This window comes from Poecilia reticulata, chromosome 16 (genome assembly GCF_904066995.2).
Source record: "Poecilia reticulata chromosome 16, P_reticulata-male-v2, whole genome shotgun sequence".
NCBI lineage: Eukaryota > Metazoa > Chordata > Actinopteri > Cyprinodontiformes > Poeciliidae > Poecilia > Poecilia reticulata.
Window position 1 is genome coordinate 16634289 of NC_088845.1, and position 270851 is coordinate 16905139.

At 39.5% G+C, this 270851-nt stretch overlaps 16 protein-coding genes and 3 long non-coding RNA genes across 35 annotated transcripts; 6 read left to right on the top strand and 13 right to left on the bottom strand.

Annotated features, from left to right (window-relative positions):
* Positions 1–774: 774 nt before the first annotated feature.
* On the top strand, positions 775–12556 carry nbn (nibrin). The gene is made up of 16 exons (XM_008431671.3): positions 775–945; positions 3028–3149; positions 4842–5126; positions 5210–5313; positions 5399–5516; positions 6760–6950; positions 7039–7139; positions 7228–7360; positions 7688–7890; positions 8880–9054; positions 9564–10203; positions 10280–10369; positions 10456–10596; positions 10860–10973; positions 11071–11120; positions 12252–12556. The coding sequence occupies exons 1-16, from the start codon at positions 915–917 to the stop codon at positions 12283–12285; spliced, it is 2532 nt and encodes an 843-aa protein (XP_008429893.2). The 5' UTR covers positions 775–914; the 3' UTR covers positions 12286–12556.
* A 1534-nt stretch (positions 12557–14090) lies between these two features.
* On the bottom strand, positions 14091–21299 carry osgin2 (oxidative stress induced growth inhibitor family member 2). 3 transcript variants are annotated; one of them, XM_008431666.3, is made up of 6 exons: positions 20836–21299; positions 17775–17867; positions 17540–17676; positions 17257–17448; positions 17072–17163; positions 14091–16983 (listed from the first exon to the last, which is right to left on the bottom strand). In XM_008431666.3, the coding sequence occupies exons 1-6, from the start codon at positions 21005–21007 to the stop codon at positions 15807–15809; spliced, it is 1863 nt and encodes a 620-aa protein (XP_008429888.2). In that variant the 5' UTR covers positions 21008–21299; the 3' UTR covers positions 14091–15806. The 3 variants fall into 3 exon arrangements, with proteins under 3 accessions (XP_008429888.2, XP_008429889.2, XP_008429890.2); XM_008431667.3 differs by having other exon boundaries at positions 14092–16983; positions 21029–21295; XM_008431668.3 differs by lacking the exon at positions 20836–21299 and adding an exon at positions 19893–19956 and having other exon boundaries at positions 14092–16983.
* A 2460-nt stretch (positions 21300–23759) lies between these two features.
* On the top strand, positions 23760–28443 carry gtpbp10 (GTP-binding protein 10 (putative)). Its single transcript, XM_008431662.3, has 10 exons — positions 23760–23909; positions 24749–24942; positions 25058–25149; positions 25240–25384; positions 25752–25825; positions 25900–25952; positions 26062–26169; positions 26281–26358; positions 26793–26916; positions 27257–28443. Exons 1-10 carry the CDS (start codon positions 23877–23879, stop codon positions 27526–27528), a joined length of 1173 nt encoding a protein of 390 aa, XP_008429884.2. The 5' UTR covers positions 23760–23876; the 3' UTR covers positions 27529–28443.
* On the bottom strand, positions 27772–90480 carry adam22 (ADAM metallopeptidase domain 22). 4 transcript variants are annotated; one of them, XM_017309539.2, is made up of 32 exons: positions 89692–90480; positions 89291–89451; positions 85400–85476; positions 67496–67562; positions 63637–63719; positions 59007–59070; positions 50791–50857; positions 50256–50332; positions 49831–49905; positions 49370–49441; positions 46844–47010; positions 46676–46760; positions 45539–45629; positions 45408–45459; positions 41780–41879; positions 41511–41582; positions 40447–40539; positions 40052–40132; positions 39900–39950; positions 39754–39817; positions 39484–39589; positions 39288–39407; positions 38921–39089; positions 38709–38820; positions 38035–38125; positions 37902–37955; positions 36442–36642; positions 35998–36098; positions 35733–35799; positions 33728–33817; positions 31360–31483; positions 27772–30766 (listed from the first exon to the last, which is right to left on the bottom strand). In XM_017309539.2, the coding sequence occupies exons 1-32, from the start codon at positions 89780–89782 to the stop codon at positions 30746–30748; spliced, it is 2946 nt and encodes a 981-aa protein (XP_017165028.1). In that variant the 5' UTR covers positions 89783–90480; the 3' UTR covers positions 27772–30745. The 4 variants fall into 4 exon arrangements, with proteins under 4 accessions (XP_017165028.1, XP_017165029.1, XP_008429886.1 ...); XM_017309540.2 differs by having other exon boundaries at positions 36535–36642; positions 89692–90473; XM_008431664.3 differs by lacking the exon at positions 33728–33817 and having other exon boundaries at positions 89692–90470.
* Positions 51036–55856, top strand: cldn12 (claudin 12). Its single transcript, XM_008431663.3, has 3 exons — positions 51036–51197; positions 53084–53321; positions 54104–55856. The coding sequence occupies exons 2-3, from the start codon at positions 53103–53105 to the stop codon at positions 54950–54952; spliced, it is 1068 nt and encodes a 355-aa protein (XP_008429885.1). The 5' UTR covers positions 51036–51197; positions 53084–53102; the 3' UTR covers positions 54953–55856.
* Positions 90481–93308: 2828 nt separating the features above from the next.
* Positions 93309–99923, bottom strand: dbf4 (DBF4-CDC7 kinase regulatory subunit). 2 transcript variants are annotated; one of them, XM_008431660.3, is made up of 13 exons: positions 99737–99923; positions 99396–99516; positions 98912–99081; positions 97682–97879; positions 97545–97595; positions 97395–97464; positions 97237–97313; positions 97108–97153; positions 96962–97007; positions 96759–96884; positions 95610–95712; positions 94689–94804; positions 93309–94584 (listed from the first exon to the last, which is right to left on the bottom strand). In XM_008431660.3, the coding sequence occupies exons 2-13, from the start codon at positions 99445–99447 to the stop codon at positions 93858–93860; spliced, it is 1782 nt and encodes a 593-aa protein (XP_008429882.1). In that variant the 5' UTR covers positions 99448–99516; positions 99737–99923; the 3' UTR covers positions 93309–93857. The 2 variants fall into 2 exon arrangements, with proteins under 2 accessions (XP_008429882.1, XP_008429881.1); XM_008431659.3 differs by having other exon boundaries at positions 99618–99923.
* Positions 99924–100312: 389 nt separating this feature from the next.
* On the top strand, positions 100313–107308 carry slc25a40 (solute carrier family 25 member 40). The gene is made up of 10 exons (XM_008431656.3): positions 100313–100515; positions 100740–100844; positions 102590–102649; positions 102751–102851; positions 103009–103076; positions 103730–103854; positions 104281–104564; positions 105202–105283; positions 106414–106494; positions 106604–107308. The coding sequence occupies exons 2-10, from the start codon at positions 100745–100747 to the stop codon at positions 106735–106737; spliced, it is 1035 nt and encodes a 344-aa protein (XP_008429878.1). The 5' UTR covers positions 100313–100515; positions 100740–100744; the 3' UTR covers positions 106738–107308.
* rundc3b (RUN domain containing 3b) lies at positions 107257–118544 on the bottom strand. Of its 2 annotated transcripts, XM_008431658.3 has the most exons (11): positions 118315–118541; positions 114778–114893; positions 113244–113377; positions 112726–112811; positions 112547–112636; positions 111600–111680; positions 110332–110506; positions 109874–110031; positions 108759–108905; positions 108273–108334; positions 107257–108197 (listed from the first exon to the last, which is right to left on the bottom strand). In XM_008431658.3, exons 1-11 carry the CDS (start codon positions 118389–118391, stop codon positions 108052–108054), a joined length of 1272 nt encoding a protein of 423 aa, XP_008429880.1. In that variant the 5' UTR covers positions 118392–118541; the 3' UTR covers positions 107257–108051. The 2 variants fall into 2 exon arrangements, with proteins under 2 accessions (XP_008429880.1, XP_008429879.1); XM_008431657.3 differs by having other exon boundaries at positions 107257–108334; positions 118315–118544.
* Positions 118545–126559: 8015 nt separating this feature from the next.
* Positions 126560–143516, top strand: abcb4 (ATP-binding cassette, sub-family B (MDR/TAP), member 4). The gene is made up of 28 exons (XM_008431655.3): positions 126560–126840; positions 127072–127146; positions 128165–128258; positions 128635–128797; positions 129858–129909; positions 129995–130186; positions 130311–130482; positions 131028–131152; positions 131455–131626; positions 131718–131831; positions 132895–133005; positions 133150–133275; positions 133859–134062; positions 134157–134327; positions 134436–134597; positions 134683–134898; positions 135016–135162; positions 135257–135361; positions 135987–136064; positions 136807–136890; positions 136982–137185; positions 137268–137368; positions 137451–137591; positions 138404–138560; positions 138647–138844; positions 139600–139806; positions 141023–141169; positions 142112–143516. Exons 2-28 carry the CDS (start codon positions 127082–127084, stop codon positions 142316–142318), a joined length of 3915 nt encoding a protein of 1304 aa, XP_008429877.1. The 5' UTR covers positions 126560–126840; positions 127072–127081; the 3' UTR covers positions 142319–143516.
* A 1-nt stretch (position 143517) lies between these two features.
* Positions 143518–152493, bottom strand: crot (carnitine O-octanoyltransferase). Of its 3 annotated transcripts, none has more exons than XR_014084022.1 (17): positions 152305–152493; positions 151340–151463; positions 150560–150684; positions 150298–150479; positions 150067–150191; positions 149881–149989; positions 149398–149491; positions 149154–149279; positions 148979–149080; positions 147987–148070; positions 147803–147910; positions 147588–147718; positions 147378–147501; positions 147065–147143; positions 146050–146143; positions 145393–145565; positions 143518–145290 (listed from the first exon to the last, which is right to left on the bottom strand). XR_014084022.1 is itself a non-coding variant. In XM_008431650.3 (17 exons), exons 1-17 carry the CDS (start codon positions 152461–152463, stop codon positions 145170–145172), a joined length of 2007 nt encoding a protein of 668 aa, XP_008429872.1. In that variant the 5' UTR covers positions 152464–152492; the 3' UTR covers positions 143518–145169. The 3 variants fall into 3 exon arrangements, 2 of the variants coding, with proteins under 2 accessions (XP_008429872.1, XP_081453731.1); XM_008431650.3 differs by having other exon boundaries at positions 145393–145512; positions 152305–152492; XM_081597605.1 differs by lacking the exons at positions 143518–145290; positions 145393–145565; positions 146050–146143 and adding an exon at positions 146180–146896.
* A 1173-nt stretch (positions 152494–153666) lies between these two features.
* Positions 153667–156201, bottom strand: acbd7 (acyl-CoA binding domain containing 7). 3 transcript variants are annotated; one of them, XM_008431651.3, is made up of 5 exons: positions 156053–156201; positions 155102–155234; positions 154369–154486; positions 154229–154291; positions 153667–154038 (listed from the first exon to the last, which is right to left on the bottom strand). In XM_008431651.3, exons 2-5 carry the CDS (start codon positions 155111–155113, stop codon positions 153965–153967), a joined length of 267 nt encoding a protein of 88 aa, XP_008429873.1. In that variant the 5' UTR covers positions 155114–155234; positions 156053–156201; the 3' UTR covers positions 153667–153964. The 3 variants fall into 3 exon arrangements, with proteins under 3 accessions (XP_008429873.1, XP_008429876.1, XP_008429874.1); XM_008431654.3 differs by having other exon boundaries at positions 155102–155231; positions 156053–156152; XM_008431652.3 differs by having other exon boundaries at positions 155102–155284; positions 156053–156152.
* Positions 156202–159708: 3507 nt separating this feature from the next.
* LOC145547724 (uncharacterized) lies at positions 159709–190789 on the top strand. 2 transcript variants are annotated; one of them, XM_081597614.1, is made up of 62 exons: positions 159709–159861; positions 160497–160587; positions 160678–160832; positions 160936–161045; positions 161140–161266; positions 161354–161465; positions 161605–161778; positions 162023–162112; positions 162522–162900; positions 163054–163203; positions 164232–164322; positions 164413–164567; positions 164671–164780; positions 164875–165000; positions 167942–168032; positions 168123–168277; positions 168381–168526; positions 168621–168747; positions 168836–168947; positions 169080–169253; positions 169497–169586; positions 169996–170375; positions 170529–170678; positions 171672–171762; positions 171853–172007; positions 172111–172220; positions 172315–172441; positions 172530–172641; positions 172781–172954; positions 173199–173288; positions 173698–174077; positions 174231–174380; positions 175386–175476; positions 175566–175719; positions 175823–175968; positions 176063–176189; positions 176278–176389; positions 176522–176695; positions 176938–177027; positions 177437–177814; positions 177968–178117; positions 178279–178472; positions 179115–179205; positions 179298–179449; positions 179553–179716; positions 179811–179937; positions 180026–180137; positions 180270–180443; positions 180687–180776; positions 181186–181562; positions 181716–181865; positions 182863–182952; positions 183043–183194; positions 183298–183479; positions 183574–183700; positions 187414–187525; positions 187665–187838; positions 188083–188172; positions 188580–188958; positions 189112–189261; positions 189680–189731; positions 189836–190789. In XM_081597614.1, exons 53-56 carry the CDS (start codon positions 183077–183079, stop codon positions 187434–187436), a joined length of 450 nt encoding a protein of 149 aa, XP_081453740.1. In that variant the 5' UTR covers positions 159709–159861; positions 160497–160587; positions 160678–160832; positions 160936–161045; positions 161140–161266; positions 161354–161465; positions 161605–161778; positions 162023–162112; positions 162522–162900; positions 163054–163203; positions 164232–164322; positions 164413–164567; positions 164671–164780; positions 164875–165000; positions 167942–168032; positions 168123–168277; positions 168381–168526; positions 168621–168747; positions 168836–168947; positions 169080–169253; positions 169497–169586; positions 169996–170375; positions 170529–170678; positions 171672–171762; positions 171853–172007; positions 172111–172220; positions 172315–172441; positions 172530–172641; positions 172781–172954; positions 173199–173288; positions 173698–174077; positions 174231–174380; positions 175386–175476; positions 175566–175719; positions 175823–175968; positions 176063–176189; positions 176278–176389; positions 176522–176695; positions 176938–177027; positions 177437–177814; positions 177968–178117; positions 178279–178472; positions 179115–179205; positions 179298–179449; positions 179553–179716; positions 179811–179937; positions 180026–180137; positions 180270–180443; positions 180687–180776; positions 181186–181562; positions 181716–181865; positions 182863–182952; positions 183043–183076; the 3' UTR covers positions 187437–187525; positions 187665–187838; positions 188083–188172; positions 188580–188958; positions 189112–189261; positions 189680–189731; positions 189836–190789. The 2 variants fall into 2 exon arrangements, 1 of the variants encoding a protein (XP_081453740.1); XR_014084023.1 differs by lacking the exons at positions 159709–159861; positions 160497–160587; positions 160678–160832; ... (15 more) ...; positions 183298–183479; positions 183574–183700 and adding exons at positions 166545–166634; positions 166788–166936; positions 184943–185321; ... (3 more) ...; positions 186974–187101; positions 187196–187325.
* A 374-nt stretch (positions 190790–191163) lies between these two features.
* Positions 191164–213152, bottom strand: LOC145547721 (SUN domain-containing protein 3-like). Of its 3 annotated transcripts, none has more exons than XM_081597606.1 (9): positions 207148–207236; positions 205851–205941; positions 205595–205749; positions 205346–205491; positions 205113–205251; positions 204912–205024; positions 204599–204772; positions 204265–204354; positions 203255–203851 (listed from the first exon to the last, which is right to left on the bottom strand). In XM_081597606.1, the coding sequence occupies exons 1-9, from the start codon at positions 207164–207166 to the stop codon at positions 203738–203740; spliced, it is 1041 nt and encodes a 346-aa protein (XP_081453732.1). In that variant the 5' UTR covers positions 207167–207236; the 3' UTR covers positions 203255–203737. The 3 variants fall into 3 exon arrangements, with proteins under 3 accessions (XP_081453733.1, XP_081453732.1, XP_081453734.1); XM_081597608.1 differs by lacking the exon at positions 207148–207236 and adding an exon at positions 212665–213152 and having other exon boundaries at positions 203257–203851; XM_081597607.1 differs by lacking the exons at positions 203255–203851; positions 204265–204354 and adding an exon at positions 191164–191970 and having other exon boundaries at positions 207148–207235.
* On the bottom strand, positions 199855–250147 carry LOC145547722 (ribonuclease P protein subunit p38-like). Of its 3 annotated transcripts, none has more exons than XM_081597611.1 (3): positions 250129–250147; positions 201722–201818; positions 199855–200952 (listed from the first exon to the last, which is right to left on the bottom strand). In XM_081597611.1, the coding sequence occupies exon 3, from the start codon at positions 200943–200945 to the stop codon at positions 200094–200096; it is 852 nt and encodes a 283-aa protein (XP_081453737.1). In that variant the 5' UTR covers positions 200946–200952; positions 201722–201818; positions 250129–250147; the 3' UTR covers positions 199855–200093. The 3 variants fall into 3 exon arrangements, with proteins under 3 accessions (XP_081453737.1, XP_081453736.1, XP_081453738.1); XM_081597610.1 differs by lacking the exon at positions 250129–250147 and adding an exon at positions 202252–202871; XM_081597612.1 differs by lacking the exon at positions 250129–250147 and having other exon boundaries at positions 201651–202214.
* Positions 225034–228296, bottom strand: LOC145547723 (uncharacterized). Its single transcript, XM_081597613.1, has 8 exons — positions 228093–228296; positions 227362–227452; positions 227117–227271; positions 226868–227013; positions 226635–226773; positions 226435–226546; positions 226129–226302; positions 225034–225837 (listed from the first exon to the last, which is right to left on the bottom strand). The coding sequence occupies exons 3-6, from the start codon at positions 227265–227267 to the stop codon at positions 226524–226526; spliced, it is 459 nt and encodes a 152-aa protein (XP_081453739.1). The 5' UTR covers positions 227268–227271; positions 227362–227452; positions 228093–228296; the 3' UTR covers positions 225034–225837; positions 226129–226302; positions 226435–226523.
* Positions 229541–234634, bottom strand: LOC145547725 (uncharacterized). Its single transcript, XM_081597615.1, has 15 exons — positions 234527–234634; positions 234314–234423; positions 234081–234219; positions 233881–233992; positions 233575–233748; positions 233244–233333; positions 232456–232834; positions 232153–232302; positions 231066–231156; positions 230821–230975; positions 230608–230717; positions 230375–230513; positions 230175–230286; positions 229875–230048; positions 229541–229631 (listed from the first exon to the last, which is right to left on the bottom strand). The coding sequence occupies exons 10-13, from the start codon at positions 230969–230971 to the stop codon at positions 230264–230266; spliced, it is 423 nt and encodes a 140-aa protein (XP_081453741.1). The 5' UTR covers positions 230972–230975; positions 231066–231156; positions 232153–232302; positions 232456–232834; positions 233244–233333; positions 233575–233748; positions 233881–233992; positions 234081–234219; positions 234314–234423; positions 234527–234634; the 3' UTR covers positions 229541–229631; positions 229875–230048; positions 230175–230263.
* LOC108166085 (uncharacterized) lies at positions 238444–248022 on the bottom strand. The gene is made up of 2 exons (XR_014091497.1): positions 247917–248022; positions 238444–238932 (listed from the first exon to the last, which is right to left on the bottom strand). It is a non-coding gene; the product is annotated as an uncharacterized LOC108166085 (long non-coding RNA).
* A 2525-nt stretch (positions 250148–252672) lies between the features above and the next one.
* LOC145547670 (uncharacterized) lies at positions 252673–253407 on the bottom strand. Its single transcript, XR_014083967.1, has 3 exons — positions 253321–253407; positions 253008–253181; positions 252673–252763 (listed from the first exon to the last, which is right to left on the bottom strand). It is a non-coding gene; the product is annotated as an uncharacterized LOC145547670 (long non-coding RNA).
* Positions 253408–253433: 26 nt separating this feature from the next.
* On the bottom strand, positions 253434–259045 carry LOC145547668 (uncharacterized). The gene is made up of 5 exons (XR_014083966.1): positions 255490–259045; positions 254243–254333; positions 253989–254143; positions 253740–253885; positions 253434–253645 (listed from the first exon to the last, which is right to left on the bottom strand). It is a non-coding gene; the product is annotated as an uncharacterized LOC145547668 (long non-coding RNA).
* Positions 259046–270851: the final 11806 nt, after the last annotated feature.

Below are 270851 nucleotides of genomic sequence, written 5' to 3' on the forward strand. Positions count from 1 at the left end.
CACATATGTCGCTTTGGAAAATAGGCCTGACCAAACAGCAATGAAAGAAAAAAAAGTTTGTTTTTGTTTGTACCCTACAGATTATTTATTAATTTATTTAAACCACATTTTGTTATTTTTTTATTTTTAGCAAGTCTCCATCACATTAAAGAAAAAAAAAGTCAACAAAATAAATATTAATTGGCTTCTAAGCTGTTAACATAATCCATTGATATTTTATCTATTCTTTCATCAGAATAGCTTGCAAGTTTTTGTATCGCTTTTATTGTTATTTAATAAAATAATTGTCATTCCTTCTGTACTTACATTAATGGCCTATGCATACGTCTTACGCATACGGCTCAGTAAAAATGAATGGTTTTACTATATTTTTATTTTATTTTTACTTTCATTTGTTTTATACACTACATATTCACATAAATTATTACTTTGACGATGAATTAAGTTATTATAATGAATTGTTAGGATTAGTAATTTAGGGATTGACCTAAATAATGACTGATGCATGCACAAACATTTTAGATAATATTCTAGAAATACACTTTTATTCCTTTTGTTTTAGTATTGTATGCCCTGTTACACATTTGACTGAATAAAAATAACTACAAAACGTTTTTTTTAATTATTATTCTTATTTTCTAAAATACACGCATTTAACTTAACAAATCATACACGTTTCATTTAATGCATTTAAACAGCTCAAACGAGAACACAAACACTCGACTTTTCCTTTCAGTTATCTTTCCGAGTTTCAATTTGGACTTTTATTTTGAAAAAAGCAGCGCTTAGTTATGACGTCAGCAGTGGCGGGGAGTGTATTCATCGTGAAGAGGATTTGTTTATCTTAAAAATGTCCCTCTGTTGCTCCTCTTTTGCTTGTTGCAATTAATGAACAGGGACGAAAAGGCTTAAACATGTGGATTCTGACTCCTAAGCAGCCCGGAGGTAACTTTCTTCATCCCTGAACGACTTTATTCAAAACTAGCTGCGTGCTAACGGGTTCAAGTTTGGTTAAAACCCTTTAAGGTGGGGCATTTACTGCAAAATACTGAAGTGTGCAGAGCAGTGGAACGGTCTTAAACACATGGGGTGTGTTTACGAATAACTTTTGGATCGAGATGACTCGCATCTCATGTAGCTCATTATAAAGTTGAGATAAGTGTTTAAAGTTAAGCTTTTACGTTTTTATTATTTACTAAACAGATGAAACTGAAACAACAGATTTTTGTGTGGAAAAACCAACAGCAGCATGTAGTCGTCATCTGACACACAGAAGGCCTCACATTGGCAGAAGAAAGCCTGCAGACAGAGGAGAGGTCAAGATGTCTTGTGGTTAAAAAATAAGCCCACATCATTATTACTCCACCGCCTTAATTCGGGGTTCCTATCAGATCTTTGCCCTGAGATGCAGTTTTTCTTTTTCTCATAATCTAGTCTTTTACATTAAAATAAAATCTCTCCACTTCAGTTTATTCTGTCTAAAGTTGTTTTCTTTCAGAAATCTTCTGGTTTATTGCAGATAGGCAAAATTGAACCGTGCTACCATTTTTAAAATCTTTCTTTTTTTGGAGACGGAGAGATAAAAGTCTCTCTTGGCAGCTCTTCAAAATACATTGTGCTTTCTTGCTTGTTCTCTAATTATGCTGTCACACACGTTGGCATTTGACATATGAATGAACCACTGTACAGTTTAACATTTAGTGTTTTGACATAATGTATTTCTCTAAATATTGCACAGTCTATTCTTTTGATTTTCTTCTGCAACAGTATATTAGGGGTCATTTTTTGCTTGGTTGTCTGCCTCCAGTGTTGAGCTGTGGACTGAGCCTGTATTTATGAAATTACTGATGTTAAATTGTAAAATCGATTTATCTATTTTGATATCATAACAAATTATAAAGTGTATTTCATTCTGGGGCGGATTTTTTTTTTTTAGATTCTCTTATATCTTAGCATTTATAGATTGTCATCATTAACTCTTGTCATGGCTACCAATTGAAGACTTTACCCCAGAAACCTTTAAGACAAAAAGGTGTTATTCGGCTTCGCTCCAGTTTGGAAGTAGAGTAATCATGCTTTGATGGCAGCATGGGTATTATTTAATACCCAATAATTTAGTAATGTAAAAAATGCACAGTGAAATCCAGAAGTTTATATAGACAGGAGTAAAAAAAAGACACATGTTACTTGCAGCTTGCAAGGCAGGTTAAGTGTCTTTGCCAAGGACACAACAACCTACACAGACAGTACATGATAACATAATATCTCTCATGGTATTTGATAAATGGAAATAATTTTGGTCATTCTAACTGACTTAAAGCGAGAGAAGTTTGTCTTATTTAACTTCAGATAGTGAGGAAAAAGGTGTGTCTTTTTTTATGTTTCCGGTTAAGAACAAGTATTTTTAACTTGTCATAAAAATAGCAAGATAAAAATGGATCTGTAAAAAGGGAGCTACAGAAGGCTGTCACGTGACCGCATTATCTGTAGTCAATCCAAAACAAACCTTGAGCAAAGGACAAAGTACAACGTGAAAGTTAGTATTAACCACATTTCCTTTAACAGTGTTATAACGTGGGAATGCAAACAGGTTCAACTTTGGCACAGATATTAGCTGCTGTACTGTACAACGACGAGGTAAAAAGGTTTACTGATCAGCTGACACCGTCCCTATCCCAGTAAAGTTTGATAATCCTCTCTCGCCCCTCTCTACATGTTCAAACGACACAGTTCAGTGACTTTGATCCAGCAGGTTCTGAAACCGTAAAGCACAAAGCAGAGCAGCTTTAATGTTCTCTCGTCAGCCTTCGTGTTACTTCAGGTTTTGCACTCTCTCTGCAAACACAATTTCCTTCTAAATGGCTTCTTTCACCTCACTGACGCTGAACACGCCTGAACTTTAAGTCTTCTTCAAATAGAACATTTAATTGTTTTGCAGACTGACCAGTTGAATCACCGGAACATATTTGTAGGGTTATGTTTGGCTTATTTTCATTAGGTTTCAATCTGCTGTTTGTTTCTTCGCAGGTGAGACGTTCTATCTCCTCCCTGGTAAAGAATACGTTGTTGGTCGGAAAAACTGTGACATCCTTCTTGCCAGTGACCAGTCCATCAGCAGGTCTCATGCTCAGCTCACTGTGATCGATCTGGTGAGAGAAATAAAGAACTCCATGAATAAAATAATCTTAATGGCTTCTAAGCAATTGCTTAAGATGTGCATAATTAATTTAATTAGCTCGTTGCAGATCTAAACTTGCTGCCGGTGTAAAACGGTGCAAGCAGAGAATAGCATTTTTTGTTTTGGAGTCAATAGACTGGATTTTTAGTGACTTACAGGGGTAATTAATATTCACATGTTCTTAAATACTGAAGAAGTGAGAGAAAATTCATTTCTTGTTAGTGCGGCCAGACGTTCAGGGCGTTTCATGCAAACTTTGTCTCATTCCTTAACGTTAAGGCTGAACCTGTCATAACCTGAAAGTTTCCCACGTAAACATTGTGGGTTTTTGTGCTTTAGCATCCAATTGAATATAAATTAGCTGTAACCGTTGCTGCAGGCTCAGCTGGAAGATAGCTGTCTCGACTCTAATATTATGGCAGCGAGCCAGACATTCATTCAAACTATTCTCTAGAAACGATGAAGAGGAGCAATGCAAACAGCAGCTAGAGCCTCTTAGTTTTCCTCCTGGGTTGATTTTTGTCCTGCATCCTGATTCAAACAGGAATGAATATGAGATTAAGGATCATAAATCAATATTTACTTTTTTTTTCTCTGTTTGCACATGTTTGCATTATTACATGGAGATATTGAGTGGTGAAATCCATTTTGGAAACGTTGTCCTGTTGTTATACTTTTGCACAGCAGGGGGAGCTGTTGTCTATTAAAAGTGCAACACAAACTGTTTCAATATTTAGCAGTTGCATCACAATTAGACTATCAATTCATAAATTAATTTATTTCAATAATTTCTTTTAAATTTGAAAGGCACATATTCCATAGATAATTACTTACACATTTGTAAGTGTTTATTTCTATGTTATTTTAGTTATTATGGTTTGTTGTGGTTGTAGCAAAGATTTTCTGACATTTTATCTAGTTCAGAAGTGGCTTAAAAGAAATAATGCATAAATTGGAGTCGGTCTCTATACGTCGTAATATGGGGACTCTTGCAGTCCTTATGAATCTCCACCAAGCTCTTAATGAAATGGGTTTTTCATGTTAGTTCTCTCCAGACTGTGTGATTATCACATTTTTTCCTTTTGCTTAACTTTCCAAATACATTGTTCTGTGCATAGCTTTTCATGGTTTACCTTGCTGGGTAGGGTGTCGGTGATTGTCTGCTGAACAGCTGCCATGTCAGCAGTCAACTGCATAATTAGGCCACAGCAAAACCTTTATAGATTCAAAATCATTTATGTAATATCCAGATTTTCTGAGAAGCAACATTTCAGGTTTCCATTAGCTGTGAGCCACGATCATCAATATGAACTACATTATATATCTCTGTTTGTTAAATTATTGATACAAACTAATATTTGAATAATCTTCTAATTTATTGAGATGGAACGTTTTTGCCAAACATTCACTTTTCAAGCTGATCAAAAAATAGTAGCGTCCTGATCAACATTATTTCTAAATATTAGCTCTTCCTCTGTGTTCCTCATTGTTATTTTTCCATTAGATTTCCTATTACCCTTAACAGTCGTTCACACTTTTATCTCACTGTTAAGATTGTGGGTTTGCATTCACGTGTGCTGAAATTGACTAGAAAACGGGGTTGCACTCACTACTTTCTCTTTTTGTTTGTTTGTTGTTGTTTGTTTGTTTTTTTGCCTTTTAGACCCTGACACTGAAAGACACGTCCAAATACGGCACCTTTGTCAACGGCCAGCAGCTGACGGCGCCTGTTGAGCTGTCGTCAGGGGACAACGTCGCCTTTGGTGTTTTTCACAGTAAGTTCAGTGTGGTGTTCCTGGAGAAACCGGTGGTGTGCTCGTCATGTTTGGACGTCGCTGGGAAGACGTCGCTCTCTCAGGCCCTTTCAGCTCTGGGTGGGAAGCTGGTGAGCAGCTGGACTCCGGACTGCACCCATCTGGCCATGCCAACTGTCAAAGTCACCATAAAGGTCGGATCCAGTGTCTGTCTCGCCCTGGTTGGCATGTTTGGTCCAGCTGGTGTGTTAATGCTTTGCCCACCTTACTTACCCAGACGATCTCTGCTCTGCTGTGTGGTCGTCCCATTGTGAAGCCGGAGTATTTCTCAGATCTCAGCAGAGCTGTGCAGCAGAAATCAGCTCCTCCCAAACCAGAGAGGTATCAGCAAATCCCCCTTTTTACTGAGCCTTTTGCTGAATGTGACCTCCTGGATGCATTATATTGTCTGTTTGTGGTTTTCAAGTTTTGTCCCTGAAATCGATGAGCCCAGTTTGAGTAAAGAGGATGTTAAGCTTGCAACCACACCGGCTCGGAAACGGCTTTTTACTGGAAAGACCTTCGTTTTCCTCACATCCAAACAGGTTTGTGTTTTCTTCTTTTGTTAAAGACGTATTTCACGATGCTCGACCAAAATAATCTGCGTTTTCTGCTGGGAGAAACATGATGAGGTGTTTCATTGCTGTTGTTAGAAGCAATGCACTTTTGCAGAGCATAGCTAATTCTCAGAAAACTTTAAGAAGATGTGTGATTTGATGTATATTAGTTAAATGTTTGCTTCTTAACTACTTTAACACCTTTTCTGAATGTTAAGTAGAAAAGATTATGTTTAAAAGTCATGTCTTTAACAAAAAGATCCTGCAGAGTAACAAGATCTAAGAGATTCATCATCTTCCTGTTGATCATCAGTGCCTAAAATCTCCACAAACCTCTGCCTTGGTGCTTAAGGAACATTTTAAGTCATTCAGCTTTTTATTTTTGCAGTTTGTTGTAGATTTGTCAGAACTACTTTAAAAAGTAGTAGTTTTAGAAGACTGGCTCAGCAGAAGCGAAGTACAAAAGAATAGAGGTGGCTAATGAGTTTTGTTCTCTAAATTATTCAAAGGAATGCCTTAAATTTCTAACCATTGGATTGTTTGGGGACTCACTCATCACCCTTGTTCTTTATATTATAGCAGCTTGAAACTGTGAAGCAGAAATGAGGAGAATGGTCTGCTTTATGCAATATATGTTTTTCCTTTCTTTAAAAACTCTGGTGAGTTCTGAATTTGTTGCACATACTATGTGTCACTAGAACATTCCTCTGTTTGTCCTGACGGTGGGATGGAGGTGTGGATGTCGACGTGCAGACCAGGTTTATGGATTTGTGAAAATGACTACGACTTAGTTGTTTATTGTTTGGGAAAATTTTGAAAATTAGCAGCTAATTTTGAGAGCTTTAAAAGGCTTAGATCCTGTAGTGGAGAACAGTAATATTTAATTCTTCAGCAGAGGGCGCCTGTGCATTGGATGATTCCTGTCTGTCCTGTTTAAAGCATCTTTCCCAGGAAGGTGAACTAGTTTCAGAACAGGAAAAAAAAACAAAACTGTTTTTTAACTTTTGTGGTAGATCCCAGCATTTAGAAAGTGTTCACTGGTGGTATTTTATACTTACTAAATTAAATTATAAACTGTTTCACTATTTGACTGTATCTGTCCAGCTTCAGTTCAGAAGCTCTAGAGATGTAAATATGAAAAGTTACTCTCTTAAAAAGCAAAGCTCCTGTCTGCAGCATGTTTCTGGTGCTTTAATGATCACTCATATTGACTCTCCTGCGCCGCGTGCAGCTGAAGCGGCTCGGCGCTGCGGTGAATTTTGGCGGAGGCAGCAGTCGGCTGCTGGAGGAGGGCTCCCTCCCCCGCGACCTGCTGGAGTCTCCTCACAGCTGCGTGGTTGAGGTTACCACTGGCAGCTCCCAAACTCTGCTCCCTCCTTCAGCCACAGAATGGGCAAACGCTGTGAAGAACATCACCCACAGGTTTCAACTCGTTCTTGAAGAAAGATGCGTAAAGTTCGTTTTAACAGCTAAATACTTAGAAATGTTTTTCCCTCGACCACAAACGCAGGAAAGGTCTTCGAGTCATCACAGAGTCAGAGATTGGTCTGGCTGCCATCTACGCGTCTTGTGACAAGTACTGCAATCCGTCCTGCCTGATCATAGACTCAGGTGGGTTATTATGAAGGAAAAAATGAATATTTCTTCCTCGTTTTTCCTACATGTAATGTTATCTGCGATTAATTTGTTTGTGTTTTAGATCCTGTACAAAAAGTAAAACCCAGAATTCCCAGTGCGTCGCTGTCACAGAGCGTGACAGTGGATGAAACTGTGCTACCCGCAGCATCTCAGAACATCACCGCTTACGCTGTCAACACGGAGACGTCACAAAGGTACGAGCTGGAGCCGGACAATGCTGGGAGAACATGACGTTACAGCTGGCGGATAATGACACTGATTACAAATGTCCCACATTTTCACACACTTTGTTTTTCATTACCATTTCCCCAACACTTTCTGTAAACGTTAGCATCTCTATCATTAGGATCTTCATCCATAGATTATCAGCAAGTAAAGCTTGAATGCATTGCACCTGGAATATTACAGCCTGTCTTCTATGTGCATCAGTGCATTTATTTGCACTGCACAATGTGAAGTTATGTGCAGTGCCACAGTTCAAGATGCATTTTCTGGACTGTTCATTGTTATTTGTTTGTCAGGATGGAGGCTTGTCATATGACTGGACTTGCAGTTGTCGGGGAAACTCCTGAGCAGAAGCAGAAAGCAGCTCAGTTACCCAGATCAAAAGCAACCGTTCAGAAATCAACCAGCGAGTTGATAGTGAAGGACACGATGAGCTCGTCTTTCAGCGCGGCCGACAACTCAGACTCACAGAGGAGGAAACCTGACCCCAAACCAAAAGGTGACATCATGTAGGATTCTCAGCTACGCCTTTTCAGAGATTGTGTAGTTATGGTCAAAGCTATTCAGACTCCTGGCAGATTTGGATTTTAAAAACTTTGATTCAACCAAATGTTTGTTTCTGAAATGAGAAAAGGACTGTACAAAAGATAAAATGATGTAAAACTGGTGACTGTTTTAAAAGGAATGTTTTGTTTATCCATCCATTTTCTTTACACCCTTGTCCCTTAGTGGGGTTGGGAGGGGTGCTGGTGCCCATCTCAAGCTAATGTTCCGGGCGAGAGGCGGGGTCACCCTGGACAGGTCGCCAGTCTGTCACAGGGCAACACAGAGACACACAAGACACACAACCATGCACACACACACTCACACCTAGGGACAATTTGGAGAGGCCAATTAACCAATTAACCCGACAGTCATGTTCTTGGACTGTGGGAGGAAACCGGAGTACCCGGAGAAAACCCACACATGTACAGGGAGAACATGCAAACTCCATGCAGAAAGACCGGGGCCGGGAATCGAACCCAGAACCTTCTTGCTGCAAGGCAACAGCTCTACCAACTGTGCCACTGTGCAGCCCATGTTTTGTTTATATTTTCTTAAAAATTATTTATGCCCTTCTCTATAATCAATGGAAAAATGTTTATTGGAGATTTTTTTATTGATCAGTTAATTAAGGGAAACTCCTTTTTCCTTACTTTTTATTTTTCATTTTTATCCTCCAACCTCTGTGTTCACATTAGTGAGTCCATATTACTAGAAAAATAGTAAGTAAATCTATTTCATGTATCAATTGTGGCTGGTTAGGTTTTTTTGTTTGTAGATTTTGAAGTACTACAATAGAAAATGTTGATATTTTGTATTTATATTGAACAAGTCAAAGTCTTTATTTAGTTTACTCACTTTCTTTACCTGAATTTGCCCCCTGCGGGAAAACAAAGGATGCTTTTTCCCTGTAACAACCATTACCTAAAACCAGGGTTTTTATAGTTCCAGGTTTTGGGAACACCAACTCTAGACCCCCGCCGGCTGCTCCTAAGACCAATGGAAGCAGCAGGACCTTCCTTCACACACAATCCTCTCAGAAACAGAAAACGTCTCCACAAACCTCCCCGCAGAAACAGTCGACTTTGACCAACTTCTTTCAGCCTGTCAACAAGAAACGGTAACCGTCTGCAGAACATGCTGATTTTTTTCCCTTTTTTACAGAGATGCTAAATATAGAACAGCCTATTTTAGTTAGAGCAAACATACCTTTGGCTAGCGCCGGCAAAGATGGATACGAGTGCAGATTTATTTAGTCGACATAATAGGTGCCAAAGAGAATGGTGCTTTACGTTTCCTCTTTGTATGCACTGTTGTTTTCTGTTCAAGTTCAGAAAGCAATCAACGTAGATATCTTTTGTTCTTCCTAAAAACTTTACAGGGAAATATTTAGATATTTTTTCTTTCGGCATCTCAAGAGTGAGAGTTTTGCTCCCAGAGCAACATTTTAATTTTTATTCTCACAGACAAGCTTCAAGAACTGGGCACTAATTTGTGATTATTGTGCTCAAAAATTGGCTGCAAGCTTTAGTTACAAAAAGCATTTTAATTTGTTTATTTATATAGGTTGTTAAAGTATTAAACGCTTATATCTAACCCATTTTTCTGTTTCTTGTCTGTGTCGTTAAGACCTATAGAGGAAGAATCCTCAGATGTCATGTCGGCACCGAAGCGGCCGGCTCCCGAGTCATCCGTCTCGTCGAAGAATACAAACTCACTTAGAGTTTCTAAAAAAATGCCGTCACTTCCCCTCGAGGGACCTTCTGCTGTGTCCGAGACGCCTCTTGAATCCGCGAGCGATTTGTTCTCTGGACGGGCAGAACATCTCGAGGAGGAACCGCGGAGCAGAAAGAGGAAGGAGATGGAGGAGGAGGTGATAAAGCTGGAGGAACTGGAGTCCATTATGTCCGAGGACATGGACTACCTGGACGATGAATCCCCAAGTGGTCACGGCCAGAAAGAGAAAGTAGCGGTGCGCCGCGGTTTGGCCAAGCAGATGCAGAGTTCACACACTCTGGAGTCTTCAGCTAAGAAGCAGCGCGTCCACCAAGAGCAAACGGCAGGAGCAGGTCAGAGGCCTGGCTTGGGTCTGGATAAGGAACGTTCCCAACAGAACCTCGGGGAACAATCTGACCGGCACGATGTCTCCAATAAGACAGACAACAACATTTCACCTAATCACGACTCTAGTAGACCCCCTAAAACACCTGCTGCCACTGCAACTGAAGAGAAAAAGGTTTTCGAAGATGATGATGCATCTTTTATTGAGGTGAAGACAGTTTTCCTCTGAAGTGACTCAGTTTGCAGCTGCATATCCACTTGTGTTTCCTTCTCTGTCCTTGCAGGATGTAGAGCTACTTCAAGTAGATATTCCCCAGCCTGCAGAAGAGACCAAAGCTTCTGTCAAGCCTGTGCAGATCAAGGAAGAAGTGAAAGTAAGTTGAAATGAAATGAAGTTCTACAAAAAGAAAAGAAAGAAAAAAAATAATATTAAGATAATATTTTTTTTGTCTATTTTCAGGAGTCAAAGATCGACGAAGATGTTCCCAAAAAGTTGCTGATGGTGGAGTTTCGGTCTCTCACGGTTACTGCTCCTTCAAAACCCAAACCCAAACAGCCTCAGAACAACGGACACACCAAGAACTTCAAATGTTTCCGCAAGGTCAGACAACAATCTAAATCATACGATCAAAGCTGAGTTTGTAAATGATTTCTCTGAATCTTCACAGTCTCAACAATTAGTTTATTTTTGCTAAATAAAAGCAGATTGGCAGACTTCTAAGAAAATCAGATTATATTTATTCAGACTACTAACACAACAAAGCTCAAAAGTATTGAAAAGTATATTTTAGCTCTTTCATGTATGTTTTTCTGTCATTTTTAAGTGTGTGTTTAATCTGAGTACCACTTCGTGTCGTGTGACAGAAACACCTTCCTGGCGCGGAGGGCTTCCCGCACATCATCGGAGGATCCGATCTGCTGGTTCACAACAGGGGCACAAACTCAGATCTGGATGAATGGCTGAAAGGCGCAGCTGAGGTACTGAAATGCCTCCTATTGGGTTATTATTTTATATTATTATATTTCTGTCTTTTCCGTGACGGAGGGCCTTTGATTTGAAACTATGTCCTTCCAGGGGGAGCGTCAGAACAAGAGGGAAGAAATGATGGGAGATGATCTGTTCAGGTGAGAAACTGGACCTTGGTTCTTGTAAGAAGGTGATGAGATGTAGCTTCATCCTCTCATTGTTTCTAAGCATAATAGTGTAAGATTTATAAGCAGCAGCCCTTTGAAGCCTTGTTTCACTGCAAAGAGCAATACACTTCTTGAAGTACTAGAAATTTTTCATTTCAAATGTAGCGGCTTTTATCAGAAAATCGAAAATAAATCCAAAACACGTTGCTGTGTCAGCACAGAAATTGTTCACTAGTGACACAATTGGCCTTCCTCCATGATGATGTCATTCATCAAACATTAATCCAATAGAAAACCTGTGGGATGAAGACAGGAGCAAGAACTGATCGAAGTTTCTGCGTTCTCCAACCGTGTTAAATGTTCTTAGCAAAGACAAAGCGCTGAATATTTACACTCAAATTAAAGGTTGGATTTTCTTTTACAAATTCGAGATGTTTTGCTGCTGCAATAAAATCTCTAAAATATGTTTTCAGGCCTTTTGCATGTTTACCCCGGTTGACAAGAAGGGACGGGGGAGTTTCTGTATTGGTACAATTAACTAATTCAAACATTAATGCTCTTAAAAATAGGTTTTTCTCTCCGTCATCATGATCATGTTTTTCAAACATTTAACTGATAATTAGAGGGTTGTTTGACCAGTGCAGCTTCAGCTCGAACCAATCAGAAACCAGCAATGCTCTCGTCACTGTGGTTGCCAGGGCGACAGCGGTGATGTAACCTGCCTTGTTTTCTTTGACTAAGCAGAATAGAGACGGTCTGAGATTGATGTTTTTGCCTGCGTGTCGGTGCCGAGGTGTTTGATCACGGAGTCATGCTCGGCCAGTCATACATAACCTGGAAGCAGACTCTGCTGCTAAGAAAATAGTCCGGCCCCCTTTTTTTTTCTTCAGAGAGGGACTCCAAACAGGTTTCCAGAGGCTGCTTTATAGGAAGCTTGTTTGCTCTGAGCTGTTCAAACATCATCCGTGTTTTATGATGCTTCATTTGGGCTGTTTTTTATTGTTTCAGAATGCCTCTGAGCTCATTGAGCAGTGATACATGAGGAATGTTAAAAGCCCATTCTGACGTAGACAGATGTTTGAGATGCCCTCTTTTATGCTTGTTTTTTTTTTGTTTTTTTAGGTACAATCCCACCAAACTGACCAAGAGAAGATGAAATGCCTCCATCCTTGCACCTTCCAATGGGGGGAGTTCCAAGTTTGTGAAAGTTTGTCTAAGAAGGACACTTGTAAAAAAAAAATGTGTCCCATGTTGTAGCTGTTTTCTGTTCTTCCTGCTTGTTTCAAAACGTCTCTAACGATGTCACTGACAGCTAGCAATGTAACAAAGCAGGCTCGCGTTCAGAGGTTTTTGTCAACATTTTTATTTGTTAATAATAAAAAATAATCAATACAAAACATTAAAAATCCTTCAGTTGAGAGATTCTACATCCTGACAGCAGCTTCTTGTTAACTTTAAAGTCTGGTTCAGTTCCCGACTTGGGGAGAACCAGGGGCTTATGAAACAATTCAAGTGTTACTTTTTTCCTTTTTTCTTCAGCGATCTCCAGCGAGCCAACCCTTCAGGCACTTTTCCATTTCTGAAACAGCTCAGATAAGAGGTTTTCTTGCCAACCAAACATTGATTGACTTTTCTGTACACTTGGCCTTTATTTGGAGAGAAGGTGCTTTGTTAAAGTTAAAAAATAGGCCAGCGTTTGGTATGACGTGTACAGTAAAGCTTTTCCTTTCTCAGATGGGCTACAGCATGGCCAAGAGAGTTTGAAAAATCGGCATTCTTTGAAGTTAGAAAGAACTTACTTCATGTATTATTTAAGGTTTTGCAGATTCTCTTGTCAGAGTCCATGCACATCTGTGCTAATATATCAAGTTCACGTATTAACAGAAAATAATAATAATAATAAAAAAAAATCATGCAAAAAGCAGCATGTCTCGCCTGCATTCTTATATTTTCATATCTGCCGGTCCCTGTGCGGCTACATCCTCTTCCCACACCTTCTTCCCTCCGCTCACTTTCCTCAGCAGCTGCTGCAGGCAGTGGCTCATGCCAGCATACATGCATTCAATATTTTATATTAAAACACAATGCAGAAAAGAAAGCATTAGGTTATATAACTTAGCTGAAAATAATTAACACAACTAACATTGGCGTTAGGCAACTGTCTTGGTTACAAAAAAAAAAAAAAAAACCTTAAGTGTTAGTATGTTAGTGGAAGAAAATAAATAGATTACAAAAGTGGTTATTTAATACTGCTTTAGGAACCTGAAATGACTGAGTGAGAGGCAGACATTGACCCTAGGTTAACTTTTAAAGGTCACAGAGGAGAGCAGAAGAGATGCACAGTGAAGTTTCTGCAGGTGAATCTCAATATTTCACCAGAAAGTTACTATTTGTCTAATTCAATTCGAAACAGTGAAACTCATTTATATCACATTCCTCAGAGTGATGCATTTCAAGCATTTAATTTCTGTTAATTTTAATAATTGTGGCCTATATCTGCTTAAAAACCGAGATAAATGTTATCAGAAAATCTTAATATTGTATAAAAATAATAAAAATTGTATTTTAATGTGGAAATTTAAACTCATTTTCATTGTTATGCACCCTATACTTTGTTGGGTCTCTTTTTGCATGAATTACTGCATCAGTGCAGTGTAGCATGGAGGGAATTAGGCTGTTTGCTTTGTTGAGGTGTTTTTTGGTTTACTTGTGTTAATAATATATTTTTACACAAGTTTTCTGAGAAACTGAATGTTGTGTTTTTATGAACTTTTAGCCATAATTACCACAAGTAAAAACTTTCAGTGTATCACTCTTAGGCAAATTTTACTTTTTATATTCAGCTACTGAAATAAATGTTTTGTTTCTGTTTTGATATTTACCTGATATAATTATAGTGTGTATATATATATATATATATATATATATATATATATATATATATATATATATATACATACACACACAAGAGTTATGAGGAGAATGAGTAACAAAAATTTGTTGGATTTAAGACAAAAATAAGTTGTGCATTTTTTCACATTCTGCTATTATTTACTGCATCATCTATTAGTATCACATACTAATAGATGATGGACTTTAGCTGTTATAATAAAGTAATTTGTATTAAAAACTATAAAACTAGAGGCTGAGGTCTAAATCCTGGATGGTTTAATGAGCATGTGATAGTGTTTTTTTTTAAAGTGGGATTTTCTTAGTAGCTTTAGGTTAGCATTAAAAAAGTTGTTTTTTTTTGTAATTGCAACATCTAGCCTGGTTGATCAAGATATTTTAGGTCTTAGGCTAAAGTTGAAGAGTCAAGCTTATGTTTAGTGTTTCAATCTGTATGTAGGGATTCTTGCTCAATGGGTATTGAAACCTTACTGCCGATAAACACCAGTGTAACCTTTTAATGGCTTTGTGTTTTCAGATTTGCACTTGGAAGCTAACAGGAAATCTTATGGTGGGTTTGTGAGTGATATCATAAACCCACCTCCTACCAAACACATTTATACCAACTAAACTTTTTACATTTTGCCACGTTACAACCACAGACTTGAGTGTATTTCATTTGGATTTTATGTGACAGACCAACACAAAGTAGTGCAGGACTGTCAAATAGAAGGAAAACGGTGCATTGATTTTAAAGTGATTATCAAAACGCCCTAAGGCTGTGTTGGTCTGCTCAGTTGCTTGGGCTTCATGATGATGTTTATTCACTAACGTGCTCTAACAAACCTCAAAGGCCTTCAATGAAAATAGATATTTTCATTGAGATTACCAATCTATGGTTTCCCATAGCTTGGTGAATTCTGAAGGCATTTTTATGAGTATCTGAACAAAGGGGTTTGACTTTAGGACTTTTTTGCAAACCATAAATCAATTTCCCCTCCTTTACAACTATGTTGCTCTATCATATAGAATCCAAGTAAAACACGTTCAAGCTTGAAGTTGTGTAACAAAATGTGATGAAGTTCAAGGGTTGTGAATAGTTTTGCTTGTCTCTGTATTTGCATAGAACGCATTGAAAGTTGCAATATCGGCAAATAACCTACAACTGAGGCCAAAAAGAGAATGTACTGAAATAAAAGAGAACAGTTTCATTAATCAGAGGCATCAAGACCCTTATTTTGACATTAATCTTTAGGATCAGAGGTTATTTATCTATTGTTTATGTCATAGAGAAGAGACAGCTCATGACTGTGACATGATACGTTTTGGAAATTACAACATATGTTAGTGTAGCAGCGTCCCTGTATTATATGTCTGTAGGTACTGACTGTCAGGATACATTTCATCTCAAGTCCTTTGCTTTGAATGTTAATGTTAGTAGACTGCCTGAAGACACGCCGTGAATGGAAAAATAACCCTGATTAAAACTAGGTCCAATACTGTTATGAGATGACAGATGAGCTATAAACCATTGACACATATTATCCTGAACCTATGGAGACTTCTTATGAAGTCAGACAAGACTTAAAAGCTGTCGTATTTTGTTTCGTTAGAAACTTGTGTACATCCAACGTCTTTTTGGCTTCATGAACATATAAAACCTATAAGCTTAGATGGCAAAACACTGTATTAATGATTTTTTTAAAAAATAGAAAAACTTCTGTTTTACCAATTTTTTTTCCTTGAAACCTGTGCGCTAAGAGCAGATTTATGTTTTCCTGATCATTTTTAAATGAAGTTGTTCCCTCCGTTGCTGATGAGTTTTCCTCTCTTCTTGAGTCTTTTCAGCAGACAGGAGGTGATGCCTAAAGCGCCACCCTTCAGAAATCGAACAAAGTTGTCTCCCACCAGCGGACCCATGGCAAACAGCCCCGGCTCCTTGGTGCACTCAAACGTGTAAGGGTTGATGTCGATGGGATTCTGCTTGCAGGAGATTGGCCTTGTCGGATCTTGTCCCAGGTACTGGCCCTGACCTTTAAGGAAGAACAGGTTTGGGTTTGTCCCAATCAACACCAAGGCCATTGAGATCTTGAAGGCCTTAAGGGAGTTATCCCCTTGTAGCAGACACTTCATGTCAGACTGGAACGACACCACACAGTGTTCGGGAAAACTGGTGTAATCGGGAAAGAGACTGATGCTAGAACCTCCAGCAATGCTCCCTGCAGAAAGCTGAGGTTTAGGGCACATCTTGGCACATACTGAAGAGGCAATGCTAACTGCCTGGGGTCTGTTAGAGGAGGACAAGGATGCCACATTGGTACATGTCTGGGAAGACATCATGTTGTACACTTTGTGGTATTCTGGGTACAGGGTCTTGGGAAGCTGCTTAAAGATGAGGTCTGGGTTGTCTACGTTCTTCCGGAAAACATGCAGCACTCTGATGTTGCTGTTGAGCGCACATAGAACTGCATCAGCGGCACTTAGACCAGCACCTACAACTAGAACTGGATCAGAGTTCACATCCAGTTTTCCCTGGCTTACAGCCAAGCCCAGGTCTGAGATGCTGTGGAACACAAAAGGTAGATCTTCACCCTCTACACCTAATCTGACTGGAGAATCGGATGCGCCAGTGGCCAGGACCACATTCTCAGCAAACAGGGAGAAGGGGACGTGAGTGTCGCTCTGTACCTGTCGATAACCCCTGATCTCCCAGAGCATGCCTCCTCCTCCTCCATTGTTTTCACACTCTTTGCCATTCTCCTCAAAGTGCCCATTCCCACCATCAACCACCCTTTGATCTTCTTGCCCATTTTCCAGACCTTCCTGCTCATGCCCTCTGCAAAGTTTCTGAACAGAGGTCACGTAAGTGTTGTCAACAAAATTCTTCTGCAGACCCTTTAGCTTCACATAGTCTTTGTAATAGGATGAGATCTCCTCTGGGGTGGCTCTGTCACTGGTTACATCTCTAAAGAAGAAGATGAGGACAGTGAGAACATGAGTGCCCAGTGAAACTAAAGCTTGACCCATCAATGCTGTGTGAGGCTCTTATTTACCTTCTTTTCCCATTGGTCATGTCTCTGTAGTTGACTCCAGGAAGCTCCATCCAGATGCCAAGACTAACAGTCAACATGGAGCCTTCCATTGCCTGAGGAGAGGCAACCAACAGTGTGGTCAAAGCAAAATACTCTGTTGACACAAAACCCAGATACGTTAGAAGGCTTTTGTAGAATAAACTTACATGCCAGGCACCCCCAGGTGTTCCCTTTCCCAAAACAAGATGTGGAATTTGTTGATGCTTGTCTCTCCTCCACTTGAGGACTGGTGGGAACTCATAGCCAAAGTCAGCATTGGGGTGAAGGAGTGTATCAAATAGCACAGCCACGGGATTCCTTGATCGTCCCTCGAGACCTTCGCTCAAGTATTTCATATCCTGGGAAAAAAAAAAAAAAAAAACAGTATTTTGACACATCTGAGTTTCATGTATGAAACACCTTCTGTGTGAACATGATTTTTTTTTCTACCTGTTCTGTAATAGAGAGGTGCGTGGCCTCCTGCAGCTTCCTGTACAGAATCGGGTTTGGGTGAACCGTTGCGGTGTCCAGGTAGGGCTTGTATCCACTTAACAAGTAGGACAGACAAATACCTGATGGGCCATTCCCTGCAAACAAATAGTCGGAAAAATGTGAGTACGCTGATACAATTGAGACCAAAAGAGGAAGAACAAGGTTGACCTGATTAAGGTAAGCAATAATTTACCTATGATGACCACGGGGAGGGTAGGTGGGTGCTCTTGAGACAGCGTGTTCTCTTCCAGAAGAGGCATAGCTGCAGCCTGGGCCAGAGCCGGCACTGAGAGAAAACAGAACAAAGATATGAAAAAGGTTCCAGATATTTCTGGACAGATCTATCAAGCTTTCAACTTTAAAGGCACAGTCTCATCCGTGCTTTGTCTCTCAACTGGGTCTGATTATTTCAACAGGTTTGAGCTGGCTTGCTGTTTTTGTCTAACAATGTTGTTGTTATCTTAGATCCTGTCCCCATCCACCATCACCAGCTGACTCAGAGACATACACACCGAGAGAGAGAAAAAAAAAAAACCTTTATTCATCCGTGGCATTGTGCTTCCACACACATCAGTGACCCACCCCATCTGTCTGGGACTTTAGACACGTGGAAACACCCCGCCAAAACACAACGTGCCCCCTGGTTTTCTCCCTGGTGTTCATTGACGTCCATACACACCCCCTGTCTTTTCAGTCATGGCCCGTGGCGAGGCTAGCCTCTATTAACCCCGCTACTGCGCCCCAAACAAAAGGGAGTTCTCGTGGGATTAATGTGGGCCTGGGTCCGTTGTGAGCATGCGCGGTATGAGTTTGTGTGTTACGAGACAGTGCCATTGTGTGCCCGACGGGCAGCAAATCCCCCCTGATCACTTGTCCGACTGGGCCCTAATCCCACTCGGGCTGTTTATGTCTTTGCTGGGTGAGAATGTGGGCCTGTGATGCTGACAGACTGAACCACTGAAAGATAATCCCGCCAAAAATGTACCCACCACCGCAAACAAACACTGCCCTCCTGCTCCACTTTCACACCAACCAAAACACCACCTGTAATGTCCTACAACCTGAAAACCCAGGTCTACATGTGGCCGACAGTTCACCTCTCTCTACCTCCTTCCTCTTGTCTGCCCTATCTGTACACCAACCAGCTGCTTACAACCATTTATAACAGTTATGAGAGATTCCTGGTTTTTGGTAGTGGGATTGTTTATTATCTGGGACATTGTAAATCAGCAGCATACAGGGCTGCAAAGGTTTTTACTTCTTTTTTTTTTGGTCAGGTAAGATGATTTCAATTTTTAGGTTAACAAAAATCCAAACCAACCAAGCTCTATGTGCAAAGGTAATGAATTAACTCCATCTACAACCAAACCTGATTACTACCAGACCAGTCGAACCAAGAAGTCACTTAATAAAGAAGCCAAAACAACATTTCAAGTACTAAGATTCACTTGTCTTAGTTAAGGTTTACTGTTCATGATTCAATAATAAGGCTAAGGCTGGTCTTAATATTGGCAGACAACATCTTAATCATTTCTAAAGACTTTAGGGAATTATGTGAATGAGACCAAGTGGAGCATTTTGTAAGCTATGGGTGCCATTACACAGAATTTCAAAGAAAATAAAAACACCAACAGAAAAACATGGTGGTGGAAGTGTGATGGTGTGGGGCTGCTTCACTGCTTCGGGACCTGGATGACTTTCTGTAACTGATTAAGCCATTATTTTTTCTCTCCAGTATAAAATCCTAGAGGAGGAACTGGCCAGAATCTCTAGTCACTTTTGTGTTATGCATCAGTGGAAAGCGCTAAAGCACACTATCAAGTTCTCCTCTAAATGGCTAAAAACGCACAAGATGAAGGCTTTCAAATGGACATGTCAAAGTCTCAATTTGAATTAAGTTAAGATTCTGTGGCATAAACTTAAAAGGGATGTTGGGAAATCCTCATGTCTGAACTGAAGTAAAGCACTTCTGCAAAGAAGAATAGACCAGATTTCCTTCACTGCAATAGTTGTCAGTAACTCTTGATTGCAGCTGCTGCTGCCAAGGGTGTCATTCAGTTTGTGCACAATTACTTTTTAAACACCAGGATGGTTAGACTAGCATTTTTACCTAAAGAAATAAAACCATTATTTGAAAATGGCTTTTTGTAAGCACTCTAAACAACTTTATCATGCATAAACATCTGCATGATAATCTGAAACATTTAGATATTTGTTAGAAATTAACCAAACCAGAGGAAATGTGTAAAAAAAAAAAAAAAAAAAAGGAACTAAGAAGCTGATCAGTTTATACTTGCAGTGTTAAAGATACCAGATGCATCTAGTGATCTCACTGGCAGCTGGGATGAAATCAGGTAGACAGGCAGACATACATGTAGCTTTTTTAGACAGACTATCTGCTTTTCTCCGTCTGATTAGTAGCAGGTGTTGCATCAAATACCTCTGCCTGAAATGAACCGGAAATGATGCAACAGCTGATTTCCATGCATCATGTGCATGTGTTTCTAAATGTTGCATCACAAAAAGACACTAGAAATGTTAGCAGCAAGTCGGTCTATTGCCATTGAAACATATTGCCTGCATGCATTTTTGTGTAAAAAAAAATCAAATAATAATAATAATACACTCATTAGGCAAGAATTACTTAAACGTGCACGTGACAAAAACAAATGAAAAAGGCTGATTCTTGCTTAAGAGCATCACATAATGAGATGAAAAATGCGTGAATTTCAACCTATTTTGCTTTGTATGCTGTTGTTGCTCATCTGACTATCACTTTGGAGTAGTTTCCCAGAAAACTGAGCTGGTGAAATTAAACGTCCTATGCTTTGAGTATAAATAACAACGTATCAGAGCAATTAGATCTTATGTTTTAGTCAAACCAACTATTTAGTTCCGAGATAAAACCTCTCTTAATTTTTATAGATCAAATTTCTTCTATTAGGCCCTTAAAATGCTTCATCTCAGCTTGCGGGTGAGTAACAAAATCCGACCAAGTCCAAACCAGGAACGGAGCGTTTGAATGTGGATGTTGCTGCATCACACCCGACCGGATGAAGTGAGTGATGCAGCACATCGTCCACAGCATCCCCACTAAATCAGACTCAAACCTCCTGCTGCTCCTCGAGACTCTGTGCAGCTTCAGGTCCAACAAGGAGCACATGCTGCAACCGCCACATTCCCATCATCATTGCATAATTTAGGTCAAGCTCACATCCATCCGCCACTCTCTGCCCGGAACCAGGAGCTCTTACCGTGCTGAGATTTATCAGTCTGTCTCCACTCACAGTCGCGTCCAGTTATCACGACCCACGGCAGCCCCTTTCCGACCGTATAAATAGACACAGACCGGTGGGAGGGATCTATTGCTGTCTGGGGTCTCTTGAATGAGATAATGAGCCAAACCTCTCTCTCGTCATCATACATGCGCGCGTAACACACGCTCACCTCGGTGCGGTTAAATCCGACCAGACCCGGCGTGCGCAGGTCTGATCGACCCGAAAGTTTTGAGCTAGATGTTAGATCTTCTCAGAGTGCTGACAGCGGAGCGTTAAAGAGACAAACCGGGTGATGCGTCTGCTCCTCCACAGCCACATGCGCATCCCGGTGCGCGCGGTGTGAGCGTGAGCGCGTTCACGGAGCGAGATCAGAGCATCTCAGCATCTTCACAGCGCCACCGACGCTGCTGCTCACCGCTTACAAAACACTCTACAGTGTTGCAAAAGTATTCACTCCCCTTGAGCGTTACAACCACCAACCACGATGTTGCACTGTGGTTTTCGTACATCAACACAAAGACGCTCATAGCTGTGAATGGGATTTTATTTTATTTTTTAAATCAGGCTACAGATATCTGAAAATCTGAAATGTGTTACTCCAATACCTCTGCACAGTGGAGCTACACTGTTATCTTGCAGCAAGAGGTCATGGGTTTGCATGTTCTCACTGTGCATGCGTTGATTCGCTCCCACATTTCAAAAATATGATTGTGATTATAGTCTCTAAATCTTCCTTAAGTGTGAGTAAATGTTTGCACGTCCTGTTTGTCTCGACCTGTGTGTACCATGTCTTTTGCCCTTTGGAGGCAATAGACAGGGTACAGGGTAAGACAATACAGCACCTTCTTTTCCCCAATTACCTCCCCAGTTACATAAACGGATGGACCCCCAAGATCTAGTGCAACAAACTTCCTCTGGTATAGAAGTGGGCAGCCTGGAGGGCCGGTCTCCTGCAACTTTTAGATACGTCTCTACTTCAACACACCTGAGTCAAATAATAAGGTCGTTAGCAGGACTCTGGAGAACCTGACTGCACTGAGGAGGTGATTCAGTTATTGGATCCAGGTGTGTTAGACCAAGGAGACATCTAAGAGTTGCAGGACACCGGCCTGCAGGATTGCCCACCCTTGCACTAGTGTATAGAACAGATTAATATTTTTGTCTTCAAATGGACATTTGCCTTGGATAAATTGCTACACAGTAGCAAAACACACATGGATAAAACACATACTCAAAACAATCAACGCAACAAGAAGGTAAAAAATAAGGTTTCCTCTTTAAAACTGTTTTTATCGTCTTGCTCACATTCTGTCTCTATGGTCTTTCAAATCGATTATTTTCATATGGGCAAGCGTTGAAGAGTTGTTGCCAAACAGGTTGTGATCCCACAGCATGTAATATTTAAAAAGTAAAAAGGTAAAAGAAAAGTAGGGGTAAAAAGCAAGCTGTATGTTAACGTCAACCCCATAAAGTGCCAGTCGTCTTTGAAAGTATAGTCTCTGCTGCAGCTGTAAGCACAGAAAGTGGGCTTTCCAACACAGTACACTGTCCATCTGCATCCCTAGGTATTTATAGAGCGATGCTTTTTAAATAGCAGTGTCCTTTATCATGACAGGCTCGTGGTCTGAAACATTCCTCTGGTCAGAATCAGAATCAGAAGCCTTTGTTGTCACAAGCCCAACGAGAATACATTTCACTACATCCCATGCGAAGAAGACAAAGATCATTTTTTGTATCCTTCTGGTGTTTAGCCAAAGATAATTAACTAAAAGCTTAAAAGGAATTATGTCAGGCCCAGTGTATTTTCTTCATGGCAGCGGTGACAATGGCAGCATCATTCTGTGGGGATATTTCTCTTCATCAGGAATTGAGTAAAAGGTTTGAGTAACAGGAACATTGTGCTATATACAGGGAAATCTTGGAAAATAATCTTTGGCAGAATACAAAAGTTGAAACTGGGGCATAAATTAACCTTTCACCAAGATTACAAATCATACAGCCAGAGCTACAGATTTAGTGATATGTGATGTAGAATGATCCAGTAAATTAAGACTATGATTAAGAATCTGTGGCAAAACTTGAAAAATGCAGTTTAGTTGAAGAAATCAGAAAAAAAATAATTTTCAAAGTTGTATATGTATTTGGCTTAATGTATTTTATAATGTATTATAAAATACATTCATAAACAGAATGTATTTTAAATGTATATTAAATATATTGATATTGTTTACTTGCCAATAGGATCTAAGAGTATTTACAGTAATAATCACCTAAGAAACATTTAATGTTCTCTGTTTATGTCACAAGATGAACTGCTGGTATTTCGGAATAATTTTTTGATGTTACAAGGTTATATAAAAAATAACCTTGTAATTTGTGTGTGTGGAAGGTAAAAAATGCACACATTTTCTAACTTCCACTTTTAAGCATTCTTTTTTGTTTGTTTGTTTGGTTACTAATTTTGTACTATCAGATGCTAGTGCTACTTGAACCAGCACAAATTACCTTGCGATTTCATAAAATCGCCTTACAAAGTACAACGTGTATTTGCCTACCGTATACTGACATGACACAAACCAGAGAAGCATAATATTTATTCAGATTTTTTTTCCAATAAACCCCGCATCATTGTGCTGTGACTGTTTTATAACGGGCTAATTACGACTATGGCTCCAGAAATATTAAACATATCTGGTTTCAGAGCTGCGACCTCAGCCAAATAAACAGTACATGCATGAAGGTTGGTAAAACTACGGCGCCAATGTTTCATTATCAAATGGCTCCTGTATAATCTGAATAATTAAAAAATGTCTCGTTTTCTCTACAATAAAAGCGCATGCATCCCCAGCAGCAAATGGAAAACCAGTTATACCACAAAGTCCCGCCTCTTTATCTCTTCAGCCAATCAGCAGGGAGTATTTATCACTTCCGGTTGTTTTCAATACACTGAAGACACATGTCTGGTAATCGCTAGCGGTGGTGATAAACGAGAAAAGCGGACATAAACGTCTCTGAGAATGGTCCACATCAGTAGAATTTGTTTCCGCAAGGTAAATAAATACGTCAACCTGTTTGTTATCAACACGACTTATCGGTGCGGTTTTAAACTATTTCACATTAGCGGTCAAGCTAGCAGTCAGTGCAAAAATTGTGTTATTGCAGCATTAAAGTAAAATATATCAGTTTACGATGTTTGATTACATTTTGCTAAATTGATTGTACTTGTTATGACGGGGGGGGAGTCACTGAAAGGATAAAATCTTTTGTAATTTAGGATTATCCAGTTCTTGCGGCTAAATTGCAATTTTTAGTTTCTTGGACAGTATATGGGCTGCAAAATGTAAAAAAAGCAAAGTGGAAGTATACAGCATCACAGCAGCCCATTATCACATATTATTGTGTAATAATCACCTTTACAGTGCCTTTCTTTTTTCTGCATAAGTTACAGCTCTTGAACATTTTCACATTATTGACTTGGCTTGGATTTTATGTCATTTAACATTTTTCTATGTGCTGCTTTGTGTTGGTCTATTAAGTCATATCAAAGTAAAAATATATTGGAATTCATATAATTACAACTAAGTCAATAAGCTGAGGACAAAGGAGAACCTGCCAGTTTTAGTTGTAAAATGAGATTAACGTCAAGAACTAGAGCACATATCTTATTTCTTTAGTTTTTTTCTTTTCTATTTTTACAATATCGATTATAAAATGTTCAATAATATCTAGTAGTATTTCTTTTTAAAATGCTTTAGTTCAAGATCCAAAAGTGGATTTTAAATTATTTTAGGTAATGCAGGTGTGAAAACCATGTGTAAATGTGTTACACTACCTAAAAGCAGTGAACTTACCATCAAATCTGACTTGTGTTTTTAACATTTCTATACAGTATGGAAACTTTGTGGACAACCTCCGCCTGTACGTACGTGGAGGCACCGGCGGGATGGCTCTGCCTCGCCTTGGAGGACATGGAGGAAACGGAGGAAACGTTTGGGTGGTGGCGACAAAGAACATGACTTTAAAGAGGATCAAGGACAAATACCCGTTAAAACGGTTCGTAGGGGGATCAGGAGGCAACAGCAGGTCAGTGTCTGCAAACACAACCTTGTTTTAAAATTCAATTCTTACTTGCATGTATGCGTTCCATCTATCAGGCATCACTGAACGCTTTTGTTGGCGTTTGATTTTCTTATGTCAGTGTTCGAGCTCTGAAGGGAGAAAAGGGGAAGGATGAGGAAATCCTAGCTCCCGTTGGTATCACTGTCACCTCTGATGACGGCAGAATACTTGGTATGTGAGAAGTGTGTTTTATGTCAATAATTTAATTTCACGTAAAATGTTTTTTTGGCAAAACTTTTTTTCCATCAATTCTTTCACAAGGCGAACTGAATGCTGAGGGCGATCGGGTGCTGGTGGCTAAAGGAGGTTCTGGAGGGACACCCTGCTCTTCCTTCGAGCCCAAGAAAGGCCAGGTCAAACACATACGTCTGGACCTTAAGCTCATCGCTGACCTGGGTCTCGTAGGGTGAGAGCAGAAACCCACAGTAGATATTACCTTACAGAAGGCTTCACATCTGTTGAACTTTTTTGTTACTTTGCAATGTATTCACAGTAAAAAAAAAAAAATCTGGTGTGATTATGCCTCAGGATAATGTTCTGTGCATGCTGCAGATGTATGGAGCAAAATTCATGACAATTCCTCTTGTTATCATCGGGACAGCTTCCACTTTACAATTATGATCTAGTTCTTGTTTGGTCTATTGCTTAAGATCCCAGTGGAATAAATCATACAAAATACACATTTGTTGTAGCTTGACTTTAAAAAAAAATTGAAACAAAACAGACTTTGATGCTGGATGTTTGCTGACTATGTTTTGCTAAATTCTCGTCAGGTTCCCAAATGCAGGAAAGTCATCTCTCCTCACAGCCCTGTCAAATGCCACACCTCAGATTGCCAGCTACGCTTGTAAGAATAAAACAGTTTCAAGCTCAGAACATCTCACATTTTTTTTCTAAAGTCCTTTATTACTTGTCTTACAGTCACAACTTTGAGGCCTGAGATCGGCAAGGTAGCATATCCAGATTACAAGCAAGTACGTGAATGCTTACCATCCATCCTGCTTTGGCTGGTTTTATAACTCTGACCTCTGTAGAAATACCTGATGTGTGTTTTTCCCTAATTATTTGTTTTTGTTTTGGCAGATCTCAATTGCGGATCTGCCGGGACTCATTGAGGGGGCTCACCTGAACCGAGGCATGGGCCACAAGTTCCTGAAGCACGTAGAGAGGACCAAGCAGCTGCTGTTTGTTGTATGTAGAAGCAGAAATAATATTCCACATATGTAAATATGTCAGAATGTGGTCAGTGTAAGTAGCTGAAGTCAGCCAGGGTTTGCTATAAGATGCTCTGTGTTCTTGCAGGTGGATGTTGGTGGTTTCCAGCTGGCCAGTAAAACACCCCTTAGATCTGCCTTTGAAGCGGTGCAGCTTCTCACCAAGGTGAGTCTGATGCTGCAAGGCTTTTTGTTATTTTTTATTATAAAATCCTACTCTTACTGCTGCCAGGTCCAAAATGTTTTTCTCATCAGGGTTCATCCACTGTGTGGAGATTGTGAAATAGATTTTTTTCCTCCCAGATCTGGATGAATATTTAGCAGTATTTGTTTCCCAACTTTATTCCCTATTCCATCCTCTAATATCTGTATCCTTCACATCCGTCCGTCCGTCCGTCCGTCCTGCTTTGGCTGGTTGAATTTATACTTTTAAAAACAGGTTTTCAAACCAGGTTGAGAACTGGACATTTCAATCTTTAAAATCTGAAACATTTGTGTGAAATCTGTGTTGGAACCTTGACTGCAACTTTTTGTATGAACTACTGACATCTTAAAACTTAATTTTACCTCCTTCTGTGTCTCCATCACCTCTCGCCAAAGGAGCTGGAGTTGTACAAGGAGGAACTCGTGTCAAAACCTGCATTACTGGTGGTAAATAAAATGGACTTGCCTGAAGCTGATGAAATGCTGGAAGAACTCAAGGAGCAACTTCAAAACCCAGAGGGTAAGTTAGTGTGTTAGAGTGTTGACCACTGTTAGATGTTAAATGTTAGTCGAAATACCGCAATACAGTTACCCATAATAATATGTTTTTGGTGGAGCAGGTTTCAGGATGTAGTGACATCTATTGGAAAAAAACACTGATTCTAACTCAGTGAAAGCTTACATGTCAGTATTTTAAATATGGAAGCCTCTGAAAAACAAACTGTCTTTTGTATGATTGTGGCTAGAATATTTGCATAGATGTATTAGACTGTTTATATTATAGCTTGTATTCAAAATTTGATATGAACCAGATTGTTAGACCTTTAAAATTGCCTTTTGTTATTCTCCGTCATCCACAGACTTCACTAATTTGCTGCCAGATGACATGATCCCAAAGAACTTCATAACATTCAGACATGTGGTTCCTGTTTCCGCCCTCACCGGGTTTGGTGTCGACCATCTGAAGAGTTGCATTCGACTCTCGCTGGATGAGTATGCCGCCATGGAAACGGGCGACACGCACCAGGAAAAGCTGCAAGCACTGAGGCAACAATCTCACGAATGTTTTAGAAACGAGGACAAAGTCTCACTGTCAAGTGGCGTCGGCGGGACTCAGCGAACGACGTCCTGAGCTCTGTCAGCTGAAACAAAGCGAGGTGGAAAGATCTCTCTTTGGAGAAACGCAGGAACGAGAAAAACCGCTCAGCTTCTTCGATGGAGGAAATGCTGCATAGGTGTCTGAAATATTGGCCTGCTCCTTTTGACTTTCTGCATAGGATAAGGAACATCTTTTCTGCTTCGCAAAGATTAAGATCATGTTCATTTTAAGTTTGGTCGAGTTTGATTGATTCTAAAAAAAAAAAAAAACTACAAATTGTGTTTGAATGAAAGTTTTATTTTATATTAAATATATTACAATACTTAATGATTAAGAGAAAAAAATAAGTGGGCTGATTTTTGCATCAATAGTCTGTACAGCACACAAGTAAAAATAAAGATAATTAAAAAAAGAACAACTGCAGTGTTCCTGGAGTCGAGGGCCTACGAGTCTGGCCGAACTGGAGCCCACCGAAGTAGTCGGTCTGCTCAAGTACGCAAATACATTCAAAGTTTCCGGCCAGAAACGGAGTCCGCGGCTCATCTGGAGGGTGGACGCTGTGTCCTGTTTGGACTGGTCAGTCCGGCTGTTTGTGCAGGCTGAACCCAGACAGGTTTTGACGGAGGCGTCCCTCGCAGGCTGCGCTCCGAGGGTTGTGCAGTGCAAAGTCCAGGACAACCAGAACGAATGTCTTCATCGAACACAGTATTATTGTGTTAAAACGTTACTCTAGCAGCTCTAGAAATGATGCTCGCCTCAGGAAAAATGAGAGGAGCAGAACTCTAGAGCAAAGAAAGGAAAAAATACAATAAAGCACTTCTTATCCGTCGAATGGTTGCTGTACATAATACCAGGGTTCCTACACAGTCTTGGAAAAGCTTGGAATACAGATGGATTATTTTCCTTGTCTGGATAAGTAAAAAAAAATAAAACGCTATGGAAAAGTTAGAGTTCACAGCTATGTTCGTTGTTTGATCTGTGAAAAAAATACAATTTTAACTTCCTGAAAAATAAGTTCATTTTTACAATGTCTTAATTTTTGCCAAATCACAGCTCAAGTTTTGACTTGAAGTTACTGACAGAGAAATGATGCATGAAAACATTCATTTAGACATCAAAAAGGCCATTTCCCAGTGCTGTTTTAGCCACTAAATCCTCTTCAGTCAGGATTTTAAACATTTAATTTATTCAAATTATCTTTATCTGAAATTAAACATTCTAAACATTTTTGAGGGACACAAAAAGTTAAAGCCGAAGAAATCTGTAAGGGGGTGCAAGCACTTTTTCATGGAAATGTAGGTGAAAGTTTTGAACTCAGATTTTCAGAAAAGTAAAAAAAACAAAAAAAACTAGAAATTTGAGTGAGATTCTAAAATGTTGTAGGAACCCTGTAATGTTGACAAAATGGTGAACATTGAAAAGATACTTAAAAACAAGACGTTTGAAGCAATATTAGTTCAATATCGTGGAGATGGCTTTACCTATACAGATCAAATGCAAACATGAACTACAAATGTAAAAGAGGAACAGAAACACTCGTAAAATGACAAACTCAGAGCTTTAAGGCGACGGCTCCCACACAAGGTAGAGCAACGAGTCGCAACTGTACAAAGAACTTGCTGTTAGGAAGCAGGCACCAAGACATCCACCTTAAATAGCTGCACAGGTGCGACAGAAACACGACTCGACTCTGTGAAGTTCCACTGCTGAGCGGCGGAGGGACACAAACCGCGTTAAGACAAATGGAGCAGGGCTCGAGACTTTCAGTGACATGCTCGTTTTCCTCGTTATGGTCTCACAATTAGCCAACCAGAGATATAACTTAATTTTCGATATAGAACGGCCATGCCATTGGTCTTCACAAGCTCAAACAGCAAGCACTGTACAGCATAGTTAATCATTTACAAAGGCTCGAACAACTCGAACCCTCACAGCTAAATCCAAAAGTGCACATTTAAAAAAAAAATGTACAGATCCGGTTCGAGTTCAGCCGGCCACATTCGTCTCTACGGCTCACATTCAGGTGAGGTGAAGTGAGGGACTTTGCTGTGAAAAAAAGGGGGGGGTTGGGGGGGCGGCACACTGGTCTCAAACATTCCCATGAACAATCAGGGGAGCACATTTCCAAAAACAACATGATAAGTGATAAGTGGCACGTCTATAAACTACAGCAAACACATCCGAGTCCATTAAACTCAATGAGAAAGGGAACGGAAAACTATCTTATTTATGCTAAAATAACACTCATCCAGAGAGGTCTGAGCTCCAAATGTGTCACAATCGTCTGCAAGTTTATCACAGAGATTATTAGAAAATAATTTAAAACATGATGTAAAAAGAGACACATTCTGCTGTTGATGGATGAAGCGAGGAAGATCCCCCGAAAAGACAAATAAATAAAATAAAATAAAAAATAGAAACCCTGACAGGACAGTGCAGGGTCTTCATATTTATCTACAGACATCGGCCTCTGTCTACAGCTAAAACAATGAGCTGAGTATTCTCTATGCTTTTGTCTTTCAAAATAAAAGCACAAGCATACTCTGTGTGTACTTTACTGTACATATTTACACACACACCACATAGCAACTTTCTGGGGAACGGGAATAACAGGAGGGCAGGATCGGTTCAAGAAGTGAAATATATCTGATGTGACACATGGGTTAGTTTTAATGCAGATGCATGCTTTCCCTTCAAATCACACTGCTGCTCTTCTTTATGCCGGGAAGACGCAGCTGATAATCAGGGCTTCTCTCATGCACACAATGCTGGACTTTCAATTCAAACAACATCCTGGCAGTGCAGACTCAGGAGAGATGCGACGGCTTCTTTCTGCCTCCTCCGCTTCCTTCAGAGAGGAGCTCCAACGCCTTAGGGTGGGTGACGGTGTGTCTGAAGAGACTGTGACGAGAGCTGATCTGTGAAAGGTGTGTGTGGGGGTCCAGGTGAGAAGGGGGGGTCCCCTCCGATTTTTGAGGCTTCAGCAAAAACGAACAGCTCGGTCTGAGCTCCTGGAGGCTCTTTCTTCTGCGTCTTCTTGCAGAGTCCGCCCCGAACATATTTGTTCACCCTAACAGACGTCTGTCTACATCATTTCTATTCCGGTCACTCTGTCTGTCTGTCTGTCTGTCTGTCTCTTTCTCTCTCTTTAGGAGCTTTAGAGTCAATTTTATATGCTTTTTTTTTTCGGTTTTCTATGTGTAGAAAAAGGAGACGTGTACTTTCTTAGGAGCTTTCGTCGGAGTCAGAGTTATATTGATGTTTCCCAAAGCTGGAAGAGAAGAAGAGAGTGAGGCAAAGAAGTGAGAAAGAGACCAACATCTGCATTAATAATAAAAAATAACAACAATAGCACCTTTTCAAATATAAGTTGCAAATTATCTTCTTCTTCTTACCGCCTCAAGTAAAATAATTTTTTTCTACAAAACATACAGATGACTAAACGCATGAAGATGATATATTTGTCAAAAGAAAATGACTGAAATAAATTAAAATGTGCTATGAACTCTGGTGCGTATCATTAATTAACACATTAGAAAATCCCTAAACTCGTCTCACAATAGCATTTCTGGGTCCAAATGAATCCCCAGTGTCAGAAATATTTAATAGGGAAATATCACACTGCATTACATTCTGCAATTGTTTTCATCAGTGCAGACTGAGCATCTGCATAGTTTAGAGTGAGATCAAGTAACATTCTTACTGGCATTTGTGTAGCACATAAGTAAACTCTGTGTATGTGGAGCCTGTGTGATGTGCACACACATGGAGAAACTCTGCGGTGTGTTGTCACAGTCCGGTTCCCTATTCATTGCTGTCACAATTCTTCTAAACGTAACAGTCTGGTTTTGAATTGATGCTCACCCTGGCGCTCTGCCTGTTGGCTTTCCTCTGGTCGTCCGGCAGTGGAGGCATGGGATACGGGTATCTTCTGCTGGATGCAATGGATCCTGTAGAAGAAGTCGGGGACTTGGCAGGGGAAAGTGTCCTGAGGAGAAAGCGAAGGTGGCACCGTTAGACGTTTCGCTTTCTCCTTCTACAGCTGGTGCACCAACATGTTGACCAAAGACACAGATGGCTAAATGAGGTTAGACACAAAGTGTTGAGCTAATGTTAGATCTGTGACTTTGGGCAACATCTTTCTTTAGCTGCTCCAGTAACTCAGTTTCACCTTCACTAAGGCCGAAGTTGCTCTTAAAAGTTGAAGCTACCACTCATCTGAAGCGTAAAGAAAACCAATCAGGGCTCAGCTTTTCAGAGCAACCTCTGTGCACTGTTGTTCCCAGCTGCCGCCTTCTGCGACTTACATGCTTTAAAGTTCAAAAAGTGTAAAAATGCAGCAGAATAAGGAAATATTCATTTATCTGTGTTGAAAATGGATGGAAGCTTCTCCTGTTTAGTCGATAGATTGGATCCGTCAGAGGAAAGCAGACCAGGCCACAGCTGGGAATCAAGAACATACAGTGGTGCTTAAAGGTTTCTAAATACATACTTCATTATTTCTGAATAAATATGACCAAAATCATCACAGTTTAAAGTTTTCTACCATATAGAATCAAACCAATAAAATATAGTCATGGGGTAGCAATCAAATGCTGATGCTTAAGCTGCTTGTTTCTCATGTTGAAATATATTATTTTCATTTCTTTAAAAAAAAATATGTGTTTTCAAAATTTCAAGAAATGAACCACATTCTTCTTCACCATCCTGTCATGTTTAGGTTATAATGTACACTGGTTTCATATGTTGAATATTTGTTGGGATGAAACTTTAAAAAATGTATTTTAAGCTACTGTATCCTTTGTGTCATTCTTTTCTCTGATATTATGATCATTTTAAAGATTTGCATTGCAGCAAAGAAAGTCTGGGGCCTTTCTGCCTGGAGTTTGCATGTCCTCCCTATGCATGTGTTGATTCTCTCTGGTTACTCTAGTTTTCCTCCCACAATTAATTATTGTGCAGGACTGATTAACATTTATTGAAGGACACATCAGTATAAGGATTTTTTTGCAACTCACTGATGTTTATTACTAGATACTACACCTCATTACACAATTTGGATACTTTTACAACCTCTGAATCCAGTGATGGTTCAGGTCATCCATATGCAGAAATGCAGAAAATACCAAAAGGATTTGTGAGATTTAAAGCACCACTGCAGTAAGAACAAAGGAAGAGAGGGAGATCGTCCCATGTGCAGCAGCTTGAACACATGAACCACCTGCAGTGCGACGGTCGAAATGTCCCAGCCTGACAAAAAAAACAACAACAACAACAAAAACAGAGAGTGGAGCCAGAAGCATTTTCCTTAATATAAAAATACATTCATATATGAAGACCAAGTAATTACAAAGCTTGGGAAAACTATTTGCCTGTACAGATTTAAACAACACAGTAAGTAAACAAAGGACCTATTCTATTAGTCTAATTCAATTGAATTGAATTCAGGTTATTTATGTAGCATCAATTCACAACAAATGTCGTTTCAAGGCACTTTACTAAAAGCTTTGCAGCTGAATGGTTTGCCTTCTGGCTCCATGTCCCTCTGCTCTTTTGTTGGGATCTTTTCTCTAGTTGAAGTAAAACAGGGAGGATGAACAATGAGCTTCTGGAAACGGTGAAAGTCTATAGATTCCAGTGCTTGTGGTTGTTGTCTGGTGACTGGCAGTGAAAAACTTGCAACCGTCTATAGACTTCAGACACAATCAGAGTTGACGTTGTCACAACAGGACAGGGAGGGTGTCAGAGCTGGAAGTGTGAGCCTCAGCTCTGACATCGACCTGGTGCATGAGAAGTCAGTGGGAGCGGTGCGGGGCAAATCCACCAACACTTACTGGAAAGGAACAACACTGAACATGCAGAGGTAACAAGAGACTGGGGGGGAGAAAGGGAGCAAAGAAGGGAATATGGAAAATTAGGAGGAAAATAACTTTAATGATTCTTTAATATGTTTAATCCTCATTTGTGTAAGAAAGTGAAGCAAAAAAGAAAGTCTGCAAATAAAGAAGAGAGCTGATGAACAGGGAAATAATCTATACTGATTCTTTTAAATTGGTTTTCCCTTCTGAGAACTCCACACAGCAACATGCCTGTTTCTTTAAGAACTGTAGAGGGGGAGGAAATAAAGACCAAATTGGCACAAACTCTTCCTAAATCCAAACCAGAAAACAAATCAAAAGTGAGGGAACTTTAGACAAGCGTGTGAGGTAGGGGACATGATCTGAGTTAATACCTAAGGAAAGGTCCTTGAGTGTTTTTATTCACATCTTCTACCCATTTAGTTACATCATAAAACTCTGATTTGTTGCGAGGGGTTAAATACCTGTGGGGGGGAGGGAGGAAGGCGGGGAAGGGCGGGGATCATGGAACCAACACAAGGAAGGAGAGAAGAGAGAGATAAGGAAAGAGGGAGTTGAATAAACTACAAGTAAGCAAATGAGGGAGGACAGAGGAAACATCTTCGGAGAGCAGAGCAAAGACAGAGTTTGAGCTGAAGGTGGTGGACAGACCTGAGTGTGGTTTCAGATGAACACAACACCATGAACAAACAAACAGTGTTGTGTGTCACAGGCTCGGCTGCGTTTTGGTCGCATCATTCCAAGCAGCCAGCGTCTCAGCAGCCACTTTGTCGGCAACATGCTCAAGACAGCTAGTGCACTACAGACTGCTTCGTGTGCAAAAGAGATCTTAATCGAGTGGGGGGGAAGGGAAACAAACAAGCAAACATGGCAGACAAAGAGGCGGTCGATGCACGCTAAATATCGTACACTCACAGTCAACAAACAAGATATTTGATTAATTCACGGTCTCAGAGCAAAAATTTTAGGATTAAAAGATGAAGTAAAAAAAAAAAAAGCCAGATAAAGCATTTACTCTTATGAGAAGAGCAATGTGAGCTCCGCTTCTTTTCTCTAAAACAAATGTTTTCTACAAACAGCCTTTACTGTAAGAGTAAAGAGTAAAAAGCCTTTACTGTAAGCGTACATGGTGGTCTTTGTTTCAACTGTCAACAAATCTGACACATATTGAGTTGCCAGAACCTGACATCAAATAAAACCGTCGCTTTTTCAAATACTGATTAACTTTTCTCTAAACAGCATCACTTTAGTTAATTTTCAGTCTTACATTTTTAAATATTGTTGCTTCAAGTCTGCAGTTAAGAACATAGCCAATTCTGACAAACGGAAGTTATTTATTTACAGTTTTTTCTTTTTATTTGTGTTCAATAAATGATGAGACTCTGTACAACAATGAACTTGTGGTATTTTCTTCTCCCAGGAAAAAAGCAGTAATATTAAAGTCTCTAGCTTAAATGCATTTAAGGTAAACATTTATATTGGCATATAGTTATGTATCCATCGTCACGAGCAGAAGCTTAATTAGAGGCTTAAAAAACCGGCACCAAAGGTAACAAGGGATTTAAAAGTGTTATTATTCTGGCAGCATTGAGGTCGAAGTAACTTCTGCTCCTGTTCTGACCAGCATTTTTATTCTGATACGCATGTGTTTATGCAACCATTCCTATTTCCCTGAGAAATCCGGATACTGAGCAGTACAATGATTCTGTAAAACAGTAACAGTGAAAGAAAGTAACTGAAAGTCTCACTTTTCCCACAAAGTCTATGTTTTAAGGTTCAACTGCTATGTTACAGTCAAAACGTTTTTCTGAAGTTAAACTCTACAAGCTCGTCCACGGTTAGATTTCCTACAACATGTAGTGGCTGGACAGGAAGTCACAAAACTGATATGTAATCTTATTAGTCTCGACTGTAACTAATTATTGTGGGGAAACATGCAGCAGAAAAGTGTGGAGAAAGAGATTATCGATTTAATTTAATAACATGGTTTTCAGACATATTTCACCCTTTTGCAGTTTAAAATAATACGTCATCCATATATGCTAATGCAGTTTACATTTCAGACAAGGCCTGGCTTCAAATGCGCTTTTGTTGTCATAAAAATGTGTGATTTAGTTGCTTATCTGCGTCAAAAACAAATCCCTACTCTCATGGATTTATGATTTTCAGCTCTAAAATATCACATTTATTCTTTAGCATTGAATCGAACACCAACTTTAATGTATTTTGTAAGCAAAACCATTACTTCTAAACAACTTGAGTTTTTTTGTTGTTGGAATTGCTGACATTAAATGTTGAATTATAATTTGTTACTTGTTTCCCCCTATAAAGAATAATTTTCAGATTGCTGAGCAGACGGCGACACCGAGGTGAACTCACTCTGTGGAGTTGGAGCGAGCCCTGAACTTCTTCCCTTTCAGCTTCTTCCGATTACCGCTGAGGTTTCCTGGAAAGAAAATCAAGGTAAGAGGCCTGAGGAAAAGTATTTGATATTGAACAAATTTAGCTCCTGAAAATGCTTCATTTCACAATGAAGAACATTTACTGCACACTAAATCATATTAATCAGACCATAAAGTGATTGGATGAGTCGTATTTAATCATATTTAAATTTCCGTGTTCAGAAAGCGTATCGGTGCGTCACCTTGCCACGAATTGCTCCGTGGTCTCCCGTTTTCACAGATGTCGGTGATGTGTTTGGCATCTGGAATCCTCTCGCTCCACGAGTGGGACAGGCCGTTAGATCTGTCCACATGAACACAAATAAAACCGCTTAACAGTGTTCCTTTAACATTTTATGAGTCCAGAGCAATTTTTGGAGACAAGAGGAAATGTAGACAACGGTTAGTATGATATGTAAACGTGAGCAGTAGAAGTGAGTATACAGCACCATGAGTGACTCAGTTCGTCAATGTCAAGATGTTTCCCCATTTTGACATCTTTTTTAGCTTTAAAAATGCTCATACCATGAAAGCCATGGTACTCCCAAAAGCATAATATGGACACATATTATGAGTGAGATCTCCATCAGCAATTTCAGAAAACATTGGAAACAAGCAAATGAATGAGGGATGATGAAATGGCAAACCTGAAGCCAAACACTGAGAAGTTCTGAGAAATGGATGGGAAGGATGGAGTGAAGGACAGCGTGCAAATCTGCAGGTGGGACAGGCAGGCTGACCTCTTCTTGGAGCTGCATCCGGAGTTGGTGCTGACGCCCGGAGGCATGTCGCTGTAAAATGAATCTGCATCCCCAGGTTTGGTGACATAGTCACCAGGGGGGATTTGTCTGGAAACACCAACGGAATAATATTTAGATGCCATACAAATGGACCCCATAAAATTGCCACCAGATGTTATTTATGTCTGAGTGGCAACTTATTGATTTAAACAAGCCTCAACTTATTGATTTAAACAAGCCTCAACTTATTGATTTAAACAAGCCTAATCCAGAGGTTTAAAAGTTGTCTGAAACATAAGTTTATGCAAAGCTTCTGGTTTTGTTATATTTAACAATTTTGGAAATATGGATTTCGTCAACTGAACTAAAAAAAAAAAAAAAACTTTGTCATCACACAACCTCTACCTTATTAAATACAAAACACCAACAACAGTTAATAATCCCAGGTCGGGGATGTGTGTAAATGTGTCAAAACATTATTTCAGTAACAAGAACTAAAGTGTCATTGCACCAAAAATTGTTTTAGAAATTTTGACAGATATTTGCTCATTTGTTAAAAAAAAAAAAAAAAAGAAAAGATTTCATTGGTAACTTCTGGGACATTTTACTATGTAAATAGGGTTAAATGTGTATGTCAGTCTGTTAGCTTCAGCCTGAGTCCACTGCTCGTTAAAGTTCACTTGATTTATTATTGACCATATTAACCCTAGGTCCTTTAGAGATGAGCTTATCCCTGTGTGTGTTTGTGCCTGAATTAGGTTGTAGATTAGCCTGGTGCAGAGTTTGAGAGAAAACATATTTCAGCCGGGACCGACAAAACAACATGATGAGGCCATCAAGTCAGTTCCTAGAAAATTTTTAAATTATTCTCCAACATCAGAGCATCACTCTGGCTTGGATTCTCCTCAGCTTTATTGGTCCAGCTCTGCAGCTGAAGATCTGCGTCTCGATCTTTCCTGTTTGTCTGCCTCAGAGACTAAAGTCAACAGTGCATAATATAGCACCATACTTGAAAAGTATAATGCTGTATTATCCACTAAACTGACCAGAATATGGCTTCAGTAATTAGATCTAATATAATTTAAAATGTCTCCTAATTACAGCCGTGCAATATTAGCCATGAGTGTTAAAATGTTCTTTTACCAAACACAATATCTAAAGTGGAGTTAACTACCATTTATACCATGGATCAATTCATCTTGATCACAACGCTTTACTACAAGATCTGAAGCATTCCAAAAACTTTTGCTCCCAACTAGAATTTAAAGGTTACCTCAGTTTGCTGAACACGTTCACACCTACCACAGCATTGTTGCGCATTTTGTGACACAAAATTGAAAGAAAAACAAGAATGAAAAGCAGCAAACCGGCAGAATCTCCTGTGAACCTCAGATTCAGCGTATCGCCTCTTTTTGTAGCTCCTGTGAAGAGAACAGATTCCTGATTTCAGCCCATCTTTAGCCAATCATCATCTCTCCTTATGCCTGTGCGGACACTCACTTGTAGCACCAGGCTGTGACCGCCAGTATGAGAGCGAGGAAGAGGATGGAGCCAGTGATGGCCCCGATGATGATGTTGGTGCTGGTGATACCTGAGGAAGACGGAGGAGGAGGAGATGACAGTGGTGGAGCCAAATGTGTGTTAATTGATTGGGTTAGGCTTGTGGTCTTGTGAGCAATCTGATCATTTGGGGGAAACAAAAACCACAAAACACAGCAGAGCGAAACAATCAAACACAGGAGAACCAGCGGAAAGGGTTTGAAAGGAAAAGAAGGGAGATCTTCACCGTCTGCAGGGTTTAGCTTCCCATTCATAAGGAAGAACACCTAAATGTTTTATAAAACGAGTTTTAAATTACAGAGACCTGGGATGAGCGAGGAAAACAACCAGAAAATGGAAACAAAAACAGAACAAACAGCGAAAAAGAAACTGAAACTCTGACCTCCAGGCAATCCTTCACAGAGATCAGTCTGTCAACAAAAAACGAGCATAAAAATAATGACAAAAAAAAAGAGAGCGACATGCACAAAATGCTGATTGAATTAATAACAGTGAAAGAAAAGGACAGTAATGATGCAAATACTGAATGGTAACAAGTGTGAATTGCGGATGAAACAGAAAACAGGAAGGAGAAAGATGATTTAATGCTGGTGGTGCAGCGTTTGAACCTGTACCTGAAACAGGAGCGGTCGGTCCCACCACAAGGTTACTGAACGGAGACCTGGAGTAGCAGTCGTCTCCTGTCCAGCCCAGCTCGCACACACACCTCAGCTCATTACTGCACACCTGCAGAGAGGACGTTCGTTAAACACCAGCAGGTTCGTGCACTTGATGAATATGCAGTACGCCGTGTTCGCTGAGTGGCTGCAGGAGAAATGTCGCATACTCCGTGTCCAGAGCAGATGGTCTTGTCGGTGGTGCCAGGACAGGTGCTGAAGTTGAACTGTTCAATCGGCAGACACTTGTGATCCAAGCAGATGCTGTCTGTTCCACAGGCCGTCCCGTCCTCGACGTACCCCAGGTCCGTGTCTCCGTCAATCAGCACATGTGCACCGCTGAATGAGGAACATCACAGAGAGAAGCGGTGCGTTTATGCGAGTTGTATCTGTGTGTGTAGCTTGTGGGTTATATGGGAAATTAATCTGCACTTAACAGTTAAAGGATGTAACAATACACTCTAAAAAAAAAAAAAGTGTTGCTTCATAGCAGAACACATCACCAGTCTTAATCTGTTAGGTTTATCCGTTTCATACCTGCAGTCCAGGGGGGCACCGTGCTGGGCGACTGAGAAAGAGGTGAGTCCTCCCTGCAGGTCGCCCAGCCGCGGGGCGGGGGAGATGTTTGAGCACAGCAGGTAGCCGCAGTGAACATCCCTAAAACACAGGAGTACAGAAACACAGATTGACCAGAGAGAAGCAAAAGTACAAGTGACCAAAAGGACACGCTTACTGTTTGTTACACTGGATCCAGGTGTCCTTTTCCTTCCCACAGTTTCCTTTTTCTGTCCCCTCAATGTTGAGCTTTTCATAGCAGAACTTGTCAGCTGCTGTCGCCTCTGATGGAGACATAAGACATTAATTTCCTGTCAGGTTTCTTCTGTGCAGTGGCCCAGAAAAGTACTAATACCACTTAAACTTTGTTCTCACCCAAATTTTACACACATAAAATGTATTGCGTTTTATTAAATTGTTACATAATATAGCCACATTGTGCACTTACTTTCTCCCCAAATGTACTTGCACTGTCTGTCTTTTGTTTTGCACCTTCCATTGAAGCAGCGACCCTGCAGAAAGAGAGAACCTTAATGTAAGAGTCAAGAAAAGCACAAATGCAATAAAATCTTATAACTTAACATAACGTCTTACCTGATCTTTTTCACATGTGTATCCGTCCATCTTGTGCACATTTGGTGGACACTGAAACAGACAAAAAAAATATACATTGACGAATAATGGACTATTGAACAGGTTTATTACTGCTACTCCAAATAAAACGTCAGAGGAAGACTCATGCTCACCTGGCTGGAGTTGCCTGTGCATTTTTCTGGTATGTCGCAGTCATTCACCGCATCTCGACACAAAACTCCCACGACCTCCATCTGCAGCAGCAAATCAAGCAGATTAAACAGATTGTTGTCTTGCGTTTGGGTGTTTGGGCAGCAAAGACGGTGAATCCTTTATGCAGGGGGGTCCCCAAACATTTCATCTCTCTACTTAGTTAAACAAACATGAAAATATCTCCAATAAATGAAGCTGTAACTTTAAAGTAGCATTATTAAAGAAATAGCGACAGATTTGTTAGTAGCTGCTAAATTAGAGGAAAGAAAAGGTTTGGTTGGTTCGTCACAGTCAGTTCGGTGCCACTTCGACGGACACGTAGACATCATGAAGATGAGCGCGTCTTGTTTGGTACCTGGCAGTTTCTGCAGCACAGTCCGTTGCTACAGTTGGACCCTTTGGTCAGAGTGCAGTTCTTACAGCAGTTCTCGCCCTCTTTGGCACATTCCTGAAAAAAAGAAAATATCTTCTGGTTCACAATGACTCCTACTGTCACACAGCTAATTTAAGCAGAGATCTGACTTCTTTTTTTATCCAGCCAAGATACCTGCTTTTGTTAAGAGATTAAGACAGCATGTGGTTTCTCTATCCCTGCTGCCATATAGAAGGCTAGATGCCATGCAAATATTTCTGAAAGTGCTGAGATGTGCCTCTAAATCAATAAATTATGGTGTTCAAATCACTTCCACATGTATTGAAACCAGCTTATGTGGCATGCAGAGTGCAAACATTTGTCGAAGAACATTAATTTGAACCACTGTCAAGACCTCTACAGCTTATTAAATTTCGTTCATTTCCAAAAATTTCACGCTCGGTTGTTAGTTGCAACAAACGGACAGCAGGCTGATGCCACTGAACTCTGGACTAAAGAACGTGTGTTTTCTGGAGTGATGAATCCAGATTCTCTGTCTGGTATTCTGATGAATGGGTCTGAGCTCGGTCATTTCAAGGAAATGCTCCTTACCTGACTGCACTGTGACGTGTGAGATTTGATTGTTTTTTTTTTCTGGATTAAGGGTTGGACAGACAACGACAATTTCATATTGCAAACTATGCGTGACCATGAAGACATGTCTGAATGGAAACCACGGCTAAAAGCAATAAGTGAGCTTGTTGACTGGGTGGCTCAGAGCCATCACCTCAACCCAGCTGACAGAGGCCCAGAGCCACGCCATCCCACCCAACATCAGTGTCTGACCTCGCAAATCTTCTCCAAAATGAACTGTCACATATTACAATATACAGATAATTAAATATTACAAAAAGCTTTAACAGAAAAGTCACTCTGTAAATATTGTTTTCCCCTCAGCAGCTAACTGCAGTTTTGTGCTTTGGATCACTCCCACCTGAATAACATCCTGTCTATTTTATTGTATTTTGATACATTTCTTGCATCTGTCCTACAGTGGCTGGACTCACCTCAGTGCTGCCACAGTCACACTCTTCTCCTGCCTCCAAAATGCCGTTACCACACTCTGGTGGGTCCAGCAGCTAAGCAGGAGAAAACAAGAGCAAAAATATATATTATTTCATTTTGAACCTTCAATAAAATGCACATTAAAACTGAATGGATTCAAACAGAAACCTTGTATTCAAGTGAATAGACTAAAATAACGTACAAAATGATTTCACACACCATTAGAGCTTTGACTAAAAAGTGACATTTACAGTTTGTGTGCGTAATTTACCTTTCGAGGTTTGTTAAAGAGGCAGGCTCCTCCCCCACTGTTCAGAAAGTTGTGGTACTCCTCCACGTTGCAATCAGTAAACTTCTTAGGTAAATAGAAACTGTTAAATAAAAAACACACACCTTGTTAAAAGAGAGCATCCACAGGTCTTAATGCTAGAGAGAGATTTCCTCTAAAGAAACACAGACAGACAAAACCCCTGAAACTGAATGTGTGTCGGAGTGAAATCATGTTTCCTCACTAGTGTTTCTTTCCAAAGTCTCACGAAACTCAACTCATTTAGTAAACTAACATATCAGAGGAGATTTCAGCAAATATGAGCCCAGATCAGGGATGTGAGTGAGAGGTAAAGGATGCATTTTTATTTATTCTGCTTATGATTAAGAAAACATACATTATAATTATCAATTGATCTCTGATCACAAAAAATGCTAGAAGCATTAATCACACTTTACTTATGTTTTAGTGTTTGCACATTAAGATTTCTGCTATTTTCAGATCATCAAACACAGTTTGGATTCAATTTATGAGAGAAAAAAATCCTGATCCGTTTTGAAAACATAATCATCCTCCATATTAAATCATGACTTAAATGATTAAAAAACATCTTTTTGGTTCAGTTTCACTAACCACCTAGCCTGATTACACGCCTGAAGAACCAAAAAAAAAAAAAAACGTAACTAGAACCTGTTTGACAACCTGAAATAGGGTAAAAGATTTGAAAAAGTGACACATCATGCCCTGATCTAGACAAAATAAAGAATCTATCAGATCTGAAAAACGTTACATGGCCATTTCTGAGTGTTCGGGAGTAAACCACAGCGAGTCAATACTTTCCTGCCTTTAGCTGTGAGTGCTTTGAGACAAGTCTCTAACAGCTTTGTGCGTCTAGATACTAAGATTTTCCACTTTGCTCTTTGCATAATAACTCAAACTCGGTTATATTGGATGGAAAGCATCTGTGGACATCGTTACTCAAAGTATTCCAGCAGATTCTCACTGCAGAGCAGCATTCGTCCGTTATTAAAATGGACAGGAAGCGAAAACGTATAATAAGTGAAAATGTAGACATTCGTACTAACTCACTCTTAATGAATAACAAGACAATTAATGTTTTGGTTTCAACCAAATTGCCCCAAGGGGAGGGAAATATTGGCAGGTCTGTCACAAAGGTATGGACACTGAAAACACTCAGTATTTATCCAACTATCCGCGCCCTCATGCACACAGAAGCTACGTCCTGTGGAAACAGCATGAAACTGTTACTCAGGTTAACTAGGTCAGGCATGCAGCAGGTACTACAAGATAAATACAGGCGGTTCATTGAATACAAATGTCTGAAATACCATTGACTTGACTTTAGAGATTCAGATTGGTCCATTCACAGGTGACAGGCGGAAAAGTAGCACCTGTCCTCTGTCATGAAACCTCTGGTTTATTTTGATAGAGAACTAGAGCAGGATCTAAAGAGGCTATGTTAAGGAAGTCAACTATTGTTACACTGAAATGAGGTAAATGTTGACAGATGAGAATGACATTGCAGACTGTATCAATCGGTTATTAGTGGACAAAAGCAAGTGATGACAAGCCGCGACTTGTCTGAGGAGAGGGCAGAGAGCTGTTCATTAGGAGAAAACAATTGTAAGGTTTTCCCCACAGATCAGCCAGTGACACTGACTGAAAACTAAAAGAAATACAAATTATCTAAATGTGACAATTTTTGGAAGTAGTATGAAAAATACAGCAGATTATTGAGCCGTATTTGTTCATATTGTCTACACCAGAGGTGTCCAGAGTGCGGAGCCGTCTGTGGTCCTTGGAAGCAGTGGCAGTTCTTGACGGGCAGAGCGGCATTAGGAAGAGGGACACACTAGCAGCTGATATAGAAAAAAAATTATTTGTCTATCAGTTGCACCCTGAACAAGTGCTCTGTTGCTCAATCCGAGTTTAATTCCTGTATTTTGATTGGTGGAGGTAGGAGAGGCATTTATGCCAGAACCGCTACTGCTTGGAAGGATTCTGTGCGGCCCGCAACCATAAATAAAATATGGTCCAAACTTGGCCAGCCAAGGCAAGTGGATGATGCAGAAAGACTCTTTTTCTTAAGGGTGGAAATTTCTAAACGCTAGCTAGGTCTATCAAAAGAGATGCAGACAAAATAAAGTCTTCTTAAATTAGAAAAAGTTGGGTGCAGTACAAAATCTTTTATTTACCATGATTTTGTTTTAATTTTGATATAATATAAAATAGAATCACAAACATCCAGTTATTTAGTTGAAACCAGTCTTGGGTGAACAAAAAATAAGTTTTGCTAAGTGCAAGAAGTATTTTTAAAGGCATCAACTATAAAACTAGAATAGTGTAAGAAAATACAATTCAACACAATTTATTTTGATATCTTACACCCTCCTTTAAATAAAGTAAAGCTGTTGGGTCCTTTTATTGGCTCTACAATGACTCACAAATAATCCTGAACAAATATCAAACTAATTTGTTTGCTTCATTGAAATAATGCTTGTTTCCTTTTTATGATTAGCTAATGAATCTTAAATGAAATTCACTTGAATAAAAACAAAATTGTTGCCTGTGAATATTTTCGGCTTGAAAATGTTGGCAAATTTCTTGGACGCCACTGCTATAAATAAAAACAGAAGCTGGAGCTGACGTGACGTGGTGCTGCTGAATGAGATGGTTGAGGTGACTGACAACTTTCAGTTCCCCAAAAATAAAAGATAATAATAAAAAAAACAGCACAAGCAACTATAGAGCAAGCTTCTGCTCACCTGCTGTACCTTTCAGGATAGAGGGAAAACCAAAATGTATTTAAGAAGAGGGGTATACACTCACAAACACAAAAATGCAACAGACACACACATCCATACGCAAAGCAAGCCTTCACAGCATAGAAATACACTTCAAGACAATATCTGGATTTAAGCATGGACAAAAAATGCACAGTGACTTATTATTTACCGTTTTCTTATCTTAACAAGGAGGTGATAGACGCATTTAGACAGCCTTATCTGGTGAAACCAAACAGCATGAACATATCTGGACTGACATCTAGTGGTAAATTACAGAACTACAGCATACTATAATACGATACAATTGTTATTTGTGTAAATATACAACTCTGGAAAAAATTAAGAGCCCCTTGCACTGAGGTAAAAATCTCATGGTTATTCCACCAAATACTGATTTCTGAACTCTTCCTGGGTTAAAACATTAGTATTGCTGTTTCTAAATGAATATGAACTTATTTTCTTTGCATTATTTGAGGACTGAAAGCACTTTTTTTTTTATCTTTTTTCTCATTTTCTGCTATTAAATACTACATTTTTGCTTGGGATTTCAGAGACAGAATAAAAGCACAATGTTAATTTTACTCAAACATATACCTACAGAGAGTAAAACCAGAGAAACTGATCATTTTGCAGTGGTCTCTTAATTTTTCCCAAAGGTATATATAGAAATTAAGGCCTCACCAGACACCACAGATACATTAAATTAAATTAAAACAGCAAAGAAGAGGTTTATCATGAATTGAGAATGAGTCTAAAGTCAGCTTTGTAAAGGATCTAAAAAAAAGTCAGAAGAAAATAAGAAACAAACATTTGTTCCAACTTACCCAACGTCATCCATGATGCAGCCTGCCCATCGATCATCACACTTACATTCACCTTGAGAAAGAATAAAAACGAGGCTTTGAGTTGTGGTTTTACGAAATAAACAAAACCTAGGAAAGGTTTCTCTGCATACCGTTGAGGATCCTCTTCTTGTCAGAGAAAATGCCGATGTTCTGACCCAAAGACTGAGCCAGGGTGATGGCCATCTCATTTGTTTTACCATACTGATGCAGACAGAGAGAAGACAGAACAGCAGGAAAAGGAAGAAATGCAAAGAAAGACAGTAGTAGTGTTAAGGAGAACATTTATTTTGCTTAAAAACTAATAAAGTCACCATTATAAACCAAAGAGGTAATTAAAATAACTGATCTAGATTGAGTTGAAAAGCAACAAAATGTTTACTGGAGTTTGTAACATGAAACATAATCAGTAATAGCAACAAAAAGTGGGAAATAAAAAAGTTGAGTTTAATGTCTTTTACAGCCACTCCACTCTCATTTTTTCGTTTTACATTTTCATACATTGTCAGACTTCTCTATTCTGCTGCAATGACTTTTTTTATATCCTGCATGTCTGATTTGAAATGCATAAAGTCTGATTAACCATCTGCAAACTCACGTCTACCAACAAAACTTCAACTCTGGGTGTCCTGTCATATTGTTTCCCATCCATCCATCCATCCATCCATTTTCTTGCACCCTTGTCCCTTAGTGGGTTCAGGGGGGTTGCTGGTGCCCATCTCCAGCTCATATTGTTTCCTTTCTCAAGCAAAATGATTTTTAAAATCTAATGTATAATACAAACAGAAAATACAGTAGTTTGCAGAAGTATCCATGTACTTTGACCTTTTTCCTTTACAGTTAAACTGTATTTCATTGTGACAACACAAAGTAGTGCATAAAACTGAAATGTGAAAAACATGATGAATGGTTTTCATTTGTATTTAACCTCCTTTGCTGTGAAATTGATCAAATAATTTCAGTCTGAATGTGTACAAAGCTGGACACACCCATAAAAAGACCTGCAACTGTGATTCCAGTAAAAAGTGCAGGGATTGACGGTGTTGTTGGATACAAATGCATGCCACACTTTTCGCTATGAACCATTTTGAAAACCATTTGTCTTTCCTTTCTGATCTAGTTCACTATTATGTACTACTTTGCATTTGTCTCATCTGCTGAGGTTGTTGGCTATAATGTGACAAAATTGTGAAAATGTACCGTTTGTCCCTTCCTAAATTGTCCTTTTTGTTGCGTGACATTAGCCTCACCTCATTGACTCCCCCTCCTTTGGTGAGAGAACAAACTCCTCCAGTATAAGACACCGCCCCCCGGTTGCTATGAAACTGATTCCCTCTGCAAGGAAAAGTGTGTTTAGCAAAATAAATCTGCGCACAAAAAAAAATCATTAAATTTCACTTTTGAATCAGCAGACTCACGAAAAGAGGTGAACAGAGTCACACTTCTCCTTGATGAAGTCCTTCCTGTACTTCATGAACTCCTTCAGCGTCACCATGGGGTCGTCATCGATGTTGAACTTGTTGTCCACCGACCAGGTTTCCATAGCGACGAGCACAATTTGGGTGTTGAGCTGTTCCCTGAAAATCTGAGGGGAGGCAGGCAGGAGAGGGGTAAACGTGAGGTCAAAGATTAACGTCTGGAAGTCACAAAGCTTGATCTGTGGAGTCGCTGTGTGGTGGAGAAAACAGAGGGAAACAGAGAATGATGAAACCAGACCAGCATCACAGCAGACAGATATGATTTATACTCATTAACGTCTCCAGCTGCTCGTTAAAGCAGAAGTCAAAGCGCTGCTGTGATCCTGCCATCAGACAGCAGCACATCACAGGAGACAGGCAGTCAACAAAAACGGTCAACAAAGGTAAAAAACAGGCGAAGGCAAATATTAATACTTGTGCCTTTCATGTCTCCACAGACATTTGTTTTATTAACGCAAACACTGAAGATCAGAAAGTTTACATTGAAAGGAGACTGGCAGAGGTGATACAATTTTTTATTTTTTTTTCCCCTCCACACAACCTGCCCTGTCAATACATTAATTTAAGAATTTAAAGTATTAGAAAACAAGCAGATAATATGCAAACATGGAAAATATTCCACAGGGAATTTACACCCAGCCTCTGCTGCTCTCCGAATATGAAAACTAACAGGAACACTATCTAAAGACATCTGCAGTTTTATAACAAAAAACACAATTAACTCTTTCTTTTTTATTTACAGTTGCAAATAAATTAGAAAAAAATAAAATCATTGTACCAGCATTTGGCTGGTACCACAAAAAATTGATTTAAATTAAACTAAGACTTTTTAATTTATTTTGAAATTAAATTAAAGTTTTAATTAAATTGATTTAAATTAAAATTGTAATTTATTTAAATTAATTTAAATTACATTTTAATTTAGTTTAAAATCAAAATTATTATTTAAAGTTATTTGATAACTTTAAACATAATTAGTTACGTTAATTTAACTAATATAACTATTTAAAATATAAATAAGCTACACTTATTTATAACTAGTGAGTTATATTTACAAACAAACATAACTTATTTACATTTTAAGCAGCAAAATATAAATACATTATATTTTACTGGTAGGTAATCCATGCCTTTCTGATTCGCTGGGGTATAAAAATATGCTGTAACACAAAACACCAATTACTTTTAGGCCGGATCAGGAGTTGGATGGTAAACATCATTGTGTGTATTTTGTTAAAACTTGCTGGTGATTTTACTGCAGCCAACAAACTCCAGTGGATCTGACATGAAGGAAAGGACGAATATATTGGAAAGCACCTCAAGCTCCTTATTAAGTACAGTAGAGGATCTGTGATGATGCGGGTCTTCGTTTCTTCTAAATGCTGTGGTTGACACAATTACAATAGAAAGTAGGTCACTAATGTAAGTCAATGTAAGAGTCGGCATTGCTTGTTCCGTCAGAAATGAATTAGCTCTGTGGTAAGAGGATGGCTCACTGCTCTGTGGGAGCAGAACATTTCTGAGTCTTGATAGTATGATCAACAGCAACATTTGTGTTGCTACAGTCCTAGATGTCGATGGATAAAACACATTCTGTGGACCCAATTGGGAGGGAGTATCCTCAGCTCTTGAGTTTTACAAGATCCTTCAACCAATTTGCTTACTTCAGCTTTGCGTTGTCACGTCTTCTGCTACATGTTAGATCAGAACCAACAGCTTGTTGAAGTGCATGAAACCATGAATCCTTTCAAACACCAGGAACGAACATGTGACATCACTGGGTCTTTTAGTAAGATAATGATCCAGTATCAAATTACCACAGAAAAGCCTTAGTAGGCATTAAATCAATGCCTTGTGAAATGCTATAAAAGACTAAGTGCTGTATTGGGGGTTGTTCAAATTATTAACAGCAGCATCACTAAAAACAATTACAACTCAACATCGAGTTAGAAGTTGGATTTTTTTTCAGTATGAAATCATGCCGATGCAAGACTTTTTAAGACTTTTCATATTGCTAAATGTAGTATATTCTTTAAAATCCAGACTCTAGCTGCACTGTGTAGCATTCAGAGTGGAAATCAATGAGTCCTTTGTGACCCCAGAGAGGTTCCAACAATCATCCCCAAGGGCACAACGAAAAGTGTGACCTCTGTCAGACTTCACCAGCCTCTCGGATTACAGATGCAACCCTGCAGCCGGTCAGATTTCAGTGACGCAGCACGTGCATCACAGCTGCAGAAAAGCGTCTGCATCAGGACCGTCGGAATGCTGCTGCTCTCCCCAGCGGCGGAAATCTGACAACTCTTAGCTGCCCGGGTTAATGGCTACTTAAATCCCTTTCAAAGGAGAGAGTATAAATGGCCAGAGTATGGTTGGTTAATTGATAAATCAGTGCAACGTGTGCTCGGCTTCTGCTGGAAGTGATTGTGGCGAGCTTTCCAAGAAGAAGATCGATCCGGTTCTTACCATGTCAGCTATATTGACCACTGTCTTAGCGTTGTTGTTCGTGTGCCCAACGGAAAGACGATGCTTCTTATACTGAAGGAGAAGAAAGAGAAACGGAGGACAGCGAGGGGACACACATAAAAGAGGGATTAGTGTTCCAAAATCTGGCTTAAATGTAAAATTTGAGTTTGCATATCCAAAAACATTTACCGTTTACTTTATTTCACAGAAAACAATGAATGACTATGTGCAGTAAAATTAGGCATTTAAAAAGTAAAGCCTTCTTTGTTTGCAAACTCGTACAAAGTCTTGAATCAATATGTCCAGAGGACTGAAATATACAGTAAAAAGTCAAACATCTGTAAATTATATACATGTAGCAAGGCTAATTGTAAATTATACAAACAACTCTGGTTTTTATCATTTAAACATTTATACATCCATAATTAAATGGCATAAACTATAAAACAGCTGCAGCTTACCATGACATGATCATTGATGACCATAAGCTCTATGTATTTGGTCTCATCTTCTACTCTGCGTGACAAACGCGGAGCCTGGAAGGAGAGAACAGATTTATCATTTCTACCAGACGGACATTTGCTTTGCAGTTCTCTTCCGTTGAGCCAGTGAATTTTAATGAGAAACTAAGAATAGTACAATAAACCCAGTAATACACTCATGTTTCCTGCACCACAAAAAAAGGGAACGACAAATCGATAAGTTGAACTTTCAAAAGTCAAAGATCTACCAGTTTTCAGATTTACAAAACATAAATATTTACTCTGTTTTATTTCAGGAAACAGAGATAAAGGGAAGAAATAGTACAGAAAGAAATGTTTTGGGGGAGAGGGCCACAAAATCATTGACGTTTTAGCAACAAACACCCCAAAAACAGAAAACAAACCTGTCTCTTTTTTCTCCAGTGCACAACTTTTGACTCAGGAAAAGGCGGACTGGGGAAAGGTGGCTCTGGTAAATCCCCTGGATGTGAAAAACACTCATCAGAAACAGTCCAAAGCTGAGTTTAGCTTAAATGTATACATTTTATTAATGTAAATGATTTAACAAGTTGCAGTGTTTATTTGTTTATTTATTTAGTCAGATTTCAGTTTTAAAGTCTTCGTGCCAGCATAGAACTAGCAAAAAGTCATACAAACAAAGAAGCAATTATGAAAGTAAAACAAATTGCTTTCACAAGTAATTTATGACAAAAATACTTTAAACAAAATATCTGACAAGAGTAAACGTAAAAAGATACAGATAAACAATGTAATCAGAGCTAAAAGCGTCCAGTAAATTATTGAACCCTGGTGTTTTTGTTTGGCTGGGCTGGCTGTACATTCATTGTTATCGGATTATTCAGCACAACACTGCACATCAGTTATTGGAAAATTGCACATTTACAAATAAGCTTTCCATCTATTCAGACACCCACTTACCACCAAAGAGATCACTCAGCTCCTCCTGTCCAGCAGATTTGTATATCAGGTGAACTTGAAGATCGCCCTGAAAAAACAAGAGAAAATAAATTCACCAAATGTATATTGTCACGCCCATTGAATTTAAAAAAATGGCGAATAAACATGAACTTCACCATTAATTAGCTATTTTAGTTTATTAAAAACTTGACAGAGCACAGAAGACATCCAAGAAAGGGTTAAGCAAGCTCCTGTGAGTCAGCGCTGAGGGCGGAAACACCCGAAGACGTCAACACGCTACATCCTGTTTACGCTCCGTTTGTACTGTAGCAGCGTTAGTTTAGTTTGTGTTCAAGTATGTAAGACGAGAGTGAACAGAAATGTCACCACGTTCACGGTAAAATACGACATATTTCGGGAAATACGAGGTATTTAAACTTACATTGAAATAATAAGTTTGCGTTTCATTTAAAATAATGGTGATGCAACAGGTAGCTATTGTAATGCTAACTTTTTTAGCCGTTGTCTTGCTGGCTAATTAGCGTCCAATGGCCGATGTTTTTAACAAACACAATTGTTATTTTTAAGTTATTCTCTCAGTTTGGTTAGCCGGGTGTATTTCTGAAGCTGTTAAAGTAGGTTATAGTAGGAAAAAGCTAGATAATGGGTCGAGCTTGGTCGGTTTCGTGGCACACCAATAATCACAGCTGTCTTAGAGGTGATTGTGACAGAATTATGATTTTTTTTCTCTCGTTAACCTGACTTTAGCAAACTGCTATTTGTTCAAGGTTTTGTTTGTAAGACTGTCATCCTGTCTGGTAACAATAACGAGTGGGGGCAATGGTTGCTCTAAGCTTGATTATAATGACATTTCGTCAAAAAACATGCAACATCAATCAGACATAATACAAAAGACTTCACAGAAGTTATCTAAACAAGCATACAATAAACAATAATACCCCTAAATGTATAACTTAGTAGATAAAATGATAATTATTAGAAAACCATGGTTAAAAAAATCAATAGTGTGAAAATAATTGTAAAACAAGGTCTTCAGAGAGGATGTTCCCAAAGTAAGGGCCAAAATCAATAAATGTTATAATCTTTCATTTGTCCTTCAGAGGGGAAATTTACAGACTATAAGCTGCAAAGTGACAGGCAAATAGATAGAAAGATAAAAAAATCAAAACATGACTCTTAACCAAGAGATTCAGCTTTTGCTTTAAAATATCCACAGAGTACCTGAGGAGTTTAGATGTGTTAAAATACTCATTGGGTAAAATGATACAGCTGACTATAGTTTATTTTTTCTACATGAAAGTGGGACCATTATAGAGCTGTAGTAATATTTACAGTAAGCATATAGAAAGGTCACAGTAACATGAAATAACCATTATATATTACTCTATTTAAAAAGTACAAAGTGCTTCACAAGATATGATTGAAAAGCAAAGACATATTTGAGAAGATAAAACAACAAACAGTAAACACATTTACTCTTAAGTGCTTGAGGTTAAAATATGATTCCCTTTAATAATGAGTTAAGCAAAAATATTAATAATAATACATTTTATTTATATATATATATATATATATATATATATATATATACAGACATATTAGGAGACAGATAATTTCACATAATGAAAGGTCTCCAGACATTAGAGACTCTGTCAAATCTCTCTCCTCTTTAGTTTTGAGTCTGAATGTATTATTAAAAGCTAGAAACTAGGCTGATGCTGCACTTTTTCCTTCGGTGACAAGAAGCTAGCTCATCACATGCTTTAAATATAATTACTAGGATTTAATAAGTAAAACTGTTTCAGCTGAATGACATCTGTACTGTAATAATCACCACCATCTTAACCCAGAACAATCTCTTGGTTTACATTTGTTTAACTTTCATAATCTGTCCTGAATATAAAAGCAGGGTTCTGTCGCCGTCACGTAGCAGCAGATAAAATTCATGTTTCTGTGTAAATGGGGAGTTTATGTGACGCCCTGCTGGGTATCGCTCCTGCTGCCTCAGACTCAGAGTCATTCCCACTTTGTTGGCTAATGAAATGAGAGCATTGTCACTCAGGGACAGTAGATATTGGGTCAACTACATGCTGGTGAATAGATGTGTTATAGGGGCTGGCCCACAGCTAGGTCAGCTAGTGGCACAGTTACTTCAGCAGTAACAGGGTCAATCAGATGAACCTTTGCAACGTTGTTGTTTTCCAGGATTTTTTAAAGCAATTGTTGGAGTTGTTCTGCTTCACGTTGGAATAACTTGTCCTATCCGTGACTTCTTTTGCTTTTCTGCTACCAGAGGCCTCTAAAGACCAGCCATGTCGTGCCGGGACATCCATGCTACCAATGCCTTCGCCTTCATCATCGCCTTTGTGTGTGTGGGTGGGATTGCCGTGGCAGCGTTGATCCCACAGTGGCGCATCACCAGACTCGTCACCTTTAATCGCAACGCCAAGAATGTGACGGTGTATGACGGGCTGTGGGCTAAATGTGTGAGACAAGATGGATATTCTGGATGTTACTACTATGACTCAGAGGTATTACTCTAGATATTTTTAGATTTGTTTCTGATTTCTGTGATATTAAGTCCTAAAATGTCTGACAACTAAACAATGTCAATAAAAAAAACAATGTCGTAAATATGACACCCTGTACATACGTAATCGTGTCTTTATAAAATGAATACCTTTATCACATCATTTTAAAATATACTATTGTACACACAGGTTTTAAGAAAAATGTTCTTCCACACAAACTTGCTGAATTACACAACTGAGTGTTTTCCCTACACTGCCAATCCCACAGGGGGCGGCGTAGGGAAAAGCTGAAACCTGTCAGCCAATCACAATCCTTCAGACCAACTGACTTCCTGTTAAGAAGGAAATCTGGCACCTACAGGTTCATTTGATATTTAGGTCATACTACTTTTAAATACCATGTCAGAAAATAAAGTTAATAAAACACAAGACAACGTTGATTGGGAAATGTGTCAAATCACGTAAGTGGATATATTGATGTTTTATTTGGCGCAGACTGTAGTGCGTGAACTTCTTAATCTCTAGTTTCCAATGTTCACACACAAACACAAATAAGAGTTCTTAGATCTCCACTTTGGTTTGAGTTTTTGTTAATTTTTAGTGATACTAAACAGAGTTGACAAGGTTGAAAGACCTAATCTCATAAAAATCTAGCTATCCGGCTCCTTATGGACTAGGCCTTACAGTACATGACCTACATTAAAAATATGCTTTTGTACATTAAAAACGTCTCGTTTTGTAATCCTGAAAGAAGAAACCATTGTGTCGTCCTTTTCTTCTAGTGGTACTCCAAAGTTGACCAGCTGGATCTGCGGCTCCTGCAGTTCTGCCTTCCTACAGGTTTCGCGCTGGCCTCTCTAGCCTTGCTTCTGTCCATGTCTGGGATGTGTAAAACCTGCTGTTGCTCAGACAAGCCTGAGCCGGACATCAAGACCACCAGATTCCTCGTCAACAGTGCCGGCTGCCATCTGGTGGCTGGGACCTTCCTGTTCCTCGGGGGAGCGATCGCCATCGCGCCGTCAGTTTGGTTCCTGTTCCGCACTAAACAGATGAACAGTAAATACGCCAACATCTTCTCCGACGGGTTTGCTGTCTATATATCCATAGGCTGCTCTGGAGGACTGATGCTAGCTGCGCTACTTACGTTCATGTGGTATTGCATGTGTAAGAAGCTGCCTTCGCCCTTCTGGCTGCCCCTGGAGCCCGTGACTTCCTCTCCGTCCACCCAGCCTCTCACTGCCAACGGATTCCCTCCTTCCCCGGTTTATGGACCGCAGCCATTCCCACCACAGGCGCTTCCCCCCACAGTCATCGACACGCAGCCGTTTGTGACGCCGCAGGGCTACATACAAAATGTGATGGCGCCCGCTCCTGCTCAGATGTACATGTCCCAGGTTTCTCCTGCAGATGGGTACGGATCAGAGATGGGAGGCTCCCAAGGCTATAGCTATGCGCCGTCCCAGAGCTACGCGCCGTCCCAGAGTTACGCGCCGTCCCAGAGTTACGCGCCGTCCCAGAGTTATGCGCCGTCCCAGAGTTATGCCTCCAGCTACGCCGGCCACCGTTACTCCACCCGCTCACGTATGTCGGCCATAGAGATCGACATTCCTGTTCTGACCCATCCAGAGTGAGAGTGCAGAACACACTGAAGGCCTCTGCCCGTCAGGCACCATTAAGTAGAGTGCTGATAAAACTAATAGACCCTGATAGAACAGAGCTAATAATGTGAGAGCTATATTTAGCCTCTAGATATAGTTTGAAAACTCTATCCAGGTAGGTCAGGCCTGAGTCGACCCAAACAACACTACTCCATGAAGGATTATGTTTTTTTTTTAAAGTGAACATTCCTAAAACACTGCATTCAGCTTAGTATTACAAAAAGGGAAGAAATATAATCATTTCTCATGAAATAAGAAAAGCCTATTGTTCCTCTGGTTTTCCAGCTGGGTTGGGAACCAGTAGCCCAAGTTGACTGGTTCCCTTTCTCTGAGTTTTTATGTTATATATTTTATCACTTGTTACATTCCCTTTAAAATTATGTCTTTGTAGTGGATTTCTCTGTTATCACTACTGATTATTAACACTGACTAGCATCAACTTTACATTGTTTTCTGTAAAGTGACTGATTAATGCCACTGTGTCACAGAGAAGCAGCTGTTTTTAATGCATTAATATTATGAATACTGTGCCACTTTGCTTTTGTTTACTGGTCTTAGCTTAGAGTTATGCTTTTGTAATGTGCTGCCTTTTGTGTTGAAATTGTGGCTCAAAGTGATTATTAATCTGTGCCAAATCTGCCTTTGCAAATGCAGAAGTTATATAACCTGTGGATCTAAACATTTGTGTCATAAACAAATATAAAAGTCTAATGAATGGAGCAAATGCGGAAACCAAATTTAACCTTGTTGCCTTTTTGATGCTTCTCATAAATTAGCACTGAGCAACAGTTTTAATTCTGTAACATTCAGGTCCATATAATGCTGTTATGTTTTTCTACACTCTCAAAGTTTTGTTTTAAATAAATTACAAATCACACTTGTGGATGCGTTTTAATATCCTCCATCTTGGGTTAGAAGTAAAGTAAAAGGTCAGACTGATGACCTCATTCGGTGAAGTTGTCACTGAAGGAAGAATCGATCCACAGCAAAACATCAACTTTACAATCAATTTGTGGTCATTTTAAAACCGCATGTTAAATTGACATCCCTCCCTTGAATATCGTCTCCTCTGCTTCTACAGTCAGCATTTAACGTCCGCTCACGATCTAGAAAAACATAGTTTGAATGACATTGAATGTAAAATTCATAACTGGTTAAGAACCATTTTAAAAAATGGTTTCATTTAATATACATCCAAGTAAAAGCTTTTGTTTTCATCAGACTTTCCTCTTGTTACCTTCAAGTGATTGAGCTGAAATTTAGAAACCTTGAAACCTTAAAGATTGTTTTCTAATTCCTCCCTGATGCCTTGACTGACTGAATGCTATCCAATCTATATCTATATATTAAACACAACTCACAATAAATGAAGCACAGCATAAAAAATCATCAAAATTGGAAAAGCTTTTGTCCTGGCACACATGAATTCATCCTGACACGTAGCCCATCCCCCCCTTCTTCCACAGTCACCCACTCATCCATTCAATCTCCCACATATTTTAGGTACTGCTGAAAAAACAATCCTAAAACATCTAGGACTCTAGTTGCACATCTTTCTAAGCATCTAAATGAACATTGAGAAGCCAAAACTCACTTCCTTCTCTGCTACTACTTTATTTTAGGGCTCAAGGTTCATTATATTCACTTTGATTACAAATAAAGTGTTTATGTTGGTTTTTTTGTAGCATATAAACCACCCTGAACATCTTTATCAGAGCAGGAACATCTGAATAAAATACCATAGTTTACTGTGTCTTATTCTTTGTTCCTCAGCTCGTCAGTCAGAGCCAATAATCCCAGTTCAAAAAGATAAACGCAGCGCACAGCCTCAGCAGGCAGGGTGTAAACGGCGGAGATTAGGGGTCGGCACAGATGGCTTTCATATGCTGGCGTAAGGAGACGCGGGGGTGGGGTCTCGGTTGCCACGGGAGACAGCACCTCAAACAGCCCGGCGGCTCATGAATACAAAAGCAGTGAGATGTAACATGCTTTTCATTCACACCGCTTGTGAATGTGTGAATGAACGGGAGCTGGTTGAGCTACATGAACTTGGCCCCGGGTCACAGGGAAGCCCTTATCTCCATTTTTGTTTTTCATCCTGTCAGCATCACTATTATTCCCAGCTTGTGCTCACATAAACTGTATATCATTTGGCACCCAATGCAACCCCCCCCAACCCAAAAAACCCCCAAAACACCACCACCAGCCCCCCATCGGCACACTCCTTTCCAACCATCACCCTCTCGTCTTCAGTGCCTGCTTTCTGCTTCCATCTCTTCCTCTGATCAACATACAGCATAAACAGAATAACAAAGGAGACAATAATGCACGCAAAATAAGCAATAATATGTTTTTTTTTCTTATTTTGTCACAGTGATACATCAGTGAATTGATATAAATATGTAAAACAAAACATTTACGGATCAAAGATGAGTGTTTTAGCTTGAATCTCACAAAGAACAATGAGAGACTCAGAATAATTTCAAAATCTTATTTTAGTGAACCCTTTTTCCATGTTCAGTGCAGAAAATTACATACCAAGTTCAAAAACTGAAATGTTAACCATACTAAAAGACAAATAAACTCAAAATGTGCTTTCCAGTGTGTTTCAGTGTGCATGAAACTAAGCTGATGTTTGCTATGAAAAGGTTTCTTTTTTTTTTTCAAAAGAAATTAGGATCATGTCAAACAAAAACAAACCAAACCGCAATTATTTTAAAACTACTGTTATGTTAATTAAAGTCATGTTGCATTTATGTCAATAAAATTCTCATCTTAAACAAATGCATTTAATTAATGTTTATAATCTCAAAAATATTTCATATAAATCCATAAACCGTAAAGACAAACCACAACTAAACACTGCTAATCCTCACGCTTCTTTACAGATACATTAAATACAAACACCAGATTTGCATCTTATTTCTCATTGAAGTCTTAAAGGAGGCACTTTTTAGGTTTCACCAGTGATGTAAACACTGGAGGGGGGGCAAACATGAATGAATGATGAAAGGACAGAACATGTGGTGCTTCCTGCAGACCAGCATCAAAATATATTTTCCACGTTGTTCCAGCATAAGAGCATCATGTTCTCAGCTGCTGGACTAAAAGTTTGCATATTACTAAATATTATAATGTGCTGCTGCTAGCCACTTGGACGCCCCAAGTAGGAAGACTTTGTGGTTTTTTATTTACCCACCGGTCACTTGGTGTCCAACGGATGTGACTGAGCGACGGGACTGGTAGTGTGTTTACAGACAGAAAATTGAGCTGAAGGGCTTTTCTGAGGCCTTTTTTAATTATGTTTCGTGTAACTTTTTCTGCCTTGATGGTGGAAGGCCAGAAGGATTTACCATATGGTCAGCTGGACTCATGCTGACTCTGTGTTTCGATCCCACTGAGGTTTTGTTTAAATGTGCTGGCTGTTTTTCTATTTCTGGAACAGACGCAGTTAATGGTACGTCCCAGAACTAGCAGGGTTTGCATTTACTGCCGTTACTAACTGATAACGAGGCATTTTGTTTAATGTCAAACTAGCACAACTGTGCAACCAGATTAGACTGAACAGGCACTTAACATCAATGTGCTTAAAAGAAGTGAGAAAAGCTCTAAAAGCTTACAAAAGCTTTTATTTCCATGCACCTAAATCCATGGAACATCATGACCTCTACCAACAACGGAAAACTGAAAGCTGAAATTGAATCAAAAGATGATTCAACTAAATAGTAGTTTGAAAAATGTTATCGAGGTTTTCTCTATCGGATTTGTTTTTCTGTTGAATTTTACAAGATATGCTTATAAACCTTTGAGATGATTACTATGGTCTAATTGATTTATGTCATAAAAACCCAGGATTGCTACAGTTGTGTGTAGATTCTTAAGAGTTCTTGTAAATCTGCTCCAAACCTGTTTATGTACCACAGTTATGTCCCAGCTGGACGTAAAGAGATGTGAGGAAAACAAATGAACAGTCTTGAGTGAACCGAGCCGTCTCCACAGTACATATGTGGGTTTAAAGAGCACTTACGCTGTTGTTGGCCTGTCCTCCAGGTTCAATCATGTAGGTGTGATTGCCATCGAAAAACATCCCACTGAAAAAGAGAAGGAGGAGGGTGAGGAGAGGGCAGCAATACCGAGTTTCTGGGGTTTTATTCGTCATTATTAATGCCAGTGTGATGGATTAGTCATTTCAGTGCTTGCTCAAGAGGTTTAATGTGCTGCTGGGTCACTTTGAAGAATTAAACCTATGAGATTTCCCTCGTAACGACATTTTAAAACGCTCTACAGCAAAACAAATGTTGCCTTTTCTTCGGATATTTCTTTGTTTGTAAACCAGGTGGTGAGAAAAAGTAAATGCTATGTTACAGATTTATTCTGTTTTTGTGGGGGGGTTTTTCTCACACTCAAATATTTAAGATAATTTTACCGTGAGACAAAGATAACATGAGAAAATGCAATTTTTAAATGGTCAGGTGTTTTTAGAAGAAAAAGGCTATCCTAACAAACTTGCTTCTACTTGAGAATATAACTCCCTCCTTTGTTAAATCATAACTGTGATTAATAACCACAATGTTTAGAAAGTAAAATCAATTTCACCAGCTACACGAGTTGGCTGACTGTTGCCAAAACTTTAGAAAAAAAAATCAAAACCTGTTTGAAAACATAAGGAAAACTAGAAAATATTTAAAAGCAATGACAGAAGGGAAAGAAATTCAAGAACAGATAAAGTAATTTATGTATTTGTGTGGAAAGTGTTGCTAAACCATTTCCAGCAAGAGCCATTATCCAAAAATGGAGAAATTACTCCAAGAGCAGATTAAATACTCATCAAAACAGAACCCAGAACAAACCTGAGGCGTCGCATTCATCAGTAAAGGTCGGAGTTCAAGATCCAACAACAAGAATTTTTTTTAGCATTTACAGTGGAGTTCTAAGAAGAAAACAAGTGCTGAGACAAACTAACACAAGCGTCAACCTTGTGTTATGGGCTGGATCAGAACTGATCCAGCCCATAACTATGGTGGCCTAGTTAAAGTCCAGACAAACCAGACTTTTAACAATCAAATCTGATAGATCTGATAAATAAGGTATTAAATCAATTGTGCAAAGAGGAGTGGGCCAAAATTCAAAAACAGCTCAAAATAAGTACCGAGGCGGTGCTGAAATTATTCTTCAGTCCAACTCTGCAACACCATTTAACTAAAAATGAGAAGATGTTGCTGTTCAGAATATGCAATAAAACCAAAGTGTCTTTTACACATTAAACAAGACAAAGCAGAGACAGTGAAACTGTCAACGGAGTTTAATGTAGAAAACCGAACAAAGCAGCAACACACAGACACACACAAGCCTCGTCATCACACACTGAAAACCATACAGAAAAATGATTAATCAGTTTGACTTTAAGCTGACGGGTGAAGGACTTCTGCGTGTCGCGTCCTTATGAGTAAATGTGCTCACCATCAGACAGCAGCCTTTAATTAGCTTTATCTGGAGCTTTTAGCAGATTGTTCAGGTCAAACTGTGAAGTCAGGAGGGTCAAAACGCTGCAGGGACACACAATCTATCTCCTTACTCTCAGGCTGTTTCATCCTCTCTGACCTCCGGCTCACCTTCAGCACAAACATACTCTCTGTCCGGGGCCAACAATGCACTTACGATAAACACGGACAGATTTATTTAGTGGGACCATGAGGTTAAATCTCTAACTTCATGCTACCAAATGTGAAATAAATATTAAACCAGCCAGTTAAATATTTAGTGTAAAACTTAAACTAAATGAGTGAATAGCATGGTGAATATTTGGCTGAACAATGAATCCCTATTTTGTTTTTTCTGGATAAATAACCCAAATTAATGCTGTTATTTATTTATTTATTTATATGTTTTTACTTTATTACAGTACCTAAAGAACTAGAGCCAGTCTTCAAGCCTTTTGTGACGTCACCAGGAGCAAGTACATGTGGAAACTTGCTTTTGGGAGGGTATATTTTATCTTGGCTAAGTAAAAAGTTGCAACATAACAAACACAAAAACTGTCCAAAGTGAAGACAATGAAAACTGAGGTCCAAAGTTAAGACAGGACGTAGTGTAAAATATGTGCTTGTTGCATTAAAATGAAAACAGCTGTTGTCAATTAAAAATAAATATATCTGAGATAATATTAAAGCCTATTGTTTTAGATATCCTTTTAGTCAAGATGTTCTACTAATGTCGTCTTCATGTTAAGTGAAGCCTATTGAAACCCAGATAAAGGTTTTTGTGTGTGTGTGTGTGTGTGTGTGTGTGTGTGCGCGTGTGCGTGCGTGTGTGTGTGTGTGTGAGAAAGAGAGAGAGACGAAGAGGTAGAGACAGAGGAGGAAACATTTGGAGGAGAGAACAGAATGTATAAAATGATACTCAGGATGGAGGAAACACCTCTGACAGCGCTGTACACGGCCGGCTTATATATTTGTTTTCATTTCCATAAAAGCAGCAAAAGATTTTCATGTTATTGCCTCGCATGTCCTAAATATGCTCAGTTTGTGGAATGCTTAAAATTTGATTAATTCATAGCCTGTGTTTTCATTATAGCACACGCACCATTACATAATTTGCTGTGCCATAGTCCCATGAAATATGCAAACGTGACTCCAGGCCTGAGCTCTGCTGCTCAGCCTAATCAGCAGGTAGGAAAAATACCTCAGACATTCGCAATAATTAGCTGAAATGACATGTTTGCTCTGAATGTTTTGGCTTATTTAGCCTGACTTTGTGACGAAGAGGGACACGATGAGTAGAAACAAGCTTTGATAGATGTGGAGTGGGAATCGTAATGTTTCAGGAGACGACTGAAGGCGATAATTAGTGTGAACTCTCGACAATGTGAAAATGAGTGTGTTAAATACTCACTGTTGGGCTATCAAAGAATTCATTAAAATGTTATTTTCTTCATCTCAAGCCTTTCATTTGGAACTAAAGCAAGATTTACAAAGAACTAATCACTGTTATTCAGAATAACGCCACACGCCTTGCAAAAACCATTTGTTCACGTTTAATGTTTTCACACTTTTTTTCAACCAAAAATTTCAGTAAATTTTATTGGGATGGAGCAACACAAAGAGGCATCTGATTTATAACTGGAAGAAAATAAAGAAAGCACTTTTATTTACAAATAAAAATCAGAAGTTGTGTAGAAAATATGTACTGCCACTGATGCTGCAAGTCTTTGGGGTTTGTCTGCACCTGCTTTGAACATTTAGACACAGAAGTTTTTGCCCCATATTCTTAGGAAAACAGCTCAAGCTCAGTCTGATTTTATGGAGACTGTCTGTGATCCCATCGATTTTTGATTGGATTAAAGTTTGAACAGCACAAATAAGTATTGCACAACTAAATACTGAAGGCTGGATCCTTCTAGCACATGAATATGCTTTGAGGTAAAACATTTGATATGTTTAGGTTCATTGTCCTGCTGGAAGGTGAACATAAAGCTGCTCCGTATTTAGATCCATCTTTCCATCTGTTCTGACCAACTTTCTTGTCCTCGCACAAGAAAAGCGTCCTGCATCATGATGCTGCCACCACCGTGTTTTCCCATGGGGATGATGTATTCAGAGTGATGTGCAGTGTAGGTTTTCTGCAACAAAGCATTTTGCGTGCAGATCAAAACAATCTATTTTGATCAGAACCAATTCTTCCACATTTTCTATGCATGGCTTTCTTTCCCTGCAGTGGTTTTCTTCTCGTGTCTCTTCTACTGAGGCCAGATCTGAGGAGTTCAAAAATATTAGATGTTTTTCTGCGTTCTCCCAACCGAGCTGTGGATTTGTGCAAATCCTTCAGACTTACTGTGAACCTCTTCATTGTTTCCCCTATCAGCACTCTCTTTGTTTGTTCTTTCGGTTTAGGTGAATGTCCAGGCCTTGACAGCTTTTTTGATGTCAAGATGAACTGAACAGTTTTATGTAAGTGGTTCTAAGCTTGAGATACGTTTTTCTAACCTAACTTTGTTTTAAACTTCTCTAAAACTTTGTTAAATAATGCTCTCCAACAACCTCCAGCTGGATTTCTACGGAGGTTAAATCACACTCTGCTGATTAATACAATTACTTCTGAATGGAGGTGATCGAATTTGATTTTATTTTGGGGTATCAGAGTAAAGGGGGATCACTACAATTGCATGTCAAGCTTTTTTGATTTTCATTTCTCACAAAATTTACAAAACCTTCCACTTTGCAATTTGATACTACTTTTTGTTGGTCATTTACACACACTGCTAATAAGTTTGTGGTTATAACCTGACAAAGTGTTGATTTACAAATAAACGGTTTGTGTACCAACCATGTACAAGCAGAAGACTCTGACTTAGAGTACAACATGTACTCCTCCCAAAAGGCCTCGCTTTTCACTCTTCTCTTGAACAGAGCACCGCTTTCAAGCAGGAATGCTAAAAATACCAACATTAGGAAGAAGAAAGAGCAGTGGAGGGAAAAGAGGAGAGGAAGAAGTAGCCGTCTGTGCGAATGATAACCCTTTTAACACAAAATGCAGACAGGCAGTAACGGCTGGAGAAAACTAATTACATTGACCCGATGAGGCAGGAAGACCTGAACCTGAACACACAGAGGGAGCAACATTAGCAGGGAAAAAGTTACGTCCACGGCGTTTATACTCACTGCAGTCCGTGGCAGGTGGAGAGCGCCGCGAAGGAGCGAGGCGCGTCTCTGACCCTCCCCTGGTAGTAGCAGTGCTCTCCTCCCTGCGTGCAAAACACAGTCGGGTTACGTTCGAAGGCATGGCGCCGACTCAAACCTTCCAGACATCTTGTTACCGCCTTCCAACAAGAGCGATCAATCACACTGATTTTCAAAACACGTGAGCGTAAACGTGACGCTGTGTTGATCTGTGCCTCAACACTTTCACATGATCCCATCTGTGGAATAACACGCTATCTGTCAGCTTCTCCAAACTATGAGCCTCCATGCCAGGTCCTCTGTAATGTGTTTTCCATCTCCACCAGAAATTTCTCCATCCTCCTGTGTGTGAGTGTGCATGTTGTTGAGCATAAACATACACTTATTGTCTGCAGATGAGTTTGATGTCTAAGTGCTCTTCTGCCCTTCTCCTGCTCCATTTCTTGCTGCCTACCAGCCATTAGACAGGAAGCTTTTATCAGAGGATCAATTACTGCTCTAAAGTCTAACCCTGTGGACACCAGCAGACGTTCTTCCTCATCCAGACCTCTTACTGTCCCTCAGTTGTGTCTCATATGGCTTTGTGAAAGAAATATGCATGTAAGCATTTGCATGCAAAAAAAAGCGTCAGTGAAGACTTGGATTTATTATCACTCTACAAGTTCATCAGTACTTTGCAGATCAGACCTTTGTGCAGGCAGACTGCTAAGTTTACTTGTGTTGTTTTTGAATAACATTTAAATTAGTTTGATGTTCTGAAACGCTGGAATGTGACAAACATGCAAACACTGTTTTTACAACACTGCTCGTGCTTCTACCCATAGAGGCTGTAGAGTTGGTGTCAACAGTTTCCACCTTCATTGGTTCCCTGTAAATAAAATGCTGCTTACATAATAGTTGGAGTTTAAAGTTTTGACGAGAAGACGAGCTCTGTTCTGTCTAAACACCTGGAGAGTCACAGGAATACACAGTCAGATTAGATATGTCCTAGTAAAAATAGGTGTATTATGTTTTTTTATTTTAGTTTATGGCATCACGGCTCCACAGAGGACTGCACAATAAAATAATTGAGACATGAAGGATTTCAAAGAAGCAACAAGCATCTTGTTAGAAAACCATAAAGTATATGTGCTTTTAAACAGGCCTTGGGAATAAATGTGTTAATAAAGAAGTCTTCATGAGGATAATTGAGTATGAATTAAAGACTCTGGAGCTCGTCTACATAAATTTGGTTCAGTAAACCAAAAAACTTCAAGTTATTTCATTGTCTTTCTTGTTCCCCTTCAATCAGTGGCAATTACACTTACAATGTAAAACAAGCAGGGAATAAATTCTCATTTATAACACGAGTGAAACTTGCAAAAATAAAGCAATACTTTATAGCAACAAGATGGAAAGACATCCATACAGACAGAAATTTTGAGTCAATATATAAGATGGAAGGGAATCTGAAAGTCATTCAGATGAACCTAAAACTGCAGATGAAGAGGAAGGAGGTTGTTGAAGGCACAGAAAATGTGCGCAAAATCATAAAAACAGAGCAGGCTATTTATAAGTGATGCTGTGCTCCACTATCCCAGAGTCTCTCCTCTTCCTGTCGTACCGAACCTTCTGCTCCACTTCTCATCAGAAGAGGAGAAACCAAATGGGGAACGTTCACCATGTGCACATTTACCATGTCGCTAAGCTGCTCAGACCTGGGATCTCCTTGTTCCACCACAAATAAGTAATCAAATAAAATGCACAGCTAAGCATTTAAGGCTGGACACAGGATGTGGGTAATAAAACACAACACATAATAAAACAAAATCACCTCCAGCAGCTCTTTTAAATGCTTCCCATACAAACTTCACTTACATTAAGCATCATGTAGAGCTTTAAAAACAGCAGCAAGTCATTTTAACATGTGATTAGGCTTAATTTACAATAAATACTCTTCAATAATAATGACAAGAGTAATTAATAATTAGTTTATCAGTGTGAAATCATGTTTCCAGTAACTTGTACATCCATTAATTCTCTGAAATGATTAATATGTTGTAGTAATACCTGTTTTGTTTACGCAGAGAAAATGCATCTTGAAGGACAACCATTCTATATGATATAATGAATATGATATAATATTAATATTAAAGAAAGAAAACTGTAACCAGAAAAGGAAAGTTTTTATCATTTCCATCCTTCCTGTAGCAAAACAGATTAAAAATCCTTCTAAAGGTTTGTGAGAAAACGTTGTGTGCCGTGATGAACGCCGTGATCCGCCCTGAGCTAACTGCATTAAATACAACTTCTGGAGTCCTGATAGCACATTTAACAGGATGGCACTCTGTCTCATATCGGATGCCGTACCGGAGCAGAACAAATCCTGGCCCGGATCTATCAAAGCAGCGGCTGATGGACACGTTGACCTTTACACGCCACACACAAACACAGGAGGCTTGTCTCGAGTTAACCTCCTTGAAAGCAGACATTTAAAACGGAAAGAGGTGTTGCTTTTTGTTCAGCCAGAAAGAAAACTCTTTCTCCTCTGGACATTCATCAGCAACGTGAATTAATTCACCGCTTTATATCGACTATTATAATTACCGGTGGCCATATTTTACTAGATCTGTTGACTTAATTTGGATCATTCTCTCTAAAACATCTGATATTACCACTAATCTGCTGCTTAGCCGAGGAAATCCTGAGCATTATGAATCCTCACCCACTTACAGAGCGGTGTCACATAACATCTGAGTGGGCGTCCTGTAACTGAGCAGTGTAGATTTCACTGGATTATCGCAGCAATCTTAATCTGGTTTCAGAGTAGCTGAAGGTTTAAGCTACAGCCGACGATCTCTAGAAATTCACAGTTCATCCATGACACTGTAAAGACACTCGTAAAAATTGCCTTTTTCTTCAGACTCTGTGTGAAGTTTTCTACTTTAGCTTTGTTGTGACAGAACAGATGTTTCCTGGTTTTTCTTTTTCAAGGAGAGCGTGTTTTCTGAAAGCGTTCTGCTCGTTTATTTGCTTCAACGTACAGAGAGTTACTGGGTTTATTGATCCGACAAATAAGTAACATGAGAGGCTGGCAGATATTTTTTGAAAATGCAATATGCAAATAGTCTCCATGGATCCCTTGCCAGATGTTTGGTGCAACAAGTTTGACTTTAAGTTTACATTTCATTTCATTTGGATTTTCTCTGATTTAACAGGGTCAATATCAGGCATATATTCTCAACTAATACTTGGATAAATGTCCTCTAGCGAGCTGGAGGAAAACTTCATGCTTTCTTTAGCCATCCCATTAGCAAAATACAAGCTTCTGAAATGTTTTTAGGTAGTTTAATGACCCATTTGTTTAAAAGCCCCTAGCCGACCTCTCCATAGGAAACTTTAAGCATTTTGGAGAGCTGGATATCCCTATTTTTTGTGGCCAAAGATCCAGTCACAGCAATGCAAAAGTCCTTGTTGACAACAACAAAAAGCAACTGTTGTTTCTGCACCTTCCTGAGGGACATTCATTGAAAATATGAGTGGGGGTGTATGTAAATATTTGATATCCAATAATATGTGTCCAACATCTTAATTTTAAACTTCATTGTAATTGTTTGGTGTGTTTTCAAGGGTTCAAATGCATCTCTGAGTGTCTACAATAACTGATGGTGAGTGTATGCAAACGCCTGAGGATCACTGATAAACAAAGTGAGCATTTTGATCATTGGCTTTGAAATTATATTAGAAAGAATGGGGAATTATCAAAACAAAAGTAAAACGTCAAGGGAAGTTTTGAGCTGATAGCTGTGGTTCACATCCCAGCTGCACATTAATGTAGTGAGAATGATTTTTATTATCTTACATTGGTGACGACGATCTTCCCATTCTCTGATAAATGCCTCTCCTGATATCCCGAAGACAGGAGATCGCTGTGAAGAGAAAAGGGGAGAAAGAAAAAAGTAAAGTTTTGCTCTGTGGCTTAGGCATGCTCAAGTTTTACAGTACAACTATAAGTGTGCCTAATTATGACCCGCAACAAGTGACAACTCTATTTCCAGCTAACAAAACCTACATAAAAATAATTATAAAGGTCTAGGCTCTAAGAAAAACGTTATGTAAGAATGCGTGTGAGTCGCTATCAGAGGAAAGGAGGGACAAACCAAGGTCAATAAGTGGGAGAGGAAGCCGAAAAGGCAGAATGAGAGAGAGGCAGGAAATAAACTGAGAGGGAAAAGGAGAGAGAGAGAGAAAGAGAGAGAAAGAGGGAGAGAGAGAGAGAGAGAGAGTGTGGCATAAATAAGTAGAAATTGGACTGCGTGTGCGCTTTCTTAGCAGAGCTGGACCAAAGCATCCCAGTGGAGATCCACCCCGCAGGTCCAAACCGAGACAGAGATGAATGAGCTTCACTGCTCACACACACACACCCACGCGCACTCAGGAATGCAGCATAGTAATCAGGATTTCTCCTGTCTTCAGTACGTATCCCATTGTTTCTGAATTGCTTTGGTGATGTGAAGGCAGAGACGATGTCAAGGTTGCTGATATAAAACTGAGGAGCTTTCAAAATCCTTCTTAGTGGCCTGAAGAAACCCGCATTGTTAACAGCGATCTATGTGCCCTGCTAGCTATTTTGTAGTCTCACAACCAAGTGATGCTTGCAAACCCATAAAATGTGCAGCTGAGAAAAGGTCTGAATGTCACTCTCAAGCTGCTGGATGCACTCTGTGACATGGCTCTCCGCAGCCGAAAATAAACATTATCAGAAAGGTATTAATAGACAGTTGATCCACAAAACTGCATTTACAGCAGAAAAAAACTTCACTCAGGACCCCGGCCTTGTTTCTGCCGTCCTTTCAAGTCGTATATAAACAGATTAACTAAAGTGACAGGACAAGCTTCAAGCCTTTATCGCATCTTATTTAGGGTACAATATCCATCCATCCATCCATTTTCTTGACACCCTTGTCCCTCAGTGGGGTCGGGAGGGGTGCTGGTGCCCATCTCCAGCTAACGTTCCGGGGCGAGAGGCGGGGTTCACCCTGGACAGGTCGCCAGTCTGTCGCAGTAGAGTACAATATATGTATATATATTTTTAATGTTTTTGTTGATCTTTCATTGCTTTGGTGCCTGCAGGTCATTAATAATGCAGCAGTCAAACATCTATTTTTCTTGGATAATACATTCAGATCCAAAAGCAAATAGGATGAAACTTTTTTAGTGCTGAAATAAACAGATAGTCATTTTAAATCTCTGCAAAATATTGTTTTTAAAGTTTTTCAGCTCTGATTGGATGGAAATTCTCTTTCTTTCAGAGCTTATTTATCTGTTTTTTTGTTCAGTTGGGTTATGTTCCAAATAAATAGTATTCACTAATAGCTGATTTACTGAAGACAACCAGCAGATGTTGTGTCTTAACCTGCCAAGAGTGTTAATCATTCAGTTCAAACAAACAGTGTGTGCAAAGGCCAATATGGAACTTGAACATGTGAGGGTCAAGAATGACAACATCTTAGGCATCACTTATGTTTTTTATATAAATAAACTAATTTATATAAAGCAGAAAACATTTTTTTTCAAAAAGAGCTTTATTTACCCCAAAAAGCAAATTACATGTATAGATATCATCCAGATATCTATAAGAAGTGCATTTGGATAGTGATGCTGCGGGCCAGAAGGCTCTCCAGCACCAGTGAAAAAGGCCTCTGACCAAAGACCTTGAAATCGAGGTTGTGATCTTTGTTAATTTGAGAGATTTGATCCGTGAATAAACAAACTCTGCTTTTTAGTGCAGTTTTTCATATTTAATACTTCATACTTCTACACAAAGGAGGCCAATAAATGTGGATGGACGCTTTAATTATTTGAAAAAAAATGTTTTCAAAGTTACAGAGGAGACAAAATGTCATATCAGCATCAAAGCTCTAACACAAAAGCACTCGCCTACAAAAGATGAGCTTGCTCTCTGCACTAATGGGCAGTTTGCTGTTGCAATAAAAAATAAGTGGATGAAGAGAGGAGAAGTGGACGAATCATAAACAGAGGAGTAATCGCCAGAGGGGATTGCAGAGGTGAGATTTGAAAAAATAAACTCTGAATATGGAGTTCAGGTCTGATACGGGAATCTTAACATGCTCTGCTATTAGACTATTTTTAAAGATCAGACCGAAAATCAGACTAACATCCACAGCACAACTTAGAGACTTTACGTATATCAAGACGGCATAAAGTCCGTTCAGAGCAAACATATGCTTCTGTGATGAAGACGTCTGATGGGCACGACTCTTTGTTCTGCTCGGATGTGTGTTTAAGATTCGGAGCCTGTGATCTTCATCCAGACTCACGCTGAGCTCAGACACGGGGGGTTCAGGGACGCATCGCAGCGAGGCAGAGACACCAGAGGTTTGCTAACGGAGGGCGCCGATAACAGATTTCAGCTCTAATTGTTGTGGGATTTAAATAATTCACGTGACAGACGAACAAGCAAAGGAGAGCCTCCACACACACACACACACACACGCACACACACACGCACACACACATACATACACACACATCTCCCTCCCCTTCTTGTTAACATGAGTTCACGCGTGAAGAAAAACAAGAGCACATGCTGCTCTTTGGAGTTTTGCTCTCACATGAAAAAAAAAAATCAAAGATACCTGTTTACTGCTAACACAACTCTGTGCAGAAATCTTGAGTCATTTTCAGATTTCTTTATGTTTTGCTTCCAAGGTGAAACATTTTTTCACAATCTTTTATAAATTGGTCATTCCTCAGAATTTCTAAGGTATTTATTTTAACAGTGCAGATTTTGATAGCATATTTTACTCATTTATAAACCACCAGTATCTTTCAGAAAAATATTTCAGAGCTGCTCTTAAAAGTGTGCATAAGCCCCTGTCAAAATGCCAGGCCTTTGCAAATTAAACAAGGTGGAGTTCAGATGTTTTCATGAGATAGTTCTGACTTTTCAACATTTGCATCATTTAGCTGATAGAGGTTTCTACATTAGAAAAAACAAATCCTGTTTTCTTTTTAAGCCTAAACTGTGGAGTACGGTTGTCAGAAAGCAAAAATCTCCCAAACCCTGCAGGAGAATGTGTGTTACTATCAGAGTATCTTCTTGGAAGCAAAAAGTACAGAAGCAGAAGTGGAGGTATAAAACATTCTCGTGGTCGTAAACGCTGCTCTTATTTATTCGACCTGCATCATGTCTGAGTGGACCAGATATGCTGCTGAAACTAGTTTCTTCCTCACTTAGTGTTTGTTACGGTCTCCCTTTGGCTCACTTCTCTTTTAAATCATCTTTTTATCCTCCGCTGTAGCGGAAAGGACTTCTCGTTGCTCTGTTGCTGCAGCAGCATCTGTTGGAATCTCGGGGTCCAGCTGTCAGTCGGACCCCAAGGAGATTTCAGAGCCGGATCCTCAGATGTTCCACGCTCACCGTACAATATGTCAAATCTCACTGAGCAGTCAGAGAGGAGATTTTTCTTTTTTTTTATGCTTTGGTTTTAACAAGTCTATATACAAAAACACGCAAAAAATCAGCGATAAAGCTTCAACTTTAGGAAACGTCTTCCTTATTTCACCCTAAATGGCTTTTCTAAAAGGTAAAAACTGACTCAAGCAGTGACAGCACAGAGTCCATCTGGCTGTCAGTGCCTTCAAACGTCATTAAATCTTTTTGTTGTAAGCAGCTCTGGGCAAAGAAATCTACAGTGACAGCATAGCTTGATCTCCTGAAATGACTTTATCTCTCTCACACACACACACATTGTGTATTTTTATATCTTAACAGGGACTTTGCATTGACTTCCATTCATGTTTCATTAATTTCTGCCGCCTAAACCTAACTTAAACTCAATTAACACTTTAGTCATAAATCCAAACTCAAAACCAGCATTTCTTCTTATGGGACCATAAGGAAAAGTGAGATTTTTCTTTTAAATGGGCCTTACAGTGTATCAAATACAAGGCCACACACACACATTACATTTTTTGTTTTGCTCTACGATTCCTCTCACGGTCTCTGTCGCCAAGCGCCGCTTTGCCGCTGGGATGGAAAAACAGCACAAAAAGGCCACCCTGGCAGGATGTTCATGCTTGAGTAGAAGTGGACTGGCAGCAGAGTTGCTCAGCGGGCTTTTCGTTGCTTTCCCACACTCTTTTCAAAGACTCTGCTTAATAAACACACAATCACAAATCACACAAACGGCGGCAGCAAGAATTAGGAAAAAATAAGGGAATCTTGAACATGTGCATCCTCTGTAATGATTAAATCAGTCTCTTGACATGGATTTATCATTTAAGCTGACAATAAAATGGCAGTGCCACACAAAGGACTGTGCATGCGCTGTGTCAGGGGTCCCTAATGAGGACGGGTGGGTGCCAAATAAGAGGAGGTCAAAGGCAAAGGAGGACTGAGAATGAAGCACAAGGTTGACGCAGCAAGACCGGGGAAGCAAGAGAAATAAGAACGTGAAAGGGATTGAAGAGGAGGAGCAAAGAGGCCTTTCTTCAGAGAAAAAGCTGCAGCTGCTTTCACCTGCACCACCACCAGCCCCCCAACCCTTCTTCTGACAACCTCCCCCCCGCCCCCCTCTCGAGGCCTCATTAAGGGTCTCCAGGCTGTAATTCATTCACTCTCCAATCACTTATTGGTTGTGCAATTCCACCAGCAGACCAACGGGAATTCTGCTCTTGTTGCAGAGGGAATACTTTAGCTCACAAACAAGAAACAGGGAGGCAAAAATGACTAAAACTAAACACAAACATTCCATCGTCCTTCTGGGCAGCCATGACTTCAGTCCATATCGTGCTGCACACAAACAGATCGGAGTCCTGAATTAAGCAATGACAGCGATGTTGTGGGAAGGCAAAGATGGTTATTTAATCCATGCTAAATTAGGAAGGCTCATGGTAGCAATTCAAAAGGACTGTAGTTTGGGAGCAAGCCATCCTGCTTTGAGTACCCTTTACACACAACTTAATGTCCTCACAAGCTTCTGCATTCATGCATTTGTTGGAAACTTTGCTATCCTGCAGCTTCGTTCTTTGTGTGGTAAATTTTGTTAAATAGTTAACCTTTTGACAGTAAGCTACACTTTGAGGATTGTTTTATATTCAGCATGACAGGAGAATATCACAGAAACAATAGGCTTAGTATGTGTTCATGCTGAGAAAACAACCGTCTTCTTCTTGTTTCTGTGTTCAGCGAGCGGCAGATCCAGCATCCCTCTTTGTCTCGGCTAATCCTCCGCTCCGACTGAGACGGCTCGAAGGAGGAGAGGGGCAGCGAAAAGGGCAGAATAGGTAAAGAGAGAGGGGGATGAATTAGGAAATATAAGAAGAGGATGCAGACCTCTATCGTTGTCTCAGAATAAAAGTATCGGAGTATAATGTATCAGTTTGTTTTCTTTAAAAATAAGGAAATGTAAGTTTAAATGTAAAGCATACATCTATAAACACATTGTACTGCTTAAGAGTCTAATGTGAAGAAATGAAGCACGCTTGATCATTTACGTATATGACCTTTTTACATGCAGGTATATTCTGTTGTAGGTGTAAAATTTACAGTTGCTACTCTGTAAAGACAATGTAAGTTTTTATTATTAGTATTTTTAAACAATTTTTAGCTTTAGAGGACTTTATTTATTAGTAGCTTGACAAGAAGAAGAGCAGAATAAATTAGCCGTGGTTGGGAATCAAACCCGGTTCAGCTGCATCTAGCCGAGTAACTTGGTGCCTCCATGTAAGCTACCTTTGCTGTGACATCACCATCTCGTTTTTTAGTTTCCATACTCAATGATCGCATAAGCAAGTGTTTGGGTAATTATCCGAAAATAGGCTGGGCTGCCTTCAGTTGGAGCCACTTCAAGCATCCGGCATACCAAGGTGAGTGAAACTTAATGAATGTAGAAAGAGTGTCTGCATTGCATAACATGAGATTAAGCAACTGTATTATAAGGTTACTGCTTCAACATTTGAGTATCACTTTCATAATGGCTGTAGCATTTCGTATCGTTAAGATATGGTCAACATATAAAAAACTTACATTGACACCAAAATATCTAATTTCCACAAGATGATTTATTTTGTCATCTCATGTTAACAACACAATTATCCCACTAGTCTTATCATCTTCAGTAGGTGCTATTCCCAGCCAGCTTTGAGTTCAAACTTCTCATCCTAACCAGTCTCAATTTTTAACCTTAACGAACCTATCCAGACTATTCAAAAACAACCCATGTATTGAAAGACATTAAGATTTGCTGCATAGACGGAAAAACCTCTGAACGTCTTTCTCCAACAGGTCAAATCAAAGTTTTGAGAGAGTGATAGAAGTGTTTAAATCCCAGAAATAATGCTCTGTCTTCTTCCAGAGCAAGAGGTTTCATTTGCATGCAGCATCAGTTTTAGTCTAGAGGAAAGCTCCTCCCATACCTACGACTTACCAACCTTCTCCTCTATTCACATAGCAAACAATGTCAACATAAACTCTTGGAGCAGAGAATGAGTCTCTGAGCAAACGCAATCTAAAACGCATCGAGCATTACTTTTGCTTCACACACACAAGATTCCCAGTGTGACAGTTACAGTTATGAGTTCAAAGATTCAACTGTGTGAGTCTGATATGATGACACACGAATCATCAGGGAGAAAAGTTCAGCCTGGGGCAAGACGGAAAAAGACTAAAGTGTGGAGGAGAGACGGTGGTTCACGGGCGGCCACTTCAAGCACCTCAACGTCGCATTTTTCCTCATGCCTGCTGAACCTCGTTCACCCACACGTAAAGATTCAGGGGAGCATGAAGGACTTCCTCATGCTGCCCTCTTCCTCTGTTTTGTTCCCTCTATCACAGGCACCGTTTCTACATCATCGAGTTTACAGTAAATCACATCATAGGTCTGTGTAATAAAGGACAGACCTTGGAACACAGGAGGAAGTAAAGATGGGAGAGGAGGGGCACATCTGGGCTGATTTAATGTGAGGACAGATGTGGCTTTGATATAGGTTTTAAAATAGGACAAGTGAGGCTATAAAGACACATGCATGTGAAGATCTAAGGTTCACATGCGCACAATGGGCACCAGAAAGAGACGCAGCAAAATGTATGGCCAAAAACAGATTATCATGAAATCAGAAGTAAACTATTTTCATCACAGCCATAATGAATGTGTCAAAAAGGTGCCAAAGAAAACATGAAGGAATGAGAAGTGTTATGGTGATCCAGCAGCACAGAATAAACCATGTGTCCGTCGCCTTGTTTCTAACTTTCCGTTTCACCTGTTTCCAATCAGCTCCCCCGTCCTCAAGAGGAATGCACTTTGGTTTTCATGGTTATTTTTCAAATACTCTGTTTGCCTCATGTCACGTTGCCTGGCTATGTTTTGTATTTGGATTTCCTGCGCCTTAGCTGTTAAGGTTTTGCTTGGATCTTTTGATTCATCTGTGTTAAACCAGACGAATCTGGTTTAACAACAAGACATCAAAGTTTAAAATACATTTAACATCCCAGACAAGAGAGAGAGAGTAAAATTATCCCAGGGTTCACAAACAAGTGGGTTTTCTCCCCTTCTTTGTCACATTCTCTTAATTTTCTCCCATGTATTGATCCTCCCCATCCATCTGAGCCTCATGCCTTTAAACATATTCTTGTTATCTCTAATTAAGACACTTTAGGTGCCTCTTCTGCACCTGAGACCCAACAACCCACACAATGACTCTGCAGCTACAGCTCTTCAGGATTGCATTTTATTGATGACTTCTTCCTTCACGGTGAAGCACACACGCACACGTTTCTGGCAAAATAACAGCATGTGAATACACTCATCAAACCGCTGAACCATTGGATGTTTGCTAAAGCCTAAGAGGCAGCGGGAAGAACCATGTGGGTGTATCGGAGGGCTATCCGATAAAAAGCTCCTCCCTGAAGCACCGTGCAAACACACAAACACTCACAGAGCCGCACCGGGATGAATAACGCATTCAACATGGCCTGTAATTGACTCCCCATATTAGCATGAGGGATTGTCTGCATGCAGGAAAAGCTGACGTGACACAGGAGTAGAAATAATAATATTCTGATTCTCTTGTCTCCGTTGAACAACAACAGGGAGGAGTGCACTCCTCTTTATGCTGCACACAAGCATCGTCACATAATAAACCGTTAAGGCAGGTTGTTTCTCTGCTCACAAGAATGCGTATAAGGTAAATAGATCCGCCATCACCTCTGAATGTTTGTATTCAACCAGGTTCTACAGTTAAAGTATTTTTTAAGTAACATTTACAGTAAGGCCTCCATTACAGATGGCTAATAAATAGTTTATATTATCACTTAGTCTATAAACACTTCATAAATCATTAATAACTGTTAACTATGCATTATGTAAAGGTGAGAAGGAGACAATATGCTAAAAAAAATAGGTTTACAAATGCATATTGTAAAAACAAGTGAACAGATTTGGATCACTATTTGGCAAGAAACCAGTAGATTTTGTCTCCTTTTCACCCTTAATTAGCCTTTATTGCTTACGTTTTAAGTCTCCACCTGTATATTTTTGCTTATTTTAATTGTACGCAGTTCTTTAAATGTCCTGTGAGTAAATATATATTTGCCCATTTATCCATAACAACTGGAACTTTCAATATCTAGTTATTTTCTCATTTTAACGTACATTAAAAGAGCGCTCCTCAGATTAATTTTACTTCCTGCTACGGCTGGGGTGAAATTACCGTAATAACTCGATATTTGCTGGATATCGGCGCAACGTCTAACCTTTCAGAAACCGTTGTAATTTTTCAGATAGCACAAAGTGTGGCGGAATTACGATACTGCAAATTTGGCAGGACCGTCGCCATTACGTTCAGAACTTACAGGGTTAATGCATAATTCAGGGTTATAAATTATTTATAAAGAGATTTATTAATAATACATCTATGAAGCAATTATTAGCCATCTATAAGCGCAGACTTATTATAAAGTGGTACGTTTTTTTACTTCATAACTGGATGCTGCTTGCTGTAAAGTCAACGACACAACACAAGTGTTTGTCTTCTGTCGCTTCCTGCTCATCCAGGGAAAGTGACTCGACACAACCTTAAAGTCTTACTGAGATGCTGTGGCTTGACCTTAAACAGGCCAGTCATGTTCGAAAACAGGACAAAATTTCTTCACAGTGATGTAAAAGATTCAATCCCAGTTACCATGAAAACCAGTAAGCGGTAGCTGCAGCCGAGGTTGATACAACCAGTAATTGGGATTTGAGGGTAATTACATTTTCACAAGGAGCAGAGCTGGTTTTAGTAGCTTTTTTACCTTATTTAATGTAATAAATTGAAAACTGTTTTTTACTGGGTTATTTGTCTGAAAATTTAGCAATCTCAAACATTTATCTGTGGGAAAAAAAGATAAACTGTAAAGATTTCCTTTACAGTTTTGGAAAAATTGTAAAGGAAATGATAAATAAATCATATATTAACTGCAAATCCTGGTTCAACATTCACGTGATGTTCAGTCAGGATGAGTTGAATCTGAATGTTTTTCATTATTATATTGCTTTGGTAAAAAATGCTTTTAGACTTGCAGTGTTTTTATTTTTTAAATGTCCCCTGGCTTTTTATTTCTTAAAGAGTTTTTTTTATGTCAAAACTCATCTCATAAATGGACAATATTTGTCTGTTTCTTTTTCTTTTTTTAATCTTCACAGGCATAACACAGAAATCTGGATTATGTTAAGAGAAAATGTAAATTAAGACCAACATGTAAGGCAGAAATGAACTCCCAGGTGTTTTAGTACTTGTTTCAAACTAATGAATTAAATTTTTTGATGCAGGTTTTAAACACTAAAATGATACTGGTGTCTAATAACTGTGACAAGGAAAATTGTATTTTGTAAACTCCCTTCTGGCTGAGCAAGAGCTAAAAAGATGCCTGCAGTTATGATAGAGGTGAATCTGCTGCTGATTGTTCTGGTTAAATGTATTACTTCTGTATGTGACAGAGCAGAAATAAACACACACACACACACACACACACACACACACACACACACATACACACACACACACAATCTTCTTCAACGCTACGGCACCATTCATTATTCAGACAGAGCAGGTGGAGATGGGAGGGGTGGGGTTGAATGGAGAGTGGGTGTGGGGCAATCAAGGGCAATGGAGTGCATGTACATACGTGTGTGTGTGTGTGTGTATGCTTGCATGTGTGTGTATGTGTGTGTTGGAGATGATTAAAACAGGAGAACCCCCCCAAACCCAAGCGGCTCGCTCCACTCCCATGAATGGTAAATTGTAAGAGTCGCTGAGGATGGAGGACAAAGACCATGAAGGGAAATAAAAACCTGCCTCCCTCTCCCTTCAAATCCTTCCACTTCACATCCTCCTACTGATGAGTGAATTAGCAACTAAAACATAAACAATAACATACTTAACCACACTATGTGTATAAAAGAGATTACAACATATAAACAACTCATTTGGGACAGATGGAACATCGTAACCATGAATTACAAAGATTTCTGAGCCGAGGTTATGTGAGTTTACTTATAAAGCACCACTTATGCACAAGATTATTCATACAGAGAGACGAAGAAACAGACCTAAAGTATTATAAATAAAATATTAAAGAGCAGCAGTCAAGTTAATAAGTTGATAAAAAGGAAACTCTGACTCATCCACTCGATATTATAGACACAGTGACTCAGTGGTGGTCATGTGACGACGCACAGATTTACACTTAGATATGGTAAGTGCTGTCATTATGGGAGGTTGTTATAAATAAAGACTGAAGCCTTGAGGTAATCAACGTTTTTTTTGGCCACTCAGATTTCCTAATCGCCAAGTGACACTAAAACATAAAATATGGAAGCATTCAGAGAGTGAAATGAGTCTATAACATTCAAATGAACAAATCTGTGACCCCTTAGTGCAGGGGTCACCAACTCCAGTCCTCAAGGGCTACCGTCCTGCAACTTTTAGATGTGTCTCTGCTCAAACACACCTGGATCAAATAAATTGCTCATTTCCAGCCTATTGCAGAGAGGAATGAATGCTTGTGAGGAAATTCAGACACTTTGGAGCAGAGGTGAATCTAAAAGTTGCAGGATGGTAGCCCTCGAGGACTGGAGTTGGTGACCCCTGTCTTAGTGAAATGACCAAACATGATGCCACTTGGTCCTTTGCTCCTCTCATCAAGCCACAGTATATTGGTTGGTTGTTCTTCGTAGTAATTTTTTTTTTCAAAAGACGATAAGCATAACCTCCTGTGCATTATATACTGATGTGCTCTAATAGAGAATGCTTTTACCTAAACATAACAACTGTTTTTGTCCTGATTTATAAAGCAATTATAGAAACACCAACACACAAACACTGTCGGCTACATGATGGCAATTTATATCAACGTCCTTACAGTGGACTGTGAGTAGAGAATAGAAAATGACTTTCAATTGCTGGGTACAAAACGATGCACTTGGTAAACAACAAAACAACCAGAAATAGACTGTGTTGACTGGTAACAACTGAGTTTTATGTTATTATTATTGCTGTTAATCTTATTTCTTAATATTTTGTTTTTAGCACTTTAAAAACTCTCTGTGTGAACCTAAAGTCTATTTCTATCCAATTATGAAAAGGAACCAGCATCCATCTTTGAAAAGCCATCAGTAAACGTACGGATTGAACCTCGGAGACAGACTGAGTCTCGCACCTTGGAGTCTGAAACTATAACAACCAACATGTGTCCAAGAGCCACAAGGCATATGAATTTCTAACAGAACGCCTACGCTGCCATTATTCACAGCGTGAGGCTGAACGGCGTCTCCGAGCGAGGACGGAAAAGTGACGGTGGGTTCTGTGGCGCCGCAGACAGAGCAGGCGAAGGAAGCGAAGCAGCACACCTGTCTTGTTTGCTCATGGCAACACGCTCAAGCAGAGGAAACGTCCGCAGCTGCAGTGCCACTCACTGATAATAGACATTCAGAAATCACTGTTGATCCAATGAGGCTAAAACACCTCGCTCTCACGCGCCCACACGTCCTCATCAGCTGTCTGGATTAAAAGCTATCTGTAAACAACATCGTTCCACAGCGGGGTGTGGGAAAAGGAGGACAGAAAGGGCGGACAGGAGGGCGGAGGGCAGCAGGAATGCAACAACAAAGACCTTCAGGAGGAACGAAGCAGAAACGGACACATGGATAAGTTATAATCTGAAAATCCCTTTCAAGCAGTGAAACAGGGGGAAATTCAGCTGTGGGGTAAAACCTGGACAGATCACCAGCCCAGAGGCTCAAGAGATTCAGGGTCAAAAGAAAACAAGCCCAGATACATGCAGTTCTTTGAAAAGGTGCTTGTCTTCTGGTTTTGCTTTGTTACACTTAAATACAACGACTCTCCTTTTCTGAATGTTTTAATTCAGACATGTTGGAGCGTTTTCGAGTATGAAAGGAATGTTTAAGGTTATACTAAATTGGATTTTAGTCCAGACATTGACGAGGCAACTTCAGTTTGTCTTTTTATGCTTTCAGATGTGACCTTGCTGCACCTTGGATCATTGCAGAACCACAGTGTGAGTTAAAGGTCCAATACTGATGGCTAAACATTATCCCACAGGATGTTCTGCTACAGAGAGAAAGTCTTAGAAATGGATTTCTAACTCTTGGCTTGGACGGCGTTTTTCCATTAATAAAAGAAAAATAGTGTCTTCTCTAGCTAATGTGAAAAATTTATTTGATAAGCTAAAAACTGAAAAATACAAATACAAATTATGACAAATAATCCCCACTGTTTTGTCAACATTTACAATCATCTGACAAAATTTCAGAGTTCATTTAAATAATCTGGTTTCTTGACACAGATTCAGCTTTTAGGCATAGCATACACATTTTAATTGGGATTGGGAGTTTGGAAGGAAGGAAAAACATTTTCTTAACTCCGCTGACATTTTGCGACTTCGCACATGGACAAGCCAAATGTTTTCTACAGAAAAGTCTTTTGGCCAAGCAAGACAAAGATGCCACTGAGCTATTTGATCACAAGAATGAGAAGAATGCTTGAATGAGTCAAAATTAAGTTTTTAAGCAAAAGAAAACTGCACCAAGTATCATCAGGTAAGATGGTGGTGCTGTCAGACCTCCTCCGCCAGTTGCACTGGTTGCATTATACAGACAGAATCGAACAACAGAGTGGGAGAAGTGCATCCTAAATCTTCAGCGTCACGTCAAACCATCAGCTCACGCCCACTGGAAACCTGGTTGTTTAAACACTGTATATAAACAGCAGACATATCAACGACAACATCAGCTCTATTAAATCCACATATTTGCCTCACTGCTCTCTTTCCCATCTGTCATTATGTTGCTTCCAACTCTTTCTGTGACCTTTAGCCTCCTGGGCTTCATCATGTGTGCCAGATGAGGGACTGACTGCAGTGAGACTCACAGGCTGTATAAATTATTGGTGTAAATCAATGTAAATAAACCAGTGTAAATCTTCGACACGTAGACTATAATTGCCAATACATGTTGCAGTCCAACGAGTCTTTGGTGATAATATTGCATGCAGAGGTATTGTGATTAGGATATGTTTCAGATATATTGCGCAATCTAGGTGTAATTACGCGCAAGTTTTCTCCTAATGTCAAATTACAATGATCGATCAATCCAATATGCTGCCTTTGGATTATTATTAAGTCATCCAGACTAGAATAGTGGAAAACTCTAACATGTGAAGAGAGTAAATGCAAACACAGAAAGCTTTGCACAATTTAAACAGCTGATGTTTTTGCTGGGAGGCGGCATCAAAAAGAAGAAGACAAAATAAAACATAGAAGAAGAATCAAGTTTTCTCTAAAACTAATTGAATAAAACCCCAAAAGTAGCACAATTAATAGTTGATAGACACCAAATAATTATTAATGCCACATTCTGTTCTGATATCTTATAAATTAAGCAGGTATGAAGTGTTGTACTGCATTTACTTTGATCCCATAATTCATTATTACATAAATGTTAATTACACAGAAGTGTCTGGTTGTTCCTGCTCTGATGCTAATAAACTCTTCAGCGTTTGCCGCTCACTGCTGGTAAAATTTCCAGACGTTTTATCGGAGATTTGCTCCAGATCATTCTTGACGTGAGAAGCTGAGCTCAAATTAAACAGACGTAAGCTTTGTGCTTGTATGTTCTTTTTTATAAATAGCTTTGTTTTTCTAAATGATCACAGCGTAGCCAACAAGCAGAGATTACTGTTTACTCTGTTTGTTCACTACCGTGTAATTTAAGGGGATGTTGGTAAAACATCACATACTATTAATGCCTCACGTTTCTCCGCGAATTTCAAGAGCTCTTTGCTGCTCTTTACTGAGATTTTGTTTATGAAGGCTGAGAAACATTTTCTACAATATTTCACACAGCAAAACTTCAGGTCACTCCATTTACTCTCATTTTGACAGACTTCTTACCGGTAATCCCACAAATTAATAATTATACAGTGGAAGTGAATATTAATGCACGTTCATAACTTTAGGTACTCATATTAATTTGGAGCTACAACTGATTTATTGTTTGCACTTATTGCAAAAGTTCTCGGTTTAATTTTAGTCAAGTTAGTTCTGAGGTTAACACATTTATTTTCATTGGGGCATGGATATTAGAGATTGTTAATTTTGGAAATTGTTGGTGTTCCACCAGGACAAATATGAATCATAATTGTTTTAGAAATAATAAAGAAAGCTTGCATTAAGTTTATACGATGAAACTGAATAAAAAATGTGTAAACTAAGCTTAAAAGTTGGGATTCTTCCCAGAGCTTGACTATTTTAAGTTTACCAATTCTGCCTGAATTATGCTAGAAGCCTGTAGGAGATTTTAACTTAGATATTAAGCTAACTAATAGTGAGTGTGAATGTATATAACTGTATCTGTGTGTATAATTTATTGTGGATTGAACTCCAAAAAAATCAAATATATGGTAGATTTTATTGTTTCTTTACTTTTAAACTTTTGATAGTTTGTCTCTTCGTTTTTATGTCTTTTATATATACGTAGGTATACTTTCTGTAAATATTATTTGTCCACTCGGGACTTGAATCTGCAACCAAATGTTCATAAAATTCTTTTAAACTGTTGAATAACGCATTACCCCATGTGATTAATCTAAAAAGTCTTAAAATGACATCATGCGGATTAATTGCTTGACGTATTTTGACCTAAAAGCCCCTCTCCGGTGAAAAGTTGCGTGGTTCACAGGAGCGCGCCACATGGTCTTGTAATTCAGAGTTGCAAACACAAGCGAAAAGATGAGGGGGGAGAGTCAAAACTGGAGAGCTCAGCGACAAATGTTATAAACTTTGAATAAAACCAAAGTGATATGAACGATGAATTATCCTTCCACCGAAGCAAGAGCAGTTTATAGCAAACCTTTCTAAATGTTTGAAATAAAAATAACTTCTTTTAAGCCTTCCTGAATATGAAAACGTGGAAAACTGAGAACCTTCAAACATGTTTGGTTTGCGACAATAAAGCATTTCCTTAGACATTTTTTTAAAAACATGCATACTTACATTTCAAGCTTACAAAGCTAAGCATATTGATTAATGATCATTAATCTCTGCGCTAGAGTGTTATTAACCACAATTCTTTTTTTTTTATCGATTGATAGCAAAAACAAACTGAGAACATGATAAGTACAAATAATCTGACCAGAACTCTTTGTGCATGTTTGACACATTCACACCGGTGACTAGTCGATGGGTCACTCAGGGAGTGGGAGGAATTACAGAAACAGCTCCCTTCAGACCTGGAAATTCTTGTGATGTAAGATTTCTCTCAGCAGGAGAGTAATTTCCGCTGTGATTAGCAAGCAGGAAGCGTCGCTGCATGTGTTCACGGGCTTTCAGCTTGAAGTTTGGTCGGTGACTCAGGAAACTGACCGGAGAAACTGACTGTGAGCGTTGAGAAAAGGTGGAGGAGGTAGAAGCAATCCAGGAGTGAGAGAGGATGAATGTGGGGGAAGGAGAGGAGGAGGAAATGAGGAGCGAGCTTTTTCCATCAGCGCCACTGTGATCAATATCAGTGTCTGACAGGCGCTCTAAAGCCTTTGCCGTAAATCACTTCCTATGATGAGGGAAAACTCTAAATCACACATGCACTCCAACATGTGACACATCCATGACATGCAAACACAAACACCAGAGCAGCCAGTTTTTGGCACACAACAACTACTTTTGTTTATTTGTCTGATCTAAGCAGTCCTAAACTCAAACAAAACCTCCAGAGGGAAAGACTACATGGATTCTGTTGCAGCGTAGTGACAAAGAACAGGTAAAATTTATCACTATTGTACGTCACAAAAACATTTACACCTTCTGAACTTTTCCACATTTTATCAGCCACAAACCTTTTTGCACTAATGTTTGAATTTTATAAGACAGAGCAACAAAATACAGCAAATACCTTTACAGTGGAAGAAAAATAAAAGTCAGAAAAATGTGGAGTGTATCTATATTCAGCCTCCCTGAATCAACATTTTGTAGAGCCATTTTTTTGTTGTTGTTCCTATTACAGCTGCAGGTGTTTTGAATCGTGTTTTCTATAATGTTGCACGTCTTGCACACCTGGAGATTTTTTTTCTCCAATTCTTCTTAGCAAAATAGATCAAGTTTAGTCTTGTTGGAGGCGGTCTGTTGCTTGTTTTTATTTTGATAAATGAGTTCATACAGCTCCAGCTGTATGTTGAGGCTCTCTGTCTGATCTTCCATTTAGCTTCATTTATTGTCTAGAACCCCTGCTGAAAAAAATCCCCAAAGCATGATACTACCACCACCATGTTTCCCTGTGAAGCTCGTGTGTGTTCATGCAGTGTTTCCACCACGGAGAGTTTTCCATCTATGACAATGACTTTCTTTTCGCTTCTCTTTCATAAATCCGAGAACTGCAGAGTGTGTAGTTTCTCAGCCAACAGATACTCCCACCTGAGCCCTGGATCTCTGCAGCTCTCTGAGGGGGGTTAAAAGGCTTGGGATACGGTTTTATAACCAAACCCTGCAACGTAGGCGGCTAAATGCAAATGCATGTTACACTTTTTAGCTTTTAAGTTGCGAAAAAGAGACAAACGTCAGGGGGCTCAAGAACTTTAGAAAGGATTAGTTAAAGCAACTTTAAACCCAGAAATGTCATTTTGTAATTATCTTTTTTTTTTACATATTTCTTGTTATCATAATTTCAGGATTGCCTCTAGGATTGTAAAACAGGCCCAAAAGAGGCAGCACATTTTGAGGAAATTGAAACCAATATCTCCCCACTTTGCAGAGCTTTGGAGGGAAATGTGCTGACATTGGTGATCAGCTGCAATATGGCAAACTATGTGCCCTGCAGGAGATACTGAGAGGAGCTGAAAATTCGTGTCCCTGTCCCCCATACAGTCCTCACAACCAGAACCACGTGGGTCTGCAGGCATCGTGGTACCAAAAGCAGAACCAGCTGACCACTGCACAGCTTTTGTTCTCAAGCTGCAAAAAAAAAAGCCCAGCTGCTGTTTAAGACTTTATTATGGCACACAATTTATGCTTTATCCATTAGCTTTTTTTATCTGTTTAGCATTTCACCCCAATCCAGGAGAAATGGTGCCTTGTTTTATCAGATTTACTGTGAAGTGCTCCAGTTTTGGTCCAGTCAAGACAGGAACCAAAAAAAAGTTTAAAGCATCAACAGAGAGAAAGACCAGAGGTTTAATTTAACCATTTCATACTCACTGATTCAGCTCCACATCCAGAATGAATGTCTTTCCAAAAGCTTCAACTTGAAAGGTTGCTTGGGTAACGTGTTCCATCTGAGGATGTAGAAAGGACATTTTATTTACCGCTTGCATGCAGCCTCAGTCACATTCACGCTTCGCTTCATTAACATTCACATGGATCAGCCGTGCACCAACATTGATGGATGGCTTCTTGCTTTTTTTTGTTTTTTTTCTTTTTTTTGCAGCACAAATCAGCAGGAAGAAACCTGTTTTCATTAAGTCATCAAAGGTTCATTTTCTTTTTCTGGAGCTGATTGTTTGCAGAATAGCCATTTATCGCAAAAACATAGCCAAAGCTCGTAGACCCGTTTCCCAGCAGAGGTGTAAAACTTGACAAGCTTGACAGATTTTATTTCTCAGAAATATCTAAACTCACGCAGTCAAGCTGTTTGAGTTGCAGTGTCTGTATACAGAAGCAGAAATAAACAGTTTCCTCTCTGATTGATTTGCTGGGTTTGATTTATTCCAGGTTTTGCGGGTCACATATGGTGCCGGCTTTATTGCACACCCATTGGGTCAATGACAACTACTAAATATAATTCCTATAGGTGCAGAACACCTTCCCCCTTCAGTTTGGCCCACGGGCTTCCTCTATTATCGAACGGCGAGGTAACAAGCGGAGGGGGTGTTTTTTTTTTTTCTTCAATTTCTTCGGTGCTCAAACGGGAATGACCCGGACCCCCCTCATGTCCACAGGGACCACAGACTCTATTGTTTGGTGGAGCGTGCCTGTGCCTAGTCAATGCATTCAAGAGCACATAAAGAAGTCTGAGGGGTTTCTACTCAAGTATGTACAAATATTAATGCAAAACCTTTTCACTGTGGCAGAGTGGATTTGGATTAGAAGGAGGTACCAGGAACAGGAACCGTGCTTAGAGGAAGCATCTAGACAGAGCACAGGCAATCATTAAGAAACCAGCTCTGACTCTGCTTACATCGATTCCTGGCTTCCGCCGACCTGACTTTCCCCTCCTGACTGTCTGACTGTAAGAGAAGAGCCATCGATGCCTGAAGGAGGGAGGTTGTCAGAACCACATGCTAAAAGCACACAGAACGATTCCACTCTACACAAAACGCAACATGATCACTGTGCTGAACCTCCCCCACCTACTTCTAATTTAGCCATGTTTGTGTCTGAAAATAGGCTGTAGGACGCTAAAAATAACTTGCCACGTGTCACGCGTTTTAAGAGCAGCTTGACGGAGTTGTTTTTAGGTCCATTCATCTAAAAACGGTCAACAAACTGATCAAACTTTGGGAAAGTGACATCACAGCTGTCAGTTCTCTGGAGAGAAGATGGTGCAGCGAAAGATTCACTTCAAAGATATTTTAGAGTCGCGTCGTCAGCTTTAATTGTATTTTACAGTTCTTTCTAAACTCTGAGGTAGAGTTATGCGAGAGGAATGTGCTTTAGTTAATATCGCTATGAGCTTTGAAAACTGGAAGATTATCTTAATGAATCAATTAATGATGCAAGGGAAGAAAAAGGTGACAACCTAGTTGATGTATTGTAAAATCTGAAGGCAAACTAGCAGAGAAATCATATGTGTTGCTCTTCAGATATTTGTCTTAATATGTAAATATGAAAATGATTTCTTATGACAAATGATTCGGCTGTCTATGTGTAGGAGCTGTGGCGTATAAACTCCTCCTTTTCTGCTGCCAGCTACAGTCTAAATCCATCAAAACACAGTTGACACACTAAAATCAAATAAACAATAAAATATGTGACAGAATTTTATAAGCATGATTATAAAATAGACATGATATAATAGACAGTCGCCGATACCGTCTGGATCAAGTAATGTTTAACCTTACAATGTCTGGCTCTTCATCTAAAAAGAAATTTAATGCAAAAAAAAGAAAATTAATGTATTTATTTGTTTTCAGACAATTTATTCTTCATCGATATAAGCAATGAAATATAAGCCTTTTTTGCTGATGTTTTGTCACCAAAAAAAGGTGATGGGACATTTTACCATTTAGAAACAAAGTTTTTGGAGCCCTCTGGTGGATAAACAGTGCCTTTTCTGTTTTTGAAATAAAATAATATAAAATAAAAACATTGAATTTCAAGCAATGAGTTTTTTTACACATAGTCACATAAAAAAAACTCATTCTGGTTCTTCTTTGTGTATGAAGTCTACAAATGACTCTGACTGGGTGAGACAGCTGCTGGCAAACCTGAATATGATTTATCAGCAATTTAACAATACATAAATTGATTTTCACCGCTAAAGCTTTACTAATAAAATTATTTAACCTGCTGAAGTCATAAAGAAACTTCACAAACTAAGTTGAATATTTTAAAGCAACAGTTCCTCATTTTTTTATATATAAAAGCATCGCCTCAATAAATATTAAAGTTTCAAAATTATACTGACATTTTAATATAGCAAAACAAAACAGACTAGACTTTGAAAATAATCTATTGTTTGGTTAAAGGATGATGATGCATTCAGCTTTGCTTTTTGGGGGTTTTTGAAGTTAACATCTCCAAGTTTCCCAGAAGTTGAAATTTCTAGTGAGGTTTCTCACCAACCCTGATCTTTAAATCCAAAATGGCTGCTGCATTCTTAAAACATCTTGATATTTGCCAGAATATATATATATATATATATATATATATATATATATATATATATATATATATATATATATATATATATATATATATATATTTTATTTTATTTTTTTTTTACTTTTGCCTGGTTGGATCTCATTAAAGTTTTTACACACACAGAATTGTACAACCACTGTTAGTGAATATGTTCCTTTGGTGTCTAAGTACAGAAAACGTAAAGAAATGCATTGTTATTAGCCTGTACTGTACACAGCTGTTAGCTTGTCGCTAAGCAGAGCTAAAAGTGTAAAACACTGGTTCTCCTCCTTGCAACTGGATCATGGTAAAGTTGGGTTAAGAGTGATTTGGTGTCATAGCATAACACTGATAAATATGTAAATGTACATTTAATTATTTCTACTGTTCTCAGAAATTTGACAGCACAAAAAGCAACAAACATATCAGAAAATTTTATTCTGATTGTAAAAGTGAGAGTTTGTCAAACATCAAAGACCTTAGCCTCTAATATGGCTGCTGTGCAAATAGGATGTAATAAAAGTAGCCAGGATAAATTATTTATCAGCAGTTCACTTATTAATAATGTCAGTAATTCAAAGGTACATTTAGTCTTTGGTAAAAGGTGAACATTTAAACATGCTCCATTAGTGAAATGAGGGGAATGCATAGCTATCTTGCATTGCTAATAGTTGTTAGCAACACAATTATTAACAAGTTTTTTTAACTTGCAACCCGAACAGGAAAAAAATTGGGTGTGACATTGTTCAGAAATCCACCATTGATTCCAACACAGATGCTCTATTCAGAATAGGAGTGGCAACGTGTAATTTAAGATGAGACACACAGGGTCTCCTTCACATTTAGACCCAACACACATTTTCCACAAGCATACTTGGGAAAATAGGAAGAAGCATGACAGCAGGTTAAAAAAATTTTGTGCCACAGTTTGAGAACCTTGGCTCTACGGCTTTCTGTAAGTAGGGCAGTTTGATTTTTTTTTTTTTTTTTTTTTTTAAGTTATGAAGGAAATAATGACCCATATAGCACATGCACACAGTATAATTAGTGCAGCTTGCTGTAGTGACTAAATGCCTCAGTGGTGTTTTGCTATTTATTATTAAATAACTGTTATTCCACCCCCCCCAGACAACAAGCAGAGGAGGAGATGAGTGTGCAAGATATAAACAAACTGTCCTGCAGGCATCTTTCCAGACAGACACTCCTCTATCCATCCTTGACAACAAGAAAACAACACACGGCGTGTACCTGCGTGGAGTCGGGGCTGGCCTTCACCCTGGTGCTGAGCTCATCGTGGGTAATCTGGCTGTGGTTTTGGCTGCTGTACACAAGCCGGAGAGGCACCGTGTTCTCCTTCCCCACGAACCTGCCCGCATCGCGAAGAGCTTCCAGGCTCGACAAGGCGTCTCCTGCACAGAGAGTAAACACCGACTTCATTACCAGCCTGTGCACAAATCAGCGGCGATAAATGAAATGTCGATGGGTTTTCATTTCCTCTGGTAACCATCAATCTGGTGTGGGGCAATTTTTTTAGGTGATAAATCACCAGAATGTTGTTTTTAAAACGCATATCAATAGGGGGGGGGGGGGTTATATATTTATACACGCAGAAATAATATTTAAAAAAAAAAAAAAACAGTCTCGGTTACCATTTGAGGCATCAAGGCTGCTCTGGTGACCGACGTGCATCAATCCACAGACGCACAAAAGGGAAATCCACCATGGCATCCTCAGCATCATCACCTTCCTCTCTCTGGTAGGGAATTAAAAACAATGCGGTATTCCAAAACAGGAACCTCTCGCAGCTCTGCCTTCGCTAGGGGAGGCTGCTGCAGCCGGAGCGGATCGTCTGGTCGGAGCAGTCCCGCTTGTGGTGGGCCATCGGTGGGGTCGCTTAAGAGTCTGAACGCAGAGCGCGTCTGAGCGCACCGAGACCCCCGCGGATCGACGGCGGCACGGAGCGAAGGCAGAGAGAGAGAGAGAAAGAGAGAGAGAGAGGGAGGGAGGAGTGGGGACACCTCCTTAAAAACATCAACGTCCAGCGGCTCACTGCAGAAACGCCTAATCCATAAATATGAGCGGAGGAAGCAGGAGATGGAGACAAACTACGGGCCCCGGGCTTCCGGAGACGGGGCTGATAGGAAAGATCATCCGCGGTGAATTAATGCAGGAGAGCCATTCCTGCACAATCCCGCCTGCTATTATCGTGACTCGCTCCATCATCTGCCAGGGCTTCAGATCGCCAAGTCCCCACCCCCACTCAGAGAAAATTGAGAAAATGACAGATAATGAGATGAGCATTATTATAACCGTGAGGCTTTAACAGAATAATTGATTTCACCGCAATAAAGAAGGAGCGACAGGGTGTGGCCTGTCTGTACAACAAAAATACTTATACGCCTACGTTTCAAATGTCTGCCTATATATTTCTTCCTTATTTTAATTGTAAGTAGTTCTTTAAATGTCCTGTGAGATGGTATATTTACCCATGTATATTTTTATATTTCAAATGATGTGATACGATTTTTTTTTTAAATTTGAGTTGATTTTTTACATCAAAGCAGGGAGTATATGCCAGGGGCCTCCAATAAAATCTTCCTGACGAGAGCAATTTTACTCCAGCATGTCGTGGGCCCCCTCCCCCGGAACACATTTGCTTCAGGGACAAGAGCTCCGCACAGTCCGGCACAGATGTTACATCCTGTTTGACTGATTACGAACCAGAGAAACACCAAATCCCAGCATCTCAACCGCTAGATACAATGTTCCTTGTATTCTCTATGGAGGGAGAAGAGTGCCAAATTGCAGTAAATAATGCAAATAACTCAAACAGCATGTAATTGTTTTGCCTAATTTAATGTCAATTTATTTTTCTTCTGTTGTTGTAGGCCTTGATTTCACTAATTTTGGTTATGATGCATTAATTTGTCTGGTTGTGTGCTTTGCCATTATTTCCTTCAGTTTTTGCTTTAACAGTTTCTATTTTTCAAATTGTTTAGTGGTTGTTCTTTGACGCAATCTCTGCGACGTTTCATCTTCTCCTATGTCTGTTTTTTTAATTTTGGTCGCTTAGGACCCCGTATTGTCAACTTAATTGTTTTACTTATTTTTGTTGCTTTTTTCCACTGGTATTTGGGCCGAACCTAACTTACCAAGGTTATTCCTATCCACTGGCACTCATTCTGGTACAAGTTAGAATATTAAGCTGAAAATACAAGATGATCCATCCAGCTGATTTCTATATAAACTTTAAAAAGCTCTGGGGGCTGCACTGGATCATTTAGTGATGGTTTTACTACAAGAACATAATGAACAACACAATTTCTGCCCACATCCATAGCCTACAATGACTGAAGAAAAACAGTAGTTTATTAACCCTTTTATTCTAGGGTTAATAAACTATTTTTGATTTAATCCATCCACCTGTGGTCATGAAGTTTAGGTCATTTTGCAATTTATGCCGCAAGAATTTTTAATTGGATTCAGTCATGCTGCTTCTTTCTTCCCACATTCCATAATAAATGTAACCATAAATGGCAAATCACAGGAATTATATCACAGAAAATGAAATAAATCCAAAGTGGCTCATTGTTATTATTGGGGTTTTTTGTTGTTGTTGTTTTACATAGGGTATGTAATCTTCTGGTTTTGGCCTTTACCTGCACACTGTGTACTGCCATTCAAAAAGTAGTTGAATAATAAATTATTTTGCGATGGTGTGCAGAAGAGGTGGTAGTTTATCATTGGCTTAGTCACTCATTAAAGAGTCAACCTAAAATAACTCACATTGTTACATTTTTGAGTTTAGTTTCAAATGTAGTCATTTGGTCTTACAGATTTCTTTAGGGTTTGACTTTTTCTCACACAATATTTCATATCAAACTAAATTTTTCATCAGGTGAAGATAATCTGAGTAAAACCAAAGGTACTTGTTTTCAAATGACAATTGATCAAGTCACTATGTTCAGTTTTACATATCAGAAACACATCAAGTCCCGATTTGAAGAAATTGACTCCTGCCTGGTTCTTTTTGCTGAGAATATACTAATTAGAAAATCATTTTTTTCAAAATTTTATGTCTTTCTTTTAAACAGTGATCCCCATCACTCCCAGACTCAAACCCACTCCACAGTAAATGACTGGACCAAGACTTGGATCTACGTTGTAAAATTCAACTTCTGTAAAAAAAAAAATTAAATATTGTAAATTATCTTTGCCATTGTGAAATATTTTCATTGTGTTTTCATAATACTGCATGAAAGAAATAAGACATTTACCCCAGATTCTTGTCTTTGGTGTCTCCAGTGCAGGGCAGGATTTGCCAAAGATAACCAAAGTAGTAATAATAATAAAGAAAGGGATCAAAGAAAGCATATGTATATGTTGCAAAATTGATGTTTTAGGCACTCTGCATCTTTTTAATATAAAACAGTGTAGCAGTGTGAGAAAGTAAGTTTGGCTTCAGATTTGTCAATCTAAATGTTTCATCTTGCTTTAGTTTTGTTCTATAGGTTTTGCCATAAAAGTTCATTCTTTAGTCCTTAGTTTATTCTTGTGTTCTGTACATTTGAATTTATTTCACTTAGAATATTTTTTTAGCTTGTCTCCTGTGGTTATCTGCATTTCACTGCTTCTACAATACAAACTATGACAATATTATCCCATTTGGCTGACATAACCAGAAGGAAATTATAGAGAAAAAAGCTGGAAAAGAGAGTTAAGATGTCAGTTAAGCTGTAAAATTGCTTTAAATAAAATAATAATGTAACAAAACTAATCCTCAGTCATGTTATATATGAACAAAATATGGCTATCAGTATTACAGCTCTATCGGCAGAAATATATTTCAGCAGCCTGGCCATTGCTTTCATATTATCGATTCTCATCTCTCATCACTACTGCATCTGGATTTCTCCCATTGAAGTGGATTTCTCTGGTAAAATTTAATATGGCCAATGTCTTTGAATTGTAGTCTGACTGCAGTTTTAGCAATGGCAGAGGAAGTGAAGGAAACCGTGCACATTTAGCCTGCTGGATGGACTTTCACTGCAGCTAACTGACATTTACTGGCTACAATGCTAAAGCTTACAAATAGCAGTGGGGAGATATCTACAAAAAATAGAAAAGATGGCTTAGTAGTAATTGACTTCGTAAAACTCGGCAATAATCTTACAATCACTAAATATATAGTACGAGGAACAACAAATACAAAGTCACAGTATGGATAGGAAACAGTATTGATAAATGTCCAATTGACACTTTGGGGTGGCATTTTAAAAACATTCTTTAATTTTCAGTTCAGTTTAATAGAACGTTAGATTTATTATCAAAATGTGAAATAAATAACACTAATTTACAAATTAAAACCGTACAAAGTTTCCAAAATACATTTCATAGCCACAGACTAACATTCATTTTGTGAGGTTTCCAACTTCCCTTGTGGCTGTACAAAAACAGAAGTTCACCCAGGAGCTGATGTTCACCCAAAAAGAGAATTGAAAAACCAATATTTTATTAAATAGAAAACTGAAGTGGTTTTTAACCCATCCAGACATTAACGTGAGATCAAACCTGAGACCATTTAGTCAAAACTCCAATAAAATTTTTAAAGTCTAAACAGATGCATAATGTAAAATTGTAAATTGTGAAGGTTTTCTTGTAATAGTCTTCACATTAAAATAATATTTAAAAAAAATTTCAGGGAATAAAATCAGTTTGTAAACCATGCATTTTATCTGAATGCATGGTTCTAGTTCATGGCTCGGGAAAAAAAAAAAAAAAAAAAAAGTTTTCCCCTTATATTTTTTGACTTTATCTAATCTGAAAAACCAAGAAACTCCACATCCATGTTATCACTTGACTTGAAAATCTCCCAGAGGTTCAGTAGCGAGTTCTCAAGTTCTGGTTCTGCAGGCTGGCCACTCGGATCCACTTTCCGCCTCTTGTGTTTATAAGCTCTGATCTTCCTCTGAATTTTTTGCACCGTACAGAAGATTGGCAAGTTAGGGTTTTCTTCCTCCTTTTCAGAAAGACTGTTTTCAGTTTTTGAGAATGTTTTTGCCTCAGACAGAGCGGCGTCCTTGTTCGTATCTTCGGCTCCGTGCGTCACAACACTGAAGTTGCTCGCCGATGCTTCACTCTGCAGGTTTGTACCTCGTAGGTAAGAGACTGAGCTGTTTGTGTCTTTGTGAGAGATTTTGTCTCTGGAGGGAAAAGTGGTGAGAAATTCTCCGTCAGAGTGAGGATTTTCTGATTTCGGCTGAGGAATCATGATCTGCTCAGATTTCTGAGTTGAAGAGTTTTGCCTGATTGTCCGTTTGGATGCAAGGAACCTGTGCTTGGACTTGTCCGAGTAAGTGTAGCAGTTCTTTCGGCCTCCTTTTGTGCAGAAATGTTCCGAATTTGATTCTTCAGATGCATCACTGATCCAGTCCTCCTCTGCCTTAACGGTGTCCGAAAGACTCGCGTCTGCTTGGAGATTTTGGCCTGCTTCTCTACATGGTCCAGGAGCCACCAGAACAGAAGAAACGCTGCACTTTCGTCTAAACGAAAACAGCAAATTTTGAAATTAACAGTGAAATAGACAGAAGAAATAAGAAGTGATCCGATTCTTATTTGTGTGGCGATTCCACAGGGACAGACATACCTCATGTCTTTAGTTTTGATGGGAAGGAAATTAAAGTGCAAGGTCGAAATCTGCTGGTCCACAATCAAATATTCGTCACTCTTGGAGAAAGCTTTGTGACGTTCACTCTGCAGATGCTATATTAAAAATAAAAACATTTAAAAAATAAATAAAAAAATCATTCAGTTAAATTATTGATGATGATTACAGCCATCAAAACATCTAAGCCTGATTCTAGATAAACTGAACTAATAATTCACTGAGCAACGTGACACTGAATATTGACGTCACTGGGGGCCATCAGCAAGTTTCTATGGAATACATCAACAACAAAGCCCCATCTATTATTTGGGACAAAATTAGCACTTGTACTTGTGCCTCAAAATAGAGATGAAATGATTAATTGAATTAATCCATGTTTATTAGAATTGTGAACTAATTTAGTAATCAATTAATCGTCAACTGACTCACAAAAAGGCTATTTGCTGAACAAACATATTCAGAGTAGTAATTAAACCAAAAACGTATAAACAAATTGCATCAAAGATTTTTAAAAACATGTCTATGCATCTCCTACACAAAACTTGTCAACTGGCAAAGTTGTAGGTTCACCTGCTTCAAATTCTGCAAAAAACAAAATAAAAAAACAAAAAACATCCAATTATTAATTGGTTAATGAAAAAAAAAACCCCATCTGATTAGCCCTGCAATGTATTGATACTAAGTCAATCTGGAAGGTTTGAGCTTTTCACATGTTGATGTTAGATTTTTTCTGCTACTAATGCATCCTGCAAATGATGCAGGAATGGCAATTGCCTGGATGCGATTATTTTTGTTCCACCGCTGCTTTTAAGACTCTCCATAAAGGCTGTTCCTGTATTTCGCAATCTAACTGAACATATTTATTGTGCACAACATCACTCGTCCCCAAAGAAATCGTACCATCTTGAGTTGGTCATATTTGACCATGCAGCACTCGCAGTAACCGCCTCGCTTCTTCTTTCGGCCTTGACCTTTCTCCTCAGCGCCTAAGGCTTTCACTCCTCTGTAAGAAGGTTAAATATAAGGAGATGTTGATTCCAAACTCTGCTAGAGATTCACATTAGGAGTGCATGACAAAAAAAAAAAACACTCTTTGTGATCTGCAACATTAATAAGAATTAAAATGAAGACATTAGTTATCAACATTTTCCATTTTGACACTGATATGTGTGAAGCATAAGCATCTACTGCAGCCAGACTTTACAAAACATTAAAGTATTATGAATTTTTCAGGCACATTATGTCATTTTATAACACAAGTAATTATGTTACCTTCAGATCTTATAAAAGTTTTATAATTTAATGCCTTGTGATCGGGATTCTCTTTAGGAAACTCCTGCTCTTTCTTAAGTTTCAAGAAGTCACAACATCATTCTTCTATTAACCCCTTAACAACGTTTTTAACCAGCATTACACTGAGAAGTAGCTTAGCAGATGAGCAGTTCCACCAAGTGTTTGCTAATTACTGTGGGCTAGTCTGAAGGAGCTGAGTGGTGCAGTCGTAGGGAGGGGTGCTCTGTGAGCTCGGAAATTGCAGCTCGAAGGAGGAGTTGCGCCTTAAAGACTGCAGTAGTTCCCATCTCAATCATTTCAATTTCTCAATCATGCATGAAACAATCAAGACAACAGCCCAGGTATGTTTTTGATAAGGAATAACTTTATAACACAATATAAAGCTCAAAAAAGTTGATCTTAAATATGAAGCCAAAGATCAACCTTTGTCTGTAAATTATGACCGCACAAACTGAGGTGGCACATTATTAGCCGCTTACAAGTTGGATCGAAACGGAGAAAACTTAAGTGTTGGCCTATTCTCAATGGTGTAATATATATTTAACCTACTGCAGCATTTTCACTGCATATAGTCACTGGGGAAAAAAAAGGTCATTACCATAAAAAATGGCCTCAAATAGCAAGATTCACTTCATTTCAAAAATAATCTTAAGGGACCATTCTCTTTAGCCGAGCTTTAACTCAGTTTTATGTTTGCAGATCAGGACAGCTCATACACTAAAAGTAATTTTGTGCTTAAGCACAGAGTAACATTACCTGTGTCCATGTTGTTTGAGTCCAGAAGGATTTTTCTCCTCGACACTGAAGGGACTGTAAGGAGCTGCTGTCTTCAGGCTGAACTCCGGCAGGTTTGGCATTGTGAGGTAGATTGGACGATAGTGTCTGATTAAAGAAGACATACTGTTTATTTGTTGCCACTTTTTAAGAGATCGAATGTGTTGCTATACTCCTTTTTTTACCTGCTTGAATCCTCAATCTTAATAAAAGGTTTGGTGATCCTCCCTGCTGCAAATTACATCACAACTCTTTAGAATTCAAGCTTTGATGGGCATCTAATACTCACAGATTAAAATTAAAGACGGTTAAAACTGGAGACGGCATTTACCTTTATATTTCTGAAAACCCAACTTAGTTGAAGATTCATTTTTCACCTATGAAATTAAAGAGCAATGATAAACATTGTGAAGTAATTGAATTTCTAACAACGAAAAAGGTAAATTATTTTGAAACGTACATGTGATTTCACCGGAGCAGCTGCTGAAACCGGGCTCCCAAAAATTTTCTTTTTCTTCTGAACATAAGCCAAAACATCTACAGAGGACATAAAAATAATTCAAGATAAAGTAAAAATAACCATATATAATTAGACGCTGTATTAATTAATCAACCAACCATCTAAGTAAAGGATCTTGACACCCCATTCTAGTGCATTTGACAGGACTCTGTCCATTTGCAGCCTCCCCTAAAAAAACAAAAAAAAAAAAACTTGTCAGCACAGAAGATAAAACATCTAAATAAAAAATGTAAATATCTCTAACCAACCTGTCCTGTCACTACTCTTTCCGCCAGAGACTTCCCTCTGCTCTTGATCAACTGCAAAACAAATGCATTTAATAACAAATCATATCCAAAAATATTAAACTTGTGCCAGGGATGATAAAACACCAGTTCAGACTCACTGAATCCACTTGACCCTGAGACTTGGTTTTGTCCATATGGTTCGGAGGACAATGTGGGTTTGAGTGGGGTTGTGGAGAACTCTGTCCAGAGTCGGGACTGGGGACAGGAGAGTCCTGTCTGAGACAGTGCACATGCTTCGCTTCCCGCTTGTTGGAAACCAGATACTTGATTTCCTTACTGAAGAACTTCTCAACGATCTAAATTCACAGAACAGAGAAAGATGCAATAAAACTTTTAGACATTTATGAAAACAAGTTGGCTTGTTTTCAGTTTTATTTTACATAAAATAGGTTTCCTATACCACATAAAGATGAGGGAAGATGCTGCACTGTCAAGTGTTTAGAAGTCAAAACTAGACACAAAGATCTAGATTTGGTTAAATATCAAAAATTTTAAATGAAATGTGAATATGTTAAATTATTGTATAACTACCCAGCAGTTAACATTTGAGAAGTCCAGCAGGGATTTATTCAGGATGTCCGATATATTAATTTATTGCATACGGTATGTAGCAGTAAAATTGTGCTATTTTTTGCAATTAAGGCGATAAAGTAGCTTAGTTATTAAAGCAAGTTTTATTTTTAGAGCAGGATTTTTATGAATAACTGAGAATATAAATTGGCAAGTTTATAGGTAATAAGGGGGGGAGGAGTATGAATATTTACATACTTAATGGCTTTTACAGTCATGGCAAAAAGAAACACCTGAAAATATTCTAAAATTGTTAAATACAATATTTCTATACATTTATTAGAACCAAAAAGCATCAAAAACCTGATTCCAATAGCAGTAAAAAGGCGATTTGACAAAGTCTGGTTTAGTTTGTCTGTGCAGCAGATTGGCCAAGTCACAGGCTCTACAAAGCATCCACGATGGCAGACTTAGCTCATTGTATAATTTATAATCCACTAATTTATCTTAGCAGCAGAATCATAACCTTAATATCCATAGCAGTGAGCGTTAATATCATGATGATTCTGTGGTTTATAAACAATAATTAAAATCTAACGTAATGAATGTTTAAGGTTTTAATGTAAGAAGACAGTCTGATCAAAGCAGCTGATGAAGCAAAACATAATCTCTGCAAAATTCAGTAAATTGTTGCTGTGGACAGAGAGAAATTTGGTGATCAACACCAACAGGATTTACATAGACAAATTTGGCTGAAGAAACTATCAGATCTTTGCAATATATGAAAAAAATAAATAAGAGTGAAAGGCCTTTATTACCCCGCCCAGTTGTTTGATGTCGCTCTCCAAGGTCTCTGCTGTTCTGTTGGATTGTAGATCCAGATAAAACACTTTTCCAGCAAAAGGTTTGACATGTGATGAAGATGACACAATGGATGTTTGCTTTGCCTTGCTCACTGATGTCTTCTCAGCAGCATTTACACTTTTTCCTGAAACATTGAAGTTAAAACTGTTAAAAGGTTCAGTGGTGGTGACCGTTTCCACAAACAGAACATTCACCTTTCCTTAAGAAAAACATTTAAAGCACAGAGATATATTTACAGCTGCTATTTTGTCAACTCAAGCTCAAAAAAGGTTTGCTACATTTTTAATGATGTGAATATTATTCCCGTTTAAACTCCCTAAAACCACTCCATAACCACTTAATGATGTAAAGAGTGCATTTTGTGTAAATTATCAATTGGATATAAAGTGCATAAAATATGACCTATATTACAAAGTCTAGAAAAAGCGACATCTGTACCTTGTAAGTTGGATCCAGGATTCCGATGATTTTGACTGTGTTTTGGTTTCATATTTTTCTCACTGACTGAGAACACGACGGAAACCTTCTCCTTTTATGCCATAAAGCCCTCGTCAGCTCACTGTTTACAAACAAACGAAAAGTTATTCAGACAGAGAACCAGAAATATAAATAAAAATAGTCGCAGATGTAGCTTCGCCTCCGTGAAAACGGCGTGCTTACCATTTAAATCACATTAAGATGAGTTAATCGAAAACTATGTCCAAACTCGTTGGATGGTGTTCAGGAAGTTTACAATGTCTACTCTGTCACATTTTATCAAGCCTAAAAGTTGGACTTACTTGACTTTCAGTTTTTTGTTAAAGGACGAATGTTTGCGTAATAGCCGTATTAAAGCATCAAAAACATTCAGTTTTAAACTTTGTCTCAGCGTTTCTTCTAACGGTCAGTTCCCGCTTTTTAAATCCAGTATGTCGAGTGCAAGTTGCCAGATCTGGCTTTTCCGGCCTCAAAATGTGTAAATCTTCTAACCCGTTATAACAGCTCGGCGAAAAGAAAACGCTCAAATTTCATTAGCTAGCATTCTTAATGCCTTGAATAAGTCTTGGATAAGTTGTTTACCGGAGCAATTGACTGTATTCCTCATTAAAAATGTAATTTCTTGCGTTGTCCTCTAACACAAACTCTTCATATTTGGCAACCCGGAGTTTAGGTAAACTCACTCCTGATGCTTGAAATGGACGTTTCCTTACAGATGCATAACATAAAAATGAAAGCGCTGAAATTTTAATAACTGTAAAATCAAAATTTTGTTTTACTTTTGAATTGAATACGATTTTTTATTTGTGCTATTTTTAAAAACTTGACAAATAATAAATAAGAAAATTGTAGAATGTGCTGCACTGGACCGCTTCGTTATGTCATCTTGTAACGTTTGCAGCGTAAACAGACATGCTAGTTGGTTTATGACCCCCTGAAAGTACACACGTGTTTCAGCTATGCTTTATTACAGCCTTTAGGACAGGAGTTACTCCCTTGTTTTTGGGAATTAAAAATCCTGAAAGGTACCACGATGATTGATTTCATAGAATACGTCAGTGGTGCTCTTGTATTTTAACAGGTAAGTGGTTAATTGAGCTAATAGCCTAAGCACGGTTAGCCACAAACCACGTCTTGCTACAGTAACAGTAACGTCTGAGATAAAATTATTTCATAATATGAGTCGCGTAACTAAGTCGCGAATTACTGCATTTTTTACAGCAAGCCATGGCGGGCATTTTAGATAATTGATCTACAGGAGTACGTATTATGTAAAATTGTTTATCTTTTTTTTTTTCTCCAAAGACGAAATGAATGGTCAAACTCAGGCTTCTCTTGCCGTCAATGGCATTACTCCAGCCCAGCAGATGATTTCTTCCTGTTCCGGAGCCCTACTTACATCTCTGCTCGGTGAGAAATCATAACATTAAACTCAAGCGCTATAGTCATCCTAATTCGTCTGTAAACTAGAGTCAGCTACTTACACCTGTTCGTGTCTCGTAACGCATAATTATCTATATAGATCAGTTATTTAGAGGTGCGTCTCAATAAATTAAGCAAAAATAATTTATTTCAACCGTCTATCTTTCAATTTAGGTGATTGATTATTTTTTGATGAGTCATTGCAGCTAGTTTAACAAAGTAAATATTAGGAGACTAATTTACATAATGATTCGTGATGATAAAACAAGCTGATCACCTCCATCGGTTCAGCAATTCATGCAGAAGGAATCCCACTTATTGAGTTCATAAATTGTTAGGGACAAGCCATATTTCTCAGTAAGCCAACATTTCTGTATCGAAATCCTGTTTTCGTTTGTCATGTGTAATATCGCAATTATAGAGAAACTGAATTTTGGATCTTCAGTGGCTTTAAGAGAAAAGCTTATAATCTAAGTTTATTTACTCCATATCATAAGTTTTACCCTTTCAATTGAATTAACTTGTACTTATTTAAATTTATTGATCTGCACCATTATAAACAGCGTTGCAAAATATCAAATTCTGGGCTGATTTATGAGCCCTCTGTTATGTTAAACATTGTATTAAACCTTCTGGTTATTCATCATAACAATGGGATAGTTTATATCTTAAAAAATTGCTATTGAACTTTAAACAAATATTCTGGATTTTTGTGTGTGTGGTTGGAGTAAAACGGGTCATTATCTTGTAATACTCAGATAATAGTCAGACCAGAAGTGTTAATGTTGAATGATATTTTCATCACTAAAATTCTTCCATGATGCAAAATATTGTTCTACTTGTAGTCTTTTAAAAGAATAAAATAGTTTTAAAGTTAAAATTAAAAATTATTTTATTTTATGGACACCAGATTTGACTTGGGATAGAAAATGCTGGTGAATCAACTTAGTTGATATGAATGATACTATATACTGATATCATCAAGGTGATTCAGAAAAATCCCTTTAGATGATCACCAGAAGGATTATACATTTTATAAGTTCAACATCAGTTCTTTTGTCCCCTTTTTATAAAAGCCATCAACTACTCTACTGGGCCTCACTTTTTGTCATCCCTCTGTCGACTTTCTTTATTTCGAGAACACACTGAGTCATATGCCATTGTTGACATGAAAATGGACTGGATCTAATGTCTGTGCCTTGCCAACTCCTAAAATTAGAGTGAAGTTAATAACCTTTAATCCCTAAACCCACCTTAATGATCCCTCCCAGCAAACTTCTAAAACTTCTGCTTTCATGGAGGAGCTCACACCTGCTAATGATTAGTTAATTACTGTGATCGGATAAGCAGCACCTGGCTGCTGCTCATCCTCTTAAATCCTCTGGAAGCTGTAAGGTACGACTTAGTTGACCACGAACACTGTTGCTGTGTTTTATCTTGGCATTTATGAATCATACCTTAACATAATGTCTTACTGTCCATCTGAGGTTTTATTAATAAAAGCTACTGTTAATTTCTACCAAAATTGACATTAATAAATAGCTAAAATATCCTATAAAAGATTCTGGCATTTTAAAGGAATCAGGTTGCAAAATATTATGCTTACAGATCATTTTTAATGTAAAAATGTTGTTTTATAATTTTTTATAGCTTTACCATAGAGATATATCAGTTTTAGTAAAACCTGTTTATGGTAAAACTGTAAATCCTGATCTGCTTCTTTATCTTTTCAGTCACACCTTTAGATGTTGTAAAAACCAGACTGCAAGCTCAGAACAATCCCTTGGGCAAAGGTACAATTTCTGAAAAATATTTTCAATTTTTCTCACATTTGGAAATATTGCATTTTCTACCATTCTTGCTAAAATTCTAAACGTTTAATATAATTTTACAGGCAAATATTTTGTCTACAGCAATGGACTCATGGACCACATATGTGTGTGTGAAAATGGAAAGGGCTGGTATAAAGCCGCCGGCCAATTCAGAGGCACCTTTGTAAGGTTTCACACACGCACTGGTTGCAATAAATAGTGTCAGTGTTTAGAGCTGCATGTTAGCTCTACGTTTTTGGTAAATGTCCTGTTTCTTGTGTGTAAATGGTAAAAAAAAATGTCCCTAATGGGTTTAAACCTCCCACTCTGCTTTTCTGCAGGACGCCTTCTATAAGATAGTGTGCTGTGAGGGAATCACAGCCTTATGGAGTGGCCTGCCTCCAACACTGTGAGTTTAAAGGTTCCTCTGTGTTGTATAGCCATGTAACATGTTGACTGCACAATACACAGGGATTCTGTGCAAAGTCTGAAAAAGTGTAAAATACAAGTCTTTTTTAGCTATTGAAAAAGTAAGCAGAATATGGAATAATTAGAAAACTTTAGTTTCCTTTCTTTCTTGTATAACAGTTGCATCCCTTCATCATATATTTTATTCATCCACCTGTTTATAGAGCTGTTCTGTATTGATTTGCTCTTTCACCGATATGTTGATTCATTTATTCATTCTTCTGTTTGTCCTTCCATCCATCATGTTTTTCCATACATTTATTTGGTTCTCCATCCATCTACGATTCCTTCTGATGTTTTTTTCTTCATTCATTTCTTCTCGACACTCTATTATTTGCAGTATTCATGTATAAATAGTCTAAACCCTTAATGTCAGTCGTTGAGCTTTGCTGGTCAATCAGTGTTTATTTATTTTACATTTAATGAAAAATGTCATTAATATTTGGTGGAAATCAACCAGTATTTGTAAAAATGGGTCATACCTACTACAAAATTACGTTCATATTAAGTGAGATACTTTTCTTTAATAAAGAATTCAGTAGAATCATTTTGATGGGTGTGGATTTTAACCCTCGTGTTTCCCTGTGGTTCCAGTGTGATGGCGGTCCCAGCCACAGTGATCTACTTCACGTGTTACGACCAGCTGTGTGCAGCTCTGAGGGCGAGGATGGGGGAGCGAGCCCAGGAGGCTCCGCTGCTAGCAGGAGCCATCGCTAGAGGTGAAACTCTGCTGCTCTTTTTGCTCTGCTCAAGGAAGAGCATTATTTTTCTTATCTTAGTCTGATGGAGGTCCTAGTTTCAGCTGAATTAATCAGCGATTTTATTAATTGTTGAAAATTAATTTCCTGAATAGTGTCTGAGGGGAAAGTTTTGCCCTTTAAACACCAGCTTAATGAATCTGATCCCACACTGATTTCATTACGAGAAAGTGAGAGGTCTCTCTGCCCTGATCCTCTGTCTCTCAGTTTAATAACGCCTCTAGGTGGTTATTACAAGCAGAATTAAAAAAAACTGTTTGTAATTCAATCATGATAAACCTGATCTCTTTTTAACCAAAATGTTTCTTGGAGCAAGCTTAGTTTCTGACACCATTCTCACTCCGGTTCTTTCCCTGCGACTCCAGTTTCGGCTGCTCTTTGTTTCAGTGGGTTCAGCGACCGTGATCAGCCCCCTGGAGCTGATCCGCACCAAGCTGCAGTCCCAGAAACAGTCTTACAGCGAGCTGACCAGCCTCATCCGCTCTGCAGTGCAGGCAGAGGGCTGGTGGTCTCTGTGGAGGGGTTTGGGGCCCACCCTGCTCCGGGACGTCCCCTTCTCCGCCATGTACTGGTACAACTACGAGCGGGGCAAGAGCTGGCTGTGCCAGTGGTATAACGTCAGAGAGCCCACGCTCACCATCACCTTCCTATCTGGAGCCGGGTCCGGGTCTGTAAGTGCCTCCCCTCCTCCTTCAGGATCCACCATCTTGGATGCAGAATTGGATGGCTTATGGTTTTAACTAAATTATTTGTTGATTTTCTTAGGTTTGTCACAATAACAGATTGTTGCTGCTACATTGTTCCAGAAGTTATTGCGACAGACGATAATCAGGTTTATTTATCAGCCACCCTTCATACTAAAATCAGCTCAAAGTTCTGTGCAGATTAATATAATAAACCCACAAATTAAAAATATTCACCCACCCCTTCCTCACATGGAAAAACACACAACAGTATGGAAAATGTCTGTTTTGAGACCATTTTCAAGTAAAATAATGTTAATGACATAATAATGCAATGCAAGAACACTTTCTCAAAGATCCAAAAAAAGCGTTAAATTCTAATGAACATTGAACACTGCGACTGGAAAACAATTTAAATACCCAAAATATAAGAAAAAAACACAATAGATACAAAAATAAAATTTATTATGAAATCTTTGACTTTTGTCATCCAGTTTTTGATATAAAGAGAGGAAAGAAAAGAGCTAAACCATACAAATGGAAATTATTGAGCTCAGTTTAAGTTATCATGCGATTGATTGATTGATTTGATTTATTGGCCTACTAATTAATGTTTGTTTTTCAGATTGCGGCTATCGTCACCTTACCCTTCGACGTGGTCAAAACAAGACGGCAGGTCGAGCTTGGGGAGCTGCAAGCTAAAAATTGTAATGATGACACTATTTATTGATTAATTACATGAAGTCTGTAAACATTGTTAATGCTTTTAGTGTGGTCAGGGATTAAAGATGTGGGGGAGTTTCATGTGCTCCAACCAGTTTGTACACATTTTAAAGTGTCACATGAGGCAGATGATTGGCATTCTCCTACACTTAGAGGGCCGGTCGTTAACATGGGACAGTTATTGGGGTCAAAAGTCAAAGCCCGATTAGGTTGGGATTAAACTGAGCATCAGTGTGTGACTTTCTCATTGAGTGATGCATTCATCTTCTTTAAACAATCCTGTCATGCTCGCTGTCTTGTAGTCAATGCAAACTGATAAACTGATCCTCCAGTGTTGGGCCGTTTACTGTCTGAGTCATTTTGTTGCTCTAAAGGCACAAGAGATTCAACGATACCTACAACAAAAAGACAAAATTGTGGCAAATTCAAGTCAATCGCTTTGTTAAACCAAATCAGCTTAAGGAAGGAGGAATTGTTTTTGTTCAGAAAAGGAAAAACATAGTAGATTGTCTATAATGACATACTACATTGAATTCAAGTTCAAGAAGAACTCTTTAAAATCTGAAATTAAGGGAGCAGTAACATGTAAGATCAACTATTTTGAGCTTTGGATCAAAAACTTGCCTGGAGTGTTGTTTTGATTCTTTACTGCATGTTTGCCTGACCACTTGCTCTCACGGAGCTCCTCTTCAGAGCTGCAGTTTTCCTGCGTCCGCCTCACAGAGCAACCCTCCCTCGCCACTCCCCCACTCCGTTCCTCCAGACTAGCAGCAGCAATTAGCAAACAGCTGGTGTAACTATGCATTTACTCAGTTCATTATAGGAGCTACTTCTCAGAGTAACATTGTTTAAAACATAGTTAATGGAGAAACGTTGTGATGACGTACTGAAGGCACAGTGTCAGAAAAAGCAGGAGCTTCTTAAAGAGACGGAAGCTCAATTTCAAGGTGTTCAGTTGCAAAGTCAATTTGATATATATATATATAGTATTTTATAACTGAACGTAACGTAGTTACTGGATTGTGCTTTGAAATGGCACACAGTGCTGCCTCTTTAACACAATGAATATAAACCTCTCACTGGCACTGAAGCTGGTTGCTTCCTGTTCCCTCAGTGTCAGGTCCAGTTTCCTCCTCCACGTTCAGCATCATGAAGAAGATTGTTGCACAAGATGGCTTTCGTGGGCTGTTTGCAGGTGTGTACTTATCTAATGTGTATCTGTCATCAGTCTGTCTAAACGAGCAGCATAATATAAAGCTGTGTGTGCGTGTGTGAGCTCTTAATGAGTGTTTTATCTCCGTCAGGTTTCTTCCCCAGGCTGATCAAAGTGGCTCCAGCCTGCGCCATCATGATCAGCTCATATGAGTTTGGAAAGGCCTTTTTCCGCAAAAACAACCAGGAGAGGATACTTCGGCAACTCCACTCCACAAACACGTGATTGTCCCCCACCCATGAAGCACGTCGCCATGGCTACAGCTGGATTATACATAAGAAAAACATAATTTTGCTCTAATCCTAAACACAGCAGCAGAAATAGGAGTGAAACTAATTATTTAAGCCTTTCCATATTTAGATAAATGTATATTAAATACATTAAAGTATTTATAATTTATTTTGTGATTTAGGCTATGAAGTTATTTTTTTCATGTAAAAGCAAAGTTGAGATTACATGTTGGACGTATGCCACAGCCAGCAGATGGCAGCCAGAGTTTGGTTTGTACTGAATCCTCGGATATGTGAGTTTCTCTGGAATCATGTGCACTGTGCCTGAAGATAGCTTTATCCTGCTGCTTCTCACCTAAGAGCCATGTTGACCAAACCGTGTCAAAGTAGAGGGACGACCGGGAGCCACAAGAACTTTATGAAAATGTGATTTCTCCAATGTTCTGATTTTATTTCCTCTGCATTTCCACGTCTTCCCACTCCACCTGTTTCTGTGGACATCAGCACAAGTGTCTGAAAGCAAGTTGTGTTTATTTAAAATAAAATATATAAAAAAATGCAAATAAGTGCCAGTTAATGTCTGTGCAAATGTCTGCTGGAATAAGCCGAAGGCAAAAAACCGTATTCAAGTGCCGAGGTAAACAGCTAATGACCGTGTATCCAAATTACTTTATACTGATGTCCTAAAGCAGGAAATGCTTGGTTTTTTATGTAAGTCAATGTAAACATCTAAAAACAAATTATATCAACTTGCCAGTAGATGACTATTAAATTTAAATACTGCGTCTTAGTATTTAAAGAAAACCCAGAAGTGCAGGATGATTACCTGAGAACAAAATACTGTGACGATGCAAAATGCACAACACTGACACTGGTGGCAAAACAAAAGACTAACATTTACATCTTCAATACACCAGTGGTTTAACCTCCAGTATCCTTCTGTATTAGAACACAAAATGGCATTGCTTCATTCAGTCTGCAGGAAAGTAACAACTGATCTGATCTACAGTCAGTATTTTTAGCACAATCTTTCAAAATCATCTGCAACAGTGAAATATGCAGTGAGAATTCGTACAGCAGCTCTAAAATCGACAGTTCCAAAGTAGGAGAGAAATTACGCCACACAGACGAGAAGCAAACTAATCTGAACTCATGTTGATAAACTTACATCAGTTGTGACAGTTTTCAGTCTTTTGGTGTTGCTGAGCTACACCAGCTCCTCATTCAGAGTTAAAGAACAGAAAAATGAGCATCAGTTCCTGACTCCTTTGAATTCTTGAACTGATGAGCTGTTTGGACGTCCCGTCTTCTATGACGGAGTGACACCTGGGCTGCTGATCTCTGTCGCTGGACTGGCCAAACACTCACTGGACCTCAGGCTGGCCAGAGATTTATAGCTGGCTACCGAGGTCAGGGAGCCACAGAGGCCTCTGAGAGACGGAGTTTCCTCTTTACCTGAACAACAAAGTGCACATTCAGTACGCATGAGACGGAGAAAGCAGGTATTTCTGTTAATGAGAGGAGACCTGCCTTGTGTGTTTGATGTGAGGCTCATGCCTGCAGACAGCTGCTCCAGACTCTGGAAACTCTTCCTGCGCAAAAATGAAGTGTAGCATTAAATGAGACTCAACCTTTCCTGTTTTAGCTCGGATAGGATTACAGAAATTACTTGTATTTACTTACTTCCACAATTACTACAGGACATTTTCTTCAAATTCAGTAACTGATAAAAGTTACAAGCAGCATCAAACTTAAAGCAAGACTTAGACTTTGCAGGAACTTTAATGTATCTGCCACCTTAAGCCTGGACTTTGATGTGGTTCTCTTTTGAGTTGTTGGACAGCTGTAACTAAAAGGTAATAATTTGTATGTTTTATGGTTTTTGAATCATACAGATGAAACAAAACCACTGTAAACATTTAAAGAAGTGAAATGCGATATGGAAATCAGTGACAATCAGAGCATGTTGAGTTAAATGAATTGGAGAAACTGGACAATCAAAAACAAATTACGCACTCCTCCCACTGCCCGGTGCTTTTCCTGTACAGCAGCGTATCCAAGGCAACGGCATTGGCATCCAAGGCATCTGGAGACGGCCACTGATTGGTCAGATGGGCTGTTAATTCCTGTCTGGAACGCAAGTCATTGTTTTTCAGCACAGTCCTGAAATCCAGAAAATGACAAAGCCAGCACTATTATTATTTAATTACCAAAGTAAACTGTGAAGTGTAGTAGAGCAGGAGCGTCAAACGGCTAAAGTCCTGCTTCTTCTAGAGGTCGCTCTGCTCCATCATTTCTAGTTCACGTAGCACAGTGTTAGAAGTTGCAAAAGACATGAAACCGGTCTAAAGGTTCACCTTCCAGCAGGAAAATAAAGTACAGCTGGAGCTGCTATCACCATCTCTGCTCCCAAGAAACTCAGTAAGTGTTTAAACCCATGATGGTATCTGTACGACTTTACTTTATACAACTTTTATTGTCACTGATTGTAAATAGTCTATATTTTATTGCTCAAATAGATGTGCATATTTTGTAATGTTTTTTATTAACCAACTGAGTTGCACATTAATCTGGACTGGACTATTTTTTTACTAAATGGTATTTATGTTGAAATTTCAGTTCGGTATCTTTATTGGGGAACAATTGTTTTGCATTTCAAACAAACAAACAAAAACAACAACGGTATTCTGTTTTGAAATATATTTTATGTCCTATATTTGTGTGAGTCTATTTGCTGTTATTGCCTGTCACAGTTATTCTCCCCATTGTGGGATAACAAAAGATATTTCAATTCTATTAGCGTAATAGATTAGAATCAAAGGATATTCAATTTACTAAACTGCGTCAGTTTTTCATATATAAATTATACGCTTTATAAAATATAGAAATCATCTAGAGGTTAGGAAGACTGTTGCGAGATGCTGTAGTTTAGTTTTGCTCATAACCACAATTTCTCACCATGTCAAAAGTGCATCCTGAGACATAAAGCCCTGCAGGCCCTAGGGTTCTTGATGCTCTAAATGTCAAGTTTGCAGTAAGATTTGCCTCAAAGCTCTCAGCCACGCGTACACACACACACACACACACACACACACACCGGCAGACGCAAACCCCCTCTAAAGAAGACTCACAGTTGGTTCTGCAGTTCCACTATGATATACTCAAGCTGCTGTTTCTCCAGTGTGTGTGAGAGGTGTGTGTCTGCCAGGCTCTGCTGAAGGGCTTTGTTGTGAGAAACGGCCTCCGACAGCTGAGCTTCCCGCAAACGGACCAGCTCTTCCAGGTAACCCTGAGGCGAGCAAACACACACAGGCACACACAAGACAGACTTGTTTGTTTATTCTCATGAAGGCACTGCTGTGCTAATGCATATTTGACACGTTTGTTTTCATGAAATACAAACAAAACGTGGCAGGACAAAAAAAAAAAAAAAAAAAAAGCACATTTTTAGACTTAGCAAGAGCGGTAATCCTGTTGTTTCTTTCTTGGCATTTCAAAAGCCAGGCGGCTACTTATCGTGAAAATGTCACGATATCTCATATAACGTCACCCGACACAAAGCAACACAAAACAACACAAAACAACACACCTTCTGCTCCAGAGCCATGCGATACTTCTGCTCAAAGCGTTTGCACTTGCTGACCAAGTTGCTCTGCTCGGTGAAGATTGATGCGGCGGTGGCCGTCTTGTCAGGGGTGCTGCTCTCGCTGCCGCTGCTTCCCAGAGTCCTCATCTCCTCTTCATCGCTGCTGATGCTGTCTGCGCTGCACAGGGAGCCAGACCTCATATCAGTATGCAGCCATGTTGGCCAAACTGACACACGTCTGACCTTTTGTTGCATTTAATCTCACTCCCTGACAGCAGGCAAAAGTTCTTGGGTATTTAAATGAATTTATGTGAGTAGGAGACTGGATGAGATATAATTTAGTTTATTTCTTAAAATTCGTCTGCAATTTTTTTTTTATTATTAGTATTTAACCACAATTTAAGCACACCACAGTTTGTTGTGTTTATGCTTTACAGCAAATCCGTCCACAATTATTAGCATTCTGTGCTCATTATGTGCAAAAATCTTTATGAAGATTTTTTTTAATACTTAAAATATGCCTTTAATTTCAGTACCTTTTTTCTCTGAGGAAAAAAAATCTATTTAATAGTTATTGCCACCTCAATATGGCTGAAAAACTCATATTAGTGATTCATATGAGTCTAGATCAACAATTATTGATTATTTTTTGTTTTAAATATCTGAAATACTGCCAAACTGGTGGCATGACGTTTCCTGTTTTAGCCACAGTTTTCACTTCCCGCCAATTTTAAGTTTTAATTTTTAAGCAGTGATGAGGCACGTCGGCAAAACCTGAAACTGCTGCTGTGCAAGTTACTCAACAGGTTGTTGTTAGGTAATCAAAGAGTAAATGAGTTACTAGGTAACCACAGAGCATTAGTTGATTCCACCAAACTTGCTGTGTGTGAGGCTGAGCAGCTAAAGCCTTTCCTCTGCCTACATCACCCAGAATGCTGTGCGGTTCTGGATCAGCGTTCAGTGAATATAATATAAATCGAATATTGGCGTCTATTGTGACATAAATCGTTATTGATTTATCGTTTTTAAGTTATATTTATATTTTACTTTTTAAGTATAAAGTAAATAGTAAATCTTGACTTTGTGAAACCAAAGTATTGCAAGCAAAGGCACCAATAAGGGTATTGTATGTTAAGCACATCTGCCTACTATATTTAAGGTTTACTTCTGCAAAAATATTTTTTTTTTTTTGGTAATTTTTTTCTTTGACATTTATTTGCGGTCCTAAGAGTGTCACACCGGTTTGATGTGAATCATTTCTTTGGATTTACCTCTGTGTAAACTTCAGGTAAGGCGTGTAGTCGATGACTGCAGGGCAGCTGTCGTCCAGACCCTCCCCTTTAAGACAGAAACTAAAAAAGAGAAAATAAGATTGAAAATCAAAGCACAGATTATTCTGTATTTTTAATCAGCATTTTTACAAAGTACTAAAACCTCTGGGGTCTTAAAAGATGCCCATACGTCTATCACCTGTGCTGCTCCTTCCAGTCAAATTTTAATACTGTAGAGAGATAGGTTAATTGCTTAAATTAAGAGCATTCTTGTCATTTCTTTTATTTTCTTAGTTTTTTTAGTAAAAGTTTTAACATTACTACATCTATACTTTGCAGAAAAAGTATTGAAATTAGTCTTTGGTTTAATATTTCTTTGATCTAATAATGCGTCTCAGCAATAAATCTGTTGAATGAAGCCACATTTGAAAAAAATAAAAACTTGAATAACCCAGTGAGAGGTTGCACATGTTATGTACTGTGATGTTGTGTAAGTATAAGTTTGAAGATTTGTCCAATTTTTTTGAGTAAGCTCGCTGCAAAAATACAAAATCTTTCCAACTTTTTTTTGTCTAGTTTCTAGTTGCAAGTATCTTTGTACATCTGAAATAAGACCAAACTTATAACATGGGAAAAATGTGTTGTTATAAGTGAAATAATATGCCAGTGGAACTAGAACCTCTTTTAATCAATAATAAGCAATTATTGGCTTAAGACAAGCTCTTATATCTTGATAAAAGTTACTTGTATGTTAGTTTTGTCTCATTTCAAATGTACTAAGATATTTGCACTAGAAGCTAGACCAAAATTACTTGGTAAGGTTTTGTATTTTTGCATTGCAGTAATTAAAATGGCCCCATTTCTTCCTGCCCAGACGATGGCATCAGTACAACAGAAGGGGAGAAAGTCTCACCACTTCATCTGCGACAGTAGATTATGATAAGAACCTGAAATCAATGGTGTTGAGTCCAATGAGCGTGTCAGCCAACAGCCCTGCCTCTTCTCCCAGTATGATCGCACCTTCCTCAAAAAACCTCCTAACACAAACACACAGATCATCAGCATTAATTCAGCTCACAGATTATTAGAGATTTAAGAGGGTTTTTTTTTTTTGGAATTTGAAGACCTGGTTGTTTTGAAGTCCTTCAGCGCAAAGGAGACATACTCTGACAGTCGTTTCTCCATCAGAACAACCCTGATCCACGCCCTTCCCTGCAGAGATGCAGACAAGAAATGTATCCCTAAAAAAACAACCAAACGTGCATTTATGGGTCAAAGGAAGTAAATGTTTGCATTAAATGTGTTAAAATAGAATTTAAAAAATGTCAGTGATGTTTACTGGGAAGCTTTATGTAGTTAAATAAAAATTTGATTGGCATTAAGGTTAAATTAATAACTGATTGCATAGGAATTTTGGCAAACTCTTATTTTTCTAAAATCACACATGCTACACTTTTGAGTAACAGCAATGTTCTCTATATGCACAAAGTCTAAATTCTGCCTTTTTTATTTTTGTAGTAGATGAAATGCATTTCTGACACTGTACGTGTTGAGTATGCATGTTTTATGCTCTTGCAGCTCTTCCCTAGCTCTCTCTGCAGTGTAGGAACATTTTATTTGATGCCGGCGTGGCGGGGGCTGCACCTTCGCTCTTGATGATCGCACATTTTCCATGCTCTCGATGCTTCGGATGCAGTTATGAGGCACTTTACTGCAGGCCGCTTTTACGTAATCCCAGAAACTCCGAGGACTCTCGTAGCCAAACCACGTCGTCTGACCTGAGCAGGAAACACGGGAATACAGGGATGATGTTGTTTTTTATTTGAAAAACATTTTCTATAGTTTGGTTTGGCTTGAATGATAAAAAAAAATAAGATTAAACTATTTTTTATAGTTACAAACTGCAAACTGCAGCAGTTAATTGTATTGTCTTTAGGTAAATGCTGGATCATATATAATATAGGAATGAATTGGACTGATTAAATTTTAATTCAGTTTGATTTTACATAACTGGATATAAAGTGGACTGTAAAGATTTGATTTATAAATAACTAAATTTAATTCAGTATCAATCATTTTCAACTGAATTGTTGTTTTTGATTGAACTTCCTATTTGTATGTGCGCTCTCTCCCATATATCAATGAACTTAATGCACAGTGACGACCAGAATTAGAGAAGATTAATCACATTATTACACAAGTTTTGAAAAAGTTTCATGAATTTAATCAAAAAGTATTTATATGACCTACAGGTGGATAAACACAAATAACATTATGACAAAGAAGAGTTAATGACTGCATCTAATCGGCATTAATTATATATATTTTTTAGAGTTTGCAGTAGTTGGAAAGGATTGTAAAATAGAAAAATAAAAACTAACATCTTAATGGTATTTATGTTATAGATCGACATTTGAACCTGACACTGATTTTAGATTTCACATTTCGGAAGTCAAATCATCTTGACGAGTCACATAGCCTTGCAAAAGTGTTAATGTCTACTGAAACTTCTCTAAAATTGCCAACATAATTAGTCCTCTGATCGACCAACACAAAGTAATGCACAAAAAAAGGAGGATTTGTGATTTTCAATATTCTGATAAGTGTTACATGTATCTAAATTCACTTCTGAGTCAAAACTGCAGAACCTGTTGCTGCAGCCAAAGCTGCAAATCTGTAGCAGCTTTGTGCATCAGGAGACTGGAATGTTTTCCTGTTTTCCTTTCCAAAGCAGCTCAAGCTCAAGAATCTGAAAATAAAGTTCAAGAATTGTCACAGGTTTTCAGTTTAGGTTTAGTCCACTCCAGCACAGGAATCTGATCAAATCTAAGCACTTTGCTGTAGCTGTGGACTGACAGACCAGCTTTCTAACCTCTGCTGAGGAAAGTTATCCCCACAGCATGATGCTTCCATTTTCAGCTTTTAAAATCCTAAAATGGAAAATGCCACATATCCTATTTTGAATGCAGGCAAAAACATTCAATTCTGGACTCATCTGAACAAAGGACCTTTTCCCACATATTTGCTGCGTCTCATACTGTTGCAGACTGCAGAGGGAATTTACTTTCTGCTGCTGGTTTACCGTAAAAATATTTGAGGCTGTAATAAGGCAACAATTTAAATGTTTCTGGAAAGCGACATATTGGTGTCTTTAACTGTGTTTATAACCTTTACATGCCTTTTAGCCGATGACTGAGGATGTGCTCCAGGATGGACACGAAGTTAACAAACTCTGGGGAAGAGTCATCAATGGTTTCGAAACAGGAGCGATCCAGAAGAGTCTTCACTGAAAACCTGAACAGAAACAAGATGCGCACCAGATTATGTTACTGTGGTTTCAAAACCACAAATTTTCATTCCACGTCTAACCTTTCCATTATCGATTATAAGCAGATAATATCCAGACCTGTCCACAGCAGCAGCGACAAGGCTTTAATTAATCTTCTGTGATGAAACCGGCCACAGCGTGCAGCACACAAAGCAACTCCATCTAATCTGATTTCAACTAATTATGCAGGAAGGAAAGTCGGCACACGGGGCTGCGATGCGTTTCAGGGTGCACATGTGCGCTCTGTGAATCCTGTCAAACTGCGTGTAGCCTTTGACACTAACTAAATAATCTAACTTCAAATCTCGCTCTGCCTCTTGCTGCTCCGCTTCGTTGCTTGGCAGCAGGATGACGATGGACAGTGAGCTTCCTGTGCAACACCAGATAAATCTCACCTGCATTTGTCTTTCAGAAACCTTAAAATATCTTTTTACACATGCATTTACCTTAAGTTTGTAAAAGCATAAAATTATTCATTTGCTCAAAATACATAATTATCAATCTGCCTGTTTCCGACGAAGGAGGGTTATTTTTATATCCTGTGCATTAAATGAAAACTTTGCAGATTTAATTAGAACAACAAATCTGTAAGGTTCAGCAAACTCCACAGCGTTGAGTCTAGCGTTGAATCAGTAAGGGTGCACACAGCACTTCTCAGGTTTTATCATTGCACACTACTGTGAAGGGGACTCTGCAGCCTGACATCAGAAAACTGCAAAGTTATGACCTGCAATGCAGCACGTCTATTGAAATGATGGTTTTTGTCATCCTAGCCATCACCATGTCACACAGATCCCAGATGAAAAGCTGAAAATGTGCTTAAATGAGATACAAAGGTTTACTCAAAGAAACACGATAAAGCAATTATAGGAAGTTATCATTGTAATTCTTCATAATATTGTTTCTAATATTTATTTGTTTTTTACGCTGTTCTGACAGACTCGGATTCAAACCGTACAACATTCAAATTAATGCATTTCTCTTGCATAAAATCTGTGCTGATTGTGTTTTCACTTGAACCAACTTAAAGTATCGTCTGTTTAGTTTCTGTATGTGTAGTGCCGGGGTGTCCAAAATGTGGCTCTGGGACCATTTGTGGCCCTCAAAATATTTCTGCCTGGTCCCCCGAATGTAATTCAAGAATAGCATAAATCTGGTCCAGTTGCACATGCGGCTGATGCAGATGAAAGTATCTTTAAAAACATTAAAGGTGAGATTTTTTTCTGTCAAATTAAAATCCTCCAATGAAAAATGTCAGGCACAACACAAAGATTCAGACTTTTAATAAGCACAATTTTTGCTTTTACTTTAATTTAATTGTAAATAGGACCACAAATATCTACCAACTTGCTCAAAAGCTGACCTCGGCACAACAATTTATGAACCTCGACAAAATAAACCAAACATTTCCACCTTTACCAAGGCAAAAAATTATATATTTATTATTTTATATCTAGCTGTCATGCTTATCCAATTTGCCTATGCAGTTGCCTGTGTTGCACAGGAAACGAAAACTATTTGGATAAGAGTTGTTTTTTGGGCGGGGGGGACTCCAGAATGTAAACACTGCAGCTCCTGTCTTCAATCACAGCTGCCTGGTGATAACTCAATCAATCTTTAACCTTTGAAGCCTTTATTTGCTGCTGCAACAAAACGAAAAGCACAGAAAGGCAATCTGAATTAAACTGCTGCACATTACGCTTTTGTATAAATCATTAAACAGAATCCAGAGAAAGCCAGTTTGGAAAGTCCATGTCTTTTTTCTAATTAAAGCTGCTGCTGCATGTCTACAGTAATGCTTTGTCTTCTCTCTTGCAGCCACAAAGTTGCTCCTTTATGCATCCTTAAACATCACTGCAAACATTTAACTTTATAAATGACAGAAACACAATACGTATCTATTAATTTGCTGATGTTGCAGTTGAGCAATGTCAGGCAATTTGAAAAAAAAATATTCAGATTTGAAATCTTAAACATTACATTATGCAGCAGTAAAACTCCAACTCACTAAAATCTGAGATCTTATTTTTTATTAATTTTAAGGTGAAAATGGGAACCTATAAAAATGAAATAAACAGAACAGATAAAAAAAATAGTTAACATTTTTTATGGATAAACTATGGAATAAAAAAGGAGCAACAAGCCACAGTTACCTCTGCTTTTTGCTCTAAACATGGAGAAACTGGTCAGCTGATGCATAAACAATGAGTGGTAATACGAATGGTTTTTACTAGATAAAAAAAGATTATAATGTTAGAAAACTTTAACAACAGTAACATCTTTAAAATATTCAAAATAAATATAAATGAATGAGGTCAATTGTGTTAAATTCAAGTTATCAGCTGGATATCAGCACATCAAAAGTAAATATTTTATTCCTACTAATTATTTTCCCAGTAGGTTTTGTTCATTATAAAATACTTTGTATTTTCTCTGCTCTTTTTACTCCCCCAGTCAGGCCAGTCAGCATTAACGATGACTAATGTGGAGGCAGGGACAGTTTGGCAAAACACCATCCTCATCAGTGAGTAGCAGCCAGTTTTAATTGTATTAATGCTTAATTCTTGAAGAAAGGTTGCTTTTCGTTTTCTACAAGCATGGAGCGGACTGCTCTATTACCAGGTTTGTTTTCTGAACAGCTACTGCCAAGACAGAAAAAGATGTACACCCCCACACGTTCCTCCTCCTTTTATGATGTGTTTACTGTCAAAAAACATTCACTGGGGACTGCCAGCCAGTATCTGACATCTGCCAGCAGGACTCAAAGGGCCGTAAATCAATAGTCTGAACAGTAAATGACAAAAAATAAGGCAGGCAATACAAGCAGATGACAAGTGTTTGCTCACCTCAGCATCAGCCTTTCTTATAGTCTTGCTGCTTTTTAAAAGTGAGCAAGCATATACAACTAAACATTTACACTATTATGCAGATTTCTTTATTTAAGTTGCATTTGGCTTTCAAATAATCTTTTGCACTAACTGAATTGCTCACCTACTTAAATATAAAGAGCAAAATCTTTGCGTTGGGTCTGTAAGACTGTAGCTTTAGCCGTGCACTGAAGTGAATGTGAAGGTATCAAAACAGAAATATGAGTGTATGAATGTTTAATGAAGAACTCAGGAGGCTGTTGGTGTGTGACTGCGATAAACTGGATGACATTAAGCTACTGTGCAGCACAGGCAAACCACCACATACCCACTTTATCCAATCAGACCTCATTTAGCAGAAGGCGAATCATGAGCTTTGTTTAGTCTTGCTATAATTAAAAATAAACCACTGGATCTAAAAAAAAAAAACAACAACAACAACGCTCTGCCAACAATCCAGCAGCAGACGCAGTTAATCCTCATTATCGTGAAAATAAATCAGTAGGACAGAATCCTCTACCTGCAGACTGTGAGCAGGTTCTTCCTCTCCACCACGGCGCTCCTGCCCGCTGCCCGCCTGCGGCTGAGCGACGCCATCCTCCGGCCCCGGCTGGCGTTTGCGGCGGTGCGGTGACCCACTCTGCTGCCTCAGATCGAGGGCAGGACCAGCGATGTTCGTCACCACAGAGCCGAAGATGCTCCAGTGGAGAAGAGAGCAGGAGGACAACACTGAAAAGACGCGCAGAGAGCGCCTCCTGTTGGCCCTTTCAAAATAATAGCATCTGAAATGTACCAAATGTTTACTGCTCCTTATTTAAAACTAATAATAATAATAATAATAATAATAATAATAATAATAATAATAATAATAATAATAATAATAATAATAATAATAATAATAATACACGAACTATTAAAAGGTTCACAAAGCTAATAGTCTTGGTTTAATACTGATATTTAGTTCATTGTTTATGTGTAATATACACCAAATATGTTTTTATTTTAATATGGAGTATTTTTTTATATACTGGGACCCGTTTTTATTTGTGATTGTCTTAAACTGCATTTTTGAAATGTTGTAGAAAGTCCTACAGCGCCATCTAGTGGCTTTAAATAAGAATAACTCTAATCTCAACAAAGTATGTCTGTCCCCTGCTGCTCTTTTTACTTTGCTTTCTATTTTAGCATGTTCAACTTATCTTTCAGGAGATCATCGTTATACTACTTAAATAAATAAATAAATAAATAAATAAATAAATAAATAAATAAATAAATGTATTTATTTATTTATTCATACATTTAAGGAGAGTCCTTTACCCCAATGGTAAGAAACATTTTAGAAAAATAAATCATGGTTCTATCTTTGGGTTTTTTTTTTTTTATTTGTTTGTTTGTTTGTTTTACTGTGTCTACCTATTTGTTGATTATCCAAACCTTTCTTTACCCAGTGGATAAAGGGCAGAAATTATTAACTCATTTATTTTTATGCAATATTATTGATTTTATATGACAAGAAGCTTCTTTTTCGAATGAGTGGATATGTCTTCTTTCTTTCTCTTCAAAACAAATACATATGTTTTGATTGCCATTAAAAGGTAAAAGGTGACATTTGACAGAATCCAGAATTATAAACATTTATTTTATGGTACAAATTGAAACACGGTGACCAAAGGTGAGATCTGATAAGATTAGTTAGCATTAGATATTTAATTATGATGTCCAAAGAATTTATTAGGGAATAAAAGTTGAGAGAGATTTTCAAGTGCAGCAAATTACTTCCTGTCAGATCATCTGATGTCAGTTTTGGTTACAGAAGCAGCTGTAAGATCTGTCTCCTACTGTACTCGTAGTTGTGAGAGTTTAGCTGCTGTGTTATATTTTTGTGTTGGTTTATATATTTTGTCCCGGGACTTTTCAACCCAAATTACAACACTTAATCTGTTGGAATATAAATCTGACAAATCTTCAAACATATGTTCCAAATTACTTTATATGTTCAGTTTTTGGTCGTAGGGTTCATTTTTTAATGTCCCTCTGAATTCTTTATTTCATTCGCATACTGTCTGGTGAGAAGCTGAATTACAAATAACGCATTGTATACATGTGTGGCGCCCCCTAATGGGTCTTCTGTGACATTGTTTCCAGTGTCAGCATTTCACTTTTCCCAGTTTTTTTTTACACAAACGGTTTATTTTTAGTTGCGTACTTTCTTTATTTTTGATGATATAGTAAAAAATTATCTGATCCTTCAGATCAGATAATTTGCCAAATTGTTGTTGAGACAACATTGGATATTGACAAATATGTATTAATAATAAAGCAATTTAAATATTTGTGTACCCAGCTAAGTTACATTGGAACCACATATTAAGTTTCCAATTTAAAAAATGGCTCCACTGTAAGAGTGTAAAAATAACTCAGGTATTTAAAGCATGGACAGTGCTTCGCTGACAAGACAGTTAGCAGCAGGACCGGAAGGCTAGCGGAAAATATGACAACCACTACAAAGTCTGGATATTTTAATGGCCCGAATGCAGTAGCCCACTGGGAGTCGAAACACACTAAAGCAGGCATGTCAAACATACGGCCCGCGGGCCGGACCCGGCCCGTTGGATGATTTAATCCGGCCCGGCATAAATTTCTGAGTCTCTAGCTCATTTCTATCAAAAGTTGTGATTTTTTAAAATAAATATAAATCAAATGCTCCCTCCGGTCGCTAGAGGGCAGTAAATGTGTAAAAGCGCTCACGTCCAGCATGCGGCACTGATAGAGTTAGTCACAGGATGTAAACATTCGCAACGTGATGCGTCCAAGTAAAAGTAAACCGGCAATCTTACTTCACCATTCACCACTACTAAACAAGTTATCGGTCAACACACCCTTCCCAAAATGGCACTGTCAAAAAAAAGAAAAGTGGACACGGAATGCAGAGTTTTCCAGGAAAAATGGACTGAGAAGTATTTATTCACGGAAGTGAACTCAAAACCAGTGTGCTTGGTATGTAATCAGCAAGTTGCAGTGTTCAAAGAGTTTAATATTCGGCGCCACTATGAGACTCATCATAAAGAAAAGTATGACCACTTGAAAGGACAAATAAGGAAAGACGAGATAAACAAATTGGTCGCTGGTCTGAAGAAACAGCAGTCTACTTTTACACGCAGCCGCGATATTTCTGATGAGGCTGTAAGAGCCAGCTACATTATTGCCAACGAGCTGGTGCAGGCATCCAAGCCATTTTCTGATGGGGAGTTTGTAAAAACATGCATGCTTAAGGCTGCAGAAGTCGTGTGCCCTGAAAAGCGACCTGCTTTTGCCAATATTAGTCTAACAAGGAACACTGTCGCAGATCGGGTGACAGAACTCTCAAGTGACTTGAGCAGCCAACTGAAAGAGAAAATCAAGTCATTTATCGCATTTTCAATTGCAATTGATGAGAGTACCGATGTCACAGATATTGCTCAACTGGCCATATTCATTAGAGGTGTTGATGAAACTGACCATCACCGAGGAGCTGCTTGAATTGGTGCCCATGAATGACACCACAACAGCAGATGACATTTTCAGCGCTCTCGTTGGAGCGCTGGACAAGGTGGGAGCGGACTGGTCCCGTGCCGTGAGCCTGGCTACCGACGGTGCGCCATCAATGGTCGGGAGAAAGGCAGGCGTTGCCACAAAATTCCGTGACAAAGTACAGACTGCAAATGGAGGACAAGAGTTTTGGATATTTCATTGTATTTTACATCAGGAGGCGTTATGTTGTAAAACACTGCAAATGGACCATGTTATGAGTGTGGTTGTGAAAACTGTCAATTTCATCAGAGCGCGCGCGCTAAATCACCGTCAGTTTGACACATTTCTCAGTGATAATGACATTCATGCTGGCCTACTATACCACACTGACGTGCGGTGGTTAAGCAGAGGTGCAGTACTTAAGCGCTTCTTTGAGCTACGAGGGGAAATTGGACAGTTCATGGAGAAGAAGGGATGCCCAGTAAAGGAACTTAAATGCAAGGAATGGGTGCAGGATCTTGCGTTCATGGTTGATATTACACAACACTTGAATACACTGTGGGAGACGCAGCTATCCAACGGTGACACCGCGCATTTCTCTTGTCTCACAGCTGTGCGTCCGAAGGCACCGGACCGTCCCAATAATGATTTGGATAAATATAAAGATAACATAACAGATTTACTGCGAGAGTTTGAGCAGAGGTTTCAGGTATTCGGTGAACTTCAGAACAAATTTGGCTTTTTTCGCTTGCCATTTACAGCGAAGCCTTCTGATATGCCAGCTGACATTCAGCTCGAGCTTATTGACTTGCAATGCGATTCCGCTATGAAGGATAAATTTAGGACAGTGGGATTGGATACGTTTTATCAATATCTCGTGCCAGGTTACCCCAAATAAACAGCCATGGCTGCAAAGGTTCTATCCATGTTTGGGACTACTTATCTTTGTGAACAGGTGTTTTCGGTAATGAATAATAATAAAACAAAGCAGCGCTCAAAGTTAACAAATAAACACTTGAATGGCATTGTTAAATGTGCTGCTACTCAGGATTTGACACCTAATGTCGATGCACTTGTGAAGGCAAAAAGATGCCAAGTTTCAGGAGCCAGCAGCAGCAAGTAGACTGCAGGAGTGCATTGAGAGAGAGAAAAAAAGTGGGATGACACGATTTTGTTTGCACTTGTGAATGCAGATAATTAAAAATACGATTCATCTGGTTTCATATTAAAGACAATTGATATTGTGTAGTATGTTCTCAGCTTCAGTAGGCCCAGCCTAGTAGTTTGATCTGGCGTAGCCTAATCTTATTGCCCATGCACTGCACTTTTTTTTTATTTATTTCAAAGCAGTATGACAATTAAGGCGAAAATATTTTGTTCATAGCTCCCACTTGAGTTTGTTAATGTGGTGAGTTGGTTCAGGTGTAAAACTACATTCAATCAACTGTTAAAATAAACCAGTTGTTAACACATTCATACCCAAACATGAAAATATTTTTTTTCCCCTGTTTGTTGAATAAATGTGTTGTGCTCAGAAAAGATCCCTTGTCATCTATAATTATGATATGTAGGGTAGGCCACAAATGTAGGCTGAATGATAAAGCATAGTACTGAAAAACAAAGCTAAATATTTGGAGATGACATTCTTTTACTGATCCGGCCCACCTGAGAACAGAAAGTCTGGATCCGGCCCCAGAGCCAAACTGAGTTTGACATCCCTGCACTAAAGGTTAGGATATATTCATTTTGTCTTTAGCAAAGAAGTGATCACGGGTCATAAAATGGCACGTGTTGTTCACTAACAATAGCTTAGGAGGAGCAGACATGATTTTATTTAAAAGAAGTAGAGCTGGGACACGATTAAAATGTTTAATAGATCAATTAATTTTATTGAAAAGTATTTATGAACAAAATTTTAAACTTAAAAACCCTGTTTGCTACATAAATGGACATATGAGCTCAACAACAAAGACGTGTAAGGTTAATTGTGTTACTTAGCTATTCAACCATCAGGTTGGTGCAAAGTGCTATCACACCCATTCAGTTCTCATGTGTTTCTGTTACCTTTAATTATTCATGCAACATGTTTTGGGAAATAAAAATACAGGAATGTGGACAGTGGGCTCTGACATTAGCATTTGGTACATCTGCTTCCTGCAACATGTTTTGTTTTCATATAGCATTTTTGACTTTAATAGCTTCAGTGAGGCCAATTCCTTTCAGCACAACTTGCACACATCAAAAATATTTTCCAGTGTCCCATCAGATGGCCAAGAGAAGCAGCTTTGTTGCACATGGATGTTTGTGGAAGTCGCTTGTGCGTCAGCTTTATGGGTGTACTAGGAATGTGTGAAAACGATGGTTCCGGTATATTTATTGTATGTTTAGCAAAAAATTCAATTGCGTTATGTAATTAATTAAAATGAACATTTTAAAGTTTTGGACCTAATGAAAAAGTACAAGCTGTTATATTTTTAAATCTACTGTAACAATTGTGAGACTAACCTCGCTAACTTCATCAGATGATTCAGTTTTAGGAATGGGCCAAAATTATAGCAAGCTACTGTGTGAAACTTATGAAAGATTGTCATGTTTTTGATGATTATTGGACCCAACATTCAAACCAGGTTGAGGCAGCAACGAGGTGATAAAATGCTTAATGAAAGTAATAAAAAAGGAACATAAAATCCTGGCAAGGAACTAAAGAAACGGAAGGAGTAACAAGACAGGAAACGGAGCAAGCAAAAAGAAATCAGCAGTGAGTGACAGAAAATGAGGATCTTTATTACTGAGGAGACTGATAACAGAGAACAGGTGGTTGATTAGCAACAGGATGCAGCTTAGAGTGGAGACCAAACAGGCAGGCTGAGGGAGAGAAAGAGTGATGACATGAGAAGAGCAGAGAAAGAGTAACACAAACTTTAACAATAAACAGAAATGAGGAATAACATAAAATACCAGATTTAACCAAAGACAGATCTAAACATAAATGAACAATTGAGGAAATACTTATACAGAGTAACCAAAACAAAAACCAACAAAAAAAACTGAACACAAATAAACAAGAAAATAAAAAAAAATAGAAACACAGAAATACTAATGGGCAATAAAAACTAAATGGCTTTTAAAAACTGGGGAGGTGATCAGTGACATGTGAAGCAGGTGAGACATGAACTTTGGTAGCAGAGGGAGGAATGTGACTAGACAATGTTTGAGATAACAAAATAATTATACTAAAACACTAAGTTGTTTGAGTTCTCACCAAAGTGAACTTTTGTCACGACACATTAAAAAAAGGGAAATAAAACCATTCCATCATCATTTTGTATTCTTATGTTGTAGTAAAGATTCTGTATGTGGGTTTAGTTTCAGAAACGTCTGACGTTTTTAGAGCTGGGCCACGCGCTCATGCTCGAATCAAAGTGCTAACAAAACCACAGAACGGAAGTTTCTCATGAGATCGTGACAGGAAGCAAAGGTAACAGGCGAATACGTGACCCCGATGTGAACAGGACGACCTTTGTGTCACACTGCAGAATGTCAGTGAAGAAGAGTGCGATTCAAATGCAGGTTACAGCATAAAATGTCCTTTGTTTTGTGGCTCCCTTTTGCCTAATTACTGCATGTAAAATTGCTCATCTGAGCTTATAAAAACATAATGTCAAGCATTTGCTTGACATTATGGTGCTTCTTATCTGTGACTCACACAGAGTCAGAGTTTAAGGAGCGATAAAGGTACAACCTTTTAAGACAAAGAGGATTATACTTTTTGTGAAGCAGAGATTTTTTTTTTTTGATAACTGATTGGGGATTGACAGCTGAACTTTTGACCTCCACCATGACAACGTTACAGTCACAGGTGATTTTAGTGTCATAAACCAATGGAGACAATAATTAAAGCAATAGCAATGATTTGGTTGCAATTTTAAAATAGGATATATGGATCCATTTTATATTATCTTACAAAAAACTGTAAAACGGGTAATAAAATGTTGCACAAAGATGGTGCATGATGCGGAATTAGATAAAAAACCCTTTTACCTTGTTCCCTTGAGATCATCTTTATCGCTCTGGAATTTAATTGCGTGGCATTGGCAGTTTAACCTTTGTACATGCAAGGACTGAGGCAAACATAGAGGACCGTGGCAAATGATACAAGTTTTACATGTGTGGAGTCGGTTGGACCCCATTTCTAAACACAAGGGTTAAAAAGAACTATTATTAAGGCTTTTTTATTTTTTACAATATCAGAACTCTAGTTGCCGGGAAATTGCTAATTTAAAAAGATATATTCATAATATTAATAAGTAAAAAAAAAATCTAATTTTAAATACTAACAAAATGTAATTTATTAAAATCATTAAAATAAATTTTAAAAATTTCAGAAAAACACTTTTAATTAGCATATGATTTTCTCCCAACTAAGGGAAAAACAACCTATTTAACCTAGAACTGTAGCAACGTAATGATATCAATACTTATTGGCTGTATGTGCCAAACAGCCTAAAGCCAGAGTTACAAATGATTGTTGTTGTTGTTGTTGTACATACAAAGGTTGTATGTAGACGAATGAAAAAGCTTTCCAAACTGATATTATTTATTTCCTTCATTGTCTTTAATTCAGTGGTGTCCAAACGTTTTGTGACATGAACCAAAATCATCAAATCAAAAATAATTGTGGGCCTAAAAAATATAAATATTAAAATTCTAAAACCACCAAAAGATTAATTTTGTTTCCTCCTCAACAATAAATTAAGCACACAATAATTTTAACTAGGCAAATAAAAAAGTCTGGGGTTTTTTTGTAGTAAAGGGAGACTTAAATGTGAAAAATAAATATTACTAATGTCATCAGTAGACGTTAAGTTTGTTTGTTTTTACTTAAAACGTGTTATGATAAATAATTTTCTACTTAATGTATTTTAATTGTACTTCTTAAATTGCAGAAAATCACAATTTGACGTGTACTTAAAGTGGAACAACTTTTGCTTTGTACACTTTAAGTATATGGCTTTTTTGTATTATCACCATGCTTGATTAGTAAAACTTAAGAGTGCCATTTTTGTGAAATTATTATATTTAAAATCGATTTATTTGTATTTCCATAAGGATTTTGATGGGTCTTGTGCCCACACCAGTCTAGCAGCACCCTTAAGGAGTATGAGTTTACACACATTGAGGTTAATTAATTCTCAAAACTTTTAAGGTGTTCTTTAAAAAAAAAAAAAAAAAGCTGGGACAAGTGCAGCTTGGATCCACGCCCCTGTCCGCTGTTGACGGAGCAAATCAATAATTAAGCAATAAATCAATGAAGCTCCGAGGCTGTCCGGCTGATAAGAGCCCAAAACCCGCCACAGCCAAAGCTGAGAGGAAGGCAAACATTTAGAGACGAGACCTGTTTCATTTGTAGAAGCTGCTTGGCCACATGAGGAGGGACTAGAAGGAGGAAGAGGAGGAGGGACGTCATTACTGTGATCATCTCGTATTGAAATAATCAGAAAGCTCAAGAGAGCGGAAGGAAGGCGGCTGAAACACGGTAGGTCTGCTCCTCTCCACCTTAAATTTATAGACCGGTCCATGCGGGGATAAATTGTGGGATAAAACGCAATTTCTCTTCTGTTTTAAAATAAATGCCTGCTATTCGTCCTTTTTATATAAACACAAGCTGAACCGAACCACTTTGAATTTCTTTTTTTAGGTTAGTTTATACCACATGAGGACGGTGTTTAGATTTGGAAAAACTAACAGGCTCCTCTTCCTCTGACAGGACACAAAACATGGGGAAGAAAAGCGAGATGGAAATGAAGTCCGAAGGCAAACATTTTCAAAATGGAAGCTTAGGGTAATAAAAACATCTTTCTATTTAATTCTTTTAACCTTACTACCTATAACTCGACGATTTCTTTTGTATCTTGTATTTTACATTAGCAGTTTTTTTTTCCCCTCACGTTTTTAAAGATATACTAGAGAACGATCAGGACGCTTATATTTAAGATAATATTTTGTTTAATCTTTATCCTGAAGGTTTTAATTTTTTTTCTTCTTCTTCAATGAAGACCTGTCCAAGAATTGAGCAATTCGCAGAAAATTTTACATTAACATCAAAGTGCATAAATTAGAAGAAGTCAGAGTTACTATAATACTACAAGGCACAAAGTCCAGCTGAGGACTAGATCAGTTACAGTTTTTATACGAACTGTAAACTAAGCAGAAACGCATTAAGCTATAATGTAATACATTATTCTATGTACAAAATAAGATGACTTATATCCGCCAAGTTCAGAATTTTTTTATTTATTTTTTTGCCAAATTATCAGCTGTGTTGGGAATGGAATCAAATAAGAGGAAAGTTTACCTGTCATATTGTTTTTCCCTTACACAATAGCCTGTTCGATTCAATTAATAACTAATACATAGAACCTAAACAACCACTACAGAGGGACATAATAGATAATGCCATCACATGTGAAAAATGTAGCATAACATTGTTTTTAGGATATTTTTTTGACAGTTGAAAGTCATCTTTATTTTTAAATTGACAGTGATATCGATAAAAAAATGTAAAATACACCAGAATCTAATATTAAGCCTTGGAGAATCCCCTTTTACAGTTTTCTGAAAATTTACTTGTATCCGTTTTCCAGAACACTTTGCTCAATCTGAAGGATTTTAAAGTATTTAATCGATCACACACAGATAAAGAGCTCAGAAACTTGGATTTATGTTAAATTATAATTTTCCATAATGTTATAAATTATTGTCCACCTTATTCAGGGTGATTTTTGATGCTTCAGGAATAAAGCGGTATTTCATAAAAAACTGATTTGTTGGATAACATCTTTTGTGCTGAACTGTTACAGTGAGAAGGAAGAGAATGATGAAAAGACAGACAAGAAGAAAAAGAAGAAGAAGGAGAAGAAGCCGAAGGAGCCCATGGTCGGCCCACTCTCTGTGGTAAGCGCCTCCGATCCCCTCCTGTGAGAAAAGGTGTCTTCATATGTAAACCACTTATTCAGTTTTCATTCTCTGTCGATTAAAAAGTGTGCGCGTGAACGAAAAGCGGTAAAGGTCCAGTTTCTGAGGTGAGAATGAAATGAAAGACATGAAAACTGGTGTTAAAGCCGAGACTGCATGCATGGTGTGCTCTTACAAGCATAACAGGACAGTGTGTGAAAAGTACAGTACGAGGGGAAGCTGGAGATCGGATGGGAGTGCATTACATCCTCCTGTTGTTCGGCTTCACTCTGCCGGTCTCCTGCTGTTTTCGGATAACGCCCCCCCTCTCCCCCTCCCCTACAGGACCTCTCTGATGTCTCTATTTCTTGTGCAGTTCAGGTTTTCAGACAAATGGGACGTCCTGATGATCTTCATTGGGACTGTGATGGCCGTGGCCAATGGGGTCGTGCTCCCTCTCATGTGCATCGTCTTCGGAGACATGACAGACAGTCTGGTTAACAGCGCCGTACCCAACATGACCATAAACGCCTCCATCGGTGAGTATGTTCATGGTGAGGCCTGTCGCAGCAAGCAATAAATCAATTAATCGCACGATAAATTAAAACAAACTTGATCATTTTCATGTGCATGTTTTATTGCAAAAAAGTGGCTCAATTAGCCACTTTTTTTATCACAATTTTGTTTACAGAAACTCCATAATTCATTTTATTTGTTGTTGCTGGTGTTAAATGCTCATTAGCATTTACATTTTATTGATCTTTGAGAATTTGTTATTGCATTGCTGTACTACTGCCATAATAATATTTGAAAATGGTCTCAAAGCAACAATGTTATCGTTTATAGCAATAACTTCCAGGACAATTTATTTCTCAGTAAAACTTGTTACTGTGACAGACCTATTCATGGCAGAGGCCAATATCTTTATTGAGAAATGATTTTAGGTTGATAACTATGGCATTGTGGTTCATAAAAAACAGCTCTATTCAGTCTAATTCTATACTTTGCTTTATTTATTTCACATTGACTTTATCTAATTGCACTTTCTGAACCACTTGACAGATTTGTTGCAGTTTATTTTTGCAAATTTGACCAAGGAAATCAACCTATTGTTTTTATCCGTTTTAGTTTCTTATCTGTTTTAATATTCATTGTTAAATTCCTATCTGCACTGAGCAAAAAAATTATTCTTTGGATTACATTGTTGCTGATTTCTGCACTATAGCATCTCGGTCAAGACCAGGGGGGAGGTGCAAGTGACAAATTCTGTTGTTAACCTTTTTAATGGGTCATATTTCTGTAAAGTACAAATCAGGGAATATGTTCCTTTTTGAGGTTTAACTAATAAAATGAAGAGAAATTCATTAGTTTTGGCTTCTGTTGCTAAGAGCAGTTAGTCGCCACAACAAATATCATCAGCCAAAACTTGAACAAAGCAGAATTAGCTTTTTTACCTCCTTCTGTATACTTTAAAAAAACCTAACTTTTTATTTTGTGAAATTTGTTTAAATCTCTCCTTTTTTTTATTCAAAGATTTTCTTTTAGCCAATTGAGAACATTACAGAGGCAACGCTAATAATATACAATTTCTGTTTTCAGATTCCCCACTCCCACCAGAAATGGCCACCAAGTTAGAGGAGGAAATGACGACGTAAGATTTTATATAATCAACTCGACTGCGAGGAATCGTGTTCAAATCCAGTTCTAAGTCAGGCTTTGTGTGTCCGCTCTCCCAGCTTTGCCATCTACTACTCCATCTTGGGAGCCGTGGTGCTGGTTGCCGCCTACCTGCAGGTGTCCCTCTGGACGCTGGCGGCCGGACGGCAGGTGAAACGCATCCGCAAGCTGTTCTTCCACAGAATCATGCAGCAGGACATCGGCTGGTTCGACGTCAACGAGACAGGAGAGCTCAACACACGCCTCACAGAGTGGGTAGCAGAGAAATCACACACGCTTCTTCACGTCCGTCCCATATAGGCAGTGTGGAGAATCTGTGAAGAGGGAATGCTACATTACTCTGGTGAACTCTGTGGTTTTTGTCCAAATTTGCAGTGACGTCTACAAGATCCAAGAGGGCATTGGTGACAAGGTGGGGATGTTGATTCAAAGTTTCAGCAGCTTCATCGCAGCTTTCATCATCGGTTTCACCAAAGGCTGGAAACTCACCCTCGTCATCCTGGCTGTGAGTCCGCTTCTGGGCATCTCAGCTGCACTTTTCAGTAAGGTACGGTAATGTAAGTTCTCTAAGTTGGGATTTTATTTCTTAGGTCATTTTATTTGGGATACAGTGATCCTATTTTTTTCTATTGACAGGCAAATTTAGGAAAAAAATCTCAGCAAAAGCATCACATTCTGTTTTCCCTTAGGCTGTAAGCATGGATTAAAAGTTAAAATAATATAATATTTGGTTGTTTGGTCATCAAAAGGAAAAAATATAATAATAGACTTGGCATCATGTAAAATAATTATTTTTGACCTGGCGTTTTCCTGTATGTGTATTTAGACTTGAATACACAAACAACAATTGAAGACATAAACTCGTGTAAGGCTGCTCTAGCATCGGGTTACAACTACTTCAGGTGAAAAAGACAATATTGAAGCTAGCCTCTGATTCACAGCTTCAAGTTCCTCCGTTAAAATGAGAGAAGTGTTTTTGCTAGTTTAAACATAAGGTTGTGAAACGCTGTTCTACTTAATCTAAAAATAAAAAAATCTGTATTTCTTTCTGGTATTCTTGTTCTCATCTCGCTTCTTTCCCTGCTTGAACAGCTGCTGGCGAACTTCACGACCAAAGAGCAGAGTGCGTACGCCAAAGCCGGCGCTGTGGCGGAGGAAGTGCTCTCCGCCATCAGGACAGTGTTTGCCTTCAGCGGACAGAAGAAGGAGATTGCGAGGTGTGTGTGTGTGCGTGTTGAAGCTAAATATCAGCTCCAGTTTGATCTAAAAGCATTTTTTTTGGAGAGAACTGAAGTATTTTATTTGTTGTTGTTGTTGAACAAAGTAAAACATCTGTATATGAATGTTATGTGGTAAAAAGATTATAGTGTCAGCAGGGAAAGGCTGTAAATGGATAAAACCCTTTTGTGCAGACACAAATGCTGCATTTGCTGCGGTTCTGTTTCATTGCAATCTAATTTCACTCGTGCGTTTTTGTTGCTTTCCGTGCCCGGCTCTGGGCGCGTCTGCCGTATCCCAGATATCTCAAGAACCTGGAGGATGCCAAGTCGATGGGGATAAGAAAGGCGATCTCTGCTAACATCGCTATGGGATTCACCTTCCTGATGATCTACCTGTCTTACGCTCTGGCCTTTTGGTACGGCAGTACCCTCATCATAAAAAATGAGTACACCATCGGATCTGTGCTTACTGTACGTAAACACGCTTTGTATCATTTAATTTGCTCTTTTACGGATTAAAGAAGCTTTTGCTGCAGCTAATACCAACATTACCTTTCATTAGGTGTTCTTTGTTGTGATTATTGGAGTGTTTGCGATTGGTCAGACTTCTCCCAACATCCAGACGTTTGCCAGCGCCCGCGGAGCCGCCTATAAGGTGTACAGCATCATCGATCATGTGAGTAACGAAACGGATATGACCCAAAGAACACTTTTATTTTTCTCCTGTGGGACAGTTGTCAGATTTTATCACTGAACGTGCTGTGCTGGACTTTGGCACTCTGCGGAGCAGCTTTGAAGCAGCCGACCGGCCAAACTGTAATGATGTGAAGGATTTTTCTCTAATTGGAGTACCTGCTGCTCCACAGGAGGAACTGCAGGTCATTCGGCACAGCTGTGGCTTGGTTTACTGTAAATCTACCTCAACTCAGTAAATTCACATCCACTGGAGGATTAGTAGTTTGCATTTTAAACCTTAATTTTTGAATAAAAGGAGTTTTCATACATGTTTATGTAAAATAAGTAGCTTGTTTAGATAGTTATTTGTGATCTTGGTGTGTGTGTGTGTGTGTGATGCGTTCATGCTCTAAATCTCTGACCAATAAGTGTTTGCATGTTGATGCAAGTCTGGAATATTATGTTGTGGTTTTATATATCACTTCCTCTTGCCAGGTACAAAGGTGACTTATAGATAAGTTTTACTGTGTAATCACAAAGGTGAACCTTCAATAAAACATTTGCAGTTTACCAACACATGCAGCACTTTTAAAATAATAATAATAATAATAATAATAATAAAAACGTAGCCAGCTCTATCTTTTTAACTTCTCAAATTAATTTTTAAAAGAGTGAGCACCAGAATGGTACTGGGCTAGAAATAAGTGGAAAAAAGTGTATTGAGATTTATGTTGGACATTTAGAAAACATGAAACAAAAAAACAAACTAAATGTCTCAAGCTCTGGAAGAACAGGGGTTGATGAAAGCTCAGGCTGAACATTTAACGGCTGCAAAGCAGGGCAGAGAATAATCTTTGCATGTGTTTGAGTCTTACTGCACCAAGAAAAGAAGTCAAAACAAAAGAACTGTGGAAATAAACATTTGGTCGAGTTAAACATGCTCCCCCAAACCTGGAAGGCAAACGGCCTTCCTCCTATTGTTTGTTTGAGGTTATTATAGGAATTTTTTTTTTTTATCCCGGCTTGGACAAACTACAAACCTTTACGCGCTGTTTTCTCCACAGAACCCAACCATCGACAGCTATTCACAGACAGGTTTTAAGCCGGACTTCATCAAAGGAAACATAGAGTTCAAAGATATCCACTTCAACTACCCCTCCAGGCCTGATGTCAAGGTCGGTTCATAACCTTTGACAATAATTTAAAAGCCCAACACACGCCTGTAAACTATATTCTTAATCTCGATATGTTTATTTTTTTCTTTAAAAAATTGCAATTTCAAACTGTATCACACACCTAACATCAGTGTCATTTTCCAGATATTAGATGAAATGTGTTTAAGTGTGAGCAGTGGACAGACCATGGCGCTGGTGGGCAGCAGTGGATGTGGTAAAAGCACAACAATCCAGCTGCTGCAGAGGTTCTACGACCCGCAGGAAGGATTTGTAAGTCATGTTTCTAAAGGTTTTGTTAGGTAATTGTAAACTAAGTTCCATGTAAAATCATTTGGAAATAAAGTTACTTTAAAAATAGTACAAGTTTAGAGGAAGCTTGTAACCAATTGGAACCATTTACCCCATTTTTTGGAGTTGCATTTTTGCTGATATACGTCAGCAAAAATCTATAAGGGTAAAGTAAAATCGAATGGCTTTGATTTTAAACAGAAATGCTGCATTTATTCCTATTCCTTCTAAAATGATTCAGCCATATTGTTGTTTTCTGTAAAATTCACATGATATGTTTAATGTGCTGGATGCTTCATGTAACAGTGGTCTTTCCATAAGGTTTCCTCTAATGTAGTCTGTATGCTCAGCAGATAGAAAATAAAACTAGGACAAGGAAGTTTGTACCAGAATTTTCTCCTTAACATCAGTAGTGTAGCCGTTTGTTTGTACATATTCAGTTAAAACATTTTTTTTTCCTCTACTCAGTGAAAAGTAATGGATCAAAAGAATAATATTACTCAAAAAAATGTAGTCGGTGAGTAGATCAAACTTGTATCTTGTCTTCTGTTTGTGGTTGTTGCAGGTATCCATCGATGGTCACGACATCCGCTCTCTTAACGTGAGCTACCTGAGGGAAATGATCGGCGTGGTGAGCCAGGAACCCATCCTGTTCGCCACCACCATCACCGAGAACATCCGCTACGGCCGGCCTGACGTGACGCAGATGGAGATCGAACAAGCTGCCAAGGAAGCCAACGCTTATGACTTCATCATGAACCTTCCCGATGTAAACTCTGAACTTTGCTGCCATTTCAACTACAGATTACTAAGTTACTTCTGCGTATATTTTGCTAATGTGGAGATTTTATGTTTTTGAGCAGAAGTTTGAGACCCTGGTCGGTGACCGAGGGACTCAGATGAGCGGAGGACAGAAGCAGAGGATTGCGATTGCTCGAGCTTTGGTCCGCAACCCCAAAATCCTTCTGCTGGACGAAGCCACATCTGCGCTGGACGCCGAGAGCGAGACCATTGTTCAGGCTGCGCTTGATAAGGTACAGCTTCTGTAATGTAATCGAAATGACTGCTGAAAGGACCTTTGATTTGAGCACCTTATTTGCACGTTTGTTTTTCAATGAACTGCCATCTCGTTGGTTGCACAGGTCCGTCTGGGTCGTACGACTCTAATTGTAGCTCACCGCCTCTCGACAATCAGGAACGCCGACATGATTGCAGGCTTCCAGAAAGGTAAAGTTGTAGAGTTGGGCACTCACAGCGACCTGATGGCGAAACACGGAGTCTACCACACGCTGGTCACCATGCAGGTAACAGGAAAACACCAAGCGGTTTCTCCAAACGCTCTGTGGTAAATGAAGTTCATTGTGGCTTTTCCTTTGTTCCTCTGTGCAGACCTTTCAGAAAGCAGAGGACTGGGAGGATGAGGGCGAGCTGTCACCAGGCGAGAAAAGTCCCGTGAAAGACCCCATGAAGGAGTCCACGCTGCTGAGGAGGAAGTCTACAAGAGGATCCTCGTTCGCCGCTTCAGCTGGAGAGAAAGGAGAAAAAGAAAAGGGGAAGGGAAAGGGAAAAGGAAAGGGAAAGAATGATGAGGACAAAGCAGAAGAAGTGAGCTTTGTGTTTGCATTTCTGCAGAGGAAGAATAAGACATTCGATTAATAAACTTCAGCTCTGATTCTTATGTACCAGACATCAAACCTCAAACTTTAACATTTTCTTCTGCAGGAGGAGGACGTCCCCATGGTGTCGTTCTTTAGGGTTCTGCGCCTCAACGCTTCTGAGTGGCCTTATATTCTGGTGGGGTTGATTTGTGCCACGATAAACGGAGCCATACAGCCCGTGTTTGCCGTCCTCTTCTCCAAGATTATCACTGTAAGTCGCTGCCGGTGCTGTAACAAGTTTTTATTTTCATACATATGTCATCTGGAAACTTTGTGGCGAATTTACTGTTTTTATTTCCTCCTAGGTGTTTGCAGAGCCGAATCCAGAAGTTATCAGGGAAAGATCAGACTTCTTCTCCCTCATGTTTGTCACTATCGGAATAGTTTGCTTTTTCACCATGTTTCTACAGGTAGGAACACGCTCATTGGCTTCTGTTCTCACTGGACACAAGCACAATGTCAGTCTGGCTTAATCTGGATCGCAGACCTTCTTTGTTCACATTGGAGCCAGCAGTAAAGCTGTATTAATATGAACAATTGTTCCTCACAATTCAAATGTGAATATGAGGAACAAGAAAAGAGCATGCAAAATTGCTGTACAGAAACTATAACGGAAATCCAATCAAATTAAATCATTTAAGATAAAAAAATATTCCACTTGTTTCAATATCAAGGCTAAAAGATGCTTCAGTAAAAAAAATAAAACAACTGAGTGTTGATACCAGCTACTATGCTGTATGATTTTTTTTTTTCGTAATGATTGTTCATTTGAACGACTGCATTAACGTGTAACACAGAGATTCAGTCAGCCACTCTATCCGCTCTGTAAACAAAATCCACGATGTTGCACGTCCAGAACAGATGTCACCCAAACCCCGACCAGGATGTCGCACAGCTTCATGTTACAGTGTTATATTACTCCACAGATCCTGCATGTTGTCACCTTCCTACACTAAATAAAGATCGCAGAGCGACTGGTGACTAATTAATGCATCTGGCATGACCTCTGACATCTGATCATGTTTTTCTTTCCAGGGATTCTGTTTTGGAAAATCTGGAGAAATTCTCACCTTGAAGCTGAGGCTTGGTGCCTTCAAGTCCATGATGAGACAGGTGTGTGCACGCACAAGCCGAATGAAACATTGATGTTGTTGCCATGTACTTCTTCTGTAAATTTGAGCTAAATCAGTCAGTCTTGTGAATCTAGAATGGTAGTAATGGTGGCCTTACAAGTCTTCTTTTTTTTATTATTTGTGAATCATTAAACATGCATATTTCCAAACTATAGACCATCCGTATGGAAAGTTTTTAACGCCATAGCATCCTATTTTTACTATTGAAGCCGATTGCTGTCAGCTATTTTAGCTTGTATTACAAGTGAAACATTAAACAAGATTTAATGTAATTTTTGTGCATTTGTCAGGGTTTAAAAAAATACATTTATACAATATATATATATATATAATATAATGAGCTCAGTAATTTTCAGTTGCATGATTTATCGTTTTTTTTTCTCTTTCTACTAAAAACTGGATATCGAAAGGCTTCATTCTGGTGCTGTCGTCTCAACTAGCAGTTTTTTTATGGACAATTTTGTTCATATTTCATTTCATTTGTTGTTTCTGTTCTGTTTATTTATTTTGGATATTCACTGTTCAATGCTCATTTGAATTTAAAGTTTGTTCATCTTTGATCATGTTTTCTTACATTATTTTGCCTTTACATGATGTTTCTTAAATGTTCCCCAAACATCAATATTATCGTTTATTAAAATAACCTCTGGGACAATTTATTGTCCCGTCAAGGTTGTTGATGTGACAGGTCTTGTTTCAGTCGTGTCATTGTTGTGCTGCAGGACCTCGGGTGGTTTGACAGCCACAAAAACAGCGTCGGGGCGCTCACCACCAGACTGGCGACGGACGCAGCCCAAGTGCAGGGGGTGAGTCGCAGCTTTCTCAAACTCGTTTGTATCTGTGATCCAGCAGCTAATATCTCTGATCTTCTTTCCTTATTTTTTTCTCATTCCTCAGGCGTCGGGAGTACGCCTGGCGACGTTCGCCCAGAACATCGCCAACCTCGGCACCGGTCTGATTCTGGCATTTGTGTACGGCTGGGAGCTGACGCTGCTGGTTCTGGCCGTGGTGCCCGTCATCGCGCTGGCCGGGGCCATTCAGATGAAAATGCTCACTGGACATGCAGCCGAAGACAAAAAGGAGCTGGAGAAGGCTGGAAAGGTTGGGACTTACCTTCTGTAAAAGTTGCTGCAGACTCTGTGATCAGACTGATGTTTTTTTTTTTAATGCTCGTCATCCACAGATCGCCACGGAGGCAATAGAGAACATCCGTACTGTTGCCTCTCTCACAAGAGAACCAAAATTTGAGGCTTTGTATCAGGAAAATCTTGTAGTTCCTTATAAGTAAGTCCAGATATTTAATCAGATATAATTAAAGCTGAACATTTCTCATCAGGAACTTGACTTTCCCATCATTTCTGCACAGGAACTCTAAGAAAAAGGCCCATGTGTACGGCTTCACCTTCTCCTTCTCCCAGGCGATGATCTACTTCGCCTACGCGGCCTGTTTCCGATTCGGAGCCTGGCTCATCATAGCAGGAAGGATGGATGTGGAGGGAGTATTCCTGTGAGCACCATCCTTTCTCCTCATCAGTCGGCTTAGGATCAGAAAAACGTTCCTCAGTTGAGAACATCTAGACAAAGTGGAGGACTCTTTTTATGGTGTTAATCATTACACTTGTTCTCGTGGTGATTCACTACACATACAAACACGTGTTGGGATCATACAGTTATGGATCAGTTTACTGCTGGAAAGACTTATGGCCTCCATTTGTATTGTGCCTGTTATCTAACGAGAGAGTCTGAAGTTCACTGAACTGTACGGCCACATAAAACTATAAATATTAACTCCTCTCCTGCCGGAGCCTCTAAGGCAAACCATGGTGATTATAAAAACCAAAACAGCCTTTCTAGGAAACTAGACAGAAAACATGTACCGTGAAATCACTGTGTAAAACAATATGATTTAGTTCTGACTTGCTGATTAAGCATGACTAAAAGAAATGATAAAAAGTCAGACTGCATCATGTTGTATGGGTGTTTCACCAATGGGATGACATCATAAGGAAAGGACATCTCACAAGGACATTAAATTAGAAATTAATGTTTTGAATAAACGGCTGTATTGCCAAACTGTGTTACTAAGTGTCCTACAAATCTGATTCAGTTGCATTCTGCCCTCGCTCAGTAAGACCCGATCTGTGAAAATCCATTTTCAAGACTCTTAGATTTAGAGTTTTTCACTGTAGTTTAGTTCTAATTTGTTGTGACTTTTCGTTTGTCTAATTCAGCTAGTTTTAATCAGTTTTAATGACCTCATTTAAATCAGTTTCGTAAATATTTTGCCACTCTGACGTGTGTTTTGCTGGTCTGTGTCAGTGTGATTTCTGCGGTTCTGTTCGGAGCCATGGCCGTCGGCGAGGCCAACTCCTTTGCTCCAAACTATGCCAAGGCCAAAATGTCTGCTTCCCACCTGCTGATGCTGCTGAGCAAAGAGCCTGAGATCGACAATCTGTCTGAGAAGGGAGACACACCGGTACGACTCCAAGCCACACACACCCACTATGCAGGTCTCTAGGCAAACCCATTGTCACGCAACACCTCCTCTGTCTCTGACCCCAGGACATGTTTGATGGTAACGTGAGCTTTAAGGATGTGAAGTTTAACTACCCGTCGCGGCCTGACATCCCAATCCTGCGAGGCCTGAATCTGAGCGTGAAGAAGGGAGAAACCCTGGCCCTGGTGGGGAGCAGCGGCTGTGGGAAGAGCACCACCATCCAGCTGCTGGAGAGGTTCTACGACCCCAGAGAGGGCCGAGTGGTGAGAACCAGACACACGCCTCCGCTCTGCGACCGGCCGACTCCTCCTGCTGATGGTTAATGTTTAGCTACACTCTGTGTTTATGGCTCATTGAGAGATTACAGGGTAAATTTAGCAGGCGAACTTTAATCTATAAAACAAGAGAAAACAATTTATGGAGTTCAGAGAGGGAGCGTTTACTTTTATCTGCTGCTGTTAACACCTACTGCTATTTTTATTATTATTATTATTATTAGCCAAAAAAAAAAAAGATTTAATATAATAGTATAAAAGTTTGTTTTTTTTATGTTACAACCTTACCCTTTTTTAGTAAATTATTAGGAACTGTAATTACCCTTTTCTAAAGCTAAGAGAGAAAATGTTTTCTGTAAACATTCAAAACTTGGCAGATTAAATTTTTTTAATGACTCATAAGTAGCCTAACATTGTAGAAAAGTGAAGATAATCATTAACAACATACATTTTAACCACAACTATCAATTTAATAGATCACAGATGAAAGTTGAAATGGAAGAACTTTCTTCTAAAGCTGACAAAATAACTATGATGCCCCTTAATACAAAACAAATTGGTCTATCAATCTGAGATCACAAGCAATGAACAAATTCATCAATATATGGCTTACAGACAGTGGGATGCAATGAAATATAAGTGCTTTGTTACTGTACTTAAGTAGATTTACTCGTGGGTATTTTCGACTTCTCTTCTGCTACATTCAACATTAAAGTCTCTTCACTTTTTGCTTCTCTCTCCAGGTGATGGACAACGTCGACGTCAAACAGCTGAACATCCACTGGCTCAGATCTCAGATCGGCATCGTGTCCCAGGAGCCGGTGCTGTTCGACTGCACGCTGGCAGAAAACATCTCCTATGGAGACAACACCCGCAAAGTGACCATGGAGGAGATAGAGGCAGCTGCCAAAGCCGCCAACATTCATAACTTCATAGAAGAACTGCCTCAGGTAAACGCGTTTATTCAGCTCATTTTAGATCAACTTGTCCCAGATTTATCCCTCTGCCCGTCTCCTCTGGGTTCAGGTTGGGGTTAAAATAACTCGATAAGAAATGTGATGCTCCTCTGACGCTACATGAACATAAGTCACTGGATATGTGTGGTGTTACTGATTCAACAGGTGTTAAATATTCTTGTCAAAGAACAACAAACATATGTTGCCAAATGTATGGTAATGGCAAATAAATCTTTTTAAAAGATTGAAATATTCAAAAATGTTTCATTTAATAAACGAAGAAAAATATTCTTAATGGCATATCGTTACAAAATAGCAGACTTTAAGAATAATAATAAGCAAACAATTACTCTGATTTAATGTTTATTTGACAGATATTGCAGAAATTTCTACTCACTACAGTAAATACATAGTCATATTGTACAAACTGGAATATTATTGAAAAGTTCATTTATTTTAGTTGCTCAACTAAGTGAAACACATTATGTTGGTTAATTAATAACAGACAGATATTTTCAATCCTTTATTTCTGTTCATTGTGATTCTTTTCCACCTACAGCTAAAAAATATGACTAGAATATTGCAGCAGTCTCATAAAATGATTTTTAATACCTGCTTATCGGCTGTTATTTTCTAAAGGTACATTTTTAAATCGGCACACGAGTTTCATCTGAACACACATTCCAATTTATTGACTTTTTATAAATATACAATCAGCAGGCAGAGATATGAACCGTGATGATTGTGAAGCTGGATTACAGCTACAGATAAGACGGAAACAAACTTTCCCCCAGATGGCCTCATTTATCTAAACGCAGTCTGATGCAACCTGAAACAATGGACTTTTATTTAGGAAAGGTTTTAAAGCTGCAACAAAAATCTGAGATAATTTTTAGCTGTTTTTATCAAGAACGAATCTTTACCAGGTTTGAAAGGTCTCAGATAAAGTCTCTCTCATGATATAGAAGGTTTTAAAGTTCTGATTTATTAGATGAATATTTGTCAACTTTTTATTCGCTCAGCTTTAAATTCCGTCTGAGCTGTTTTCAATAATTAGGACAAAACGCGCTTCAGGAAGGAAACTTCCTTTCACACCCACAACATACATTTCCTGGGAACATGAGACTGGATTACAGGAAGCTGCTTCCGTGAATTTGTCTGCATTAACGTCTCGATGTGCGGCTCACTCTGTTCCCGTCTGCTTGAGCAGAAGTACAACACGCAGGCGGGCGATAAGGGGACTCAGCTGTCCGGCGGTCAGAAGCAGCGAGTGGCCATCGCCAGGGCCATCCTCCGCAACCCGAAGGTGCTGCTCCTCGACGAAGCCACCTCCGCTTTGGACACAGAGAGCGAGAAGGTTTGTCCTTTCTGTTCCATCACCGGATATCAGGTTACTAAATGATCTTCAACCAGCCTGGCAAACAAAAACAATCGCTTGAAAAGGATGGTGAAGATGGGAGAAAGTGTGATTGATGTTTAGCTAGAAAAGAGTTTTGAACAGAAGAACTTTTTTTTTCTTTCTTGGCTTTCAACGGGACACATTTCTAATATAACAATATTAAAGTGTGTTAATAATAACAATGATCCCTGCTGTGCTTATAAACAACGAAGTAGTGCAGGAACTGCAAATAACTACAGTAAAGAGCATAGGTTTGGGGGGGAAATTTTCTTTTTCTTAATATTAAAATAAGACTAACCTTTATTTTCACTGTGCTGACATGTGCAGTAGTATAGCGGAAGTGGACTCCTGACCCATTCAAGGTCCATAGGAAAATGTTGCATCAAAATCTGTTTATTGAATGAAAAATTTACATGATCTCGTCAGATTGAATTGATTGCCCTGAGTTGTTGATGTTACAGAAATCTGCCCTCCTTAGCAAGCACTTGGCGAAAGTAAACGGGAACTAAGGCTATGTTCACTGTTCACACAGCAGCTGAATGTCGTTGTTTTTTTTTCCAGAAAGATCATGTGAAAACGGAAAAAACACAGAAGCAAGGAGTCAGGTGTACTTTCAATGGGAAAGAAAAACGGAGACAGCTCTAGGTTAATGACAGAAATTCATGTAGTTTAATATTTGATTCTTTTTCTTTCCTTTGGTTTATTTTGTTTGGCTTTTCTTCATGTGAAGTACTTTGAATTGCCTTGCTGCTGAAATTGTACTATATAAATAAAATTACCTTACCTCTATCAGTTCACCAAAACTTGAAAACACCAAGCCAGGTGTACCTTCTATGGGGAAAAAATGTAAAAGAAGCCGTGGATTCAAAATCGGCTCATTCATTCATTATTTTGTTGCAGGTGGTGCAAGACGCCCTGGACCAGGCCAGCAAAGGCAGAACATGCATCATTGTGGCGCACCGTCTCTCCACGATCCGGAACGCCGACCGCATCGCCGTCTTCCAGGGAGGCGTGGTGGTGGAACAGGGGACGCACCAGCAGCTGCTGGCAAAGAAGGGAGTCTATCACATGCTGGTCACCACACAGCTGGGCCACGGGACAGAGTGAGAGGAGGCTGGGAGCTCTGAGAGCTTCAAGGCTGGAGGAGGAAGCACTTTGTGCCTTCACATTGATGCACTTACACTGATCTATACAGAGCGACCTCAGTGGAGCAACGGCGACCGAAGGAGCTGGCTGCGCCTTGCGAGCTGCGCTGTTGGTAGTTTTGCTGCTGTTGATTTGCCGTTGACACTTTATGGGTGTTTTTCACACAAAAGGAAAAAGATGTATTGCTTTGTGAAAGTAGAGAAAACCTGGATTGCATTTGTGCCTTTTTTTTTTTACTTATGTCATTTCACTGAAACTGGAAAATGCTGAACTGTAACATTTCTTCTGCTTTTAAACATCAGCTTATGTTTCTGATTGACTTGAATGGTGTTCGTAGAAATATTCATTAACTGAACTGCTTCATTAAACCTCATGATGTTCTTTGTAGCTTACAATGTATATTTTCTCCTTTAAATGTATTCAGATTTAAACCAGTCTTCATTGTTGATGCTCTGATTCTTTTTTAATTTTTTTTATTTGAGACCAGATACATTTTTATTCTGTCAAATCTATTGCTCAAACTTTAGAGCTTCATGCCTCCATGTTTTCCTGTTTGGATTCTTAGCTGCACATTACACAGCACTTAGTGGCACATGTGTTAGCGGTAGCTATCGCCTCACACTCCTCTTTACCGACATGTTTGATGCGCTCTGTTGAGTTTTGGTTCCTAAGTTGGGATTTCTCTTGCTCAATAAATATTTGCTACAAAAGATGAAAATAGTTGTAATAAAGTGATGTAAATTGTGGAGAAAGTGGTTTACATTGTTATCTCTAGCTTTTGCTACCATTTTGACAATGTTTGTACACTTCAATTGCTGTTATTTTAGGTTACATTGGATGTTTTAAATTTCTAAATAAAAACTGTTCAGGCAACAAAGATATCATATCTGAATGGGCAGATATAAGCTTAAATATGAGTAATGGCCAATAAAATACACATTATGTAAGGCCTAAACATGTCAGTTCATTTTAGGGTGGACTGTCTTGATGCAATATTGAAACTTTCATGCATAATTAAGTGTAAATACATCAGAAACGCTGGGATCACTGATGCAGAGTCGATATCCTGAGGTAAATGTATCTGGGTCATTAATCTTTCAGTAATTAGTGAGAATGAGCCAAAAATGAATGATAATAAAATGATGCATTCAAGCATTGAGCCATTTTGTCTTTGTGTGTTTACTTTGGGGACAAAGAAAAAGTCAAAGGATTCTCTCTTGGTTATTTCTCAAAAGACTTTTTACAACGTTTACATAATTAGCTTCCCCTTCCCCAATAAATGTGTTCAGAATTGAAACAATTCAATAGCTGTGGAATTTACAAAAGCATAAAGAATGCTGTTAACATCAAAAGTCTGGGACATTTCTCAGTAAAAACATTCAGCCTTTTGTTTGGTGTTCAAAGCAGTTGATATTTTAGATCAATAAACAAGGCAGCAGACATCTTAACGTAGCGTCATAGCGTCTTATTCTCAGATTTTTCCACATTTTGTCACATTTCAACCAGGGATCTGCAGCCTACGGCTTCTTTGACTTTCCACAAGGATTTTGGCTAAAAATAACACAACTAGGAATGCAAGTTATCAAGTTATCAATGAAAGAGTTAATCTAAAGTTGACATTTTATCGATCGACTGACGATTAATTGATAAGCAGCCAATTTCTTAACAAACTGAGCTTTCTCTCGTATCAAGAGGGCCAGCAGTCTTCATAACACGGCTATATTTTTCATGATTTATTCATTTTACTTCATGATTAAATACAACATTTATTAATAATCACAGATTGTCTTCATCCCAATGTCACTTCTTAAGTGTGGTTCTACAAACTAAGTACCGACAAAAGTACAAATGTGGGAACCGATATTTAACTTTGCATTTATGCACAACTTTGTCACAGGGAATCCCACTAAAATACATTCAAGTTTGTGGTTTTAACATGATAAAATGTGGTAAAGTTCAAATGTTGTAAAAACCATATTTGTTATGCATTTTCTTACATGCAGCAACACCGAAACACTGGAAGCCAAAGCTTTTGTGGAGCCTAAAAAGTTCTAAAAATGAACTATTTAAATTAATTTAATGAATCCCATCATAGATCAAAGGTGATGAATCCATTTGTTTATCATGAAGAGGTAGAGTCAGCTTGCATAATCACAGATCTGAGAATATTTAAAGAAGGCAAAGGTGTGGAACAGTCCATTTTAAGGCATCAATATTTTAAAATAATTCAGTGTACAGTGTCAGCAGAGAGACATTTTACATTAATGCCAGAATGCACCAGCTGCCCTTAACCTCAAACCAGCAGATTTCTTTATGAGTATCAGTGATTATTATGTTCATTTAATGAGCTGCTGTGGTTCATTAATAAGAATATTTAGACAAAACTCTGTTCAGATAAAGACTATTCCCTTCACAGCCAGAACTCTTTGTTTCGTATTTCAGAAAATTTGATTTCAACATGGAGGCTGATTCAGGGTCTGTCGGTAGAAGTCGCATTTAAACAGCTTTTCAAGGCTAAAAATGTTTTTTGTTGTTGCAACAATTACATACAAATCAACAAATTTCACATCAAATCTAGAAAGTTCAAAGAAATATATGTACACACAATATGAATCTATAACATAAATTAATGTCTACAAGGAATTTAAAAATACTACAATTAGTACAGCTCCTATACAGGAGCAGACTGCATTGATTTGCTCCTTTGCATTGATTTGCGCTGATCTAGCTGTCGGTTTAAACTCAGTCTGAGCTGCATGTGCAGAGAATAAAATTAAGAAATGATGATATCCTTCTGGTTTTGGAGAAGTACTTAAAGCTGAGCGGTGGTGGCCAGGTGAAGCATCTCATGCATGGAGCTGGAGAAGACGTTAAAGAGTGACGCTGCATCTGTCTCACGACAGGACTTCCACGCTGTGATGGAGATCACAATCCTACATGATGGGGAAAGTTGTTTTTTTATTAGAAGCTGCTACAACGTGCAGAAGAGGCAGTTTTACAAAGTGTTGAACTTCAACAGCACATTACATCTTCACCTGTCATCTCTGATGCGGTAAAAGAAACCGTAACCATGGTGAACCATCGGCGCCACCGCCCCCATTATTGTTGTGTAGCCCACCAGACTGGACGACAACACAAAGTTCCCACCGCCGCCACTGCAGACACAAACGCAGCAACCAAGGATCCAGTTTGAAATCCTGCTCTAGCTCTAAAGGACAAACCTGATTTTGATTTCTGTACTGTGAGCATTTAGGTGTAAATTCTCAAAGAACAAGAGTCAGAAAAATAAATAAAGTTGAGTGTTAAGTTGCAAAACAGAGATAAAGGGCAGCATTTAATGATTTAATGCATGATAAAAAGATTTGTGTGTTTTATATAATGCAATAAGCAAAAAACATTTAGAAATATTGAGCATACATCCATACTCAATATTTCTCTTATTCTTACTAAATTAGATAGGTACAATTTATTTCTTTTCATTTTCTTTTTCGCTTTAGTGACCTTTATTTGAAAGTGCTAAAATAGAACTTCCAACGCATTAGGTAATTGTAATGCATTGGAACCCTTAAATACCAAAATTAAATGACCTGTTTATTAAGTAGCAAACTTGATTTTGGGATGCATTTCTTGATTATAAACCAGTGCAACATCATTCGACTGCTGCAGCGAGAGAGAAGTGTGACCGGCAGTACCTCCTGGAGTAAAGCGGGTCAGAGAACAGCTCGGGGGTCGGACGTCCTTCTTCTTTAGCAATGAGATAAAGCCCAAGGAGATGTCTGTCAAAACCTGCAGCCAGAAACACAAACAGTGTGAAATATCGACACAAACGCGCATCAGGAGGTTTCGCATGCATGTTTTAAAGAGCGTGGATGGATTTCATCATCGACTCGGATCAAAATAAAACAATTTGTGAAAAAATATGTTTCATGGTCCTGTGCTTAAAAACGCAACCACTTCAGCAAAGGCTCCTCTAAACATCCTGCTGTTTGATGCTACAATATTTGCCACAACTTGCTTCACCTGTTGCAGCTCCTGAGAAAGTAACAGTGTTGTTTTAGTCAATCTCCTGCAAGGTCACATTTATTTATTTATTTATAAGTTTGGTTGCTCTGAAGTTTTAATCTGCTTCGGGTCTTACGGAGTTAAAATGATGACCGCTTAAAATGAAACTGAAGAGAAATATTGGTATTTATTAACTTAAAATATTAACACTGTTCTGGAAATGTTGGAATTGAAAATGAAACAAAAATTGATCATGAAAAAAGATTAAAACTCTAAAAATAATGAAATGAGTATCCAATTTCTGTTTAGAAATGATCAGATGAGACAAAAACATTCAACATGGAACAGAGTGGCGTACTTTACTGGGTCATTCTGGCTGATTTAAAAGAGCTTTAAAGGTACTGGTGCTTAAAATCATTTTTTATTCATCCATATCTACCTTAAAGAAAGGAACGAGGTCACACTTCTGTGAGAAGAAAGCTTCTGGGTGTGTAGGAATCATCAGCAAGAGTCAAAATATTTACTAATATCTAAGATCTGGAACAATGATAGAGGCTCTGGGATCAGATTGACAGATTTATGCTAATGTACAACATTTATCATTAAAATATTTAAAACCATAAGATGTTTTATGTCTCCCAAAAGCTGTGTTACATTTATCTAGAAATATCAGGCAATATATAGAAGAATATTTCACAAGCTCACCATTTCCATCTTGAGCCTCGGACATCAGCTTGTTGTGTTTATTGAAAGCTGAGAGCATGGCGGTCCTCCTGCCGTTCGCCTGGGAGAGAACAGCTCAGTTTTATTTACGAAGCGCTTCATAAAAAACAAAAACGCATCAAAACATACGATAAAACCCAAGAGAAGAAAAAGTCATAACTAGAGTTGTAAGTGTTCATCTGCATCAGAGGCCAGCACAATATCATTCTGACGGCTAGAAATGGCCCACAGTCCACAATTTGAGCCTCCTAGAGTTAAATCATTCAAACACTGATAAAGCAAAATGTCGAATTACATCACACGCAGGGTCCATCATGGCCTTGCACCAGCTCACAGCCTCCCGTGTGCAGGGCCGCATGGTCTCGGTCCTGGCGTGGTAAAACTTGCGTGTCGTTGCTGTCTCATAGCAGCTTCCTGGTCTGGGGAAAACATGAGCACACATTCAGAGTCCGATAGGTTTTAGTTTGAAGTAAAGCGAATAATCGTCAAAGTGTTGCTTGCGTACTTCTTGTGTAATCTGTGGTAAGCTAGCTGCATTGCCAGCTGGATAAAAGTGTCTGGATGCAACTTCTTCTGCTTGATGGCTGATTTTCCAAAAGCTGTGAAGGCGTAGCACACAAGCTGAAGGTCCTGGGTCTGAAACAACACAGAGTCTATAGTGATCCTCCTCTTTAATAAAATAAGTGCTTTTCCCCCCCATTAGGTTTTCCAAAGGCTCACAGACTCCAGATACTGCTGTTTGGCATGACAAATGTCACTGTGGGCTTTTTCATCCAGAGTAAACAGCAGCTCCTCGGGGAGGGGGATCTGCCTGACCGTGTCTGAGCCCTAAGCAGCAAACACACCAGGAGAAGTTATGAGAATGAGTTCAAATGTCCAGAACAGGAGAAACGTTAGTGTTTACCTTCCACTGTCCCTCTGTAGCTCTGATTTGCTGGTCAAGATACCAACACATTGACACCAGAACCATCGCATCATATGGTGCATGCTGCAAGACAAGTTCACAGGAAATACATAAATCTACAAGCCACACCTGGAACCTTCCTTCAGTCCCATCAGCTTCAACATGTTCTCCATGTTCAAGGGCCAGTATCATGTAAAACTGACTTTTTTTATATAACACTATAATGTTATTCCCTTCTTTCAGGCATGTTTGAGAAATTCTTTAATCCCCCATGGCAACCATTCAGCTGTGCAAAACGCCTGATTAGACCTAGCCCCACCCTCGAGATGCAGCTTCAGAGCTTTTGTCTCACAAGGCACCCCTCTATGGCAATTCTCCCACCCAGCTCCTTCAGACTAGCCAGCAGCAATTAGCAAACACCTGGTGGGACTGCACATCTGCTGAGCTCGTCAGTGCAATGCTGATAAAACGTTGTAAAGGGTTAATAGAGGAGCCATGTTGCGACGCCCTCCTGAAGATGGAGTTTCAGAAAGAGTAGGAGCTTTTAAAGAGACCCAATTTTAAAGAGTTAAATTACAATGTTACATTTATTTTAAAAGGCATGTTTGAGACATGTAGCATTTTTACAATTCTATTTAGTTGTGCTATAAAATGGCACTATGTGCCTAGAAACCACCAGATAAAACCAGATATCCAACTTCCCCCTATCCATCTGGCCCTTCATTCATCTCTGTCCCATGCATGCATTTATTCATTCATCAATCCCTCTGTCCCATCATCCATCCATTCATTCATTTATCAGTTCTGCTTTCAGAGGAGGGATGGATAAAGCGTTTAGAAAAAGGTACAGGCAACAAAAGTTTAGAAATAAATGTTTCCATACTCCTATTTTCCATTCTTAGCCAGGCCCAGATCACACAAAAACTAAATTGTAGGCTGTGTGGAAACTCTGCATTTAAACTTCTAAAAAAGAACCAAATATGAAAACCTACATCACAGGTGGATCCAAAAGTGCCGTCTGCAAAAGCGATTGAGTTGTAGGATTTATCCCCCCACCGGATGGTCGGGTTGCCTGTGAGGGCCGCCGCCGTCAGCTGAACAGAAAAGAGAAAACTCAGATCTCTTTCCTTGTTGTTAGGAAATAACTGAGATTTGAGCAGCACAGACATTTGTGTAGTTCTCCGGACTCGAGTAGGGTTTGGATTCGTCCAAGGAGATGACAAACAGGCTGCTCTGAATGGTCTCCAGAATCGTTTTATTGTGCGGGTCGATGCAAATTAGATGCTCTCTTGCCTAAAAATAAACACAGGAAATGCTGATCCTCAGTGATGCTTTGGTAACATGAGATTTTAGAGTGATGACCCATAATGTTGTTTATGTTATTGTCTCTTTAAACAACCAGGAGTCGAACCTTCGCCCAGCGAGTCCGCTCATCGGATGTGAGAGCGGAAACTCCGTCTCCCTCCGGCTCACCTTCGCAGCGCTCCTTCACAAAGATCAGCTGCCTACGCAAAACCAGACACATATTCACAACCAACTTAGATTCATCCATTTTAAATCTGTTCATTTCATAACGGAGTGCTCCATTTTGTGTTGCTGAAAATGCAGAATGTAGAATAATCTGAGGTTAAAACAAGGGAACAAATTTAGAAAAAGGCTGATTTTCTTCAATCCTAAACTAAAACATATTTCTTCAATTAATTTATTCAAGAAATAAAGTATTTAAATTATTTTAAAATCAATGAGATGCAGAAAAAAATGTGCCAGGGTAACAATCTTCAGATTGTAGTGACATTAAATAACCAAATAAATGGTTCAATAAACAAAAGAAGTTAATCAATATTGTTGGGCTCGATGGAGGATCTGTGCCTGGCGGTCTGTGTTTGCTTCCCACCTGAGGAGCTCTGGAGGACTGAGGATCTGTCCATCAAACAGTGCATCAAAAGTAAAAATCCGTCCGCGGCACATCACAACCAGGTGGGAAGGACACGGCCCCTCGCTCGCTGAGAAACATAATCAAATGAGCGGTGAAGACAGGGGTCAAAGGTTACGGGTGTGTCTGGAAGCTGCAGAGCTGCACCTGTCTTGAAGTAGTTATGAATGGTGTCCTTCTTCACTCCAGGAACCTTGCAGGTGCAGTAGAGCATCCTGAACTGATCCATGTCCAACAGGGTTTTCCCAGCTTTCTGGGGGGCGAGTCTCTCCCTGTCGGAAACGGAGTGAAAACAAATATCTGAGCAGAGAACGTTCTCAACACTAAACCAAAAAAAAAACAAAAACAAAAACGAGTGTATGTGTGAGCATGCCTTACGTGCGGAGCAGGTCCCAGTACTGCAACGTGTGCCATGTTATAATACTGGTCCTCTGCAGAGAACTTCCTTCAGCAGGAGGCCAGAAATGCTCCAAGTACGGCCCGGGACCGCCAAAGTTTACATTCAGCTGGGAGGGGATTCGGACCTCCAGGTAGGCTGTGTCTAACCACCACTCCTCCAGCTGAGGAAGCGTACACACATCGTTAGCTCACTTCTTAGTAAAGAAGACGTTATGTTAAGAGTCTATGTTCAGCTACAAACCCAGTTCCTCCTTTCTTTGGCTCTCTGCAGCAGTTTCTGGTGCAGCTCTTTTCCGACACCTTCTCTGAATTTCCTCACAATCTCCACTGTAGCTTTGAACTCTCCTTCTGATGCAAACGGATGAACTGAGAGAGAAATGAAAGAGAAAACAGTATTTAAAAAAACGTAACTTTTTTTTAACTGAGCATCTGAGTCTAGGATTATTTAATAACTAATTTCACAAGGTCATCTGAGTTTGTATTTAAACAGTGGAGGAAACAAGAAGAACCTGATAATTTTATCTCTTTTTAAACAGGGTGTACATGCAGGACAGTAAGTCCACACATTAACCTGCTGATAAGCCACCACTGGTTCATGGAAAACTGGGAACAGATATATTTTCACCTTTGTCACAGATGTAGAGGAGACTGATAAATATCATTATACTTTTCTATAGATTAGTAGTTCATTTATAGTTTAATTCAATTTTCACCCACACCCTCTCTGACTGGCATATCAGTCACTAACTGGATTTTCGTCTTGCATAATGTTTTCCCTGTGTGCACTATGACTTTGCATATAATACCTTTCACCAGCTGTGCTTACTGGGTGTGTTTCTACAACCCTAATAAGGTCACTTTGTTTATTTTAGTTGGTGTTAGTGCACTTCATAAAGCTCTACCTTTGTAGCTCTTAAAGGGGAAATGTGTGTTTACCAGGCATATAGTGTAATTTTACAGCAAACTCCCTGATTACTTTTTGAATACATAACATGCAATCTGGAGAGCACAGCCATCCCACCTGCATCTAGGTACTTAGAAAGGCTTCCCTCTAGTGGCGGTACAGGCAGGGGAGGCAGACTGTTCTGGTACTGAAAGGTCCGCTCAGGCAGAGTACCTGCTAATCGACTGGCCATTTCTTCTCTCTGCAACACAAATTAACATTACACTCTAACAAAGAGAAACTTGTTTTTTCCTCTCTGGTGTAAATGGATGACAGTAAACAGCACTGACCTCCTGCAACATCAGCGGGAGATCTGGAAACTAGGGAGGCACCGATGTGAAAATGTAGGCCCACATTTAATATTACCAACAACAGCCAATATATTGTGCATCCCTACTAGAAACACGATGCACGTCAATCACCCAAAAGGTCTCCAATTTAGAAGAAGAATTTGCTGCTCCAATTAGCTCATTTCAAAATACCATTTGTGTTCTTTATTAATTATTATTATCATCATCTATAATATCCTTTTATTAATACCTCCTAAGAACTGCTCAGTGGCAAAGTTAGTAGCACAGTAAGACAGTCCTTGGTTTGAATCCTGGATGGAGTCCTCTGAATGGAGATAAGCATAAATACTTGTAATTCCTTTATTTTATGCTGGATTCCTGAATTACATCTCCATTTGATGTGTTTAACTTTTTGGACAGATTAAATGATTCTGATCAGACTGAGTATCGCCAGGTCAAAAATCGGTACTGGCTCGAAAAACCTAATCGGTGCATCTTTATCTATTGCACCACTTCGTAAAATTGCATGTATCTACTTGTCTGCGGTAAGCATACCAGCTAATCAAATAAGTTGTAAAATTTAGCCTTGAGGTAAGAAAATAATCCATCAAAAACTTATTTTGGTTGTTATTGGAGCAACACAGTACCTAACAAGGAGCCTGATTCAGTCAGTCAGTCATGCAGTGAAGGCTAATGCTACAACATTTCGCAGCCAGAGCACTTAGCAATGATAAGCCTGAACAGGAAACTTACTGTTAGCTTAGCTTCTCCGGGATGCGTTGACTTTATTTTACAGCATCGATACCCGCATTTGGTTCCTGTCGACGGCGGACCGAGTGAAAGAAGCTCGCTGTGTTGTTGTCTACAGCTGCTGCTGAGGGACCAGACAACGTTGACCTTTATCCTACTCATTCTCTGAGCCAACTAACGGTGTGCCCAGCGCAACTGAGCCGTTTTTGTAAACCGGCTCATTGAAAAGAACGATGAGACACAACTTCTGAGGCCTCAAAACTCTGCTGCTGACAATCAGCCGCATTTTCAAAGAATACATACAAGAATTAACTCAAAGTCAATAAAGAAAATGCTGTTTGTAAATTAGGTAATATATTTGTCACACTGCTTAGAAGTATGCATGACTTAAAAAATATCGTATCCAAACGTTCACATTTAAAAAATGGCATTCTTATAATTAATATTATTCTACATAAACAGATATGCAAGCATAGTGGTCAGATCAAAACTTGAGGTAATTATGAAACCAGAAGTAATACTAAGTTAAGAGCTGCATGGGACAAGAATAAACCCAGATCTCTTGGTAAGATGAGCCAAATGATTGCATCCTAAAAAGGAGCCGGAAGTCCCACTACCAGTGACAGCGCTTGCTATCACTGGTGCGCACGCGCTTGTTGACAGAGACTACACTTTGGGATTTACCTTTTATTAATTAAATATGAGCAGCAAGTATAACCTAATATATTACAATAAATGGTCTAAAGCAAAAGAAATTGGAGTCAAAACATGGATTTAAAAAAAATTAGACCATGATAAATTTACATATACAGCAACTTTTGGCTCAGTTAAATCTGAATACTAGGTTAATACAAATAAACAATTGCAAGACCAAATTGATGGGACTAGAATAGTATGAAGGTAGTTGCTCATGTCAGCACCCTTGTTTTTTCAACCAAACTGACAGTTTGGATCTTGACTAAAGTATCAAACCACATTGCAGGTGATTTTATTCATGCAGAAAATATGAGAACTATTGGCTTGGCAGGACATTAAGAAGCTTTTGTTTTGTAACTGAAAGGGGAAATGATTTATACTTCTATGTGGAATATTTCTAAATACTCAATATGCATACAAATATCCCAAGTTATTAGATGCCAAAGTACTATTTATCCATTGTAACTTTATTTTATTCAATAGATTTTCCCCCTATTCCACTGCATTCTGATTTAACAGTGAAAGCTCAGAAACTTTGACTATATCAACTATAACAGGGATCAGACAGTGTAGTTGAATTGCTGCCTCTTGTGCTCATCTAGTGAAAAAAAGAAATCAATTCCATTAAAACTCAAATATAGTTCATGCAGTGAAAAAAAAAAAATCACAAAAAGAGCAAAGACGCATTTAATTTTCATTTATGTTAACATTTAATAGCATTTTTTTCTGTTTTGTTTTAATCCATGTTACAAATCAATGCAATGTATTAAAGTAAACCACAATCAGCAAAGATAAACTACTATGCATCTTTAAAGGTTATCAATTATATTAGTTTACAGTAAAATAATATAAAAAGCTAATAATTATTGCCTCCGAGAACAGAATGCAAACAGTAGCGCTGTCTCAGTAAATCAGCAAGTCTTTTTTTTTTTTGCATTAGTCTAACTTTATTAGATTCTTGCAAAGTTTACTGCCCATATTTGCCGAAAAGTTCCTTAGCATGCTTGATATAGGCAGCCATCGCATCCGCCTTGGACATTCCTGAAATAGAGGAGGGACAAATTAGTTACACTGAAAACAAAACGTAGCAGTATATTTCCGGTTAAGTATTTGCAACGAGATAGATTTATAATTCTACCTAGAATAAGTATTCTTTTCACATTACAACTACACACCTCAATGCATTTTTAAAATGGGATTTAATGGATGGACCAACACAAATACATGTTACCTTTCCTGGTTTCCCAAGCTTCCCACTTTGCTTTTCCTTTTGGGTCAGTTACCCCCGGTTTGTCTAAAGAAAGCACAAACAAAAGGAAAAAAAACATTGAAGAAAATGTTTATTTGGCTCACATAAACTAAGTCACATACCTATGTTAATGTCTCCAACCATGGCCTGTTTATACAGACTGTACAGGATCAGTATCTCATCATCCGTAGGCTTCGTTTTCAGATTCTTCACCTGGTCTGCCACTTTCTTGAACTCTTCCTGCAGATCCACAGACAGTCAGAGAGGACTTGGGAAACGCAGGGAAAGACTGCCAATATTTCATTAATAGTCAATTCAGAGCAATCTGAGAGTGTACAAGGAGCACAGGATGTAGAAATGTGCATGCTAATGAGTAACAGCCAACACGGATTTGTAGTCAAGCCACAAGGCAAAGTGAGGAAAACTGATTGTTGCACAAGTAGGAGTTAAACAAAGGGCTTTCTATTCAGGCCTCTGATGCTTTTGTGCTTGCTTGAATAATCTGCTTTACAAAAGATCTGGGACATGGCAGAACAGATAATTATGGTGCCCCTTTTAAGGAGAAATATAATCCCCACTCATGTTCCTGAAACCATGACAAACAGAGAATTGCATGTTGTAGTAAGGTATTCTTCTTTTAGCTCAAGCAGCTTTGAAGGCAGTAAATCCAGCTGCAGCATGAGGACCTCAGACCTAGAACATGAGCAGATCAGACAATATTTCCCTCTAACACAACGCTAGCGACATAAAGCTATCGCTACCAGAGTGGAAATAAGCAGCAGCTTCATGGCAGAATACCAATTAAACACACCTTACACAAAAATTAAATGCAGTCAGAGAAAGAGCGGGTTTTACCTCAACAGACATGTTGGTTGGTGCAGGACGGATAGCAGCTGAAGATTTTTATTCACTTTGTGAGCAGCTGTTGTAATTGCAAACACAGCTGACCGATGTGATACTTATGAGCCAGAGAAGCAGCAGCGGCCTGCTGAGGAAGAGGAGGAGGGTGAAGGGGCTGCAGAGCTCAGAGCTGATTGGCTGGAGGACAATGCAACACACAGCAAACACATGCACAAGGAAACATGACGACAAAAGCGGTTGGATCAAATATAATAATTGAAGTTAAACAGCATTTAATGCAATTTAACGGAAACTTTAATAACTGTGTAAAAACAGGAAAAATAACCACCTTTGGCCTACTTTTACTTTTGAATTTGGATATTGTTAAATACAATTAATCAGAAATACAATTATCATCAGACCTCACCTTTAACCAGCCACGATTAGATAATGCTTATCTAATCAGAATTGCATAACCTTCCCACAATAATAATTGTTTACCATAATCAATAGCATTTAAATGCGCATGTGCCAGGAGGACAGGGTGCCTCAGAAAGGTTGAATAGTATGAGCAAATTGGGATTATTTGTAATTAAAGACCTTTTAAAACCGATCTTATTTTAAATTTGGTAACCGAAATACAACATAAGCTAAAAATAATTAAATGTTTTAACTATTTAAAACATTTAACTATTTTCTGAACAGAAAGAAAAATGCATGTCTTATTCCTACACTCGTATTTGTAACTGAAACATAACTAAAAAATAATACGTTACTAGTTAATCTTCGTACACTCAAAACGTTTTTGTAACTGAAATATAACGGAAAGAAAGAATATATTACATATATATATGTAATATATAATCTTTAAGCTACACTCAAAGATTATGTGCACTGCTCCATATTTTACCAGCCAAAGAAAAAACAACACAAGTTTAAGTGTCTTTAAAACACATAAATACTTACAAAGATGTAAATTTTCTCAAGGACAAAAGAATACGTGCGCTCAGAATCTTCACTTTCCCCTAACTGCCTGAATTCTTGTTGGCATGGTAACAGGAGAGAAATGTGTCAAAGATAGTTTGTGGCTTAAAATTGCTCACTCGGTAATGTTTCTGCAAATATAAAGACCGTTTGTAATACATATGCCACACTCTGATCTAATTTCAAACTCATCATTGTTTGCTTCAGCTAGATCAGACATGGGCAAACTACGGCCCCCGGGCCACATACGGCCCGTTAGGCTTTTTAATCGGGCCCGCCGAACTTTTCCAAATTATTGTAAAAATTCATGATGTTTAAAAACCGCATTCATTTCCCTTTCCCCTGCAATACTCCAGTTTCCCCGATAGATGGCACACTAGTCTAGACACATTTATCTTTGTTGGTGTAACTTTCCAGCTGCCATCCCTCCCGCTTCGATAAAAATGAGCGGACCAAAGAAAAGAAAAGTGGACAGAGTGCCGAGTATTTAAAAAAGAGTGGACAGTAAAATATTTTTTTGCTCAAGTCCGATCAACGGCGGTATGTCTGATATGCCAAGAAACTGTTGCCGTTTTCAAGGAGTACAATATCAGCCGTCACTTTGCCACAAAGCATGCTAACTACGCTAGCAAGCAACCACACAAGAACGCGCGGCTACTGCTCAGAGGTTGGTAGCTAATTTAAAGACTCAGCAGAATGTTTTTCACCGACAAACTGCGATTCAAGAGTCAAGTACCAAGGCAAGATTTTTGCTGGCAAGCCTTTCTCCGAAGGTGAGTTTTTGAAAGAATGCATGTTGGAGACAGCAGATCTCTTGTGTCCGACGTGATAATGTTACAAATATCTTTAAAATTTCCTCTTCGGTCATATTTTTGTCCGTTTTCTCGTCAATATGCGAGAGCATAGAGCGGCCAGGAGGACGCAAAGAAAAACGCTTAGTAGAAGGGGACTAATGGATGGAGACAGTTTGGACAGCTACCAGGATAATGATATGATTTTCAATATAAAAGAGGAGATTGTCACTTGATGCAACGTCGTGGATCATCTTTTTCATCTTGCTCCTTTTTGGTAAATACTCTCCTTCCACAAACAAGCAATTTAAAAGTGTTGTAGAAAGTCTGTATTTTTTCTTGTCACTGTCATCTTCTGCTCATGTTCATCAGGATGTAGCTGCCTATTTTCTGCTCGGCACTTGCGATCTTCAGAGTCATTTTTACTCTAACTACAGTACACTACAGCTAGTGACACTGCAGCTAAAGTGGACACAACAGCTACAGTGGACACTGCAGCTAGTGGACATGGTAGGTTTTCTCTTCCTAATATTAACTCTGATTTAAATATCCTGAACAAACTTAAGAACAACTGTTAATTTCAATGTTGTGACAAACTTTCAGTCTCTAGATAAGGATCCTGAAAAGATCCCAGAGCCTTTCCACGAAGATCTGCAGGAGATGAAAAAGAAATTCGACTACCTTCTGCCACCAGCAGATCTTTGGCCAAACTTTGCTCTGGAGTCTCAAGGTGAGCTATTAGAAATAAGATCATGAACCAGATTGCAAATTTTCAGTATTAAGGTTTCTTGACTCAATATTTCTGTTTTTTGTGCAGATGCAAACTTGTGCACCATTTGACTTCAGCAACATTTCACAACAACAGAACATGTAGATTGTTTGGGATATATTTTCAAAAGCAACCCAAGGCCCAAGCATAGCCATTCAGGTTTGAATAACACTCAGAACATTAAATGAATATTATGCAAAGTGGTATTTCTGTTTGATAAAAATATTAGGCTTCATGATTTTCTTTTCTAATTAGTCTTGGTACCCCACCTAAACTTTGTTTTGTCTTCAGGGAAGAAATAATCTGATTCCTGGACAATGTTGGGCCTTTGCAGGCTTCCCAGGACGCTTATCCCTCAAACTGTCCCACAAAATCACCGTTACTCACGTGTCCGTGGGTCATATACCTAAGAGCATATCCCCGACTTTCACAATCTCCAGTGCTCCGAAGGAATTTTCTGTCTATGTAAGTCAAGCAACATCACATGTATCTTATATATGTGTCCACCTATAGTGTGGAAGAAGGGGCTTTAAAATGTGTTTGCAATGATTTAGTATGACATCACTTGATCACATCCAAACTTTCTGTGTGCGCAAATAATTTTCTGCTTATCTCAGGGTGTGATATGTTTTAAGATACACCAACTAAATTTCACATATATAGAAAGAACAAGATAATGAACTGGATTTCTATCTAATTTTGTCTCAGGGAAAGAAGCATTCAGACGATCAGGAGAGTTTATTGGGAACTTTTCAATATGACGAAGATGGTGACAGCTTACAGACCTTCAAGCTTCCTGTAAATATGTCGAACTAATATTTTATTAACCAAATACAACAGTTCTTACAGAAGCCCAGAGTGACTGACCCTGTTATAAATATTGGTAATTGTTCTTAACATACAACCATAAGTTCTTCACACCAACTTTATTATGTCTTAAACAAAATCTATCAATCTGTTATCACAAAATAGTTAGTTGTATAACGATAAGAAACGAATCAAAATAAATCTCCAGTCTTACTAAAATTAGTTTAATTCCATGGTATCTTGAAAAAATCTATGCAAAATATATTACAGCAAGGACAGTTAAACTGGGCTTCCATCACTTTAAGCATATCTCCTTTGTTTCCACTGTCTTGTCTATTTGTAGCTATGGATTATCAATCTAACCCTCCTAATTTGCATCTTCTTGGTTCACAGGAAGAAAACAGGGACTCCTTCAGTCACATCAGTCTAAAGGTGAAAAACAACTGGGTCAACCGCAATACACATCCTCTATAATTTTAGAGTGCATGGGTAGTCGAGACATGAAGAGGAGGAGGCGACGACGGGGGCGGAGCTGGAGCCGCGGGGGGCGTTTCTAGGACCTCTTGGGACCGGCTGCAGGCTCTGGAGGGCCAGGCGGAGACTTGGGAGGAGCACTATGAGGATCTGGGGGCCCATCTGGAGCCGGCACTGGAAGGTACAGGAAGGCAGAGTCTTGGGCAGGGCACAGGGGAACCTTGAGGAACCTCTAATGCCCCTTTTCACCAGCTCTATATATTCTCACACTGAACCACAAAACATTGTAAATGTGAGTTAACACATGCTATGATATGGCAAAATATCCAGGTAACAGAGCATGAATTGTACTCTGCATCATTAGGTCATGAGCGTTCTTATAAGCAAAACTCAGAGTGCATTTATTTGTCCACATTTAATTATCCATCTCCACTGTGCACAGCATCCAGCTCCTCACGCATGGAGTCTGGAAACGAGACGGAGGACTCCCCGTCATCTCTGCCCCTTCGGAGCCCAGCTGTTCTGACTCCAGTAACGCTAGTCCAGACGTGCTTTCCACACCGCTGATGTCCAAGCAACGCCGTTCAGGTGAGCACCGTGGAGAACTGTCTAGTTTGCTTGTGGAAGACGTTTATTATTATTTATTATTTAACAGACAGAAAAGACAATCAAGAAAAATAGTGTAAATAACTTTATTGATACATATATGTAATTGTTTTGTTTGTTTTTTTGTTGCGTTTTGATTGTTTTGATTTAAAGATGATTTTTTGGGTACTGGGTTGCTGGGCGAGCTGCACAAACCTCTGACGGTGGTTGACGGTTGGCTGTTTTGGACGTGGTGCGGAGAGTGAGCGAGCTTGCGAGTCACGGTCGAAGGAGGATAGCTAAGAGGTGGTTCAATTGGGGTTTGGGCAATCAATTAACTAGCGTTCGGTTGATGTGGGAACAAGGTGGGTGTTTTTACGACTGAATTGTATTTATTGAGTGTAATTTTTATGTTCCGACATGAAATGTTGTTGATATTTGAGTAACTGTCAAACAGTTGAAACAGTTAGAATACGTTTTAGTTCATTTGTAATACAGAAATGTTAGTTAATTAAATGCATGTATTGTAAATTTAATGATATATATAAAGTGAGGTTTATAGGTTAAGGTAAAAGGTTAGAACCACTAGAGTTACTAATGGTATTTTATTTGTATGTTTGTAGCTCTTACGGTTTGTTCATGAACAAAGGCTGTTTGTTCACGAATAAAGAATCGTGAACCATCAGTTAGAGAGACCATCTTTCAACCGGGACGCTACAATAAGATCATAAACCAGATTGCAGATTTTTCAGACAATACACAGGGCAAAGTGACCCGCCTCAACAGGTGTTACGTCGATTTGCGTTTCCCTATCAGATAGGTTCCTAGCGCTCATAACAAGCATGCGCTTGTTCAACGCATTCATCTAGGGAACTACGGACACCGTGAAAGCTCAAACATCGTCTTTCAGCAAAGTCATATATATATGTATGTGTGTGTGTGTTTAAAATGCTTTGTGACAGCGATCCCGCATGACTTTGTTTTTTCTCTTTTTGTGCAGCTACGTAGAAACGAAGCCTTCGTTGAGCAAATAATGGATACTACGGTTCGAATGGAGAACAAACAATCTCATACAGAGAGACGAGAGTCAGGTATATTAAATAAGCATTTTTTTAGCTATTATTTTTAACAGTCATCCGCTGATCAATGTAAACACTTGTATTTTTTCCATCTTGGGCCAGGAGGACGCAAAGAAAACGCTTAGTAAGAAGGGGACTAATTGATGGAGACAGTTTGGACAGCTACCAGGATAATGATATGATTTTCAATATAAAAGAGGAGATTGTCACTCTGATGCAACGTCGTGGGATCATCTTTTTCATCTTGCTCCTTTTTGGTAAATACTCTCCTTCCACAAACAAGCAATTTAAAAGTGTTGTAGAAAGTCTGTATTTTTTATGCTATGTCACTGACTGTCATCTTCTGCTCATGTTCATCAGGATGTAGCTGCCTATTTTCTGCTCGGCACTTGCGATCTTCAGAGTCATTTGTTACTCTACCTACAGTGGACACTGCAGCTAAAGTGGACACAACAGCTACAGTGGACATGGTAGTTTTTCTTTTCCAATTATTAACTCTGATTTAAATATCCTGAACAAACTTAAGAACAAACTGTTAATTTCAATGTTGTGACAAACTTTCAGTCTCTAGATAAGGATCCAGAAAAGATCCCAGAGCCTTTCCACGAAGATCTGCAGGAGATGAAAAAGAAATTCGACTACCTTCTGCCACCTGCGGATCTTTGGCCAAACTTTGCTCTGGAGTCTCAAGGTGAGCTATTAGAAATAAGATCATAAACCAGATTGCAAATTTTCAGTATTAAGGTTTCTTGACTCAATATTTCTGTTTTTTGTGCAGATGCAAACTTGTGCACCATTTGACTTCAGCAACATTTCACAACAACAGAACATGTAGATTGTTTGGGATATATTTTCAAAAGCAACCCATAGGCCCAAGCATAGCCATTCAGGTTTGAATAACACTCAGAACATTAAATGAATATTATGCAAAGTGGTATTTCTGTTTGATAAAAATATTAGGCTTCATGATTTTCTTTTCTAATTAGTCTTGGTACCCCACCTAAACTTTGTTTTGTACTCTGACTTCAGGGAAGAAATCATCTGATTCCTGAACAATGTTGGGCCTTTGCAGGCTTCCCAGGACGCTTATCCATCAAACTGTCCCACAAAATCACCGTTACTCACGTGTCCGTGGGTCATATACCTAAGAGCATATCCCCGACTTTCACAATCTCCAGTGCTCCGAAGGAATTTTCTGTCTATGTAAGTCAAGCAACATCACATGTATCTTATATATGTGTCCACCTATAGTGTGGAAGAAGGGGCTTTAAAATGTGTTTGCAATGATTTAGTATGACATCACTTGATCACATCCAAACTTTCTGTGTGCACAAATGAATTTTCTGCTTATCTCAGGGTGTGATATGTTTTAAGATACACCAACTAAATTTCACATATATAGAAAGAACAAGATAATGAACTGGATTTCTATCTAATTTTGTCTCAGGGAAAGAAGCATTCAGACGATCAGGAGAGTTTATTGGGAACTTTTCAATATGACGAAGATGGCGACAGCTTACAGACCTTCAAGCTTCCTGTAAATATGTTGAATTAATATTTTATTAACCAAATACAACAGTTCTTACAGAAGCCCAGAGTGACTGACCCTCTTATAAATATTGGTAATTGTTCCTAACATACAACCATAAGGTTCTTCACACCAACTTTTATTATGTCTTATAACAAAATCTATCAATCTGTTATCACAAAATAGTTAGTTGTATAACGATAAGAAACAAATCAAAATAAACCTCCAGTCTTACTAGATATTAGTTTAATTCCATGGTATCTTGAAAAAATCTATGCAAAATATATTTACAGCAAGGACAGTTAAACTGGGCTTCCATGCACTTTAAGCATATCTCCTTTGTTTCCATTGTCTTGTCTATTTGTAGCTATGGATTATCAATCTAACCCTCCTAATTTGCATCTTTCTTGGCTAACAGGAAGAAAAATGGACTCCTTCAGTCACATCAGTCTAAAGGTGAAAAACAACTGGGGTCAACTGGACTACACATACCTCTATAATTTTAGAGTGCATGGGGTAGTCGACACATGAGGAGGAGGAGGGCGACGACGGGGGCGGAGCTGGAGCCGCGGGGGGCGTTTCTAGGACCTCTTGGGACCGGCTGCAGGCTCTGGAGGGCCAGGCGGAGACTTGGGAGGAGCACTATGAGGATCTGGGGGCCCATCTGGAGCCGGCACTGGAAGAGTACAGGAAGGCAGAGTCTTGGGCAGGGCACAGGGGAACCTTGAGGAACCTCTAATGCCCCTTTTCCACCAGCTCTATATATTCTCACACTGAACCACAAAACAGTTGTAAATGTGAGTTAACACATGCTATGATATGGCAAAATATCCAGGTAACAGAGCATGAATTGTACTCTGCGTCATTAGGTCATGAGCGTTCTTATAAGCAAAACTCAGAGTGCATTTTATTTGTCCACATTTTAATTATCCCATCTCCACTGTGCACAGCATCCAGCTCCTCACGCATGGAGTCTGGAAACGAGACGGAGGACTCCCCGTCATCTCTGCCCTCTTCGGAGCCCAGCTGTTCTGACTCCAGTAACGCTAGTCCAGACGTGCTTTCCACACCGCTGATGTCCAAGCAACGACGCCGTTCAGGTGAGCACCGTGGAGAACTGTCTAGTTTGCTTGTGGAAGACGTTTATTTATTTATTTATTTATTTATTTATTTATTTATTTATTTATAACAGACAGAAAAGACAATCAAGAAAAATAGTGTAAATAACTTTATTGATACATATATGTAATTGTTTTGTTTTGTTTTTTTTGTTGCGTTTTGATTGTTTTGATTTAAAGATGATTTTTTTGGGGTACTGGGTTGCTGGGCGATCTGCACAAACCTCTGACGGTGGTTGACGGTTGGCTGTTTTGGACGTGGTGCGGAGAGTGAGCGAGCTTGCGAGTCACGGTCGAAGGAGGATAGCTAAGAGGTGGTTCAATTGGGGTTTGGGCAATCAATTAACTAGCGTTCGGTTGATGTGGGAACAAGGTGGGTGTTTTTACGACTGAATTGTATTTATTGAGTGTAATTTTTATGTTCCGACATGAAATGTTGTTGATATTTGAGTAACTGTCAAACAGTTGAAACAGTTAGAATACGTTTTAGTTCATTTGTAATACAGAAATGTTAGTTAATTAAATGCATGTATTGTAAATTTAATGATATTATATAAAGTGAGGTTTATAGGTTAAGGTAAAAGGTTAGAACCACTAAGAGTTACTAATGGTATTTTATTTGTATGTTTGTAGCTCTTACGGTTTGTTCATGAACAAAGGCTGTTTGTTCACGAATAAAGAATCGTGAACCATCAGTTAGAGAGACCATCTTTTCAACCGGGACGCTACAATAAGATCATAAACCAGATTGCAGATTTTCAGACAATACACAGGGCAAAGTGACCCGCCTCAACAGGTGTTACGTCGATTTGCGTTTCCCTATCAGATAGGTTCCTAGCGCTCATAACAAGCATGCGCTTGTTCAACGCATTCATCTAGGGAACTACGGACACCGTGAAAGCTCAAACATCGTCTTTCAGCAAAGTCATATATATATGTATGTGTGTGTGTGTTTAAAATGCTTTGTGACAGCGATCCCGCATGACTTTGTTTTTTCTCTTTTTGTGCAGCTACGTAGAAACGAAGCCTTCGTTGAGCAAATAATGGATACTACGGTTCGAATGGAGAACAAACAATCTCATACAGAGAGACGAGAGTCAGGTATATTAAATAAGCATTTTTTTAGCTATTATTTTTAACAGTCATCCGCTGATCAATGTAAACACTTGTATTTTTTCCATCTTGGGCCAGGAGGACGCAAAGAAAACGCTTAGTAAGAAGGGGACTAATTGATGGAGACAGTTTGGACAGCTACCAGGATAATGATATGATTTTCAATATAAAAGAGGAGATTGTCACTCTGATGCAACGTCGTGGGATCATCTTTTTCATCTTGCTCCTTTTTGGTAAATACTCTCCTTCCACAAACAAGCAATTTAAAAGTGTTGTAGAAAGTCTGTATTTTTTATGCTATGTCACTGACTGTCATCTTCTGCTCATGTTCATCAGGATGTAGCTGCCTATTTTCTGCTCGGCACTTGCGATCTTCAGAGTCATTTGTTACTCTACCTACAGTGGACACTGCAGCTAAAGTGGACACAACAGCTACAGTGGACATGGTAGGTTTTCTCTTCCTAATATTAACTCTGATTTAAATATCCTGAACAAACTTAAGAACAAACTGTTAATTTCAATGTTGTGACAAACTTTCAGTCTCTAGATAAGGATCCAGAAAAGATCCCAGAGCCTTTCCACGAAGATCTGCAGGAGATGAAAAGAAATTCGACTACCTTCTGCCACCTGCGGATCTTTGGCCAAACTTTGCTCTGGAGTCTCAAGGTGAGCTATTAGAAATAAGATCATAAACCAGATTGCAAATTTTCAGTATTAAGGTTTCTTGACTCAATATTTCTGTTTTTTTGTGCAGATGCAAACTTGTGCACCATTTGACTTCAGCAACATTTCACAACAACAGAACATGTAGATTGTTTGGGATATATTTTCAAAAGCAACCCATAGGCCCAAGCATAGCCATTCAGGTTTGAATAACACTCAGAACATTAAATGAATATTATGCAAAGTGGTATTTCTGTTTGATAAAAATATTAGGCTTCATGATTTTCTTTTCTAATTAGTCTTGGTACCCCACCTAAACTTTGTTTTGTACTCTGTCTTCAGGGAAGAAATCATCTGATTCCTGAACAATGTTGGGCCTTTGCAGGCTTCCCAGGACGCTTATCCATCAAACTGTCCCACAAAATCACCGTTACTCACGTGTCCGTGGGTCATATACCTAAGAGCATATCCCCGACTTTCACAATCTCCAGTGCTCCAAAGGAATTTTCTGTCTATGTAAGTCAAGCAACATCACATGTATCTTATATATGTGTCCACCTATAGTGTGGAAGAAGGGGCTTTAAAATGTGTTTGCAATGATTTAGTATGACATCACTTGATCACATCCAAACTTTCTGTGTGGACAAATGAATTTTCTGCTTATCTCAGGGTGTGATATGTTTTAAGATACACCAACTAAATTTCACATATATTGAAAGAACAAGATAATGAACTGGATTTCTATCTAATTTTGTCTCAGGGAAAGAAGCATTCAGACGATCAGGAGAGTTTATTGGGAACTTTTCAATATGACGAAGATGGCGACAGCTTACAGACCTTCAAGCTTCCTGTAAATATGTTGAATTAATATTTTATTAACCAAATACAACAGTTCTTACAGAAGCCCAGAGTGACTGACCCTCTTATAAATATTGGTAATTGTTCCTAACATACAACCATAAGGTTCTTCACACCAACTTTTATTATGTCTTATAACAAAATCTATCAATCTGTTATCACAAAATAGTTAGTTGTATAACGATAAGAAACAAATCAAAATAAACCTCCAGTCTTACTAGATATTAGTTTAATTCCATGGTATCTTGAAAAAATCTATGCAAAATATATTTACAGCAAGGACAGTTAAACTGGGCTTCCATGCACTTTAAGCATATCTCCTTTGTTTCCACTGTCTTGTCTATTTGTAGCTATGGATTATCAATCTAACCCTCCTAATTTGCATCTTTCTTGGCTAACAGGAAGAAAAATGGACTCCTTCAGTCACATCAGTCTAAAGGTGAAAAACAACTGGGGTCAACTGGACTACACATACCTCTATAATTTTAGAGTGCATGGGGTAGTCGACACATGAGGAGGAGGAGGGCGACGACGGGGGCGGAGCTGGAGCCGCGGGGGCGTTTCTAGGACCTCTTGGGACCGGCTGCAGGCTCTGGAGGGCCAGGCGGAGACTTGGGAGGAGCACTATGAGGATCTGGGGCCCCATCTGGAGCCGGCACTGGAAGAGTACAGGAAAGGCAGAGTCTTGGCAGGGCACAGGGGAACCTTGAGGAACCTCTAATGCCCCTTTTCCACCAGCTCTATATATTCTCACACTGAACCACAAAACAGTTGTAAATGTGAGTTAGCACATGCTATGATATGGCAAAATATCCAGGTAACAGAGCATGAATTGTACTCTGCGTCATTAGGTCATGAGCGTTCTTATAAGCAAAACTCAGAGTGCATTTTATTTGTCCACATTTTAATTATCCCATCTCCACTGTGCACAGCATCCAGCTCCTCACGCATGGAGTCTGAAAACGAGACGGAGGACTCCCCGTCATCTCTGCCCTCTTCGGAGCCAGCTGTTCTGACTCCAGTAACGCTAGTCCAGACGTGCTTTCCACACCGCTGATGTCCAAGCAACGACGCCGTTCAGGTGAGCACCGTGGAGAACTGTCTAGTTTGCTTGTGGAAGACGTTTATTTATTTATTTATTTATAACAGACAGAAAAGACAATCAAGAAAAATAGTGTAAATAACTTTATTGATACATATATGTAATTGTTTTGTTTTGTTTTTTTTGTTGCGTTTTGATTGTTTTGATTTAAAGATGATTTTTTTGGGGTACTGGGTTGCTGGGCGATCTGCACAAACCTCTGACGGTGGTTGACGGTTGGCTGTTTTGGACGTGGTGCGGAGAGTGAGCGAGCTTGCGAGTCACGGTCGAAGGAGGATAGCTAAGAGGTGGTTCAATTGGGGTTTGGGCAATCAATTAACTAGCGTTCGGTTGATGTGGGAACAAGGTGGGTGTTTTTACGACTGAATTGTATTTATTGAGTGTAATTTTTATGTTCCGACATGAAATGTTGTTGATATTTGAGTAACTGTCAAACAGTTGAAACAGTTAGAATACGTTTTAGTTCATTTGTAATACAGAAATGTTAGTTAATTAAATGCATGTATTGTAAATTTAATGATATTATATAAAGTGAGGTTTATAGGTTAAGGTAAAAGGTTAGAACCACTAAGAGTTACTAATGGTATTTTATTTGTATGTTTGTAGCTCTTGCGGTGTGTTCATGAACAAAGGCTGTTTGTTCACGAATAAAGAATCGTGAACCATCAGTTAGAGAGACCATCTTTTCAACCGGGACGCTACAATAAGATCATAAACCAGATTGCAGATTTTTCAGACAATACACAGGGCAAAGTGACCCGCCTCAACAGGTGTTACGTCGATTTGCGTTTCCCTATCAGATAGGTTCCTAGCGCTCATAACAAGCATGCGCTTGTTCAACGCGTTCATCTAGGGAACTACGGACACCGTGAAAGCTCAAACATCGTCTTTCAGCAAAGTCATATATATATGTATGTGTGTGTGTGTTTAAAATGCTTTGTGACAGCGATCCCGCATGACTTTGTTTTTTCTCTTTTTGTGCAGCTACGTAGAAACGAAGCCTTCGTTGAGCAAATAATGGATACTACGGTTCGAATGGAGAACAAACAATCTCATACAGAGAGACGAGAGTCAGGTATATTAAATAAGCATTTTTTTAGCTATTATTTTTAACAGTCATCCGCTGATCAATGTAAACACTTGTATTTTTTCCATCTTGGGCCAGGAGGACGCAAAGAAAACGCTTAGTAAGAAGGGGACTAATGGATGGAGACAGTTTGGACAGCTACCAGGATAATGATATGATTTTCAATATAAAAGAGGAGATTGTCACTCTGATGCAACGTCGTGGGATCATCTTTTTCATCTTGCTCCTTTTTGGTAAATACTCTCCTTCCACAAACAAGCAATTTAAAAGTGTTGTAGAAAGTCTGTATTTTTTATGCTATGTCACTGACTGTCATCTTCTGCTCATGTTCATCAGGATGTAGCTGCCTATTTTCTGCTCGGCACTTGCGATCTTCAGAGTCATTTGTTACTCTAACTACAGAGGACACTACAGCTACAGTGGACACTACAGCTACAGTGGACACTGCAGCTACAGTGGACACTGCAGCTACAGTGGACATGGTAGGTTTTCTCTTCCTAATATTAACTCTGATTTAAATATCCTGAACAAACTTAAGAACAAACTGTTAATTTCAATGTTGTGACAAACTTTCAGTCTCTAGATAAGGATCCAGAAAAGATCCCAGAGCCTTTCCACGAAGATCTGCAGGAGATGAAAAAGAAATTCGACTACCTTCTGCCACCTGCGGATCTTTGGCCAAACTTTGCTCTGGAGTCTCAAGGTGAGCTATTAGAAATAAGATCATAAACCAGATTGCAAATTTTCAGTATTAAGGTTTCTTGACTCAATATTTCTGTTTTTTTGTGCAGATGCAAACTTGTGCACCATTTGACTTCAGCAACATTTCACAACAACAGAACATGTAGATTGTTTGGGATATATTTTCAAAAGCAACCCATAGGCCCAAGCATAGCCATTCAGGTTTGAATAACACTCAGAACATTAAATGAATATTATGCAAAGTGGTATTTCTGTTTGATAAAAATATTAGGCTTCATGATTTTCTTTTCTAATTAGTCTTGGTACCCCACCTAAACTTTGTTTTGTCTTCAGGGAAGAAATAATCTGATTCCTGGACAATGTTGGGCCTTTGCAGGCTTCCCAGGACGCTTATCCCTCAAACTGTCCCACAAAATCACTGTTACTCACGTGTCCGTGGGTCATATACCTAAGAGCATATCCCCGACTTTCACAATCTCCAGTGCTCCGAAGGAATTTTCTGTCTATGTAAGTCAAGCAACATCACATGTATCTTATATATGTGTCCACCTATAGTGTGGAAGAAGGGGCTTTAAAATGTGTTTGCAATGATTTAGTATGACATCACTTGATCACATCCAAACTTTCTGTGTGCACAAATAATTTTCTGCTTATCTCAGGGTGTGATATGTTTTAAGATACACCAACTAAATTTCACATATATAGAAAGAACAAGATAATGAACTGGATTTCTATCTAATTTTGTCTCAGGGAAAGAAGCATTCAGACGATCAGGAGAGTTTATTGGGAACTTTTCAATATGACGAAGATGGTGACAGCTTACAGACCTTCAAGCTTCCTGTAAATATGTCGAATTAATATTTTATTAACCAAATACAACAGTTCTTACAGAAGCCCAGAGTGACTGACCCTGTTATAAATATTGGTAATTGTTCCTAACATACAACCATAAGGTTCTTCACACCAACTTTTATTATGTCTTATAACAAAATCTATCAATCTGTTATCACAAAATAGTTAGTTGTATAACGATAAGAAACGAATCAAAATAAATCTCCAGTCTTACTAGAAATTAGTTTAATTCCATGGTATCTTGAAAAAATCTATGCAAAATATATTTACAGCAAGGACAGTTAAACTGGGCTTCCATGCACTTTAAGCATATCTCCTTTGTTTCCACTGTCTTGTCTATTTGTAGCTATGGATTATCAATCTAACCCTCCTAATTTGCATCTTTCTTGGTTCACAGGAAGAAAACAGGGACTCCTTCAGTCACATCAGTCTAAAGGTGAAAAACAACTGGGGTCAACCGCAATACACATGCCTCTATAATTTTAGAGTGCATGGGGTAGTCGAGACATGAAGAGGAGGAGGGCGACGACGGGGGCGGAGCTGGAGCCGCGGGGGGCGTTTCTAGGACCTCTTGGGACCGGCTGCAGGCTCTGGAGGGCCAGGCGGAGACTTGGGAGGAGCACTATGAGGATCTGGGGGCCCATCTGGAGCCGGCACTGGAAGAGTACAGGAAGGCAGAGTCTTGGGCAGGGCACAGGGGAACCTTGAGGAACCTCTAATGCCCCTTTTCCACCAGCTCTATATATTCTCACACTGAACCACAAAACAGTTGTAAATGTGAGTTAACACATGCTATGATATGGCAAAATATCCAGGTAACAGAGCATGAATTGTACTCTGCATCATTAGGTCATGAGCGTTCTTATAAGCAAAACTCAGAGTGCATTTTATTTGTCCACATTTTAATTATCCCATCTCCACTGTGCACAGCATCCAGCTCCTCACGCATGGAGTCTGGAAACGAGACGGAGGACTCCCCGTCATCTCTGCCCTCTTCGGAGCCCAGCTGTTCTGACTCCAGTAACGCTAGTCCAGACGTGCTTTCCACACCGCTGATGTCCAAGCAACGACGCCGTTCAGGTGAGCACCGTGGAGAACTGTCTAGTTTGCTTGTGGAAGACGTTTATTTATTTATAACAGACAGAAAAGACAATCAAGAAAAATAGTGTAAATAACTTTATTGATACATATATGTAATTGTTTTGTTTTTTTTGTTGCGTTTTGATTGTTTTGATTTAAAGATGATTTTTTTTGGGGTACTGGGTTGCTGGGCGATCTGCACAAACCTCTGACGGTGGTTGACGGTTGGCTGTTTTGGACGTGGTGCGGAGAGTGAGCGAGCTTGCGAGTCACGGTCGAAGGAGGATAGCTAAGAGGTGGTTCAATTGGGGTTTGGGCAATCAATTAACTAGCGTTCGGTTGATGTGGGAACAAGGTGGGTGTTTTTACGACTGAATTGTATTTATTGAGTGTAATTTTTATGTTCCGACATGAAATGTTGTTGATATTTGAGTAACTGTCAAACAGTTGAAACAGTTAGAATACGTTTTAGTTCATTTGTAATACAGAAATGTTAGTTAATTAAATGCATGTATTGTAAATTTAATGATATTATATAAAGTGAGGTTTATAGGTTAAGGTAAAAGGTTAGAACCACTAAGAGTTACTAATGGTATTTTATTTGTATGTTTGTAGCTCTTACGGTTTGTTCATGAACAAAGGCTGTTTGTTCACGAATAAAGAATCGTGAACCATCAGTTAGAGAGACCATCTTTTCAACCGGGACGCTACAATAAGATCATAAACCAGATTGCAGATTTTTCAGACAATACACAGGGCAAAGTGACCCGCCTCAACAGGTGTTACGTCGATTTGCGTTTCCCTATCAGATAGGTTCCTAGCGCTCATAACAAGCATGCGCTTGTTCAACGCATTCATCTAGGGAACTACGGACACCGTGAAAGCTCAAACATCGTCTTTCAGCAAAGTCATATATATATGTATGTGTGTGTGTGTTTAAAATGCTTTGTGACAGCGATCCCGCATGACTTTGTTTTTTCTCTTTTTGTGCAGCTACGTAGAAACGAAGCCTTCGTTGAGCAAATAATGGATACTACGGTTCGAATGGAGAACAAACAATCTCATACAGAGAGACGAGAGTCAGGTATATTAAATAAGCATTTTTTTAGCTATTATTTTTAACAGTCATCCGCTGATCAATGTAAACACTTGTATTTTTTCCATCTTGGGCCAGGAGGACGCAAAGAAAACGCTTAGTAAGAAGGGGACTAATTGATGGAGACAGTTTGGACAGCTACCAGGATAATGATATGATTTTCAATATAAAAGAGGAGATTGTCACTCTGATGCAACGTCGTGGGATCATCTTTTTCATCTTGCTCCTTTTTGGTAAATACTCTCCTTCCACAAACAAGCAATTTAAAAGTGTTGTAGAAAGTCTGTATTTTTTATGCTATGTCACTGACTGTCATCTTCTGCTCATGTTCATCAGGATGTAGCTGCCTATTTTCTGCTCGGCACTTGCGATCTTCAGAGTCATTTGTTACTCTACCTACAGTGGACACTGCAGCTAAAGTGGACACAACAGCTACAGTGGACATGGTAGGTTTTCTCTTCCTAATATTAACTCTGATTTAAATATCCTGAACAAACTTAAGAACAAACTGTTAATTTCAATGTTGTGACAAACTTTCAGTCTCTAGATAAGGATCCAGAAAAGATCCCAGAGCCTTTCCACGAAGATCTGCAGGAGATGAAAAAGAAATTCGACTACCTTCTGCCACCTGCGGATCTTTGGCCAAACTTTGCTCTGGAGTCTCAAGGTGAGCTATTAGAAATAAGATCATAAACCAGATTGCAAATTTTCAGTATTAAGGTTTCTTGACTCAATATTTCTGTTTTTTTGTGCAGATGCAAACTTGTGCACCATTTGACTTCAGCAACATTTCACAACAACAGAACATGTAGATTGTTTGGGATATATTTTCAAAAGCAACCCATAGGCCCAAGCATAGCCATTCAGGTTTGAATAACACTCAGAACATTAAATGAATATTATGCAAAGTGGTATTTCTGTTTGATAAAAATATTAGGCTTCATGATTTTCTTTTCTAATTAGTCTTGGTACCCCACCTAAACTTTGTTTTGTACTCTGACTTCAGGGAAGAAATCATCTGATTCCTGAACAATGTTGGGCCTTTGCAGGCTTCCCAGGACGCTTATCCATCAAACTGTCCCACAAAATCACCGTTACTCACGTGTCCGTGGGTCATATACCTAAGAGCATATCCCCGACTTTCACAATCTCCAGTGCTCCAAAGGAATTTTCTGTCTATGTAAGTCAAGCAACATCACATGTATCTTATATATGTGTCCACCTATAGTGTGGAAGAAGGGGCTTTAAAATGTGTTTGCAATGATTTAGTATGACATCACTTGATCACATCCAAACTTTCTGTGTGGACAAATGAATTTTCTGCTTATCTCAGGGTGTGATATGTTTTAAGATACACCAACTAAATTTCACATATATTGAAAGAACAAGATAATGAACTGGATTTCTATCTAATTTTGTCTCAGGGAAAGAAGCATTCAGACGATCAGGAGAGTTTATTGGGAACTTTTCAATATGACGAAGATGGCGACAGCTTACAGACCTTCAAGCTTCCTGTAAATATGTTGAATTAATATTTTATTAACCAAATACAACAGTTCTTACAGAAGCCCAGAGTGACTGACCCTCTTATAAATATTGGTAATTGTTCCTAACATACAACCATAAGGTTCTTCACACCAACTTTTATTATGTCTTATAACAAAATCTATCAATCTGTTATCACAAAATAGTTAGTTGTATAACGATAAGAAACAAATCAAAATAAACCTCCAGTCTTACTAGATATTAGTTTAATTCCATGGTATCTTGAAAAAATCTATGCAAAATATATTTACAGCAAGGACAGTTAAACTGGGCTTCCATGCACTTTAAGCATATCTCCTTTGTTTCCACTGTCTTGTCTATTTGTAGCTATGGATTATCAATCTAACCCTCCTAATTTGCATCTTTCTTGGCTAACAGGAAGAAAAATGGACTCCTTCAGTCACATCAGTCTAAAGGTGAAAAACAACTGGGGTCAACTGGACTACACATACCTCTATAATTTTAGAGTGCATGGGGTAGTCGACACATGAGGAGGAGGAGGGCGACGACGGGGGCGGAGCTGGAGCCGCGGGGGGCGTTTCTAGGACCTCTTGGGACCGGCTGCAGGCTCTGGAGGGCCAGGCGGAGACTTGGGAGGAGCACTATGAGGATCTGGGGCCCCATCTGGAGCCGGCACTGGAAGAGTACAGGAAAGGCAGAGTCTTGGGCAGGGCACAGGGGAACCTTGAGGAACCTCTAATGCCCCTTTTCCACCAGCTCTATATATTCTCACACTGAACCACAAAACAGTTGTAAATGTGAGTTAGCACATGCTATGATATGGCAAAATATCCAGGTAACAGAGCATGAATTGTACTCTGCGTCATTAGGTCATGAGCGTTCTTATAAGCAAAACTCAGAGTGCATTTTATTTGTCCACATTTTAATTATCCCATCTCCACTGTGCACAGCATCCAGCTCCTCATGCATGGAGTCTGAAAACGAGACGGAGGACTCCCCGTCATCTCTGCCCTCTTCGGAGCCCAGCTGTTCTGACTCCAGTAACGCTAGTCCAGACGTGCTTTCCACACCGCTGATGTCCAAGCAACGACGCCGTTCAGGTGAGCACCGTGGAGAACTGTCTAGTTTGCTTGTGGAAGACGTTTATTTATTTATTTATTTATAACAGACAGAAAAGACAATCAAGAAAAATAGTGTAAATAACTTTATTGATACATATATGTAATTGTTTTGTTTTGTTTTTTTTGTTGCGTTTTGATTGTTTTGATTTAAAGATGATTTTTTTGGGGTACTGGGTTGCTGGGCGATCTGCACAAACCTCTGACGGTGGTTGACGGTTGGCTGTTTTGGACGTGGTGCGGAGAGTGAGCGAGCTTGCGAGTCACGGTCGAAGGAGGATAGCTAAGAGGTGGTTCAATTGGGGTTTGGGCAATCAATTAACTAGCGTTCGGTTGATGTGGGAACAAGGTGGGTGTTTTTACGACTGAATTGTATTTATTGAGTGTAATTTTTATGTTCCGACATGAAATGTTGTTGATATTTGAGTAACTGTCAAACAGTTGAAACAGTTAGAATACGTTTTAGTTCATTTGTAATACAGAAATGTTAGTTAATTAAATGCATGTATTGTAAATTTAATGATATTATATAAAGTGAGGTTTATAGGTTAAGGTAAAAGGTTAGAACCACTAAGAGTTACTAATGGTATTTTATTTGTATGTTTGTAGCTCTTGCGGTGTGTTCATGAACAAAGGCTGTTTGTTCACGAATAAAGAATCGTGAACCATCAGTTAGAGAGACCATCTTTTCAACCGGGACGCTACAATAAGATCATAAACCAGATTGCAGATTTTTCAGACAATACACAGGGCAAAGTGACCCGCCTCAACAGGTGTTACGTCGATTTGCGTTTCCCTATCAGATAGGTTCCTAGCGCTCATAACAAGCATGCGCTTGTTCAACGCGTTCATCTAGGGAACTACGGACACCGTGAAAGCTCAAACATCGTCTTTCAGCAAAGTCATATATATATGTATGTGTGTGTGTGTTTAAAATGCTTTGTGACAGCGATCCCGCATGACTTTGTTTTTTCTCTTTTTGTGCAGCTACGTAGAAACGAAGCCTTCGTTGAGCAAATAATGGATACTACGGTTCGAATGGAGAACAAACAATCTCATACAGAGAGACGAGAGTCAGGTATATTAAATAAGCATTTTTTAGCTATTATTTTTAACAGTCATCCGCTGATCAATGTAAACACTTGTATTTTTTCCATCTTGGGCCAGGAGGACGCAAAGAAAACGCTTAGTAAGAAGGGACTAATGGATGGAGACAGTTTGGACAGCTACCAGGATAATGATATGATTTTCAATATAAAAGAGGAGATTGTCACTCTGATGCAACGTCGTGGGATCATCTTTTTCATCTTGCTTCTTTTTGGTAAATACTCTCCTTCCACAAACAAGCAATTTAAAAGTGTTGTAGAAAGTCTGTATTTTTTATGCTATGTCACTGACTGTCATCTTCTGCTCATGTTCATCAGGATGTAGCTGCCTATTTTCTGCTCGGCACTTGCGATCTTCAGAGTCATTTGTTACTCTAACTACAGAGGACACTACAGCTACAGTGGACACTACAGCTACAGTGGACACTGCAGCTACAGTGGACACTGCAGCTACAGTGGACATGGTAGGTTTTCTCTTCCTAATATTAACTCTGATTTAAATATCCTGAACAAACTTAAGAACAAACTGTTAATTTCAATGTTGTGACAAACTTTCAGTCTCTAGATAAGGATCCAGAAAAGATCCCAGAGCCTTTCCACGAAGATCTGCAGGAGATGAAAAAGAAATTCGACTACCTTCTGCCACCTGCGGATCTTTGGCCAAACTTTGCTCTGGAGTCTCAAGGTGAGCTATTAGAAATAAGATCATAAACCAGATTGCAAATTTTCAGTATTAAGGTTTCTTGACTCAATATTTCTGTTTTTTTGTGCAGATGCAAACTTGTGCACCATTTGACTTCAGCAACATTTCACAACAACAGAACATGTAGATTGTTTGGGATATATTTTCAAAAGCAACCCATAGGCCCAAGCATAGCCATTCAGGTTTGAATAACACTCAGAACATTAAATGAATATTATGCAAAGTGGTATTTCTGTTTGATAAAAATATTAGGCTTCATGATTTTCTTTTCTAATTAGTCTTGGTACCCCACCTAAACTTTGTTTTGTCTTCAGGGAAGAAATAATCTGATTCCTGGACAATGTTGGGCCTTTGCAGGCTTCCCAGGACGCTTATCCCTCAAACTGTCCCACAAAATCACTGTTACTCACGTGTCCGTGGGTCATATACCTAAGAGCATATCCCCGACTTTCACAATCTCCAGTGCTCCGAAGGAATTTTCTGTCTATGTAAGTCAAGCAACATCACATGTATCTTATATATGTGTCCACCTATAGTGTGGAAGAAGGGCTTTAAAATGTGTTTGCAATGATTTAGTATGACATCACTTGATCACATCCAAACTTTCTGTGTGCACAAATAATTTTCTGCTTATCTCAGGGTGTGATATGTTTTAAGATACACCAACTAAATTTCACATATATAGAAAGAACAAGATAATGAACTGGATTTCTATCTAATTTTGTCTCAGGGAAAGAAGCATTCAGACGATCAGGAGAGTTTATTGGGAACTTTTCAATATGACGAAGATGGTGACAGCTTACAGACCTTCAAGCTTCCTGTAAATATGTCGAATTAATATTTTATTAACCAAATACAACAGTTCTTACAGAAGCCCAGAGTGACTGACCCTGTTATAAATATTGGTAATTGTTCCTAACATACAACCATAAGGTTCTTCACACCAACTTTTATTATGTCTTATAACAAAATCTATCAATCTGTTATCACAAAATAGTTAGTTGTATAACGATAAGAAACGAATCAAAATAAATCTCCAGTCTTACTAGAAATTAGTTTAATTCCATGGTATCTTGAAAAAATCTATGCAAAATATATTTACAGCAAGGACAGTTAAACTGGGCTTCCATGCACTTTAAGCATATCTCCTTTGTTTCCATTGTCTTGTCTATTTGTAGCTATGGATTATCAATCTAACCCTCCTAATTTGCATCTTTCTTGGTTCACAGGAAGAAAACAGGGACTCCTTCAGTCACATCAGTCTAAAGGTGAAAAACAACTGGGGTCAACCGCAATACACATGCCTCTATAATTTTAGAGTGCATGGGGTAGTCGAGACATGAAGAGGAGGAGGGCGACGACGGGGGCGGAGCTGGAGCCGCGGGGGGCGTTTCTAGGACCTCTTGGGACCGGCTGCAGGCTCTGGAGGGCCAGGCGGAGACTTGGGAGGAGCACTATGAGGATCTGGGGCCCATCTGGAGCCGGCACTGGAAGAGTACAGGAAGGCAGAGTCTTGGCAGGGCACAGGGGAACCTTGAGGAACCTCTAATGCCCCTTTTCCACCAGCTCTATATATTCTCACACTGAACCACAAAACAGTTGTAAATGTGAGTTAACACATGCTATGATATGGCAAAATATCCAGGTAACAGAGCATGAATTGTACTCTGCATCATTAGGTCATGAGCGTTCTTATAAGCAAAACTCAGAGTGCATTTTATTTGTCCACATTTTAATTATCCCATCTCCACTGTGCACAGCATCCAGCTCCTCACGCATGGAGTCTGGAAACGAGACGGAGGACTCCCCGTCATCTCTGCCCTCTTCGGAGCCCAGCTGTTCTGACTCCAGTAACGCTAGTCCAGACGTGCTTTCCACACCGCTGATGTCCAAGCAACGACGCCGTTCAGGTGAGCACCGTGGAGAACTGTCTAGTTTGCTTGTGGAAGACGTTTATTTATTTATAACAGACAGAAAAGACAATCAAGAAAAATAGTGTAAATAACTTTATTGATACATATATGTAATTGTTTTGTTTTTTTTGTTGCGTTTTGATTGTTTTGATTTAAAGATGATTTTTTTTGGGGTACTGGGTTGCTGGGCGATCTGCACAAACCTCTGACGGTGGTTGACGGTTGGCTGTTTTGGACGTGGTGCGGAGAGTGAGCGAGCTTGCGAGTCACGGTCGAAGGAGGATAGCTAAGAGGTGGTTCAATTGGGGTCCGGGCAATCAATTAACTAGCGTTCGGTTGATGTGGGAACAAGGTGGGTGTTTTTACGACTGAATTGTATTTATTGAGTGTAATTTTTATGTTCCGACATGAAATGTTGTTGATATTTGAGTAACTGTCAAACAGTTGAAACAGTTAGAATACGTTTTAGTTCATTTGTAATACAGAAATGTTAGTTAATTAAATGCATGTATTGTAAATTTAATGATATTATATAAAGTGAGGTTTATAGGTTAAGGTAAAAGGTTAGAACCACTAAGAGTTACTAATGGTATTTTATTTGTATGTTTGTAGCTCTTACGGTTTGTTCATGAACAAAGGCTGTTTGTTCACGAATAAAGAATCGTGAACCATCAGTTAGAGAGACCATCTTTTCAACCTGGACGCTACAATAAGATCATAAACCAGATTGCAGATTTTTCAGACAATACACAGGGCAAAGTGACCCGCCTCAACAGGTGTTACGTCGATTTGCGTTTCCCTATCAGATAGGTTCCTAGCGCTCATAACAAGCATGCGCTTGTTCAACGCGTTCATCTAGGGAACTACGGACACCGTGAAAGCTCAAACATCGTCTTTCAGCAAAGTCATATATATATGTATGTGTGTGTGTGTTTAAAATGCTTTGTGACAGTCAGCGATCCCGCATGACTTTGTTTTTTCTCTTTTTGTGCAGCTACGTAGAAACGAAGCCTTCGTTTAACAGTTAATGGATACTACGACTCGAATGGAGAACAAACAATCTCATACCGAGAGACGAGAGTCAGGTATATTAAATAAGCATTTTTTTTTAGCTATTATGTTTAACAGTCATCCGCTGATCAATGTAAACACTTGTATTTTTTCCATCTTGGGCCAGGAGGACGCGAAGAAAACGCTTAAGAAGGGGACTAATGGATGGAGACAGTTTGGACAGCTACCAGGATAATGATATGATTTTCAATATAAAAGAGGAGATTGTCACTTTGAAGCAACGTCATGGGATCATCTTTTTCATCTTGCTTCTTTTTGGTAAATACTCTCCTTCCACAAACAAGCAATTTAAAAGTGTTGTAGAAAGTCTGTATTTTTTATGCTATGTCACTGACTGTCATCTTCTGCTCATGTTCATCAGGATGTAGCTGCCTATTTTCTGCTCGGCACTTGCGATCTTCAGAGTCATTTGTTACTCTAACTACAGAGGACACTGCAGCTACAGAGGACACTACAGCTACAGTGGACACTGCAGCTAAAGTGGACACAACAGCTACAGTGGACACTGCAGCTACCGTGGACATGGTAGGTTTTCTCTTCCTAATATTAACTCTGATTTAAATATCCTGAACAAACTTAAGAACAAGCTGTTAATTTCAATGTTGTGACAAACTTTCAGTCTCTAGATAAGGATCCTGAAAAGATCCCAGAGCCTTTCCACGAAGATCTGCAGCAGATGAAAAAGAAATTCGACTACCTTCTGCCACCAGCGGATCTTTGGCCAAACTTTGCTCTGGAGTCTCAAGGTGAGCTATTAGAAATAAGATCATGAACCAGATTGCAAATTTTCAGTATTAAGGTTTCTTGACTCAATATTTCTGTTTTTTTGTGCAGATGCAAACTTGTGCACCATTTGACTTCAGCAACATTTCACAACAACAGAACATGTAGATTGTTTGGGATATATTTTCAAAAGCAACCCAAAGGCCCAAGCATAGCCATTCAGGTCTGAACAACACTCAGAACATTAAATGAATATTATGCAAAGTGGTATTTCTGTTTGATAAAAATATTAGGCTTCATGATTTTCTTTTCTAATTAGTCTTGGTACCCCACCTAAACTTTGTTTTGTCTTCAGGGAAGAAATAATCTGATTCCTGGACAATGTTGGGCCTTTGCAGGCTTCCCAGGACGCTTATCCCTCAAACTGTCCCACAAAATCACCGTTACTCACGTGTCCGTGGGTCATATACCTAAGAGCATATCCCCGACTTTCACAATCTCCAGTGCTCCGAAGGAATTTTCTGTCTATGTAAGTCAAGCAACATCACATGTATCTTATATATGTGTCCACCTATAGTGTGGAAGAAGGGGCTTTAAAATGTGTTTGCAATGATTTAGTATGACATCACTTGATCACATCCAAACTTTCTGTGTGCACAAATAATTTTCTGCTTATCTCAGGGTGTGATATGTTTTAAGATACACCAACTAAATTTCACATATATAGAAAGATCAAGATAATGAACTGGATTTCTATCTAATTTTGTCTCAGGGAAAGAAGCATTCAATCGATCAGGAGAGTTTATTGGGAACTTTTCAATATGACGAAGATGGTGACAGCTTACAGACCTTCAAGCTTCCTGTAAATATGTCGAACTAATATTTTATTAACCAAATACAACAGTTCTTACAGAAGCCCAGAGTGACTGACCCTGTTATAAATATTGGTAATTGTTCCTAACATACAACCATAAGGTTCTTCACACCAACTTTTATTATGTCTTATAACAAAATCTATCAATCTGTTATCACAAAATAGTTAGTTGTATAACGATAAGAAACGAATCAAAATAAATCTCCAGTCTTACTAGAAATTAGTTTAATTCCATGGTATCTTGAAAAAATCTATGCAAAATATATTTACAGCAAGGACAGTTAAACTGGGCTTCCATGCACTTTAAGCATATCTCCTTTGTTTCCACTGTCTTGTCTATTTGTAGCTATGGATTATCAATCTAACCCTCCTAATTTGCATCTTTCTTGGTTCACAGGAAGAAAACAGGGACTCCTTCAGTCACATCAGTCTAAAGGTGAAAAACAACTGGGGTCAACCGCAATACACATGCCTCTATAATTTTAGAGTGCATGGGTAGTCGAGACATGAAGAGGAGGAGGGCGACGACGGGGGCGGAGCTGGAGCCGCGGGGGGCGTTTCTAGGACCTCTTGGGACCGGCTGCAGGCTCTGGAGGGCCAGGCGGAGACTTGGGAGGAGCACTATGAGGATCTGGGGGCCCATCTGGAGCCGGCACTGGAAGAGTACAGGAAGCAGAGTCTTGGGCAGGGCACAGGGGAACCTTGAGAACCTCTAATGCCCCTTTTCCACCAGCTCTATATATTCTCACACTGAACCACAAAACAGTTGTAAATGTGAGTTAACACATGCTATGATATGGCAAAATATCCAGGTAACAGAGCATGAATTGTACTCTGCATCATTAGGTCATGAGCGTTCTTATAAGCAAAACTCAGAGTGCATTTTATTTGTCCACATTTTAATTATCCCATCTCCACTGTGCACAGCATCCAGCTCCTCACGCATGGAGTCTGGAAACGAGACGGAGGACTCCCCGTCATCTCTGCCCTCTTCGGAGCCCAGCTGTTCTGACTCCAGTAACGCTAGTCCAGACGTGCTTTCCACACCGCTGATGTCCAAGCAACGACGCCGTTCAGGTGAGCACCGTGGAGAACTGTCTAGTTTGCTTGTGGAAGACGTTTATTTATTTATAACAGACAGAAAAGACAATCAAGAAAAATAGTGTAAATAACTTTATTGATACATATATGTAATTGTTTTGTTTTGTTTTTTTTGTTGCGTTTTGATTGTTTTGATTTAAAGATGATTTTTTTGGGGTACTGGGTTGCTGGGCGATCTGCACAAACCTCTGACGGTGGTTGACGGTTGGCTGTTTTGGACGTGGTGCGGAGAGTGAGCGAGCTTGCGAGTCACGGTCGAAGGAGGATAGCTAAGAGGTGGTTCAATTGGGGTTTGGGCAATCAATTAACTAGCGTTCGGTTGATGTGGGAACAAGGTGGGTGTTTTTACGACTGAATTGTATTTATTGAGTGTAATTTTTATGTTCCGACATGAAATGTTGTTGATATTTGAGTAACTGTCAAACAGTTGAAACAGTTAGAATACGTTTTAGTTCATTTGTAATACAGAAATGTTAGTTAATTAAATGCATGTATTGTAAATTTAATGATATTATATAAAGTGAGGTTTATAGGTTAAGGTAAAAGGTTAGAACCACTAAGAGTTACTAATGGTATTTTATTTGTATGTTTGTAGCTCTTGCGGTTTGTTCATGAACAAAGGCTGTTTGTTCACAAATAAAGAATCGTGAACCATCAGTTAGAGAGACCATCTTTTCAACCTGGACGCTACAATAAGATCATAAACCAGATTGCAGATTTTTCAGACAATACACAGGGCAAAGTGACCCGCCTCAACAGGTGTTACGTCGATTTGCGTTTCCCTATCAGATAGGTTCCTAGCGCTCATAACAAGCATGCGCTTGTTCAACGCGTTCATCTAGGGAACTACGGACACCGTGAAAGCTCAAACATCGTCTTTCAGCAAAGTCATATATATATGTATGTGTGTGTGTGTTTAAAATGCTTTGTGACAGCGATCCCGCATGACTTTGTTTTTTCTCTTTTTGTGCAGCTACGTAGAAACGAAGCCTTCGTTGAGCAAATAATGGATACTACGGTTCGAATGGAGAACAAACAATCTCATACGAGAGACGAGAGTCAGGTATATTAAATAAGCATTTTTTTAGCTATTATGTTTAACAGTCATCCGCTGATCAATGTAAACACTTGTATTTTTTCCATCTTGGGCCAGGAGGACGCGAAGAAAACGCTTAAGAAGGGGACTAATGGATGGAGACAGTTTGGACAGCTACCAGGATAATGATATGATTTTCAATATAAAAGAGGAGATTGTCACTTTGAAGCAACGTCATGGGATCATCTTTTTCATCTTGCTCCTTTTTGGTAAATACTCTCCTTCCACAAACAAGCAATTTGAAAGTGTTGTAGAAAGTCTGTATTTTTTATGCTATGTCACTGACTGTCATCTTCTGCTCATGTTCATCAGGATGTAGCTGCCTATTTTCTGCTCGGCACTTGCGATCTTCAGAGTCATTTGTTACTCTAACTACAGTGGACACTACAGCTACAGTGGACACTACAGCTACAGTGGACACTACAGCTACAGTGGACACTGCAGCTAAAGTGGACACAACAGCTACAGTGGACACTGCAGCTACCGTGGACATGGTAGGTTTTCTCTTCCTAATATTAACTCTGATTTAAATATCCTGAACAAACTTAAGAACAAGCTGTTAATTTCAATGTTGTGACAAACTTTCAGTCTCTAGATAAGGATCCTGAAAAGATCCCAGAGCCTTTCCACGAAGATCTGCAGCAGATGAAAAAGAAATTCGACTACCTTCTGCCACCAGCGGATCTTTGGCCAAACTTTGCTCTGGAGTCTCAAGGTGAGCTATTAGAAATAAGATCATGAACCAGATTGCAAATTTTCAGTATTAAGGTTTCTTGACTCAATATTTCTGTTTTTTTGTGCAGGTGCAAAACTTGTGCACCATTTGACTTCAGCAACATTTCACAACAACAGAACATGTAGATTGTTTGGGATATATTTTCAAAAGCAACCCAGGCCCAAGCATAGCCATTCAGGTTGAACAACACTCAGAACATTAAATGAATATTATGCAAAGTGGTATTTCTGTTTGATAAAAATATTAGGCTTCATGATTTTCTTTTCTAATTAGTCTTGGTACCCCACCTAAACTTTGTTTTGTCTTCAGGGAAGAAATAATCTGATTCCTGGACAATGTTGGCCTTTGCAGGCTTCCCAGGACGCTTATCCAAACTGTCCCACAAAATCACCGTTACTCACGTGTCCGTGGGTCATATACCTAAGAGCATATCCCCGACTTTCACAATCTCCAGTGCTCCGAAGGAATTTTTGTCTATGTAAGTCAAGCAACATCACATGTATCTTATATATGTGTCCACCTATAGTGTGGAAGAAGGGGCTTTAAAATGTGTTTGCAATGATTTAGTATGACATCACTTGATCACATCCAAACTTTCTGTGTGCACATAATTTTCTGCTTATCTCAGGGTGTGATATGTTTTAAGATACACCAACTAAATTTCACATATATAGAAGATCAAGATAATGAACTGGATTTCTATCTAATTTTGTCTCAGGGAAAGAAGCATTCAGACGATCAGGAGAGTTTATTGGGAACTTTTCAATATTGACAGGAAGATTGGTGACAGCTTACAGACCTTCAAACTTCCTGTAAATATGTTGAATTAATATTTTATTAACCAAATACAACAGTTCTTACAGAAGCCAAGAGTGACTGACCCTGTTATAAATATTGGTAATTGTTCCTAACATACAACCATTAGGTTCTTCACACCAACTTTTATTATGTCTTATAACAAAATCTATCAATCTGTTATCACAAAATAGTTAGTTGTATAACGATAAGAAACAAATCAAAATAAATCTCCAGTCTTACTAGATATTAGTTTAATTCCATGGTATCTTGAAAAAATCTATGCAAAATATATTTACAGCAAGGACAGTTAAACTGGGCTTCCATGCACTTTAAGCAGATCTCCTTTGTTTCCACTGTCTTGTCTATCTGTAGCTATGGATTATCAATCTAAACCTCCTAATTTGCATCTTTCTTGGCAAACAGGAAGAAAAATGGACTCCTTCAGTCACATCAGTCTAAAGGTGAAAAACAACTGGGGTCAACTGGACTACACATACCTCTATAATTTTACAGTGCATGGGGTAGTCGAGACATGAGGAGGAGGAGGGCGACGACGGGGGCGGAGCTGGAGCCGCGGGGGGCGTTTCTAGGACCTCTTGGGACCGGCTGCAGGCTCTGGAGGGCCAGGCGGAGACTTGGGAGGAGCACTAGGAGGATCTGGGGGCCCATCTGGAGCCGGCACTGGAAGAGTACAGGAAGGCAGAGTCTTGGGCAGGGCACAGGGGAACCTTGAGGAACCTCTAATGCCCCTTTTCCACCAGCTCTATATATTCTCACACTGAACCACAAAACAGTTGTAAATGTGAGTTAACACATGCTATGATATGGCAAAATATCCAGGTAACAGAGCATGAATTGTACTCTGCATCATTAGGTCATGAGCGTTCTTATAAGCAAACCTCAGAGTGCATTTTATTTGTCCACATTTTAATTATCCCATCTCCACTGTGCACAGCATCCAGCTCCTCACGCATGGAGTCTGGAAACGAGACGGAGGACTCCCCGTCATCTCTGCCCTCTTCGGAGCCCAGCTGTTCTCACTCCAGTAACACTAGTCCAGACGTGCTTTCCACACCGCTGATGTCCAAGCAATCAAGAAAAATAGTGTAAATAACTTTATTGATACATATATGTAATTGTTTTGGGGGGGTTTTTTGTTGCGTTTTGATTGTTTTGATTTAAAGATGATTTTTTTGGGGTACTGGGTTGCTGGGCGATCTGCACAAACCTCTGACGGTGGTTGACGGTTGGCTGTTTTGGACGTGGTGCGGAGAGTGAGCGAGCTTGCGAGTCACCGTCGAAGGAGGATAGCTAAGAGGTGGTTCAATTGGGGTTCGGGCAATCAATTAACTAGCGTTCGGTTGATGTGGGAACAAGGTGGGTGTTTTTACGACTGAATTGTATTTATTGAGTGTAATTTTTATGTTCCGACATGAAATGTTGTTGATATTTGAGTAACTGTCAAACAGTTGAAACAGTTAGAATACGTTTTAGTTCATTTGTAATACAGAAATGTTAGTTAATTAAATGCATGTATTGTAAATTTAATGATATTATATAAAGTGAGGTTTATAGGTTAAGGTAAAAGGTTAGAACCACTAAGAGTTACTAATGGTATTTTATTTGTATGTTTGTAGCTCTTACGGTGTGTTCATGAACAAAGGCTGTTTGTTCACGAATAAAGAATCGTGAACCATCAGTTAGAGAGACCATCTTTTCAACCGGGACGCTACAATAAGATCATAAACCAGATTGCAGATTTTTCAGACAATACACAGGGCAAAGTGACCCGCCTCAACAGGTGTTACGTCGATTTGCGTTTCCCTATCAGATAGGTTCCTAGCGCTCATAACAAGCATGCGCTTGTTCAACGCGTTCATCTAGGGAACTACGGACACCGTGAAAGCTCAAACATCGTCTTTCAGCAAAGTCATATATATATGTATGTGTGTGTGTGTTTAAAATGCTTTGTGACAGCGATCCCGCATGACTTTGTTTTTTCTCTTTTTGTGCAGCTACGTAGAAACGAAGCCTTCGTTTAGCAGTTAATGGATACTACGACTCGTATGGAGAACAAACAATCTCATACCGAGAGACGAGAGTCAGGTATATTAAATAAGCATTTTTTTAGCTATTATGTTTAACAGTCATCCGCTGATCAATGTAAACACTTGTATTTTTTCCATCTTGGGCCAGGAGGACGCAAAGAAAACGCTTAGTAAGAAGGGGACTAATGGATGGAGACAGTTTGGACAGCTACCAGGATAATGATATGATTTTCAATATAAAAGAGGAGATTGTCACTCTGATGCAACGTCGTGGGATCATCTTTTTCATCTTGCTCCTTTTTGGTAAATACTCTCCTTCCACAAACAAGCAATTTAAAAGTGTTGTAGAAAGTCTGTATTTTTTATGCTATGTCACTGACTGTCATCTTCTGCTCATGTTCATCAGGATGTAGCTGCCTATTTTCTGCTCGGCACTTGCGATCTTCAGAGTCATTTGTTACTCTACCTACAGTGGACACTACAGCTACAGTGGACACTACAGCTACAGTGGACACTACAGCTACAGTGGACATGGTAGGTTTTCTCTTCCTAATATTAACTCTGATTTAAATATCCTGAACAAACTTAAGAACAAACTGTTAATTTCAATGTCGTGACAAACTTTCAGTCTCTAGATAAGGATCCAGAAAAGATCCCAGAGCCTTTCCACGAAGATCTGCAGGAGATGAAGAAGATGAAATTCGACTACCTTCTGCCACCTGCGGATCTTTGGCCAACCTTTGCTCTGGAGTCTTAAGGTGAGCTATAAGAAATAAGATCATAAACCAGATTGCAGATTTTCAGTATTAAGGTTTCTTGACTCAATATTTCTGTTTTTTTGTGCAGATGCAAACTTGTGCACCATTTGACTTCAGCAAGATTTCACAACAACAGAACATGTAGATTGTTTGGGATATATTTTCAAAAGCAACCCATAGGCCCAAGCATAGCCATTCAGGTTTGAATAACACTCAGAACATTAAATGAATATTATGCAAAGTGGAATTTCTGTTTGATAAAAATATTAGGCTTCATGATTTTCTTTTCTAATTAGTCTTGGTACCCCACCTAAACTTTGTTTTGTACTTTGTCTTCAGGGAAGAAATAATCTGATTCCTGGACAATGTTGGGCCTTTGCAGGCTTCCCAGGACGCTTATCCATCAAACTGTCCCACAAAATCACCGTTACTCACGTGTCCGTGGGTCATATTCCTAAGAGCATATCCTCGACTTTCACAATCTCCAGTGCTCCGAAGGAATTTTCTGTCTATGTAAGTCAAGCAACATCACATGTATCTTATATATGTGTCCACCTATAGTGTGGAAGAAGGGGCTTTAAAATGTGTTGGCAATGATTTAGTATGACATCACTTGATCACATCCAAACTTTCTGTGTGCACAAATGAATTTTCTGCTTATCTCAGGGTGTGATATGTTTTAAGATGCACCAACTAAATTTCACATATATAGAAAGATCAAGATAATGAACTGGATTTCTATCTAATTTTGTCTCAGGGAAAGAAGCATTCAGACGATCAGGAGAGTTTATTGGGAACTTTTCAATATGACGAAGATGGTGACAGCTTACAGACCTTCAAGCTTCCTGTAAATATGTCGAATTAATATTTTATTAACCAAATACAACAGTTCTTACAGAAGCCCAGAGTGACTGACCCTGTTATAAATATTGGTAATTGTTCCTAACATACAACCATAAGGTTCTTCACACCAACTTTTATTATGTCTTATAACAAAATCTATCAATCTGTTATCACAAAATAGTTAGTTGTATAACGATAAGAAACAAATCAAAATAAATCTCCAGTCTTACTAGATATTAGTTTAATTCCATGGTATCTTGAAAAATCTATGCAAAATATATTTACAGCAAGGACAGTTAAACTGGGCTTCCATGCACTTTAAGCAGATCTCCTTTGTTTCCACTGTCTTGTCTATTTGTAGCTATGGATCATCAATCTAACCTCCTAATTTGCATCTTTCTTGGCAAACAGGAAGAAAAATGGACTCCTTCAGTCACATCAGTCTAAAGGTGAAAAACAACTGGGGTCAACTGGACTACACATGCCTCTATAATTTTACAGTGCATGGGGTAGTCGAGACATGAAGAGGAGGAGGGCGACGACGGGGGCGGAGCTGGAGCCGCGGGGGGCGTTTCTAGGACCTCTTGGGACCGGCTGCAGGCTCTGGAGGGCCAGGCGGAGACTTGGGAGGAGCACTATGAGGATCTGGGGGCCCATCTGGAGCCGGCACTGGAAGAGTACAGGAAGGCAGAGTCTTGGGCAGGGCACAGGGGAACCTTGAGGAACCTCTAATGCCCCTTTTCCACCAGCTCTATATATTCTCACACTGAACCACAAAACAGTTGTAAATGTGAGTTAACACATGCTATGATATGGCAAAATATCCAGGTAACAGAGCATGAATTGTACTCTGCATCATTAGGTCATGAGCGTTCTTATAAGCAAAACTCAGAGTGCATTTTATTTGTCCACATTTTAATTATCCCATCTCCACTGTGCACAGCATCCAGCTCCTCACGCATGGAGTCTGGAAACGAGACGGAGGACTCCCCGTCATCTCTGCCCTCTTCGGAGCCCAGCTGTTCTGACTCCAGTAACGCTAGTCCAGACGTGCTTTCCACACCGCTGATGTCCAAGCAACGACGCCGTTCAGGTGAGCACCGTGGAGAACTGTCTAGTTTGCTTGTGGAAGACGTTTATTTATTTATAACAGACAGAAAAGACAATCAAGAAAAAAAAAAGCAAAATAAAACAGATTGAGTCAAACAAAAAAAAAAAACAGCTGTATATTTTATTTGTTAACTGCTTTTTGTGTTCCCAATATCCCACTTTATGTAGTATTCGGATTGATTTTTTTTAGACGTATAATGGCTGTAAATTTGTTATGTATTCCCCCAAATTTCCGCACAATGTTAAATATGGTACAATGAGAGTGTTGTATAGAATAAAACATGTAGTCAAGGACAGAACTAATTCCTCTAAGAACAGCAACACTTTTGACTATTTTAGATTTTACTAGGCTGATCTGTGGTTTCCAGCTAAATTTATTGTCTTTATGTTTTAATCACCAGAAACCATGGTTTTTCATCAAAATACCACGTCCTGTTGAAAGAATTTTGACTGGTAGGCTCACAAATGCATCTGTATATATGTAGCTTTTAATGTGAAATTTTAGCATAATGTATATTAACAAAATCACTGTACTTGTGCTTAAACTTCTATTTTAGCTCTTCTGCCAGGGAAGAGAAGAATGGAGGACCTGGCAGATGTAAATGAGGAGACAGAGAACCGGCAGCAACGTGAGCGACACCACCAGACCTGGATGGAATTCCTACAGGGGGAAGCAAACACGATGGCTGACCTCCGTAGAGAGGAGCTGAGACAGACTTCACAATTCTATACTGCCTTCCTTGGCCTGATGGGGGACATGGTTAAAACTTTGCAGAAGCAAAGTTGACTGAGTGATTACTTGATTCGCTTGTACTCTTTAAAAAAACCAAAAAAAATACTTTTACTTCCATAAGGGAAGAAAGAATAAAAGGTGTGCTTTTAAATTGTGAAGCAGTCTGTTCTTTCACACAATCCACACTTTAAAATTTTTCAAGGAGGTTCAGAAGAGCTAAGAATATTCATTTTTCATTCATATTCATTTCTCCTCGAAAATAAACAAAAATTGCTTTTGTTCATATATAAACCATTGGGTTTAGTTTTCCTCAGAGTAGAAAAGCTTGAATTCTGGTTTGTCTATAGAGACTGGGGTTGTAAGGTCAATAGTTGCAAAGTGAGGTGTAACAAAATACAAATTTGCAAACGTTTAGTTTCCTTGTACGACTGTATTTGCATATGAATTACTTGTCAAAAGGTCTTATTGTTCCTTCCTGCATTGCCACTGGCTGTTAAACATGCAAAGACCTCAAATAAAGGTCAGGTCATGAAGTAGTAACTTTGCAAACCTTTCAGACACAAATTGTGTATGGGCGTGGAGACACACTAAGGTGAGGATAAAGTGGTAGGTGGATTGCATGTATTGTGTGCTGATCTGGACTTTCATGGAATGTGTAACTATTAGCAATCAGTAGCATTGAAATGATTTAAACAAGCATTTTCTAACCACCATTTCAGAATGTGCAGGACATGAACACAGTTTCTGTGACTGCAATAAAGGCTCCAAAAAACCGTCAGCTGAAGTGTGGCGCATGTATGCTTAGAGTTTGGAGCTTTATAAAAAGCTAATCAACAATTAGTTCTTTATTTTCTATTGAACAGCACCTCAGCTCCCTTCTAGGCTCAATACTACAGTACGCTGAAATTTCTATTAAGACTTTCACTGTAACAAAAACAATGTTAAACCTACTAATTCGGGTTCGGAGGCTGTTGACATCAGAAAGAAGGCAACAATAGTTTGCTCCTTTTCCTAACTTGGTTTTTAAACAATTAAGGATTGTTATTCCTTTATCATTAAAGATGCATCACGTTAGTTAAATATGTAAATAAATGCCATTAATTGCATTTATGAGGACATGTAAAATGTTATATAAAGTGACACCAGACAGACTTACAGCAATAACTTTATTGAACTTTGGTGTGACCACAACATCACAAGAATCCAAGTCCAACCATGAACATTGTGCAAACATCAGTCACATTGTATACAGTTAAAGTAAAAGTCCCATCACTGCATTGCGCACATGTGTTCCCTGCGCATCCAGAGCTTGTGTCATCAGCTCGGGCTGCAGTGCTGCTGTAGTGTCTTCATTCAATGTTGTCTCGTACATCTCCCCATGGCCCTCACACAGGTTGTGAAGAGCACAGCAGGTGAGCACCATGGATTTCACCAAGTTGACATCACAGTCATTCCTTTTAAGGAGGCAGCGCCACCTTCCCTTCAACCTTCCAAAGGCATTCTCCACCACCATGCGGGCACGGCTCAGCTTGTTGTTAAATGTTTGTTTTTCTGCTCCAAGCCTTCCTGTATCACTGAATGGTTTCATTAGCCAGTCCTGAAGAGGATAAGCAGCATCCCCAAGGATGTAGAAGCCAACTTCAGCAGCACCTATCCTCAGCTTTTGGGTAGGAAGAAGACGCCCCTGGCCAACAAACTCCCACAGAGTAGACAAACGCAGGACTCTGGCATTGGTAAACTCCCTGGTTGTCCTGCGAAGACATTCCAAAAGAGACCTTTACCGTCGACAGCACCTTGGAGGATTATGGAGTGCCAACCCTTTTTTTTGATTGTAATAGTCCGTGTGGTATTCTTGAGGTGCTATGATTGGTATGTGAGAGCCATCAATAGCACCCACACAGTTTGGAAACCCCCACTTGTTTTCAAAGAGCTCTGCCATTTCCCTGAATTTTCTTTCATCTGGAAAACAAATTTGTTCTGGCACCAACAAGCTTACTGCTGCAGAACAGAAGTCCTGAACACACCTGCACACCGTGGTTATGCTGACTCTAAATAGATGTGCAATGCTCCTGTATTCTGAACCGGTAGCTAGCTTCCACAATGCAATGCCTACTCTTTTCCATAAGGAGACACTCGTACAAAAAGCTGTTGCTTCTCGCTCTAAAGCTGGGCGCATTTTGTTGCACAGAAAGGTGAAAGTCTCTCTGGACATGCTGAAATTATGCACCCACTAGGAGTCCGTGAAAGCTGGAACCGTGATGTCCCACCACTCAGCTGACCGCGGGTATGTCCACACAGATGGTTTTTGGCGACAGCTTACCGACGTATGAAAACACATAATAGGAATAGTATACGTTAAAATGCTGCATTTCATACACTGAAAACAAGTAAACTCTGTCTAGAACTAGCGGTGGTACTCAGGGGTGAAAGTAGTTTTAAATTCTTGGCGCTACTGTAAAAAAAAAAAAAATATATATATATATATATATATATATATATATATTATATACACTGCTCAAAAAAATAAAGGGAACACTCAAACAACACAATATAACTCCAAGTAGATCAAACTTCTGTGAAATCAAACTGTCCACTTAGGAAGCAACACTGATTGGCCATCAATTTCACCAGCTGTTGTGCAAATGGAATAGACAACAGATGGAAATTATTGGCAATTAGCAAGACACACTCAATAAAGGAGTGGTTCTGCAGGTGGGGACCACTTCTCAGTACCTATGCTGTCTGGCTGATGTTTTGGTCAGTTTTGAATGTTGGTGGTGCTTTCACACTCGTGGTAGCAAGAGACGGACTCTACAACCCACACAAGTGGCTCAGGTAGTGCAGCTCATCCAGGATGGCACATCAATGCGAGCTGTGGCAAGAAGGTTTGCTGTGTCTGTCAGCGTAGTGTCCAGAGGCTGGAGGCGCTACCAGGATACAGGCCAGTACACCAGGAGACGTGGAGGAGGCCGTAGGAGGGCAACAACCCAGCAGCAGGACCGCTACCTCTGCCTTTGTGCAAGAAGGAACAGGAGGAGCACTGCCAGAGCCCTGCAAACTGACCTCCAGCAGGCCACAAATGTGCATGTGTCTGCACAAACGGTTAGAAACCGACTCCATGAGGATGGTATGAGGGCCCGACGTCCACAGATGGGGGTTGTGCTCACAGCCCAACACCGTGCAGGACTCTTGGCATTTGCCAGAGAACACCAGGATTGGCAAATTCGCCACTGGCGCCTTGTGCTCTTCACAGATGAAAGCAGGTTCACACTGAGCACATGTGACAGACGTGACAGAGTCTGGAGACGCCGTGTAAAGCGGTCTGCTGCCTGCAACATCCTTCAGCATGACCGGTTTGGCAGTGGGTCAGTAATGGTGTGGGGTGGCATTACTTTGGAGGGCCGCACAGCCCTCCATGTGCTCACCAGAGGTAGCCTGACTGCCATTAGGTACCGAGATGAGATCCTCAGACCCCTTGTGAGACCATATGCTGGTGCGGTTGGCCCTGGGTTCCTCCTAATGCAGGACAATGCTGGACCTCATGTGGCTGGAGTGTGTCAGCAGTTCCTGCAAGATGAAGGCATTGAAGCTATGGACTGGCCCGCCTGTTCCCCAGACCTGAATCCGATTGAGCACATCTGGGACATCATGTCTCGCTCCATCCACCAACGTCACGTTGCACCACAGACTGTCCAGGAGTTGGCGGATGCTTTAGTCCAGGTCTGGGAGGAGATCCCTCAGGAGACCATCCGCCACCTCATCAGGAGCATGCCCAGGCGTTGTAGGGAGGTCATACAGGCACGTGGAGGCCACACACAATACTGAGCCTCATTTTGACTTGTTTTAAGAACATTACATTAAAGTTGGATCAACCTGCAGTGTGTTTTTTCACTTTAATTTTGTGTGTGGCTCCAAATCCAGGCCTCCATTGGTTAATAAATTTGATATCCATTGATGATTTTTGTGTGATTTTGTTGTCGGCACATTCAACTTTGTACAGAACAAAGTATTCAATGAGAATATTTCATTCATTCAGATCTAGGATGTGTTATTTGAGTCCAAATACACACAGAACAGACTTAACATGTTGATTTTTCTTTACGTTTTTGAAAACATCTCGTTAATTTCGTCAGTGGAAATCAAAACTTCATTAGTGGAGGAAAGAGAAAAAAAGAAACGCCTAAATAAATCTCAGTAACGACAGAAAATAGAAGCTCCGTCTCAGCCATGATTCCTTTTTAAAATTAAGTTTATTCAATCAAATATCCATGCTGGTATAGCTGATGTGTTGTAACAGACTGGTATCCGCACTGGGTTTATGCCTGAATGATGCTGGTACAGGTTCTTCAGCTTTTTCAGTTTACAATGGTTCTAGATTAAAAACATTGTTCTTCAGTTTGACTGAATGTTAATTCAGAGATACACTCATCGCCTGATCTTGCAGATCTCCTAAAGAGGAAAAAAACAAAAAAAACAAGGCGGTTGTCTCAGCTACTGAAGTTTGTGGCTGTAAACCATCAATGCTGGAGTCAAGATGGGAGCAGAACCGACGGACGGTTCATCTGAGCCGCTGCGGGCAACACGAGGCACGCCGTTGATGGGGAAACCGGTTTTCAGAGTTAAATTAATGCATCTCTTTGTGAGTCGGACTCAGAGCTTTTACTGACCAATGCTTTGTCCCGTTCTGGCCAATCTTTGTGGAATGTGAGAAAATCATAAATACAAAATGAGCTTTTAAAAATAGAATAATCATTTTTTTAAAAAGGGGGGAAAAAGCAGATGCTGCCCGTTTGTCTTACATTTTGCAGAGTCACAAACATTAAACCACCAAAAAGAATGTAAAAAAAAAAACAACAAAAAACAGACTCCTCCTTAGATCAAGTGGTTGGTCAAAACCTTTGCTCATTGAAGCACACAGAACCGGGCCCGCTCCATGAGGCGTCTATGGACACAAGCCTCGAAGCAGGGCTTCATCGGACACGCACCCTTTTTACTCGGTACAAGCCTCGAAGCCAGGATTCAGATAGCCCATCACTACCGTGATGCATGTCCTGGACTGTTTTATGAGCAATATCTTCATTAAATCACCATAATCTTCATCTTACCTGGGTCTCAGCGTACTCTCCTCACCATCTACCTCCACCCTTCCTCACAGAAGGACCCGACCAAACTACGGTGAGGAACGCTACAACCATCATGGACCCGGAAACCAACTCCACAACTCCACCGTTCTTCCCATTCCTCACATCTCCGGACATTTACAATATTGAATACGAGGAGGATTTTGGTTACCTGCTCAACATGTTTCACAATGATCCGTTCATGCTGGACCTAGTCCAAGAGCTCCACGAGGAATTCCTCATCAAGAAAGGAATCTCCTCACCTGTTCCCGTTCCGCCTCTCCGCTCCGTCACTCCATCTTCTCCAGCCGTCACTGCCTGCCCGTCTTCCCCGCCAGTCCCAGTTTCCGTTCCAGCCGCCACCCCCTGCCCGTCTCCAGTCGCCACAGTTCCCCTGGCTATGGGATTCCAGGTAGCCAGGCTGGCGCCCGGTCGGCAAGCGGCACGGCTGGTGGCATGGCCCCAGCGACAAATGCATCGGCCTCCGACAATCAGGTAAGACTTTGTGCTAAAACTGAAGGAATCTTATCTGAGGTTGACGTACTTCCAGCCGCAGTCAGAGCCTTCAGCCGGCTGTCCTGTCCGCCGCCCGAACCTGCCGCTGGTGCGGCGTCACCGCTGCCAGAACCTGCGCCTGTTGCGGCGTCACCGCCTCCCTAGCCTGCCGCCGTTGCGGCCCCGCCCCCAGAGTCTGCTCCTTCCGAGTCTCCGCCCCCAGAGTCTGCTCTGTCCGAGCCTCCGCCCATAGAGCCTGCAGCCGGTCCAATGAAGTTCTGGAACCGCCCACCGCGGCCCCAGCTCCGCCTCCGACGTCGCTGCCCACCGCGGCCCCAACTCCGCCTCCGACGTCGCCGCCCACAAGGGCTCCACCTCCGACGTCGCCGCCCACCGGACCTCCCACAAGGGCTCCACCTCCTGTGCCGTGGTCGGCCCCCGGACGGTTTTTCCGTGTTTCAGTTCCTGTTTGGTTTAAGTTTTGTTTTCTGCACTCTAGCCCTCCTGCCATCGCCCCTCCACCCACCCTGTTGGGTTGTTTTTTGTTTGGGACAGTTTTCTGGACTCTTATCTTCATTAAATCACCATCATCTTCATCTTACCTGGGTCTCAGCGTCCTCTCCTCACCATCTACCTCCACCCTTCCTGACAGACTCATTTAAGCTTTGGACGGAGTACGTCTGCATATTGATCCCCGTTCTTGTCTCCTTCTCAAATTACCAACATCCTGCCGCTTGTAGGACCAACTGATAAAACTGCTCAACCTTTCCTGTGATATAAGGACGTCTGAAGGGACGGTTTGGGGTTTCACAAACTTCCTCTGTGTTTATGAAATGAACAGATGAAGTCTGTGCTGTCTGGTTTTATGCACTCAGACAAATCATACTTTTTCACCATTAAAACAACTTCAACATTGAATAGGCAAAGGAAAAACAAAATGAATGAAAACTACCATCAAATTTACATTTTGGTAGATCTTTTTTCTTCTTCCAGAAAATCTTAACTGTTTAAAATCATTTTAAAAAATTTGAGGCAGACTGTTTGGTACCACAGATGGATGGAGTCATGGCAGGATACTGCTGCATTTTGGTGCAGACACTGATTTCATCCATTTCTACCAAGGTTTTTGTAAATATAAATGCACTTTAAACAACTATTACATTTTAAATGCAACTTATTGCAACCACAAACTTTTAACCATGCATCCATGGAATAATTCACAGGGTAATTGAAAACCTGAACCTGTAGAAGCTGGTAAACTAGAGCACCAAAAACGTTATTTTGGCAGAATTGAAACCCATATTATTAATCATGAGCCTCCATGCTGTAATTTTGTATGGTCATTGCTTTTGGCTTTGTCATGCATGGTGTTAGTCTCTAGCTTGATGACTCTTTCCATGTAATTCATGTTTCTGTCTGCTTGTCATGTTTCAGCCGGTATCTGCTCCTCTGCCGGGTTGTTTTCTGGTTTCTATCTTTTTAATCCAAGTTCCATAGATTCCAGTGTTTTCCCTCTTGTGTATAATATTCCGTTTCCCTCACTCACTCAGTTCTGCTCCCTTCACGGCTGACATTCATTCACAACAAATGAACTCACCTGTAAAGCTTTCCAGCAATCAGCCTCCTCAGTAGTAAAGCACTTTAACTCGTCACTGCTTCCCTTGACGTTTCTCCTTTGTCCATCCATCCATTTTCTTACACCCTTGCCCCTCAGTGGGGTCGGGAGGGGTGCTGGTGCCCATCTCCAGCTAGCGTACCGGGCGAGAGGCGGGGTTCACCCTGGACAGGTCGCCAGTCTGTCGCAGGGCAGTTTCTCCTTTGTCCTGTTCTGTAAGTTCTCCCACAGTTTCTACTCCTCCTGAGTTTTTCTTCTCTTTGTGTGTCAGCATAAAATCTGAAGGTTTGGACTCCTAGTTACGTTTTAATGACAAAAGAAAATCTCTATGATGACACTGATAGATGTCTATGTTCTTTATTTTAGTCTTACCAGGGAGAAGTTTTAGTTGTTTTCATCACGTTGTTTCTCTGAGTTTCTCCCTCCTTTCACCACATCCCTGTTCTTTCACTTTCCTATCCATCTTCTTATGTTTCTTTATAATAGTTTTATCAGTGAATGGAAAGCTAAACCGTTGCTAACGGCTGAAAGACTTTCAGAAAACCACTGGATTGAATTCATCAAAACCATTTAAGTGTTAGAAATATGATGTCCTTGAAGTAGAGGTTTAAATAAATGTTTAGGACTTTTGCGTAATGCTTCATATATTCACCATAAACTGCAGCATTTAGTTCATCAGCCTTTAGTGGTAAGCCTGCATCCAGTCCAACAACTAATCGTTAAAGCAGCTCATAAGAGACTTATAGGTGAAATCAAATATTTACATATGGAAAAGAAAAAAAAAGACAGAAACCCTCATTTCATTCTCTGTCTTGCATCAAATATCACTCAACCTTTCCTTTTAGGTCAGTTAGGTTTGGCAAAATTATTTATTTTTGTTCTTAAATTCAGAACTTTAAATATGCCAAAATTATTTTGTTTGCCTTTAAAATATTTGTGAAGCCCAGATGATGATGGCTTTGTAAGCTTCTAGTTAATTTCACAGAATTTGACTTAAATGGAGACAAAGATGTGTATTTACTAAGAGAGAACACCTAAAGGCAGTATTTATGTAAAATCTTAGAAAAGGCAAAGATTTCAGGAGGAACTGTGGATCTCCTTAAGTCTGGATCATCCCTGGGTACAATTTATAGATGCCTGAAGGTGCCAATTTCATCTGTTCAAACAATTATATCCAGCTATTAACACCATGGGAATGTCAGTCACAGCTTTTGGGAAGAAGACAGATTAAAATGAACCGGCTGAAACTGAGTATTATCCATGGTGTGTGGATCCTGTCCCCAAAATGGGCTTAATGGGAAGAAATTTCTTTTAAAAACAACAATCAGACAGGTTAGTTTGCAAAGTGCCGCTGCATTTAAAGAGTAAATTCAACACAAATTGAATTAGTGAGTGTAAATGTAGCAGTATTAACATCACCATTCAAACATTTGACCCAATTCTACCAAATATGAAAAAAATTCAAAGTTGAGAAAAAACTAAATCACTCATAACTCTGGCATTAAGCATATATAAATTATTGTTGTCATAATTTCATCTGATTCATGTTGGAGTGAGAAGAAATGTTATTTGTCTTATGTTGTTCCATTTTATTTCAAATAAGTCTTTGAAGATTTTCCAAAGTCAACAAATAAAAATACTGGTCGACTTTTTTGCATGTCTTAATGAGAAGAATTACCAAAACTAAGCCTCAAGGATTATTTGTTCCTGAAAATGTGGAAGCAAGCACAATAAAGTGTGAACAGCTTGGGGAAAAAAAATCAACACCTACGGGTGTGTCTCTGTGTGTTTTCAGTTCCGATTAAAGAGCAGTGTCATTGCTCCTTTAAAATCGAAGCTGGCATCGCAGCAGGGCATGACCGAGCGCACAGAGCCATCCTGAGACTTTCCCTTTACAAGTCAACACACAAAACAAGCGAGCATCACAAGTGACCTGCTGGGTCCTTTGAAGCCGCAGCTCACGAATGAAGTCGTCCGGGGTAGGTAAGTCGTCATGGGTACGCAATACCCTGCCGTACCCCCTTACTTTCAGATTTATTTATTGAGGTGTTTCTTTTTTTCCTCTTTCCTCCAGTAATGACATTTTGATTTCCACTGAAGAAATTAACGAGATGTTTTCAAAAACGTAAAGAAAAATCAACATGTTAAGTCTGTTCTGTGTGTATTTGGACTGATGACCTCACAAGAGGCACAAATCCAAAATTAATAACCTGGTGTTAGTATGTATTGGCTGACTGGCACATTCTGATGCCAGCGAGTCGCATTTAAGTTGGAACGTGTTCATTATGTGTTAGAGCCAATTATTATTATAACTTTAAAAACTACATAATACAGAACAAACATGAAAATCTTCTCTTGGTGACAAATTCAGTATAAAGTGAGTTTGATTTATATAGAAACTTTTGCATAGCAGATTAAAAACATGTGGATATATAGTACTATCAGCACATTTAAGGTTAAATAATGACTATTGCATAACTAAGCGCTTCATTATTGGCAATATGTAATAAATTCATTTACATATATATTCATAAACATACTTTTTTGAACTCTATTACACACATTTCAACTCATGCAAGAAAACTTTAGAAATAAAACACATCCGTTCTTAACTTGAACAGTACTGTCTTTTATTAGATTTTGCAGAACAACTTTTAAACATTATAAACAAGGTTCATAAAAGAAGAAATGTCATAACTACACAGCTGCAAACTATAATGTTTTATCACAAAACGGTAAAAAGATCAGATCAATTCATCAAAACTGATGCAGTTAAAGCTGTTTTGATGGCTGTCAAAGTTCCAACATTACGCAAACAAAATAAAACAACAGAAGCAACAGGTGAAGGTCTTTCATTTCTGTTTCTTCAGTTTTGTTCTTCTTTTCTTAGCAGGGTTTGGAACAATTCTCTTTACTTTCAGAGGCCGCAGAGTGCAGGACAAGGCAGAGTCTGTGATTTCAGATTCAATCTCCAGCTTCCGTTTTTGTGCTCTTCTCCCTCCTTCCTCCTCCTTCGCCTCCTCCGTCTGCTCCTCTCCCTCCTCCAGGTCGGCCGTGAGTTCAGCTGGCACTGCAGCTGCTTCAACTGTCAGCCAATCAACTTCCAGCGAAGGCACTCTGGGTTTAATGGCATCCACTGTGTCCCTGAACATCTCCTTGTCTTCAGAAGAACACCGTCTGAACCCCAGAGCGAGGACGCTTTTGAGCCCCAGGTGCGCCGCCACAGTCTCGCTCATGCGGGGCACCTGGCAGGCCGGCACGCCTCTCGTTGCGCTCAGAGCGATCAGGTGGTTCGTCATGAGCTGCGGTCTGATGGACTTACAAACAAGCAGCAGCTGGAGCTGGTTCCTCTCTAGTGCCTTGGTGACCTCGTTGATGCCGATGGCCAGCTGCCGTCTGGCCGCCATATCTGTCCAGCCGTTTCTGGTCGGGTTGGACCCTTGCACCTCCTCACCCATCTGGGGAACAGGATCTGCAGCAGCATCTGGTTTATTCTCCTTCTTTTTCCTCCACTGGCAAGACATTTTCACCTCTTTCTTCTCCAGGCCTGTGGCGATTATTTTGTCCTTTAAAGTTCTCAGGATGAAGTCCTGGTCCTTCTGTAAAAGTGGCCTCCATTTTGAACTGAAGGGTGATGTGAAGGAGGCCTTACTTTGGATATGCTTTTTGAGATCTTTCTTAGATGGTTTTCCTGCAGATGTCATGGCTCATCTAGATCACAAAACAAGAAAAATCAACTTAACACAGAAATGTTTCTGTATTTTCAGCAACATTCCTCACCATGATCTTTATGTAATGTCTTTGAGGCTGTCTCTGGATTCCTAAGTCTTAATTTTCTACATCAGTGAGAGTAGAATAGATCAAGCCTGACTTATTTGCTCCGAATTAATCCATCCTTTCCTCAACCTGCATAATCTTCTCCATTACCATGACAGTAACATAAATTTGATGAATAAGCCTGTCCTGTTTCAAAATGAAGCTTCTTTTGCACCAGAAGTCATTAAAACTCGATAGATAGATAGATAGATAGATAGATAGATAGATAGATAATACTTCTCTGAAACTTCAACTTAAATGCCACATGCCTGAACAGAACAAAATAAAATCTAGTTTATCGTTATAAAAAAAAATCTTCATATTCCTTTCTTGGTTTTTGTAACTGCAGGCTAACAGCAATTATTGAGAAAACCATCAGTTATTTTATATGAAATTGTTGCTCAACAGTTCTGTATTAAACGTCACTTCGTTACTGGTCCTGTGTAGGAACAAAATATACAATTTGTCGTTATAAAAATGCCCTATTGTCTATGTTGGGGTTTGTTACTGCAGGCTCCAGAAGCTGTAATTCTGAGACGGTTTTAAAATAGGTTTATATCGACACATTTCTGATTTAAATAAACTGACGTTACCTTTCGCTGTCCTTTCACACGATGACGATATAAAAGACATTTAAAAAAGTATTTTACTGTTTTAAACATACCTGCATTTAACAATGCCGTCACGCTTAGTTTATCTTTATTTTTTTGATGTTGGATTCGTGTCTTCAGTCCTGCACGGAGCTCACAGGGCGCTGCCATCTTGTGTGAATTGAAAAGTTTGCATTCAGAAACAGCGCCCACTAGCGTTAAGGAGGCAACATGACAATTACGGATAAGACGAGCAGACAAGACTGGTTTTACACACCAAATCAAATAAACTGGGGCAGCAATTATTTTTGCTGTTTTCATGATTCCTGTTTGGTGGGAGAAGAGGTGCATAGCAGAGCAGTGCACTAACTTGCGAACTGCAGATAAAACCTTCAGTGCAGTGCAGGTTTTATTTGCATTTGCAAACCTATCAGGATCTTGATAGATAACCTGCAATCTTGATAGGTTTTATCAAGATTGTACTGCAAGTTAGTCAGACTTACCATGCAGTTTATCTAAACTGCCAAGATCAAACACACACACGGCCTCCATACAGACAAAATATCTAAGTAAGGAAGTGCAAGAAAAATCTCAAAGAACTTACAGGAAGAAATATCCGATCCTGTCCATTTCCTAACCACCTGATACCTTTGGTAGTCCTTTACTGAAAATCTTGAATCGCTCTTAGTCTGATCCCTCCCCAATGGCAACCTGCCCTGGGAAGCCTCGCTACTGGCTGAACCCCAAGACAAAATCTCCATTTGGGTCATTGGGATACTCAAACCCCTCCACCACGTTAAGGTGGCGATTCTGCGGAGGGGTCACCAGCAGATCGCGATGGATGTTTAAACCAAGGGATCCCCCATCCTGAGCAAGCACAAGGCAACAGTGGAGAGGAAAACTCCCTTTAAAAGGAAGAAACCTCCAGCAGAACCAGGCTCAGGATGAGCAGCCATCTGCCGAGGCTGGCTGGCTTCAAGATGGCAAAAATAAAAAAACAAACAAACACAAAGAAACACATAAAAAAAAGCTGGAACTGAATCTCTGAAATAAGAAAAACATAGTTACAACATAAGATTGCATTACAAATATTAGAAAAAAGAAAAAGTAGGAAACTGTGATTAGTGTAAATGTTATCGTTCCGCCCCCGGCATCGTCGCCCCCCGCGGCTCCAGCTCCGCCCCCGGCATCGTCACCCCGCCGCGGCTCCAGCTCCGCCCCCAGCATTGTCGCCCCCCCAGCTCCATCTCCTCCCTCGGCATCGTGGCTCCCCGCGGCTCCAGCTTTGCCGCCCCATCCCAGCTCCAGCTCCGCCCCCGGCGTTGTTGCCCCCAGCGGCTCCAGCTCCGCCCCCGGCGTTGTTGCCCCCAGCGGCTCCAGCTCCGCCCCCAGTGTCGTCGCCCCCCCGCGACTCCAGCTCTCCGCCCCCCGCGTTGTTGCCCCCCGCAGCTCCAGCTCTCCGCCCCCTGCGTTGTTGCCCCCCGCAGCTCCAGCTCTGACCCCCGCGGCTGCAGCTCTTCCCCCCCCCTCCCAGCTCCAGCTCCGCCCCCAACGTCTTTGCCCCCCGCGGCTCCAGCTCGGCCCCCAGCGTCGTCACCCCCCGCGGCCCCAGCTCCGCCCCCAGTGTCGTCGCCCCTCGTGACTCCAGCTTTCCGCCCCCCGCGTTGTTGCCCCCCGCGGCTCCAGCTCTGTCCCCCCCTACCAGCTCCAGCTCCGCCCCCGGCGTTGTTGCCCCCCGCGGCTCCAGCTCCGTCACCGGCGTCGTCGCCCCCCGCTACTCCAGCTCCACCCCCCGCAGCTCCAGCTCCGCCCCCAATGTCGTCGCCCCCCGCGGCTCCAGCTCTCCGCCCCCCGCATTGTTGCCCCCCGCAGCTCCAGCTCTGCCCTCCGCAGCTCCAGCTCCGCCCCCAGTGTCGTCGCCCCCCGCGGCTCCAGCTCCGCCTACTGCGTTGTTGCCACCTGCAGCTCCAGCTCTGCCATCCGCGGCTCCAGCTCCGCCCCCGGCGTCGTCGCCCCCCGCGGCTCCAACTCCGCCCCCAGTGTTGTTGCCCCACGCGGCTTAAGCTCCGCCCATGTCGTCCCCCTCCTCTTCATCTCTCGACTACCCCATGCACTCTAAAATTGTAGAGGCATGTGTAGTCCAGATGACCCCAGTTGTTTTTCACCTTTAGACTGATGTGGCTGAAAGAGTCCATGTTTTCTTCCTGTGAACCAAGAAAGATGCAAATTAGGAGGGTTAGATTGATAATCCATAGCTACAAATAGACAAGACAGTGGAAACAAAGGAGATCTGCTTAAAGTGCATGGAAGCCTAGTTCAACTGTCCTTGCTGTAAATATATTTTGCATAGACTTTTTCAAGATACCATTGAAATAATCTAATATCTAGTAAGACTGGAGGTTTATTTTAATTCGTTTCTTATCGTGATACAACAAAACTAACTATTTTGTGATAACAAATTGATAGATTTTGTTATAAGACATAATAAAAGTTGGTGTGAAGAACCTTATGGTTGTATGTTAGGAACAATTACCAATATTTATAACAGGGTCAGTCACTCTGGGCTTCTGTAAAACTGTATTATTTGGTTAATAAAATATTAATTTGACATATTTACAGAAAGTTTGAAGGTCTGTAAGCTGTCACCATCTTCGTCATATTGAAAAGTTCCCAAAAAACTCTCTTGATCGTCTGAATGCTTCTTTCCCTGAGACAAAATTAGATAGAAATCCAGTTCATTATCTTGTTCTTTCTATATATGTGAAATTTAGTTGGTGTATCTTAAAACATATCACACCCTGAGATAAGCAGAAAATTCATTTGTGCACACAGAAAGTTTGGATGTGATCAAGTGATGTCATACTAAATCATTGCAAACCCATTTTAAAGCCCCTTCTTCCACACTATAGGTGGACACATATATAAGATACATGTGATGTTGCTTGACTTACATAGACAGAAAATTCCTTCGGAGCACTGGAGATTGTGAAAGTCGGGGATATGCTCTTAGGAATATGACCCACGGACACGTGAGTAACGGTGATTTTGTGGGACAGTTTGATGGATAAGCGTCCTGGGAAGCCTGCAAAGGCCCAACATTGTCCAGGAATCAGATTATTTCTTCCCTGAAGACAGAGTACAAAACAAAGTTTAGGTGGGGTACCAAGACTAATTAGAAAAGAAAATCATAAAGCCTAATATTTTTATCAAACAGAAATTCCACTTTGCATAATATTCATTTAATGTTCTGAGTGTTGTTCAGACCTGAATGGCTATGCTTGGGCCTTTGGGTTGCTTTTGAAAATATACCCCAAACAATGTACATGTTCTGTTGTTGTGAAATGTTGCTGAAGTCAAATGGAGCACAAGTTTTGCACCTGCACAAAAAAACAGAAATATTGAGTCAAGAAACCTTAGTATTGAAAATCTGCAATCTGGTTCATGATCTTATTTCTAATAGCTCACCTTGAGACTCCAGAGCAAAGTTTGGCCAAAGATCCGCTGGTGGCAGAAGGTAGTCGAATTTCTTTTTCATCTCCTTCTTCATCTCCTGCACATCTTCGTGGAAAGGCTCTGGGATCTTTTCTGGATCCTTATCTAGAGACTGAAAGTTTGTCACAACATTGAAATTAACAGCTTGTTCTTAAGTTTGTTCAGGATATTTAAATCAGAGTTAATATTAGGAAGAGAAAACCTACCATGTCCACGGTAGCTGCAGTGTCCACTGTAGCTGTTGTGTCCACTTTAGCTGCAGTGTCCACTGTAGCTGTAGTGTCCTCTGTAGTTAGAGTAACAAATGACTCTGAAGATCGCAAGTGCCGAGCAGAAAATAGGCAGCTACATCCTGATGAACATGAGCAGAAGATGACAGTCAGTGACATAGCATAAAAAATACAGACTTTCTACAACACTTTCAAATTGCTTGTTTGTGGAAGGAGAGTATTTACCAAAAAGGAGCAAGATGAAAAAGATGATCCCACGACGTTGCATCAGAGTGACAATCTCCTCTTTTATATTGAAAATCATATCATTATCCTGGTAGCTGTCCAAACTGTCTCCATCCATTAGTCCCCTTCTTATTAAGCGTTTTCTTCGCATACTCCTGGCCCAAGATGGAAAAAATACAAATGTTTAAATGTGTACATTGATCAGCATTGATGACTGTTAAACATAATAGCTAAAAAAAATGCTTATATAATATACCTGACTCTCGTTTCTCGGTATGAGATTGTTGGTTCTCCATTCGAGTCGTAGTATCCATTAACTGCTAAACGAAGGCTTCGTTTCAACGTAGCTGCACAAAAAGAGAAAAAACAAAGTCATGCGGGATCGCTGACTGTCACAAAGCATTTTAAATACATACACACACACACACACACACACACCCACACGCATATACTAGTATTAAACGCATATATATATATAACTATATATATAGTTATATATATATATACATTTAATAATTTTTATGACTTCGCTGAAAGACGTTTGACCTTTCACGGAACGCGCTCTATGAAAGCTCTGTATAAGCGCGCGCTTATGAGCGCTAGGAACGTATCTGATGGGGTAACGCGTATCGACGTAACACCTGGCTGGTCACTTTGCCTTGTGTATTGTCTTGAAGGCATGGCGGCGGGTTAAACTGTGGAACAGATTAGTTTCCCCCAGACTTTCAGAAGTTTGTGATTTTGAAGCTATGTAATGTGTTTTATTCGGTCTGTTCACTAATTGCAAAGAAAAAAAAATGTTAAGAAGTATTTTGCAAAGCATGTTCACTTGTCTAAGGTTAATTATTTAGTAGGGTTTGCAGAATATTTTGTTTTTGCCCTGAGTGAAAATAAAATCAGGATTCAAATGTTGAAGTCCTTAAGCATTGCAATTTAGCAAATTGTTAAAAAAATTTAAAAAAATTTTAATTTAACAAATTGTTAAATTTGTTAAATTTAATGATGCCATCATTTTTCTGATGGCATCAGAAAAAAAAATAATTTTTTTTTCTGATGCCATTTTCATGTTTACTCAATGAAGTTGTCAAATATACAAGAAAAGTGCGAGAAGCACAAAGGACACTTTTGATATTTGCTTCAAAAGTAGCAAAAATGATTTGATGTTTAAGCTCAAAAACCAATTTTTCACAGCCTTAAACAGAAAATTAGTTTTTGCATTTTTGTTGATTCACCTCATCATTTGCTGAGGTGCATTTGTGTGTTATATATGGTTACATGGCTTACATAGGCAGAAAAATATTTTAGAGCACTGCAGATTGTGCCAATTGAGGGGGGAAAAATTGTGAATTCACATTCACAGTATGTGAATTCACATGAGTAATGGAGACTCAAAAGTAACTAAAATAATTTGATGTGGAGCTAAAAAACAGATTATTCACAGCCTGTAATGCATAAATTATCTCTAACATTCCGTCACAATTTCTTCAAAAGATAAACACAAAAATTACATATGTTTTCTTTGTCTTTCTAAGTTAAAAAACAAAAATACTTACTTTCACTTTGTCCCTCCATCTCTTTCAGCTGAACTGACACAAATGTGGGAATTCTGAGTAGAAGTGCTCTCTTATTGACAAACGTTCCAAAAACCTTTGATGACAGTCGCCTATGTGATATCACAATATTAAGCAGGACAGTTCCGCATATAATTAACTGCTGGACTTCTTGAGACTGTTTAAAAACTAATTTTAGATAATCTTACAGCAAAAATGAATTCATCTCTTATATTGTCAAATGAATGTATCTTTCTTCAAATCAGAGAAAAATGGTGTCAAACGTTTGTGCTACTTTTGGGCTGGTTTTTGCAGCTAAAATGTTCATTTGTGCTGCTATCATTTTAAAGATATTAAGAAATGTTTCCAAAAGTCACAAAAGGTCAACCAACCCCACCCATCTTCTGCAAATCAGAAAGATTTGGTGTCAATCAACTTAACTACATTTGGTTATTTTGACTTTGTAAAAGTGAGGAGGAGGGGGGCTTGTTGACCTTTTGACCTTTAAATTTTCTTTAATATTTTCAAAGCCAGAGCAGCACAAACAAAAAAATGTGTTACACCATTGTTTCTCAACCTTTTTTGGCCCAGCGCCCCCCTAGCCTTTATTCAGGTCCCTCACCGCCCCCCACCAAAGAATTTGTAGGCTACTTTGCACTGACCATTATTTTATCATTAATATTACTATCACTATTGTAGATGTTTTAATTTTTATGCTTGTTTCTGTATTTATCATCAAAAATAATTTCCAAGAGAACAAAAAAGTCATGGGAATAGAAATTATTTTCACAGGCGTCTATGAAAAATGCAACGAACATTCAAGTTAAAATTTGTAGGTCTAACAGCAGCCAATCAGAGTTTGCCATTTTCTAGTTGTTAAATATTACACAAATGACCAGATAAAAGATGTTCAACATGCCAGTTTAAACTGAACTATTTGCAAACGACTGAGCTCTGCAACATTAAAACATGGATAGAACTGTAACTACATTAATCATAGCTCTTCTTCTCTTCAGTGTTTCTGTGGGTTTCTGGTGGTGCAGCTCTGTGCTGCCTTCAGGAGAATGGGACGTCAGAGTATCATCCATAAAATTTCACCCACATGGCATTATTGTGCAAACCAGAGTTTTCAGTGGAAAAACTAAAGTTTCAGATCCTTTTAATGCCATACAAATATGAGACAGAAACATGGATTATATCTTTATATAGACATGACTATTGATTTATAGATTAATAGTTTTACTGGACAGAAATTACAAAGAACAAATCTGGTTCTTAATCAAATCCTAATGAGTCAAATTGAAAGTGTCATGGAGTCATCAGCCTCATGACATTAACACTGACATGAAAAATACTATTGAAGAAATAAATATAACAAATCTAATTATAAACATAAAAGTGATCAGTTCTTTACTGTTATGGTCTGTAAGATATATTTATTCTCAGTATTATTGTACCTTTTATCTGGAAATAGTGTCTGTTTATTCTTGCCATACAGTCCTCTGTATTAATTATTGGTCAAAAGGTCTTGCCATACTTGTTTATTCCTCTGTATTTAGTTTCTTAGTTTATTCTTGCATTTTGTTCTTCATTCATTTCCATTTAGTTTCCTTTGATTAGTATTATCCTCTCTTGGTTTATTGCTATTTCCACTTTAGTTTCTTTCCTGTTGCTAGATTTATTTTATCGTTTATTGACCATCAGTAATCTCATCACCTGCTGCGCCGCCTGTTCAGCGTTTTTTCACGGTTCAGCGTCAGATTCTCTGTTTTTATGCTATAATTCACATCTAGTTCGTCGCTCCGTTTTATGTCCCGCTTCTCCTGTTTCAGAGTTTTGCGCAATGTGCGCGTCTTTTTTTTTAACCCCCTAAGGTGCAGGGCGGTCGGGAAGCGTATCGATGGGGAAAAGGCAGATAGACATAAACCTTTAAAAACAACGGAAACAATTTCTGCATTCTGATTATTGAAATTTAAAAGTCCTGTGTTGTTCTATCACCCCCGTTTCATACCGGACCACTTACAGCTCCGGTGTTAACTCTATAAAATGAACGCTCTCTATCGTGGCATCACCCATGGAAGGATTTCTTTATTTCTTTATTTAAATGGGTTCATTTTTCAGAGGGATACACAGCGAGGGTATCATGACTTTAGCTACCAGTAGAAGAAGAACGGAGCTGCGCTAAGAAGCTAACAGAAGCTAACAAACACTGAATAGAAGAAGAGCTGCCATCGATACAGTTGCAGCCAAGCATGGTTTAATGTTACACAAGACAGTTTTACCAAGTTGCTCAAAGTCTAAACTGGTATTGTTGTGCATTTAAGGTGTAAAGTTTACCTTCGACCCCCCAGAGGCATCCCAGCGCCCCCCTTTTGTAAAAATGTCCTCCAGCGCCCCCTGCCGTCCTCTGAATGCCCCCTGGGGGGCGGGACCGCCCACGTTGAGAACTGCTATGTTACACAAACCAGCAAAAATGAAGCCGAATCAATTTTGTCTGATTTGCAGTAGGTGGGAGGGGCTGGTTGGCCTTTTGTGACCTCTGGAAACATTTCTTAATAGTTTTAATATCTTTGAAACAACAGCAGGACAAATAATCTATCTGAAGCAAACAATGATGAGTTTGAAATTAGATCAGAGTGTGGCATATGTATTACAAACGGTCTTTATATTTGCAGAAACATCACCGAGTGAGCAATCTAAGCAACAAACTATCTTTTACACATTTCTCTCCTGTTACCATGCCAACAAGAATTCAGGCAGTTAAGGGAAAGTAAAGATTCTGAGTGCATGTATTCTTTTGTCCTTTAGAAAATTTTCATCTTTGAGCAAAGTTTTATCCAGAGCAAAGATTGGCCAAAGATCCGCTGGTGGCAGAAGGTAGTCGAATCTTTTTTTCAAGGCTTGCTAGCAAAAAACTTGCCTTGGTACTTGACTCTTGAATCGCAGTTTGTCGGTGAAAAACATTCTGCTGAGTCTTTAAATTAGCTACCAACCTCTGAGCAGTAGCCGCGCGTTCTTGTGTTGATTGCTTGCTAGCGTAGTTAGCATGCTTTGTGGCAAAGTGACGGCTGATATTGTACTCCTTGAAAACGGTAACAGTTTCTTGGCATATCAGACATACCGCCGTTGATCGGACTTGAGCAAAAAAATATTTTACTGTCCACTCTTTTTTAAACACTCGGCACTCTGTCCACTTTTCTTTTCTTTGGTCTGCTCATTTTTATCGAAGGGGGAGGGATGGCAGCTGGAAAGTTACGCCAACAAAGATAAATGTGTCTAGACTAGTGTGCCATCTATCGGGGAAACTGGGGTATTGCAGGGGAAAGGGAAATTAATGCGGTTTTTAAGCATCATGAATTTTTATGATAATTTGGAAAAGTTCGGCGGGCCGGATTAAAAAACTAACGGGCCGTATGTGGCCCGGGGTCCGTAGTTTGCCCATGTCTGATCTAGCTGAAGCAAACAATGATGAGTTTGAAATTAGATCAGAGTGTGGCATATGTATTACAAACGGTCTTTATATTTGCAGAAACATTACTGAGTGAGCAATTTTAAGCAACAAACTATCTTTGACACATTTCTCTCCTGTTACCATGCCAACAAGAATTCAGGCAGTTAAGGGAAAGTGAAGATTCTGAGCGCACTTATTCTTTTGTCCTTTAGAAAAGTATTTGTGTTTTAAAGACACTTGAACTTGTGTTGTTTTTTTCTTTGGCTGGTAAAATATGGAGCAGTGCACATAATCTTTGAGTGTAGCTTAAAGATTATATATTACATATATATGTAATATATTCTTTCTTTCCGTTATATTTCAGTTACAAAAACGTTTTGAGTGTACGAAGTTTAACTAGTAAGGTATTATTTTTTAGTTATATTTCAGTTACAAATACGAGTGCAGAATTAAGATATGCATTTTTCTTTCTGTTCAGAAAATAGTTAAACGTTTTAAATAGTTAAAACATTAACTATTTTTAGCTTATTTTGTGTTTCGGTTACCAAATTTAAAATAAGATCGGTTTTAAAAGGTCTTTAATTACAAATAATCCCAATTTGCTCATACTATTCAACCTTTCTGAGGCACCCTGTCCCCCTGGCACATGCGCATTTAAATGCTATTGATTATGGTAAACAATTATTATTGTGGGAAGGTTATGCAATTCTGATTAGATAAGCATTATCTAATCGTGGCTGGTTAAAGGTGAGGTCTGATGATAATTGTATTTCTGATTAATTGTATTTAACAATATCCAAATTCAAAAGTAAAAGTAGGCCAAAGGTGGTTATATTTCCTGTTTTTACACAGTTAAAGTTTCCGTTAAATTGCATTAAATGCTGTTTAACTTCAATTATTATATTTGATCCAACCGCTTTTGTCGTCATGTTTCCTTGTGCATGTGTTTGCTGTGTGTTGCATTGTCCTCCAGCCAATCAGCTCTGAGCTCTGCAGCCCCTTCACCCTCCTCCTCTTCCTCAGCAGGTCGCTGCTGCTTCTCTGGCTCATAAGTATCACATCGGTCAGCTGTGTTTGCTATTACAACAGCTGCTCACAAAGTGAATAAAAATCTTCAGCTGCTATCCGTCCTGCACCAACCAACATGTCTGTTGAGGTAAAACCCGCTCTTTCTCTGACTGCATTTAATTTTTGTGTAAGGTGCGTTTAATTGGTATTCTGCCATGAAGCTGCTGCTTATTTGCACTCTGATAGCGAATAGCTTTATGTTGCTAGCGTTGTGTTAGAGGGAGATATTGTCTGATCTGCATGCTATTTTAAGTTTTTGTTTGTGACTCAAAGTTTTGCTTGTGATTCTCACATGAGTCGTGGGTAGGGCCCAAAATCGCAATAAAAGATTTCTGATGTGTGCAAATAAAAGTTTATGTTTGGCAAATAGCTTTTTAAGTTCATGAGACAAAAATTTGTTATTAAAAAAAAAGTTTTTTAAACTAAACTTGTTTTAAAAAAAGAAATCATTACAACTAACTAACCTCAGTTAATAACTTAACTGAGGTTAGTTTTTTATTGAATAATTGGGAAAATAAATAAATAACTTCATACTCTGCGAACCAGATCCTAAACTTACTTAAAGTCTGGATTGAGTTTTTTCCCTTCATTAATGACACACTTTGATTACATACATTATATCTGTCATGGTAATTCAGGGTGAGTTATTTTTAATTCTAAATGAATATCCTTGTTGAACTTTTATTTAAGCGCTACTCTCCTTCAAGATACATTTACCTAATGCTAGAATAAATGTAATGTACATTATGCTGCAAAAAAAATTAGAAGTTTGGACATATGTCCATTATGGAGATGATCGGTTTTGGACAGGCAATGTGCCCCTATTGCATAAGCGATACTAAAGAATGACCGCTATCATTAACGGTACAGGGAAGAAGCTTTTTAGTTATCTTGCTTTGCTAGCAAAGTCGTTAGCTCGCAGCTAGCTAATAGCACAACAACAGCCTAATGTATGTATGATAAAACTACTGAATCGATAGATAAGAACAGTTTTTCCTCACCTGTATCCTCCCGCTCAGTCGTTCTTCAGAGAAAGGCAGACACAGAGGCCTGTCAGTGTCTGTTGTATTTCATTACCTCTCTGCTTAAACCGCGACTCTGTGCTGAAGCAGAAATGATTGAGGCACTATTGCTTCCTGGAAACATGGAATCTGTAGAGGTATTACATTTTACCCAATCACTAATGTTTGTCTGTGACGTAAGTCATTGAACGGCATGCCAGCTCAATGCCAAAAATTCGACTTGAAATTGCATTCGCTGCAAAAAAAAAAAAAAATTCTGTTACTGCAAAGACAGAGGACGTGAGCTCATCGAGGCGGTTGTCCATGTTAATTACATATTTGGAAGGCCAACAAAGACTGAATCGCTTTACTTATTTTGCTGCCACTGCTACAACTACAGGCGGACTGCAATTCTAAAACGGCACAGAAAATTGGGAGTCTTAACAACTTCTCCTTCTGTTGTTAAGACTCCTACTGATTGGCACAATAAAAATTCTGTGGGAGATAATCCGAGTCAAGTGGAGAAAGCAAAGTCTGTGCTGTAAGTGAGAATTGCAATGATCAGCCTAGCTATACACACAACAATGCTTGTCAACATAACAGCTACAGTAAATCTTGTTTCACCCTTGTTCTTTAACAGATCCCTGCAGAACAGGTTGTAACCAGATAGGTTCTTGGTGTATAACTTCTTGTTTTTAAGTTGAGAAGAAGATAGTTTTTTTTCTTCTATAGTTTCCAATCCAGTTCTAAAAGACATAAAAGTCGTGTTACAAAACAGGAAGCTTGACTTGATTTTTATATAAAATTGCATCTCGCCATCTGAGTTCTGAAATGGAACTGCTAGAAATAACATTGGTAAACATACATCAATGACAAACAGTGGCAAGCCAGTGGCCTGTGATGCCGCTCCAACCAGTGGAGATCCCACCCTCGTCATCCCTTCTTTATAGGCTTTCTGGAGGAAGACCATCACTTCCTCCGAGGTATGTGTTCTCTCTTATCATGAAACGATAAAAAGCAGAGCATATGCAAAAATAATATTAAGGACAAACGCATATTTTCTTAGATCTTGCTGTATAGCTCATTGTTTAAGAGATGCTACACATACCTCTTCTTGACATTGAACCTAAAACAAAGATAGAAAATACAACCATGACTATGAATAAACGGAAGATAACTGTTTTTTCTGTTATGTGATAAATATTAGCATGCATTGTACTTGCAGGGAAACATGATAAGCCCGGTGGTTGAGTTTTACGACAGTCGGTCATCCTGTAGCCGGTCATGTTTTGGAGATAAAAAATGTTTATAGTTGACGGGAAATTTGAAATTACATTTTGATAATTATGTGCTATTGAAAGATTGGAAGATTAATACTTGAACAATAGCTATAAAGTCATAAAAAATGCAAATGTTTTACAAAGACTTAAATAAATAAACAATGCTTAGCCTAGTGGGGCCACAAATAAAGTATGATGGCCTCCCAGGCTTATAATACACTGTGGGAAACCCTGAAATGTAATTAACTGTATGATAGAATCCTACCAATAAATCAATATACTTGTATCAACTAGTATACTGAAAAGTATGTTTTTTAAGATATATGAAACACAATTTCAGCACATTGTTATTAAAGGTATGAAGGACAGCTGCATTTGAACGTGACTGACTTTTAAGAGGCTACTTTAGCGAGCTTCCCGCATATTGTTTGTACCAAATAGGGTTAAAAACGTGTCTAAATCTGTACAAACACATGCTGTGGCACAAACTCACTAACATTAACTCATACAACTACCATCAGCAGATTTATAAACGTACACTTTCGGTCTTTTCAGTCTAAAAATTAACGAATAGAATAGAATAGAAATAGAAGGCAGATTGTAAATATACAAAAAGCTAACAACGACAACAAAAACTCAGCGGTTTTAGATTTTAGTAAGTTGTTTTTAAATACCAAATTAAAATCTTATGACAGATACGTTTGGCTTTTGTTTTTTTAGTAACTTCTTAATATCCTGTTTAAATTAGCAGATAAATTGTAAATAAAGATTTTTAAAAAACGGTTAAAAAAAAAAAAAGAGGTTCTATCAGCAACAAGCGGCTGTGATCACAGATACGAGAAACTTGGGAAAGATCATAGTAACCCTGGAAATTACAGACCAATAGCTTTAACATCTGTGTAAACTGATGGTGAATGAGAGATTGATACAATATTTGGAGTCAAAACATTTAATTGCTCCTTATCAGAGTGGCTTTCGTAGAGGGAGAGGAAAAATAGATCCTATTTTATGTTTAGAGGATGTAATACAAAATTTCGTTTTCAGTCTTATTTCATCCTTGAAGGAACTGATGGTACTTTTTACCATTTATTTACTGATTATATCTGCTTTGTTTTTGTATTTCTGCAAGATGTGATTGTCCATTAAATAAGTTTGCAAATAATGTTTAGATGTTTCTACAGCTGTGATAGCAGAAGAGACCTGAAGACACAGAGGTGGGGACTCGAGTCACTTGGACTCGAGTCAGACTCGAGTCGTTAAAATCACGACTTGAGACTTGACTTGAAAAAATGCTCAAATACTTGGACTTGACTTTGACTTTCATGCCATGGACCTTACCAAGCTCCGCCCAGAAACGCCCCTCGAAAGTCCCTCGAAAGTCCCACGTGACTTCATGTCTCACATTAACCTCCTCGCAGAGCTTAGGTTCTATGGGATTTTTTGTTTCGACTGACTGCAGAGTATTTCTGAGTCGATTAGTTTAGCATTTCTGCAGGATTTTCACAAAATATCAGCCACGACAATGGACAAGGGAACCAACAAGTTCATGTCATCTTTTTTGGACGACATCAAGATGTTTTAGCCACGTCATGCCTCTAACATTGTGCGAGTTGCAGCTAAATGCTACCAGTCGATGAGGAAAACGGCAGATCCTCAGACCTTCAGCATAAATATAGCCGTGGACAAGATCGCTGATGCCTGTTCTTGCAAGGCTGGGTGAGTTGGACATTCATGATTTGAGGGTTCAAATGTGCCTAGGACGGTACTCGGTGCTAGCGTGGCTAACACGATTACAGTTTAGTAAAAGCTAGCGTGGCTAACACGATTACAGTTTAGTAAAAAGCCTTTTCAGGTGAAATAAAATCTTTAATGTATGTCAGATATGGTACACATTGAAAATTTGATCTGTTCAGCTAACATAAAGCTGTAACAGACAGGCTTCAGGATGTAGAAGTTGTATCGGTACTGCCATTATGCCGTACTTGGCTAAAAGGTTTTCATAATGGATGTGTTTATTATTGACTTTATTTTTTTCATTCACTAAACACAAAGAAAGCAAAGCAATAATACTTGCGCCAGCAGACAATCCTTTGTTCTTATTGATCCTACGACGGTTGAGCTGCAAATGTGGTCGTGCACAAGCTTTAATCCAAGCAAGGCTTTCCGTTTCAGATTTTGGAAATCTGTGAATTTTAGTTCCACAAACACGATCAGGATACTTGACATCGCCTGTACAGATACCTCACTGATGGTAAAAACCTTTTTTTTTTAGTCCTGACGCTAAAACTTTCTGTCGGTCTGGTAGTCCACAATGTACATTAGCATGAGTTTGTGAGCCGGTAACCGACGTGATAGCTGCGCAGTGACGTAAAATGGGCATTAGCCAATGAAAGGCGGGCCCTGTGGTAAGGTCCATAGACTTGGGACTTGACTCGACTTGAAGCTGTTTACTTGAAAAGACTTGATATTTTTTACTCAAAGTCTTAAAATTTAAAGCACATTATTAATATAGTGGCGTCATTAATTAATTTCACACATTCCGTATTAATATCCGCAGACCGTCCCTCTGTTTTTCCTCTCTCCTTATGTATGTATGTGTGCGTAGCTGCAGCTCAACCAATCAAATTAACAGGATTTGGACATTTCGGCGACGCTGCAGAGCTCAGGGAACGAAAGACGAAATAACCACTCGAATATGCTTCCGCGAGTAATTTCTTTTTGGCTACGTAGGTTATGAACTTTTGAATAAAAAACAAACTGCAACTTGTAAAACATGCAAGAAGAAAATATCGGATGGAGATGCCACGACGTCCAACTTTGTCCGGCATTTGAAGCTTCACAAAGATGGTAGGTGGCACTTTTCTTTTGCTGTAAGATAGTTGACTTTAGCTAACTTCGTGTTAGCATGTGTACTCCGGGTTTAATTGGTGATGATTTACCATAAATCCAGTCCTTCAAATGCCTCCACAAATGATGTGCACCGTGTTAGCTCAGGAAGCCGGTGGATAGTGAGCGGTGCTCCGGAACAGAAAGCAGATTCTGGACCTGAACTCAGGGAACAGAGTCTCTCTGTCCCATCATGATGATGAGCCCGGGTCCTAGTATCATCTAAGGATGGTTGGTGTATTTGTAGACATCTACGTTGGGAAATTATATTGACAATATATTGTTTATTGCAGTCAGTGCATTAAGTCAACTGTTTTTGGCTTAATGCACTGACCGGCGTGACTGTCACAAGTCGCACAGAACCCATTTCCAAGTAGTATAGCTTTGCTAGGAAAAAAAAAAAGAATCCCGTTTTTTTTTTTTTTTGACCATCTTTCAAAAATTTCTGTAAAAATAAAAATTATACAATCTCACTGACCCGGAATATAACACTAAGTGGGATAGTTAACTGAGTAAGACATAAAATAATGAGCTCGTTATTTTGTGTTTAGTGATTCTGACCAGCTTGATTCACACCACATGTTTTTATCAATATTGAGATTTGAAATTGGCTGTAGATTAAACCCACTTGGCCTGGCAGATATTTATTTTACCATCACATCCAAATTCAAAACCATTCCACTTTATTTGCAATGATTTTGTTTTTTTTATGTGGTTTATTTGTTAAAACAGACCAAATACAGTGACTGTCCCAAATAAATTTTGTGTTTAGAATATCTGGCCCATATTTAAGGAGGACTGAAACTAACATACTTAGAAATAAAAGCAGATAAATAAATGCACCAGACCTTTCTGAGTTTACTTGTGATAACTTCATATATACTTATTTCATTTTTTGAAAACTTTTTTATTGAATATCAAGTTTATCAGAACTGCGCAATAAAGAGGTCCAATTTAAAAAGGTTTTTATACTTTGTGTTCAGCTGCACATGTTCTATCATTTGAGATAAATACAGATTTTAAAAAGAACAAATGGTCTATTTGAATTTTATGTATAATTGCAAATGATAAAAAAATAAAAACGACTCAAATTGACTTGAAATTAAAGGTTCCTGACTTGAGACTTGACTCGACTTTTGCCTGTTTTGACTTGGCTTGACCGTCTTTACTTGAGACTTGACTCGGACTTGAGGACAGAGACTTGAGACTTACTTGAGACTTGCAACACAGTGACTTGGTCACATCTCTGGAACAATGTAGGGAGGACACCTTTAAAACTGCTGTTTTACGGGTTATAAGGCTTTTCACTGAAGCTGCAGTGTGTAAAGGTACAGTTGACTTTACTGGATGATGTCATCTTTAAAAATAATCAGTCACTATCGTTTTAGCAAGCTGAGTTGCTCCCAGACCACAGACCCAGGGCAAATGATACCACTCTTAGGAACCAATCTTAATTAGGACTTTCCCTTCTAACTACTAAACTTTGAGGCTCCACTTTCTTCTCTAATCAATGGGTGTGGCCTCACAGCTTACAGTGCCTGACTACTGAAAGCGGGGGAAGAGTTGAGGTGTTGAAAAGGGCACTACAAGCTTTGGTTCTGCTTGACCCTGATAAGTCTGTGAAAGTGGTGTAAGTGGAAAGAGGGGGTTCATGTAATCTCCTGCAATCTCATAGTGACAAACTTTGTTACTCTTCTAAACTAAAGCAAAGATGGTATACAAGAATTTTTCCTGTGACAGCAAAAAGGTTTTTTGTAAGAAATGTCATATCTGTGTAGCTCACAATTCAACTAGAACTTTAGTGATCCCACAAGCAGTACATTCACCTCCAGATTGGCCATTTCAGCATTTGATGATGAATTTCATTGAACTAACACCTTCTGAAGGGAAAAGGTAGATATGTTTTCTAAGTATGTTGAGGCTTTCCCCACAAAAAACGCAGACAGTAGCGCTATAGCAAAAGCTTTGACAGAAATTATTTCTCGATGGGGAATACCTGATCTTATTTCAAGAGATACCTTACCAAGCTGCACCCAGAAACGCCCCTCGACAGTCCCACGTGACTGCATTGCTCACAAACAAAGCCTCGCAGGACTTAGTTTCTATGTCTAAACATGGCATATTTCGTTTTAACTGACTCTCTACAGAGTATTTCTGAATCGATTAGTGTTGGATTTCTGCTGGATTTTCAAAAAATATCAGCCATGACAATGGACAGAGGAACCAACAAGTTCATATAATCTTTTTTGGACGACATCAAGGTGTTTGAGCCACGGGATGCCTCCAACAATGTTGGATGCCTCCAACAATGGCATTTAGCCACAGCTAAATGCTACCGATCAATGAGGAAAACGGCAGATCCTCACACCCTCAGCATAAATATAGCCGTGGACAAGATCACTGATGGCTATTGTTCTTGTAAGGTAAGTCGGGCATTCATGGTTTAGAGGGTTACTTTTGAAATGACTGATTTCTGTTGTTTGCAAATGTTTCAGTATGCCTAGGCCTGATGCACGGTACTCGGTGCTAGCGTGGCTAACACGATTACAGTTTAGTAAAAGTTAGCGTGGCTAACACGATTATAGTTTAGTAAAAATCCTTTTCAAGTGAAATAAAATCTTTAATGTATGTCATACAGTACACATTGAATATTTGATCTGTTCAGCTAACGTAAAGCTGTAACAGACAGGCTTCAGGATGTAGAAGTTGTATCGGTACTGCCATTATGCTGTACTTGGCTAAAAGGTTTTCATAATGGACGTGTTTATTTTTGACTTTATTTTTTTCATTCACTAAACACAAAGAAAGCAAAGCAATAATGCTTACGCCAGCAGACAATCCTTTGTTCTTATTGATCCTACGACGGTTGAGCTGCAAATGCGGGCATGCACAAGCTTTAATCCAAGCAAGGCTTTCCGTTTCAGATTTTGGAAATCTGTGAATTTTGGTTCCACAAACACGATCAGGATACCTGACATCACCTGTACAGATACCTCACTGACGGAGAACCATTTTTGTTCAAGTCCTGACGCAAAAACTTTCAGTCGGTCTGGTAGTCCACAATGTACATTAGCATGAGTTTGTGAGACGGTAAGGCACGTGATAGCTGCGCAGTGACGTCAAATGGGCATTAGCCAATGAAACACAGACCCTGTGGTAAGGTATCCATGGAATGCATTTTGTAAACCAAGTGTTAAAAGACATAAGCACATTGTTTGGGTTTAAATTAAAGATGAACTGTGCGTATCATCCAGTCAGGAGGAGCTGTGGAACGTGAGAATGGCACGCTTAAAAACAAATTGGCAAAATGTTGTGTAAAAACAGGATTGTCCTGGCCAAACCCTTGGTTTTGATGTACATGAGAATGAGGACTAGAGCAAGAGCTGATCTAAGCCCTTTTGAAATTTTGTTTTGCCGATCTGCAACAACTGGAGGAGAAACCAGCAAAAATATGAATATACTAACTACTGTCGGGAATGGAAATCTTGATCGATGAATCATAATTTGTATTGACACACGGAGCATAAAATCAGCCAAGAAAAGCATTCAGACTTTACTTATTTTATTCACTTTCAGTGCTGAAAGGAGACGCTTTAACCATTACATCCGAGAAGAGTTTCTAAAAAAGTCTGTGCAGCGTCTGAGGAGAAAGAGGAGGGTAGCTGATTATATGGACTGAAGACACTCCCTGAAATCACACCATGTCTCTGTGGCCTGAGAAAACGTTTCTTTTTTGTGAGAAATGGACCTTGGTGTCTAACAGAATCAAACGTGTAACTTTACTATGGGCCTTTGTCTAACAGCTTGTGACTCTTTCTCGACCTTGGTAAAGCGTCTCAACACTACTAATATCATGGAAAATAGTATGTTAGAATCAGTGGTGGGAAGTATGTACTTAAGTACAATTTGTGTATCTGTACTTAAGTAGATTTAATAATGGATACTTTCTACTTTTACTCCACTACATTTTACAGTAAGTATCTGTACTTTCTACTTCACTACATTTCTACAAAACTGTCGCCTTACTCCTTACATCCAAGTCGCGTTGCTCTTTTTTTCCCGTTAAAATGTGAAGTACAGGGACTTTAGGTGGCGCCATAAAATCCGAGCAATAACGTGACTTACGTGTCTGTTGTTACCCATCGCCTCCCCTTTTACTCGCACGCGGAGCTCCAGACAGCGGACCAAAGAAAAGAAAAGTGGACAGAGTGCCGAGTATTTAAAAAAGTGGACAGTAAAATATTTTTTTGCTGAAGTCCGATCAATGGCGGTATGTCTGATATGCCAAGAAACGGTTGCCGTTTTCAAGGAGTACAATATCAGCCGTCACTTTGCCACAAAGCATGCTAACTACGCTAGCAAGCAATCAACACAAGAACGCGCGGCTACTGCTCAGAGGTTGGTAGCTAATTTAAAGACTCAGCAAAATGTTTTTCACCGACAAACTGCGATTCAAGAGTCAAGTACCAAGGCAAGTTTTTTGCTGGCAAGCCTTTCTCCGAAGGTGAGTTTTTGAAAGAATGCATGTTGGAGACAGCAGATCTCTTGTGTCCGACGTGATAATGTTACAAATATCTTTAAAATTTCCTCTACGGCCATATTTTTGTCCGTTTTCTCGTCAATATGCGAGAGCTTAGAGCGACACTACAGCTACAGTGGACACTGCAGCTACCGTGGACATGGTAGGTTTTCTCTTCCTAATATTAACTCTGATTTAAATATCCTGAACAAACTTGAGAACAAGCTGTTAATTTCAATGTTGTGGCAAACTTGCAGTCTCTAGATAAGGATCCAGAAAAGATCCCAGAGCCTTTCCACGAAGATCTGCAGGAGATAAAGAAGGAGATGGAAAAAAAAAAATTGGCTACCTTCTGCCACCAGCGGATCTTTGGCCAAACTTTGCTCTGGAGTCTCAAGGTGAGCTTTTAGAAATAAAATCATAAACCAGATTGCAGATTTTCAATACTAAGGTTTCTTGACTCAATATTTCTGTTTTTTGTGCAGGTGCAAAACTTGTGCACCATTTGACTTCAGCAACATTTCACAACAACAGAACATGTAGATTGTTTGGGATATATTTTCAACAACCCACAGGCCCAAGCATAGCCATTCAGGTTTGAACAACACTCAGAACATTAAATGAATATTATGCAAAGTGGTATTTCTGTTTGATAAAATATTAGGCTTTATGATTTTGATGACGATCAAGCAGGGGAGAATGTAACCAGGTGAAAAAATGGGTACATGTCAAATGTATTTTGTAAACCATCTTTTGCTTTTATTTCACCGACTGGTTGTAATTCTTGTTTGTGTCAGCATGTGGTGCTGTTTCTACAGAGAGGTCTAAAATTACCGGAAGTAGAAAAAACCTCTTGTTGATGTACTGTGGCGCTAACTGGTAAAACGGAAGAGAAGGAAATTTTTTGATCTGAGACCTGGTGGAGAAGACGACTGTATGGCCACATGAGAGAAGAATCCAAGTGTTCGGTAATTAATGTTGGAACTGAATTATCTTCAGTGGACAATGCTACAGAAATGATGCTAATGTCATTTTTTTCTGTTTGTCCTCTTCTAGAGGTGCCACTGCCGTTTGTTTTACTGCTATAGTTTTAGTTAGTATGTTTTATTTTGTATTAGGCACATTTTTTGGTATTGTGACTTTTATTTTGAAAATCTAAGTAGGAAGTGCATTCCAGAATGTTCGCTGGGGCACCAGAAAAAGGAAAGAAGCACGTGATGTAGCATGATGATAGCAAGTGGTTCCAATTAATTTAAGTTTAAGAATTCCTTTTTGTTTTCGCTCTCATTTCTACCTCACAAGAAACGGTCAGCCAGTGAGTTCGACGGTGGTGTTGTGTCAGTGGCACAAAAGTTATAAGAAGACTTGTATTAAAGATGACTAAACACCGGCAGTAGCGAGCTCTTTCTTGACAAAGAAGAGGTGGAAGTGATAGTTTGTTTAGCCGTTTTATGCTGTTAGATTTCAGCGCTGCGTTATACTCTGAGCGCTAACCGCATTGTTAGCCCGCCATTTCACCGAAGCTAAGGCTTTCTACTGTTCGAAATACGGGACATTTATTTCTCCATATATTGAATTTCATTCTTTTTATTTTGTTTCAACATTGTCTTTTTGAGAATAAAGAACCCCTTCTGTGTGAAGCTCCGTGTGCTGTATTAATCCCGGCTTCACATATTGGTACAATGAGTGGGGTCTCGTTCTTACATTTTTTTTTTCTCTCTGTGAGGACATGTATATGGCGGTGCAGCGTTAGCATTAAACGGCAGTGGTGAAGAAGTGGCCTACACCAGAGTGGACATGGGTATCGTATCTGTGTGGCGGCATCTGTTTCGAGATCAGAGGAGGACGTTGCTGAACAGTTTGTGCTGGCGTGGTTGAGAGGGATTTCAGCCGAGGTGATCGTCAGACCAGAACGCATTCCAGGCGGGAGAAAGCATCGCCCATCAGCGGTCTTGGAGCAGCCTAGGAGCATCCAGTGGACTCGGGATTTCAACCAATTTATCCTTTGCTATATACATTTCTATTGACTGTTAAGTGAACTTAAAAACAACAAAAACAAAACACAGAACATGTCTGACCAAGGTGAAAACTTTGAGATGGATGAAGAACAGTTGGTAGTGAATGATACAGAGGATAATGAACAGGATGGTGGACAGAACCTTGAACAAAAGGACATTGAACAAGCTGGGGTATTGCAACAACTAAGTTAGTTAGCCAGAAGACAAGAAGTAGGTACCGGCAACCAATTTTTTTTCTTTGTTTTTTGTACTCTGAATGTATTTTTCTATTACGTGTATTACCAGAATTAGAGCAGCCCATTATCTCTAACGGTTTCCGAGATTTTGGGGGGGTATGTGTACCTTGCCACAAATCCACCTTTGAGTAGAAAAAGATGGGATTTTTGAAAGCCGATTACTTAAATAATAAAATAAATTTGACATTTATTCGTAATGACATCCTTTAAATATAAATAAATCATATTGAAAAACATGAATATGTACAGTATAAATAGTTTACTTTTAAAATGAAGGTTCTTTAAAAAATGTAATTTTTAAAAATAAAACACATTTCAATATATACCCTGACAGCAGAGATGGCATGTTTGGGATACAATATTAAAAAATATATGTTGAAACCAAGCCCCAAAAAATATTTTGCCCATCCTGCTATGTGGTCTTAACATGCTCAATTTTTTGTAGGGGTCTGGGACTATTCAATAAAGATTAGACCGCAAAACTGCTTCCCTCAGGGTGGTGGTTCGCAGTTGAAATATACAACATTCAAGTTTCAGATGCATTTTTTATTCAAATTCTGATGGCACATATTTACTTCCACAGTTTTCGTCACAGAGTAGAAAAGCTTGAATTCTGGTTTGTCTATAGAGACTGGGGTTGTAAGGTCAATAGTTGCAAAGTGAGGTGTAACAAAATACAAATTTGCAAACGTTAGGTTTCCTTTTACGACTGTATTTGCATATGAATTACTTGTCAAAAGGTCTTATTGTTCCTTCCTGCATTGCCAATGGCTGTTAAACATGCAAAGACCTCAAATAAAGGTCAGGTCATGAAGTAGTAACTTTGCAAACCTTTCAGACACAAATTGTGTATGGGCGTGGAGACACACTAAGGTGAGGATAAAGTGGTAGGTGGATTGCATGTATTGTGTGCTGATCTGGACTTTCATGGAATGTGTAACTTTATTAGCAATCAGTAGCATTGAAATGATTTAAACAAGCATTTACTAACCACCATTTCAGAATGTGCAGGACATGAACACAGTTTCTGTGAAGTTTCCAATAAAGGCTCCAAAAAACCATCAGCTGAAGTGTGGCGCATGTATGCTTAGAGTTTGGAGCTTTATAAAAAGCTAATCAACAATTAGTTCTTTATTTTCTATTGAACAGCACCTCAGCTCCCTTCTAGGCTCAATACTACAGTACGCTGAAATTTCTATTAAGACTTTCACTAACAAAAACAATGTTAAACCTACTAATTCGGGTTCGGAGGCTGTTGACATCAGAAAAAAGGCAACAATAGTTTGCTTCTAACTTGGTTTTTAAACAATTAAGGATTGTTATTGCTTTATCATTAAAGATGCATCACGTTAGTTAAATATGTAAATAAATGCCATTAATTGCATTTATGAGGACATGTAAAATGTTATATAAAGTGACACCAGACAGACTTACAGCAATAACTTTATTGAACTTTGGTGTGACCACAACATCACAAGAATCCAAGTCCAACCATGAACATTGTGCAAACATCAGTCACATTGTATACAGTTAAAGTAAAAGTCCCATCACTGCATTGCGCACATGTGTTCCCTGCGCATCCAGAGCTTGTGTCATCAGCTCGGGCTGCAGTGCTGCTGTAGTGTCTTCATTCAATGTTGTCTCGTACATCTCCCCATGGCCCTCACACAGGTTGTGAAGAGCACAGCAGGTGAGCACCATGGATTTCACCAAGTTGACATCACAGTCATTCCTTTTAAGGAGGCAGCGCCACCTTCCCTTCAACCTTCCAAAGGCATTCTCCACCACCACGCGGGCACGGCTCAGCTTGTTGTTAAATGTTTGTTTTTCTGCTCCAAGCCTTCCTGTATCACTGAATGGTTTCATTAGCCAGTCCTGAAGAGGATAAGCAGCATCCCCAAGGATGTAGAAGCCAACTTCAGCAGCACCTATCCTCAGCTTTTGGGTAGGAAGAAGACGCCCCTGGCCAACAAACTACCACAGAGTAGACAAACGCAGGACTCTGGCATCGTGTAAACTCCCTGGTTGTCCTGCGAAGACATTCCAAAAGAGACCTTTACCGTCGACAGCACCTTGGAGGATTATGGAGTGCCAACCCTTTTGATTGTAATAGTCCGTGTGGTATTCTTGAGGTGCTATGATTGGTATGTGAGAGCCATCAATAGCACCCACACAGTTTGGAAACCCCCACTTGTTTTCAAAGAGCTCTGCCATTTCCCTGAATTTTCTTTCATCTGGAAAACAAAGGGAGACGCCTTCTGAGTTAATTGCAGCCCTTAGAGTCCACTGTTCAATTACTTTTGGTCCCTTGAAAAAGAGGAGGCTATGCATTACAGAGCTATGATTTCTAAACCCTTTCTCCGATTTGGAAGTGGAAACTCTCATACTGCAGCTGGGAGCGTGCACTTTCAGCCCATATTATATATATAATTGTATTTCTGAACATGTTTTTGTAAACAGCTAAAATAACAAAACTTGTGTCACTGTCCAAATATTTCTGGCTCATGTGATGTTGCTTGACTTACATAGACAGAAAATTCCTTTGGAGCACTGGAGATTGTGAAAGTCGGGGATATGCTCTTAGGAATATGACCCACGGACACGTGAGTAACGGTGATTTTGTGGGACAGTTTGATGGATAAACGCCCTGGGAAGCCTGCAAAGGCCCAACATTGTCCAGGAATCAGATTATTTCTTCCCTGAAGACAAAACAAAGTTTAGGTGGGGTACCAAGACTAATTAGAAAAGAAAATCATGAAGCCTAATATTTTTATCAAACAGAAATTCCACTTTGCATAATATTCATTTAATGTTCTGAGTGTTATTCAAACCTGAATGGCTATGCTTGGGCCTTTGGGTTGCTTTTGAAAATATATCCCAAACAATCTACATGTTCTGTTGTTGTGAAATCTTGCTGAAGTCAAATGGTGCACAAGTTTGCATCTGCACAAAAAAACAGAAATATTGAGTCAAGAAACCTTAATACTGAAAATTTGCAATCTGGTTCATGATCTTATTTCTAATAGCTCACCTTGAGACTCCAGAGCAAAGTTTGGCCAAAGATCCGCTGGTGGCAGAAGGTAGTCGAATTTCTTTTTCATCTCCTTCTTCATCTCCTGCACATCTTCGTGGAAAGGCTCTGGGATCTTTTCTGGATCCTTATCTAGAGACTGAAAGTTTGTCACAACATTGAAATTAACAGTTTGTTCTTAAGTTTGTTCAGGATATTTAAATCAGAGTTAATATTAGGAAGAGAAAACCTACTATGTCCACTGTAGCTGTAGTGTCCACTGTAGCTGCAGTGTCCACTGTAGCTGTAGTGTCCACTGTAGCTGCAGTGTCCTCTGTAGGTAGAGTAACAAATGACTCTGAAGATCGCAAGTGCCGAGCAGAAAATAGGCAGCTACATCCTGATGAACATGAGCAGAAGATGACAGTCAGTGACATAGCATAAAAAATACAGACTTTCTACAACACTTTTAAATTGCTTGTTTGTGGAAGGAGAGTATTTACCAAAAAGGAGCAAGATGAAAAAGATGATCCCACGACGTTGCATCAGAGTGACAATCTCCTCTTTTATATTGAAAATCATATCATTATCCTGGTAGCTGTCCAAACTGTCTCCATCAATTAGTCCCCTTCTTATTAAGCGTTTTCTTCGCATACTCCTGGCCCAAGATGGAAAAAATACAAGTGTTTACATTGATCAGCGGATGACTGTTAAACATAATAGCTAAAAAAATGCTTATTTAATATACCTGACTCTCGTCTCTCGGTATGAGATTGTTTGTTCTCCATTCGAACCGTAGTATCCATTATTTGCTAAACGAAGGCTTCGTTTCTACGTAGCTGCACAAAAAGAGAAAAAACAAAGTCATGCGGGATCGCTGTCACAAAGCATTTTAAACACACACACACACATACATATATATATGACTTTGCTGAAAGACGATGTTTGAGCTTTCACGGTGTCCGTAGTTCCCTAGATGAACGCGTTGAACAAGCGCATGCTTGTTATGAGCGCTAGGAACCTATCTGATAGGGAAACGCAAATCGACGTAACACCTGTTGAGGCGGGTCACTTTGCCCTGTGTATTGTCTGAAAAATCTGCAATCTGGTTTATGATCTTATTGTAGCGTCCCGGTTGAAAAGATGGTCTCTCTAACTGATGGTTCACGATTCTTTATTCGTGAACAAACAGCCTTTGTTCATGAACACACCGCAAGAGCTACAAACATACAAATAAAATACCATTAGTAACTCTTAGTGGTTCTAACCTTTTACCTTAACCTATAAACCTCACTTTATATAATATCATTAAATTTACAATACATGCATTTAATTAACTAACATTTCTGTATTACAAATGAACTAAAACGTATTCTAACTGTTTCAACTGTTTGACAGTTACTCAAATATCAACAACATTTCATGTCGGAACATAAAAATTACACTCAATAAATACAATTCAGTCGTAAAAACACCCACCTTGTTCCCACATCAACCGAACGCTAGTTAATTGATTGCCCGGACCCCAATTGAACCACCTCTTAGCTATCCTCCTTCGACCGTGACTCGCAAGCTCGCTCACTCTCCGCACCACGTCCAAAACAGCCAACCGTCAACCACCGTCAGAGGTTTGTGCAGATCGCCCAGCAACCCAGTACCCCAAACAATCATCTTTAAATCAAAACAATCAAAACGCAACAAAAAAAACAAAACAAAACAATTACATATATGTATCAATAAAGTTATTTACACTATTTTTCTTGATTGTCTTTTCTGTCTGTTATAAATAAATAAACGTCTTCCACAAGCAAACTAGACAGTTCTCCACGGTGCTCACCTGAACGGCGTCGTTGCTTGGACATCAGCGGTGTGGAAAGCACGTCTGGACTAGCGTTACTGGAGTCAGAACAGCTGGGCTCCGAAGAGGGCAGAGATGACGGGGAGTCCTCCGTCTCGTTTTCAGACTCCATGCGTGAGGAGCTGGATGCTGTGCACAGTGGAGATGGGATAATTAAAATGTGGACAAATAAAATGCACTCTGAGTTTTGCTTATAAGAACGCTCATGACCTAATGATGCAGAGTACAATTCATGCTCTGTTACCTGGATATTTTGCCATATCATAGCATGTGTTAACTCACATTTACAACTGTTTTGTGGTTCAGTGTGAGAATATATAGAGCTGGTGGAAAAGGGGCATTAGAGGTTCCTCAAGGTTCCCCTGTGCCCTGCCCAAGACTCTGCCTTCCTGTACTCTTCCAGTGCCGGCTCCAGATGGGCCCCCAGATCCTCATAGTGCTCCTCCCAAGTCTCCGCCTGGCCCTCCAGAGCCTGCAGCCGGTCCCAAGAGGTCCTAGAAACGCCCCCCGCGGCTCCAGCTCCGCCCCCGTCGTCGCCCTCCTCCTCCTCATGTGTCGACTACCCCATGCACTGTAAAATTATAGAGGCATGTGTAGTCCAGTTGACCCCAGTTGTTTTTCACCTTTAGACTGATGTGACTGAAGGAGTCCATTTTTCTTCCTGTTAGCCAAGAAAGATGCAAATTAGGAGGTTTAGATTGATGATCCATAGCTACAAATAGACAAGACAGTGGAAACAAAGGAGATCTGCTTAAAGTGCATGGAAGCCCAGTTTAACTGTCCTTGCTGTAAATATATTTTGCATAGATTTTTTCAAGATACCATGGAATTAAACTAATATCTAGTAAGACTGGACATTTATTTTGATTTGTTTCTTATCGTTATACAACTAACTATTTTGTGATAACAGATTGATAGATTTTGTTATAAGACATAATAAAAGTTGGTGTGAAGAACCTAATGGTTGTATGTTAGGAACAATTACCAATATTTATAACAGGGTCAGTCACTCTTGGCTTCTGTAAGAACTGTTGTATTTGGTTAATAAAATATTAATTCAACATATTTACAGGAAGCTTGAAGGTCTGTAAGCTGTCACCATCTTCGTCATATTGAAAAGTTCCCAAAAAACTCTCCTGATCGTCTGAATGCTTCTTTCCCTGAGACAAAATTAGATAGAAATCCAGTTCATTATCTTGATCTTTCTATATATGTGAAATTTAGTTGGTGCATCTTAAAACATATCACACCCTGAGATAAGCAGAAAATTATTTGTGCACACAGAAAGTTTGGATGTGATCAAGTGATGTCATACTAAATCATTGCCAACACATTTTAAAGCCCCTTCTTCCACACTATAGGTGGACACATATATAAGATACATGTGATGTTGCTTGACTTACATAGACAGAAAATTCCTTCGGAGCACTGGAGATTGTGAAAGTCGAGGATATGCTCTTAGGAATATGACCCACGGACACGTGAGTAACGGTGATTTTGTGGGACAGTTTGATGGATAAACGCCCTGGGAAGCCTGCAAAGGCCCAACATTGTCCAGGAATCAGATTATTTCTTCCCTGAAGACAGAGTACAAAACAAAGTTTAGGTGGGGTACCAAGACTAATTAGAAAAGAAAATCATGAAGCCTAATATTTTTATCAATTTGCATAATATTCATTTAATGTTCTGAGTGTTATTCAAACCTGAATGGCTATGCTTGGGCCTTTGGGTTGCTTTTGAAAATATATCCCAAACAATCTACATGTTCTGTTGTTGTGAAATCTTGCTGAAGTCAAATGGTGCACAAGTTTGCATCTGCACAAAAAAACAGAAATATTGAGTCAAGAAACCTTAATACTGAAAATCTGCAATCTGGTTTATGATCTTATTTCTAATAGCTCACCTTGAGACTCCAGAGCAAAGTTTGGCCAAAGATCCGCTGGTGGCAGAAGGTAGTCGAATTTCTTTTTCATCTCCTTCTTCATCTCCTGCAGATCTTCGTGGAAAGGCTCTGGGATCTTTTCTGGATCCTTATCTAGAGACTGAAAGTTTGTCACAACATTGAAATTAACAGTTTGTTCTTAAGTTTGTTCAGGATATTTAAATCAGAGTTAATATTAGGAAGAGAAAACCTACTATGTCCACTGTAGCTGTAGTGTCCACTGTAGCTGCAGTGTCCTCTGTAGGTAGAGTAACAAATGACTCTGAAGATCGCAAGTGCTGAGCAGAAAATAGGCAGCTACATCCTGATGAACATGAGCAGAAGATGACAGTCAGTGACATAGCATAAAAAATACAGACTTTCTACAACACTTTTAAATTGCTTGTTTGTGGAAGGAGAGTATTTACCAAAAAGGAGCAAGATGAAAAAGATGATCCCACGACGTTGCATCAGAGTGACAATCTCCTCTTTTATATTGAAAATCATATCATTATCCTGGTAGCTGTCCAAACTGTCTCCATCAATTAGTCCCCTTCTTATTAAGCGTTTTCTTCGCATACTCCTGGCCCAAGATGGAAAAAATACAAGTGTTTACATTGATCAGCGGATGACTGTTAAACATAATAGCTAAAAAAATGCTTATTTAATATACCTGACTCTCGTCTCTCGGTATGAGATTGTTTGTTCTCCATTCGAACCGTAGTATCCATTATTTGCTAAACGAAGGCTTCGTTTCTACGTAGCTGCACAAAAAGAGAAAAAACAAAGTCATGCGGGATCGCTGTCACAAAGCATTTTAAACACACACACACATACATATATATATGACTTTGCTGAAAGACGATGTTTGAGCTTTCACGGTGTCCGTAGTTCCCTAGATGAACGCGTTGAACAAGCGCATGCTTGTTATGAGCGCTAGGAACCTATCTGATAGGGAAACGCAAATCGACGTAACACCTGTTGAGGCGGGTCACTTTGCCCTGTGTATTGTCTGAAAAATCTGCAATCTGGTTTATGATCTTATTGTAGCGTCCCGGTTGAAAAGATGGTCTCTCTAACTGATGGTTCACGATTCTTTATTCGTGAACAAACAGCCTTTGTTCATGAACACACCGCAAGAGCTACAAACATACAAATAAAATACCATTAGTAACTCTTAGTGGTTCTAACCTTTTACCTTAACCTATAAACCTCACTTTATATAATATCATTAAATTTACAATACATGCATTTAATTAACTAACATTTCTGTATTACAAATGAACTAAAACGTATTCTAACTGTTTCAACTGTTTGACAGTTACTCAAATATCAACAACATTTCATGTCGGAACATAAAAATTACACTCAATAAATACAATTCAGTCGTAAAAACACCCACCTTGTTCCCACATCAACCGAACGCTAGTTAATTGATTGCCCGGACCCCAATTGAACCACCTCTTAGCTATCCTCCTTCGACCGTGACTCGCAAGCTCGCTCACTCTCCGCACCACGTCCAAAACAGCCAACCGTCAACCACCGTCAGAGGTTTGTGCAGATCGCCCAGCAACCCAGTACCCCAAACAATCATCTTTAAATCAAAACAATCAAAACGCAACAAAAAAAACAAAACAAAACAATTACATATATGTATCAATAAAGTTATTTACACTATTTTTCTTGATTGTCTTTTCTGTCTGTTATAAATAAATAAACGTCTTCCACAAGCAAACTAGACAGTTCTCCACGGTGCTCACCTGAACGGCGTCGTTGCTTGGACATCAGCGGTGTGGAAAGCACGTCTGGACTAGCGTTACTGGAGTCAGAACAGCTGGGCTCCGAAGAGGGCAGAGATGACGGGGAGTCCTCCGTCTCGTTTTCAGACTCCATGCGTGAGGAGCTGGATGCTGTGCACAGTGGAGATGGGATAATTAAAATGTGGACAAATAAAATGCACTCTGAGTTTTGCTTATAAGAACGCTCATGACCTAATGATGCAGAGTACAATTCATGCTCTGTTACCTGGATATTTTGCCATATCATAGCATGTGTTAACTCACATTTACAACTGTTTTGTGGTTCAGTGTGAGAATATATAGAGCTGGTGGAAAAGGGGCATTAGAGGTTCCTCAAGGTTCCCCTGTGCCCTGCCCAAGACTCTGCCTTCCTGTACTCTTCCAGTGCCGGCTCCAGATGGGCCCCCAGATCCTCATAGTGCTCCTCCCAAGTCTCCGCCTGGCCCTCCAGAGCCTGCAGCCGGTCCCAAGAGGTCCTAGAAACGCCCCCCGCGGCTCCAGCTCCGCCCCCGTCGTCGCCCTCCTCCTCCTCATGTGTCGACTACCCCATGCACTGTAAAATTATAGAGGCATGTGTAGTCCAGTTGACCCCAGTTGTTTTTCACCTTTAGACTGATGTGACTGAAGGAGTCCATTTTTCTTCCTGTTAGCCAAGAAAGATGCAAATTAGGAGGTTTAGATTGATGATCCATAGCTACAAATAGACAAGACAGTGGAAACAAAGGAGATCTGCTTAAAGTGCATGGAAGCCCAGTTTAACTGTCCTTGCTGTAAATATATTTTGCATAGATTTTTTCAAGATACCATGGAATTAAACTAATATCTAGTAAGACTGGAGATTTATTTTGATTTGTTTCTTATCGTTATACAACTAACTATTTTGTGATAACAGATTGATAGATTTTGTTATAAGACATAATAAAAGTTGGTGTGAAGAACCTAATGGTTGTATGTTAGGAACAATTACCAATATTTATAACAGGGTCAGTCACTCTTGGCTTCTGTAAGAACTGTTGTATTTGGTTAATAAAATATTAATTCAACATATTTACAGGAAGCTTGAAGGTCTGTAAGCTGTCACCATCTTCGTCATATTGAAAAGTTCCCAAAAAACTCTCCTGATCGTCTGAATGCTTCTTTCCCTGAGACAAAATTAGATAGAAATCCAGTTCCTTATCTTGATCTTTCTATATGTGAAATTTAGTTGGTGCATCTTAAAACATATCACACCCTGAGATAAGCAGAAAATTATTTGTGCACACAGAAAGTTTGGATGTGATCAAGTGATGTCATACTAAATCATTGCCAACACATTTTAAAGCCCCTTCTTCCACACTATAGGTGGACACATATATAAGATACATGTGATGTTGCTTGACTTACATAGACAGAAAATTCCTTCGGAGCACTGGAGATTGTGAAAGTCGAGGATATGCTCTTAGGAATATGACCCACGGACACGTGAGTAACGGTGATTTTGTGGGACAGTTTGATGGATAAACGCCCTGGGAAGCCTGCAAAGGCCCAACATTGTCCAGGAATCAGATTATTTCTTCCCTGAAGACAAAACAAAGTTTAGGTGGGGTACCAAGACTAATTAGAAAAGAAAATCATGAAGCCTAATATTTTTATCAAACAGAAATTCCACTTTGCATAATATTCATTTAATGTTCTGAGTGTTATTCAAACCTGAATGGCTATGCTTGGGCCTTTGGGTTGCTTTTGAAAATATATCCCAAACAATCTACATGTTCTGTTGTTGTGAAATCTTGCTGAAGTCAAATGGTGCACAAGTTTGCATCTGCACAAAAAAACAGAAATATTGAGTCAAGAAACCTTAATACTGAAAATCTGCAATCTGGTTTATGATCTTATTTCTAATAGCTCACCTTGAGACTCCAGAGCAAAGTTTGGCCAAAGATCCGCTGGTGGCAGAAGGTAGTCGAATTTCTTTTTCATCTCCTTCTTCATCTCCTGCAGATCTTCGTGGAAAGGCTCTGGGATCTTTTCTGGATCCTTATCTAGAGACTGAAAGTTTGTCACAACATTGAAATTAACAGTTTGTTCTTAAGTTTGTTCAGGATATTTAAATCAGAGTTAATATTAGGAAGAGAAAACCTACTATGTCCACTGTAGCTGTAGTGTCCACTGTAGCTGCAGTGTCCTCTGTAGGTAGAGTAACAAATGACTCTGAAGATCGCAAGTGCCGAGCAGAAAATAGGCAGCTACATCCTGATGAACATGAGCAGAAGATGACAGTCAGTGACATAGCATAAAAAATACAGACTTTCTACAACACTTTTAAATTGCTTGTTTGTGGAAGGAGAGTATTTACCAAAAAGGAGCAAGATGAAAAAGATGATCCCACGACGTTGCATCAGAGTGACAATCTCCTCTTTTATATTGAAAATCATATCATTATCCAAAAGAGAAAAAACAAAGTCATGCGGGATCGCTGACTGTCACAAAGCATTTTAAACACACACACACATACATATATATATGACTTTGCTGAAAGACGATGTTTGAGCTTTCACGGTGTCCGTAGTTCCCTAGATGAACGCGTTGAACAAGCGCATGCTTGTTATGAGCGCTAGGAACCTATCTGATAGGGAAACGCAAATCGACGTAACACCTGTTGAGGCGGGTCACTTTGCCCTGTGTATTGTCTGAAAAATCTGCAATCTGGTTTATGATCTTATTGTAGCGTCCCGGTTGAAAAGATGGTCTCTCTAACTGATGGTTCACGATTCTTTATTCGTGAACAAACAGCCTTTGTTCATGAACAAACCGCAAGAGCTACAAACATACAAATAAAATACCATTAGTAACTCTTAGTGGTTCTAACCTTTTACCTTAACCTATAAACCTCACTTTATATAATATCATTAAATTTACAATACATGCATTTAATTAACTAACATTTCTGTATTACAAATGAACTAAAACGTATTCTAACTGTTTCAACTGTTTGACAGTTACTCAAATATCAACAACATTTCATGTCGGAACATAAAAATTACACTCAATAAATACAATTCAGTCGTAAAAACACCCACCTTGTTCCCACATCAACCGAACGCTAGTTAATTGATTGCCCGGACCCCAATTGAACCACCTCTTAGCTATCCTCCTTCGACCGTGACTCGCAAGCTCGCTCACTCTCCACACCACGTCCAAAACAGCCAACCGTCAACCACCGTCAGAGGTTTGTGCAGATCGCCCAGCAACCCAGTACCCCAAAAAAATCATCTTTAAATCTAAACAATCAAAACGCAACAAAAAACAAAACAAAACAATTACATATATGTATCAATAAAGTTATTTACACTTATTTCTAATAGCTCATCTTGAGACTCCAGAGCAAAGTTTGGCTAAAGATCCGCTGGTGGCAGAAGGTAGCCGAATTTTTTTTTCATCTTCTTCTTCATCTGCTGCAGATCTTCGTGGAAAGGCTCTGGGATCTTTTCTGGATCCTTATCTAGAGACTGAAAGTTTGCCACAACATTGAAATTAACAGTTTGTTCTTAAGTTTCTTCAGGATATTTAAATCAGAGTTAATATTAGGAAGAGAAAACCAACCATGTCCACTGTAGCTGTTGTGTCCACTGTAGCTGCAGTGTCCACTGTAGCTGTTGTGTCCTCTGTAGTTAGAGTAACAAATGACTCTGAAGATCGCAAGTGCCGAGCAGAAAATAGGCAGCTACATCCTGATGAACATGAGCAGAAGATGACAGTCAGTGACATAGCATAAAAAATACAGACTTTCTACAACACTTTCAAATTGCTTGTTTGTGGAAGGAGAGTATTTACCAAAAAGGAGCAAGATGAAAAAGATGATCCCACGACGTTGCATCAGAGTGACAATCTCCTCTTTTATATTGAAAATCATATCATTATCCTGGTAGCTGTCCAAACTGTCTCCATCTATTAGTCCCCTTCTTATTAAGCGTTTTCTTCGCATACTCCTGGCCCAAGATGGAAAAAATACAAATGTTTAAATGTGTACATTGATCAGCAGATGACTGTTAAACATAATAGCTAAAAAAAATGCTTATATAATATACCTGACTCTCGTTTCTCGGTATGAGATTGTTGGTTCTCCATTCGAGTCGTAGTATCTATTAACTGCTAAACGAAGGCTTCGTTTCAACGTAGCTGCACAAAAAGAGAAAAAACAAAGTCATGCGGGATCGCTGACTGTCACAAAGCATTTTAAATACATACACACACACACACACACACACGCATATACGAGTATTAAACGTATATATATATAACTATATATAACATATATATATATATACATTAAAAAAATTTTATGACTTCGCTGAAAGACGTTTGACCTTTCACGGAACACGCTCTATGAAAGCTCTGTATAAGCGCGTGCTTATGAGCGCTAGGAACGTATCTGATGGGGTAACACGAATCGACGTAACACCTGGCTGGTCACTTTGCCTTGTGTATTGTCTTGAAGGCATGGCGGCGGGTTAAACTGTGGAACAGATTAGTTTCCCCCAGACTTTCAGAAGTTTGTGATTTTGAAGCTATGTGTTTTATTCGGTCTGTTCACTAATTGCAAAGAAAAAAAATGTTAAGAAGTATTTTGCAAAGCATGTTCACTTGTCTAAGGTTAATTATTTAGTAGGGTTTGCAGAATATTTTGTTTTTGCCCAGAGTGAAAATAAAATCAGGATTCAAATGTTGAAGTCCTTAAGCATTGCAATTTAGCAAATTGTTAAAAAAAAATTTTTAAAAATTTAATTTAACAAATTGTTACATTTGTTAAATTTATGATGCCATCATAAATTTAATGATGGCATCAGAAAAAAAATTACATTTTTTTTCTGATGCCATTTTCTTGTTTACTCAATGAAGTTGTCAAATATACAAGAAAAGTGCAAGAAGCACAAAGGACACTTTTGATATTTGCTTCAAAAGTAGCCAAAATGATTTGATGTTTAAGCTCAAAAACAAATTTTTAACAGACCTTTAACAGACACCTTAAACAGAAAATGAGTTTTTGCATTTTTGTTGATTCACCTCATCAATTGCTGAGGTGCATTTGTGTGTTATATATGGTTACATGGCTTACATAGGCAGAAAAATATTTTAGAGCACTGCAGATTGTGCCAATTGAGGGGGGGAAAAAATTGTGAATTCACATTCACAGTATGTGAATTCACATGAGTAATGGAGACTCCATTACACAACTTAGTAACTGGTCTTTGGATGATGCTTGTCTTTGTCTTGACTTCTGCACTCCAGACTTTTGGAGTCCCTTTGGAGTCTGGCATGACGTTGACAACCCTACCCAACATCCAAGAATTTCTCGGAGATGATGAATCGGCAATGAGGACGACATCTCCGACCTTGAAGTTTCTTTTTAGGCCAAGCCATTTTTGTCGCTCCTGCAACAAAAACAATATCCAAATTCAAAAGTAAAATTTGAATTTGGACAAGTCCATGTACTGGACTTGTCTCCATCGACGGTGAGAATAGACATCCTCCTTGATAAACGTACCAGGAGAAAAGGTAGGTTGTCCCTTCAGCAGAAGCAGATGGTTCATCGTAAGAGGCTCAAGATTATTAGGATCGTCTGAGTTCATGGTTAATGGTCTTCCATTAATGATGCTCTCGACTTCACATAAAAGAGTCTGCAGTCCTTCATCATCCAGTATCTGTTGCTTAACAACAGAACCTATGACTTTTCTGACGGTACGTATCTGACGTTCCCAGAACGTCAGATCTGCTTTACAAAAAATCTGGGACATGGCAGAACAGATAATTATGGTGCCCCTTTTAAGGAGAAATATAAGCCCCACTCAAGTTCCTGAAACCATGACAAACAGAGAATTGCATGTTGTAGTACTCTGGGTTTCTGTAATAACTCTTGTATTTGGTTAATAAAATATTAATTCGACATATTTACAGGAAGCTTGAAGGTTTGTAAGCTGTCGCCATCTTTGTCATATTGAAAAGTTCCCAATAAACTCTCCTGATCGTCTGAATGCTTCTTTCCGAGACAAAATTAGATAGAAATCCAGTTCATTATCTTGTTCTTTCTACACATGTGAAATTTAGTTGGTGCATCTAAAAACATATCACACCCTGAGATAAGCAGAAAATTCAATAGTTTGGATGTGATCAAGTGATGTCATACTAAATCATTGCCAACACATTTTAAAGCCCCTTCTTCCACACTATAGGTGGACACATATGTGAAGCCGGGATTAATACAGCACACAAAGCTTCACAGAGAAGGGGTTCTTTATTCTCAAAAAGACAATGTTCCCTCTGAGTTGAAACAAAATAAAAAGAATGAGATTCAATATATGGAGAAATAAATGTCCCGTATTTCGAACACTAGAAAGCCTTAGCTTCGGTGAAATGGCGGGCTAACAATGCGGTTAGCGCTCAGAGTATAACGCAGCGCGGAAATCTAACATCATAAAACGGCTAAACAAACGGCAGTGGCACCTCTAGAAGAGGACTAACAGAAAAAAATGACATTAGCATCATTTCTGTAGCATTGTCCACGGAAGATAATTAAGTTCCAACATTAATTACCGAACACTTGGATTCTTCTCTCATGTGGCCATAGAGTCGTCTTCTCCACCAGGTCTCGGATCAAAAAATGTCCTTCTCTTCCGTTTTACCAGTTAGTGCCACAGTACACCAACAAGAGGTTTTTTCTACTTCCGGTAATTTTAGACCTCTCTGTAGCAACAGCACCACATGCTGACACAAACAAGAATTACAACCTGTCGGTGAAATAAAAGCAAAACATGGTAGTTGTGCGGCAAAGATAAAGATGTATAAGGGCCGCACTGGGATAACGCGAGGAATTGTAAACTGTCCGACGCGTGCTTCAAATAAGTCCAGGCCGCTTCTTTGTTACAATCATCTATTTATTCCACTTTGTCTTATTTCAAATCTTACACTGACTGGCCAGGCCAAACCATCCAATAGTGCCTGTTTTGGTGAACTGCTAGGTAACCACTCCCCTCTGTCACTCCCCTGCAACTTTCTGCAGCTCCTTTCTGCCTGTCGGTAAGGAGAACCAGGTGGACTCAATCTTCAATCTCCTAGCAATCAGAGTGCAGCTACTTTTGGTGTGACTGACTTGTCAGTCCTGGTTTGAGAGCATGTGTAACTGGGTCTATATTAATAGTTTTATATTTCCACAAAATGTGTTATTTTATGTATTTGTCTGCTTCTACTTGACTTTTGCTTTGTTCCTCTGTGTCTACTATAAGGGGTTTGGTCCTCCAACTCCGCCTTATTTTCTTCTTCTTTTGTTCAGGGTCCTCCAGGACTATTATAAATATTAAGTTATTAATTTCCTCTCCCCTTTTGTTATTCGTTCCACTGGGGAGAGGCAAGTTTTATAATCTATTGTAATCCTTTCATTTATATTGTTCAAATGTTTATTTTTCCTTCTGTATTATTGATAAGTGTTTGGATATTTTCATTTGAGTTGCTATTACACCTTTATATCATTTGATGCATGCTAACTATTATTTTGTATAGATCGGGTTGGAGAACTGGAGCACATGCTAGGTGCTAATGCTAATATCTCCCGATTGACAGGTACGTTAGCGGGCCCTTTTTGTTATTCGTTCCACTGGGGAGAGATCGGGTTGGAGAACTGGAGCACATGCTAGGTGCTAATGCTAATATCTCCCGATTGACAGATTAAATAAACGGAGACCGCCTCCAATCCCAGACTTGATGTCTTGTGGTTTGTCTGATCACCACACAACACACACAACGCAGAAATCCACCGGTCACACATGAGATGCAAACAGTGCTGGAGCATTTAAGCTCAGAACTGTGGGAAAGTTTCAACAAGCTGTGAGAGACAGCCGGTAAGGCTCAATGCTGCTGCTCATGCTGAATTGTTTGTTGTATTAAGTTGTTTAGTCTTGTTGAGGTCAAGTTACTAGGTTGAAAAGAAAAAATAAAAAGAAGGTAAATACACTTGGTGTTTATTGGTTAAAGTAGAAAGAAAAAGGAAATGTTGGTTGTAATGTTTGTGAGGGTATTTAACAAATATTGATAAAAATGCTAATTTATTTATTGCTGCTGAATTTACTATAAAATATTTTCTATTTATTATTCTTTTGGTGTAATTGGTCTGAAAGGGTAGAAGTTTGATTTCACAATGTATTTACCTTGATAAATTCAGAATGTAATAGATGTGTTTCTGTTTCTTTTGAGGTTTTTCACCTATGGGCTATGGGCTCTAGAGCTATTGAGATTTGAGCTATGTGGACCATCATGAAAATAAAGATGAGTCAATGAAATTAAAGTCTCTGAGTGAAATCCAGTTCAAAGATCACAGCGGAAACGATCCCTTTCAAGTGGGGATCTCACAGTAAACCAAACCAGAAAAAAAAAAAAAAAAAAAAAACTTGACAGTGAAAAACCGCAGTCAAAAGACTGGAGGGACATTAAGAGTTTGTTGGTTGGACCAAAAGGGTCCACGAAGGGACAAATCAAGATTAGTTCTTTTGCCCTGCTGCTAAAATCAAAATGGCTGACTCAGTAGTGGTGGAGCAGCTGAAGAGCATTAGAACAACGGTGAAGCGTCAATTCTCCCGTTTAGCCAATAGTGTACTACGAATGCACACAATGATGTCTGAGGAAGAGCTCAGGGACAACTTTGCAAAGCTCACAGCAGAAGCCAGTAAAGTTCTTGAAGCCAATGATGATGTTGCAGAACAATATACTGCAGAAAATTCTGATCCAGGGGTGTTAAGTGAACAACAAAAGGCTGATTTGGATAAAACAACTATAGAATGTGAGAAAAAGATGCAAGAGCTAAAAAACCTAATACAAAAGACATTGTGGGAAAATTTTGGGGAATATGAAGTGACACAAGCAATTACAACTGCAGAGTCACATGCAGATCATGTGGACACCGTGAACCCAAGTAAAAATGCAGATGCATATGGGTTCATGATAGAACATCTGCAAAATCTAGTAAAGACTGCAAAGGCAGTGCATAAACATTGGAGGTGCTGGGCTCCTCATGCAGAGCAACATGAGTTTCAGAGTCGGATCAGAGCTCTTGAGACTATATTGCCAAAATTAACATTAAGAAAAGCTGAATTTATTGGAGAGCAAACCAAAGATGAGACCAAAAGGTTAAGCACTTCTATGAGTTTTCCTGTGGCACCAGCCATTAGATTAAAGCCTGCTGCTCTGCCAAAGTTCACTGGAGTTCGTAGAGAGTTTCATCAGTGGAAAAAAGATTGGGAAGCGCTCCAGATGCAGGGAGAACCTACAGGATCAAAAGAGATTAAAAAATATCATCTTCTCGACAGTGTGGATGAGAAAATAGTACGAGACCAACGTCTCACAACTTATACAACAGCTGATGAGATATTCCGGGTTTTAGAGAATCGCTTTGGAAACAAAACAACTATTGCCCTTGAGATAGTGGAGGAGCTTCAAAAGGTTCCACCAGTTAAAGGGAACCAGCCCAAGAAGATTGTTGAGCTAATTCAAACTGTAGAAAAAGCTCTGATAGATCTCAAAGAACTTGGTGCAACTGATGCTATAAAGAACCCTCTTATAACTAAAGCAATAGAAAGCAAACTTCCAGACAGCCTAAAGAAGGAATGGCTTCTCCATATAGCCAGCAGAGGGACTGAGGCTGAACAAGACAAACGATTTGACTACCTCCTGAAATTTCTTCAAGGTCAAGAAGCGATTTATGAAGAGCTGGATCAATTGAAGAATGAGGAGTCAAAACCAAGGTCTGAACCTCGTCAAGCCCGAACCAGAACTGCTATTCAGCTAACAGACATATCTCAAGGATGCGTGGTTTGTGGAGACGGGAAGCATAAGAAAAGGTTGTATTTCTGTAAAAAGTTCCGTATGCTCAAGTTGTCAGAAAAGAAGGAAGCTGTTAAAAAACTGGGAGCCTGCAAAAAATGTCTGGAGATTCACAATGAGAATGAGTACTGTAAAACTGAATTTCTGTGCAGAAGGCCAGACTGCAAGGAGCAACGCAATGCAGAGCACCATTATTATCTCTGTCCAAGAGCTGATGTGTCCAGAGAGCCTTCAATCCAGAGGCGCAAAGACACTGCAGTGGGAGGGGATGTAGCAGGCCGCTACACCCAAGCCCAAGAAGATTTCATTAAAGGCCTCTCTTCTGAACAGGCAGAAAAGTGTCGTCATGTCTTCTGTAATGCAGTGGCTAAAACATCTGAGTCCAGTCAGCCCAACCTTCTGGGAAAGAATGGTTTGGAGGAGTGGCCTGTCATCATGATGCTATTAGAGGTCACAGCCAATGCGGGACAAAAGATTGGGACTCTAATTGATCTAGCATCAGATACCAACTATATAACACGAGGCAGCTGATCAGTTAAACCTGAGGAGTGAAGCCATAACCCTGGTTGTCCACGGTGTGGGAGGAATGAAAGTTCAAGTTACCACAAGACGGTACCTCCTAAAGATCCGGGTCAAGACAGAAAAGGGAAGCTTCAGGTCCCACCAACTCCTCTGCTATGGTTTGGACAGCATTACAGACATCCATCAACATGTAACTGAGAAAGCACTTCAGAGGTTCTTCCCAGAAGTCCCCCTCAGTGAACTTGTGAGACCAAAAAAGATACATCTGTTAATAAGTCATAAAGAAGGTCGACTGGTTCCACAGAAGATACGTGCTGTTGGAGATCTTGTATTATGGGATGGACCATTGGGAAAGACAGTAGCAGGAACACACCCTGGGCTGTTTGAAGATGCTACATTCACAGCACACCAATCTAGAACCCACTTCGCCAGATCAATGAGAACCGCTGCAGTGATGTATGAAGAGCATGTATGCTCCTCATCTACCATAAAGCATTTCAGCTCTGCTGTGACCACTCATGATTTTCTTGAATGGTGGAAGTGGGACAGCATTGGTGCAGCTTGCACCCCAAAATGTGGAGGCTGCCGCTGTGGCAACTGCCAGCCTGGTGGTAAAGAAATGACCTTGGCAGAAGAAAGGGAATTAGAAGTGAAGAGTGGACTGACATATGCTGGTGCTGATGACCACAGTGACAGCCATCATTGGCATGCAAGCTATCCATGGCTTGAGGACCCCTCCACATTGCCAAATAACAAAAAGGCAGTGGAGGCGACCTTTCTCAGAACAGAGAGACGACTGGCCAAGGAACCACAATGGAAAAAGGTTTACAGTGCTCAAGTTCATGAAATGGTTGACCGTCAGGCTGCGAAAAAGCTGACTGAAGAGGATTTAAGTACCTGGAAAGGACCTGTCTGGTACATAAGCCATCTCATCGCTCCTAACCCGCACTCTGTTACAACTCCTGTGAGACTCGTCTGGAACAGCAGTCAAAAGTATAAAGGTCAAAGTCTGAATGATCTGCTTTTGAAGGGTCCTGATGTTCTCAATTCCATCCGAGCTGTCCTCCTCAAGTTCCGTCAGGGCACTTTTGCTGCTCTGGGAGACATCAGAAAAATGTATAATTCTGTATGGCTTGAGGAGCGAGAGGTCCATCTGCACCGCTTCCTGTGGCGCGATTCAGAGGACAAGGAGCTGGAAGAGTTTGCAATTACACGGGTAAATATTGGGGACAAACCAGCAGGTTGTATAGCCCAACTTGCCATGAGAGAGACGGCCAATCTTCCTCAGTTCAGCCACATGAAAGATGAGTGTCAAGTATTACATGAGCACAGCTATGTTGACGACATATTGACATCCCACAAATCCCGCGAAAAACTTAAGGACATCACAAAGAATGTAGAGTTGATTCTAAAAGCAGGAGGATTTGAGTTGAAGCCGTGGGTCTTCTCTGGCCAAAATAAAGAAGAGAAACTAGAGACATCACCACAGATGATTGTTCTGCCGAATCAACTGAAGGAGGAAAACAATAAGGCACTTGGCCTTGGTTACATTGCAAATGAAGACAAGTTGCACGTCATGGTGAGAATCAATTTCTCCAAGAGAAAGAAAAAAATTAGACTGGGCCAAGATTTGTTGCTAGAAGAAGTACGGCTCAAAACACCAGACCCATTGTCACGGCGTGAGCTGTTGAGTCAAGTAGCTGGTTTATATGACCCAATCGGCCTGACAACACCAGCAAAGCAAAAAGGGGCCATTTTGGTCCGAAGAGCATTCCAGGAAGCAAAACCAAAGTGTAACATTGTCAAAGACACATGGGACCTCGCCTTATCTGATGAGCTCCACAGAGCTGCAGTTGATCTATTTGAAGAGTACGTACAGCTAAGTAAAATTGCATTTCCAAGAGCCCTTACTCCTCCAGATGTCACTACTGAACCCATTGCAGTCACCTTTTCAGATGGCAGTGAAAACTCATACGGTGCTGTCCTCTACCTACGATGGAACTGCTGCAAACAAATAACAGTTCGGCTAGTAGAGTCAAAAGCAAAGTTGACGCCTCTAGACCAAAAAGGAGATGCAGTCAAAGCAGAGCTTTGTGGTGCGGTCTTTGCAAGTCGTCTTAAAAAATACTTTGAGCAGCATGCCCAGATCAAGATCAGCCAGTGGTACCATTTATTGGATAGCCAAACAATTCTTGGAGCCATTCAGCGTGAGAGTTATGGATTTCGAACTTTCTTCGCTAATAGGATAGGAGAAATTTAAAGCAGTACACGGCTACAAGACTGGTGGTGGATCCCTGGACAACTCAACATAGCCGACATTATCACTCGAGGAGCTGGGCCAAAAGAACTTGATATTAATTCAGAGTGGCAAGAAGGACCAAAGTTCCTGCACCTCCCCGAGTGTGAGTGGCCCATTATGTCTGCAAAAGAGGTGTCTACTGCAGCTCGAGAAAGCATTAATAATATGCAAAAGAAGTCATTTGTAGCAGCACTGACCAGAGCCCAAACCAAGAAAGATCAAAGTTCTGAGCGGAGACCTCCTGCTGGGGCAGCTGTAAAAAACTTGGTGGATGAGAGGCGCTTCAGTAGCCTAGTGTGTCTGGTCAAGACTGTTTCTTTTATATGGAGAGCTGCCAGAAAATTTATATCTGGAAACAAGTCCATAAAGACACCAAAGTGGGAGGCAGTGCCAACAAGTGGAGTCATCACTGCCTTTGAACGTCAAGATGCTTTTAGAGACATCTGTCTTGCTGCTCAAGAGGGAGTGACCCTTCCAGCCACCACTACAGACCGCTTGGTGGTGTACAGAGAGGTAGAGACTGGACTACTAGTCTGTGGGGGGAGAATCCATGGTTTTAGAGAAGACTGCATGGCGGTCCCCCTTCTACCATCCTATGCATGGGTCTCTAATTTGTTGGCTCGAGAGGCACACAATGAGGGTCATGAAGGTGTGGCTGCAACCCTGCTAAAAATGAGAAGGAAAGCCTGGGTCATTCAAGGGAGGAGAGTTGCCAAAAGAGAAGTGGAAAACTGTCTCATCTGCAAAAAGTACAAAGCAAGAAGGTGCCAACAAATAATGGGGGATTTGCCTCCTGAGAGAGCCAAACCTGCAGCCCCATTTGAGTTCACAACAGTTGATCTCTTTGGACCATACCTCGTCAAAGATATCATCAAGAAAAGGGTCTCCACGAAAGTGTGGGGTGTTGTTTTCAGCTGCATGGCCAGCAGGGCTGTTCATGTAGATCTGGCAGACACAATGTCAACAGAGAGTTTTTTGATGACTTACCAGCGATTCACAGCAATTAGAGGACATCCAAGAAAGATATGGTCTGATCCAGGAACAAATTTCATCGGCGCCAAGTCTGCATTAAGAGAGCTGTACCAGTTCCTGGATTCTCAAGACAAAGGTGCAATAGTGGAGATGTCAGCTCAAAAAGGCACCCATTGGGAGTGGATAATTAATCCAGCTGACTCACCTCATCGCAATGGAGCTGCTGAAGCTGCCGTCCGCATCATTAAGAAGGCTCTCCAGAGTTTGGGTGTCAATACTGGCCTCAATTACAATGAGCTACAGACAACTTTCCAACTTGCTGCTAATCTTGCCAACGAGCGTCCTATGGATGCCCAGGTGCAGAGTCGTGAAGATGGCATCCTGTATGTATCACCCAACACACTCCTTAGGACGGGCCTCTCCAAGTGGTGACATCAGAACATTTAACTTTGAAAGCTACCCTTATAAAAGACTCAGAGAGATGCAGCATCAGGTCAACAGATTCTGGAGATCATGGAGCCAGCTTTCCGGCCCAAATTTATTTGTGAGAAGCAAATGGCACACGTCACATCGAAATGTCGCAGTTGGCGATATCGTTTAGCTATGTGACCAAAATGCGGTGCGGGGCCATTTCAAGTTGGGACGGATTGTGAGTGTTAACCCAGATGCTAAGGGCATTGTGCGGGATGTGAATGTCAAAGTTGTCCAAAGCTCCTGTGTTCCTGTGACCAGACTCAAACCAAGCCAGCCTTTAACTGAAGTCCTGAAAGAACCTGCACAAACAACTGTCCTGCACAGAGACGTTCGGCACCTGGTGGTTCTACTGCCGGTGGAGGAACAAGTACAAAACTGAAAGGCAGTTCACTTGATTCGGCGATCTCTCCAATTCTGTGGGAAGATCGAGTGGGAGGTGTTTTGGTGAACTGCTAGGTAACCACTCCCCTCTGTCACTCCCCTGCAACTTTCTGCAGCTCCTTTCTGCCTGTCGGTAAGGAGAACCAGGTGGACTCAATCTTCAATCTCCTAGCAATCAGAGTGCAGCTACTTTTGGTGTGACTGACTTGTCAGTCCTGGTTTGAGAGCATGAGATGCAAACAGTGCTGGAGCATTTAAGCTCAGAACTGTGGGAAAGTTTCAACAAGCTGTGAGAGACAGCCGGTAAGGCTCAATGCTGCTGCTCATGCTGAATTGTTTGTTGTATTAAGTTGTTTAGTCTTGTTGAGGTCAAGTTACTAGGTTGAAAAGAAAAAAAATAAAAAGAAGGTAAATACACTTGGTGTTTATTGGTTAAAGTAGAAAGAAAAAGGAAATGTTGGTTGTAATGTTTGTGAGGGTATTTAACAAATATTGATAAAAATGCTAATTTATTTATTGCTGCTGAATTTACTATAAAATATTTTCTATTTATTATTCTTTTGGTGTAATTGGTCTGAAAGGGTAGAAGTTTGATTTCACAATGTATTTACCTTGATAAATTCAGAATGTAATAGATGTGTTTCTGTTTCTTTTGAGGTTTTTCACCTATGGGCTATGGGCTCTAGAGCTATTGAGATTTGAGCTATGTGGACCATCATGAAAATAAAGATGAGTCAATGAAATTAAAGTCTCTGAGTGAAATCCAGTTCAAAGATCACAGCGGAAACGATCCCTTTCAAGTGGGGATCTCACAGTAAACCAAACCAGACAAAAAAAAAAAAAAACTTGACAGTGCCAACAATAAACGGCATTAAACACGGTCAACAGAAATTATGACCACCCGGTGCACCCACTTCCTCAAACATAATAAAGCCAGCACGCCAGTATGGCCCCCATTCATACCTTCAGTGACAGCCATGCCCACCTCGACACACCCACCACCCAAGTGTCAAAGGCATGCCCTCCCGTCACCTCAATAATCATTCATTTTATTCATATGGCTCTTACACATGGTTTACAAAATACATTTGACATGTACCCATTTTTTCACCTGGTTACATTCTCCCCTGCTTAATCGTCATCGTCATCAAAATCATAAAGCCTAATATTTTATCAAACAAAAATACCACTTTGCATAATATTCATTTAATGTTCTGAGTGTTGTTCAAACCTGAATGGCTATGCTTGGGCCTGTGGGTTGTTGAAAATATATCCCAAACAATCTACATGTTCTGTTGCTGTGAAATGTTGCTGAAGTCAAATGGTGCACAAGTTTTGCACCTGCACAAAAAACAGAAATATTGAGTCAAGAAACCTTAGTATTGAAAATCTGCAATCTGGTTTATGATCTTATTTCCAATAGCTCATCTTGAGACTCCAGAGCAAAGTTTGGCCAAAGATCCGCTGGTGGCAGAAGGTAGCCGAATTTTTTTTTCATCTCCTTCTTCATCTCCTGCAGATCTTCGTGGAAAGGCTCTGGGATCTTTTCTGGATCCTTATCTAGAGACTGCAAGTTTGCCACAACATTGAAATTAACAGCTTGTTCTCAAGTTTGTTCAGGATATTTAAATCAGAGTTAATATTAGGAAGAGAAAACCTACCATGTCCACTGTAGCTGCAGTGTCCACTGTAGCTGCAGTGTCGCTCTAAGCTCTCGCGTATTGACGAGAAAACGGACAAAAATATGACCGAAGAGGAAATTTTAAAGATATTTGTAACATTATCACGTCGGACACAAGAGATCTGCTGTCTCCAACATGCATTCTTTCAAAAACTCACCTTCGGAGAAAGGCTTGCCAGCAAAAAACTTGCCTTGGTACTTGACTCTTGAATCGCAGTTTGTCGGTGAAAAACATTCTGCTGAGTCTTTAAATTAGCTACCAACCTCTGAGCAGTAGCCGCGTGTTCTTGTGTTGATTGCTTGCTAGCGTAGTTAGCATGCTTTGTGGCAAAGTGACGGCTGATATTGTACTCCTTGAAAACGGTAACAGTTTCTTGGCATATCAGACATACCGCCGTTGATCGGACTTCAGCAAAAAAATATTTTACTGTCCACTCTTTTTTAAATACTCGGCACTCTGTCCACTTTTCTTTTCTTTGGTCCGCTCATTTTTATCGAAGGGGGAGGGATGGCAGCTGGAAAGTTACACCAACAAAGATAAATGTGTCTAGACTAGTGTGCCATCTATCGGGGAAACTGGGGTACTGCAGGGGAAAGGGAAATGAATGCGGTTTTTAAACATCATGAATTTTTATGATAATTTGGAAAAGTTCAGCGGGCCGGATTAAAAAAACTAACCCGTGGGCCGGGGCCGTATGTGGCCCGGGGGCCGTAGTTTGCCCATGTCTGATCTAGCTGAAGCAAACAATGATGAGTTTGAAATTAGATCAGAGTGTGGCATATGTATTACAAACGGTCTTTATATTTTCAGAAACATTACCGAGTGAGCAATTTTAAGCAACAAACTATCTTTGACACATTTCTTTCCTGTTACCATGCCAACAAGAATTCAGGCGGTTAGGAGAAAGTGAAGATTCTGAGCGCACTTATTCTTTTGTCCGTTAGAAAATTTTCACCTTTGTAAGTATTTATGTGTTTTAAAGACACATGAACTTGTGTTGTTTTTTCTTTGGCTGGTAAAATATGGAGCAGTGCACATAATCTTTGAGAGAGAGAGAGAGAGAGAGAGAGAGATAGATAGATAAAACACATATAAAAGTCTATATTTCTGTTTCTGTGACCTGTCTTGGATAAATACTTCTCTGAAACTTCAATGCCACATGCCTGAACAGAACAAAATAAAATCCAGTTTATCGTTATAAAGAAAATTGCTTCATATTCCTTTCTTGGTTTTTGTAACTGCAGGCTAACAGCAATTATTGAGAAAACCATCAGTTATTTTATATGAAATTGTTGCTCAACAGTTCTGTATTAAACGTCACTTTGTTACTGGTCCCGTGTAGGAACAAAATATACAATTTGTCGTTATAAAAATGCCCTATTGTCTATGTTGGGGTTTGTTACTGCAGGCTCCAGAAGCTGTAATTCTGAGACGGTTTTAAAATAGGTTTATATCGACACATTTCTTATTTAAATAAACTGACGTTACCTTTCGCTGAAGAGGTGCATAGCAGAGCAGTGCACTAACTTGCAAACTGCAGATAAAACCTTCAGTGCAGTGCAGGTTTTATTTGCATTTGCAAACCTATCAGGATCTTGATAGATAACCTGCAATCTTGATAGGTTTTATCAAGATTGTACTGCAAGTTAGTCAGACTTACCATGCAGTTTATCTAAACTGCCAAGATCAAACACACACACGGCCTCCATACAGACAAAATATCTAAGTAAGGAAGTGCAAGAAAAATCTCAAAGAACTTACAGGAAGAAATATCCGATCCTGTCCATTTCCTAACCGCCTGATACCTTTGGTAGTCCTTCATTGAAAATCTTGAATCGCTCTTAGTCTGATCCCTGCCCAATGGCAACCTGCCCTGGGAAGCCTCGCTACTGGCTGAACCCCAAGACAAAATCTCCATGTGGGTCATTGGGATACTCAAACCCCTCCACCACGTTAAGGTGGCGATTCTGCGGAGGGGTCACCAGCAGATCGCGATGGATGTTTAAACCAAGGGATCCCCCATCCTGAGCAAGCACAAGGCAACAGTGGAGAGGAAAACTCCCTTTAAAAGGAAGAAACCTCCAGCAGAACCAGGCTCAGGATGAGCAGCCATCTGCCGAGGCTGGCTGGCTTCAAGATGGCAAAAATAAAAAAACAAAAACAAACAAACAAAAAGAAACACATTAAAATAAAACTGGAACTGAATCTCTGAAAGCTCTGGCAAGACCCAGGCACTAACAAGAGCCACTAGTGAAGCCCAACCTTTGACACCAGCCACTGGTTTTTGGCAAAGACACCGATACCTGCCACCACCAACCACCCACTGGAGAGTCCAATACACAGATGCTAGCCACCACCCACTGATGAGATCTAGGCTCTGACACCCACCACCAGCAACTAGGGAGACCCAGATACCGACAGCAGCCACCACGCACTACCCACCACTCACTGGTGTTTCCCCGGAACCTGTCGCCACACTCCCCGACTCCAGCTCCGCCCCCGGCGTCGTTGCCTCCCGCGGCTGAAACACCGCTCCCCACGGCTCCAGCTCCACCCCCGGCGTCGTCGCCCCCCGTGGCTCCAGCTCCGCCCCTGGTGTCATTGCCTCCCGCGGGTCCAGTTCAGCCCTCGGCGTCGTTGCCTCCCGCGGCTCAAGCTCCGCCCCATGCGGCTCCAGCTCCACCACCGATGTCGACGCCCCCCCCCCCCCCCCCCCCGCGGCTCCAGCTTCGCATCCAGCCTCGTTGCCCCCCGCGGCTCCAGCTCCGCCCCCGGCGTCGACGCCCCCCCCGCGGCTCCAGCTCCGCCTCCGGCATCTTTGCCTCCTGCGGCTCAAGCACCGCCCCCAGCGGCTCCAGCTCCGCCCCCCGCGGCTCCAGCTCCACCCCGGGTGTCATTGCCTCCCGCGACTCAAGCTCCGCCCCCGGCGTCGTTGCCTCCCGTAGCTCAAGCACCGCCACCCACGGCTCCAGCTCCGCCCCCGGCGTCGTCGCCCTCCCACGGCTCCAGCTCCGCTCCCAGTGTCGTCGCCCCCCCCGCGGCTCCAGCTCCGCCCCCGGCGTCGTAGCCCCCCGCAGTTCCATCTCCGCTCCCGGCGGCTCCAGCTCCACCCCCGGCGTCGTCGCCCCCCGTGGCTCCAGCTCCGCCCCTGGTGTCATTGCCTCCCGCGGGTCCAGCTCAGCCCTCGGCGTCGTTGCCTCCCGCGGCTCAAGCTCCGCCCCATGGGGCTCCAGCTCCACCACCGATGTCGACGCCCCCCCCCCCGCGGCTCCAGCTTCGCATCCAGCCTTGTTGCCTCCCGCGGCTCAAGCACCGCCCCCCGCGGCTCCAGCTCCGCCCCCGGCGTCGACGCCCCCCCCCCCCCCCCCCGCGGCTCCAGCTCCGCCTCCGGCATCTTTGCCTCCTGCGGCTCAAGCACCGCCCCCAGCGGCTCCAGCTCCGCCCCCCGCGGCTCCAGCTCCACCCCGGGTGTCATTGCCTCCCGCGGCTAAAGCTCTGCCCCTGGTGTCATTGCCTCCCGCGGGTCCAGCTCAGCCCTCGGCGTCGTTGCCTCCCGTGGCTCCAGCTCCGCCCCTGGTGTCATTGCCTCCCGCAGTTCCATCTCCGCTCCCGGCGGCTCCAGCTCCACCCCCGGCGTCGTCGCCCCCCGTGGCTCCAGCTCCGCCCCTGGTGTCATTGCCTCCCGCGGGTCCAGCTCAGCCCTCGGCGTCGTTGCCTCCCGCGGCTCAAGCTCCGCCCCATGCGGCTCCAGCTCCACCACCGATGTCGACGCCCCCCCCCTCCCCCCCCGCGGCTCCAACTTCGCATCCAGCCTCGTTGCCTCCCGCGGCTCAAGCACCGCCCCCCGCGGCTCCAGCTCCGCCCCCGGCGTCGAAGAGTCCATGTTTTCTTCCTGTGAACCAAGAAAGATACATATTAGGAGGGTTAGATTGATAATCCATAGCTACAGATAGACAAGACAATGGAAACAAAGGAGATCTGCTTAAAGTGCATGGAAGCCTAGTTCAACTGTCCTTGCTGTAAATATATTTTGCATAGACTTTTTCAAGATACCATGGAATTTAACTAATATCTAGTAAGACTGGAGGTTTATTTTAATTTGTTTCTTATCGTGATACAACAAACCTAACTATTTTGTGATAACAGATTGATAGATTCTGTTATAAGACATAATAAAAGTTGGTATGAAGAACCTTATTGTTGTATGTTAGGGACAATTATCAATATTTATAAGAGGGTCAGTCACTCTGGGCTTCTGAAAGAACTGTTGTATTTGGTTAATAAAATATTAATTTGAAATATTTACAGGAAGTTTGAAGGTCTGTAAGCTGTCACCATCTTCGTCATATTGAAAAGTTCCCAAAAAACTCTCCTGATCGTCTGAATGCTTCTTTCCCTGAGACAAAATTAGATAGAAATCCAGTTCATTATCTTGTTCTTTCTATATATGTGAAATTTTGTTGGTGTATCTAAAAACATATCACACCCTGAGATAAGCAGAAAATTCATTTGTGCACACAGAAAGTTTGGATGTGATCAAGTGATGTCATACTAAATCATTGCCAACACATTTTAAAGCCCCTTCTTCCACACTATAGGTGGACACATATATAAGATACATGTGATGTTGCTTGACTTACATAGACAGAAAATTCCTTCGGAGCACTGGAGATTGTGAAAGTCGGGGATATGCTCTTAGGTATATGACCCACGGACACGTGAGTAACAGTGATTTTGTGGGACAGTTTGATGGATAAGCGTCCTGGGAAGCCTGCAAAGGCCCAACATTGTCCAGGAATCAGATTATTTCTTCCCTGAAGACAGAGTACAAAACAAAGTTTAGGTGGGGTACCAAGACTAATTAGAAAAGAAAATCATAAAGCCTAATATTTTTATCAAACAGAAATTCCACTTTGCATAATATTCATTTAATGTTCTGAGTGTTGTTCAGACCTGAATGGCTATGCTTGGGCCTTTGGGTTGCTTTTGAAAATACATCCCAAACAATGTACATGTTCTGTTGTGAAATGTTGCTGAAGTCAAATGGAGCACAAGTTTTGCACCTGCACAAAAAAACAGAAATATTGAGTCAAGAAACCTTAGTATTGAAAATCTGCAATCTGGTTCATGATCTTATTTCTAATAGCTCACCTTGAGACTCCAGAGCAAAGTTTGGCCAAAGATCCGCTGGTGGCAGAAGGTAGTCGAATTTCTTTTTCATCTCCTGCAGATCTTCGTGGAAAGGCTCTGGGATCTTTTCTGGATCCTTATCTAGAGACTGAAAGTTTGTCACAACATTGAAATTAACAGCTTGTTCTTAAGTTTGTTCAGGATATTTAAATCAGAGTTAATATTAGGAAGAGAAAACCTACCATGTCCACGGTAGCTGCAGTGTCCACTGTAGCTGTTGTGTCCACTTTAGCTGCAGTGTCCACTGTAGCTGTAGTGTCCACTGTAGTTAGAGTAACAAATGACTCTGAAGATCGCAAGTGCCGAGCAGAAAATAGGCAGCTACATCCTGATGAACATGAGCAGAAGATGACAGTCAGTGACATAGCATAAAAAATACAGACTTTCTACAACACTTTCAAATTGCTTGTTTGTGGAAGGAGAGTATTTACCAAAAAGAAGCAAGATGAAAAAGATGATCCCATGACGTTGCTTCAAAGTGACAATCTCCTCTTTTATATTGAAAATCATATCATTATCCTGGTAGCTGTCCAAACTGTCTCCATCCATTAGTCCCCTTCTTATTAAGCGTTTTCTTCGCATACTCCTGGCCCAAGATGGAAAAAATACAAATGTTTAAATGTGTACATTGATCAGCAGATGACTGTTAAACATAATAGCTAAAAAAAATGCTTATATAATATACCTGACTCTCGTCTCTCGGTATTAGATTGTTGGTTCTCCATTCGAGTCGTAGTATCCATTAACTGCTAAACGAAGGCTTCGTTTCAACGTAGCTGCACAAAAAGAGAAAAAACAAAGTCATGCGGGATCGCTAACTGTTACAAACATTTTAAATACATACACACACACACACACACACACCCCCACACCCACCCCCCCCACACACACACACGCATATACGAGTATTAAACGCATATATATATAACTATATATAACTTATATATATAGTTATATATATATATACATTTAATAATTTCTATGACTTCGCTGAAAGACGTTTGACCTTTCACGGAACGCGCTCTATGAAAGCTCTGTATAAGCGCGTGCTTATGAGCGCTAGGAACGTATCTGATGGGGTAACGCGTATCGACGTAACACCTGGCTGGTCACTTTGCCTTGTGTATTGTCTTGAAGGCATGGCAGCGGGTTAAACTGTGGAACAGATTAGTTTCCCCCAGACTTTCAGAAGTTTGTGATTTTGATGCTATGTAATGTGTTTTATTCGGTCTGTTCACTAATTGCAAAGAAAAAAAATGTTAAGAAGTATTTTGCAAAGCATGTTCACTTGTCTAAGGTTAATTATTTAGTAGGGTTTGCAGAATATTTTGTTTTTGCCCAGAGTGAAAATAAAATCAGGATTCAAATGTTGAAGTCCTTAAGCATTGCAATTTAGCAAATTGTTAAAAAAATTTAAAAAAATTTTAATTTACCATTATTTTATCATTAATATTACTATCACTATTGTAGATGTTTTAATTTTTATGCTTGTTTCTGTATTTATCATCAAAAATAATTTCCAAGAGAACAAAAAAGTCATGGGAATAGAAATTATTTTCACAGGCGTCTATGAAAAATGCAACGAACATTCAAGTTAAAATTTGTAGGTCTAACAGCAGCCAATCAGAGTTTGCCATTTTCTAGTTGTTAAATATTACACAAATGACCAGATAAAAGATGTTCAACATACCAGTTTAAACTGAACTATTTGCAAACGACTGAGCTCTGCAACATTAAAACATGGATGGAACTGTAACTACATTAATCATAGCTCTTCTTCTCTTCAGTGTTTCTGTGGGTTTCTGGAAGTTTTTTAGTTATCTTGCTTTGCTAGCAAAGTCGTTAGCTCGCAGCTAGCTAATAGCACAACAACAGCCTAATGTATGTATGATAAAACTACTGAATCGATAGATAAGAACAGTTTTTCCTCACCTGTATCCTCCCGCTCAGTCGTTCTTCAGAGAAAGGCAGACACAGAGGCCTGTCAGTGTCTGTTGTATTTCATTACCTCTCTGCTTAAACCGCGACTCTGTGCTGAAGCAGAAATGATTGAGGCACTATTGCTTCCTGGAAACATGGAATCTGTAGAGGTGTTACATTTTACCCAATCACTAATGTTTGTCTGTGACGTAAGTCATTGAACGGCATGCCAGCTCAATGCCAAAAATTCGACTTGAAATTGCATTCGCTGCAAAAAAAAAATAAAATTCTGTCACTGCAAAGACAGAGGACGTGAGCTCATCGAGGCGGTTGTCCATGTTAATTACATATTTGGAAGGCCAACAAAGACTGAATCGCTTCCTTTACTTATTTTGCTGCCACTGCTACAACTACAGGCGGACTGCAATTCTAAAACGGCACAGAAAATTGGGAGTCTTAACAACTTCTCCTTCTGTTGTTAAGACTCCTACTGATTGGCACAATAAAAATTCTGTGGGAGATAATCCGAGTCAAGTGGAGAAAGCAAAGTCTGTGCTTTAAGTGAGAATTGCAATGATCAGGCTAGCTATACACACAACAATGCTTGTCAACATAACAGCTACAGTAAATCTTGTTTCACCCTTGTTCTTTAACAGATCCCTGCAGAACAGGTTGTAACCAGACAGGTTCTTGGTGTATAACTTCTTGTTTTTAGGTTGAGAAGAAGATAGTTTTTTTTTCTTCTATAGTTTCCAATCCAGTTCTAAAAGACATAAAAGTCGTGTTACAAAACAGGAAGCTTGACTTGATTTTTATATAAAATTGCATCTCGCCATCTGAGTTCTGAAATGGAACTGCTAGAAATAACATTGGTAAACATACATCAATGACAAACGGTGGCAAGCCAGTGGCCTGTGATGCCGCTCCAACCAGTGGAGATCCCACCCTCGTCATCCCTTCTTTATAGGCTTTCTGGAGGAAGACCATCACTTCCTCCGAGATATGTGTTCTCTCTTATCATGAAACGATAAAAAGCAGAGCATATGCAAAAATAATATTAAGGACAAACGCATATTTTCTTAGATCTTGCTGTATAGCTCATTGTTTAAGAGATGCTACACATACCTCTTCTTGACATTGAACCTAAAACAATGATAGAAAATACAACCATGACTATGAATAAACGGAAGGTAACTGTTTTTTCTGGTATGTGATAAATATTAGCATGCATTGTACTTGCAGGGAAACATGATAAGCCCGGTGGTTGAGTTTTACGACAGTCGGTCATCCTGTAGCCGGTCATGTTTTGGAGATAAAAAATGTTTAAAGTTGACGGGAAATTTGAAATTACATTTTGATAATTATGTGCTATTGAAAGATTGGAAGATTAATACTTGAACAATAGCTATAAAGTCATAAAAAATGCAAATGTTTTACAAAGACTTAAATAAATAAACAATGCTTAGCCTAGTGGGGCCACAAATAAAGTATGATGGCCTCCCAGGCTTATAATACACTGTGGGAAACCCTGAAATGTAATTAACTGTATGATAGAATCCTACCAATAAATCAATATACTTGTATCAACTAGTATACTGAAAAGTATGTTTTTTAAGATATATGAAACACAATTTTAGCACATTGTTATTAAAGGTATGAAGGACAGTTGCATTTGAACCTGACTGACTTTTAAGAGGCTACTTTAGCGAGCTTCCCGCATATTGTTTGTACCAAATAGGGTTAAAAACGTGTCTAAATCTGTACAAACACATGCTGTGGCACAAACTCACTAACATTAACTCATACAACTACCATCAGCAGATTTATAAACGTACACTTTCGGTCTTTTCAGTCTAAAAATTAACAAAGTCTTATCACCGTTACATTCTGGCATTTATTTTAAGTGAATTATTGGAAAAAAATCCCCAAAAATAGAAGGCAGATTGTAAATATACAAAAAGCTAACAACAACAACAACAAAAAAAAAAACTCAGCGGTTTTAGATTTTAGTAAGTTGTTTTTAAATACCAAATTAAAATCTTATGACAGATACGTTTGGCTTTTGTTTTTTTAGTAACTTCTTAATATCCTGTTTAAATTAGCAGATAAATTGTAAATAAAGGTTTTTAAAAAACGAAAAAAAAAAAAAGAGGTTCTATCAGCAACAAGCGGCTGTGATCACAGATACGAGAAACTTGGGAAAGATCATAGTAACCCTGGAAATTACAGACCAATAGCTTTAACATCTGTGTAAATTGATGGTGAATGAGAGATTGATACAATATTTGGAGTCAAAACATTTAATTGCTCCTTATCAGAGTGGCTTTCGTGGAGGGAGAGGAACAATAGATCCTATTTTATGTTTAGAGGATGTAATACAAAATTTCGTTTTCAGTCTTATTTCATCCTTGAAGGAACTGATGGTACTTTTTACCATTTATTTACTGATTATATCTGCTTTGTTTTTGTATTTCTGCAAGATGTGATTGTCCATTAAATACGTTTGCAAATAATGTTTAGATGTTTCTACAGCTGTGATAGCAGAAGAGACCTGAAGACGCAGAGGTGGGGACTCGAGTCGTTAAAATCACGACTTGAGACTTGACTTGAAAAAATGCTCAAATACTTGGACTTGACTTTGACTTTCATGCCATGGACCTTATCAAGCTCCGCCCAGAAACGCCCCTCGAAAGTCCCTCGAAAGTCCCACGTGACTTCATGTCTCACATTAACCTCCTCGCAGAGCTTAGGTTCTATGGGATTTTTTGTTTCGATTGACTGCAGAGTATTTCTGAGTCGATTAGTTTAGCATTTCTGCAGGATTTTCACAAAATATCAGCCACGACAATGGACAAGGGAACCAACAAGTTCATGTCATCTTTTTTGGACGACATCAAGATGTTTTAGCCACGTGATGCCTCTAACATTGTGCGAGTTGCAGCTAAATGCTACCAGTCGATGAGGAAAACAGCAGATCCTCACACCTTCAGCATAAATATAGTCGTGGACAAGATCGCTGATGCCTGTTCTTGCAAGGCTGGGTGAGTTGGACATTCATGGTTTTAAGGGTTCGAATGTGCCTAGGACGGTACTCGGTGCTAGCGTGGCTAACACGATTACAGTTTAGTAAAAGCTAGCATGGCTAACACGATTACAGTTTAGTAAAAAGCCTTTTCAGGTGAAATAAAATCTTTAATGTATGTCAGATACGTTAGCTGAACAGATCAATATGCAATGTGTACTGTAAGGCTGTGTAACAGACAAGCTTCAGGATGTAGAAGTTGTATCTGTACTGCCATTATGCTGTACTTGGCTAAAAGGTTTTCATAATGGATGTGTTTATTATTGACTTTATTTTTTTCATTCACTAAACACAAAGAAAGAAAAGCAATAATACTTACGCCAGCAGACACTTTGTTCTTATTGATCCTACGACGGTTGAGCTGCAAATGTGGTCGTGCATAAGCGTTAATCCAAGCAAGGCTTTCCGTTTCAGATTTTGGAAATCTGTGAATTTTAGTTCCACAAACACGATCAGGATACCTGACATTGCCTGTACAGCAGGGGTGTCAAACTCCAGTCCTGAAGGGTCGCTGTCCTGCAGTTTTTAGATGTGCCACAGGTACAAAACACCTGAATCAAATGGCTTAATTACCTCCTCAGTTCTCCAGAGCCTTGCTAATTACTTAATTATTCTATTCAGGTGTGGTGCAGCAGAGGCACTTCTAAAAGTTGCAGGACACCGGCCCTCGAGGACTGGAGTTTGACACCCCTGCTGTACAGATACCTCACTGACGGAAAACCATTTTTTTTTGAGTCCTGACGCAAAAACTTTCTGTCGGTCTTGTAGTCCACAATGTACATTAGCATGAGTTTGTGAGCCGGTAGCCCACGTGATAGCTGCGCAGTGACGTAAAATGGGCATTAGCCAATGAAAGGCGGACCCTGTGGTAAGGTCCATAGACTTGGGACTTGACTCGACTTGAAGCTGTTTACTTGAAAAGACTTGATATTTTTTACTCAAAGTCTTAAAATTTAAAACACATTATTTATATAGTGGCGTCATTAATTAATTTCACACATTCCGTATTAATATGCGCAGACCGTCCCTCTGTTTTTCCTCTCTCCTTATGTATGTATGTGTGCGTAGCTGCAGCACAACCAATCAAATTAACAGGATCAGCGACGCTGCAGAGCTCAGGGAACGAAAGATGAAATAACCGCTCGAATATGCTTCCGCGAGTAATTTCTTTTTGGCTACGTAGGTTATGAACTTTTGAATAAAAAACAAACTGCAACTTGTAAAACATGCAAGAAGGGAATGTCGGATGGAGATGCCACGACGTCCAACTTTGTCCGGCATTTGAAGCTTCACAAAGATGGTAGGTGGCACTTTTCTTTTGCTGTAAGATAGTTGACTTTAGCTAACTTCGTGTTAGCATGTGTACTCCGGGTTTAATTGGTGATGATTTACCATAAATCCAGTCCTTCAAATGCCTCCACAAATAATGTGCACCGTGTTAGCTCAGGAAGCCGGTGGATAGTGAGCGGTGCTCCGGAACAGAAAGCAGATTCTGGACCTGAACTCAAGGAATAGAGTCTCTCTGTCCCATCATGATGATGAGCCCGGGTCCTAGTATCATCTAAGGATGGTTGGTGTATTTGTAGACATCTACGTTGGGAAATTATATTGACAATATATTGTTTACTGCAGTCAGTGCATTAAGTCAACTGTTTTGTTTTTGGCTTAATGCACTGACCGGCGTGACTGTCACAAGTCGCACAGAACCCATTTCCAAGTAGTATAGCTTTGCTAGAAAAACAAAAAAAAAATCCAGTTTTTTTTTTTGACCATCTTTCAAAAATTTCTGTAAAAATAAAAATTATACAATCTCACTGACCCGGAATATAACACTAAGTGGGATAGTTAACTGAGTAAGACATACAATAATGAGCTCGTTATTTTGTGTTTAGTGATTCTGACCAGCTAGATTCACACCACATGTTTTTATCAATATTGAGATTTGAAATTGGCTGTAGATTAAACCCACTTGGCCTGGCAGATATTTATTTTACCATCACATCCAAATTCAAAACCATTCCACTTTATTTGCAATGATTTTGTTTTTTTTTATGTGGTTTATTTGTTAAAACAGACCAAATACAGTGACTGTCCCAAATAAATTTTGTGTTTAGAATATCTGGCCCATATTTAAGGAGGACTGAAACTAACATACTTAGAAATAAAAGCAGATAAATAAATGCACCAGACCTTTCTGAGTTTACTTGTGATAACTTCATATATACTTATTTCATTTTTTGAAAACTTTTTTATTGAATATCAAGTTTAACAGAACTGCGCAATAAAGAGGTCCAATTTAAAAATGTTTTTATACTTTGTGTTCAGCTGCACATGTTCTATCATTTGAGATAAATACAGATTTTAAAAAGAACAAATGGTCTATTTGAATTTTATGTATAATTGCAAATGATTAAAAAAAAATAAAATAAAAACGACTCAAATTGACTTGAAATTAAAGGTTCCTGACTTGAGACTTGACTCAACTTTTGCCTGTCTTGACTTGACTCTTGACTTGACCGTCTTTACTTGAGACTTGACTCGGACTTGAGGACAGAGACTTGAGACTTACTTGAGACTTGCAACACAGTGACTTGGTCACATCTCTGGAACAATGTAGGGAGGACACCTTTAAAACTGCTGTTTTACGGGTTATAAGGCTTTTCACTGAAGCTGCAGTGTGTAAAGGTACAGTTGACTTTACTGGATGATATCTTTAAAAATCAGTCACTATCGTTTTAGCAAGCTGAGTTGCTCCCAGACCACAGACCCAGGGCAAATGATACCACTCTTAGGAACCAATCTTAATTAGGACTTTTCCTTCTAACTACTAAACCTTGAGGTCCACTTTCTTCTCTAATCAATAAGTGTGGCCTCACAGCTTACAGTGCCTGACCACTGAAAGCGGCGGAAGAGTTGAGGTGTTGAAAAGGGCACTACAAGCTTTGGTTCTGCTTGACCCTGATAAGTCTGTGAAAGTGGTGTAAGTGGAAAGAGGGGGTCCATGTAATTGCTGCAATCTCATAGTGACAAACTTTGTTACTCTTCTAAACTAAAGCAAAGATGGTATACAAGAATTGTTCCTGTGACAGCAAAAGAGTTTTTTTTAAGAAATGTCATATCTGTGTAGCTCACAATTCAACTAGAACTTTAGTGATCCCACAAGCAGTACATTCACCTCCAGATTGGCCATTTCAGCATTTGATGATAGATTTCATTGAACTAACACCTTCTGAAGGGAAAAGGTAGATATGTTTTCTAAGTATGTTGAGGCTTTCCCCATAAAAAACGCAGACAGCAGCGCTATAGCAAAAGCTTTGACAGAAATTATTCCTCGATGGGGAATACCTGATCTTATTTCAAGAGATACCTTACCAAGCTGCACCCAGAAACGCCCCTCGACAGTCCCACGTGACTGCATTGCTCACAAACAAAGCCTCGCAGGACTTAGTTTCTATGTCTAAACATGGCATATTTCGTTTTAACTGACTCTCTACAGAGTATTTCTGAATCAATTAGTGTTGGATTTCTGCTGGATTTTCAAAAAATATCAGCCATGACAATGGACAGAGGAATCAACAAGTTCATATCATCTTTTTTGGACGACATCAAGGTGTTTGAGCCACGGGATGCCTCCAACATTGTGTGAGCCACAGCTAAATGCTACCGATCAATGAGGAAAACGGCAGATCCTCACACCCTCAGCATAAATATAGCCGTGGACAAGATCACTGATGGCTATTGTTCTTGTAAGGTAAGTCGGGCATTCATGGTTTAGAGGGTTACTTTTGAAATGACTGATTTCTGTTGTTTGCAAATGTTTCAGTATGCCTAGGCCTGATGCACGGTACTCAGTGCTAGCGTGGCTAACACGATTACAGTTGAGTAAAAATCCTTTTCAGGTGAAATAAAATATTTAATGTATGTCAGATACGGTACACATTTAATATTTGATCTGTTCAGCTAACGTAAAGCTGTAACAGACAGGCTTCAGGATGTAGAAGTATCGGTACTGCCATTATGCCGTACTTGGCTAAAAGGTTTTCATAATGGATGTGTTTATTATTGACTTTATTTTTTTCATTCACTAAACACAAAGAAAGCAAAGCAATAATACTTACGCCAGCAGACAATCCTTTGTTCTTATTGATCCTACGACGGTTGAGCTGCAAATGCGGTCGTGCACAAGCTTTAATCCAAGCAAGGCTTTCCGTTTCAGATTTTGGAAATCTGTGAATTTTGGTTCCACAAACACGATCAGGATACCTGACATCACCTGTACAGATACCTCACTGACCGAGAACCATTTTTGTTCAAGTCCTGACGCAAAAACTTTCAGTCGGTCTGGTAGTCCACAATGTACATTAGCATGAGTTTGTGAGACGGTAAGGCACGTGATAGCTGCGCAGTGACGTCAAATGGGCATTAGCCAATGAAACACAGACCCTGTGGTAAGGTCCATGGAATGCATTTTGTAAACCAAGTGTTAAAAGACATAAGCACATTGTTTGGGTTTAAATTAAAGATGAAATGTGCGTATCATCCAGTCAGGAGGAGCTGTGGAACGTGAGAATGGCACGCTTAAAAACAAATTGGCAAAATGTTGTGTAAAAACAGGATTGTCCTGGCCAAACCCTTGGTTTTCATGTACATGAGAATGAGGACTAGAGCAAGAGCTGATCTAAGCCCTTTTGAAATTTTGTTTTGCCGATCTGCAACAACTGGAGGAGAAACCAGCAAAAATATGAATATACTAACTACTGTCGGGAATGGAAATCTCGATCGATGAATCATAATTTGTATTGACACACGGAGCAAAAAATCAGCCAAGAAAAGCATTCAGACTTTACTTATTTTATTCACTTTCAGCGCTGAAAGGAGAAGCTTTAACCATTACATCCGAGAAGAGTTTCTAAAAAAGTCTGTGCAGCGTCTGAGGAGAAAGAGGAGGGTAGCTGATTATATGGACTGAAGACACTCCCTGAAATCACACCATGTCTCTGTGGCCTGAGAAAACGTTTATTTTTCGTGAGAAATGGACCTTGGTGTCTAACAGAATCAAACGTGTAACTCTTTACTATGGCCCTTTGTCTAACAGCGTGCGACTCTTTCTCGACCTTGGTAAAGCGTCTCAACACTACTAATATCATGGAAAATAGTATGTTAGAATCAGTGGTGGGAAGTAACGAAGTACAAGTACTTTGTTACTGTACTTACTGTACTTCGTTACTGTACTTAAGTATAATTTGTGTATCTGTACTTAAGTAGATTTAATAATGGATACTTTCTACTTTTACTCTACTACATTTTACAGTAAGTATTTGTACTTTCTACTTCACTACATTTCTACAAAACTGTCGCCTTACTCCTTACATCCAAGTCGCGTTGCTCTTTTTTTCCCGTTAAAATGTGAAGTACAGGGACTTTAGGTGGCGCCGTAAAATCCGAGCAATAACGTGACTTGCGTGTCTGTTGTTACCCATCGCCTCCCCTTTTATTCGCACGCGGAGCTCCAGACATGCGCAGTGGTTTCCTCTGAGCGGGAGGCGATGTCTGTCTAATCGTCAGTAATATAATACCGCTGTATAAATCATAAGATGGCGACATGTAAAAATCAGCAGCGCTTCGCTTTCACAGACGGTTGGGACTTTGTCCAACTTTTAGCGTCACTTGGAAGGAAAATGTTAAGGAAGAATTTTTATATCACTGGTAAATTTAGCAAAACTCTGGCTCTGATACTTCCTTTTGATCCCGGGTTTTCTCGCGTGGCCACGTGCGGGGACAAAAACACAACAATGCGTGTTGACGTCACAGAATTACAGGATTTAATCCAATCAGAAGAAAATATAAGATAGTACAGGAAACTGAAGAAACACAGATACAAACATGGTTACCTGAGACAAGAAGACAAAGAAATATCAAGGACGTCCTTGGAGAAAGAGCTGGTGCAGAAGTAAAATAAATCAGCTTTTTTCTGAATTGTTTCCCTTGTGCACAAACTTTTATACCTGTAGGTGTGTTTTCCTCTTTAATGTATTCAAATAAGGCGTATCTCTACTTGACCAATTGGAAGGCATCTCTGACCCTTTTAAATTTTAGAAAAAGTCCCGCAGTTTGGTCGCAAGATCAAACACCTTTTGTTAAATAAGGTGGAAGCAGACTCTCCGAATTCATGGTGGTTTATGGCTTTCACAGATCAGTGTGAAAAGCTAGAACTTCCTACTGATTGTTTCCCAACAGACAAAGAGCAGATCAGAAGATCTTGGCAAACAATCTGCTTTAACTACAGTAAAATATATCAATAGGTCAGAATATGTTATAAATTTTAAAACTATAATTATGGTATTTCAATCAAGTCATGATAAATTCTAAAACTAACTTATTTTAAATTTATTTTCTTAACAGTATCCGGCCTCCTGTGGCTCTACAGCCATCTGGGCCAAGAGAAACAAATGAATGAACCTCACAGGTAGCTGTGAAATTCTGGTTTCTCTTCTGCTCTGCCAGGAACAAACCTTTAATTCTGTACTTTTAATTCAATGAAAAGTTCTCCAAAAATCCAATTTGTTCTTCTGCACTCAGCATCTCCAAAGTTTAGTCCTGATATCAAACCAAAAGCAATAGATAATAAACAGAAAATAATGGAGTACAATTCCTGTTTCTAATTAGGAATTAGAAACAAATAAGAATTAAGACATTCATTCACCATAAACCTAAGTATTTTCTAATACTAAACAAAACATTTTCATGTGATTCTAATATAGTCAGGAATATTACAATTTCAAATACATTCATCATTAACTAGATTAATTCTAAAACAAGATAATAGAATTTTTAGACAAAACATGTTATTAATAACTAAGAAAAATGTCTTACAAATTAAATGTTAGTGATTTAAAACATTTTATGTTATATTCAGTTTTTGCACCATGTCAGATGTTAGTTCTGGAAGATTTCTCATCCTGGTTACGTGAACCGACCAAAGTTCCCTCTCTCAGAGTAATTCAAGTGATACCGTCCTCCACCTTCCTGCATATGTTAATTTATGACCTCCTGTCTTTAATGATAAGACCCCAGGGGTCTGAGCCGAAACTCTCTTGCAGATCTATTGTTCTTTGTACTAATTCTTCGGGTTTTAAATCACTCACACAAACCTGTTCAAACTTAAGAAATTCGTTCTAAAAAGGTTTAAACTGTGTTAAACACTCAAAATAATAATTTCTCTCAACAAAAGCTTAAAGAAAGGTAAGTGTTGTTGACGTGATGCTAGCAAAGCTAGCTGTACAGAGACACATGTTGCATCTGCGATGAAAAAAAGTCACTCATGCCGAGGTGTTGACTGAGGTGTCTCATATATGGGACAAACGCTGTGACCAAAGTCTGCAATATGACATTCAGGAACGATCCAATTCTTCTGGACGGATCTTTACTGATTAAATTTATTTCAGCTCAAAGTATTTAATAATATTTAATAATGTTTTATGGGAATGTGGATCTTTCAGATTAATTTGAGAAGCAATTTTGGTAGGTAAAACTTAATTTTTTTTGTGTCACGTAGCGCGGGGTGCTGGTCTTGGTCTTGGGTTAGGTGGTCTTGACTACAACACTGCTACTGGCTCCTTGGTTGCATGTCCTCCCCACCCACCTTCTTTCCCCTTTCTGTTGGATTTCTTTAAAAATAAAAGCCACTAGTGGCAAAAAAGTGAAGTTCATGTTATGTTAGGACAGGAGACAGGATGTTTCCATCCCTGAAATTATGATGCATAGAGTCAAGTCTAAACCATGGTGTAAAGAGTAAACACAATAAAAACACTTTATCTGTGGCATTGTTCATTAAAATGGCACATTTCTAATGTATTAAAATTAAATATCAGTTCACTTAATGATATTGTATTAGCAATTAGGTAATGCATTCATCAAGTACTTTTAATGCTTAAGTATTTTTAAAAGCCAGTACTTTTTTACTTTTACTTAAGTACAAATGTTAATATGGTATTTGTGGACACACGCAGTCGGCACTGGAAGTCCAGATGGTGGTAGGGGCCTTCTATCATCCTGCTGACTACTCACACTGCAATAAAGATTGAAGGACAAGCCGCCTGGATTCACGCCAGCCAGTGCAAACTGCTCACCCCTGAACCACCTGCATCTGGTCCAGATGAAGATGACAGAACCCCCTCCTAAGGAGGGGTTTCCAACAACTGCTCACCTGTCTTAGTAACAGGGCGGCGTGAAGCGCAGAACCACCCAGGAAGGGACAGCAGGATTCCAGGATTTGTTTTTGTTTTTGTGGTGTTAAGAAAGAAGAAACACCTAACATCGGCGATCATTGGCTCTTGTTGCCGATACCGATTACCTGCATCTCATTTCGCAGCCTGCCTGTGCAGCTGGTCTCCTCTTTCCTTCACACTGCGCAAAAGCGCAGCAACAAATCCTAAGCGGTGTTGAACTATAACGCACTGAGTGAATGGGGAAGTTTGCGTGTTGCGGCAGAAAATTGAAGCACATGGGGTGAAGCACGTCAAAATGCATCAACACAACGAAGCTAATACGACATAAGAACAATGGCATACTTGATGGAGTTTGGCTACATCGAGGCTCACTGCAGTAAAAAAGACATACGGAGGATCAGATAGCCGGTAAAGCAGCGCACAGCTACAAACACTCACCCGGATTATTAGCATGATGGTAAGAAAGCTAAACAAATAACCCACAAAATTATTTAAGTCTTCGAGCTGCGATTTAAGATGCTGGTTCTGTTCTCGCTGTTGAACCGCTGCTACGCGCTACAGGTTGTAATATTTCACAGACGGAGCGCCGCTTCTGCTCCACCTGGTAGTGACTCTCACACCAAACCTCCGCTTAAAGCTGCAGCATATAACTTAAAAAAATACATTTAACAAAAGAGGTTTTATTTTGACTCTTTGCATTATTTTGCCTCTTCAGAGCCTTCATATGTCATCAGTCTGTTAAAGATAGTATTATTGACAGCAGTACAATTTGCACAATGCCTGTTTTGTTTAGTTTTCTTCTTGGAAAAAGTTATTAAAAACAAGTTTTTGTCTAAATTAAGGTGAATTCATGGTTCCTTTTTCCACATAATGTAACCGTTAGTGTTTATGATAAAAAAAAAATCTAATTATGGTATCGGTGATCGGCCCTCATGGGTGATCGGTATCGGCAGGAAAAAACCTGATGGGCACATCTCTAGTGGATACTGATTGGGGTTTCCCTATTAGTAACCATTCCCATTTCAATTGGGAAGCTGCATCCCGATGGCAAGCAGAAAATGAAACTTCTGATGCCACAACATCGCCTTTGGTTAGAATGAAGAGGAAAGCTAAACACGACATTGATCATCAAGAGCCAGAAGAAAACACATGGTGGGCAATTGTAAAGTGTTGAGAAAAAATTATTATTTTGAGTGTTTAACACAGTTTAAACCTTTTAGAACGAATTTCTTAAGTTTGAACAGGTTTGTGTGAGTGATTTAAAACCCGAAGTATTTAAAGTACAAAGGAGAATAGAGAATCTGCAGGAGAATTTCGGCTCAGACCCCTGGGGTCTTATCATTAAAGACAGGAGGTCATAAATTAACATATGCAGGAAGGTGGAGGACAGTATCACTTGAATTACTCTGAGAAAGGGAACTTTGGTCGGTTCACGTAACCAGGATAAGAAGTCTTCTAAAACCAACATCTGACATGGTGCAAAAACTGAATATAACATAAAATGTTTTAAATCACTAACATTTAATTTGTAAGACATTTTTCTTAGTTATTAATAACATGTTTTGACTAAAAATTCTATTATCTTGTTTTAGAATTAATTTAGTTAATGATGAATGTATTTGAAATTGTATTATTTCTGACTATATTAGAATCACATGAAAATGTTTTGTTTAGTATTAGAAAATACTTAGGTTTATGGTGAATGAATGTCTTAATTCTTATTTGTTTCTAATTCCTAATTAGAAACAGGAATTGTACTTCATTATTTTCTGTTTATTATCTATTGCTTTTGGTTTGATATCAGGACTAAACTTTGGAGATGCTGAGTGCAGAAGAACAAATTGGGTTTTTGGAGAACTTTTCATTGAATTAAAAGTACAGTATTAAAGGTTTGTTCCTGGCAGAGCAGAAGAGAAACCAGAATTTCACAGCTACCTGTGAGGTTCATTCATTTGTTTCTCTTTGCCCAGATGGCTGTAGAGCCACAGGAGGCCGGATAGTGTTAAGAAAATAAATTTAAAATAAGTTAGTTTTAGAATTTATCATGACTTGATTGAAATACCATAATTATAGTTTTAAAATTTATAACATATTCTGACCTATTGATATATTTTACTGTAGTTAAAGCAGATGGTTTGTCAAGATCTCCGATCTGCTCTTTGTCTGTTGGGAAACAATTAGTAGGAAGTTCTAGCTTTTCACACTGATCTGTGAAAGCCATAAACCACCATGAATTCGGAGAGTCTGCTTCCACCTTATTTAACAAAAGGTGTTTGATCTTGCGACCAAACTGCGGGACTTTTTCTAAAATTTAAAAGGGCCAGAGATGCCTTCCAATTGGTCAAGTAGAGATACGCCTTATTTGAATACATTAAAGAGGTAAACACACCTACAGGTATAAAAGTTTGTGCACAAGTGAAACAATTCAGAAAAAAGCTGATTTATTTTACTTCTGCACCAGCTCTTTCTCCAAGGACGTCCTTGATATTTCTTTGTCTTCTTGTCTCAGGTAACCATGTTTGTATCTGTGTTTCTTCAGTTTCCTGTACTATCTTATATTTTCTTCTGATTGGATTAAATCCTGTAATTCTGTGACGTCAACACGCATTGTTGTGTTTTTGTCCCCGCACGTGGCCACGCGAGAAAACCCGGGATCAAAAGGAAGTATCAGAGCCAGAGTTTTGCTAAATTTAACAGTAATATAAAAATTCTTCCTTAACAAAAGACAGTGACAAGGAGAGTTACCAATTCCAGCTGTGTGTGTTCTATAATTCCGCATTCTATTCCAACCAATCTGCTGTTGTTACCAGTCACTGCAACATAGATTAGGATTGTGGCAGTAAATTGTAATTATTATGAAGAATGTTTATTTGGTTGAAAATGTGTCTTCCTTGACATCAGGTGTGAGGTCCCATATGGAAATCGGGACATTTTCCAACTCGAACTAATGATACATGTGTAAAATCTGGGATGATTCATCAATTTCGGGGACAAGATCATCCTTATCCAATTCCAGAAATATGTATCTTCCGATCATATGACATGGGTGTTCCTTTGGGAAGTTCCAAAGGCTGTAAAAGTGTTTTGAAAGTCTCCTGTTCAGGTATAAGACCTTGTGGTGACTTAAAGCCATATGCAACACAGAATGATCCTGGTATTCCTAACTTGGTTTTATTGAATTTTACTGCTTTTCCCTATGGTTCTAGGTTTAATGGAAATATTTCTGCTAAGATGATTACAAATGTTTGGGTTTCTGGACTTCCGGGAGCGTCTCCAAGATGGCGGAGTAAATCTGTAATCTGTCCCGATCAGTGACCAAATAAACTCCACTAAACTCGATAAGAGATTCAGTTTTTCTTCGAAATGATATATTATGCGTGGAGTTAGATCGAAAAAGAGACTGGGGGGTGCAAAAAGTCACGGTCAAGCAAGGACTGATCTACGAAACGTCGGAAACAACGTAAGCATGATACAGGCCTCTGACCCTAGCGAGGAGAGCGAGCTAACGACGGCTAAGGCTATCCAGAATCTATGCAACACTATTAAAGAAATGCAGAATGACATCATCGCTATGAAAAATGACATCAAGCAAGACCTGAGCAGCTTCAAGAACGAAATGAACAAGAAACTGGAAGAGGTCAGCTCGGACATTCGTAACCAAGCTGCTAGGCTAACGGAAGCGGAACAACGGGTGAACAATCTGAAGACGGTGAACACGGACTTGAGAGATTCTTTGTCTTATTGCCTCAAACAGCAGAAAACTCTCCAGGACAAAGTCACCGATTTGGAGGGAAGATTCCGACGCAACAATATCCGTATTTACGGTATTAAAGAAGAAGCTGAAGGTAACGGCATGCACACGTTCATTGCAAACTTTCTGAAAGATCAGCTCTCAATTAGCCAAGACCTGCAGATTCAACGAGCGCATCGTTCGCTGGGTCCGAGACCTCGAGATGCATCAATTTCAAGATCCATACTTGTCAACTTTCACAGATACGACATAAAAGAGAAAATCCGTAAAGCAGCATGGGGGAAGAAATTTTCTATGATGGCAAATTGATCTC

Bases quoted from the DNA above. Each gene is read 5' to 3' on its own strand.
- nbn (XM_008431671.3), top strand. From the start codon at position 915: ATGTGGATTCTGACTCCTAAGCAGCCCGGAG. The intron at 5,127-5,209 runs GTCGGATCCAGT...TTACTTACCCAG, and splicing joins CTGTCAAAGTCACCATAAAG to ACGATCTCTGCTCTGCTGTG. The intron at 7,140-7,227 runs GTGGGTTATTAT...TTTGTGTTTTAG, and splicing joins CTGCCTGATCATAGACTCAG to ATCCTGTACAAAAAGTAAAA.
- osgin2 (XM_008431666.3), bottom strand. From the start codon at position 21,007: ATGTATGATGACGAGAGAGAGGTTTGGCTCATTATCTCATTCAAGAGA. The intron at 17,164-17,256 runs GTAAGTTTATTC...GCCTCTCCTCAG, and splicing joins CACCTGGGGGTGCCTGGCAT to GCAATGGAAGGCTCCATGTT. The intron at 16,984-17,071 runs GTAAATAAGAGC...CTTCTTCTTTAG, and splicing joins ATGACCAATGGGAAAAGAAG to AGATGTAACCAGTGACAGAG.
- gtpbp10 (XM_008431662.3), top strand. From the start codon at position 23,877: ATGGTCCACATCAGTAGAATTTGTTTCCGCAAG. The intron at 25,385-25,751 runs GTGAGAGCAGAA...AATTCTCGTCAG, and splicing joins GCTGACCTGGGTCTCGTAGG to GTTCCCAAATGCAGGAAAGT. The intron at 25,953-26,061 runs GTACGTGAATGC...TTGTTTTGGCAG, and splicing joins CATATCCAGATTACAAGCAA to ATCTCAATTGCGGATCTGCC.
- cldn12 (XM_008431663.3), top strand. From the start codon at position 53,103: ATGTCGTGCCGGGACATCCATGCTACCAATGCCTTCGCCTTCATCATC. The intron at 53,322-54,103 runs GTATTACTCTAG...CTTTTCTTCTAG, and splicing joins GTTACTACTATGACTCAGAG to TGGTACTCCAAAGTTGACCA.
- adam22 (XM_017309539.2), bottom strand. From the start codon at position 89,782: ATGATGCTGAGGATGCCATGGTGGATTTCCCTTTTGTGCGTCTGTGGA. The intron at 50,333-50,790 runs GTAAGTGGGTGT...TTTCACATCCAG, and splicing joins GCTGAGTGATCTCTTTGGTG to GGGATTTACCAGAGCCACCT. The intron at 45,630-46,675 runs GTGAGGCTAATG...TGTCTGCATCAG, and splicing joins AAGGAGGGGGAGTCAATGAG to TATGGTAAAACAAATGAGAT.
- dbf4 (XM_008431660.3), bottom strand. From the start codon at position 99,447: ATGAAACCAAAACACAGTCAAAATCATCGGAATCCTGGATCCAACTTA. The intron at 97,154-97,236 runs GTACGTTTCAAA...TTAATTTCATAG, and splicing joins CTGCTCCGGTGAAATCACAT to GTGAAAAATGAATCTTCAAC. The intron at 94,585-94,688 runs GTATGTCTGTCC...GTTTTCGTTTAG, and splicing joins ATCAAAACTAAAGACATGAG to ACGAAAGTGCAGCGTTTCTT.
- slc25a40 (XM_008431656.3), top strand. From the start codon at position 100,745: ATGAATGGTCAAACTCAGGCTTCTCTTGCCGTCAATGGCATTACTCCA. The intron at 103,077-103,729 runs GTGAGTTTAAAG...CTGTGGTTCCAG, and splicing joins AGTGGCCTGCCTCCAACACT to TGTGATGGCGGTCCCAGCCA. The intron at 103,855-104,280 runs GTGAAACTCTGC...TCTTTGTTTCAG, and splicing joins AGCAGGAGCCATCGCTAGAG to TGGGTTCAGCGACCGTGATC.
- rundc3b (XM_008431657.3), bottom strand. From the start codon at position 118,391: ATGGCGTCGCTCAGCCGCAGGCGGGCAGCGGGCAGGAGCGCCGTGGTG. The intron at 110,032-110,331 runs GTGTGTTGTTTT...TGCTCGCCTCAG, and splicing joins GCATGGCTCTGGAGCAGAAG to GGTTACCTGGAAGAGCTGGT. The intron at 108,335-108,758 runs GTGCGTAATTTG...ATTTTTGCGCAG, and splicing joins AGCACCGGGCAGTGGGAGGA to GAAGAGTTTCCAGAGTCTGG.
- abcb4 (XM_008431655.3), top strand. From the start codon at position 127,082: ATGGGGAAGAAAAGCGAGATGGAAATGAAGTCCGAAGGCAAACATTTT. The intron at 128,259-128,634 runs GTAAGCGCCTCC...TTTCTTGTGCAG, and splicing joins TGGTCGGCCCACTCTCTGTG to TTCAGGTTTTCAGACAAATG. The intron at 133,276-133,858 runs GTAAGTCATGTT...TGGTTGTTGCAG, and splicing joins ACGACCCGCAGGAAGGATTT to GTATCCATCGATGGTCACGA.
- crot (XM_008431650.3), bottom strand. From the start codon at position 152,463: ATGAGTAGGATAAAGGTCAACGTTGTCTGGTCCCTCAGCAGCAGCTGT. The intron at 149,492-149,880 runs GTGGGAAGCAAA...GGTTTTGCGTAG, and splicing joins AGTCCTCCAGAGCTCCTCAG to GCAGCTGATCTTTGTGAAGG. The intron at 147,719-147,802 runs GTGAGCCTTTGG...GTGTTGTTTCAG, and splicing joins AACAGCAGTATCTGGAGTCT to ACCCAGGACCTTCAGCTTGT.
- acbd7 (XM_008431651.3), bottom strand. The intron at 154,292-154,368 runs GTATGTGACTTA...TGCTTTCTTTAG, and splicing joins GGTTGGAGACATTAACATAG to ACAAACCGGGGGTAACTGAC. The intron at 154,039-154,228 runs GTAACATGTATT...CCTCTATTTCAG, and splicing joins AGCTTGGGAAACCAGGAAAG to GAATGTCCAAGGCGGATGCG.
- LOC145547724 (XM_081597614.1), top strand. From the start codon at position 183,077: ATGGATGGAGACAGTTTGGACAGCTACCAGGATAATGATATGATTTTC. The intron at 183,195-183,297 runs GTAAATACTCTC...CATGTTCATCAG, and splicing joins TTTCATCTTGCTCCTTTTTG to GATGTAGCTGCCTATTTTCT. The intron at 183,480-183,573 runs GTAGGTTTTCTC...ACAAACTTTCAG, and splicing joins CTGCAGCTACCGTGGACATG to TCTCTAGATAAGGATCCTGA.
- LOC145547722 (XM_081597611.1), bottom strand. From the start codon at position 200,945: ATGACATCTGCAGGAAAACCATCTAAGAAAGATCTCAAAAAGCATATC.
- LOC145547721 (XM_081597606.1), bottom strand. The intron at 205,750-205,850 runs GTATATTATATA...ATCTTGGGCCAG, and splicing joins TACCGAGAAACGAGAGTCAG to GAGTATGCGAAGAAAACGCT. The intron at 203,852-204,264 runs GTAAATATGTCA...CTTGGTTCACAG, and splicing joins TACAGACCTTCAAACTTTCT to GAAGAAAACATGGACTCTTT.
- LOC145547723 (XM_081597613.1), bottom strand. From the start codon at position 227,267: ATGCGAAGAAAACGCTTAATAAGAAGGGGACTAATTGATGGAGACAGT. The intron at 226,774-226,867 runs GTAGGTTTTCTC...ACAAACTTTCAG, and splicing joins CTACAGCTACAGTGGACATA to TCTCTAGATAAGGATCCAGA. The intron at 226,547-226,634 runs GTGAGCTATTAG...TTTTTTGTGCAG, and splicing joins CTTTGCTCTGGAGTCTCAAG to ATGCAAACTTGTGCACCATT.
- LOC145547725 (XM_081597615.1), bottom strand. From the start codon at position 230,971: ATGCGAAGAAAACGCTTAATAAGAAGGGGACTAATTGATGGAGACAGT. The intron at 230,718-230,820 runs GTAAATACTCTC...CATGTTCATCAG, and splicing joins TTTCATCTTGCTCCTTTTTG to GATGTAGCTGCCTATTTTCT. The intron at 230,514-230,607 runs GTAGGTTTTCTC...ACAAACTTTCAG, and splicing joins CTACAGCTACAGTGGACATA to TCTCTAGATAAGGATCCAGA.